General features: G+C 32.1%; 5 protein-coding genes and 1 long non-coding RNA gene across 23 annotated transcripts in view; 2 read left to right on the top strand and 4 right to left on the bottom strand.

The window, feature by feature from the left end:
- Positions 1 to 13,697: 13,697 nt before the first annotated feature.
- On the bottom strand, positions 13,698 to 98,049 carry Wdr62 (WD repeat domain 62). Of its 11 annotated transcripts, XM_071890460.1 has the most exons (18): positions 97,863 to 98,028; positions 95,822 to 96,239; positions 36,319 to 36,410; positions 35,402 to 35,615; positions 34,921 to 35,316; positions 34,733 to 34,863; positions 33,988 to 34,153; positions 33,727 to 33,926; positions 32,393 to 33,005; positions 31,562 to 32,320; positions 30,769 to 30,834; positions 30,614 to 30,680; positions 29,946 to 30,559; positions 29,700 to 29,820; positions 23,581 to 23,721; positions 21,557 to 22,040; positions 20,523 to 21,051; positions 13,698 to 14,845 (listed from the first exon to the last, which is right to left on the bottom strand). In XM_071890460.1, exons 2-18 carry the CDS (start codon positions 95,903 to 95,905, stop codon positions 14,498 to 14,500), a joined length of 5,025 nt encoding a protein of 1,674 aa, XP_071746561.1. In that variant the 5' UTR covers positions 95,906 to 96,239; positions 97,863 to 98,028; the 3' UTR covers positions 13,698 to 14,497. The 11 variants fall into 11 exon arrangements, 8 of the variants coding, with proteins under 8 accessions (XP_071746561.1, XP_040574256.1, XP_071746563.1 ...); XR_011781424.1 differs by lacking the exons at positions 95,822 to 96,239; positions 97,863 to 98,028 and adding an exon at positions 73,793 to 74,458 and having other exon boundaries at positions 20,245 to 21,051; XM_040718322.2 differs by having other exon boundaries at positions 29,946 to 30,680; positions 97,863 to 98,049.
- Positions 77,869 to 80,492, bottom strand: LOC139906128 (uncharacterized). Its single transcript, XR_011781426.1, has 2 exons — positions 80,357 to 80,492; positions 77,869 to 80,281 (listed from the first exon to the last, which is right to left on the bottom strand). It is a non-coding gene; the product is annotated as an uncharacterized lncRNA (long non-coding RNA).
- A 111-nt stretch (positions 98,050 to 98,160) lies between the features above and the next one.
- Positions 98,161 to 215,326, top strand: Trax (Translin associated factor X). Of its 8 annotated transcripts, XM_071890464.1 has the most exons (13): positions 138,425 to 138,653; positions 150,121 to 150,362; positions 162,550 to 162,666; positions 166,090 to 166,151; positions 176,212 to 176,270; positions 195,358 to 195,511; positions 197,061 to 197,165; positions 198,260 to 198,393; positions 198,456 to 198,529; positions 206,087 to 206,140; positions 206,203 to 206,299; positions 211,028 to 211,203; positions 213,630 to 215,326. In XM_071890464.1, the coding sequence occupies exons 5-13, from the start codon at positions 176,249 to 176,251 to the stop codon at positions 213,777 to 213,779; spliced, it is 966 nt and encodes a 321-aa protein (XP_071746565.1). In that variant the 5' UTR covers positions 138,425 to 138,653; positions 150,121 to 150,362; positions 162,550 to 162,666; positions 166,090 to 166,151; positions 176,212 to 176,248; the 3' UTR covers positions 213,780 to 215,326. The 8 variants fall into 8 exon arrangements, with proteins under 8 accessions (XP_040573468.1, XP_071746566.1, XP_071746564.1 ...); XM_071890465.1 differs by lacking the exons at positions 138,425 to 138,653; positions 166,090 to 166,151 and adding an exon at positions 98,286 to 98,362; XM_071890463.1 differs by lacking the exon at positions 166,090 to 166,151 and having other exon boundaries at positions 138,324 to 138,653.
- Positions 215,327 to 258,394: 43,068 nt separating this feature from the next.
- Positions 258,395 to 260,863, top strand: LOC121122738 (WD repeat-containing protein 20-like). Its single transcript, XM_040717775.2, is given in 3 exon segments — positions 258,395 to 259,685; positions 259,688 to 260,445; positions 260,526 to 260,863. Coding segments are annotated over 3 exon segments (1,914 nt in total). The 5' UTR covers positions 258,395 to 258,661; the 3' UTR covers positions 260,658 to 260,863.
- A 3,014-nt stretch (positions 260,864 to 263,877) lies between these two features.
- Positions 263,878 to 283,053, bottom strand: LOC121123589 (uncharacterized). The gene is made up of 3 exons (XM_040718713.2): positions 282,765 to 283,053; positions 280,427 to 280,548; positions 263,878 to 264,185 (listed from the first exon to the last, which is right to left on the bottom strand). Exons 1-3 carry the CDS (start codon positions 282,899 to 282,901, stop codon positions 263,878 to 263,880), a joined length of 567 nt encoding a protein of 188 aa, XP_040574647.1. The 5' UTR covers positions 282,902 to 283,053.
- A 2,548-nt stretch (positions 283,054 to 285,601) lies between these two features.
- The window catches only part of LOC121123326 (pre-mRNA-splicing factor SYF2), a 9,972-nt gene continuing 7,215 nt past the window's right edge, over positions 285,602 to 288,358 (bottom strand). The window contains exon 3 of the mRNA XM_040718445.2: positions 285,602 to 286,203. Coding sequence (XP_040574379.1) covers positions 285,710 to 286,203 — 494 coding nt within the window. The 3' untranslated portion in view covers positions 285,602 to 285,709. The remainder of the gene's footprint in view (positions 286,204 to 288,358) is intronic.

Genomic DNA, 288,358 nt, shown 5'->3' on the forward strand with positions numbered 1-288,358 from the left:
GGCCAGGCAAGATACTTGTTGGACACATGGCTTTGTGCAGAGTCCTGCTGCCACACTCAAGAGCAGCCACTGGCCACCTGGGTGATGCCACGGTTGCTGATTTGTCATTGATTAGTAATTAGGCACAGAATTACGGGGCATCTTCCTGGAGGTATGGGATGAGAAACAGCTTTGCTTCATTCGAATAATTTTATTTGATCCAGGGTAAAACAACTTTTTGGAGGAATTTCACTGTTCGCTTTTGAACAGAGTGTGTATCTCTTCCAAATAATCCTTTTTGAGTGATCTCGACTTTTCTTTTGATCATTCCTTAAGTGGATCATCGATTTTTGTATTGTTTTCCGGCACAAAAAACGGATTTGCTTTTGCAAAACAGACAAAAGGGCGAATTGTAAATCAATAATTGTTTTACAAGTGGAGTTCTTAATTTTTTATCTCGAGGCCGAATAAAGCAAACTCCACTTGTCACGTTGTTACCTTGATTGTATTAACCAAAATAGAAAAAAAAGCCCAAAATATCTGTTAGTTAGCTATATAGGTCATCCGCAACACTTGCTATTTATCTATAAAGTACTCCCAGACTATCATTTCTATATTATTTATCCATAATTTTAAAATGAATTACATATTTCATAATATTAAAATCTTACATAGTATTCTATTCAATACTGTATATAAATTAATTAGTAATGTTTTATTAAAAGCGTAGTTATACATTTGCATTTCTGTATTATAACCAAAATTTATAGGTATAAATAAAAATATGTCCAATATATATGTATACGACGAGGGATCAACAAAAAATTATATTCCTGTTCTTTTGGAAACTGAGCATAAGTATAGTTAAAGAAGGGATCCGTGTAAAGAAAAAAAACCCTATTTATAGCGATTAGAAAAGGGACAATTGCGTGTGCTCTTTCTTTTTTTGTTGATTATTAAATCAGTCGTGGAGTTGAGTAACATCCTCCTCTAAAAGAAGAATTCTCCCATATCTTTGGTGTAAATTGATTTAAAAATGCATAATAAAATAAATATATATGAATTTAAATATTTGACTTACAATATTTTCCCTGCACTAATGGTAATTTAAATGTAGAAGGTCCTCCTCTGAATTGCAGTAATTCATTTTCTCCTTGCAAAATCATGTCACAGGGAGCTGATATTAATAAAAGTATGAATTAAGTAGTGTCATTTGTACTGCTTCCACCATTTCCTCGTGCTCTTACACAAATCCCAACTTATTAATTCGTTTATTTATCAAAAATACTACATTATGAAATAGTTATTACGTATCAAGTGAGACGGAGAAATCGACGGCTAACAAAAAAAAAATATATATATATATAGGGTATCGTCGTTTTGTATCAACAGCCTTAATTATAATCTATCAAATAACATCATTATTAATTACGTGTGATCATTTATCAATGTCTTCAAAATATCGAAATACTCTAGGGGACCATTTCAAAGCCTCACCCTGTATAATTATCACATTTATTTCAAAAGTGATTGACATAATATTATACATACATTGTAATAATATCAGGCAATAATGACATAGTGTTCAGAAACAAATTACGCCTTACTGCTTGTACATATTTCATCATAAATGATTTATATAATTTGATAGTGAATTAATAAAATTATGATGAGCAATTCACTATTTGTATACAAGGGAAGACAACGCTTTTAAAACATCCCTAGTAACTTGATAATGATATTTATATATGACTTATATTCTTTATGCCTCATCCCTTCCAAGAGTTTTTTTTTTTTTATTCCCAGGATTTATAGCTTATCAAATATTATATATGTATAAGTGAAAAAGTTGACATAACATGTCCAAACATTCAAGTTGAATGATGATGATGATGGCAAATATCCTCCAATGATTTTTAAAGTTCACTTCCGTCTATTTCAATGTTCCCTTCTAATTTAGTTGTGATACCGAGTGGTCCATTAAAATCTAAACACTTTGAATTTTAAACTTCAACAAGAATTAATTTATTAATTAACAATATAATTTCAACAAAATCAATACTATAAATAGATGGGTGTATGAGCTCTCTTAATAATTAATGTAGGCTCCCTTAGCGGCAATCATAGCTTCCAGGAGCCATGTAGTCCTATGCCATGGTGTCTCTGTACTCGCTGACAGTGGCATTGAGGGCCTCGGTGTTTGGATAACAGACACTGCAGGCCTTCCCCTCTACATGCACCCGAAAGGTGTACTCAAAGTGTTGGCATCATGGGTGTAGAGAGCCAAAAGTGTCAAAAAGAGTTTAAAAGAGTATTGCAAGGAAGAATATTGTTTTTTTTATTCCTGGTGTCAAAAGTGGGCTCTCCACCTTCACAAGGCTATTTCCACCAACTTTTTTTGTCGCTCTCTGGACAGTCTAGTGAGAAACCGCAGATCTCTTGGATAGGCCCTCGTGGACTTGAGGGGATTAGCCTGAGCTGTTTTCTTTAACTCATACAGGTCCAGTTTGACCTTTTTGAAATATTCCTTCTTCCTTTCCAAGTTTCGGAGTTGCCGATGGGATAGAAGGTGGCCCTGGAGACGTCCAACTGCTTCAAGGGCGCGAACGGAAATTTGTGGATTACGTTCAAGTTTCATTTTCTCGACTTGTACGTAATCCGGAGAGCTCAGGTTTGTTTTGTAAATAATTATTTATTCTTTTGAAATCAATATCCAAATATGAATTAATTTCAATTACTCAACCTTCATCAATTATTGAATTAGTAAGTATTCATATTTCAATGGATCACCCGGTATTTAACCTATTCCTTCTATCTTCTCAGTAGGTATATATTATGAAGATTTGTGGTAAAACTAAATATATAAACTCCGAAATAACACATGCGTAAGTTTAAGACGAATTCGTATATTCCCAGATCCGGATCGGTTCGGATCTTTAGACCTTAATAATTTTGGGTTTTCGAATTTTGGGATCCAGATCTCATATCAAATTTAGGAGGAATTTTACAAGTATTTTAACCCAAAATTATACATAAATAAAATCAAATCAGGATTAAGATACATTTTTACTGAATATTGATGCCGAAACAATAATTATTGTTATAATAACATTCGACACGTCATAACCTTTATTGTATCTCGTAACCTCTCCTCCAAAATGAAACAGAGAAAGGACCAAAATCAGTTGGTAGTTGATCAATTCTTCCTACAATGGAATTATTATTGAATAATATTTGATAATTATTCACAGCTGAATAACAACTAATTTGTATCCAATCAATCAATGTTAAGAACACTGTTTAGAGGAGTAGAAAAAGAAACTTTGATAGCTCGTATTTTACAACACAGTGTTATCTCGCTAAAAAAATATACAGTGTAAACGTGAGCTACTATCAGCTGATTTTTAAACCTTTTTCTGTTTCTTTTCGGGGGGGAAAGTTCCATGATACAATAAAAGTAACGACGTAGGAGATAATTCTGTGTAGAATAACCACGCGATTCAACTGTTTATGTAGATATTGCTCCAATCACTAATCTAGATATATAGAGTGTATATTCGATATATATAAAATCTTTTCTTTTTTATAACTAGGATTAAGTGTTAAGCAATACTACAAGCTTTTTTAGGAACTGGAAAATCCCTCCGATCTTTTATATGACTTGTAAAAGTTCGGGTATCCAAAGCCAGTTTATATCTGGGATCTCAGATCTTTTTGGATAATACCAGTTTATTTATAACGTATCCGGGTAGGATACATTGGATCAGTGTCCAATACCCATCTTATCACTACAAATAGGCGGAAAGGTACCGAGCTTAACAAAGAAAACACGGTTTTTTTTTGTTCAAAATTCTTTTTGTTTTAAATTATTAATTTTCTTTGGCCTTATGGTGTGGAGTCCCCATGACGCCTTTCAAGCCATTGCTTAGCTTCAACGGTATTTTTTCCCATGAAGAAGCAGTAGTTTAAAAAATATAACAGGAAATTATTTTTCATCAATTCCTTCGGAAATAGCAAAAGTTGCCTATCTCTTAGCATAATTACTCATAAACTAAGGAACAGATTGCAATAAAATTTTGACAGTTGTCTTTTAAAGGTTGCTCTTAACTGAAGATTAGTTGAATTAAAAACAAATAGCGTCACGAGCTAAGTGAAGTGCTCGTGACAGCCCATGTGTTTGCTTTAAAATAAAACAACTTACTTTTTTGAATATCACCTAGATGTAGTATATTTTATTTTCATCTGTTTTCATTAATTTGAATAAGTTGACTCCTGTATGATCTGAAGGAGCTCACGTATTATGAAGGTGAAAAAGTTATTACAAAGAATTTGTATTTTTAAATTCATATATATCTATCAAAGGCCTTTGTTGAGAATTCGTGTCATTTCATACTCTGCCATTGATAAGATTATCAATTAAATGTATATAATAGTTAATAACTATTCTCTAAAGAATATTTTATAGTTGGCAACAAGAAAAATACAGAAGACTATCTTCCTTATGTTTGTTTTTTTAAATTGTTCCTTTCCCTATTGAGACTAAAGGTTGAGAGTCATTAAAAAAGCTAGTCGTTTAGATAGAGAATATTCAAGGTTGGACAAATATTATTTTTTTTTCACGCAAGATGTCGCCTTTTATGATACCATAGATTACGTCACTAACAATTGATTTTGGGCATTTTTCTTCTTCTTTTCGGAGGAGAGAAGGTTGCGTGAGACAATGAAGGTAATGACGTGTTTCCCTTAAGCTCTATGCAACGGTTTATGCTTTTGAAAAATTAACCTTGTTCATAATAGTCCGTGTGGATACAAAAAAAAGTGTTGCTACGGCAACTATCATGTACAAATATTGATCACGTGGTCTTTCACCATTTGGTTCATAGCTTTTGGGATCCCCGAAATATTAAAAACTGATACGTATTTTTTTAAAAGTTATAATTTCTCGGCTTTTCTTGTCCTTGAGCTGTGAACACTGATTGGTTGCACCGAAATTAGGTCTTGATATGTTGCGAAAAAATCCCTTTTATTATGAAGAATAGTCCCACAGTACGGAGGAATTTTTCATTACCAGCTATTTATGGCCTTTTTATCTTTTATGAGGAAAAGCTGAGGGGTGACAACGCCGTTACTTGTATTGTATTTCGCAAACTTTCCACCACAAAAGGAACAGGAAAAAAAATTGTTAGGAATTGTTCACATCAGCTTAAAAAAGCTAATTCAAGTGTATGTATCTTTATTGCCAGCCTTCCATCTTCTGCTTCGCTTGTCCCTGATTTGCTTCTGCTAAACGTTTATTACGGCGTTATATCTCCCTAACACAAAAATGTATATTGAGTTGTGTAGTCTATAGTTGGCCAAAATGTCGTGTCGCTCCTTATTTTGGCCTGAAGACTGCAGTTCTGTCCAGTTCAGTCTCAATCTGGTCTTGTTCTGTCCTGTGTATCATTCTTAAACATTCTTGATGACCTTACTCAATTGTATTTCCTTTTTTTAATCAGTTTTTGTACTGACAGTCCTTAGGAGAACTGGGCTTACGACTGGGATGGAAAAAATATATAAGACCAACACAACACTAACTGCCAGATACAATAAAGGTAACGAACTGATCCCCAAAACATAAAAAAACTGTTATATATATTTTTTGTCAGATATCAATTTTCTACTTCTCTTGCCTCTTATTAGTAATGTGAGCGTTCATTGATTAGGTTGCACCTGGTTCAGGTTTAGCAGTTCTTTCATTTCAACAATTTCGATCAAGGTTCAGCTTTATCGGTATCAGTTCTTTTTTATACATGCCCAGTTTGGTAACAGGCACTTAAAACAAGGGTATCCCTAGAAAATTATTAGATACAAACAGGGCCGCAGCTACCTTATACGCAGAGAGCGTAGTGCCCTAGTTCCAGCTGGGGACCCTAAAACTAAGGTTGCATAAGACAATGGGTTTCAAAGTGGGACCGTGAGCGGAGGCTAGGGGGAGGGGTGATTTTAATATTATGAATATATATATGTATAATTCTGAATTCATTTTAAAAATTGTGAAGAAATAATTTTTCTCATAATAGTCTCGTAGTTCAGAAAAATAGCGGTTGGTATAGTTGACTTATTTGGCTAACTGACAGATTATATCTGGCTTTTTTTCTTTTTGTAGGAAATTTACGTGATAAAATAAAGGTAACCATATGTTTCATTTTCATAAAATAAGATACAGGGAATATTAAAAAGTTATAAAATATCAAAAAATACAACAAATGAAAATAAGCCCCCCCCATACCCCCAACAAGAACCAAGACCGACAAACAATATATTGCGGTCTCGGTTCGACATTCTCGGTTCTGGTTCTAACGGATCAAGAACCAAAACCACTTGAACCACTAGACTGATAATGGTACAACCTTTCTCATTCATTGCAGACAAATTACCAGTTGGTGAATTAACTTTCTAAAGGTTATCGGAATGAATGTCGTGTCTAAATAAAAGACTGTAACTCGATTCAAGATAAATTAGTTGCCTGATAATACTATATTTATGTATTACAGACCTATTTATTAATGATTTTAATGGTGTGTATAGCATTGATCAAAAGCTATAGTATAAGAATCTCAATGAATGACTAACATGTGTTACCTCCCTAACACAACAAAGTACAGGGTATTTTATTGTCAGCTGTTCATGTTTCTGCATCTTTTCTCCTAATTACTGTATTTCACGTTGATTTATTGAATTAGAATCCGCTCCTTATAAGCTGTGAACATTTTACAACAACTATTGAATAAGAATTCCATAGTCATGAATAATTGGGTAACTACAAACTGATTTTGGCCACTTTTCTAATGTTTCTTATCGGAGAAAAGGTTGGGTGATACATTAAAGGTAGCGACGTGCTAAATGTAGTATGCAACATACAGAAAACCCCGTTTTTTTTTTCTTTGTTCGTTTATAATCTTATATCATTTCTTATTCCTGTATATATATATTAGAGTGAGTCGTGTTGAGGGCATTTCTTAAACTTTTACGTATTTTGGGAAAAGTAATGTATTCCAAATAAATAAAAATATGACCTCAATTAAGAGGGATTCAGACGTTCCCGAATAAATAATATAGTTTTTTTTCTGATAACTACGAAATCCAGGCTTCAGATTTCAAGATTTTCCCGGGATATATGATGATTTTATTTTGGTGAAGTATAGATAAAAAGGTTTCGCTTATAGGCAAAATACCGGTTTGAGATCAAAAACAGAAGATTTCAAGCCTACGACATAATTCAAAGGAAGAACGTAAGCATTGTTGTTCTGATGGTTTTTGTTAGGATTGTGTCGGTTATTATTTAGTCAGTCCTGTTGAGTCCAGTCTTAGGACCGATCTATCGGTCTTTAAAACCGGTTTTTAGGACTGTCAATACTATAACATATTGAACAAAGAAACTTGAGTGACTCTAAAAAGGACTGACCATTCTAAGTTTTTAGAACTGATATGCAGGACTGAACTGGACCGAGACTAAACTGGAAGGGACTTAATTTTTCTGTTCTAAATAAGGACGACTACAGCACTGGTTTTGGTGCACAAAGATCTAGATATTAGCAATTCTGTGGTCTTAAAGATGACAAGAGAAGGGTAACAGGACTCTGACCTCTGTCAAGCCTCTAAAAAGACTCAGGATTGGCTGTAGGAGCGCTGCTACGACTGTGTGTCCGAAATACTTAGGTTCCTTATTTGAATTTGATGGATTATTTGTACTAAAGCAAGCTTCAGTGAAAAGTCAATAGAGGTTATCACAGCACCAAGAAGTTTCTGATCGACTCCTGGAGCAAGACTTTAAATCAGGCTCTAGTTTCTAGGGCATGCACGCGGTTCAGGACCCAAATCGATTCTGTTATTGAAAATAGCGAAGGCTACAATCATTGAGATATATTCTCAATGATTGGGCCTGCTGATCAATTTTTGTTTTTTGAATGAATCTTTAAAAGATGACCAAATGTGTTGATTTAAAGTAGATGGATCAAAAGCACCCGGATTTTGGTGTTATACCCTGTAATTGTTTTGTTTTGAGAGTATGACAAACCACATGTACTTATCATAAAAACAAGATAACCACCTACTCTTTTTTTGAGGATAGGCTATTTATCAAGTAGTTACTACGTAAATTGAAATAGTATTGTTTCACTCTTGATGCATAAATATTTACAAAAAAAAAAAAAAGATTTGTGGGACCTATGTATAACTTTTTTCATTAAGTTCAAAACTTGAAACATTTGATTATTAATATTATAGGTTAGAAATACAGATCAAGTTTCACAAGGGTTCAAATTTATGACCATAATTGGTAATAATAAAATAAATATTATATGAAATCAACAAATTATAAATAATGTCTCAACCGTGTCAAAGAATCTTTAACAGTGGCGTCTACAGGGGTGGATTGGAGGGGCTGTAGCCTCCTCCCCAAATGAAGGAATTTTTCTTTGACTAGATAATTAAATATTTTGTTTTTTGAAAAAATTTAATATTTGAATTTTTTTTTCAAAAAATTTAATTTTTTTGCATTCCAATTTTCGACCCACTCTAATATATATGTACTTGTCAAATTATGAATCCTTAATTTTATCTTCAAAGATGTGTTATAATTTATTCTTGCAAACAGATTAATCACATTAAACTTTTTTAAATGCATTTAAATAGAGACGTCATACATTTTTTAAACCTCGAAATCATTAATAATATTTATGGAATATTAGACAGTCTGTTTCTTATACCAAAAAATAGCCCAACTTACATTTTCTGAAGGCTTGAAGTGTTTTCTTTTCAATAATTTATAACCCAGGAGGAGACGAAGTATGACTACGTCTGCTTGTTACTAGACGATATTATACATAGCTTCTCGAGTGGCACATCTGACAGAAAATCTTCCGAAAGACCCATATTCCACCATTAAAAGTCATCATCTTCTTGACATACATAAAGCTTCAGATAGCGATAAATTCGAGGCTTTTTCTGAATATTGGAGAATGGGGAGGGGTACAGGGTGGACCAGATAAATTGGCAAATTCTTTAAAGGCTCATAACGAACGAACTAGATGCGGTAGAACAATACACTTTTTATCGTTTGAAAGCTACATTTAATTATTAATAATGAGATGCACCTTTATTGTAAACCTAAACTATATGGTACCAGATGCTTTAGCGAGCCCATGCGACTTTATACTGATCCAACTTTGTAATTGTTCTGGTTTTCCACTTTTAATTTACATTCCCTGGATGGATGGAATAACCTAAGGAAGAAATTATACCCTCCAACAAAAGAGTGAAGCGGCCAACAAGGCCAAAAGTGCAGGATGTATTGGCCACAAAATATCTACACTTTTGGAGCCTGGATTTTTGGTCTACATACAGCCCAGACCTGAACCCATGCGATTTCTATCTCTGGGGGAGGGGGCTGACCATGAGGTCTATACCAAGTATTATTCGTCTATGGAAGCCCTGAAGAAGTCAATTACCCGGACAATGGCAAAGCTGGATTTGCCCGAGGTCGCCTGAGCCGACCAAATATTCCGGCACCGTGTGTCTGAGGATATCGAGAGAGGCAAATCTCAAATTGTACTGATTCCACAAGTGTACACGCCAATCTCATTACTTGTAAAGTTGCTGTATTGAGAGCTTCGTCCTTTTTGACTGAATACCTGAGGGTTTTGTACCACTGCTTTTTTTTTCATCTCATCAGCTACATTCTTAACATTAGAAGGTAGATGCTGAAGTCATCTTTCTATTATTCCCATCGCTGCCCTCTCCTCAAGCTAGCCAAGAGGAACTGTGATGGCTGGGAGACACCTATCAGGCTGCTAAGGTTGAGCGTATCCTTTGGATCAGCAAGACTCGAAGTCTAAAGTATATGGATTAATTCTGCAAGAAAATATATACTCCTTCATAATTGAAGCGATCTCAAGTTTCTTCTTCTTCGACCAATTCTGTTTCCTTTCACTTAGCTCTCAACTCTGCTTCAGGTAGCTGTATTAGTTTTCTCATAGCTAATTAAGAACAATGAGTTATATTTAGTGATGAAAACCCTGTGTATTTTGGCATGTTAAAAAAAAGAAACCAAAAATCAACATGGTAATCCTCACAATTTTAAGAATGTTTAGAGGAGAACAACATAGATACCATAATGTTGCATTAGATCAGCTACAATCAGCTGTGATGGGGGGGGGGGAGGAGAAGGTAATAAACAAGAACATTGACAAGAATGACTCCGACATCGATCAATTCTACTCTGAGTCCAACAAGGACTTACAATTTTAACTTTGCAGCAAATTTTAAAGGTTACTTTCTATTTTTATGAGCATGCACAAATGTTTAATCAGGTTTTGAATATAATTGAATGGTGTAGGAAAAGAAGTTCACTACTCAAGAGTTAAATAATAATGTCAACTGCTAAGGAAAAGAAAATTCTTTCTTCAGATTACCAATGAAAAAAAAAAAAAAATAATAATAAGGCAGTTAAAAAATACAGACAATTTACATCACTAGTTATATTAAATCCTTTCGAGTGGGATTACACTAAGGGGTAATGGATATGGGAAAGGGGTGGAATATGGTCAACAAATTTACTCATTACAGATTCTATTCACCCTGGCTCTAAGAGTCCTTTTTATATATAACTATTATACGTTCCTATTTACATGTTCATACGAATATACAACACTTAATGACGGTACTGTCCCAAAGTAAATCCTTCGTTCGCTCCTAATGCCGTCACCATGATAAAATTTGCCCTCACCTTACTTACAAATATATTCCAGCCAGGCTAAGGTTATCCTTATTATGATTTCTGAAGAGAGAAAACTTGTCATAGTATTTTGAAATTTTGGTTATTGATTATTTTTTTAGGAAAAATATAATTTGAAATTATGTCCTTATTTTAATTTGAATTTTATTTTCTATTTATGTCGATTTTCAATATGCGCCATTTTCCCTCAATAAAATCGAACATTTCATTATTAATTTATAAGAAAGTCCCTATACCAAATGTAAAAATAGAACAATTGTTCGCCCTAATGATTTTTTTAATTATTATAAGCATTTTTTAACTGCATTACTTCTTTAACAGAAAAATATATAGTGTATCGTGCCGTTGACTGTCGATTTTTCTTCTTCTGTTCTCCAAATCAGTGTTCTGACGTTGATTTAGAATTAGTTCTTCTTAAGCAATAATAATTCCATGTATGGAAAGTATTAGCTAACCGCCAACTGATTTTGGCTCCTTCTTTCGTAAAGGTTGCGTTATACAATAAAGATATTGACGTGCATTCTATGGATAAAAACCATACAGATAAAATACATAAAGTTATCATACTGAGCAACAGTTGGGGAAATTCTTTGACGTTGCGACAGAAAACGTGAGGAAAGAGATAGTTGACCAAAACAATCAAAAACATTGTATTTCTCCTTTAGAAGCCCCAACAATTTTATAGTATTAGTATGGTTGTTGTAAAAAATATCACATTTAAGAAAAATAATAAGGTATTTCAATGTATTAATGGTCATGTCTTTGATTCATCACCTGAATCAAATAATATATTCGCAGAAAATAAAATTAGGATTGTAAGCGTTCCACTATTTTGCCGTTCCGTTCATTTTTTCCCCTCGTTCAGCCATTATTTCCGTTCCGTTTCGTGTTCCAATGATATACACTATACGATAGCAAATCGCGACTTCCAATTTGATAGTGTCAGGGAGGCCTTTGAGAGCTAGGTTTCAATAGTTTTTAACACTATAATTCCGTGAATATTAGGGTTCAAATGAGCTATAACTGATTAAAATCGGTTAATTCATTATCAAAATGGAGGTCAAAAGGCAAAGTATAGTCGATTTGTTTCGCACCCAGTACATCAACAATACAAGAAAAACTGGAACATGGATTCGTCCAGTAACTCCAAGAACAACCCCTACCTCACATACGCGGTCAATGAGGTTCTGATGATCAATCAGACTAAGTTCCCAGCCTCTGCAATGCCGCTGGGAATCGTGGTATCACACATGAAGAGGATACCCCTGTATTGGATCCTGAAAATCGGACCAAGGAGTACCAGTACATCCTCCAGGAGGTGGTCCTGCTCTGGGCGAAGTCAAACTACCCGGAAAGAAAATATGTATTCGAGTAGGACTATACTGTAGCCCTTGCAAAACACAAGAGCAGAATTTTTAAAATATTTAGTGGCCCATTTGCTTACATTCCGGCCAAATGATGAGTCCCAGCCCAATGATTTAGAATTATTGAACTGGGCAAGTTCAATGTTCGAGTTGTTAAAGTAGAGTACTAGGAACCATCCCCCCCTTTCCACTGTGCCTCAAAATATTTATCCAAAGCGTTCGTCTTTGCTTTATCGGCCCTTTAAATCATATTTAAAAGACTAAAAAAATATGTAAACTTTGATTTCTTGAACTTTTTGTAAGTACTATTGGAACGGAACGTTAAAATCTTATTTTTAGCGTTAAAAAAAAATTACGTTCCGTTCATTGAACGCAGGTTCTGTGGATTTTTTTAATTTTATTTGTGAAAACGTGAAGGTGAGAAGATTCCTGGGAGCAAAGTTCGGAGAATACTCACGAATCCTATTCAATTTAAGAATAAATAATATTTTACTCATAATTTGAGTTATAGTCAGAATAATCTCCCAAATCCGTCATGAATATTTTGAAAGACTAAATAAAATCATATTTAAACTTAAAAATTGGAATAAATATTAATCTACTTCATAAAATGATTCGTTTAAAAATACTTTATTAACCTATTGCCATCTCTAAATTGATATAACTATGGTAATACATTATTATATTACAATCAACATTAAAACAATAATAATATTTGAAACACATTCTATGTTTTTAACATCTGCCTAACTATTACAATTCGAATGTTTTGGTCAACTATTCTTCTTTTTTGAGGGGTTCAACTACTTTTTCACATAATTCCTCTATGTATTTTATCTCTATGATAAAAAAATGTCTCCGGAAAAGTAAACAAGTATCAATGATGTATTATTTGGAAATGTGAGATTAGGTGTATGTAAAAATTATATTTGTTCTTTCGTAAGTCATATCAAATAAACAATCGGCTTAAAGATGAAAACAATCCAATTATATATAATAGTCGAATTAGCTCACGAGGGTTATTGTCCTATTTACCTCTAAGCTCAAAATATATTATAAGGCAAGTGCATCTAAAAGAAGGACAGTGCATTTCTTCCTTATTTCTTTTCATTTCTACGAACTAAGGCCTTACTTACGTACACTATTGTCCATTGCTGTTTTTCTTTATTTTAATGTTTGGTTGAGTGCGTAGTTATCATTATTAATTATTATATGTTACAAAATTGGGAGATAAACTCACAAGGGAATATCAAGGAAGAATTCCAATCTATATATTTTACCGATTTCTAAGGGTCAACACTGGTATTCTACGTTAGAAGACCAGTAAGCAAAAATTTGCAAAACTTTATACAGACTTCAAATACGTGCATGTATTGGAGATGCAATCATCCAATCCTGAGAAAATAAAATAGTAGCAGTCCGCAAAGGGAGTTACCGTCGTTTTAGTTTAAGAGATAACCTGTAATAAGCGGTCGCTTTTTCACTTTCCTCTGACTGAGCTCTTAATACGGGTTTGCCTGTACACTGCGAATGAAATGAGTAATTACAAAGATACTAAGACAATAACAAATTCGATATTATTATTAAATTACTATAACCTTTATTTTCTGCAAAGTGAATTAAATAATGTTTTACAACTAGTTTTTTTCTTCTTAGGAGGGAGTGATAATCATTATTGATTAATTCATTAAGGATGATCTATTATTTATTTTTATATAGATTAACACAATAACTAATAAGGAAGGTAGAACTTATAACTTCCGAGCCATAATGACATCGTCATTGCAACTAAATATTAAGATAAAATATGTGATAATAATAATTAATTAAACTCATCCTTAATAATCTAATCAAATAATAATACAGGGTCAATAAATATATATTTTCAATGGCACTAGAAGGCTATGACTATTTATTTATTTATAAAAAAATGTCAAATGGTGTGTGTATTATATTATATAAATATAAAACTATTATATTTATAATTTTAAGGGTACATTAATAATAGTGGATGTGTGACATTAATTTTAATTTTTTTTTGTTCTTTCAAATAATAAGTTTTGATTAGCAGAAGAACATAATAATATAAGTTTAACATCATAATAATTATAATAATTTTTCTAAGGCTTTGTTTTTAATCTTTTTTTAGCTTGTAGCTTCTGTATCCTCCTATTTGATAGTGTCGTGCAAAATAGTAGTAGAAAAGGCATAAAATGGCACAAATAAATAAGGTATTATTACTATTGATAACCATCTAAAAAAGAAAAGAAAATAATAACAACTAAATATGTTATCACATTTTGGTTCAAGAAAATTGGACTGGTTATTTTTCTCCTACTTTTTGGATATGAATAAATAATTATATTATAATGATTAACTAGCACCAACTGGGTCCTTGGTTAGAATGATCTGAAAATTTGTAAACTGACTGTTGCTGTCGTTGTTGCTGACCTCTACTATTTGGATTATGTTGTTGTTGTTGTTCCAACTCGCCGTCCCCATCCCTAATTTGTCGTTGATGCGCCAGATTCTGCAACATCATACTAGAATAATTTTCAATCATGTGCATAAAGTAAGGATTGCTCGCTAAATCTGTGGAAGAACAGTTGGCACCACTACCACCTCGTGAATAACTGTTGCTACTCCCACTGTTGCTGTCATGAGGTCCTTGCTTGCTGCTTAAAATCTGTTTGATACTTGACATGGCCGCGCTTGCAAGTTCTCCCTAAATAAGAGAAATAGATAATTAATGTATATTATTCATAACAAAAATCCAGTGTAGTGTAGAACCCGCTTAAGACGGATCTCAAAGAGGAACTAATAAAGTCTGTCTGCATCAAAATATATCCATTTAATTAGGGTGACCATATTTAGATTTCCAAAAAAAAAAAAAAGAATACACACGTAGCCGAATCAGTGTAAGAAAAATGACCCTTTTAAATATATACTTTGAAATTAATAGAGTATCAATAAATTTTGAATCTTGTATTGTTTTTGGAAAATATATTTTGACTTTTTTTCAAGTTATAAATTTACTTTATGTCAATCTTATATTATTTGTCACACTAAACACCGAATATTTCATAAATTTATAAAAATCCTCAGTTAGAATGTAAAACGAGGATATTTTCAGGCAATAGAAAACGTTTGGTCACCCTATATTTAATTAAATACTCTGTTATAAGAAGTGTTGGATTCAAATAATACTCAAAGCGTAAAAAACTCGACTTTACTAAAGTTGAAAGATTTTGCGGGAAAATCCGACTTTTGAGTACTCCAAAAGTAATTATCAAGTTTGATTCAATTTAATCGAAGAAAGAGCTAATTTTTGTATTTAATTTATTTCTATTCCTCTCATATCTAAATTTTAATCCCCTAAGTCTTACATTAGTGAGTATAGAGGAAATACCTCTTATTAAATCTCATTTAAGGAAGACATTTTTTGATCCATGATATACATTTTATACTGTCAGTTCCTACGTAGTTCATCATATTCTATTTCTATTGGAGAAGAATGTCTCTTGATGAACTTATTTTTAATCTAAAGGTTACTTTACATAAAGTAATTCATGTTTCACCTTAACGATAAAATAAAATAATTCATCGAAGAAAAACAGTTATGGTTATATTAGAGGGGTTGTGTGATTTTAGAAGTCAATAATTTATCCGGATGTTATGTAATCCATGCAAAAAAAAAAAGTTCATGTACTATTGAAAAGGTAAGAGCACATAAACATATTAAGTGAAAATTATGCAGAAAAAAAAACTTTGTCTGGAATCCAACACTAATTATAACTAATTCGAGACTTTAATAATTGTCCACTATAAAGGAATATCCGTGTGAAAAGCAGCCTTGACGCCTTAATCGGGTTCCACTGTATTATATTATTTTTTTCTTCCCCTACATCACATTAATAATAAGTGCAAATTTTAGTAGCTTATTGCATTAAAGGATAATAGTTTTAATTATGTTTGTAGAGCTAGCAAGAGTGTTATCATGTATTTATGGAGATATTGCAACTGCGAAGAATAAAAGAAGGAAGCAAGCAAGCTCATTTTTCTCCGGAAGAGTTGAAAGATGGAGCAATATGTTTAGGTATTATAGCGGTTGGCAACTGGATGTCTGTAGAAAATTGTGGCAATTATTTCAAATTTGATATTCGTAAATAATAACCTATTACAAAGCATATTATACATAATTATCTTTTAGATACAAGTAAAGAGACTCTTAGGAAAGAAGTGACATGACGGTTGAAATGATAATGAAACAAAATAACATATGTCAATTATATTCACTTATCTTCGATCAAAAAATGACCACGGATGGGACATTTGTTGAGTGTGAGGGTACTAAAACTGTCATTTTTCTTTACCAAAGTTCCACCCCTAACAATGAACGAATACAAAAATGAGGATAACACAGTAGATACTTTTAAACCTATCAGAATTCAAGTTTATAATTTTCATTCCATTGACATATTTGTCACCTCTTTCCTTAGTGTCTGTTTTGATACAGGGTCACTTGATTTATTTGGTCAAATTCATCCGTCAAATAGCGTATTAATTATGATCTACCTGGAACTAAATTTTTACCCGAACTGTAGATTAATGTCTTATTCAGTGATAAAAAAAGGTCGTACATACGACTATTTTCTTTCTTTTATAACACAATCTAGACCGAAACCCAACACTATTTGAATCTTTAAAAGTGGAAATAAAATTTTTTTAAAAAAACATAAAAATATTTTCAGGTTACCAACTGATATATATTTTTTGATGAATTAACGATCACTCAGACTCCAGTAATTATCGCATGCCCTCTAGGTCCATCCTATCAATCAAAAAGCTTTTCTCGATGGTGACAGGTTTGCTTAAAGCTTTTGAAGGTTTAAAAAAAGAAGTTATAACTCAAGTGCCTCCTATATCTACATTGCTGAGAAAATTGAGAGATGGATCTTCCATAATGACGTCGTCAAAATAACAAAAAATAGAAATATAAAAACCAAATATGTTTAAATAATCATAAAACATTCAATTTTTATGGTTTTCAGTAAAAGTAACTTAGAAAGTATTACACTACCAATATAGCTTAAAGTTTGAATAATATTTAACTTATTCATACACTACTAACAAGGGAATTTTACAGCCTTTCAGTAATGTAGTTTACCCCAAATGTACTCACATATAAGCTATCCGCATACATTTTCGCCTTTGGTAATGTCTGTAGAGCCTAGAACTCTCATGAGTTAATACTAATTAATAATAATTGTAAAAAAAAAAAAAAATCATAGTTACATTACCATTTATAAAAACTTTAGGAGGGAATTTTCTCAGAATCCTTTAGATAGTGCGGCTTAAGAGCTTTATGAGAGAGTAGCCTTAGGGTAAATTACTATCCTGAAAAATTTCATCAAATATATGGTTGTCAAGGGTGAAAGTTATAAGTTAAGATGATTGGTGAGGGGTCCACTAAATTTATTAGATAATACTATGGATTTAGAGGTCCATAAAGATCTCAAGGTTGCCAACCGCTAGTTTACAATTAATATAAATAGATATAATATGTATCTACAGACAATCAATCAATCACATTGAAAGAAACATGCTGAAATTCTTTCGAATTAGAATGAATTAATAAAGAATGTGTTATCAGTAAGAAACTCCAGCGAGGAGCACATAACAAGACTGCAAAAAGAGTAAGGCACACCCCTGTTTTGTCTTCCCTTTTCTTTTCTCTCAGGATAGAAGTTGAAAAGACAAAGGAATACATAACAGGAGTGTACCTTACTCTTTTTGTAGTCTTGTTTTGTGTTCCTTCAGGTGTTCTTGGTTATCAGACAAACAAACAAGGATAATTATTAGTGATTTGTTGCAAGCAATACCCAAGTGTTTTTTAATTATCAAAAACTCGATACTCGTCTAAAAAAGAGCTTATTTGCGGATTAGGCGATAATGAGCCATTTCTGACTTATGAACGTCCTTGGTTATTTATATAGTTTTGCAAGGTGATGTACTCAATCACTGTTAACTATCATAATATCATCAACTAAAAATAGAATATTTATACATTTAGGTTTCGTCCACACAATTTTAAAAAAAAGATATATTTTATTCAGATTTAAAAAGTTACTCGTACAAGCGAGGATATGCTTAATTCGAACTGGTTAAGAATATTTATGTGAATCTTATAATTGGAGAAGGAAAAGTGAGTGCATTCGACGTGAAAAAATTAACTCATCCTCTGAAGTAGTACGATTTGCTTAGAGAAGTTGCAACTTGTCCAAGAAGATTGTACCAGTTAATTAACGACATCTTCAAATTCTTCCACTCAAGAAGTCGTTTACAAAAATATCGTTTTAGCTGCAACAGAACTCTAGCTACGTGTGGATGCAAGCCCAAAACGGAAAAATATAGTTTTTTCCCGAGAAAACGTTTTGTGTTGAAGGCCATAGTTTAAGCATAAATTATATCTATTAGAGATAATAATCTCTGATCATTGCCATACCTGTTACTACAGAGGAGGTATGGAGAATTTGAAGCAAATACATAAACATGAATTATTATATTTTTAGTTGATGATATTATGATGGTTAACGATGATTGAGTATTAACCCTATGTATTTTTATAAATACAAAGATTTCTGTTTGCAAGTTTTTTAAAAAACAATACACAAGAAAATCTCAAGGAGGCTCGAGTTTTGATTTTCATAGAAACTATGTTGAAAAAACCACATGTTATATGAAAACCTCAGTGATTTTTTGATCTATACTATGTATGTCAAATAGTTAATTATATGGAAAGAACAACGTCTTGGGAGTCTTTCTTATTAGAATGGATTAATAAAGAGTTGTGTTACTTATAAGTAAAGGTAGGTTCATCATTTGACGCGTTGCACTTGTTTAATAAATATTTCCTTACTTTTATTAACAAAAAGTAAAGAAATTTCTCACAAAAAAAAAAAAAAAAAATATGACGTGCCAAGAAACCACCTTTATCAGTTATGAGACAAACAAACAAACAAGAAGCATTAATGAATGGGATCTAGGAAAACTCGCTGCTATGAAATCTACCATGGGAAAATTTGCCGCCATGATGTTTGCATATATAATAAGATATTTAAAACAAATATTATTTAACTTTTCTAGATCATTTGATTTGAATATCTATATCCAAATATGTTAATATTTGGGATCTGAGGGGATTATTTAATGTATGTTAGGATAACACTTATAAACAAATTTGTGAAATGTTTTACAACAACCATGAAAGATAATCATGAATTGGCCTCAGAGACAGTCCTGAAAATATCTTACAAAACCAATGAATTGATTTTGTACGATATTAACTATTTGGCATACTTAGGGATAAAAATATGCTCTAAATTGCATTGAGAATAATTTTAAGAAAAAGTATACGTTGGTAAAAGCAAGATATGAATGTTTTAACTAATTACTAGCAATATTACCAAGTATTGCTAGAAGTTATTAGGCGTCAAAGAAAAGACCCCATGCCAATTTTGTAAGTTTGTCCACTGATAAATATTTTCTAAGGGAGTGAGGTCCGGAAACTGGCTAGGCCCATGATCTTAATGTGATTCTTCTTGACCTACTCCTTTGTAACTATGGTCGTACCTGGGGGAAAGAGATTGTTGCCTTCGATACAGTCAAGTCGTCCTTTTCCCTAACCAGTTAAAGACACTTAAAACATATTATTTTCACCCCATACTTGAGGGGAGGTTTCTTGGAAACTATATTTCTACCTTCAAGCACTTTTTTTTTGTTCATATAATGTATCTCACAGTTAAAATAAACCTACCATTAAAATTATAAACCGTTCTTTTCTTTGTCAGTGGGCAAACTTACAAAATCGGGGAGGGATCAAATACTTATTTCTCTAATATACCCTCAAATAATCCCATAGAAAAAGGTTTTGAGAATAATATTATTTATATGACGAGTAATTTTCTTCCCCACGGTAAATTTTCACTCTTCAAATTTTACAGCAGAAAGTTTACCTGACACCAGCATTACTATTATTTGTAGGCAAAAAAATGAATCATCATCTTGTGTTAGTAGTTAGGAGGAGAGAAAGATTGATTTTCACTCTCTCTCTCAATAACTTACTACGACAGAGTATAATAATGAGCAGGATTGAACAACACTCTTGTTCTCCTCCCTTCAGGGCTACCAACTACATATTTACGTACTACACACTTTTTTTTTCAAATAAGGAAAAGTAGTGGAAGTGATGGAAGGAGTTGTAGTAGTAGAAGTATGGCGACAAGGATATATGGTAGGGATCTATCCAGCAGTAACAACAAACAGTCTAAAACTTGCTCTTATAGTAAATGAGAATAGGAGACAACAACAACTACTAATATTAGGTATTATGATAATTGTACATGAGCCATTCCGGGATGGACTGGATTGAGAGTCTGTTGAGCAGTTACAGCAGAGTTGGCAAGTTTTGCTAACAATTCCGACTTCATGTTGTCGTTCAAATCATAGTCTATGGCTATTCGTTTATATAATTGCACTAAATTATCAGCAGCGTGCACTAAGGCAGCTGCAGTCTTATCCACAAGACCACGACTTAGTGGAGAAGACTGTTGATTATAATGAAGCATATCCTCTCTAACTCGAGTCGAAGGAATAAGACGAAGCTCGTTATTGTTGTTGTGGTTAATATTCAACCCATTGTCCTCATCGTTGTTGTTCACAATGAGAGTAGTCGTTTTCATCTTGTTTTTTTGTTGTTTGTAGTAAGAGGAGGGCGTTGGTCCCCCGACGCCCAGAGAGGAAGAGTCTTCTTTTGAATTTGTTCGGACTTTTACTTTTGTCACCTTGCTTAAATCACGTTCAGATCGGGCTCGATGCTCATGGTTCAATCCTACTCCTTCAGAGCCATTGTTTCTATAGGAAGAACTCCGACTGTAAAAAAATAAACATAAATGATAAAAATTGTTTCTGTTGTTAGACTAGAGTGTTGTCACCAAATAGGTATCAGTATTTCCGTACTTTTTGACTCAAAATATTAAGCAATAATTTCGTTAAGGGCAATTTTCATACACTTACAGGGGAATCCGCAGGATTTTTGTTTGATAAGGTGCTAATTAAGAAATTTGGGAACCTATTTCTTTACTAGTAAAAGGCAATTTTCATTCTGGCTATTTTTCTTCCCATTGTTAGTTAGATTGAGTTACATACTCACTCGAGGATAAAAAAAATTCCCCTGCACATTGTCCACTACGCTTTTCAGAGAGGGAAGTTTTTTTAGTAAAATTTGGAGAATTCTTCAAGTAACGGTTCTTATACCACGTGTGTATGGTACCATCACGTTTTAAACGTTTCAGTACCTTGTTACCACAATAGTACCAGTATACCGAACAACACTAATATGTACGAGAACATATATACTGATTTAATTGAGACTTACCGATCCTGACTACTAGATCGACGTCTTCCAGATTTACGATCAGAGTTTTCTTCAGAGCTGGAATCCTCTATGCGATTAGATGATGAACCACCACCGCCTTCCTTTGTGGATCTCAAATCTGACGTAGACTGGGATGACATTTGCCCAATGGATGATTTCCTGCGAGGAATAGTGTTGGACTGATGGAGAGGATACTGTTTTTCTTTCTTGACGGATGCAGAGGTAGAGCGCATATAAGAGGGAACGACACTCCCGTCCTCTCCATATATGAACTCGGGGCCACTTTTATATGCAGCGTTACCACCAAGATTCTTATAATTATTACTACGGTTTGCAATAGGACGATCATGAATAATAGGAGGGCCATGGAGGGTCTTCGTTGTCTGTGGCTGCATCTGCTGGTACTGCTGGTACTGATGCTGTGTTTGAGAGGAGGGATAAAATTTCCAGTGCTTTGAGGATGATTGCACCTTTTTACCCGAAACTAAATTAAAGATAATAAATAACAATTAAACACATGAACATTTAGCCTTAATAGTACAAGTCAAAAATGAAAAACAACTTTCAAGTTCCATATCTAATTCTATTTAATGAGTATTTGAACCCCGATCACAATTATCGATTTGCATTTTTCTACGTTCTTTCTTACTCTTCTATAAAAAGAGCAAATTCTACAATAAAAAATAAATAAGGAATCCATTGAAAAATTATTTACTTTTTGGGAAATTGAATTATTTTTCCAAATATGGGTTTTTACCTATTTCATATTAAATCATCTGATCCTTCTTTCTTTAACCCTTCGTAACTCTCTGGGGTGTTTATTACCCCAAAAATGAGAAATTATAGTAATATTTTTGTTGCACCTTCAATGTAAATTATAAAGTTATCATATACTTCCAGAATATATCTTATTCGATAATAGCTTAGAATCCTCTTACAGTCAACAAAAACATTTTCTTCAACTACTGTTAGGGTAATAAATTCAGAGGAATGAAATATGATAATAAAATATTCAATTTGTTTTTAAATTGTTTATATGTATATTTGTAAAAAATATGACAATGTACGAGAGGGAGACTTTTTGTAGTTGCTACCTAAATAAATACTTTTATCTTCAAAGCTGTCATCATTATTCTTACAGAGAGAAAATGTAACTACAAAGTAATCACTATTACACGAAGAGTAAAACTCAATATTTCTAGAAAAGTTATGAGTATTATTCAAATCAGAGTAGAATAGAGGACCTAGTAAATTCTGCCTAAATCCTCTCTAAATACGGAGTAGGATTTGTGCGTAATTCCTTTAACTGTCAGGGTGACCAGGTTAATTTTCAGGGTTTTTTTAAAACATACCGACAGGTCATATTTTTTACAACTAACTTATATTTAGTATTATATACATCAGCTACTAATGACAAATACATAATACAATATAAAATATTGCAAAAACGTATATTTTATTGTTGGGGTGGCTAACATCCCAGAGAAGTAATTGCATAAGTATTTGAAGGGTCAGTAACTGAGAGTTAAGGAGTTTGTTTGAAGTTTTTTTTCTTTCAAAAAATCCATTTGAAGCAGGAATAATTAATTAACTACACAGATCAAATTATTGGTTTTTCATTTAAAAAGAAAAACCCACAGTATTTGCCTTTAAAAGGTCTGTTTCAGCAGTGATATTGAATTGTGTTTAAACTATTACAATGTAAGTAAAAAAAACCTTACTCAAAAGTTGACTCAAACATACAAAAAGGCTGTACAAAAACTCTTTAAATTCAAGTGGAAAAATATATAATGTTCCAGATTTGATACGAAATAAGTCTAGTTACATAATTTATGGGGAAAAGTATAATTTTGTTGACTTGTACCTTTACAATAAATAAATTGTAGAAAAAATGAAGATGAAATGAGAGATAAATAGAGACGGATGCATACATACATATATATTGAATTAGTAAGGGCAGAAGAGAAGTAGGAAATTAAAATAAGGAGAGGGAAACAAATAATATAAAAACATGATTGTCGTACCAGTTGCTGGAGGTGCTGGAAGAATTCTCCTTGGAGCAATGGGTTTATTGAGGTCGGATAACGAACACGTTCGCCTCAAACCAGAGTCAAGATCTTCTCTTTCAGAATTTGAAAAATTGCCAATGGTTCGACAATCATCAACTATTAAAAAAAAAAAAAAATCTACAAATAAAAACTAAACAAAGCAAAGCAAAAGCAAAGATAGCTGAGAAGGAACATATCAGTCTAGAGAAGTGAATATGGGATCATTTTTAAGTGTGTGAGGATACAATTGTACAAGTTTTCATTCTTGTACAATTATATTATTGCATGCTTAAAAATACGTGCATTTTCACTTCTCTACACATCATATACTTTAGACTGCCCCGTATTCGGGTGAATACTTGTTTCCCTTGCACAAAAATATTTTCTGCTGGAGACACTCAAAATGAGATTTTGGCAAAGTTTGGCCCTTTTTAATGTATTATATTACTGGGATTTTAGGTAAAAATTGGCAATTTTGAAACCTCTTGTACTGTCCAAAATATGATGCAGAGTTAAAAATGGTACTTATTATATTTTTTTAATATTTGGTTTACGACTAAAAAATATTTTGCACCTTGTTTATAATCATTTAAAGGGTCAACACATTTGAAGTTTGTAAGTTTCATCAAATATGTACTAGCAGTAGTACACGACATAGCTCGGGGTTATTAGGTGTCGATGAATAGACACATTTTCCTTTGATGTTTTAGAAGATAACTCACCAAGAAATCCTCAAGTGATAACAGCTTTTGAAAATAAAAAAACACTGTTCAGATTACCAATAACAAAACTCACACACGCTCGTTGCTATATTCTTATTAGTTGTATCAACTAATAACACTCAAAAATGAGGCACGGGGAAAAATCCAAACAAACCAACTTTGCTTTAATAATAAAGATAACAAATTAAAATGAAGTGATATTTATTGAACAAAATGGAGGATCATTATATTTTTGATACAATACAGAAATTGCAAATCATTAAACACGCTCTTAGGGGGTTGAATTACAAAGAACAAAGTGCAAAATATTTTTTACCCATTTAACCAAATGCTAAAAAGTATTATTTTTAATTGATAGCATCATCGTAACAGGATAGAAGAGGGTTAAAAATGCCCCATTTTGATCTGAAAATTCTTTTTTTTTTAAACATTAAAATGACCTGTACCATAGCAAAAATTACCAAAAAGACTTTGACAAAATCAGTTTTTTTATTGCAAACCAGCTGAAAAGTCCTTTCTGTATGCTAATAAAAGAAGAAATCATTCACGCAAAAAGGGAGAGTCTAATATTGATAGAAGGTAGTTCTCAGGTTCATTATAAAACATAAAATAAATATATGAGCAATTAATGGCATAACATAAAACACAAGTAGTTATATTTATGTGTGTACAACGTTGTACACACATAACTGAATAAGAAGGCAACATGCTAGGTAGGTAGATAGTAAGTAGACTGTAGAACTAAAGGATAAAATCATTCACAAATTTCGAACGCATTCATCTTATGATTTGTAGATTGAAAGAGAAGAATGGAAGAAGAGAACAAAAACTAAGTGGATGGAGCTGTCTCCTCAGTCATCATTCAACCAAATAATATTTAATTAAAATATGTATAATAGACTGGTTCTTAAATTTAGTGGTTTTTTCACTCTCAAAATGTTGGGGGAACATATTCTTAAAATGTTCCCTTAGATGAGTTAAAAATAAAAAAAATAGAAAGTTTGAGCCACATTGATCAACTAGTGGGAATACACAGGATTGCTCAGAGTTACAAACTCTCGATTAAATGGGTTCTAATAAATTAAATATCTACTCTCCTTTTCTTTTCTTATTAAATATGACACGCTGAGCTTTACTAAACAGCTTTTATTTTTAAATGTAACACGCTAAGCATTATTAGATATGTTTTTTTTTTTTTGTAAAAACACGAGGAGAAGGCGGGAGCAAGACTTGTGGTACTAATGAATTAAGACCCTTGTAAATATCAGCTTCCTTTTATACAATTTTGCAGAGAAAAAAGGGATTACTACTATAAAGAGATTAAACTTTTATAATTAAAATACCATTAGTGCAGGGAAAATATTATAATTATATTTAGATTACAACCGTTTTTCTTTACACATATCCCTTGAGCATTAACTTCACACAGTAGTTGCTACATTTGTATTTCTTCGATAAAAAATGACATTACGGCATCCAAACATCCATCCAGACCATCTTTACTTTATTAATATAAGATATCTATTAGAGGTTGCCGTAATGTCAAAATAGTATTTTTACCAGAAAATAGTCAATATAAATCAAAATAAAGCCGTTTATAGTATAAACTTTTCTATAAAGTGTTTTCCACAGTGAAAAAAACGCATATTTTAGTAAAATGGATATTAGTAATTATTCTTGTCCAGAGAACATAATCACAATTTAGACATTGGGGAGGTGTGATTTTGGATGACTCGCCATGAATAGGCTGATAAATACTACTAATTTTTGGCCCCCAGTAATAACAATCCTGTTGTCATTAAATTAGAACCACATTTGTGGCGTGTCAACATAAAAGCAATCTCGAACAAAAATCAAGAAAAGGAGACAATCCCGATTTACTTATTTTACTTCATATAATCCAATATTCCACAAACTTATTTGAGTAAATTATGCGCTTATAATTCAAATTTATCGAATGATTTAAGATGCTCAAGAATTTTATGTATAAATTAAAACTTTTATTTGATTTAAGAGATATGGCCCCTTTCAAAAAAAAAAATACAATTTTTTTACTATTTTATTATTATTATCAATTTTGTTCACTTTAAGTGGAACTTATGGGTCCTCCCAAGGTTTGATAATAATAATTTCTTCATAGAAGCTGACGATAATTTGCCAAAGAATGTAATCCGCACTCAATTTTGAGAAAAATCATTCTACCTGTCTGTTTTGTTGACAGGCCACATATTATACCTAATTATTGATAACATACAACGTTGGAGATATGAGGTGATTCTAGGGTTTTCTTGGACGATACTTTACAATGAGGAATACAACATAGCCATGCCAGAGTAAAGCACAAATTAAATGTTATCAGGTTCACTAAAAATATTCATTTTTTTAGTATTTGAAAAACTTATAAAAAAGTATGGATCTTATGTTAAACATAAGAACAGAAATAGTGCTCGGTACGATCATACTTTATTTGTCATTCCTAATAAGAAATATTCATTTTAGGAGAAAGTTGAATAAAAAAACTTTTGAAAGATAATTTTTCCTCTAAAATAGTAATTTATTAAAATTAGGCTTTTTTATGTTGTTTTATGGAATCTTTTTTTCTACAAATTATGAAATATTATAAACTTCAAAAGCGATGCACAACCTCTTAACCAATGATTCCCAAATGGAATTCCTCGGAGCCTTTGATCTCTACTGAGCATAGTCATGATTACATGAATAATAAATAATTCATTTGCATGGGCATATTTTATATGCCCCAAGATATAATTATAGCGGTTCTGCAGTGATGAAAAGGTTGGGAGTCACTACTTTAAACTTTGATTAATGAGGCATTTATTATTTAATAATGAAAAGGAACATTTTTGAACTACATCCCTCCAACATTTTGAAAAAACAAACAAACGAACACTAAATGTAAGACCAGTCTAGTATAAAATAATAATACCAAAAAAAAAAAAAAAAAAAAAGGAACAAATGAATGAATAACAAAATCAAAAATATATAAGAAGACTCCCTTTTTCTAACCTATTTCACATTTGTTAATACAAGACAAATTCTGAAGAGAAATTCTCCTGGTCAAATTAGAGGGAGCAGAAGAGACAACAACTGCTCTATTCCGTCCTAATGTGGCAGAAGTCATGGGAATCCACATTGATTTAGCCCCTATAGGAGGAGAAGACGTTAAAAAGGGAGGAGCATAGACCCTATAATTATGTGTCAGAGATCTGCATCTTCGATGACTCCGTAGGTTCTTTTTAGAGATGGAGGGAGGGAACTCTGAGAGAGAGGGTGTATTAGGAGAGGAATGAATTGTAATTGAGGAGGCCGCAGATATATTTTTAAGATTAAAAAAAGAGGATGGACGGCGTTTAGACCTTCTGCACATTTCTTCATGGGTTTTTGAATCAGGATGAAACTCTTGGACATTGCTGTAGATGGGTTTAGGGATCTCACTATTCTCTAAGACTCTAATGTTCTCATTAAATTTTCCAAATATTTCTTTGGACAATCTCCTAGTCAAGGAATTCCATATATTCCTTTTCTTTCGGCGACGACACAACTCCTTTTCAAGAAATTCCAATTCTTTTTCCATGCTCACCATTTCATCTCTTTCAAATTTGGCAGCCATTTCTCGAAGTCTTTCTGTAATTATTCTTTCTTTGCGAGGACTGATTTTCTCTTCTTTAATATGTAAGGACAATGAATCACCATCAGAGAAGGAATCACTTATGACAGTTTCAGACTCGGACAAGAATGCAGCATCTCCAGTATCTTTTCCAATAGATGGGAGATCAGAGAAAGGCATACTTATGTGCCTACATAGACTGGAATGCCCGTAACATTTATCAAGGGTGGAAGAGCTGGTGGGCAGATTCCCAACCAGAGGAGGACATGCAGACAAACTTGAAAGATAATCACCAAAACCACCGCCCACGGTATGAGAGGAAGAATCAGAGTCGGAAGAATAACTGGATCGAACAGATGATTTCTTCAAATTACGAACTCTGCTGGAACGAGCAGAGAGTGTCCGTCTCAATTTAGTATGTGAGTGGGTCACTTTTGGGGTTGAAGAAGAAACAAGATGATGATGATCACGTGGTGTGGCTAGAAGTAGGGCATGATGATGGTATTGCGAGAAATTATTTCTACGACGAAAGACTGATGCATCAGTTTCACTCAGAGTTCCGGACGTTCGAAAATTTAAATATGATGAAGGTGAATAGAAAAAACCTGGACAACAACATGTTAGATATATGTAAAGCATACAATTTGAAAAATAAATAAATAATATAACTCAATATGCAATTAGATTATTTTGACTATAATATATACTCAAGGTTTACGCTATAAGTGAAGGTATACAATAGAACAGTTTCATGAGACGTAAGCATTGAAGATGTCCGCTATTTTGAGGGCCTAAATACATTTTTCTTATAAAAAAACAAACTTTTTTTTTCATTCATATTCAGGAAAAGTGTGAAGATTTATAAATTGCTGTCGATCAAAAATTCATCCCTCTTATGCTTATTTTTATCTTACTTTAAAATGTATTAAAAGTATACTTCTACATCTTTATATAATCTTCATTCCATTAGTATAAATTTAACTATTACAACGGAAATAATTGTACTTTTTCCTACCTAATCGATAAAAAAAAAAGATCTATCCAGGGTTTTTATTAGTATGTATTACATTGATTATACTAAAATATCAGTGTTTATCATTGCCATTAAGTAGTATTCAATGCAGGTGTTAAATTTTTTAATTATTATTCTTTAAACCATTTCATGGAGTTTAATCAAGATTTATCTTAAGGGTTCAAATTTCAATCATATGGCTTTAAAAATAAAGAAAAACACTCTACTTCCATTGAAAACAACTTAATGCCAATTATAAACACTGATATTTATGTAAGTTAAATCAAAGTAATATGTACTGAAAATCCCAATAAAATTGCTAGATATTTAAGCTTTTGTTTTTTGTTGATCGATTAGGGACGATAAAAGTACGATAAATAGATAGAAATATCTCATGTTTTCCATTGCAATAGTTAATTTGTATGTTCCATACGGATATAAAATTGTATAACGATACAAATAATGCCTCATATATAATAAAACTAGGCAATAGAGGAATAAAATTATTACAGAAAGTACGATCTAAGTCTTTTTATACGTTTCTAACATTTTGATATATAATAGTCAATTAGTTTCTTTAATATTTATGGAAAAAGGCTTTTCATTGTTTTAAAACATGGTAGTTTAGGCTCCCAACACGGGCAACATCAACTATAATGACGTTACGCAAAATGTTCCGTACATAAATATACCTACATAAACCAAAATAAAAATAGCCCCATAAATACATTACCTCTTGCAGAATTTCTACTTGTAGGTCGACTAGCTGATCCTTCTGAGAAATCTTTTTCAGGAATGTGCATGCTGAGATCTGATATGCTCTGACTACCTTTAATCATTGAGCGATATCCAATCTATAATTAATAAAAATAGTATTATTTGTTCATTAAAAAAAAAAGTAAAAAAAAGGGGAAAAAAGGGTAATATATATTTGAAAGCGATTTCTTAAACTCTATATTTTCAAGAGATTATTTCTTACGTTCTGCAACTTCTTTTTAGTTTCTTCAATCCTTCGTTGAAGTTCCTCCCTTTTCCTATTTTGTTCTTTGTCTCTAAAAGATTGAGCTCGAGCAATAGTGCTGGCATTTCGATGAAGTGCCGATCCTTCTCGATACTGATTTGAAAATGAATTTGATTCAGTAACGAGTCCACTATTGCTGCCCAAAGACTCAAAATTCGATTTGAGAAATCTTTCCCTTCGTCCAACTAAATCCACATTTTCCGAGCTGACAGAAAGGATGGAAAGGATATTTTTATCAGCACTTGGTGTCGAAACTTCTTCATCTTCCTCATCTTCCTCCTCAGAGTCATCTGAATCCGAATCTTGTGATGGAGTAGTGAGAACTTCAGCTGTATTGCTATTACTGCTACTCCCTTGTTGTAACCGCTCAATGCCCTTTCCAGGTTTCTTACTTCGGCGCTGTGATCTACGAAGCTCATCAACATCCATGGCATTGACAGTGTAAACGCCTGGAGTTTCTTCGGATTGCCCAAAGTACATTGTTCGCTCCGTGACTTCTGGCTCTGTGCTTTCACCCCCATCATCCTGGGTTGTTAAACCATCACTATATTCGTCTATATCAGCATCATGCTCTGTATTGTCAAGATTAAAAGAACCTAAAGAAGATTCATCAGTGTTTCTATTACCAGGACGAAGATGAGAAGGTAATGCATCCAGCCGTAATTTCGATCTTTGACTATCTTGACTATCTTTCTATAATTAAATACATCCACAATTAGTGTGTATTATTCATAACCATAGATATCAAAATTATAGTCATTTTAAATATCAAGTAACTTACTTGTTGCTGAGGTGAAGTACCACGGTTATTTTCAATTTCAGAGAGACTGTAGTCATCCTCAAGGTCCTCAAAAAACAACAAAAAAGCAAGTAAATATATAAAAAATAGAACAAAATATACGTTTTATATGATAAAAAGTTGTGCCGCATCAACACAAAAGCAATCTCGAGTAAAGATGCAGAAAATACTAATTCAATATGAAATATTAAATTATTTTTCCCTTCATACATACAAAGGACCCAAATATTTCATACACATATTTCGGTAGTCAAATATGGCATTGAATTCAATTTTCTGGAATGGGTTGAGATACAAAGTAAAGTAAGCTATAAACTAGAGCCTTCAATTAACTATGATATGGCCTTTCAAATAGAATTTATCATATGTTTTCTTAAATAATTATAACTGATCATTTCCCAGACATTTAATTGTCATTTCTGGAATAATTTATCGGTATGGATTTTGATAGCTATATGACTGCGTTGTTTAGCTAATAATTTGTACTTTTATTTTTTATGTTCTGCATTTAATTTCTAGTATTTTTGCTCCGTCTTTGAACGCTAACATATAGCTTTTTGCTCAGTGTTTAACTTTAGCAAGTTATAAATACCTTTCAAAAGCTCTGCATATATTAACTAGCTATATGCTAGGGTTGAGCATTGAAATATTTGATGGGTAATTAATTAATTAGTTGAATAGTGCAGATGTACATTCTAATATTAAAAAGAAATCATTATGCTAGCTTGCTTTTATTTTGATGAACAGACCTCATATATAAATGTGAATGACCTACTTTTTGTTGCTTATACTCTCCAGTCTCCAGTGAACTATCCTTGCTGTTGTTATAGTTAGAATCAAATTTCTTAGGAAAAGGTATAACTGAGTCACTGTCATAATGAGATTTGACGGTCATTCCACGAGAGCCGACTCTTTGGGCCCATCGCCCTTTTGGATAATCAACTGAATTTTTAGTTCCTGTTTGAGGTGAATGGGGAGGTGATAGAGTAGTCTTCCGCTCTGTCATTTGTTTTTTTGCCCAAATAGGCAGTTTTCCAACACTAAAGCGATATGAATCGTCTTCTTCATCTCGGTTTACTGTAGGATGCATCATGTCAGGAGGTGGAGAACCAAAATATTCTTCATTATTATTTCCAATGTAGATACGAGAACTACTGTCCTTTCTTGAGACAGTTGCTAATTTTGCTATCATATTTGAAGTCATTTCATGAGGTAATCGCCAAACAAAGATGCAACCATCCCCAGAAACAGAGATCAAATGTTTACAATCTTCTGTAAATTTGAGTCCTGTTACTAGCTCAGAATGACCAAACATGGTAGCCATACACTCCCCGGAATAGTAGTCATAAATGGCGAGGGTTTTATCCGTACAACTTGTGGCAGCATAGAGACCACTATGGTCTAACACCACTTTAATTAGGGTTCCATCATCACTGACAGAGCCCTTAAAAGTCCTTAAATGTTTTCCATTGCCCACTGTGTATATTCGTATATTTCGATCTTGACAAGCTGTTAAAATGTGTTTTGCATTGTGCTGAAATGCACAAGTACAGAGATGCAGATGTATAATATTTTAAGACTTTAAAGGTAAAAGCAAAAAACTTACGTCAACTTCCATGTCATAGAGTGTCGTTTTGCCCACAACGTGAGTACCTCTTGAAAATTCAGGAAGACCCTTTTGCTTGTCCACGTTAATATCTCGAAAAATAATAGATTTATCCGCTCCGCAAGATACCATTTGAATATATGGAGAAGGTAGGAACTTAACAGCAGTTATACTTGAACTATGATCGTCCAAGGTGGTTAAAAAGTTATAATCTCTAGTGGCGTTAAAGATGTGAATTAATCTGTCCCTTGAGGCTGAAGCCAACAAATACTTTCCTTTTGAATTCTCAATGGGACCACAGTATTCAAGGCATAAAACTTCAGCGTCATGTGCTTCAATTTTGCATATTTCATCCATGAATTGTAAGTCATGAACTCGTATGTTACCAGATCGATCACCCGATGCTAAATGTTTTCCATCCAGAGATATCCGGATGCATCTCACACCGTTACGTTGGTCAACAACTGTTTCACCGCCGTTGGATCCACCTCCACCGCTAACACTTCCTCCACCGACTCCTTTATCTACATTTGAATTATCTAGTTCTTTGATGTGATTTAATTCGCTGTCCACGTATAAAGTTTTCAATAGTTCATCACTATATATATTTCGTCTATAAAGAGAACAAAAGACGGTTAGAGTTATTTCAGAAGATAATAATATTAGGGTTTCTCTCACAGGATCTCAAGATCACGTTTTCCCAGGGTTTACACCTATGAGATTACCGAGAAATCTCCCATTTAAGTATTTTGTAATGTAACTTTCATTTATGTTGTAATTAATTAAATATACTACAGTGCAAATATTTTAATACCGTAACCGCTTTACAGATATTTATTTCTTAATTTTAAGAGTAAATTACTTTAAGTTCACATTATTAATTACTAGCGGTAGTTCCTATCATTTTCCGGAGTAACTAGGCATCGACACACTTTCCATTAAAATATATAACTTTGTCAATAGCAAAAAACTTGCAACGCTATAAAATTCTTATTATTTACAATTCTAAATATATGAACTTTCCTTTTTTAATATGACCCAAGGAATACTTTAGCCGCTAGAGCGCTCCCTGGCTAAGCCTATGCAGCACACACTTGCTGCATAACCTCATCTAAAGTCACATTAATTATTTTCTATAAATGTACTATCCTTTTCTTTTTTAATGTGAGGCGCACGTTTGATGCAACATTGTCATTTCTTATAAAAAATGACTTTTTGGGAACATTCCTTCATAAAGTTCCAACTTGGCTATATTAATAATAAAGCTTAAAAATTGGTTACCCGGTAAATGAGACACTCTAGTGAGTACGTAAATAAATGCAGCCACAACAAACCTATATAAAGTACTGTGAGACATGTTGGAACTTAAGTTCCAAATCCTAATTGTATCATCCGAACTACACGTAATAAAGGAACCAGGAGGCAAAACGGGTTTTTGCTGTGGATTCTTCTTTTCACCATCTATAAAGGAGGGATAAATCTCTAGACCCCAAATACAAGCAGAATGGAAAATAAAAGAGTGTGACTTTCCAACCTAGAAAATTAAATAAGAATAGAAAATTTAAAAAAAATAAAACAAATATGAAATAAAACACCTTTTTAATATCTCTGACATCCCAAACGTATATACTATGATCGTTATAGACAACTGTAACTTTAAAGTTTTGCTCATCATAGGTGATAGCTTTAGCATCGGGATATTTAGCAGTCGGAGGGTGAGATGCCATGTGACTAATACTCAAACCTTTTGAAACATCAACACTAAAAAAAAATATATACAATTAAATACTAAAGTTATATTAAAAAACGGCGCTAGGTACTTCTGCCTTAAACTATTTTGGCTCAGGACATTTTGCTTATATATTTATATAAATAAATGAGATTTATACGTCGTTATTGTTGATTCTTGATTAAAATTGATTTGCCATTAGAATTTTTTTATCAAAATATGTAATGTGTATTACTATAAAATTGATGAAAAAGTTGTTCTTTATTGAAAAAATGATGGAAGTATGCCCAAAATTTCAATGCATACACCAACTAAATCTAAATATGTAATGAATTCGAACCAGAGACAAAATAGGTAATAAAATTAGTATAATAAGAAAAAAAAAAAAGAAAAACACCACACGACATTACATATTTTGATTAAAAAATTCTAAAGGAAGATCAATTTCAACCAAAAAAAGAAACCAACAAAAAAAACCCACATAAAAACACGACGTATAAACCTTATTCACTTATCAGACATATAAGGCGAAATATCCTTGAGGAAATATGTCCTAAGGTGAAATAGTTTAAGGCAAAAGTACCGGACACCATAAAAACAAAGATAATTACCCCAAATAATGCGTTCTTGGAAGTGTGGTGATAAATTGAAGTGTATGTGGAGAGAAGCACCGTATTATTCCATCCCCACATCCGATGAAAACATAATCCTCTCCAACACTGAGGCAATTAGCATTTTGGGTCTAAAAGATATGTGTCATTAAGAGTAGTATTAGAGGGAAATAAGGCCAATAACTTACCCGTAACTCAACCCATTTGTCTAACAACCTTCGATTATTAAATTCACATAAAAGCCCAGACTTAGTAATGGCGTATGTTGAGTCCCCCATTTCTCCTCTACCACAGGATACATCACAGAAATAATTATTTCTTTGCTCCCCCAAAATAGCAGATCGACCCATGAGAGGCATAGGATCCTTGTATTTGGAGCGAGAATATTCTAAATACCAAAATTTGACATGCCGGTTACCGGCTGTGACAAAATAATTGCCGTTTTCCGAGAAGGAAATGGCTTTCACTTTGGTGGAGATTTTATTGGAAGCAACTTTGACATTATTTTTCCAGTCCCATACGTTGACTATCATATCATGCTGAGACCCAACAGAGACCACATACTTGTTATTTGGAGCAAATGCCTAATCAAGAAAAGGAAGAGAAAGAGAGATAAGAATGTAGTTCATTTCTAACAAGATGAAAGTAAAAGGGATAAGGATGACTTACGACACAGTTTATACCAAATTTGTGACCAGAGAACTCTGCAATCATATTTTTTTCATGCACATCCCATATTCGTACACTCGGAAGATGACCACACTCTCCTGTCACGAGAAACCTACCGTCTTCTGAAAATCCAACGGATGTAATGGTCTTGCGAGAGAGGTTAGTAACATGGCTCTGACGGTTTTTGCGAGGATTATAGAGTACCACAGTACAACTAAATGGTGTGTAATTAGATGAGGGATCAAAATGTGAGAAGAAGGAGAAAAAAAAAAGAACATCAAAAACAATTCATGCAGTTCGTTAATTAATCATTAATTATTTAACTCACACAAAAATAGGAGAAAGGTATGTTTAAAATGTGGTCCAGGATTAGAGTCCCATCAATAAAATTAAATTACTCACTGAATATTTATTCATTCATTTTTTAGAGGTTTAATATTGTCCTAAAATTGACAAATACTTCATTCAGTGACCTTGCTCTTGTTCTGACAAACGATATTCCAAAATATTTTGTATCTGCAGTTGCCGTCAGGGGGAGTCCTTTCTGAGCCAAGAGATGGTAATTACCTCCATTCGACCATATCCTACATTGTACAGTCAAGAAGGTTAAAATCAGATAATTTCACTGACTGAACTTTACATTGAGACTAAATTAGTTCGTCGCACTAGAAACCATAACGGTATGAGACAATACCGAGACACAACTCTAGTTTTGTCCCAAAAATGCTCCAAATTGTATTTGTACCATTTTTGCATTGTGGACTGAGACTCCATCATCCGATTGCAATATTTTTGACTAGTGTAATGAAATCTCTACGCAGAATACTCTTCATTGAATAACGTTAAAGTTAATGGGACTCTAATTCACTATGTACTTTTAACACTATCGGTACAGATGTATATAAAAAATGACTTACCCTGCAGGATATGCGACGATACCAGTGGCAGGAGAAGAAGCAAGACCAGCATTACTAGGAACTGTTAGACCCAAAACTCGTTCCAATTTAACCTTCAAAATAAACAAATAAATATATGTTAAGAGGATATAACATTGTTGCATCTTGTATAAGTAAATAAATAAAATTGAAAATAATAAGTTATTTATAAAAAAAGCGACAATAATTATTGGCAGTGGTGTCAGTCATATATATTTGCTAGTCTGTTTTTGGTGATATCACACATGGAATCCAAAATGGTCAGACAGATCAGTCTTAAATGTAGCAAAATAAGCAGGGATATTTCTATGATATTTTTTGGGGACTCCGAGGTAATTATGAGCTTGTTTTTGACCGAGATAACACCTAATTTTTCTTCACTCTTTCTCTCCTCTTCTCTTCTCCTCAGTATCTTTCTACACTCCTCTCTTTGTCTCTTTTCTTCTACATTCATTTTTTGTTTTCATTCCCCTCTATTGAGCACTGCAACGAAGGCATCCTCTGCTAGTATATATATAATAAACCTAATTATATAACGACATATATAATTTATGGGATAAGCCCCCCCCCCCTTACCCCCAAATGATTAAAACCAGCAGCACCTCTGATTACTAGCTTATTGAATGGTGAAAACTAATTAATTAATTGTCAGGAATATATAAAAACATAATATAATTATTACATAATACACTAACTTTGTACCCATTGAAATTGAAAAGGAATGAATATGAGCGTGGGAAATGGGGGGAAAGGTAGTAGATAGATAGGTAAAAAATGGGCACAACCGCAAGGAAGCACGTCCTTTCCACCTACGATGTTAACTTTAAATACATGTATTATAGATAAGTATGACATACCATCTTTATTTTACGATTACAGGCAGTAAAATGTTTCCTTCTCAAAAGGACTTCCGATGAAATATTTTGTACATTGTATGTATAGTAGATTGTCCCGTTTTCGGCTAAATATTTTTGCCCCCCTGCACAAAGTTTTTTTCTACTAGGGACAATAAAAACCTAACTTTGGCAAAGTTTGAGTCCTTTTAGGCTACTTTTGGCGTGGTACAGGTCGTTTTAATTTGAAAATGAAACGACGTAACTCAATTGACAAAATGTTCAGGATAAATTATTCTATTGAACTCAATCTGCGTAGGTTCACGCCCCGGCCATTCCTAGAGAACGAAATACACTTAATGTATATGGACTTCAAAGACTATTCCTAGGTCAGATCGAGTAAATGCAATACTATAATATGCACTTATACTGAATCAGTGCAACTCCGTCTGACCAATTAAACAAACACTAAAAAAAAATATCTTAGCACTGACATTGACCATTTGCAAACTAAATTTTGCAATATTAGTCATATTTAGGGCTTAAAAACAGTTTAATTCGTCAGCTACGAGTAGATGAAATGTATTCGTTTACATATGTTTGTTGCATGACGATTACTAGACGAAGCAGGTCGTTAGCTTTATTCTATCACGCAACCTTTCAACCTTTCTTTCAAAAATAAACAGGGGAAGGTCCAAGATCATTTGGTAGTTCGGCAATTTGTCCTAACTATGGAACTATTGTTCAATCATTGTTCACAACACCTTAAAGACAGCTAATTCGAAATATTCCAATCAACGTTCAGAACACTAATTAGAAGAAAAGAAGCAAAATATTTCGACAGCTAATGATAAAATACACTGAAGATTTTTGTGGTAGGGAAGTACTGCCCTGGAAGATGAAGCAAAATTATTTTTTTGAAAGGCTTCGTCTGAATAAAACAAATATTTTATTTTCTTTACAAGATTGCAAACGAGATGAAAACGAAATATGACAGAATTAACATTTTTTTTCAAATTAAAATGGCCTGAGTTATTTTTTTTTATTTTCCCCCCGCAGAAAAGGCCATAAAATATCATCCCAAAAATGAAACAGTCTATTATTGTACATACTTAGGGTCTAAGTAGATACAGGCACTGCTGCAACTCTTCCAAGTCATTGAATGTTCTTAAGTGTGGAAAAATTATCAACAATAATATCTCTGGTTGTATATACATATATAGAGATGCCAAAATTAGATACGTATAATATCTTGATTGATCCTTTATTTTAGAGTGACATTGCGCAGTTGCGTGTTTTTACAAGGAAAGGAGCCGTAGGTTCTACTCATGTCGCCCACATGTTTTTTTTTCTTCATATTTTCTACTTACGAGTACATAGTACAATATATTTAGATAGTCTGCAAACTGCATTGAACAGAATAGCAGCAAGTCCACACCATCTGGTTATAATGCAAATACCTATCATAAGTTGATGACTTACTTTATCACATATGCTTAAAAATGAATATTTACCAGATTAAAATATTTTTTTTGTATCTAGATGTAGATGTACAAGCCCATTAACATTGTATCATTAATTCGCTCATATGTATAGAACTGGGCTGCTCAACTATTATTACATATGTCCTACGTTAACATGAAAACAATTTTGAACCAAATTCTAATTTTCAATTTAATATATAAATAAATAATATATACTGCCCAATAGATCCAGAATTCTAGCTGTAGTTTAGAACCTTTATTTGATTTAAAAGGCTTATATTGGCTCCAATATTATGATGATCTATTTTGACTACTTTAAGTAGTGTAATTTACGACGTCTCCAAATAATTTGTAGATAAATATTTCGTATAATGCGTTGAGAAACACAATTGTAATCCACTCTCAATTTCGAGGAAAATCATTTTAGTTTGCATATGAGCAATGATCAAGTCAAATATTTAAACAAAAACCATGTTATCAATATTTATAAGAAGGTAAGTGGTCTTAGAGACACTTTTTTGCTCGGGTATGAGCTTTTAATAGATACTGTTTAACAACTGTAACAACTTATTTGCTGATGCAATGCGCTAGTATCGCGGCAAAACTCAATAGGATTTTAAACATTATGAAATGTGAAGAATTCAAGCTCAAAGTTTAAAAATTTAGAAGAAAAATTAATCCATGGAGTAATTTAAATTTTCAACAGAAATTCGAGTTCTTTTTTGTGTTTAAAAAATTTGAGATCTTGTCAGGTTTTGGCTGGATAGAAGGCGCCCTAGTGGCTACTCTTATATGTAAATAAAACCAGCCTCTTTATTACTAATAACTAATTACACAGTCTCCGTTAATTCACGCTTTTAAACGAATGTACAAAGTAAATTCTGCCAAGGGAATAAAAAAATGCATACGAATAATGCAAAATGACAAAAAATCATAGTGTGACGTCATTTGTGGTATAATAAAAATGGAAAAAAAGGAATCAGCAAGACTATGAATCTACTCAAGCTAATAGGGGCGTTCCTACACTTTGCTTTAAAGCTTTAGATCCATTCAAACAGTTCATCAAATACTAAAAAACCTGTACCGATGATTGTCCTTCAAAATCTATATATTTTTACCATGTTATATCATGAATAAAAAGCATTCTTTAAATAAAAATAGTAATAAATTCTTGTAATTCTTCTGGGAATAAATAAGTCATAATTCAATTAGGAGATAAATACAGTTCAGAATAAGTTAAGAAATCGATCCATTTAAGATTGCGATATATTTTAGAAAGTCTGATAAATCGATGTTTAAACATAAAAAAATTATTTCTAATAGTCATTTCTTGTTTTAGTAGAAAAGAACCGTTGGAATAAAATTTATAAAAATTGAGTGGGGATTAATTTTGTATTCTTCGAGGAATTATTATCCGTTTGAGAAAACACAACAAATTGCACTTAAAGTAGCAAGGATTTATCGTCATTATGAAATTGATTAAAAACAGATCCGGAAGTCTCACAAATCAAATAAATATTTATGACTACTTTCTTGAGTATTTCAAGTCATCCAAGAAATATGAATATAAAATTCATTATTGACAAATCTTTAACTAAAGTACTATTGTCCAATTTGTTGAAAACAAAACGTTTTTTGGTCAAAAAGTGAAAGTATGTTGTCGAAATTTGAACTAAATTTGCTAAAAAACAATATTCATTATAGGCATTTTTTTTTTAAATTTTGTCTTTTCTAAAAAATGTAATTTTGAAAAGTTTTTCCTATAAGTGTAGTTCAAAAAACCTGTTCTGAAAAAACTTTGACAAAATGTATTTATATCACTTCTTCTTGTGTAAATGTATGGGAATAGTCCTAAGAAATTAATCAAAATAACACTTAAAAACAGCCCCATAAACAACATAACCATATTTTTTGAAACGTTTGACTGTCAATGTATATAGATAAATTGGAGAATATTTATTCTTTTCTTGCTATTTATTCAAGATTGTTGCTATGTAGACGACGCAATAGAGCTATTTTAAATGATCACTTCGACAACATAAAGTTGCCAATAAAAAAAAAAAAAAATCCTTCGTTCCAAGATTTGATTATATTATTTTGAATAGAAAATAAAAGGCATATATATTCGTTATACTCGACGACTGTCTCGTTATTCAGATCGGATCATAATATGCAGACAAAGCAGTCTGACACCTACTTGTACATTTAATATATGTTTCGTATACCTAATTTAAGTGACTGACTTTAGAGAGGAGAGAAACGTGGGATCTTTAAAGGTGGATCTACCACCTACGAATTTCCTTCCTTCTTCCCTTCCTTGAAAAAATGAAATATATTTCAATGAAGACGAGGAGGTGTTAAAGAAAAAAGAAATATTCCTTACACAGGAACGTGAAGTTAATACCACGGCTAATAAGAAATTCTTTTGTCAAGGGTATTAAAGACGTTCTATAGTAGTATATGTGTATAAATACGAATTAGGTCTGAAAAATTTCCGACCTAACAAAGACCCAAGATATTTTTTCTGAATTTATATTTTTTTAACATAGCCTCCTTGTAACTCTAAACACTTCTTCCAACGATCCTCCAACCTCTTTAACCCTTCCTAATAGTACTCGGCGCTTGTCTCTACAAAATAAATGTTCACAAGATACTTTTTTTTGACTCAAGTTGGATTAACTTAGACGTGTCAAATTTTAACACAACAAGCCTTTATATATCTGCTATTGTTTAAATTTATTTAAAGGTTACAATAACATACTTAATTTTGTCCATTTTCACAAAACCACTCTCACCAACTCGCTTAAACGCCTGTTAGATAACAACTGCACCTTCCAAAATGGCTGAAACTTTGGTGAGTAACTGTCAACCGAAGCTAGATAGATGTGACTAGCTTTTATTTACACAAGTGCTGCCGTCTACACATTGAGGTCGGAAACTTTTCAGACCCCCCTTCCATACAAATATTTATGTTGAGACTCTGTCCAAAAGTAAATTTCCCCCGGTTCGGTATTAAGTAGTTTTACATCGGTCTGTATTCTTAATCAGTCTTTTTCTAGCTATCTTTTTATTTTCTTCACTCCTAACAAGGAATGAAGAAAATAATCAATGATCGCTAGAACTAAGCTCTAGCCTCACACATCTCCCTTACTTTAAACTTCCGTTATTTTTTCACCATTCATGAGTCCCAAGGACCAATAAGTGGGTTCCCTTCAGTCCTAGCTATATTATATTTTCTTCCCTTCTAGTTAAGAATGAAGAAAATAAGCTAGAACTAAACTCCAGCTTCACAGACTTCCTACTTTAAACTTAAGGTATTTCGTCTCTTGGAAAGTTTTTAGGATAAAAACAGCTCTTATGACGAGGTTAGTAACTATGCCATTCCAGTTATTGTAGATACCATACAAGACCGATAAGAGCCGCTCCTAGGACTAACAAAATTAATCAGCACCGGACTGATAGAACCACAGTCTTTTTATACAGATCCAACACCAGTCTTACTTGATTTTTTCTGTACCAATGCTTACAATTTTAAAACACACATGACGTCATTAACAATTCATCTATACAATTAGTCTAGACCAAATTTTAAATGAGACTGATGTTTTTTGTAAGAGCAACCCAGACCAAATATATTTCTTAAGAACCAATCTTGACCAAACTTCTTTTAAGGGCCGAATTAGTTCTATGATTTTCAGACAGACAACCAACTATAATATATATGTATATTTGCATGTGTAAGTACATTTTATATTAAGTGGACCGGTAAACAGGAGATAGAGAGTCAATGCGTAGGCTTGAAAACCTGCCTTGAGTACTAGGTATGTATATATATACATAATATTTCATCATGGACTAGAGATAATCGACAATGTTATGCAGTATATATAAAATGTATGTTTTGTACATGTTGAGATTTTGTACTACTATACATGTGGTGCGTCAACATAAAAAGTAATTTTATCTGATCATACTCTAATGATAGCGTCAGTTAATGGTTGGTAATTAAAATGACGATGTTACAATTAAATAAGGCGTTATTGGTAAGACGTATAAATAAAAACTCGTACATTATCCTTGTATAGCTTAGAAATTGAAACTTGTAAACAATTTATATATGTTGTGTACAAATTAGGATTTAGTAAGATATAGTTGTAATTTGTACTTAATACAAGAAGATTCTTTACGCTGCAGCAGTATAAAAATAAGTTGAAGCATTTTAAATGCGTACATAGTTTACATTAGAAATCAATTATTATTAGCAGTCGAATAGACCATTGGTTCCCAACCTTTTCATCACTATATTAATATTTGACAGTGTCATTAATTATGTATCATATGACAAAGTTCAATTGCTCGCAGTTGTATCTTACGTAATTAACTGATAAAGCATTTTCATTGACGTCAAAAATTGCATCATAGATACATATTTGAAGGAAACGTCCTCTTCATCACAAGAAAATGAATCAATGGAGTAATTGGAATTTATAAAAAAAAAATTATTTCCTTTTAGTTTTTACAATTTGAGATCCTGTCTGGTTTTAATTGGATAGAGGGCGCCCTAGTGACTATTATTGTACATCAAACAGTCCATATAAACCAAGTGTGAAACGAAGACCACGCGATCAATATTTGTACAAGGTGGTGTGCACTAATTTGTTGAATATTACTACATAACTAACATTGCAATCTCCATAAATTCACTCTTTTAACTGAACGTAAATACAAGGGGAAGAAAAAGTTAGATACGGCATAAGGAAAAATGATAGTGTGACGTCATTAGTGCCATCATAAGAAGATAGAAACAATATAATCTTTAAGCTTACAGGCTTGTTTCACTACTTTGTTTTAAAGCTTTAATCCACTCTACACTGTGTAATTAAGAATGTATAACGATGTAATAACATATATTTAATACATATTAGGCTCTGATATAATGTAAAATAATGAAACTAGAGGAGAAGGAGATATATTTTTGACATAAAGTAAATGTTAAGTCATTTTATTTGTCAGCCCTTTTTGACATCCAATTACACGGTAATCATTTACACCCCTTCTGAATCAAAAAAGTTTTTATGTTTATTCCTATCAAGATGGGCGACGTCAACAACATGAGAACCTTCTATAAAATAAGTTTTTTTATAAGTCAAAATGTTAAATTGGTAATAAAACTAATCATTAAAACAACTGGTATTACATATACAGCGTGCATCAGCGAATCGCATGAAAAACTTATCCAAGTTTAATGCCTCGTGGAGGCTACCGGGTTAATAAAAATCTTTATTAATTCAACTAATTTTTTAAAATCTTCAACATTAATTTCTCAAAATGTCCCCTTACTGCCTCAACCATGGCCTCAAGGCTACCCTTGAAGCCACCGCAGAGCCTCAGAACATAGCCATCCGGCATGGTAGCCCATTGTTCCTCAACAACAGCTTTAAAGAAGATGACCTACGAGTGGTGGTTGGCACAGTCTCTACTTTCGACACAGCCCAGATTCCAATATCTAGGGGGAGCTAAGTCATGGGATAATGGGACCAAAAGTTGGATGGTCAGAAATCAGCCAGATTAGATCTGCACTACTCCTAATTTTTGGCCGTTTCCTTCTGACATATGAGGTCATGCCGAGATTCCCCACCACTCTTTGGCCACCTCTGAGACACTCAACTCCCCTGTAAGTTTTTTGACCTTGTTGGATTGTCCTCAAGAGCATCCTCCAAATTGCTCCAAAAACTCATCAGTCGTCATTTTGTTCTGTACTTGACTCTTCGGCTTCCTCTCCAGACTTTTCCCATTCTTGATCTTCTTCGCCTAATAAGCAAGTTTTTTTCTACAAGGGGTAACCTCACAAATGGAGGACACTGGTATTCTGGTGCAGAGTAAGTCAAACCCCCGTTGTCTTTTTGCTTTTGCTATTTCAAACTCTGTTTTTTTTTTCTGATTTGATCAAAATAAAAATATCATTTGAAACCTGAAATTCCACATGATAAAATATCTGTTCTACTGACACTCTAAAATTTTCTTTTTTTAAATTGGCTTTAAAGATCTTTCCACAATTTGCTAACGCACAATGTACATATGTAATTAAATGAAACTTAAGTACAAATGGTAACCAGTACAAGTACAATTTACAGATATGTACAACATAAAAACAATCTTGGATCTATAAAATAGGATATCACAATACTACATATTTATATATGTATGTATACTTTATTTAGAGGTCATAGCCTAGAATTTTATCGATCACATTATCACGATCTATGTATACAAATACATACAAATATAATATGTTGGAATTCGTGGTTGGTTGTACATAAATAAGTGTATGTAGATTATGTGGGATACACAAGAAGAAGAATAACCCATCATCAACATCTTATCACCACATTACATATAATATAAATACGTGTAGGTACCTAATTACGTCTTTCTCCTATATTGTATTATTTTATAAAGAATTTAATCCGAAATGAAGTAAAAGTCATCATCATTTTTAACTAGGGTTGTAAATCGTAAGATTTTTGGACAAATAAAAAACTAAGATAATCAACCATTTGAAGAATGCCTGGGAGAAGAGCTGTCATGAAGTTTTATTAGTTCAGCTACAAGCAGTTGAGAGAGGAAGGAAATAAAACACAAACTGTATCAAGCAAGGACATAGGCAGAAAATGCTCTAATGTCTATCCTTAATTCTACTCCGAGTCCAACAGGGACTTGCACTTATACACATTGATTCTATCGGTAGTATTTTGGACATGTTAAAAAAATAAGAAATCAAAAATTAAAATTGTAACTCAAACAATTTGAATAATACTTTAAAGGAGAACAGCATAGCACAAGACTCGCACGTCCCAAAATGCATATGATGTACAACCCCATACAAAACCTATTTAATTACAGTTACCACTGGTCCTCACATTGAGATTTTCAATCCACTCCCAAACTCAAGTGTCAAAAAGAAAAGGAAAAATTGGAAAATCAAAGGGTAGCTTAGCTTGCCTTCTGAATTTTTTTTTCGTTGTCAATTGTTAATTATTATTTAGATAGTATCAAGGAACATGCATTGAATAATAATTTTATCAATATAAAAATCAATGACTGAGTCATAAATTATTGAGTCTATATAAAAGTGTTTTATATAAATGAATACTAGATAAATAAAAATCATATAATATGTATGCATAAGAATCGGCTGGAACCTGCTCAATATTGCCGATTCTACCGATATAATGTAGAAAACAATAGTAAGCAAATGAAAATTCTATTTTTTTTCTTTTTGCAATAGGTCAACCAATAAAAGGAAGTGAGGATCATATTGTAGACTATCATCGGATTAAGACAAGGGACTCCTACCTATAGGGACCCCCAGATAATTAAAAATTAATAAATCAATTTTTTAAAAAACATAATAAATGCAATAATAGTAGACCTGGATAACAAAATTCAGATCCATTCATTAAGTCTATCCAGTAGTATGGGCAATGGATATGAGCCATATAGCCAACCAGGAATAAATTGACTCATGAGCATGGAGAGGTACTAAATTTTTAAATAATTTTAATTCCAAATTATTTACAACTAATTATAATCATAATTATGACTGATATATTTATGTCTTTTGTTATCTAGCCTTAATTAATCAAAAGTTAAACATTAAAATAAGTAAATCATTTTGTTATTTGTTTATGTAATTCATTTGTTCATAATATTAATAAGGAATTGGTATCAAAATCATAAATAAAGATGGTATAGAAACCGGCTAAAATTTTAGTATTGGTATATCTCTAATAATAATCTTTTGAGTTCATAATGCTTAAAGTCAGCTGCTATAAGTCATAGGTGTCACACAATATATTTTTCAAGTACTATTTATAGCTATGAAGTATTATACAAAATACATAAATAAATATTAATAATATGTACAAACTTGTTTCTCTCGTATGAAACATAGGTATACATACATAAATATTATATCTATTTTATTAAAATGATAAAATGCCAAAATAAATAATAATAATAACAACTCACTCACTCTGTCAGTCACATGCAATCAAGGATATCCTCGTATTTTACAATGGATATTTACTAGTGTTAAGAATCGGTTCAAGACGGAATTTACTTTTCGATTTTCTTTTACTCAAAATATGATTTTTATATTTTAATTCAGACCGTGGAATTAAATTTTCAAAGACAAAATTGTGGTCCAGCAACACAAAAACAAGCTAGAATGATTTTTATCAAAATTATGTGTGGATTACATTTGTATTCATCATCAACGATTTATAGTCTGTTTCTATCAACAAAATATCCTTATTAACTAGTGTTGGATAGGTCCTATGACTGATTTCCTAATCAATCTATTTTCTTAAGATATAAAACGAAGAAATAAAGAATAATAGCAAAAACGTATAATACTATCTTCTAGTCACCCCTACCCCCTACTTTAAACTTAAGATATTTTGTCTCTTTGAAAGAGGTTAAGTTGAGCAGCTGAAAATACATAGTTAGTGACTAAGTTATATCAGCTCTTGTAGTTAGCATAAAAGACCGATAAGGACAGCTCGTAGGGGTAAAAAAATTTATTAGGACCGGACTGAAGTCTTTTCAGTTTCTTAGACCAATTTAACATTTATTAACCCATTGGAGGTACCGCAAATTTTAGTTAACGTAGTTTAAATTCATCGTCACAATAAAAACATTTGAAATGAATGGTTTTTATGGTTGAAAGGTGCCATATCAGGGGCACTTTAAGTCTACATAATCAAATAAAGGTTCACAAATGTAGATAAAATTCATAGCTATTTATACTCATCCCAGTAATTTGAAAAAAAGGATATAATATTTCTATGAAATATTGGGATGTACTTATATATGAAGTAAAATAAAAAAAATGGGATGTTCTCTTTTTCTTGATTTTTGTTCAAGATTGTTTTTATATTGACACACCAAAATAAAATAAAAAGTTTTAGTTTTCCTCAAATTTAAAAATGAGGCAAAACCTGATCATGACCAAATTTTACAGTAAGACCATTAGTTAAAATAATAACCAACTCGGACCGGTCTCGGATTTCCAGACAGAAACCCAATCCTAAGTGTTATCTACAATGTACATATTATAGTCATATACAGTCCACAATAAATTATATTAAATACATTTTAATAGACCGTTTCGTTGGGGGCTTAAATAATCAAATTTAAATAAAAAACCTTTTTTTATTATTTTTAATGTTTAAAAAAATGGTGAATTATACCTATCTACTGCTCTATGCTCTATATTTGGATGTCAAAACCGGACTGATAAATAAGAATACTTCAACCTTCACTGTCTATCAAAACAAAAAATCTTTTAACGTCTTGTTTCATTATATGTAAGTACAGGGGTGTCCAAAAGACTTAAACATCTTAGATTTGCCGGTAAAGTATAGAACCTGCAATCTGATTCGTTGTTTTGCAATCTGAGTTCAATCTCTCTCTTCTGATATAAAAAGAAGACCATCAAAAATATTTTTATTAGTCAAGATTCATCATCTAAGAAAAACATTAGAGAGTCTTCATCGGGCTTCAAATTTATCAGATTTTGAGACCTTCAATCAATCTCAGTTCTGTTAAATATAACGTTAAAAAGATTCGAGAGACTGGAAACGTTGATGATAAGCCAAGATATGGACGTCCAAGGTCCGCTCAGAACCCTAATAACGTCCAGAAAGTTAAATAAAAAATATACAAAAAATCCAACAGACCAATGGCAAAAATGGCTAAGGAGATCAACGTGCCTTCGATGAATCGATCCATCCATAAGGGCCTAGAGATGGTGTCTCTGAAGTTTCGTTACGGTCTGAATCTCATGGAATATGCACGGATAAAACGGATTCAAATAAGTAAAACGTTATTAGAACTTCGCACGTGGAGAGGAAATATTGTCTTTTCGGATGAGAAGAAATGGTACCTGTATAAAAAATTGACAAGTCAAAAGACAGAATCTTGGCCTCATCGTCAAAAGATGTATCCTTAGACCAAAGAATAATTCCGAATCGGGTTAATAGTTGATCCCTTTTGGTTTGGGTAGGGATTTCAAGTAAAGGAGATAAGCTACCTTTGGTTTTTATCCCGTGGGCTTCCGTATGAAGACGAGTGACTGCATTTCATATGCTTTGAAGCCTATGGCCCTTCTGTGGTTTAAAACCCATAGATCTAAAACGATTTGGGCGATCTTTCAATAAGATGGAGCTCCAATACATACCACCGTTCAATGCCAAGAGTGGCTTAAAGCAAATAATCCTTTTTGGGACAAACCTATGTAGCCCCCTTCGAGTCCAGATCTTAACCCCCTCAACTACTTTGTGTAGGGTTATCTCACGTCCCGGAACTTTTGATAAAATAATTATATGTCCTATTTTTTGTGAGTTAAGTCGATTTATAATTTAAGTCCAATTAAAAATAAGGAAAGACCAAACTCAAAAGTTTGATAATAAATAAACAATAATCAAAACGAATTAAATTTTAGATATTCATAAATTGCATTTTTGTTAAAAGATTAACCTTAACTCCATAAAATAATGTATCCTATTTTCTTGGAAATCAAGATATGGGCACCTCTTTATAATATATATATACTTATTCCTATTGTGTTGACAATAAATTAAGTAATAAATGTGCAAGGTTCAGTATATTGGGGAGAAAATAAGGATTTGATCCCTTGACGATTTTGTAAGTTTGCCCACTGACAAAGAAAAGAACGGCTTGTAATTTTAATGGTAGGTTTATTTTAACAGGGATGGATTTTATTTATATATATACATATATAAATTGAATGGTAAGTATAATCCCAAAAAACACAATCATATCGTCAAGCATGGTGGTGGAAACATAATGTGTTGGAAATTATTCTCTGCTAAGGAGAAAGGACGACTTCACTGCATCGAAGGCTGGATACATGGGCCATGTACCTGAAAATCATGGACGACAACCTCCTTTTTACAAGGAAAGACACTTAAAAGGTATCTTCCAGTACGACAATGATCCTAAATATACGACCAAATTAACTAAAGAGCGGCTCAAGCACATTAGGGCATGGAGTGTTTTGGTAGGTCTCCCGTGGGCAAACTTACAAAAATCAGCATGGTATCAAATATTTATTTCCTCCACTGTATATTTATATAATTATCTTACTTTTCGTCTCCTAATCGATTTAAAAAATAACTAAATGTAGCAATCTAGCTATTTGATAGTGATTTTTATTAGTGTTATATCAGTCCTTATATAGGACTGAAAACTGCAGTCCCTTCCATTTCAGTCTCGGTCCAGTCCAGTCCTGCATATCAGTCCCAAAAACTTATAAAGCTCAGTCCTTGATGACGTCATTCAACTTAAATCTTCTTCATTTAATCACTGACAGTCTTAAGGACCGGTCCTCAGACTGGACTGTACCGAATAAATTAGGACCGACACAACACTAATTTTCAATACTTATTCATTTGATGAAGTATCTTCAAGATGTTTCTTTTTTTGGAAATTTGTCCATTTTATCTAATAAATTTATCAACTACCCTAGGCCTTGAAGATGGCGTCATTTCGTTTTATGATACAATCTGACATGACATCAGTGAAAACGCTCTATTGATAAAAATTTATGGTCTATCAAATATATGTATGAACATAAAACGAAATCCAAGGGAGAATATGAAGGCTAATTTATGAGTGGTTCAATAAGTACCATGCATAAAGGGTGTACGATTCTAGCAAATCATTTTTTTTATGCAGATTTATAGCTGTTACGAAGAGAAGAGGTGGAAGATATTTCGTACAAAATTCCGTATACAACATCGATGTTATAATAAGGGCTGGCCTTAGATATTTGCAGGGCCCTATTCGAAGTAGATTGTGCAGTGCCCAAATCCCAATTTGGGAATGGATAATGATTAATCATTTAGGGCAAGATTTATCGGGGCTGGATTAAAGATAAATGTGTGAGGCTCTTTTCTTTCTTTCCTTCCGAAAATTTTATTTTAATTTCTTTTAGAAAATAAATTCAATTTTTTTTTCAATCAAGCACGGAAATAAAGCGAGGCCCTGGTAAATGTGATTCTACTTATTTGTGAAATATGAGTTATCTCCAGGAATTTATTTTCCCTTGATTTCTCATGTTTTACGCCTACGAGAAATCCCGCATTTAATTATTTCATAATGAAAGCTTAATTTAATTATCATAATTATAAATTCATACCGAGTTTACTTTTAGCCGTGGGTCGTGTTGTGTATTTCAAAATTACCGGGTGCTTAATTGAAAACTAGACCTTTTGAATCTAAAATTTTAACAATTTTCATTTCTTAAACTAGTAAACCTACATGAACTAAACTTTGTATGGGACATATATCGCCATTTCTAATCGTCAATGTGGCCTCAGCCATTTTGATAATGACTTTGATGCGCAGCTGGAAGCTCTGACAGGTGGTACTCATGTAATTGGGTTCTAATACTCATCAACATGATCTTTGAAAGCTTTGAGATTCGGCGCTCTCGTTCAACAAGCCCTGGTCTCGAAATACGGCCAGAACATAATGTTGGTATCTAAAAGGACTGTGTAACCTTTAGTACACCATCTTGTTTAAGTACCATATTCCCGTCCGGATCCACTCTTCGATCCAGGGAATCAACTTAGTCCACAAGAAGTAGTCAGTAGAGTTGAGCCTGTACACTTTTTTTAACCAGATCAATGGCATCGCTAGTCCATTGAATGCAAAAATATCTAGCTCATCACCGATGCTGGGTGCTGGCTTCCTCTCAACGACAATACCGTCATTAATGGCCTACTAGACGTTATAAATAGTATGCTTCAAGTTTCGGATCTCTGTTTTTCAGCACAGAGTAGACTAGTTATCTCAATTCTTTTGTCTCCTTGTGAGGGCATTTTTAGATTGATTGTGTAATTTTTTTTTCGAGGGGGGTTGTTAATATTCATAGCTTGTGAGCTGATGGGAGGAATTAAGTGATTAAAAAAGTGATAAATTGGGGTTTTATCATTTTCTTGATTTTTGTTGAAGATTATTTTAATATTGACGTACCACATATTTAACCTATATGGTTGTAGTTATCTACTAATCCAACAATTAATAGGACCATTAAACATAATTAAGCTTTTATCATGACTTTTTGCAGACCTCCTGTTGTATATGTAGTATTATGAATTGAAAACCTTTATAGCTGGCTTATCAGATTGGATTCCATCAATATAAGTTTAAAACAATAACCTTCACGTATTATAATATACATCTTTAAGTCTTTATGCAAAATAAAGTGCAATTTAATGACGTTTTCGTCTCTTTATCATCACATACACATCCATCCACTTCTGATTTAAAAAGAAAAATAAGAATCCAAGTTGAACTTTCTCTGGCGTGACAATGCAGATTGTTTTCATGCAATACTCACTCTACTAACATGGAATCAACAGCTCCTGGATGAGATTATAGATCTTATTTTTGATCAGTAGTACATTGTATACATATATTCCCTACTTATAACTTTAATATCTGGCAACCTTTCATCGTTATAAAAACAACAACCTCAAAGTTAACTACTACTACCAGACTTGGACCCCTTCACACGCTCATTTCTTTTAAACGAAACAACAATGGCAGGATCCATTTTTGTATAAATTAATTTGATTATAGAATCTTTTACGATATCCTTAACCGCCCCTAGTGGACAAAAAAGTATTATCGTAGGCAATTAGGTAAACTTGAGAGAAAATTGATCATATTTTCCTCGTTTCTCTACTTGGTTTTAGATTCGGTCCTGGGGTAAACAATATAATTCTAAAAATATTTAATTCTACCGACGTCATTTTTCCCCCTTTTTTCTCCATTTAAGTCATAGATCCTGTTTCTTATATATTATACTTTATACACTTAAATTCTTAGTGCTTAATTTGTATTTACATTAATTTTTCATTGAACATAAACATTTTAAAAGATATTCGTAGTAAGTAACGAGCTTATTGTTCAAATTCCTTGTCATAAATAATTGTTGACTCTATATGGACGAATGTTTTTTTTAATTTTTGCTGGAGTTGAATTTAGAAATGTGATAAGTCTTTTGATTTTTTGTTCTAAGTTGTATTTCAAGCTATATGATTATACCAATTATTTTGTTTTTCTCTCAAACTCTTATTATTATTCTTACATTCTTCAGGAGACAACATATCATATGAATTGATATAAGTATTCAGTAATTACGTGTGAGTGTGCACATCAAAAGCAGAGAGTAACACTGATGATTTCTTGGGGAGCTAACTCCTATATTATGGAAGCAAAATTTGTCTTTTAGCCGACGCCTAATTACTCTGCACAATGACACATTTAGGGAATGTGCAATATGTCATCTTTATTTCAAACATTATTATTTTAAAACAATAAAACTGAGGGAATAAATGCACTACTAAATGAATAGATTCTATCCGCTAATTGTGCATTTTTTTCAGCTCAAAGTTCAATTGCTCTTATTTTCCCCTCAATACCCCAGCTGACTTATAGTAAGCCTAATTCTTCTTAAATGTTATAATACACTTATCATTTAATACTAAAACATAAAAATGCCTTCCCTCACGTCCTTCTTATAGGTCCTCCTTGAAAAAGTACGAAATTTGAAAGTGCTCTCCGCCTACAAGGCATAGTTTGCACCTAGTAAATAATAGTAAAAAGAATTGCTAATTGAATTAGTTCAACAGAAACGATAATTATATCTGTCATTGTTATACATATTTGGATACTCTAATGCATAAAATAGTTTGCCATAACTATTAATGTATGTAGACTTAATTAAAGCCTATTTATTATTCTTATAAACATCGAATGCCTCCTTTAAAGTACATAGACTGATGATGACACCCATGAATATAGTCTGTTTAATAAGTGAATGGCTTTTAAGTCCGATTTTTCAGTATTTCTTTATCATTTGAAGTCAATGTTCTCCTGATTTATTATAAATATTCTGAGAGTTGTTTAATTATACAGGAATGATCTGTTTTTATGATTTGAACGATTTCTAACAAATATTAAATGAAAAATAGTCCCACATATACAAGGTTGTGCACGGTTCAGGTTCAGCGGTTTTATCAGTCCCGGTCTAGGTTCTTTCATTTCAACGGTCTCGGTGTCAGTTCAGCTTTATCGGTCTCACTCCTTTTTTATACAGCCTCAGTTTGGTAACAGGTACCTAAAACAAGAGGCGTCGCTAGAAAATTCGGACACAAGAAATGATATTAGATTCAAACAGGGCCGCAGCTACCTTACACGCAGAGTGCCTTGTGCCCCAAGTTCCAGTAGGGGGTCCAAAAACTCTTCAATTCGTCAATTCTTCGTTTAAAGAAATGTCAACCACGACTTAAAATAATGAAAAAAAAGAAAAGAAAAAAGAGCTCACGCATCAACCATTTTTACTTCTCTAATCGTTATACTTAGTTTTTTCTTTACACACATCCCCTCTTTAAAGGTAAGTACTAAATTTATGCTCCGTATTCATCAGGACAGGAATTTAATTAACTGTTGATCTCTTGCCTCTGAAGGAATTTTGATTATAAATTATAATTTTGAAATATGCTCGCGTACAACCCAATTTTCAGTTTCAATATACTTCTGACTTGATCCTTGCATACACAGTGGATACTGTATTTCCATTAAGGAATACCTTAAGATATTCCTTACTTTATTAGTATGATACTTGAGAGATAAAAATTCAAGAAACATTTAATTCTTAACGCTAGCATATATCTAGCTCAAATATGTCCAAATAAATCAGGCTTGAGCGCGATCAGAAAAAACATTGCGATCTCAAATTCGCTGCGATATAACGATCAGGGCCATTTGCAATCAGCGATCTGATACATTTAATTGCAATCATATTTAAATATACACCTTCTTTAAACCTATAACTAAACATATATATGTTACATACATTTATGTAGTTATATACCTTTTTAACTAAAATATAATAAAATATCTACATAATTAATTTCTCTTCTAGCACTTTATTTGACATTTACAGAAGCTGCTTCTCAAAGTTGTCGTCTCTCAGTCTCTGTTTAGTCCTCCTCAGAACCTGTTTGTCTAAATGGTCGCTGCTGGCACTACTGGGTTCTTAGCATATCCCATTGCACCCAGAAAATCGGAGCAAAAGATTTAGATTTACCCCCCCCAAATAAACACCACCTTTTTGCGAATTTTTGTTGCGATATAGTGATATAAAGATCAGAACCGATTACTATACTGCAATCAGCGATAAAATATTGCCATATCGCAATTGATCACCGAATCAGAAAAAACTCCGATCAACAAGCATGAATAATATGTTTTTGAAAGCTAATTTATTGTTTATTTTTCCCCTACATGGTCCTTATTCATCTACATTACATGTATAAATACATTCACAAATAAGTAAATATACAAATAATTAAAATAAAAAAGAAATTTGCATTGCTATACAACATAAGCAAGCATTATAACTTACAGTTAATTTATTGTTATCTAATGACTAGTGTTAATAAGCAGAGCAAAAAAACTACCAATTATATGACAATACTAATAATAATTATATCATAGCTATATAAAGATGTCATAGGGATCTTAAAACACTTTGAAAATATGCTCCGGTATAGACTAGAGGTGGATCATTAGATAAAATATCGGAATTCCGTTTAAGTTGGGTTTGTCAGGTTTTGGGCCAGCCCACGGGCATTCGTGTCGAATGATGATAATATATACAATCACAGTTAAATATATTAAAAACATCAGCATGTAAATAACTAATTCATTAAGTCAAATACCACACAATCAGTTTAATAAAAAGTTATTAGTTTTTTTAAAGCTTTATATAAACTTATTTCAATGTGTTTATGACTTTTCGATCTTACCAACTCAACTATTTTTTCAACTTCTGACATTAGAGGTTGGTTGAGCAGACATTTTAAGTGTTTAATGCATGTCGATACAAAATAAATCATACAAATATGATAAAAAAAGACGTTATTTTCAGCTACTTTTCCATAAGGTGTGAAATCGAGGATGATGTCATCAATTAGTTGTAAAGGAATTATTGTACATTACAAATGAATGTAAGGCTCAGGCCTAGACCAAATCGACCTCTAGTATAGGCGTAATTGCTTTGCTATCAACTTGCATATGCATAGTTTGCTAAAGTCATGTGATAGTCCTTATTTATTCAGTGCAGTTCTTTGGACTGTCAGTACTAGAACTGATTAACAACAAAAAACAAAGTGAAGTGACGTCATCAAAGGATAGGACTGAATTGGACCGGACCGAGACAGAACTGCAGTCTTAAGTCCTAGATAAGGACCGACACAACACTAGTTTGCAATGTACCAACAAAATGTTTGCTAGAGATCAGTTAGTGGGAAGGATTTATCTGGCTTAAAGGTTTTGAGACGTTTTCTTTTTCGTATTGAAGGAAGAAATATTGCCATATACAAAAAAAAGAAAAGAAAAAAAAGTAAGGAATATCAACAGCTGTCACATAAATAGAGAGTAGGTAGATTTTCATGTTCATGGGATAACAGCGTGATAACAATAATAATATAAGTTCATACAATATGTGTTACTCATAATAGAGAACTAAGTAATGTAAGAACATAAAAGATATTATTATTTGAAAAGAATTAACCTCTCTCAAATACATAATTATGTACATATTTATAATAAACTCCTCTCATTTCAAGTCATTTCCTACTTCCTCTCCCCTCTCCATCCCCATTACCTCCTACTCCTCCTACCTCCCTACACAAACCACACCTTTCACAACAAAATGGGCCTCACAACTACATTCATATATATTTTTATTAGTGTTGAGCCTCAGTCCAAGACATAACTTTACTTTCGGCCCGGTTTTAAGTGGTTGCTTTTAAACATCGTGGGCCTGGAGTAAAAGTGTTACTAGATACATTTTGTAATTCTTTGTTTTAATATAGTAAAAAGTGTTTTTATTAGTGATGGGACGAATCCAAAAAAAAAAATCCCTCTGAGATTCTTGTCAAAATTTCCGAAGAATTACAATTGATAAAATAAATCGCCTTCCTTTATTTAAAGTAAATAATATTTACATTTATTATATTATGGTCGATTGCATATTTTGAAGGTTTTATGCTACCATGAGCTTTGACAGTGACCTCTCAAAATTTAATGGCCTCTTACTGTGACCATATATAATATTTGTACCAGGTCAGATCAAAATCGATTCGTAACTCTTGCCATTATCTAGGTGACCAGCTAGCTAACAAATAAGCAGAGGCAAAGCTTCGTTGGTGAGAGTAATAATGATGTGACACCGGAACCAGATCAATTTTTAAAGAGCGATTTTTACTACAAAACCGGATTAAACTAAATTTGAATCAAATTAAAACAATTTATACCGGTCCAGGATTTCTAGACCAAAAACCAAAAATAATACAAATGGAAATTCTAATGTTGGGACTCTGTTCATAACTGAGTCTTTGACCTGTTTGATCTTAATTAATTTATTCTCAACCGATTTGGAGCGATATTTTGGTCCCATAATCAAACAAAATCGTGGACACATTTTTTTATAGTCAATCTATGTACTGATCTTCTTTCTATTCATGGGGTTTAAAAATATTGACATATAGACGGGTTTTTTTATTCAGCTCATTTTCAGGTAAATTTCATGACATTTTGCTCTTTAGTTTTTGAGTTATTGTGCTAAGTGATACACTACTTGTAATTTCCAAAGCAAAATGATTCAAAAACAATTTCGTTTTTTAATTTTACAATGCTTCTTGATGGGAAAAAATAACGTTTAATCTAAGTATTGGTTCTAAAATGTTATGGGGACTCTGCATTCATAAAGCGAATAAAAAAACAATTTTGAACGGAAACAATAAATTGTTGTCTTTGTTAAGCTTGGGACTTTTCAGCCCATATATTATATAACACATTTAATATCATATGACGTCGTTGTAGATATAATTTTTAATGAGGTAACTTCTTTTAAGGACCGAATGAGTTCAGACCGGTCTATGATTTTCAAACCGAGCCCCAACACTAGTATGTACTTAGTGATAGAAGAAATCCCAGCCAACAATTACTAAACTGCAACCAATACATGTATGTAGGTATGTATGTATGTATGTATGCATATTAACAATCTTAAAAGGAGGAGAAAAGGTTTTTTATTATTTTTAGCATGGTTACATGAGTCATCATCACCATCATCCTATTCAAAGAGTGTATTTTTATTTATTTTTCAATTTACAAAGTTCTTTTATAAAGAAGATGAAAGAGTGAAAATACTTGCAAAAAGGCATACATCATACTTTGTACAATGAAGAAATGTAAATGTGGATGGATGTTCACTGAAATTACATACATATATCTCACTCTTCATTAGGGGGAAGTACACATGAAACCTAGTTTGGAAGTGGCAAATTGAAGACAACATGATAAATACTTGGGCAAATATAGTTGGCTACGTGAATATTACTTTGTCCTATAGGGGCACTGCTGAGGTGGATATGACTAAGGTTCTTACAGTCTTCTCCGTCTAAAATGAAATGCTTTTAGAAAATAACAAAAATTGTTATATTTAAAAAAAATATCATCAAATTTGGAAAAAAGTTCATTTATAAATACAATCAGCAAGAGACAACTTATTTAGATTTTAAATCAATATAGCCACATTTTGCCTAAATTACCAGTTCCAGAATGGTGATAAACTTTGCACAGTATTTCTTTACAAAGCTAAGCTCTAGGTTGGCTCAAATAGTGATGATGGATGCCTTCAGTTGATTTTTTGTTGAGTATCAGACTCCCAAAAACTTAGCCTTGAGGTCCCCAAAATACAAAAAAAAAAAAAAAAAACCCCAAGGGGGGAGGAACCGTGGGGTCTGTGGGGAGGCTAAGAGTCTCGCTTTTCAAGCTTGTTGAGAAAGATTTTGCATCGGCTCACACGCTTTTCTCAATCTCAGAATCAACCCCCCCCCCAAAAAAATAATGCTATTTTTTAATCAAAGTTAAATTAGAACACTTCTTCTTATGAGTATTTTAAAGTAAACATTGTAAAAATCGATTAATTCTTCCAAAAGTGCCAAACTTTGTGTTACTCCCCTAAGAGACCCTCGCGCTCCTACAAGTCTAAAATTTCAGAGATAGATTTTTTTTGTTGGGATGAAAACCATTGCGAAAAATGATCAAAATCAGTGATAATTACGTCGTACATTTCCAAAAAGTGTAATGTACACTGACATGGAATGCCCCAGGTAGAAAATCATAATATATAATGTGTACAAGTTATAGATTGTAGTATACATAAAAAAACTTGTACAACACGTCATATTCAATTAGAACACCAACTATTAATTGATGATATCATTTCATTCGGTATTAATATGGATAAATATATTTTATGTATTTACGAGTAATAGAGCCGTGAATCCTTGGATTTTTATCATCTATTGTGCTCCAGTACACGACATATCAATTAGTATTTGTCATAAAAAATAAAAAAAAACTCAATAATGACACCCTTAATATATATCAACCATTTAATGGAAATTTTAATCAAAACTTATCATTTATATAGCCTATTATAAAATTCTTCATTTTATTTTATAGTTGCTAGACACCTTGTACCAAAAGTATGAATAAATAGTCGTCAATGTGACATTAATGTGTAATTAATTATGTTATGGTATACCAAGTATACCATAAATTATACCATGCAACAGGCTGAACCCCTAGTTTCATTATTGTTATTAAAACCGTAGAACACGAAAATTACCATTAAAACTTTCAACCTCTATAGGTTTGGCTTTAAAGCCTTTTTTTAATAAAGTTTTTAAGGTATACCTACAATTCAGTGCCATATTTCGACATGAAAGAACTATATATATGAAAATCAAATTAAATAACAAATTGATATAAACATTCAGCATTTGAAAAATAAACTATTTATTACTTTATCTTGACTACAATTAATAAACAATGTATATTAGCACAAAAAAAATCAAGTAATCATGATTTTTTAAGTAATACTATATACTAACATTAAAAATACTTTATAAGTAAGGGGATTAAAACAAGTTTATAGATGCTTCATATTCAAAATTATTTATTATTTGGTAGATTTAAACGATTTAATTATTTTTATTTGGAATATTAATGAAATATATATTCACATAACCTTACTAGCTTATTTTATTAATTTTTTGTTTTGTTTTCCCTCCCCCTCCCCACTTAAGTCATTCATCCATCTACATATATATACTTTATACACTTGCAGTTTTTAGTGCTTAATTTGTATTTAAATACATTTTTCTTTTGCGATTCTTTGAAAATACAAAATTTAAATTTTAAACAATATTCATGTTAAGTTTTTTATTTAAAATAATTGTTAAATTTGTGACGATGATTTTTTGCCATTACAACATCGAGATTCTAAAAAAATAAAAACTGCTGCCTTGTATCCAACAAATCATTGTAGATCGAATTGTCTGCCAACAAGACTCAGCACTTTGTCATGTTTCAGACAGGTCGCTATAGTAGCTGAGGGAGTACTGCTATGAATTCATTTGGAGGGAAATATGGCCCCAACAGACCGGATCTTAATCCGATGGATTATTTTGTCTGGAACTACGTCAAATCTATAACAAATTGACCATATTATGCCATCAAGGCTATCTGATTTCTTTTATCAAGGAGTCAATGACCAACATGTCAAGGAACTATCTCTTCAACACCTGCTCTTCTTTCCAGACCTGGATCTAGACTATGATCAATATTGGAAGTGAATAGATCAAATGAGCTCTTTTTCAATATTCATATGTACAATTCAAGCTAAGTTTCAAGTAAATCCACTGAAAAATGTGGCCTCAGTGAAAATATATTTTTTTTTGAAGAATTCACCAATTTGATCTTAACACCCTGTATTGTATTACAATGAAATATGTATACTTTTTTGCAAGATATGTGCAATGCTATTAATACATATCTGATATCATCTTCTTTGGCTTAATAAGCCATCGAAATTTTTATTACGAGTTGTAAATACAAAAGCTGGACCGAATAAATATGAATTGACACAACACGATTTCAAATCCCTTGTACGGAGATATCAGGAAATATGACATTTAAAGGGGTTGATAATCCGACCTGCAGGTTAAACCTCAATCCGCTCATCACTAGCATTAAAAAACAGTTTAACTCACGGTGAAGGATATTAGGTGATCGATTAACTAATTAATTAAAGAAGATAAAGACAAGCTTTTAATAATGATGTTTCATAATAAAAATACACTTACTTAATATTTAGATTCATATGTATATTAAGGTATATGTAGGCCCCTACTACAAAAATACGTATGTAACTAATAATAACCTCCCACCTATATCAATTTCAATTAAGGTTGGCCTAAATAAATGATGATACATAGGTGGCTACAAAACACTGAATGATTCTAGATACAAAATATGTTGTATACAAGTACATCTGTGTGATATATGGAAAATAAATAAATTGGATCCACTCAACATCACATGTGGCTAATATATATAAGAACTATTATTAATTACATATTACTACTGGAATGGTCAGTCGGTAGAGTGCAAAAAAACACATTAAAATTAAATTAGGTTATGTATCTGAATTTTTTCCAAAGTTATGGTCCACAATGCATTTTTTAAAGTTTTGTTACTTTGAACTTGACCTCTCAAAATTAAATGGCTTTTTACTGTGAGCATTTATAATCTTCGCATCAAGTTTGATGAAAATATATCTGTAACTTTGCCGTAATCCTAGTGACAAACAAACAACTTCGTTTGCGGAGGTAATAGTGAACACTGTACAAAATGAAGTAAAAAAAAGTAGGGATGGGTTTCGGGTGGTTGTACCTTGGCCAGGATATTTTAATATCCTCGAGTAATTTGAAGCTATATAATAGTTCTAGTTACAAAGTACCTTCGAAAGCATGTACTAATGCAACTCAGTAAGATAGATAAATCACCGATGGAGAATGAACATAGGCGTCAGACCACTTTTTGAGAGACAATAACAATGAAAAGTTGCCATATTGCCCCCAATACATTTATGATGTAATTTTTATTAAACTGCCCCCATTGGATTTTTTTTTTTTGGTTATTATATTTTCTAAAACATTTGACATTCTTTTTCACTTTTTTAATCGTTCTTTAATAGATTAGTTAACATCTTCATTTGAAAGAAGAATTCTCGCCGATCTTTGGTGTAAATTGTTTAAAAAATGTATAAATACAATTTTAATATCTTGTTTGCAATAATTCAATTTTAAATGCAGAAGGTTCTCCTCTTTAGAGTAGCAATCCATTGTCTCCCCCAAAAATCATAGAACAGCCAGGCGATAGTTCCAAGAGTCATCATACAGTAATACCATATGTCTTGCTCCCGCCTTCTCCTCACGCTCCCTAGTAATCCCATGTATAAGCATAAGTAATCAAAATTATCCATCAATAGTGTCTTCAAATAAATGACAAATAGTATGCCAATAAATAATGACTCGAATACTTTTTTTAAATTTTAAACACAGAGTACCCATTTTGTGAGTAATATGTGGGATCTTTGTATATGGATATTATGTGTACGAGTCCACAGATACGAGTATTACCCCCACATATTCTTACATGTCTATATCATAATGATAATTACATTTTTGATCACTGCAGAAAATTGACTCAAGAGATCATTTGATCTGTTCTTCCTTCCTCCTTTTGTATGTATACATACATAAATCTTAGAACCTTCTTAATAACATGAGGAAGTTCTTATTAATTCAATACTTAAGCATGTTATATGTACATTGTACATAGGTATTTATAAAAATTAAATAATATAATGTAGACTTGAAATAATGTAATTTGACCATTTTGCAATTCGACTCAAAAATAAAAAAACAACAAAAATAATATTTTATTCGTTTTTTTTATGTGTGTGTATTTTATTTTATTTTTAAATACGTAGTTGAGTAATATGTATGGAACTACTGCCTAAAAAGAAATATGCCTACAGTAGTGATGGAATTCGGTCTGAGACCGTTATCATTTTTTTGGTGGACCAAGCAACATATTTTGGTTATTTAAAAAGTTCGATCTGGATCGGTTCCTAAGAAAGTAGGTCTGGATATGCCCCTTTTAAAATTAGGTTTAGACCGATTTTACAGATAAATTGTTGATGACGTAATGTGTGCTTCAAAATTTTAAATATTGTTACAATGATTACGCCACATGAAATTTAATGGGTTTCAAAAATCCTATGTAATCTACATCTCGGTAATCAGCAGTGTTGTATAAATTATTAACTATAAAGCGTGAAAGACTTTTTTTCTTTGCAACTTGAACCTGATTTTTTATTTTCTAATACTGTTATTATTATTATTTAATTGTTGAGAAGGGAACATTTAAGTATAAAGTAACAACTAGTACATGTGCTCATAAAAGATGGAGACTAAAAAATAAGTTTTGCTCAGGAGTATAAGAATAAGTCAACATCGGTGTAATTTGATCATTTATATGATAGCCAAAGATGTGAAAATGAGTATCAATAAAAAATAACAGTATAGGTTGGCAAGTTTAATAGACGACATGTCTGCTGAAAAATATCTCTAAATAAAGTATAGTGCTCCTTACTACTCGCTAATACGTATGAATTTTCAAAATAGGGAGAAATAATTAATAGGAGTATCTTTCAGATTACCAGGATTTGGACAATTTTACCATCCCTTGGCATTGCTATAGAAGGTGTTAGATTTTTGTATATTCCCCTCACGACTGCTTGCAGCTGATCTAATGACACGTTATGATACCTAATCTGCTCTCCTTTCAAACATTCTTCAAATTATCAGGCTTACTCCGTTAATTTCAGTTAAACGTTAAAATCAGTTCATAGATTGAGAATGAACAAAATCGGTCTACATATTAGGACGATTTAGTAATGAATAAATTTTCGTCTAAGGTGCAAGACTTAAAGGTAATTTCGATGCTAATTGAAGTAAATGAATTAATTTTTTTTTCATGTGACACATTTGGAAAAAAACAACAACTAAAAAACATTAGACCAACCGAAAAAAACTCGGTTTCGGACCGCGTCTCAATACTAATGCATACATTGAGTAACTTGACTGATTTGATGAGAAGATTACATAGCATTTATGTTTATGTGCCTACATACATACACAATGGGCATTGGGATTTTTTAATTAATTATTATTAAGAAATATTTGCTACTATATATGTGTTGCGTCAACTTAAAAACAATCTTGAATAAAAATAATGAAAAGGAAGAAATCTCAATTTATTTTTTGACTGCATATATAGGTACATACAGCCCAATATTTCATAGACATTCTTAAGTCAATGATTGGCTTAGTATTCAAATCTGTGGTTATGAGTTTTAGCTATAGTTTAAAACGATTATATGGTTTATGAGTCTTAAATGTGTCCCAATATGGCATTTTAGATAAAAATCTATCAAATGTTCATTCTCTTATTGTGACGATCAATTTTGACAACTTCAAGAGCAATTTGCCACACCTCCAAAGAGTTAAGAAGAATAACTAGTTAATTTGTTGGTATTAGTGTAGTACTAAAGAATCGCATCTATAGCATATAACCTGTATTTGATTTGAGAGACTTATATATATTGATCCTGATATAGTTAGTCTCTTTTAAATGAAATCCATTAATTTCCATTCTTCTATTGCGACAACCAATTTTTGCAAATTAAAGTGCAATTTGCGACACACCCAAAGGGTTAATAAGAATCATTTGTTCATAGAAATTTACGATAATTAGACGTGGAAGAATATAAATGTAATCATCACTCAATTTTGAGAAAAATCATTCTAGCTTGCTATTGTGTTGACGCCCCACATATGTAAAGGGTCCCGTTCTTTTGTATTTTTTTGCACCTAAGCTACTCAAGGTTAAGTCAAAGAATATTTTAACATTCTGTCATCAATATAGAAAGGCAAACGATGGAATTTACAAAATATTTATTATAGGAACATATTATCAACCTTGAGTGAGTGATGATTATTGCCTCAATAAAATTGAGAAAATAAATTATTATTGCGCTTGAACTCAACCTTTTGGAAGCAAATATTAATTTTTTGTAAATAAAAAAAACCTAACATGGTTTTATTAATCAAACAAATTCATTTGATTTGATAAGCAATTGAAGAACTGAGACATTACTCTCATGTCTATATAAAAATCTATGTAGACAAGAGGTTGCCTTTTTATCTTTATATTACATTTTCTCAGGTTTACTAGGATGAAGAAAAGCAATTTCGTATTTCTCGCACTTTTTTTAAAACTAAGTATATCTTGTTCATTATTGTTCACATTGGATCATAGGATAAGGTGTTGTGATATTGTGCATGTATAGTAGTAAGCCTTTTTGGACTGTATTACGCTTGGCCGATTCAGTCGTGAATATGGTGCGTCGAGTATGAATATCTCAAAGGAAGAAATTCGCCCTATTTTACATTTTTAAGAGCTTCATAAAATATGACATAGAACAAGTGGGATACTATTTGTAGTTGCTACCTGGGTTTATTTTTATTTTTAAAGCTGTTATCATTATTCCTTAATTTTGTAGTGTCTGTGTGCATGAATGACGGAGAGTAAAACTGATGATTTGCTCGAGGATCAACATCAGAATTATTCCTGCCTATGCCCTTGCTAGATACAAAGTGTGCTTGTTGTTAATTTCCTACCTCTCACAGCTGCTAGTAGCTGATGTAGGAAAACGTCATGAGAGCTAAGCTGCTCTTTTCCCAAACTCTCTATATAAACTTCATGTAGACAAAAAGTTTGTTGACTTTTATATTACATTTTCTCAGGATTGGATGATCCCAATTTAACTATACGCATATATGTATTGTGTACAACTTGGAGAGAGCCTTTCACTGATGTTATACAATGCATCATAATTGAAAGAGAAGCCATTTTGGAGGCTCAAAGTTGATACGTTTATAATAGTCAAATTTTCAATAAATCTTGATTAAACTCCATCAAATGGTTTTAATAATTAAAAAAACAAAAAAAACTTGACATCCACATTGAGTACTACTTGATGCCAATGATAACCAGTGGTTTTCGAATTAAATCATAGTAATATGTACTGAAAGTCGCTATTTTTGTTTTTTATATATTAGGGACGAAAAGCTTAGGATAACTAGAATGGGTACTCGGTAGAGCGCAAACCTCCACCTATGGTAAAAATTGGATTTTTGGCTATATGAAGTATCTTTCATAAACCTACGTAAGAACACCAATTTAAGCACTTTACCTCAATATGTTCCAAAGTTATGGTCGATGATGTATTTTTAAGGTTATATGCTATCCTGACCTCTCAAAATAATATGGCCTCTGACATTGACCATATATAATCTGCATATAAAGTTAGATCAAAATCGATCGACAACTTTTGCCAAATCCTAGTGACTAACAGAAAAATAAACAAACAGGTGGAGAACAATATCTTATTCTTTCCATTTCAATAGTTAATTTTTATCTAAAATATGGAAATAAGATGGTATAACAATGTAATAGCATATTTTTAAAACATATTAAGGTAATATATAAAATAAAACTAGGCAATAGAGGGATAAAAGTTTTATAGACAGTAAGACGTTCCATTTGGACATCCAATAGTTCACCGTTTTACTTTTAACATATCAATAAAAAAGGGTTTTCATTGTTATAAAACTTGTTAGTAAGACCCCCAAAATAGTCAACATCAATGATGCTGATGTCACACGAAAACCCTATATACTTGGGAAAGGGGTGAGACTGAAAAAACAAGAAAAAACAATTGAAAACAATTAAATCTTTGTCCAACCAAATAATCTGTTCTAATCGGTCTTTAAAAACTCGTCTCATACCGATTCTCAACACTACTTATATTGTTATATCAACTTTGACCAAATAAGGGGTGAAAGGAAGATTAGTCCCCAAAATTTTCCACCCTGGGAAGTGTTGCCCTGCGGATGTTTCGTCCTCATATATATATATACATATGCATCTTTGCACTTCTTTTTTGGGCTTAAAATGGCCCTTGTGCCACTTAAAATTCCTTAACTACATAAACGAGATCTGCAAGGATGTTCCTGTGGTGCAACACAAGCCCCCCCCCTCTTACGTCATGGCCCTCAGCGTCATCTCTGCTGTATTCCTCCTCTCAGAGTATCAAGTAGAATGTGGAAATCTACAAGGAGTTCCACATGAATCCTTGGATGAACGGGGTGGCTAGGAGTAGGCCTTATGTATTCATAAGACCAAGATAAACCATGCCTATTTATAAATAAATTATATGTAAGAAAATATATTTTTGCCATAATATATATCCGGGTGGCGAAACATCTTAGAACCGAAATAAGGATTTCCCTAGTAGTATTAGTGCAACCTACTCCAGTTAGCTTATTATTGAATTAACAAAATATTTAACGAGTGCATATACCACAGTATAATTATACCTAATCAAGATCCAAGACGACCCTAGGTATGTAGCTACAAACCTTCACTCACTATATTTGTCACTTCCTCTTACCGCAAGCTACTGATTTTCTTTGGAAAGGAATCAAACTTCATTTTCTGAGAAAGAAGACAACTTGTACATATTTACATACATACTGAATGTACAAAAATCATCTTTACCGAGCAAAAATACATTCTTTGAATTCAAAAGAGGAAATAGTCATTTGTTTTATTAGAGATAGGACGGGTCTTGGACACGAATACAAAGTACTAGGGTACAATATAAGTCAACTTGTATTATCGGAAAAGATCATAGACACATACTGGCTTTGAGTACTTGAACTTTTACGGATCTTAAAAAGTATTTTTTATTTAAAATAGGACGGGTCTTGGACCCGCATCCGAAGTATTCGGCTACAGTATAGGTAAATTTGTATTTTATGAGATTTGGGATCCCATTATATATTAAAAAATATCATATGGTAAAAAGGTTGCAGACACAATCGTTGGGGTAATATCGTTGTGTACATTATCAATGTGAGAGAAAAACTTTGTGGGTAATATAATCGTCAAATAACATCATTCTAAGCAATATGATTGTGAGTAATTTCATTGCAAGACATTATTATCCTGTGCAATATCGTTGCAATTTATATTATATTTGGACGATTAAACTATTGAATGATGAAGAAATATGCAGGGATGGAACCCTTCTAATATGCTATAATACACCCTGGTCCACAGGTTGTGTAGGTGAACTGCTAAACCCGGAGACAAGCTAAGTTTATCCGCCGCCGCTTCCCTGAGCATCAAGGACCCCTTCTAATATCCCCAAATACATCCCAACCCTCAGGTTGTACAGGTGAAGTGCTGGGCCCCAAGACAGTTTAAACTCTACCACACATTCAATTTTTTCTACGCCTATGATAATTATGTATTACAAAAAGTTAAAAAGAAGAAGGAGGAAGGAGGGAAGAAAGAATCCAAGTGAATCGACTTACTTCTTCCACTCCAAGAGTACTATTACTAAACTAATGATGATTATGAGATAATAATAATTATTATAAATATTTGTGTAATTAATACGGATCAGAGAGTTCAATGTCTAGTAGTAGCTCCTTCCAAAACCTTCAAATTAGGAGTGAGAAAAAAGGAAGTAGGTAGTAGGAACATCTCATACATAATATCTTCAAAGAGAGTTAAGAAAGATAAACAATTATTATAATAATCAGTAATTCCTATCAAACAGTTTTCATACTTAATATTTATTATGTATGTACGAGTAGATTGATGATACAGATTACACAGCATACACCACTTTTCCAGCTGACTCACTAAATAAGGGAGACGGAAGACAGTTGCGACACTTTTCTTTTACTTTTACTATGGCTTAGACCAGAGGCGACGGAAATATAGACCTAGTGTGAGTGGATCCTTATTTAATACTGAAAACTGCAGTCCTGTCCAATTCAGTTCTACATATCAGTCCTCAAACTAATTAAGTTCCATCGTTGATGATAATGTCACTCAACCTTATTTCTTCTTCTAAAAATCAGCTACTGAGAATACCGGTCCTAAGAATAGATTGGACCAAATAAATAAGGACTGACACAACACTTTTGTGGAATTGTTATATTTTGAGGAACTTTTTCTTATTTTCCTCTTCTGTAGAAAGTTTTAACTGTCAAAATTATCGAAATATATTTGAATTTCAATTGGTCTACTACAGTGGTTTCCAACTTTTGTAAAAATAGGGACCCATTTTAGAACAATCAATCAAATATTTCTCATCAATATAACAAGGTCTAGTGATTATTTTTTGACATACTGGTTCAGGAATCCATGGTGCATAAACAAAAAAGTATAATAAACGTTTCGTAATCTCATCATCATGAGTGAGCAAAAAGGCGAAAGGTAGCGCATCTCAGATCTCCTAGATGCTGAAGTCGAGGTGGTGAGGATTATGGACATTGTGAAGTGCTCCAGGAGCCTGGTTTTCAAGGAAGCCAACATGAAGAATGATGGAGAAGACCTCTCGATGAAAGCAGGAAGTGGAGAGCACAATTTAAAGAGAAATACGGTGGTCCTGTCCAGCTTGGAGAAGAACTCAAAGATGGCACTAGCAAATCGATGAATCACATCACCAACTACTTCTCCATGGCTGTTAAGACTATCAGGATGGGAGTGAAAGGTGATTTGAGATTGTCCTCATACACGAGTATTATTGGTAATTGAAAAATTATTGAAGTATATCTAAAGCAAACTCTCGATTCCACTTTTACTGCTCAATCCTGTACACTCATTTTCTTTTGTTTATTAAACAAGAAAATGTCAAATAATGTAATTATATTCCATCCAGCGGCATTGATCACATTGATACCGTTTTGTTACTATTCTTACAAAATCTAAAAACCAAGGGAAAAAATAATCGCCCAAATGCTGCCAAACTTTGCTAAATCTACCCGAAAATCAGCTAATTAGGCAATACTAGTGGAAGGAGAAAACATCTTCACTATTGACTTAGACGTTGTGTTGAATGACTTAGGAAACTGTTTCATTTAGTGTCATGATGAAAAACATATTAAGACAGTTATACAAATTTGTACTATGACTATGTTTAATATAATATTCGCATTTGTCCAAAATCAATGTGAACGATTCCATGGAATTAATGTTGCCACCCCATTTGTGGTCGAGACCTACAGGTTATGAACTACTGTTCTATTATATAAAAAAAGAGTTTTCGTTCAAACTTCAACCAAAAAGTCTAAAATTTAAATTATTTTTCAAAAAAGATTTAGTCTCTTTTAAAAATAAATCATTTTTCGAATTTGGCATTTATGTAAAAAACAAAAACATTCTCAAGAAGCATGAAAAGCGAGGCCATTGGCCTCCCCACAGTCCCGACTGTTCCCCATTGCTATTTTCAGGCACCTCAAGGGAAAGCTTTCGGGAGTCCGATGCAAAACAAAGAACTATCTGAAGGTCTCCATAAGCATTGCTCGAGGCAACTTAGAGCCGAGCATTGTAAAAAACTGCTGTGCAAAGTTCCGCACCAGGCTGGAACGGGATGTTATGGCAAAAGGCGGCTATTCAGAATGTAAATGAGGTATCCCTTTATTATGAATTACATTTTCAAATGTGATGATATTTTTTGAAATTTAATAATTTTTGAGTTAGATATTTTCCCTGCATCAAAAACAACTTTTACTTCTTAAAAACAGCTTTTATCCAATATCTCATAGAAAATTCACAATAATTATGTTACATTTTCGTCCACAATAACTTGACTTTGCAAAAGAGTATGTTTTAACTGTTCCCAGTCTTCCTTATTACATACATAAACCCTAGCAATTAAAAATCTGCATAATTTTAACATAGTAGAGATATATACAAAAACAAACATATGGATGCTGCAAATCCAATCTATTTTTTCTCTTTTTCTTCCTATGAATAACAATGCTAACCAAGAAATCTATTATTTACATACATACTTTCTACGTAAAAAAATGTTAAATGACACACACATATGTTTTAAGTCTTTATTTATACTGTGTCAAGAGCCAGGGAGAGAGAGACAAATAACGATAGACAAGGAGCGGAAACAACATGATTCACTCCTTAATTGAGTGAGAAACGAAGGAAAGAACGAACAGCGGAAGGAAGGAAATGTATTTACTGATGAATAATAATAAATAAGTAGATCAAAGGAATAATACCTCAAAGGTATGTATATACATTAATATGTTTGTAGTAGACTGTATGTCCTTACAAATACGATGCAGGGACTGAGACTCGACTCGGATGCACATTTTGGAACGGACTGTATTAGAAAAATATTGAGGACCTCCCCAAAATAACTTTTTTTTAAATAATTTTTATTAGGGATATAACGATACAAAAATTTACGCCAATTTCGATTCAGATTCGAAATTATCACCATAGATAATCAATTAAAAAAAAGAGGAATTACGGCCAAGGATTTTCAACAAACAAATTGGTTGTGTTCAACCATAATTAAGGATCAAGTTATGATCGAATATACAGAAACGTAGGGTCCATTATAGTGGCTCGGTCCGATATCGTTTTTTTTTGTACAGATTCAGTTTAAAGTGATTTTTGCCGGACCAATTTGAATTGATATTTCGATCCAGACCTAGGTTTCAAATTGTGAACCGATTTTTTTCTACCAAGTGATAAAAACCTATCTGTGGACTCAATTCTAAATGAAACGGATTTTATTGTGGGATTTGAGTGTGATTCGAATATTTCAAGTCGTGAGTATTAACAGTATTCAGTTCTGCTGATTAGTCAATCATCATCAATATGTACTGTATACTGATATGTATTCAAATAAAAATATATAGGGCGATTTAATACATAATACTAATTATGATAGTAATTTAAAATAAAGGATATTTTGTCAATCTAAAGAATATTAGTATAAGGTACAATTAAAGTCAGCGTTTGAAGTTCCAGCTTTATGAGACTTAAGTACAACTCCCACGCTAGACACATATGTGGTTGGGTAACACGAACACCAGCTGCGTAAAAGGGTTTAGTTCAAAATGGGTCTGGATTACATAAGTATACTTCGACAAATTCATTTGATAACTAATTAAATCTTACTAACTAATGAGAGGCGTCAACGCAAATTGCACTTAAAATAGAAAAAGTTCATCTTCACAAATAAATATTATATTGTCTATCCAGATGTTAAGTTATCTATTTCCCCCTATAAAAAAGGAAAAATCCTCATAAGAATTCTTATGAAGTTGATAGCAGTAAAAGCGAAGAAAAAGTTCACTTTATGCGGATTTTTTGCTTCGTATTTTTTTCTATGTGAAGTATTTTATGTTCTAAAAAATTGAAAGCTGAGAGAGAACGTTGACTACTATAAGCGTATTTTTAATATATTCGGAGTTGACTATAATTTATAATAATTTACATTAGACAATTACTTCTTGATTTTTTGTTCAAGATTGTTTTTGTGCCAACTCACCCCATATACATATAGTATATATAATATGTCATTCTCGTCACCAAAGGAACCCACAAGTCAAACTACTCAAGTAGTAGTACAAAAGTAGATTAAATTATTACAGGAACATCCTCATCATTCCTTCCTTAGTTATTTTCCTCCTGAAGAAATAAGAGGGATTCTCATCCTCGGTTTTTTAAAATAAAACTATGTTTTTTTTTCTCTTAAAGAAGGCTCACTTACATCATTTAATTAATTAAAATAAAAAATATAATAATAATAATGAAATATTCAAGGACACATAAGTATATTGTACACATTGTGGTACGAAGACCAAATATGTATATTATATGTAGTGTGTTAACATAAAAACAATCTTGAACAAATATCAAGATATGAGAAAAACTCAATTATTTAATTCATATATGTGACATGTCAACATAAAAGCTGGCTCAGATAAAAAATAGATTTTTCTTTTTCTAGCTGTTTTACTTCATAAGAACACGAACAAAATATTATTTGTCACTAAGGAGTTATTACAAGTCTGGCTTTGAGCCTTACTATGGTGCTCCTCATATAAAATTTGAGACCTTACAAGTCACAGCTTTTTTGAAATCAAAGACTCTATTCCTATGTTTAACACGTACGGACCAGGTGGGCTGGCGGTTGCTTCAACAACTTCCAAATCGAAGATTGTTTGTTCTTAGCATCCAAAAATTATCACTTTGTTCAGAATGCCAATTTTCTTGTTAAAGTTCAAGCTCTACCCAAAAAGTCATCTTGAACGCCCTTGAACATTGCATATTGAATTTTGGTCACACTTAATAAAGTAGTTAAAAACTGGGGCTTCTATTTGGTAGTCAAAAATCAAAAAAAAATCTTAAAATAACTTCAAGAACTTAATCCATTATTTTAGCTTAATAGTTGTTTTGACGGGGGGGGGAAATTCCTGTCTGCTTTTATGCTAACAAGTCATATATATATACATCAAGTTCAATATGTCATAGACACATTTAAGTAAAAATCATAGCCTTTGGATTTAAAAAAATGTGGTATGAGTGTAGATACTCAAAAACTGTATCTATAGTTGTGAACCTTTATTTGATTTAAGAGATTTATATTGGCCCCAATATGGCCCCTTTCAAATACATCCAATCTATTAATTTCCCAATTCTTTTATTGTAATGATAAATTTTGTCTACTGTAAGTAAAATTTGCGGCACACCCAAAGGACATTTCATAATCTTTTATCATTACAAATTGACGATAATTTGTTGAAGAATACTAATCTAAATCCACACTTTATTTTTAGAAAGATAATTCTTGTTTGATTCTCTGTTGACAGGTCACATATGTACATAGTTTTATATCATTTCATCTGTTTAACACTCGAAGTGTAAGACAAAATTGCATACATTCTTTACCTCATAGTTGCTTACAAGTTGTTATACCTACGTTTAAACATTGATGTAGATACATATCATCACTACATAGTATTATATACATAATTTCTTAGCTCTTGAGAAAGTGTCGTCTCATTATGGTTAAAAAAAATAAAGATGAGAAAAATAATAGTTAAGTTACTTAACATACGAAAGATTGATGTTGTTAATAGGGGTTCTAACCTTGTGCAATGAAGGATGCATTACTTTCGCATCCCTTTCGGCCTCAATTTCTTCATTCGACTTGATACGACTCGTTTTTAAATCAATTTTAACTTTCCCTGGCGAAGACGTCCGCTCTCTCCCGGACCCCTCCCCCATCATCCATCTCCTATCACGATGATCATGGGATGGATGCTCCACAACCACATTTTCTTCTTCCGCTATCGTTACTTTCTTTTTAATAGCGGAACTTCCTCCTGAGGAGGTAGATGTGTCCGTCAACTCTGAAGGATTCATACTCCCAATAGCCTCTTGCTCTTGGATTGATTAATGAATCAGGTCACCTACTTCTATGATTGGTTGTACTGCAAGCCTATTGTTTTGAAGTGGAAGGGAGTGAGGACAATAAGGAGGACATGGTTGAAGTATAGATTGTCATGCTCACTCTCTTATATCATTTACAAACTCAGAAACTCAAGGGTTGAGTTGTCTGTCACATCCTTCTGAACTCACACTAACTAAATGCAATGAATGACGCCACATGTGTTCATAAAAACAAAAAGAGTTGTTGAACTTTTTCAATGTGTTATGTACTTGTTTTTTCTTTTTTAAATAGTAGTAGTATTGTAATTGTTATTACTTAGTTCTCGCACACCTCTTCCCTATGATAACTATTATTCAACTACCTTCCTTAGTAAAGCTCCATGGTTTTTTTCGGGCCGTGAATTCACATCTCAGGCAAGCAAGCAGCGACCTGCCGTCATACTTATGCACTCTCTCTCCCCCCTCACTCACTACTTAGTTAGTTATGTGCCTATTCCTCGTATCCCCCCTTACTTACCCAATAATAATAACAGGCACATGCAGCAAAATAATAAATACTACTACAACTCAAGGCAGAATCTTTATTCAAGGTTCGGGCCGAGGGATTTCTTTTGGTCTTATATTATATAAGAAAAAGTAAAGGAGAAGGGAACAGAAGGATGATACAAGTAAGTGATGTTCCATCGTCGTCATTTGTACTCTTATATTTTTCTTCTTTTTCTTAAAAAAGGCCCAAAATGAATGGTCTCCCCCCCTCCCTTCCTCTTACTTCATTTAATAAACACCTGTGTGCAGAAATACCATTTTCTCCTCTTAAGTATACCTTTCAAGTATCAAGAAAGCACGGTAAGACTTAAAGTTGTTTGAAATTTGACTTTAGCTTATAAAAAAACCCACAAAAAACCGTCAATGTAAGGGAATCTTAAGGAATAATAGCCAACCTTATTAGCCCACGGCACTAAAACTAATAAGTAAAATTATGTACAAGGATTGGGCAGCAAAACGAGGAATCTCAAGCTTTCTGTCCTTCATGACATCCGTCAGAATGTGGCGTGGGGGACATTTGGGCAATTTTATTTCACTTAGTGCTTAGATTTTTTGTAAGAATAATAACAAACCGTGACAACGGTGGTCAAGAGTGCTGAGCAAAAGTACAAGGAGAGGCCATTCTTGACTCAAAAACATCCCCAATTCCTTAAGGAGCGTTATAGGAGTCTTCTTAATGACCTCAAACATCAGGCAAAAGGGAGATTTTCTTCTCCGATGAATAATTTACGGAATCTATTGTTACTTCACGAATAAATAATCTATAATTCATAATCCTAATGTATAGCAGTTTCTTGTACCAAAAATGAATGTACAGGATTGAGCAGCAAAAGTGAAATGGAGAGTTTGCTTTAGAAATACTTCAATAATTGTTCAATTATCAATAATATTCTTGTATGAAGACAATCCCAAGTCGCCTTTCACTTCCCTTCTAAAAATTATTGATGCTTTTGAGTCAAGAAAGGTCTCTCTTCAAATCTCTTTGAATTCCCCAAAGTAGCCTAGACCATCAATGGCAAGGTATTCTTACTTTTCGACAAAAAAATCTAACCAATAAATTAAAAATAATGATAAATTTAAATATTATTTATAAGTCTCTTCTGGATCATTTTAAAAAGTATTTCCCAATGGTAAGTGCATCAACAAAATATATTAAACACGAGGAATCAAGGAATTTTTGGCTTGACTATATTTTTTTATTTTGCAGGCTAAGTTTTTTTACAGCAAAATATAAATAAAAGACTCAAATTAAATAAAATAATAATTTTTGAAACTTTTTCGAAAAAATTACAAAAACCAAGTAATCTATTTGCATAAAATTCCCTCCAAATGTATAATTATATTTCAATGAGAAGTCTAGGGGCTGTATATTGTCTACCCACATATTTTAAGGGTCGAACTAAAAAAAGTTTGGGAACCAATGACTTAGGGAACTGTTAAATTTATTTTCATAATATGGAACATTCCTCCCAAAACATATTAACGACCCCATGGCATTGGTGTCGCAACCCACAGGCTTGGAACTACTGATCTATGAAATATGAGATATGCTGCCTTTTGGCTTTCTGCACACTCATGATGAAGAAATGTCTATTAAAGTCTGTTTATGCAGAAAGGATGGCTGAACCAGAATGTCAAAACATAATTACTAAACCTTCCTATATTAATGATAAAATTAACGTTAACTAACAATCCACGTTTTGCTGACCAACCCTTCACATAGTAGAAGTAATAAAGTCATTTCCAACAGAGAGGGGCTCTCTCCCCTTCTGTGTGGGCGAGTGAGTTAAATGTACCTACATATAAAGTACATTCCTTGGCCTAGATTGATAAACATTAATAATTGTTATTTCCTTTTAAAAGTCATTGTGGGGTTTTATTGACTATTTGTACAAATATTGTTAAAACATCTGCACCTACTCAATACTCATATATGGCTAGACTCCTCAGCACTCATAGGAATTCTCCTTTACACATCTCTCTACCTTTTTCCTTCGAAAAAAGAAGGAGGAAAAAAGGGCCTCTCATTAATTGGTAGCTAGTTAATTGCTCCATAGACCAGAGATTCTCAACTAAAAATAAGACGGATCCAGGTCTGTTCGTTTTTTTAGACGTAAACATTCCGAGTAAATTTTGAGTACCCAAACTTTCGGATCCAGATCCGAAACTAAAATTAGATGGATATTTGTATCGAATAAAATGCGGATTTACCCAAAGTTCGGACCATAATAAAATAGGATCCGGTCTAAGGTAACATCTTTACCGATAACGTTTACCAAAACAATAATCAACCCAATTTTATTACTATTAATATAATAACATTGGACTCGTCCTTACTTTGGTTGTATCTCACAACCTTTCCTCCAAAAATAAACAGAAAAAGAACCAAAAATCAGTCGGTATTAAGGCAATTATTCCAGCTATGGAATTATAATTCAATAATAGTTGATAAAAAGATATTCTACGTTCGATATAGATAACAAAAAATATCGAGGATACTATAAGCTTTTTAAGATGTAGAAAATCGCTCGGGTCCTTTTTATGATCTGTAAATGTTCAAGAACCCAAAGCCGGGTTGAGTATCGGATCTTTTTGTATAATACAAATTCACTTATACTGTACCCAAGTGCAAGAACCGTACTATCTCTAATTCTCAACGAGCGGCATGTCATTGCATTTCATACGGCCCCGAAAATGATTTAATAACAATAATTAATTAAAAATAAATACATTTAATGATGGTATTATTAGGCTAAACTATGTTTTTATGTCAAGTCCAACATGAACTACCCCCCTAATCTTGGAAGGGAATGAATCAATTGCAGCCAATTGTTTCGGCCATTTCTTCATACACCTTCACATCAACCAATATTACGTCCACACAAATTATTCAGTAGTCAAATTCACCCAACGGCCGATTTTAGCGTTTCCTGGTTTGATCCTGAATTAAAGATGCGAGTATGTTTTCTCTCAGATGACCGTGTTAAATAATAAATATCATACTAAGCTCACTCATGAGTACTTCGATCAGATAACGAGGATTGCCACAACCTGTCTGGATGGGAACTTTAAAAAAATAACTCTGAACTCACTAGAAAATTTCAGTCATTAGAGTTATAATATGTATAAATAAAAAATAATCAAACGTCAATTACTTTTATCATATTTACATTATTTACTGTCCAATTTAAATTAATGTTAATGTTTTCTTAGTGTTCCTTTAGTTGTTTTGATGGAGTTGGGACTGATTTATTAATATATGTCAACATTATAGTATTACAGTTATTCAATCTGATCTAAGAATCTTCTTTGAAGTCCATATAAATAATGTATATTGTCTTCTCTAGGTACGATCGGGCGCGAACCTACACACATTGAGTTCAAGAGAATAATTTTTCCCGAGCGGTTTCATTAAAATGGGATGATCTTTTCATCTAATTTTAGCTAATACCCAAAAACTGTTGAGAAGCCCTGCTTTAGAGGGATATATTTTAGAAAGACAGTAGAGGTTAAGTTCTTAAATTAGTTGGTCCCATTTTGACATCCAATAGTTTAGTATTTCCCTTAATATTATTGAAAAAAGGGGTTTCACTGTTATAAAACTTGATTATTTAGGCCCCTAATATGGCCGAATTCAATTATACAAATTTCACATGAAAAAGCTCAATTATTAGTCAGGGGAGAAAAGTAGTATATAGAGTGAGACTGAAAAAAAAAAATCCAGGGTTTGGAAATGATTAAATTTCGTTCCTCGGTCTGAGACTGCAGCTTCCATCAAATGATCCCCTCTCAAAACAGTTTTCACTTCTTATATTAGTGTGGTCAGTGAGATGAATTATTCAGATGAAGACAATCAAAAAACTTACTTTCGCAAAACATGAGTCCTCTCATAAACATAACAAGATCCCATTTGTCATATTTTTATGAAAAAACACACCAATGTATTAAATTGAAATAGCAAAATGTATACCTATACTTAAATAAGAAGGCTTTGATGGTCCTAATATTGGAATTAAATCATTTAATAAAAAATATGATTTATGAACTTCACAGGGCTGATTTTTTTATAGGTATATGAATCTAATAAATACTTTTTCCTGCAAAAATATGACACATGGCCTTTTGAACGTAATGCCATTCTAGTAATTTCTTAGTCCTTCTACCCTATTTGTAGTGGGAGCACTTGAGCCTTCGCTAACAGGTTTCTAGTATTATATGCATGAACATACAAACTCCCGGTGACTTTATACTCAGATGTTCCCCTCAATAATTAAATAATAATGATAAGAAGTGGAGCGACGTAGCTCAATGGATAACGCTCTTGCGAGAAATTATTCACTGAAATTTGATGTTATTGTTGGTTGGACACTCAATAGCTCATAGAGAAGAAAATATGAATGAAGTTAAACACGATCCCACATGTAAATAAACTTCAAAGACAATTCCTCGGTTCAGATGGAGTAATCAATTTACTTATACTTCATTGGTGCAACTCCATCTAACCAATTAAAGAAACATAAAATAAAAAAATGATAAGTACTTTCGAGAAGAAATATAAATAAATAAAAATCATTTCAAGATTGTAACAAAACTTGACAAAAAGATAGACGAAATGTAACTCCATCTATGTGTACTCACTGGTTTCTTCTACGTTCTTCACCTCTAATGATCTAATTTTTAATAATCATAAAAACACAGCATAAAATGTAGATGATTTGCCAATAATAATAATAATAATATGTATATCGTATGGTACAAATCAGAGTGAGTGTGTGGGATGAAAGTATTCACAGAATATTGTTATTTGATGTAACTTGCCCCTTAAAATGATGACATCATGAGACAAGGGGACTACATTTTGTCTTGTTCTGGGCATAACATCTGACTTATATATATAATATCATCAAATACCTACACACATCCTACTTCCTAATTAATTACATAAGTCTAAATGTATCGAAGCAATATCAGTGTCGCATCCTCCTTATTTTTCATATATTTTTTTGGCAACTTAAGTATGTACTACGTGCATAGATTCATATCATCATCACCAAAGGTTCATGGTAGATATTTTAGTAATCAAATTTGGTAGGCGGTGAATTATAATACATAGAGAGGTGTAGTCAAAACATATTTCGAGCGCGGTAGAGAAAAAGCGTCAATAATAATCATCATGAGTTATAATAATATGTAATATTCCTACATAAATAAATAATTACCATAATCATTGTTAATTATTTCCTCTTTGTACCATTCATTTCTACGACGTATGTACACAGATGGGTGTACCTAAGAGCTTTCAATCAAAGTAGTGAAATGAAGCACCACGTTGTCAATATCTGTACAAGGCAGTAGCGTAATGACACTTTTTTCTCCAACGAAGAGTTTTGAATACTACTCCATAACTAACTTCACAGCATCAAGGAATTGTCCCGTTTAACTGAATTAAAAAGGTAAATTCTCTGAAGACAAGAACAGTTGAATTCGGTATAAGGAAAAATGAGACAAATGATATAGTGACGTCATCTTTGAGATGATGACAAGCGACATCTTACAACCAAGAATCTCCTCAAACTAACAAGCTTGTTTTGCTACTTTGTTTTGAAGCTTTAGGTGTACCAAACCAAAGTATGTAGTTTTCTAAAAAAAAAAAAAAATAGCATATCTACACCTCTATATATATATACATTCTAGAGACAACCCTAGATATCATACCTATTTATCGATTAAATCACCAATAAATGAGAAACACAAAAAATAAAGTACTTCAAAGCTGGGTATAAATACACACTGATGTGACTACAATCATTGTGATAAAGTTCATCATCATGACTAGTTTCCTCTTGCTACTATTCTTACTACTATTGCAGATACTCAATCACTCACAAGTCTTTGACAATGACTTAAACATGCTTCGGCTGTTTGCTTCATCATCATTTCTTCTTGTTCCTTACTTAAATTCAATTTATCATATTATACACATGTATTTTACAGTAGTACATATTATATTCACTAATACAATATGTAGTAGGCCTGTCAAATGAATTGATTGCTATATATCAATGTAGTAATACATCAAAGGGAGGGGGAGGTGGTACAAAATATGAATATGAGTAGGGATGTGAATTTGGTAGAAATCCTCTTGGGCACACATTATTTATAAAAATATACTAGCAAGATATTACTAATTATTTCTCCTTATTTTGAAAATTCATACGTATTAACAAACAGGAGCACTGTACTTAGTGATGAAAATCGTGGGTAATTTGGGTTTATTACAAACAAAAAAACCGAATATCAACATGGTAACCCTGACGATTTGAAAATGTTTTGGAGGAGAGCAGCTTAGCTGTCATGACGTTTCATAAGATCAGCTGTGACAAGGGAGGAGGAGGAGAAGGGAATAAACAAAGTCATAGCCAAGAATTAATCCGATGTCGATACTCAATTCTACTCTGACTCCAAAAAGGGCTTTCAATTATAACTCCACAGCAGATCCTCAGGGTTACGCTCTGTCTTTTATGAACACACACGAATGTTCAATCAGGTTTTGAATATGATTAAATGTATTTAGGAAATGATGTTCACTACTACTACTAGATATAGTGCCCATGTCTGTCAAAACAACTTATTTGCAAAATATTCCATTTTTGGCATAAATTAGATATTCTTGAGGAGTTCTATCATTTTGAAAAATATTTTGCAAAAAGAAATTCCTTAGATAAATGAGCTTTTTGACTGGTGAAACAATGTATTTAATTTAATGGCTAAATGATTGTCTGGCATAAGAATGTGTATCTAAGGATCGGATCAAGACTGAACTGGATGATACTGCAGTTTTCAGTCCTAGATAAGGACTGACACAATACTACATACTTAGATCTTCTCACTTCAAAAATAAAATAATAATTGTAACAGCTTTGGAAAATAAAAAAAATCAGATTGAGGTTGCAACTAAAAAAAGTATCTCACACTTCCTAGGTATATCATATACATACAACACTATTCTTGATTGTTATTAAGGAAATTTTATGAAATCAATCCAGGGAAATATACAAGATACATATATGGACAAAAAATACAAAAAGTCTGCATTTTCCATAAATAATAATCATAGTTAAATACGTCAAATTATGTGTATGATAACATATTACAAATATACAGTCAAACCTAATCAAACGGCCACCTATCTTAAATATATCCCCGCACATAATTGCCCTATGTAGTTTTCAAATATAAAATTGTCAAAAAATAAGAAACTTGGCTTAAGAGATGACCTGTAAAAGCGGCCCCTTTTTCATTTCCCCTTGTCTGACCGCTTTATTCAGGTTTGACTGTATTTGAGAAAAAAATGACAATTTATAGGTGATGGAGGGGAATTGTGTTGTCACAATATTTCCGTACCGATTCCATTAGAAATGTAGGTATTGGGTATCCCAATACTTTTTTGACTAAAAATATGAAACAAAAATGTCGTTAAGGGCAATTGACATGCACTTACAGGGGCGTCCACAGATTTATTATTTTTTTTCAGTGGGAACAAGCTCAGAAACTCGATGATTTTTGAAAGAAAACTTTTATCCTTTTTTTAAAGGACAATTGGATTTGGATAGGAATTTGAGGAGGGATGGGAAAACTTTTCTGATAAAAGAGTCATATTAACATTATGGCGCCATATGTATCATATTTGATACATGATATTTGGAATCCTCCATTTTATCAGTTTGACAGTTTTTTGGCTCAAAAACATAAAGGATGCAATTGTAAATATATGTATAATCAATGGATCATTAGGCAGATTAAAATACAAATTTCTTACGTATGACCTTCCAGTGTTGTTACGTTGGTATTGCTTCATCGAAAAAGTATAAAATTTAATTTTGGAGGTGTTAAATCGAGAAAATAATTCATATAATTATATAATCATCAGCAAAAACTGTCAGTCATCTACTTTGAATATAAATAAATCCTCAATTTTTGATCAAAAACTCAAAAATATTTTTACTTAATCCAGTGCGAGTTATAGGCTTTACATATAACTGTTATTAGTAAAAGGCTGTACTCATAAAATCACATTTTTAAACCTTAAATGCTTATATTTTGTTAGTTTGATTGTTTCATAGAAGTAATATAGTGAAGAAAAATCACACTAATATCTGCTCACCAACAGTGTTTTATTATGATGTAAAAAAAAGTTGCAATTTGACACATTTTTGTTGAATAATATATATAAAAAGGCGGTTTTTTTTGCTATGTTGCATATGTACAACAAAAAGCTTAAAGTGTAGGCTTAAAGTTATAGATTTCATACTATACCCCCATGTTGGAGACTAAGGTATTTAACAAAATATTACATAATTTCCATCTTAGTACTGAAGAAAAACCACGATACTGAGGTCAAACTAATAGATTTTAAAATCCCTATGAAATATAATCCGCATTGCTTTCCAAGGGCACCAATTACTTATTTGTTCATTTGTCTGTTGAGTTTTATGGGATTTTTGTGTCCTTTGACATTAAAAATACTTTAATATTGTACAATACACACATATACACGTAGTAGTATTATCTCTTAAAAAGGTTAGACTTTTACAATCAATTTTATTCCAAATGATTTTTAACTAGATAAGTGGAGCGCTCACCATCTGTGCTTTACCTACACATGCTCGTTGCTAAACTTCATCTAAAATCACATTTATTTATTTTTTTAATGCAATTACTTAGCTCTTCTTTCCTTTTTCTTTTTTGATGAGCAAGATTACTGTACAAATTACATATAATATACATACATCTTATTTTTTACTCGCTAGATGGCTTTTAAGTCGAATCAATGTTACTTTTGAAAGACTTTTTTTACACGATAAATAGGAAGGTTATTTCACTCAATTCAGTCAAATTGTTTCAACTACCTGAATACTAAAATTGTTTCAACTACCTGAATACTAAAATTGTATCTCTGGTCACATAATGAAATGCATTATACTCTTTAATAGAACTTCCATTTAGATTGAAGAAACCAAAAGATAATGTCATAATAAATACACAAGAGTGTACTTTCATACGCCCAATGTACAAACAGACAAAACTTGCTTTATTAATATACATTTCTTGTTATTTTGAAAATTCAAACGTATTAACGACCAATGACGTCTATTAAAGTTACCAACATATACCTTTCTTTTTAATTTACATTCACGAGGATTTTACCATCACGATTATAATTCACACTAGTTGTAATGTTTAACAATATCTCGAGCGGCGAAAAATCTTGACACTTAATTTTTGCTACATAGATCAAGGTTCTTGTGAATGCAGTAAAATTGTTCCGGTCAAATACTAAAAAGGAACAAAAAATACCATAAAAAACTAGATCTTCCAAAGTGTCTTCGAAACCGAGAAAATGCAATCTGAACGTGACCAACTAATTTCGGTCCGCCCACTTTTGGACAGTGGCAAGAAACCAAGGGAGATTGCAAAGCAGTTGGTGATCTCCAATAAGAACCCAGACATGAACGTGGTGTTCCAGCAGGATGGTGCGCCTGCACATAGGCCCAAAAGCCCCAGAAGTGGTTGAAGGGCAACTTGGCTTTCTAGCTGAATAAAATGTGGCCCCCTTACCCACCAGATGACAACCTATTTGACTTCACTTTTTATATACAAGTTGAGTCCAAGGCCTGCACCGTCAGTCATCCCAATATCAACAACCTCAAGGAAACAGTCAACCAGCACTGGAATGCCATATTTGAGGACTACATTCACAATAGGTGGAAGACCTTTCATCATGGATGCCAAGGAGGGCTACATCGATGATTAGGTAGCTCAGGTATAATATTAGTTATTTTTTATTTTATTGACATACCCTATGCTTACGACTGGTTCATGAAATAGATCTTGATTAATTTCCTATATCGAAAGTGTAAAGATTTTTTCGCCATACACGGTATTAATAAAAAGTAAGTTATTTTTTATACATATTAGTCCTTGGGATATAATTAAGAGAGATATATTTTTGATAGATGGGAAGTGAATGTTTAAGGCCATATGTTGGGCTATCCCATAAGTATGACATCTAAATACACGACAATAATAATTATCCACCATTTTCCAAAGTAGAAAAGGAGCAAGAGATACTATTCATACCTCATACAAGATGACAGGTATCTATAATGATAAAGTCACACAAAAACGCTCCCAAAAAAAGTTCATAAAACGCAATTTAAAAAAACAAATTATTTTAATTTAGAGGGGGGGGGGGGATGATGATACTTTTTGGGGGTTCTGACTTAATTTCCCCCCGACAGAAATTGGTGATCAGTCTTGATTTTATATAAGCCCCTGAGATAGTACTATACCTTGATGCAAGTTTTGTCTATGTACTTAATGGGGGGAAATAAACCGTAAATTCAACGTTTTTGAGACGAATTGGGGAGTCTGACCACAAGTTCCCGACCTAATTTTTTTGTCAGTCATGGTTTTATATGATGCCCTCACATAATACAATACATTGGTGCAAGTTTTGTCCATATACCTTATGGTATGACCGGGTTAATTGCACTTCTGTATTCTCCAGAAGTTAGAACCAAAGGAAGATAAAGGGAATCAAAGAAATAAATATACTTTTAACTTGAACATTCATCATAAGAAATGCTCGAATTCGGAGTTCCAAATTCCAGGAGAGACGACCGATCTCTATTTAAACTTCGCATGACGTCATTGTACCGTGTTTACAATTTGAAAACATGTATGACAACGAATTTCCAGACGGAACCCCAACACTAATGATAAGTGTTATGTCAGTCCTGTTATTCGTACCAGTACAGTCTTAGAACAGGTTCTATCAGTCCTTGGAACTAATCCTTAAGACCGTCGGTCCTTCAGACTGTCAGTATTATAACTGATTTAAAAAAAGAGGAAATAAAGTTGAATACAGCACAGTACTAATGACTACAATAGATTAAGAAATATTGATAACATTAAAAAAAAAAAAAAAGTTATAATATGTCCCTACTAGGGGCATAATGTTGGCAAAATAAGGTCACATCACAATAAGAGTTATAGAAAGAAATGACTAAATTTCATGTATGAATAAAAAATCACGATTAGTTGAGAAATAGGAACAAAAGCAGTGAGTCAAATTTAATATTATATATCATGCGTATTAAAACTATATTTCCCCCGGCCTCCCCCCTATACTCCTCCAAACTTATTTGTCACGTTTTGAATTATAACTCCGCTACACTTACACCAAATAAAAGTAGGTACAGCATAGGGTTACCTACAATAAAAATATAATTGGGTGTGTGATTCATTAGCACTTATATGTATATGTATAGTAGGTATATGTTTTATAAAAGAATAAAATATGTACTAATGATGTGTAGGAGAAATTATTCACTTCAAGCCTTTTCCTTTCTATTTAAATAAAAATATTTGAATATGTAACAATATTCATTCCGTCTCCTCTTTACTAATCATCTACATATCTACCAAGCGATGCTCCTTTATAAAAATAAATATTTATTAGCAAATCCGCCTTAGTATGGGCAACTCAAATTACACATTTTCAGAATATTCCAAATAAGCAGTAGTATGTACAGGGTGGCTGTAAAAAAACATAAAAATATAAACAACCATCACTTTATTATTTACTAGCGGTAGTAAGGGGATTGCACAGAGTAATTAGGCGTCGGCTAAAAGACAAATTTTGCTTTGATAGCCATAGAAGTTAACTCCCAAGAAATCATCAGTGTTAATGTCCATTTTTTATGGGCACACTCATACGTAACTACTCAATACAATAATACTTATATCAACTCATATGTCGTGTTCTCTCCTCAAGAATGAAAGAATAAGAGTATGAGGGAAAAATTGAATTAAGCAAACCAATCACAAAAACAAACAGAAATAGTGCTATTGTAAAACATGCACATGCCTACAATATTTCATTAAAACGACTAGTTTGTTATATCTTAGATCAAAATATGTTTATGATAAACTGTATGCGTCATAAGTCCTTGTACACTTTTTATGCAGATTATTATCTGTATTCAATTTCGTGCGTTTCATAAAAAGGGAGAAATAAAAAAACACAGTATTTATTGTAGAAATAAAATCAGGCGAAAGGTTTTTCAGGAATTCCAAAATACAGAAATGGAAAAACTTTGTCAAGAAATAGCCGGTGACAACCCCTTCGTGATTACATGTAATTTCGGGATCAGTAGGACCACTGTAAACAACGCCAAGAAGCTCTACAATGAAACCGAATCCTTTTTCGATCGTTACAAGTCGGGAAGACCAAAATCGGTCTGCACAGAGAGCCTCATAAGGAGTGTCAAGGCAAAGATAAACGCGAACCCTCGTAATAACATCTGCTAAATGGGCAGGGACCTCGGTGTTCAAGAAACGGCTGTCCGGCACATCGTTAAGGAAGATTTGGGTCTCAAATATAGGGCTGTAACAAAAGTTCAGAGTTTGACGACTTCACACAGACAAAAGAGGGTAACACGATCGAAGATCCTCCTTAATAAATTGAAGAAACCCAATAGGAAAGTCCTCACTTTTTCGGATGAAAAATGTTCACAGTTGACCCAGTCAGCAACTCCTGCAGCTATAGTTACATCGCCTAGACGCCCCTTCCGAGATCAAATTCACTGGCCGTTCGAAACACCCAGCCAATACCATGATGCTCGGCGTCATTGGTTTAGACCGTAAGGTGTTTCCACCGGTGTGGATAAAATGGTCCTTAAACGTCAATGAATATAAAATTATCTTGGCCAAGAAGGTGTTTCTCACCCTCAACGCAACCTATGGGATTGCAAATTGGGTATGAACATAGGATGACCACCGTGCCACACTTACAAGATCACCCAAAAGAATTTGAACAACAGTATACAGTACATCATGGAGCACTATATATAGTGTATCCGGTGCCTGGTTTTCATAAATTCATACAGATAGACAAACTTTGCTTTATTAACATACCGGCAGTACAAAATTATTTACCGATGATGTAAATATACTTTTTAAGAGGTTTTGTGGCAACCAATCTGATTGTTTTGTATTTTTACTGTTAAAATAAACAAAAATCCTTCCTGTGAGAGCGTAACAACTTCCACACGTGAGACCATGTCCAATCAGGAAACAAGGAGGATCGAAATTGTAGCCCTCCTCCGAGCGGGAGTGCCTCATAACAACATTAAGGAACAGTTTGGGGTGTCGTTCAAGACCATTTACAACGTTTCCAAGCGCTTGGAAGCTGGGGGTGATCTCAAGCATTCCCCTGGGGCTGGCAGGAAGCCCACTGTCTCAACCAGGCAAGTAAAGGCAGTGTTCAAGAGGACTCCCAACAGGTCCATTGCCGACATGGCCAGAAAGATGGGAACGTCGAGATCAACTGTTTCAAGGGCATTGAAAAGGGCTGGAAGAAAGTCCCTGAGGCGTACTGAACGCCCTCTGCTAACTGAACGTCAGAGAGAAGTCAGACTTGAGCGTGCCAAGAAAATCTTGAGTGATATCAAGAGCTCATCTGGACGCAGTATCATTTTTTCAGATGAGAAAACTTTTACGGTCGATCCTGTTTTCAACAGGCAAAATGACCGTGTTGTGAGCTTTGGAGATGTGCAAGATAAGCACCGCTATGTGGCAACAACAAAGCACCCTACTTCGGTGATGATGTTGGGTCTCGTGGCCTCCAACGGGAAGGCCATGAAGCTGGTATAGTTCCCCACTGGCTACAGATTAACAGTGGATAATTATGTGAAGATTCTGGCGTCCAAGGTCCTTTCGTGGATCAAATCCATAGATGGCAACTCTCCTTGGGGTTTTCAACAAGATGGAGCACCCGCCCACGCTTCCAAGAAAGCTCAGGAGTGGCTCAAGGACAACATGAACTTTTGGCCCAAGGACTACTGGCCCCCTCAGAGCCCAGATCAGAACCCACTAGACTTCACTATATAGGCGCACGTGGAGACCAAGGCCTGCAAAAAACGACACAAGAACATAAATGCCTTAAAGGCTGCTGTCAACAAGGCCTGGGCCTCCATGGACGCCGATTACATCCAGCAAGTCTGTGGCAGCTTCAGACGTCGCCTGACCAGTGTCATTGAGTCAAATGGTGGCTACATTGATTAAATTTGATCACAAACTATTTTATTATTCTAAAAATGTATGAATAAATTGTTTCTCAAGTCATTCGAAATTTCATTATTGTCCGCGGTATGTTCTGAACAAAAATCGTTAAATAATTCTGCACGCCCCTGTGGAAGATTAGATTTTTGAATTGAAAATTGGTAAATAGAGAGTTCAATATCACCTATAGGAGTATTCGGAGTATTTACCCTCAGTAGCGACCACAGCTTAGACACGTCACCGAAATGAGGATCAAGCTAAGGCAAGCTCCTCCATCGACGGGACCTCCTATGTATCCCTGATGCCTGACTTGAGGTAGTTAATGTAATTATAGTGGGGGCTGTTAAACTTATTTTCCATGGTATACCCGCAATAATAGTCCAGAGGGTTAAGTTTGGGAGATGATAGGCTCAGAAATGTGAAAAATTAGACTTGAGAAAGACCTGGTTCATCTTCGCTGTGAAGGATATTTTGTTGTAGAAATGATAATGGTTTTAAGTTGGATTTATGAATATTATTCTTTGTAAGTAAACGTTATTCTAGTGAAAATGTTTTAAGCTATAATGTTTAATTATATTTCTTCAAATGCATCTTCATCAGAAATTTTATATCATTCTTATATATTATTTGCTATCTAAATAAAGGTATTTAAAAAAAAACAACCAACAAAAAAACGTGATTAATTGCCTTTTTAGAAAAAGGAAGTTATGTTGCCGCGCACTGTATATTCTAGGTATATCATACATAAGTTGTCACGCAATGACGACTCTGCTATTTATGCCTAGCTTTAAGCATAATTAACATAAATAAATAAAACAGTACCTATATATATACAATACATTTTACGCTGATTTTCTCAACACAATGACTCTTTATGACTTTTCACGTTTTGATACATTCTTATTATTTACATTTATATATAATGTAGGGGAGACCAGGGACATTTGCAACAAGGCCTTTTATTTACTGAATATCGAAAAAACTACAACCACAAAATTTATATCATAATTGTATAATATGATACAAAATCAATTGGATAAAAAAAAAAGGAGAGTTCAGTTCTTTTTTCTTTTTATTTCTACGAACTCAGGCCTAGAGTACATTATTGCCAATTGCTGTTTTTGTTTGTTTATTTTAATGTTTGATTGAGTGCGTTCAAAATTGAATAGCTATCATTATTAATTATTATGTGTTAAAAAATATGGAGGTAACCCCACATCTAGATTTAAGTGTACTCCTAGTACTCCTTGGGATAGGACAATAAAAACATTTTATTAATAAATTTAAAAAAATATATACGTCGGACAACCTACTTGTAAAATTTAATCTTTATGGGGTATTAACATGATTTTTAATCCGGTCATTTCAATCCGATGATCAAGTTTAAATCATCAGTACTATATTTATTCAGCAACATTTAAATTGTAATTTTGTATAATAAGTAATAAGCACCAGTTTTTAGTCTAGGTATCAAATCTAATAGTTACTGGCACTCCCCCCATCCCCCATACAAAAATTATTTTTAACTCATTATATAGTTTTAGAATTTATTATCATAATATAAAAAAAAAAAAAAAAAAGAAAAAAGTACATAAGAAATATGAGGTGTCAGAATAATTCTAAACACCGTGTTATAAGTGGGTGAAAAATCCCGGGCTTAACAAAGAAAACCCCTTTTTTCGTTCAAAATTGGCTTCCTAAAATTATTATTATTATTTGCTTTATAGAACAGAGTCCCTATAACATTTTTCAAGCCATTGCTTAGCTTTAATGGTATTTTTGGACATCAAACACAAAATTGTTTTTGATCATTTGTTTTGGAAATAGCGTCACAGATAACACAATAACTCACCCACTATAGAACAGATAGTCATGACTTTTTACAGATATCTTTTGAAGCTTCATACTAACTGAAAATGAGGCGAATAAAAAATAAAAAAAAAATAGCGCCATATTCGTGAGAAGCCTCAGACTTTTCAGCATATGCGTTATAAAATAAAAGAAAGTCATAGAAGTCATAGTTTTTATTGAAAAATTCAAATTACGTCGTCGCTGTCAAATAAATTTAGGAAATATTGGCACCACAAAAATTAGGAAAAAGGGAATCATCAAATAACGTTAACTATTGCCTTAAAATCTTTTTTTATTTTTTATTAATCGTTTAACATACCTACATTAATACAATAAGCTTCTTTTTTTTTTTTGCTATAAATTATATAATTAGGAATAGGCAGTACTAGGTCATATCTTCAAAACCAGCTGGTCTGTATTTTTTTGACCAGTAATACTTGCAATTTGTGCTTATATAAAATTAAAAAAACATATTTAGAGGTGCAACTAGCTTATATCAGTCATACAAGTAATGAATTTTTAAGCTGGGAGTTGATTACTTTCGCAAAAAGATCAAAAACTAACCGTTAATTAGTGAAAGTTTCAGTTTTTTAGGGTGCAAGCTGGCAAAAATGATAAAATTACAACTTTTTTTTCTTCTTCACATTTGGTTTAATTGGACTAAAATACATCTAAAATAAGACAGGCAAGCTGGTTTTGAAAATATGACAAAAAATTGACACATTAGTGCCTATCCCTAATATCATTTGAATTATTGACCCTTTTGTTATCATTTAATATAGAAATTCAGAACTCACTACTTATGAGAAATTTAAGTACACTCAGTACAAAGGGAACAGTTGCAACAAATGTAGCATTTTTTTACCGCTTAGTTTATTTTACTTTAGTATTTTATTATAATTACACGTCACATCAAGCATATCTTTTAGCCAAAACAGAGCCCTGAAGAGTTTTTTTTTTAAAGTGTTAATTTATCCGATCTTTTATATAAATCATGATTTGCTATAATATATTGAAAGTTAATGATTCATCCTCATCAAAAGTCTGGTATTATATTATTCAGAATAACTTTATTATTTTTTAACTTAAACTTAATTTAGGGGTACAGTTGCAACATTTGACAGGTCGGATTCAAAGACATTAAGTGGAAACATCTCCCTCTAAGTCTTATATAAATATTCAGTATATTTAAACCGAACCAGTTCCAATTAATGAGCTTTTTCCCTGTCGTCATAAATTGCATCAAAATTGAAGGAGACGCCATTTTATGGCCTCAATGTTGATATTTTTACTACATAAAATTAAAAATTCCCAACAAATCTTCATACAACTTCATCAAATGGCTTTAAGAATAAAAGAAGACTGAATGCTGGTATTATATACAACTTGAATCCAATGATAAATACTGATATTTGAATATAATCAAAGTAAAATGTATTAAAATCCCTATGATACGTCTAAATTTCTACAATTATATATTTTTGATTGATTAAGTATGATTAAAGTGGGATAATTAGGGACAAATATATTAATATTTCCATTGTAATAGTTAATTGATTGTCTACAATATAGAAATAAGATTGTTAAACGATATAATTTTAATACATATTATGATCTGATGCATGATCAAATTAAGCATTAGAGAAAAAAATTCTACTAGAGACTAAGGTTTAAATTCTTTTATTTGTTGGAAACATATAAACATCCAAAGGTTAACTATCTTTCTTAATATTAATGAAAAAATGGACTTATTGTTATAAAACTTCAATTTTTTATGCCACTAAAATGACCAACATCTACAATGTTGAAATTGTCTCAAAAAAAAAAAAAAAACCCCACTCTATCGAGCAAAAACACAGTCTTTCAACATTCCCCGGTCTCCCCTACTTTGTTCATTGAAAAGAGTTATGATAATAAATACAATAAAAACCCCACACAAAATTCCCTTCCTTTTTTAATCAATCATTATCAACATCCACGATATAATATATATTACATTATATAAATAAACAAATAAAAGAATGAATCCAACATTCAAAGACGACGACTTCACAGGTAAGTAGTACGTCCACCACTTCATTATTATTAAACAATCTATCTGCCTTTTTCATTCAATTGACATACATAACATCTACTACTACTTATTCTTCATTGATTAATCTATCTACTATTCGATTGAAATACACAGTCGTGTGTCTCAAATGAGTGTACTCTACATACATTCATTTGTGACACTTACTTAATAATCTATCTTAATAATGGCAATTTTGTCTGCGGATGAGTCATTTTTGAGTGTCTCCTGTATATCTTAGTACTGCATGACTGCTTTACGAATTTAAGAAATAACAATTTAGCAAAAGAGCGTGTGTAGCTACAGCTCAGCGCCTCATAAAAAAAGAACAAAAAATGAGAGTACATCTCTGTATTTAGGGTTGTAAAACTTAAACATTTTAGTATATACAACCCTCACGAAAATTAACATGGTAATCCCTACAATTTTAAGAATATTTTGAGAGAGAGGAGTTAAGTTGTCACGATGTTTCATAAAAATTTCTTGAATTAAGCACTAATAGGCACAATTAATTATGTATCCGTCCTTATTTAGGACTGAAGACTGCAGTCCCGTCCAGTTTAATCTCGATCAGGTCCAGTTCAGTCCTAAAACTTATAAAGTTAGGTCCTTGAAGACGTCACTCAACTTTATTTATTTTTTAATCATTTATAGTACTGGTAGTCCGAAGGAATTGTCCTAAGACTACACTGGACCGAATAAATAAGGACTCACACAACACTAGGAGTACATATCTCTATTTTCGGTATATAAAATGAACCAAAATAAACATTGTAAACCTGAGAATTTGAAGAATATTTTGAATGAGAGCAATTTAGCTAACATCACGTTAAATTAGATTAGCTATATCAGCTTTGAGAGGAAGGAAATAAACACATATCCCAGTCAGTATTTTACAAGGATATAAGTAGAAGTTACCCCTGATGTCGATCCTCAATTTTACTCAGATTCCAACCAGAACTTACGCTTCTCTGCGTTACTCCCTGTCATTTTTATGAGCACACACACTTTCTATTTAGATACATTCTCTCTTCAAGAATGAAACAAAAATGATGACAGCTTTAGAAAATAAAAAAAATACTGTTCAGGTTGCCAACAACAACATCAAATAAGTCGCTACAAAATGGTTAGGATTTACAGCTCTATCTATATTATTACAGCAAAGTTTGCATGTCTTTTTGTCGACCCCTAATAAATCTGAGCAATTCCGGGTACTCCCACTAGTATATGACAAATGTACATATTATAATATCAGCTATAAAACTATTAATGGATGGATTGAGTTGATTTTTACTCATGTGGCGGAGTTACAATATTTTCACAGGGAGGCTATGAGTAAATTTTTGCACCTCTACGTTTCAGATTTACATAAGTCTAATTTTAAAGAAATTTACTCTTTGTTAGGGGAATTTAGGATATTGAAATTTCACATCTTCTTTCGATTTGGTGCCCTTGAGTTTCTATTTATTTTTTAAAAATAAACTTCGAATTTGTTTTTTAAATATTTGTTTCAAAAATATAAACTTAAATTAAATGATGTTCTTTTTAAGAAGAAAACGTAAATCCTTTATTATATTTTTATGGCCCTTTTTTAAAAAAGACATTTCAGGGGAAGTGCTATAAAAAAAGGAATTTCCATTTTTAATTTCTTGAATTCCTTCATTCTCCCTCCCCCAAATTGGCGCCATATTAAATATTCCTGCTACTTCCTGACTAGATAATTGTATGAGATGAGAAAGGAGGAGGGGTAGTTCTCCTCTTCTATACATTTTAAGCAAAACAAAAAATATTTAAAAAAGCTAGAAATAAAATTCATATACCCAAAAAAAAAAAAATAAGAAGTTTCATAATTTCATAAAAATCCTAGTTCTATATTTGTATTGAATTAGTTATTAATACCAGGGCAAAATGAAGTTGTCACCATTAAAAAAATTATCATCTCCTACGCCTATGAGTAAACCCACAGAAAAAATGCACTGAATATACATTTCCTACTTTTTATAACCTCAAAGTGTATATTGAGCGTCAGTTAATTCATTTTTGGTTCCACTTTATACTATTCATTTAAGGGTTTGTATGTAAACACGCCATTTCCTACAAAATCTTGGCCATATTATTTTAACTTTGTGGTGTCTATGTAGGGCTGAATAATAAATAAAATCATGTACAGTTTTTACTCAGCGATTCACGCCAGCGAAACAGAGTTAGATCTATCAAACTCCATTGCAAAATAAATATTGTTTAGTCTATAGTGAAGGGCCTTAATCACCAGAGAGCTAGAGCTTCCAATAATTTTTTTCAGCAGTAGTAATTATGGGTCTATTCATGCTGAGTCATCCACAGTCCCTACAGGATGCCCCCTTCGAATAAGATAAAAAAACAGGGACCAATGACAGAACTATACTATAATTCAACATGGGCCACTGATTTTTCCGCTTTAAGCACCAGGGCATCTATACGGTTAAGATTTTTGCCAAAAGTATAACATAAAACATAACAAAAACTTAAGTTACCGACACCTAACGCCATAACGTCTATGAGGCTTCTTAAAATATTACATAATAATATAATATTGTAGTATAATAAATAAATAAAGTTTAATTAATATTTCATCTAGGGGAGTTAGTGGTGGTTTCAGTCAGTTTTTTAAGTATACATATCAATTTCAAAATTGGAATAGTTACTATACCTCTACATTAATGAAAACCTTGAATGTATGTATCCCATATTCTTTTTTTCGGTGTAAACTAACAAACGGGTAAACCGATCCGTCTAAAATTTAGCAAATGAATACATGGGTGCACTCTTCGTAACTTGATTAAATGAAATTTGCGATTTTTTTCAGCGATAATACCTTAAAATAGCAATAGCAATTTGTTTTTTGATATCATCTTTAAATTAATAAATCGTTTTTTCCATAAAACTTTAAATGAAAGAGTGGATAATTATATATCTAATAAACCTCCTTAGTAGATTTGAATAAGTCTAGGGAGGCTATTAGAGGAAAATATCATATCATAAAAAAGTCATCACACTTTTCTACATGAAAAATAAAACTAATTGAAAGAGTAGTTAAGTGAATAAAAAAAAAAAAATATACAAAGCTAAAATAAAAAAGGCTTACTGCCTACCTTTTTTTCAGCTTTTTTCTCTTCTTTTCTTCGTTTAAGAGTTCTCAAACGACGAGCATTTCCAGGGCCCGTTATCACTTCCATACTTAATAAAGTAAGACAAGTACGCTGACTTCTCACTCACAATTCTCACTATGTATATATTTTGTAATTCACTTAATAATATCAACAGCAGCACATCTTATATTGTTGTATAGTATGTACGTTTGTATCAGTAATCACTAAATACTTTTCTTTTTTATGTATAACTAAGTACACTTAATATTTCGTTTGTTTTTGAATGATCCCAATTTTTCCAACAAGAAGAACAACAACTGGTGTCTTCCTCTTCTGTTTGAATGGCAAAATAAGGATACTTTGAGATAGATTACTATTTTCTAGGCAGCGTGACTTTTTCTCTACGTAAACACATACACACCTGAATCATAAAAGAAAGGGAATTACTAACATATTATAAAGTTACATATCAAACTATAAGTAATAACGCCTTCTTATCAAAAGAAGCCATTCTTCTTCTTATCGTATTTCATTAAGATGTTACTGCAAACACTTGTACGACTTGTAAGTTCTTATTTTTCTACTTCAAAAATTGAACTTTTCACGTGATAAGATTTGTATGCATAAATAATATTTCTAAACACAAAGCTTTATATATATATATATATATTAATAATAAAAAAAAGCCCTTGAGGGGGAAATCTAAAACTTAATTATGTATTAAACTAGTTCAAGTCCTTAATGGTATGGTCATTATTTTTTGTTGTTGTTCGTTTTACATAAAAAGTAATTATTCTTGGAAAATAATAAGGAAGAAGTCTTCTTCCATTGAGCCCTCAAACAATGGCATTTTCAATATCCTTGTACATACAATCACTCTAATATTTCTATTTTCCTCCCCATTATTTTATTTTTTTAAATAGTAAGACATTTATAAATATTTTATCCACCCATTCATAGTTCTTTATGAGTAACTCTATTAAATGAAATTTCTTTTTTATATTTCCAAGTTCCAAAGCCAAAAAAGTATTCTTACGATCATAACAATACATATACGGCGCGTTAACATAAGAACAATCATGAACAAAAATCAAGAAAATCCCAATTTATCCAATTGTTCAAAGACATATGAGTAAATTATAGGCTTTGTATTCCAATTTGTGGAATGAGGTAGGATAACCAAGAGTTTTAACTATAGTTTAGATTTTTTATTTGATTAAAGAGACTTATATTGGCCCCGATATTGTCTCTTTTAACCATAATATCTATCAACTTCTCATTCTTTTATTGTGATGATCATTTTGGATACTTTAAAGTACAATTTGCCCAAAGGATTAATAAGAACAATTTTTTGATAGAAATTGACGATAATTTGGAGAAGAATACAAATGTAATCCACTCATAATCATTCAAGATTGCTTTTGTGCTAACGGGACACATATTATGTATTTATAGGACTCTTAAGCTATATTTAATCATTAAAGAATAATCACTTCCGCCTCTTTCGAACAATAGTCAATATTTAAACCTTGAAGTAAATAACATTTTATTCTTTTTGAACTGGGTATAACATAAGTTAGGGATTTTTTGGGTACAAATATTATTATTTCTGTCTAAGATACGGTCATTACAAAAATTTGATTTGTATAAAGCAAACAAACAAAGGACCTTCCCTCAAAAATAATAGTACTTCATCATCAAGTGTTGTTTTTATCCTCCTCTACACCTACATACATATAAATACATTTCTCTATTGTGCATTGAATTTGCTTCCAAGACACCCCATTCTACTTTTTGATACCCTTAAGTGTTCTCCCGTTCCTTTATTTCAAAATGTATTTACCACTCTCCAAAACGTTTTTATCCATAATATTCATGAGTCCCACAACTTAAATCTCTCTATACGTTTCGAATAATTAAAGAATCATGGATTAGTTATTAACTACAGGCCCCAAAACACGAAAAATCAGAGGATTCGTTGTATGATTAATCCAACAATTTAAAAAAATATATGAAATAGATGGAGGGAAAATGAATGATATACCTTACAACAACCTCCTAACAACTTCTTAGGTAGGTGGCTTGAAGAGCGAGAAAAAAAATGAGCCGTCAGTTATTCTATTATCACCACCGATTGCTAAAGTCTTGATCAAATTTCAAATTCATTTGTCACAATTCTTTCTTCTTCTTTTAGTTTCTTTTTCTAGCTCTTTTCTCTTTTCCAATTTTTTTATTCTTCTTTTTTCAAATGACGTCATTTTTTACTCACCATGACATTTATTTTCTTCTCAACTACGATTGGTCCATTGGAAAAGTCTTTACAGAAAACTTATCTGACTGACAGTCACACCCTCACCTCTATAAAAGTTGTACAAAGCCGCTTCTTTTTATAAACTGTTTTTGTACAAACTCACATAATCAATTACCCCTTTTCTATCAAGTCCACCAATCATTGCGAACATATATCACGTCACATATATATAAAAAAACCTTAGTGTCTAGTGAGTGAACCCTGCCGCCTATTCTTTCGCGTATAATTAAAATGTGAGTGAAAAAGTATTTTATTAACTTAATATTTTAATGAAGTATATGTCATGCAATACTTGAATAAGTGGTTTCTATATTGTTCTTTGTAGTCGATTGCAGAGCTGCCTTTGTTTTCTCTAACTTTAATGCTCCATTTGAGAATAACAAAAATGAAAAAAATAATAAATAAATTATTTCGGGTTTTGTTTGGGAAAGTACTCTCGCAACCTCTCACATGATTTCCCTCAAATTATGATGTACTTATATAATTATCCTGTACTTATGCACTATGTCGATTTAATCCTCAACTTGTAGTTTATAGGTGGTGTAATAATAGTCCAACTTGTCTAAGTACATATATGGATATAATATTCTGAAATTTGTATTGTATCCCTTCTTGTGGGGGAATCGATCCGATATTCATGATTTTAATATTAATATAATTCATATCACTATTAAGATTTTATGTCAATTGGCGCTTGATGATTTTTTTTTATTTTAAGTATTGTTTAAATTCAATAAATATCAATACTTTTATGTACATAGCTTCAAAGCTATTGTTAATGTAGATGTTTTTAGAGTTCACAGAAAAACTCTGAAAATATAAAATCAAATTTTTTAAATAAAAGGTATGTGTCTAATAAAGTAAAAATTAAAAGGGTAAATTATTTTAAACGATTGTTATAGTTTCTAGGAAATAATGTATCAGGACGAAAAAAAAAAAAAAAAAAAAAAAAACACCCTCCACGATGACAAGTAGCCAAGATGCAAGGGATTATCCTCATTTACTCTAATTTTATTCCTGAATTAATTAATCAAACGTCTCCCACCAAGTCCAGTTTTTTGTTCCATTGTTCGAGCAATTCTTAAAGCAATTTGTGCTGAAAATCTTTATATATTAATTATGATTCTTAATTCATGTTTAGATATATAAATCTAGGACAACCATGCAAATTTAACACAATTTTTATCATCAGAAACACTAAAGAGAAATACAAAAATACTAGTTAAGTAATGAATTTCTTCAGTGACAACGAAATAAAAGGCTTATAAACAAAATATTAAATGATGACTAAAATATGAAGTATTTTTTTTTTTAAATATGATTTCAGCCTTCAAAGAATATTTTGCTTCTAGAACTTTTTTAATAATATATTCTTAGACGTTAAGTAGCTTGATGAATAATTTAGAACAATAAATTCTTAAAAAATACATTGAAAATTTAAGACTAAACTGTTACTTACAACTAAGAAATTATACAATGGGATATCTAGGACTGAGACGATGAAGAATTAACTCCAAATTTTGTGACAATTTTCAACACAAGACTTACAAATCGATTCCATGACAATATAAAAAATATTTTTCATACTATTATGACAATAGTGCAAATGGGAAGTACATCTCTCCAGCAACTTTATGGTCTACAATACATGATAGATTTTCTATACATTACGTATTTAGAAATGAAATGTATCTTTGGGATATTTTTCGGAAATTGTTTCAATCCTAGCTATTGCAACGAGATTATAATCTAATAAAGTTATTTTTCGTTAATTCAATGTATTCCAGGGGCTTTGTTTCTTTCCTATAATAATGAAATACAGGTTTAGATAGAAATTACGTGTAATTATACTGGGATTACTATACTATTCCGTAATTGATGTCTTGATTCCTTTATTGTTAACAATATTGAGGCATTCAAATAATTATATAACTGACAAAACCATATTTTATATTTTTATTCTACTTTAAATGCAATATATAGAACATATTTTTTAATATACATATTTAGGATGGTTAAGTTTTTAGGCTGAATTTAGCAGCGCAAAGTGATATAACTGCTAAAGTCTCATAAATATAGAGTGCAAAATTGACCTAAGTGACCGTTACGTCAGTTTTGTAACAGCTGCATGGCACTACCTAGATAATAGAAAAGTTGCTGCATAATCGAAGTAACTGTATGTAAGGGCTAAAGACCAGGATACAATTTACGGTACAAAAATGAGTGACTTTTATCCATAAAAAATTAGTATTTTGACCTTTTATGCCAGGCACATTATTTATTTACTGTTGTTGAGTATCATGTCTTATGGAGGGAAAATAAATCCGTTAAAACCGATTCAAGCTATCTCTCAATATGATCAGTAACCTGACTTTTACTCTGACCAAGATATTTTGTGTACCAGTTCTAACTTATATAAACAGATTGTTCAAGTTCCAATTTCTCCGTCTTAAAAAGCATTATTTAATTATATAATCAATTATTTTATTTACCAACTATAGATTGATGATTGCATTTCATTTTAATATATTAAAATTAGGCATGTATTATGTACTTAGGAATAATATAAGTGTGGGGCATTTAAACCTTATAATGTGTCACAGAACACTTATCAATGAGTAGTTTTAATCAAAATTGCACCGTTAATATATTGGTAATGTAGGGAATTGAGGGTTTAAACTAACGTCATAAATTGCATCATAATTGAAGAAAAAACAATCCTGGAGGCTCAAAGTTGATATTTTTATTACATAAAATTGACATATTTCCAATAAATCCTTATGAAACTACATCAAATGGCTTTTAACGATTAAGTAAAGTCTTTGGAACTGCATTAAACACTACTTGATGTCAATAATAAATAGATATATTTGAATATAATTAATGTAATATGTCTTGAAAATTCTTTTGAAATGGGAAGGTGTTTGCAATTAATTTTTTTGGATCGATTAGAGACGAAAAATGTAGGATATTAGAGAAAAATATCTTATTTTTATCATTGTAATAGTTATTTTTGATCTACAATATGGAAATAAGATTGTATAACGATAATAACCTATTTTTATACATATTAGGGCCAGATATATGATAAAACTAAGTAATGAGAGGGATATTGTTTTAATAGACAGTCAGTTGTAAATCATTTTATTTGTTGATCCCATGTAGACATTCAATAGTTCACTATTTTCCTTAATATTGAGGCAAATTAGGCTGTTTAGGCATCAACAATCCTGACGTCTCGTGAAAACGCTCTATATTGAATTATTTCCTTCACACTCAAAATTCTTTATCTTTTTTATGGGATGGAGCTTTAAATAAAAAAATTGATTCCTTAATTACTTTTTACCCTTATTATTTCTATTATATGAAGACATATTCCAAAGTATGTAGGTATATAGTTTAGTCTATTCTTTTGTTTTGTTCTAAACAATACATAACTAATGAAGTTACTTTAGTGGTTTTTTAAAGATCTATATTGATAAGAATAATATTTGGTGCGTCCATGACCTTGGTCTTCGTGCAATGTTCATCAGAGAGCTACATCCTTAAGAATTAAAAAATTATTAACGGCATAATATGACAAAAAAAAAGAATTTTTGCGTCAATTAACCCCATTCTCCCCTAACCAAAAACAGAAGGAGGAAAATGAGCATTTTCATTCTTAAGGTTCATATTGTCTAAAATGTATGATCGTCATCGGAGTCAGGCCTGCCTAAGTCATAGTTTATTTCCTTCTCCCCACTCATCCCAGCTGCTTGTAACTGATCTAATGAGAAGACAGCTAAGCTTCTCTCCTCCAAATTGTCAAGGTTAACATATTACTTTTGGGGATTTCTTAATTGCCCAAAATTAGCATCCCTCATCATATGATCAGTGAGTAGATCTTCCTGTAAATAAAATGTAGAGGATGATTAAAATAATTAGAGATGTGTTCATTTAGATAAAGTCAAATCGAGTTCATTTTTCCATACGCATTGTAATATATCTACAATTACACAGCTGTATTAAACTTTTAAATATCAGAATATTTATTATCTTTCTCCCTAACTAAGCCAAGTAATAATCCTTGTCACATTTATATATTTCTTTTTCTATGACCACAAAAATCATGCGATTTCCTCTGTAAGTGCCTCTAAATTGGCCTATAACGACATAATTGTTATATATTTTAGTCGAAAAAGTATCAAAATACCAATGCCATATTATGTATTGAAACCTGTAAGAATCACAAGCACACTTTCTTACCATCTTCTACGAGTGTCTCTCTATTACTCCATTTTTTTTTTTTTTTTTTTTTTTTTTTGTAAATATTATTTGATAATTGTTATAATGAGCCTTTGAGAGTCCTTGAAGTATATAGGTATGTGAATCATATTTAATCATATTTTCCAAGTATTTTTATAAAGCATTGAAGATGTTAGCATGTTTTAAAACAATAAATAAATCATTATGGTTTGAAAGTAAGTAGTATGTATATTTTGCAAGCCATAGCAATTTGATGATTTTGGAATCATGGTCATATATTTAATTATTATTAATTAATTTAAGAGAAAAAAAATGTGTTATAAACATCAAATACAATATCAGCATATATGCATAAAAAAATCTCTAGATGAGAACTCCATTTTTTATTTCTGTCAAAAAAATTGCCAAATCGAAATGTGCAAATAAAAATAAAAAAAACCTTTTTGCACTAATTTCGCACACACAAGTATAGAAAATAATATTTACTGACATAATAAAGAGAAACACAAAACTAAAAATATTGTTTTCTTACTTACAAAAACAAAAAATGTATGGAGAATAATGTCGACGAAAAAGATTTCTTATAACTCGATATTTTTTGCAAATATTGCAACAGTTATATAATATTATATTTTGGAAATTGAAACTACTCTTTAGAAGAGTTGGAAACTTTCAATGATGTAAAAAAAATGCATTGTTATTTTGGCATTCCTTCTTAAAAATTGGAAATTGACGTTTGATGAAAAAAAATTGAAAAATTATTCAGAAAATGACAGATATTTAAGTTAAACATCAATTTTTATGTGTCAAATTTATATACAAACGAATCTCCAGACAAATTTCTACAAAATTTATAGTTCTTTTTGATACTTAAGTCACTTTTTGAATTAAACTTCAACCTCATGTCTTGTCTCCATAATCTCCAAAAAAAAAACACCGGTTTTTGTGTTTTGGGTATATAATGAGCCCCCTTATATGACCCCAAAAAAAAAAAAAAGGACACCCCCGTTTTAGCCTGATCAGTTTCAAAAGAGTCATCCATGCAAAATTTCCGCCTCCTAGATTCAACAGTGTGGGCACCCATAAAGGACACACAGACACAAAACTCTATTTTGTATATATACCAGATTCTCATTTGAATTATGCATTTTGTTTATTTCTCCCAAATGATATTATATTTTTTTTAGAAAATAAATTTGAGTGTCATTTTTTTACATGGAACCCTTTTTTAAATAGGAACTTTTGGTCTACGATAAAATTGTGGTTCTGGACCAATATTTTGTTCCAGATTGATCACTTTTGACCAAACCGAAAAAAAAAAACCAAGCAAATACTAATGCTAACATTATCCTTTGTTATTATAATCAAAATCTAGCATTGGATTCGAGTATTGCTCGAACTGGAAAATAAGCACGACTTTACTTAAGTCAACAATTTTCTGAAAAATACTCTAACCCGTTCGAAATATATATTTTTTAAATGGAAAATTCGACTTTACTTTAACACGAAATAAAATGAAAACTCAAAACATTAGAATAACGATTAGTCAAATCTCTAATATCACTACTCAAAAGGGTTGTAAAAAGCTCCAAACACTACTCTTTTCTTGTTTAAACATTGGCATTAGTACCAGATTAATTGGGCGTTGTAGAACAGACAAACTTTGCTCTAATATTATAGAAAATAACTCTCCAAGAAATCTTCAGTCTTACTCTACATTATTTATGAATGCACTCACACCTAGTTATTCAATACTTAGATGTTCTCTCCTCAAGAATGGAAAAATAGTAATAACAGCTTAGATGGGAAAAAAATGAGTACGATTTGATGTGCTATTGAGTGTTTTAGCTCGCTCCTAAACCTCATCTAAGGTCACATTATTTTTTTAAACCTCCCTTTTTCTTTTCTTTTTAAATTTAAGCTGACTTAAACCCCTGTGAGATTTCATTTATTTTTACATTCCATTTTCATACAACACTATACAAGTACTCTCTTTTTTCATACAATTTTTGTATGACGGGCATACTCGATTGTATTGTTATTTCTTATATCATGTATCTACACACAAAAATGACTTTCTTTCAACGTAGATACTAGTGTTGAGACTAAATAAAATAAAATATGTTAATTATTTACTACTATAATATGAAATGATAGCCATACAACTAAAATGTATAACTATTTAAAATTTAGATGTGCTCTTAATTTAAAAATTGCTAAGGCCTAAGATCATTCTTAATCCATTAAAACCGGAAGAAGTGGACTTCTATGTTCTCTAAGAGTTAGGATCAAAGGAAGATAGAGGCAATCGAAGGAAGATACTTTTAACTTGATCATCCATCTGAAGAGATGCTTGAATTTATAATTCTGTATTCCACGAGAGACGATAGGGTTAAAATTCATCAGAGCCTATTTAAACTTTGTAGGACGTCATTGTACTTGAAAGTACATTATGTCATGTTATCAACAATTTATTTGTAAAATCGGTTTAGATCTATATTATTTGGGACCTAACTAAACCGAATTTTTCATTTGAACCGATCTGGACCGAATTAGTTCGATCCAACAAAATCTAGAATTTCCAGACCGAAAATTAAAACAAGTAGATACTCACATACAGACAGAAAGCCTTAGTTTTTTTAATTTAGAAGAGTTGATGTATTAAAAAGGAGAAACCACGTATCCAAAAATTAGAGATCCACCATTTTGACACGAATCCAACACTAATATGTATCTAATAGTCCCATAAATTGATAAGAGTACACGAGTGATGCATCAAATATCTATAAAAACCGGAGAAACCACATTGCATATTAACTATGTAGAAAATCTCTAAAATTTCCAACTCGATATTTTTGAGTCGAATCCAACACTATCAAAATTCAAACTTCTTATTGTCCATTACTCCTCCCTACAATATGTACATGTGATTAAAGTATGAAATATATTGTTTTCACGACTTGTATGTAGGTATTTGTGAGCATTGATGTAAACATTTTGTAATTAAAATTAATTATTTATGTAAAACACTTGTTTTCTCCCGTATATTATCTTCATTATTCCTTTCTCCTTGAGAATGTTATATTATGTTATGAAGCACAATATATCTACTATATACAACCGCTTAAGTTTCTGGCGTCATTGTAACTCATATAATTAGAGTTGACATTTTTGTAAGGAAACACGAAGTTTAAAAATTTAAAAAAGAAAAAGGGGTGATGTGTGTGCTCTTTCTTCTTTTTTGTTCATTATTTAATAAGTCGTGGTGTGTTAACATTTCCCTCTAAAAGAAGAATTTTCGGCTGTTTTTGGTGTTAATTGATTTTCAAATACATCATAATTTAAATATAATTTTAATATTTTCCCTACATTAATACTACTTTACATGTAGAAGGTTCTCCTCCTTATGGCAGTAATTTATTTTCTCTAACCAAAATCTGATTTTAACAAGGGTCTTAATTCAGTAGTTCCATATATCTCGCTAACTAATGCACTTTTTTCTTTGGGGGAAGGGGGAATGGAAAAGGAAGAAATCCCTTAATTCTCCGTCATCTATTATAATATCATGATGGATTATTCGTATTGGACAAGACTCCAACTCTACTGAGCTTTACAACTTTTCTCGCGCTCTCCAACTACCCAACCTTCGACTACCTCCCTGAATCTTCTGGGGTTGTCTCGCCACAGCCAATCGCATTTTCTTCTTACACATCCTGGATCATAACAAAATAGAAATTACTACTCTTCCCTAATATTAAACTAATGCTTGTTCGTCAATCCATGAGTCTTGTCCAATAGGAATACTTCATAATGTCTTATAATGTTATAATTGATAATGGAGACTTAAATGATTAGCACTACTTCCATTCGAACCGCTGTCGTGTTAGTTTATGTTTCATTTATCTTAATACGTGTTATATTGGTGGTATGTATTAATTTAGCTTAATAGATGTTGCCCATTTTTTCCACTTTGTCACTTCTCCTTTATTTTATTTTTTTCTTGCCAATTTCTCCTTAAATAGTGTAAAATTTGTCGTAGAATGCGGGAGGGACATTTTCTAGTTGGCATTCTGAAGATGTTTTATTTCCCAAAGCTGTTATGTGGAACAAATAATCCCCCGTGGAGTAATTGATCTTCAACCAGGGCAAGGTATTGTACCCTAGTACTTTGTAGTAGGCTTTCATGTCGACAGACTTTCTTTGCTTGAAAAAGTAGGGAGATATTATATTCCCGTCATTCCAGATGACCCCAAAGACCACAAGGGAGGTAGGGTATTTTGTGGAGTTATACCTCATAGTCTATTTACGGTATATACATTCACCAGAGACAACCCAAAACAATGCCTGCTATCTTCTTTGGATCCTTTTGAGCTTGAATGAAAAAGTGAATGATTTTCAAGTTATCTAAACGAAACATAGTGGGAAGAAAGAAAAATAAGAGATTTATATTTGTTTACTTTATACAAACTGAAAAAAAGAGTTGCTAGACGTCGTAAATTAAAATCAAAGGAATTTAAGTTTATTTCCAGGGACCCTGTACATGTTTTACTATAGAGACTCAGTCCGAGACTGAAGGTTTTTTGAACCGTCCTAAGTGATTTGTTCTTGACCCATATTTCGGCTGTTTAGATCTGTTAAAATGAATCACAACTAGTAATTTGTATTAAATAGTCAAAATGACTCCATTAATATATTGATCATCCATGGAATATTCAAAATTATTACATTATCCTCATCCGAAGTACTGTAAATCCTTCATTTAATACTATTCATGTTTTAATTTAATCAAACTTAAAAAGGGTTTCCAGATGGCTTAAATGGCATTCAAGCCATTTAAGTTTATTTTCCGCCCATCTTCTATTTTTTTTTTTTTTTTTTGCCCTTAATATTTATTTTAAAAGTAAACCAAAACTTTTATTAATTTAAGAATAAAGAGTTGATTATTATAAATATTATAATTGAAAATCCTAATATCCCAAAGATGACTAGTAAAGACCAAAATATCTTACAGATTGTTATTTACATTGTTCATCTACTGTTCACAGTTATCCATTTTCGGGTCGTTCAAGCTCTGCAACTAATAATATTCCAATAATACAATTTTAAATGAATATTTAACTATGTAGGCAATACTTTATCAACGTTTTTGAAATTATAGCATAACATCCTTTGGCAGTTTTATATCTTGGAATGGCTTTGAGGATTTTGTTTCATCCTTTGAGGCATGAAAATTCTTCTTAATGAACAAAAAATACAGAAGGTTATTATCAAAGAAAAAAATTAAGTACGAAACTTGGTAAACTTGTATATGTATTTGTTTGAGGGACCTTTTGTTTCCTTCTATTAGATAATTTAGTTCTTATTTAATGAATACATGGTGATCAACAAAAAAGGGCGGATCAAGATATGAAATATTGAACTGCTTATATTTTATAACTAATTGATGAATCAATTTATGAAACGACGTAGTTCAATGGTCAATGAGCAGAAGAGAAATTATTCTCTTGTTCCTAGAGAAGGAAATATACTAAATGTTCAGTGTGGTTATTTAAAATACGGAACATGTTTAGACCTCAATATCTTGCCAATGCGTTTTGATGATATTGTCACAATTTTGCTAAAATATATTACATGAAGTGAGAATGAGTAGTGGGCCGTTCATTAAGAGTGACGCAATGCTGCCCATGGGCCATACACTAGACATCCCTGCCTTAGATAGACGGAGTTTTGTTAACTATATAATTTAAACTGATCTGATCTATTAAGATAAATATATATTTATTCATTTTCTTGTTATATTTATAAAAAATTAAACATCATAAAAAGGTTCCTTTTTCTATAAGTGATTGACTAAATTTGACTTCAATTATATGGATCATTGATAAATATCATAGGAATATGCTTGGTTATTTTATACATACGTCTACTTGCTAAATTTCAGTTTCATCTTTTTGAATATTTTGAATTCCATGTATGATATCACCCAAATCAGACATAAAATATATATAGATATGATAAAAAAGGAGACTTTAGATATAAAGAGCAGTTGGTACGATTGACTTATTTGGCTAACCATCAACTGATTCTCCCCCCCTTTAAAATGAAAGGTTGCGTGATACTATAAAAGTGACGACGTGCTAGATTTCAATGCCCTAGTGTACATGCTCGATCGATGTAGAAACTCACCTTCATGTATGTAGGTGTGAGTGTTATTGACCTTTTGTTTCCATTGATTACATACTTGAAAAATGGCTGTGCATATTATATGCAAGTGTATCTTCTTTATATTGATGGAAAGTGCAGAGTGCATTAGTATGCAAATATTATGTTTTGTGTGTATAGAGGCCCCTTTTTTTATGCAACATAAATAAATAAATAAGTAATTTTGTTTTATGTAATTACTTGAAAGGATTAATACATAAATATTAGTGTTTGTGTTCAGTATGAAAATCTTAGATCAGTCCGAGATCGTTATAATTTTTATGTTGTCTACAATCTGCAATTTTTTGTCTTAAAATGCATGATTTAATTACAACATTGGTCATTCTAATTTTCCAACTATTAATTGATACTATCATTTTACATATTTTGATCCATTTAAATCTATTTAGTCCTTTAATGAAGTTTGGTGAGGACCTGTCTCAAAAGAAAATTCGGTTTAGATCACGGCGTTACTTCGCTAACAGAAAAAAATATATTGTATTTTTCTATGTTTCTGGTTCTTTACTCCTAATTAGTGTTGAGAACGTTGATTGGTTGAATTATAATCCTATCCTTCGATGTTGCTGTAAGCAGTTTCCTATTCCAATTATTGAATATTTTCTAATGGATAGACTTGCTTAGTTCTTTTTCCTTCTCCTCCCTTGTCACAGCCGATTCTAGCTGATATCCGTCAAAACATTTTTCTAATTTGTCAGGGTTACAATGTTGATTTTCAATTTCTTTTTTGAGCATGCCCATTATACACACGATTTTCATCCCTAATTATATGCTAAATGTATATTTCCTTCTCTAGGAATAACGGAGGCGCGAACTTACTCACATTGAGTTCAAGAGAATAATTTCTCCCGAGCGTGTTGTCCAGTGAGCTATCTAATTTTAGATATGCCCGAACAATATTTCACAATGTTGATGTGAGAAGGCCACTTTGTCATTTAAAAAAATATCAATTATATTTGAAAGTTTTGGTCACTCACTAATCTTGTTTCAACATAATTCAAGAAACATGCAGGTGAACTGCTTCTTCTTATTTTTTAGACATTTCCAAGGTTATTGATTGAGTTTTTGATAATAATATGTGATTTATCGATTTGTTTTGTTGACTGTTGGTTAGTGGAATTTGTTTTAAAAGTCTATATATTAAAGCAAACTCAAACTAAAATTTTCATTTCAAAAATAGTAATCACCCTAGCATACATGTAATTTATTTATATGAATACTTTTGGTAGTTCCTGGTTATGCCTCGAGTAATTAGACGTTGGCTAAAGGACTCATTCAGTTTACAAGAAATCTTCTCTATTACTCCCGTTCTTCATGAGTACACTCACACGTAACTACTCAGTACTTATATCAATCCGTATGAGGTGCTCCCTTCTCATGAATGAAAGAATAAGAGTTGTGATAAAAAGTTATTAATATGATGGGATGGCATATGTGCACTTTAGTCTCTTGAGAGCTCACTAACAAAAATAAACAAACCCCCTGTTCCCTCTATGCCACAAATACATAACGCCTGCGAGAGTTAATTCATTTTTACATAGCCGCGTTTATAATTTATTCAAATCTTATCATATACTGGAAATACATATGAATGATATACATGAGAGAGTAATAAGAAGAATAAACAGAAAGCGTGCTGCATATTTTTATGCTACATGCACACGCTGCAATATTTCATTATTAGGACTACATTTTTATGTCTTAGATCAAAGTATATTTATGATATACATTAGGAGTATTATTTACAGTGCACCCTGTGACTGTTCTTCCTACAGATAGATACATACACTTTGCTTAATGAGTATAGATAATTGAGCTCAACGTTGAACAATTACTTATTATGATAATCATAAGCACTGTACGTATTGGCAAAAAGAGGGTGAACTGTTTTATCTAATATTTGTAATAGTAGGTCTTAAATCTAAAAAGTTATGAGTTATATTACAATGGTTAAAAGTAGACATTTTACTTTAATATATTCTTTTATGTCCTTGTTAGAGGACTTTATAAAATTCAATAGGGCTTTCTACATATATATTGTGCTGAAAAGTATTCAAAGTTCATCTATTTTTGTTCTCTACTGAAAAGAGAACACACCGTTACCTTATTTATCTACATTGCAACCTTTCTCCAAAAAGAAGTGGGGAGAGAAGACCTTAAATCAGTTGGAGGGAGTGAACTAATTATCATCAACTACCAATATTTGTTAAATTTCATATTTGAGTTGGAACAAATGAATGAAGATGGACTATAGAAAAAATAAAAAAAGCTTTTTTTTTAAATAAGAAAAAGGACCATTTTTAAAAGAGAATGAAGTATTATTTTCTTTAAAAGAAGTCATAAAATGGACACAATTTATTTAAAAAAACACTTTCAAAAATACTGGTCATTCTTAAAATAGGATAAAACATTCAAAAGAGCATCATTAAATAAATATTAGATTTGAAATAAATGCGATGTCAATCCAAAAACTTAAAAAGTTAACTCCTCTCCCTAAGGGAAAAAAATTCATATACATCTATAGCATTGTAAATTCTAAGCATATTTTAGAGTGCTATTTTTTAAAATGCTCCTTAAATGTGTCAGATGGAGTTGTACTGATTAAGTATGAGTAAATATTATAGTTTTACAATTACTCCATCTGACCTAGGAATTTTCTTTGAAGTCCACTTCTCTAGGAACAACAGAATATCGAACATACACACGTTGAGTTTAAGGTACTAATTTCTCCCAAGTGAGTGTGTTTTCCATTGAGCTACACCGCTCCATGAATTTTATCGACCTTTAATTAAATATTTGTTACTAAAATGTTTGAAACTTTGGTGAGTATCTGTCAACAGATACTAAATAGATGTGACTAGCTGTTTTAGCCATTTTGGACAACATTTATTTAATGACAGCTCGATACTCGATTTTGTCCATTTTCAGAAGAATACTCTAATCAACCCACTCAAACGACTGTTACATAACAATTGTGCGTTCAAAATGGGTAAAATTTTAGTTAATAACTGTCAACAGATGCTAGATAGATGTGACTAGCTTTTATTTTTGAGTGCTACCATCTTCACACTGAGGTTGGAAACATTTCAGACCACACTTCTACATAGAGCTCTTGTCATTCAACTGGATGCCCTTCTTGGACTCAAAAAAATGTTGAAACTTGTTAATTCCCTGTCATTCATGTTCAATTTCCTTATTCCCAACGGAATATTGGTATTATTCATAGTAATAGTAATATATTAAGAACGTCTATTCAAGTCTTCAGGGATTGATATTGATTTTGACTGGGGATGTGAAAGTGATCTTACATTTTTACATTTTATATTGAAGGTACATAATATTAAATATGTATTATATATTTAGGGAATAATGTAACAAAAAGAGTTTTGAGCCACTTTTTCCCCCCTCTTTGAAGTTAAATCCTTCTTACATCCTTTTATTTATATGGTGTTAATATTTTAGGAATACTTACACATCATACATCTTTCCATATTATTAAAAAAAATGGTAACTATGAATAGAATTCTCAAAGTTGTGTAGATCCTCGTATTTAGCAACGATATGAAGCCCTCTACCCCTCAGCAAGAATTACGACGATTTCGATCCTTAATTCTACTCCAAGTCCAACAAGGACTTACAAATTCGTGTTTTCTCTCCCTGATTCATGACGAAACATATTCCTGGTTGCACTTTAATAATAAATGGGTATAGTTCTACTCTAGTATAAGTTCTCTCCTCAATAATGAAAACAGCTTTAGAAAATAAAAACATATATTCATGTAGCTACTACAAAAAGTAAATATTACACATGGGCTAAACACGTTTTGTTTTTTATTTTCGCTCAAAATTGCTTTTATTTAAATTACTATTATTATTCGTTTTATGAAGCAGAGTCACCATTACACTTTTCAAGCCATTGGCTTAGCTTGAGCGGTATTTTTTCCCCTCAAGAAGCATTTTAAATTTAAAACACGATATTTTTTTTGATCCTTTGTTTTTGGGGAAAAAAAGGAGTGTCACCCTTAGCTTGGTTCTTACTGAAAATGAGGGGATTAAAAAAATAGTGCCATCTATGTGTAAATCCCGAGACTTTTCAGCCAATGTGTTAGTGTTATTTTCATCGATAGAGATCAATCGAAGAACTGAAGTGCTCCTTTCTTGCTGATACGTTATAGCTTACAAGATAGGGAGGAATCTATGTTAATTAAGCAAAGTTTGTTTGATTGTCTTGGAAATAACTTATTTTTAAGAACGAGCAGGTCATATAATAAAGAAATGAAAAAGGTAATACATATATTCAGAGTTGTATACGCTAACCATTTTGAGGGTACTACACTGGGCACGATCCAGGTCGATTTTAGACGAATAAATATATTAATTAACTTCGACTCTATATTTTTTTATAAGATATATATTAAAAAAGTTTTTTCAGAACCTGATAAGAAAACTTATAAACCCGCAGGGCTCTCATCTTATGAAATTAATTAGGCGTGAGGTTTTTAAGTGACGTCATCATTATTATGGCTTTGTTGTTTCAACTGGGATCTCAAGTTTTTAAATATTAACTATGCCCAATGAAGAATACATGTTGTTACCTTTAACTGTACAAAAGGTTTTTTTTTAATTAATTTATATTAGAATTTAATCATTTTCACAAAAGTTTATGCTAATTTATAAATTAAAATGTATCTTCACGAACGTAATCCTCACCCTGTCATTCCCGAGGAGCAAACTTTTTTACTCTCCTTCTTTCATCAGCCCACGCAGGAGCTATTATTTTATAAGTTTGGCAGAAAAGTCCAGGTCTTCACACATAGATACTATTTTTTAATTTTAATTTCCCTCATTTTCAGTTAGTACTTACCTTCAAAAGACAGCTGTCCAAATGACAATTTGTTCATTAGTTTGTGAGTTATTTTGCTAAATGTGGCGCCCTTTTATATTTCCAAAGCAATAACGTATTCTCATGCCTATGACTTTTCAGCTCATGTGTTACTTAGATGTTCTCTATTCAAAAATTACATAATAAGGACAACAGCTTTAAAAAATTAAATAATAAAAAAACCCTTCAGATTGCCACCTAGAAAAAGCCTTACTCCTACATATTTCATACACCTTTGAGTGTGTTTATCTTTGATTAATAATTCTATACTTTTATTTATCTCAAGTGGTTTCTTTAAAACTCTTCTCCCATCATTTATTATATTTTACGTATGTTGTACAATATATAACTTACCGAGTATCATATGCTTCAGTTAGTTCTTTTATTCTAATAGAAAATTATTTTTATGTAGGGAACTAAACCTCAGTGGGTATCGAGTCCAGATGGGGTCGTGACACCAATGCCAAGGGGTTTTTGATTGATTTTGAGTTGAATGTGTATTTTATATAAAACACAGTGAAAAACATATTAAGACAGTTATATAAATTCATACTATGAAACTAAATGTAACCTTTCCCTAAGTCACTCAACACAACGTCTGAGCCAGTATTGCCCTCTTTGGTTTCGTTTTGGTTGTACCAAACAATTTCATCAGTATTGCCTAATTAGCCCATATTGTACTAGATTAGTCAAATTTGAGAGTATCTGGCAGATTTTTTTTTTTTTCATAGTGGATAGATTTTTTGTAAAAAAAAAAGTAAGAATTTCGTGTCAATGGTGCCCAAGGGTGCTGGTAGAAAGTCAAAGAGATTGTCTATTGAGGTCATTCTTGACTCAATAGCATCAACAATTCCGTTTGAAGCGTTGTCAAATTCTTATTAATGGCCTCAAACATCATGGCGACCGGCTGATTTTCTTCTCCGATGCAGAATTTACGAATAAAATATCTATACCTAATCCATAATCGCAATTTAGGCAAACTGTATATATAAGATATTTTAAGAATTGGGGTCGTTTCCTGATTACTTGTTCTAAAATGGTTCTCTATAATTGAAAGGTTGGGAATAACTGCTCTACCTAGTCTATTTATATATTATGTAGATATTTACTGAATTATAATGAGGAGGAAACTTAATTATTATTTCTCTTCCCCTCTCCTGCCTCTACTCTACTTCTCCTTTTAGTATTCAAGCACTCAATCCCTTTCATATAATTCCTTAATTATTTCATTTCTATTATAAATTAATTGTAGAAATAGAAGGAGGTTCCATTATTTATTAAGAATAAAATTCAAAAATTTGGATTTATTTATCTATTGAATTGAAACGTTCGCAAGCTGAGAAAAAAAAAAGTAAAACACTGCTCTGACTTTATTTTTTAACTGATTTATTTAAAATTTTCACAGAAATCAACATTATAACATAAATTTGTCATTTAATTAATAAAATCCAATCCTTCTCCACAATTGATATTTCAGTTTCATCATATATCTGATTTGCTTCATCTCTTCGAATCCGTTTATTTTCCTCAATATTTTTGTGAGCCACTAAGTAGATTCACGTTCTCATTCAAATTCCTCATCTCACTATTGTTTTGCACAACTTTCCTCCTCCCAGAGGAATAAATTTGTCAAGGTTTTTTTTCTTCATCGAAATCAGAGTCAAACTCAAATTAACAAAACAGTGGATGAGCTCTGGGGGCCATTAAATCCCGAAAAGTCAATATGGAATCACTTACTCATTTTGTGGAAACAATGAGTTTACCGGTGATAAAGCAAATAAATATTTAATAGTTCGATTACATTGGAGGTCTTCTTCATTCACATTGCTGAGAATGAGGATTGAGATTCATCCAAATGCCCACTTAGAAAAGTGCCTTGAATTTCATAATTATCACTAAACTTCTTATAACAAGATGAGCTATTGCCTCCAATGGATGCCATATCGAATAAGATGTAGCCTCTGTGATTTGCCAGCAATTTTGTTATATATATTTTTTAAATCAGTTGATGTAATTTTGAGTTTTCGAACCAAAAAGTTTTATTTTTACTGACTGGAATTTTTTTTCTACATCCTGTATGTGACTTCATCAATAGTTCATCTATAACATTTGTATAGATTGAATTTTGTATTGAGTCCGGTCCAAACTGAACTTTTTTAAAGGGCATAATTATTAAGTGTGGCACTTTAGATTTAGCATTAAATAAATGTGGACCGTTTGATTTTATTACTTTATTGTTATACAGATTGTGGTATTCTAGTTGGCATTTTGTTCTTATCAAATCAAATAATTTTAACCCCTTTCTCCCTAAAACCGACGCTATTTATGTCCTTTTTAAACAAAAATATGGAGAGTAAGGTTAGATGTTAATTGTACATTGTTGAGGGGTCCCGTGTATTGAATATATATTTGACAAACACAAAATATTAAGTGAGGATCTGTTTTGTTATATCAAGAGGTTTTGTTAAACATTTTTTATAAAATGTTACGTGTCTCTACATTGAGACTATTAATGTAAAATGGGATTTCAATGAGATCTCTTTCATTTAGGGCTCTAATTGGAAAGTTTCATATTTTGAAATATTATTGTCATTAAAATGTTACATGACATTTGTGCAAAAAAAAACAAAAACTATTGTAATGTAACATTTGAATAAAAGCATTTGCTTCTGTGAGCATGTAAAGTAAACAAAATGAAATCATGCTCTCTGGATGGAGTTATGTCTAAAGATGGGATTTGTGTATGAGCGCGAGGACATGGCAGGATTGAGACATATAGTACTATTGAACTAACACCTTTTTAATATCAGCTGTCTGTTATATGATTTTGAGAGGAGAAAAATGAATTGCTGCTATAAATAGGAGAACCTTCTACATTTAAAATAGCATTGGTGTAGAGAAAATATTATCATTACATTTACTTTTATTCATATATTTATTTTAATATGGATTTTTAAATCAATTAACAACAAAGCTAGGCAAAAATTTCTTACTTCAAACGAAGAAGTAAACACCACGACTACCTATTAAATAGTGAGCGGACTTTTATTTAATAATATCAAAGGCCCAGTCCCAAGCACCTTCAATCGTCATAGGAACCTTCAATTCGAATGCTCTTGCAACCGCCGAAATTAAATTGCAGGAATATCCTCTGCAAATATGGGTTCCCCTCTAGTTATATTCTTCGCTATGTAACTCTTAAGGTTTAATAAAGTATTCTCTATCGATTTAATTTTAGGAGTATGAACTTTATTTTTCGATGACACGACGAACAAAATTATGGGCGTAATTATATCAACATTATTGTCATCCAGGCCCCTTAGGTTTAAACTAATAAATGTTCTCAGACTATGTAACTGAGGACATTCTGAAAAAGTGTGTCTAATGTTGTGGACTAATTTAACGCAATATTTATATGAAAAAGGTAACCTTGAAAATATATTGCCTACCACAATACAAAAAATCCTGCTTAATGCGCATAAATACATGCTTTTTATTTCATTCTAAGTCGATAAGATTTTGGTACATCAAATAAATGAATTAATTGTCCAAATAAATAATTTTGGATGTTGTTGATTAGAACTAATGTATACTTAGGAAAATATACAAAATATGATATATTTAATGCAATTGACGTGATAATTTTATAACAGAGATATCAAGAATTTTTGATCCGATTCCATAGTGAGTCATCTCTCTCTACGAGAGACCCAAACTTCTTCCTTAAATAAATTTACCTAATACATTGAGCTATGTATCTTCATTTGTTCCAAAGTGGTTGATTATGCGTTGTGCACGTTTGATGTGACTTATTTAATGACCTCTTACTGTAAGCATATACAGGGATATTTATAAGTTTTAAAGATATTATTTTACGTGATAATGTATAAGACGAAGTTATATTGAGGAAACAGTAAATATTAGGTTAAGTAAAAAGTTCTGAGCGTTTGTCGCTAGATTTCTTTAGTGAGCCATGCCTCGCAATCAATACATTGCATTAAAAAAAGCTTCAAGTATGCTTGAAGGTTATGCACTTAAAAAAGTTCATTTACAGTCTTGTGTTTTCTGAAGCCAGGTGTGTGTTGCAGTGTTCCCAAATAGAATTAAAAAAAGAGAAAATTCGATACATTTTTCAGTATCAATACGACCTAGAGGAAAAGGCAGAGCAAGTGGCTATAAAAAATGTGCTGTTTATGGACCCAATACAGTATCAAATGCAACAACAAAGCAGTGGTTCTTACGATTCCGTTCTGGTAATATGGACGTCGCAAATGTCGATACAATAATGGGAATTGTCTAGTTGGACCGGTATGTGAGCACTTATACAATTGTCCAGGAACTGAAGATTAGTCAGAAAACCGTTTTGAACCATCTAAATGGGATACTCCTAACTATCTTAATTTTATTGTCAAAGTTAAGTGAAAAAATTCTCTGAACATTTTACTTTGCCTATTACATCTGATAGACGAGATTGGAAAGAGTTGCATACTGTAAGGAAGTTCCACCCACGTTTCTTTGATGACATTGTGTATAGTTATGAAATTCTGATAGGAATTAACCTTTAGCTTTTACTCTACGAGGGGGTTGAGATCTGGACTCGAAGGAGGCCATATCGATTTTTGACAAAATGGAATTCTTTCTTTCAACCACTCCGGTTATTTTCGATCAGTATGAATTAGAGCTCCATCAAGCTGGAAAAGAGTTTCTTATTATCCTGGGGATGCTCTTTAAACCAAGGAAAGACTACAGGCTCCAAAAAGTGTAGTTTTTTTTTAATGTTTCTTTAATTGGTGGGATGGAGTTACACTGATTAAGTATAAGTAAGAATTATAGAATTACTTTTACTCCATCTGACCTAGGAATTGTTCATGAAGTCCATATACATTAAGTATATTTTTTTCTTTAGGAACGACCGTGACGTGTACTTAAGCACATTGAGGCAGAGAGAACCATTTCTCCAAACAGCTTTGTCCAAAATGTTCCAGATGTAGTCTTCCTGTTTTCATACGACGACCTTGGGGTAGAAATACTAAACGAAGCTAGAAATTCTTACTCAGACCAACAAACACTGGCTGTTGACTCGACATTGTATCATTTTTTTGTCTAAGGGAATGTATTGGGAAGTTTGAGCCGAAAATCCATCATTTTGGTTGCTAAATTGTTGATCCATATCCCATTTTATCTCGTCATTGAAGATAATACAGAGCTTCCACTTACAAACATCCAACAATTTCTCACATTTACATAATGATACCTTCAATCTACCTTCGTTAAAATGAATAATATTTGTATATTAATTATATGAATATTTTCTGCAAGACATAGGCTCTTTATAACATATGGGATAAAAAGTCCGGGACGTATCAAAGTAAATTCAGTTTATGAACACTTTAGTTTTTTATCGAACAGTGTCATGAAATTTTAACGGCTCTCTTTTGAAGGTTGGTAATAAATGAAAGATGAAGTGAATTAAAAAAATATATACCGCCATCTATGTCTCAAGCCTGTGATTTCTCAGCCATGTGTTACACGTTTAATATATCTTATTTGACTAATAAACTATCGACATTTTTAGGAAAAATTCGATGAACCAACATTTGTAAGGACCGTTTCCGGGGACAAAGATTCCTAAGACCGAACTGGACAGAATTAATTGTGCCCAACACAACACAACTTTAAAAAGTTTCTTATATTCATTAGTCCAAGAACGAGTCTACATAAACGCAGGATATCGTATTAGAAAGCAACAAACCGGTGCAATCAATCTTTTATTCTAAATATCTCTCAATATCGTGACAATTTTGATATACATACAAAGGATTTGCAAGACTACCTTAATTGCATTATAAAAAAGTCTTTCTTCGAAAATAGAATAATAGAAAAGACAAATAAAATTCAATCAGCATTTTGCAAAATTGATTTACTTTCATAGAATTTGCTGCTCTTGTCACTTTATCAAAATCATCAAGGTTCCTAAAGAAGACAATGAATTGATTTTTTTATTATTATAGACCAGGGGTAGGCAACCTTTGAGACATGGAATGACAACTTCAACATTTCTCATCAATGAGTCTGCCACTATCAACACTAATGGTGAAAAACACACTCAAACTACGGTAATATGTTCTAATTTGCACGTGCAAGTGAATATTCCAGTAGTGGCACGCGTGCCATAGGTTGCAAACTTTTTTTATAGACTGTACCAAGCTAAAATGCAATTTTAAAGAATTTGCAAAATACAGTGGGTAAAATGAGTATTTAACTCCTTCCCAATTTTGTAAGTTTCTCCTCTGACAAACAAAAGAAGGATCTATTATTTTAATGTTAGGTGTATTTAACAGTCAGAAATTCATTCCACCGTCAAGCATTGGCTGTAAAAATTTAGGTTTGGCGGTGTTTCTCTGCTAAAGGGATAAACCGTGCACTGAAATTTAATTTAAAAAAAAAGTATTTACCGTATTAAGATCGATTTTTCTTTGTAGTCTATATTTTACAAAAAAACAACCTTTCCAGACCAAAGATGGACCAAATTAGTTAAAATTATAAATGTCTCAGATCGCTTTAGGATTTCTAGACCGAAATCCAACACTAATACTTTTTTTTTTGTGCATTATAAATACTTTGAAGTTGATTTACGTAAAATAAAGATCATAAATTAAAAGCATAATCATAATGTTATAGATAATTATAATAACCAATAATTAACATTTCAACTAATAAAATTGTTTATAGGATCTCTATTTAAAAATTATAACGAAATAAATGAAAAGGTTTAATACACAAGTTCGAACACTTTACAACATCATTTGGGGTGTGGTGATCGTCTTGTCAAAAATTTCATTCTCAACTTCAAGGTGAGACGGAACAAATGGAAGTATAGCATAGGATTCATCTACCACCGACACCATTCTTTTTTTTTTTTTACTTTGGACCATGACCTCAAAAACAATAAGCAATCTATTATAAGGGATCGCAGTTGTAGAGAAGAGATACCTTACACTTTAACGTGAATTCGAAAGCAGTATTAGGGAACCCTATTACTACTTATGAATAATAGTAGTTCTGATATCGAATGGTTACATCCTCACTCTACACTAACTATCAGCAGTGTTGAATAATTAATTCACTTTCTATGCATTTACGCTTTGAAATTCAGAACACCTCTTCTTCTTATATCCATCCGTGCGGCAATTAATTAACAAAGTGTAGGAGATGGTACAGTATCAAGGGTACTGTAGAATTACGAAAGGTGATTGCCTAGTGTCAACAGTATCAAGTCTTCCACAAAAATTCAAAATAGAGGCATTGATTGCAAAAAAAAATACACTCAGTCATGTACGCGGCAAGGACTAATAAAAAAGGAATACCTCCAGGGATGGAAAAGATAGTGAATGATCAATATAAATTATGGAGAGTTTTGATGAGAATGGAACACTGGTTAAATATTTATTAAGAAGTAGTGTGCTAAAATTTGTGTATTGTACTTTTTTTATTTCGTTATAATTTTTTTAAATAGTCATCTTATAAACAATTTTTATTAGTTAAAGTATTGTTGGATGATTTATGAGTTGCTTTTAATTTGAAATGTGTATTTACGTATATATATTTAGGCTTTAAAAAACAAAAACACTTTACCATTGCATTATTTTCTATTGCTCCCTCCTTTCATTCGCCAGATTCGTTTCAATAATAGTTATTTATAATATATGTATGTATGTATATTTAATTCGTATTCCATTATTGTCTAAATTATCCATCGTTGATATTGATATCTTGACCATCTTTTCCATTCCTCGAGGTAATGCCTTTGTATTAGTTGTTCCTGCTTACATGAATAACTGTATTTTTACTATCAATGCCTCTATTTTGAACTTTTCTGGGTAATTTGATGCTGTTGACACTAGCCAATCACCCTTCGTGATTCAGAGTACCTCTTCTTCCCATGTCCGTCCGTGCGTCTCCCCACTAAGTTTCGTAGCTTTAGTTTCAATTAATAACAAAAATCATGAAAATCGATCTAGGGACGGAAGGCCAACAACGTCTTCCACACTAAGTCCTTGCTCATGTCTTCCCCATCAAGCTTCAGGGACTCCACATTGGGGTGAGAGTCGCACAAGACTTCCTCTCAATGTCATTCTGCACCCCGGAGTCCAGGAGGTTCAGGCCAGGCGAGCTCGGGGACCACATCTCCCAAGGCCAGAAATTGGCAAGGTTCTTCTTGCACCAATCTTGTGTCTTTTTGGACATGTGGGAGGGGGCACTATCCTGCTGGAACACGAAGCCCCCCTCCGGATAGTTATCATCCAGCCATAGCTTCACCACGTTGTTCATGAGGTTGAGTTACTCCTGCTTGTCCACATTGAGTACCTTTTCGAACCAGTGAGTTGTTATCCTCTTCCTGTCGGAGTACACCAATCCGAACATCATCAAACAAAGCAGAGTGTTTTTTCCTGTCAATTTCAGGGACCTCATTAATGTGGTAACCTGTCATTCCTAGTGTTCCTCACCTATCCTTCTTTAGCCTGCTGAGTAGCTTCGTCCCTTTCTCGATGCTCCTCTCCTTTGCCACCTCCGTCAATAGCTGACGTCGCCTTCTAATGTAAGAGACGGCTCATAGGTCCTTCGCCGTCTCCTAAGCGTCTTTTCGGAGACCTTGAGGTCTTTGGTCATCTTGCTCATGCTTTTCATTGGGCTCCTGTCTATCTTTTCTTTCACTGAGTCCATAAAAACTGGAGACCAAATTTTTTTGAGACCACCGCTGCCAGGACTCTGTGTGAGGCTTAGGTCATCCCTTTTCACCTTCTTTGCCTTGAAGACGAGTCTCTCCGAGCAGCCAACGATCCTGACAATTTCTGCCACCTTGACATGGGCGTCGAGCAAGTCGGATATCCTTTTTCTTTGAACCTCCATCGTCGCTCTCGATTGTAATAAGAATGATTTAAAAAAAAAATATTCTAATTGTATTATAGAATAAGTTCATGTAACTGAAAATAGTTTAAAATAAGGGGTAATAGCTCTAAACCAGTTAAAATCCTACTTCGTGGTTTGTTTCCGCGCACTGTATATGTATTTCTTTATAGTATGGCGAATTAGTCACATACGGGAGTAAAGGCTTAAAGTGTCATTTGCGACACACCCCAAGGGATAATTATAATAATTTGGTCATAGAAATGGACGTTGAAGAATTCAAATGCAGTCTACATTCAATTTTGGAAAAAATCATCCAAATTAATTTTTCTGTGTCAGATCCAGTGGTTATTGAGAATTTTCAATTTGATTTTTTGTGTATTTTTACGCTATAAAAAAAGGCATATTCGTAACATTTTATTATGTTTGTTAGGTGCGTTGAAAATAATAGGAGTAAACCAGGTAGCTTTAATGAGTTAGGTTTAGTAAAATTTCAATTGCAATTATAATTAGCTAATTTTGGCTAGCCTGACTTTTAGCCTGTAGTCACGTTATTATTTCAAAATGAAAATAGCTTTAAGCTTCACCGTGTATATTTTGGTGAATTTCTTTTCTAAAGAGTTAAGAGATTATGTAAAATATGTTATGCGACCTTGATTCAATAAGTATTTTAATGGTATCTTTACTCTTAATGGTAAAAAAAATTTACCATAAGAAAATACAATCACTCAACATATCTGACATGGGTAAAAAAAAAAAATTAAACACGAGACATGACACAAAAAACATTTTAGTGTTCTTTTTGTTCTTTCTCCTGATCCCACCCTTTATAATTTTATCATACTTAATTGAAATCATGATGGCTGCATTTATCGGTCCAGTAACATCTATTTGATCACTCAAGAACATCTAGTAAATATTTTAAAAGTCTAAGTTTACAACTATGGTCGGAGAAATTTATCAAAGCGTTCTGTTCTTTAGCCATTATACATTCCAAATTAATTAGGATGGGTTTTCTGATGCATCTGCTTCAATAAGTTATTCCCTATATTTGGCAGATAATGGCTTTTAGCTTAAGAGTTCTGGGAAGGTTGGTATCCGTGGTCACTGCTCAATTTCTCTCCCACCTCCCCTTCTAAAAGTTGTTGGGTATGAAAAAAGCAAGCTAGCTTGTGTTTGTTTTGACGGGCACATATATATATGTGTACTGTTTACCTACAGACCACAGTTGTAACATCTGAATGGTGAATATAGGTATATATATATATATATACATTCAGCTCTTTACAACAATTATATAAATTAATGTATTTGTTTAGTTCTTGAGTGAATTACATAATCAAGTTAATTATAGTATAAATTAATTTAATTCTTTTTTTATTACTTATATATATTTCTCATCAAAGATAAAACCAGACCTCATTTATTTTCTATGTGTATAAATTAGGGTGGGTCGAAAATCCAATTATTTTAAATGGATGATGGTGAGACTGGGAAGAATAGCAAAAAAAAAATATTAAACTAAATTTTGAAGGTCATGGTAAACACAAAATCTAAAAAAAGGCATGGACGCCCATAGCTTTGAAACAAATTGAGATACATAACTCAGTATGCTTTTAGGTGGAGGTTTTGCAACTTTTTTAACTAGAACCCATTCTAGTTTAATTTTGCATTTTAAGACCAATAAATTGAAACTTGTACAGTTTGGTTTTACAAGTTGCAACTTGTACACAACATATATAAAAAGCAAAAGTGTTTTTATACATATAACAACGTCGTTATCTTTATTGTATCACTCAACCTTTCCTCCAAAAAGAAACAGAAAAAAGGCCCGAAACCATTGGCTAGTTAGCCAAATAAATAAATCAAGCCATCTGCTATTTATATCTTATATAATTGCAGACTATCTCTGTCATATTATTTCTTAACCATTTTTTAAAAGAACTACATATTATTAAAATCTACCCAGTATTTTATTCGATACTGTATTATAATACTGCTGAGTATTATTTTATTAAAAGAGTAGTTATTATATTGTTTCTATAAAAAAAATAGCCAATATAGATATTATATAAACGACGAGGGATCAACAAGAAATTGTATTCTTATTCTTTTGGAAACAGAACATAAGTATTGAATAACTTATTCCTTTGTTTATTTATCATAAAAAATACATTATGAAATAGCCATGCCCATGACGTATCAAGTCAGAAGAGGACATTTACAGCTGACAACAAAATACATTAAGCATTTTTAGTATGTAAAAATATAAACCAAAAAAAAGATGGTAACTCTGGCAATTCAAAAAATGTTTTAGATAAGACCAGCTTAGCACTCATAACGTTGTATTAAATTAGCTGTGAGATGAAGGATATGGGTTTTTTAACTTTTTTTGTAAATAACTGTAGATTTTTTATTATATTTTTTTCCAGCAAATTTTATTTCTCAATTTTTTTAATAAATCCTAAAACAAAGCCCCCCTAATCCTGTGGTGCCTCTGAAGGGAGTAAATAACTTAATTTTTTATCCTCAATTCTACTCAGAGTTCAACAAGGACTTACCTTTACAACTTAAGATTGGATAAATCTATATGCTCTCTGATCTGGGTCAGTTCAGATCTTTAAATATCAATATTCCAGTAAATTTATGGTGTAAGATTTTTAGGGATGCTGAAATAATAAATAAACCAATAGTATACCCCCAAAAAAGTGGATATCGATTCCAGTGTGTATAATTATTATGTTTAAGAAAATCTACTATATACGGAAAAGAAATCCATAGAGAAGTAGTCTACGAGTTAAACAAGTTTGGGAACTTTTTGTTCAAAGCCGTTTTATTTGAGATAATAATGTGTTCTTTATTAAATAATAATAATTTAATTTAATCAAACTCATATTTTTATAGAAAAATAAACTTAGTATCATCATGCGGGCTATTGATAAGCAAAATATTTACTACAGGATATTCATTGAACAAAATATTTAATTTGCTACCCATCTATATATAAATGTTAACCTTTTAAAATTGAAAGAAATGTATTTATATATTGATTACTTTCTAACGGCGCGTATCTACATTATATATTTGTAATCCTATCTATGAGTGCTATATTCGAGTTGTACTCGAACTCGGAAAAAACTTGACTTTAATAAAGTTTACTAATTTTCTGAGGGTGGTTACCGAGATACAACCATTTCAAAATCTTAAACACTAGGTGGCGCTCATACACAGTGATGGGCAAGTTACCTTATCTTCTTATCTAGTTAAGTTAAAGTTAATTATTATTTTATTTTTTAATAAAAAGTTGAGTTAAAGTTAATTTCGATTTTAATTTTTGTAACTAGTTAAGTTTAAGTTAACTAACTTTAGAGTACTTTAAGTTAAATTAACTCACCCAACCTTGGTTACGTTAAAATTAATATCGATATTAGAAAATAACTATTTAAGTTAGTCCATTGAGAGATTCATTAAGGCTTTATAATAACGATTATTTTGTCGGTATCTATGTCTGGGATTTTTTCTACATCCAAATGAATGATCAAGAAAAAAACAGATTCAAACTCCAGGCAACTTCCGTTTTCAAAGAGAAAAAGCAATGCAAAATAAATTAACGAATTAAATGAAGGTTAAAGAAAGCTAAAATTTTAGATTTTTGAGTTTTTATGTAATTTTAAAATATATGTAAAATTATATCGGAGAAAATATAAAGACGAGTTGGTGTGGAATGACCCAGTTCCAAAGTTTGATAAAACAAGTAGTGTCGACACAGTGTTCAACTAAATTATCGGAGAACTAACTGTTATTTCAAAAAAGTTTTTTATTTTTTCATCTGAAAATTAAAAAAATAACTTAATTTTAACTAATTAACTTAATCAAGTTAAGATAATGCAGTTTAAAAAATTAACTAATGAAGTTAAAAGTTAATTTTGATTTAAAAAAATAACTACATAGTCATTTTAAAGTTAAAATAACTCTGTTTAAATAATTAAATATTTAAGTTCAAAGTTAATTAACTTAGCATATCTAACTTAAGTTAAGTTGCATTAACTTGCCCAACTCTGTTCACACATATTGAAAAACTTTAATTACCGATTTTAAAGGTCATACTTATGATAGCAGTATCATTTTGGTATCAATTTATTTGTTGTTCTGGGTGAGAAGCTTGAATTTAATGGTAGTAAAACTAAGGCAAAGCAATGATTTTCAATGTTTTTATGTTTTGAGAGGCAAATTTTTGAGGCTTCATTTGAGGATGAAGGATTGCACGAAATATGAAAAAAAAAAATCTTCAAGAGTTACATATTCAGTCTCAGGAGATGACAGTCTCCTTTGTTACATTTCTAACCGGATCTTGGACATCAACTCGGACATTGTATTGCAGGAAGATATGTTGGTTTGTCGCTCAAATGAGCCTCACACAAAGAATTCTATGGGGTAGAGGTCCGATGAGCTTGGAGGCCAAACACTGTCAATAAATATTTTGTCAACAAGGTCAACGTTTGTCTTTCCTCTCAGAGGTTGAGCTCTTCGCATCTGGTATGATTTGTATCACAAATAATCTGCCACACACTTCTTGATCAGCCTTTCAGAACAGTTGATATCCATGGCAATGGATTTGAATGATTTTTTGCACATTTGCTATGAAATCCTGATCCCTCTAGCAGTCTGACCTCATCTTGTGATCAGCACAATTTGCTGTTGATTCATAATCACATTTAGACTCTTCTAGTTTTTTCCTGACTCTTCAGACAAAAATACTTGTCCAGGTTTAAAAGTAAGCAATCTAAGCATTGTTTTGTCCGATGCAGAATGCAACAAGGACGCCCTCTGCCCTTTCTACGATTGTGGAACAAACCCCCCCCTGACGACGAACCCTTCTGGCTAGCCGCCAAAACATCAAACAACGTCCTAAATCTAATAAATTGTTGTTTTTTTCATACAAATTGGACAAATGGTTGACAAATGACCTTATAAATTATTGTCATGTAATTGCTGAAATTTCCTAGTTCTTCTATCCCATTTGTAGTGGGTGCGCTTGAGCCTTTGCTTACAGATTTGTGGTATTAAATGGATGAAGTATATATCTACACAGTCCTAAGATACCTTCAAAAAGTACTTTATAGAAAAAATACACATATATACAAACTTACAAACGTTATTATATTAATATAAATCAGTGCCTTTGATTGATATCATATTCCTTACATATATTGAGTTGTTGTTTTTTTGTCATTCTAAACCGACATATGTAATTTCCTTAATTATTTTTTAAATTGTTCCTTTTTATGTAAGAAATATATCAAGTATCATTTTTAGTTTATTAGGCAATTTATGAAGCCAATGAAAACGCTCCAATATTTTGTGGGTTTTTTTTTCTTTGTAAAAAAAACCCTCATCATTCATTCCTAATTCTTGTAGAGGACACATCTATTAAATAAATATATTTTGACATTACAAATGTGTCAAAGCAAAATGCCTAAATCATATCATTTGTGGTGAAGAAAGCCACAAAATACATAATTATATAAATAAATAACTTATTAATTCTTTTTTGTGTGATGTGCAAAAGTGGCATAATAGAAATATTTCTCTGGGAGAATGCTGCTAAATAATATGAGCTTCTTAATTTCCTTTCTTATTTATTGTACAACCGGGAATATCTGGTATTTCTCAAAGTTATTAAGTGCTGATGAACAGACTCTAGTGATGGTACGATTAAAAAAAAGAAATTCCGATTCTTTATTATTTTAAATAATACTTAAAAAATACCTTTTTGCTATCAAGGGCGGTCAGATAATTATATATATATATATTATTTTGAAAAATAATCTAAAAATTAAGAAATACAATTTGATATTCAAAATTTTTTTAAACAAACGAATACTTTAATAAACGAAAAATTTCAAAAACCCATGGCTATTTTCAAAAAATTGAATTCCTTGGGAAAAAAGATTCAAAAATCCATAGCTGTTGACAAAAAATGAAAATTTTGGGAAAAAAATATCGAAAAATCTACAGCAATTTACAAATAATTAAAATTTTTGTAGAAAAATTTCCAAAATCCACAGTTGTTGACAAAAAATGAAAATTTTTGGGAAAAAATTTGAAATATTACATTTTTGGAAAAAAATTCAAAAAATTCCTAGATGTTCTCAAAAAAAAAAATTAATTTAAAAAAAATAAATGACAAAAAAAAATTAATTAAATTTTCTAGTAACAAGGAAAAATTCTTTAATTTGGTGGAGGGGGCTATTTTTTTCCCTAACTTAAAAAAGTAATAAATTTAATAACACTAATAAATAAGCATCGGAATCGCATAATAAACATTATTTTTCCGATACCAATTCCAGAAAAAATACCCGATTCCGATTAATGGTCCCGTCATTAGAACAGACAGAAAGACAGATTCACTTTGCTTTAATAATATATTTTATAATATCTGTTCACACTTACCAACACTGTTGTATTTAGATGTAAACAAAGTTGCATTTTGACACATGTTTTCGTTGAATATATTTATGAATGGCGTTTTTTGGGTATGTTGCATATGTGCAACATAAACATTTAATGGTTCATTCTTGAGGAGCAAACGTCTAAGTATAAGGTGCGTGAGTTTATGGAAGAATTGGCAGGAGATTTATAAGTTTAAGAATATTATTTATATTTTAAATTGTGACCAGGTTAAGATTTATGGGGTTTTTTTTTCCAACAAATCGGCAGGTCATATTTTTTACAACTATAAACATAGAAATGTACTTTCCATCTGTTTCATTTAATATATGACGCGTTGAGCATTGTTCGTTGCTACATTGTTGCTTCTTGGCTCATTAAGTCATACAGTTCTAAGATATTAAGCGAACACCCAAAAATGAGTACTCCACAGACATACTTTTTTTTTTTTTTGTACCTTGGTACAACTATATTTTAACTTATTATTTTATAACATATTAAATACAATATTCTACAATATTACAGTAAAATCCTTAGGCAATGGTTTTCTTGTGCATCTAAATTTATATAACAGAACTTGTACTTTTGAAGTTATGTAATTAATTTCCTCTTGATATGGGCCGGTATAAAATAAGAGAAATCTTTATTCCCAAGATGCAATTTAAAATTGAAAAAAGAAACAGTCATTCATTTAGTCAATTATATTAATGATGTGCATACACTCGAATAAAAACTTTTCTTTATTAATATATATGTTACGAGGAATGTGAGAAATCGGGATTTTGCAATATGCCCAGGCAATTAACAAAATTTCCAATAAATTGGTAATTTTACGTTAATTTATATGGACAGACAAAATGATCGTGGGTAATTTGATTGTTCAAAAATTCATTACAATCAATTTGATCATTGAGGATTTGATTATGATAGAATTTCATTGCAAGCTATTTGATAATTGTGTGCCTTTTCATTGAAGTTTATAATGTTTTCGGACAATTTAACCATTGTATGATAAAGAATTGTCACGTGAGATCCCATTTGGAAAATATACCTTGACGAACAGGTTGTGTGTTTGTAACCAGTCAATGTTGCTGCTTCTCTTCTTTATATCTGTGTTCGGAATTACTGGATAATAAACTCGCAGGTTGAAAGAATTGGCTATCGTTACCAAATTATTTTGAATCTATCTTATGTTTTTTTTGAAGAAATTAATATAACGACGTGTCATACGTTGATATGATTAGAGTTACCATAACAGCTATCTGCAAGGAGATGGCTGGAGGAGCTATAGCCCTCCCCCCCCCAAATGAAGGGATTTTTGATTCTTACTAGAAAATTCGATATTGGAATTCGTTTTTTCAAAAAAAATTAATATTTGATATTTAATTGAATTTTTTTTTTTTTTTAAATTCTACTCTATGAAAATTTTTCTCATAAAAAATTTAATATTTGTTATTTAATTTTAGAAGTGTTTTTCTAAAAAAAAATCATTTTTTGTGATCAGATTTAGATTTTGGAAATATTTTTCCAAAAAAATAATTTTTTGAGAATAGCTATGGATTATTGAATTATTTTTCCAAAAATTTAATTTTCTGTGAATAGCAATATAATTTCTTTTACAAAATATTCCAAAACCTAAGCCCCTCTCCCTTAAAATATGATGAAATAGGATGAAAAATATTGCTTATTATTTATTGTCAATAAAAAGTAGCTAATAGAATAAAACAGAGGAAACAGAAAACTTTTTCGTGTGTGCTCACTCAGTTACCACAACAAAACTAGCAATTCTAGGTAAGTTATCTCTGGGTACACTGTATAAAGTTTACCCGTACGTCATACTTTATTTTTTTATCTGAGTTTATGAGTTATTGTGCTAAATGTCATATGATTTTTGTTATTTCCAAAATAATTCATCAAAAACAATTGTGTGTTTTAATTTGACATTGCTTCTTGATGGGAATAAATACCGTTGTAGCTAAGAAATCTATAGAAAAGTGTTATGGGAACTTCGCTCCATAAAACCAATAAAAAAAATAATTTCTTGTTAAAAAAAAAAATGTGGATTCTTTTGTAAGCATGGTACTTTTCAGCACATGTGTTAATATTCCTTAGTATCTCTCAACCCATCCCGTAAATACTACCGAAGTATGTCGTATGAAATTTAGCTATTGAGTTTTTATTGGCGTGATTTATGAAAATCAGTTAATTGCTTCATTTTCTAATATTAAAAAAATGATTTTTTGAATTCATTTTCATAATTTGAAATTTGCATAATTATTTGTACGCGAATAACTCCACGGATAATGGTGCAAGAGAGCTGAAATTAGTGTTTTTTGATTAATTGTTATGTATTATGGATTTTAAATTAGTGCAGTTTGTTCAACTTGGCTAATTGGAAACGGATTTATTCCAGAAAACCCAATAATTGTATACCATTGCAGAATTGCCAATAACTATACAATTATAAGACACATTACCAATTAAATTCTGCATCTTTTTGTACAATATCCCTCAAAACCTCGGAATGAACATTTATTTAGAGAAAAACAAATAAAAACCTAACTGATATGATTTTCAAAACAATGTAAAACAAAACTTTAAATGTGTACTATCATTATGAAATAAAAATATAACTTTTCTAATTTATAAGAGTTGTTTTATTGCCTTTTGGAAAAGGAAATTATGCTTATTTACACCCTGTGAATTTTTTAATCCAAAAATGCTCTCCTCCGAAACATTCTTCGTATGGTTAAGGTGACCAAGTCGATTTTCGGTTGTTTTTTACATACCGGTGTTTCATATTATTTGTATCTCTTGTCAAAAAATATCCCTGTTCAAAAGGGGAATAAATTTATCTAGCACACATGACAACTGCTCATCTTTGTTCCTCTTAATCAGATTTCCCTTGTAATTAAATACATATATTAACATATTTAATATTAATTTAACCTAATAGGTAATTCTTTTTTGCCCAATTTTGTTTGTATATACACTCAATTAATTACATATATGTATTGTATACGAGTTGTGACTTCTTGAACAGTTTAGTAGTATTAGCAAACAAGAGATGGGAATTCCTTCCTTGTTCCTTGCTTTTTATCTCTCTTAAAGAAAAATAAGAGTAACTATGTATGGATATTCTACAAAGTATGTTGGAAAGTACATATAAAATTAGTTTCTTCATTATTGTACATTAGGGTGAGTCCTATATTTACAAAGGGGTTCTATCAACTGTTTCGAATTTTGATAACGGTATAGAATGTTCCGTAATCATATGTTGGTTATTGGAATAACTATGGAAGACTCACTATTACTACTACTTAATAAATTTTTAGGAGCCCTCCCGTACGGTGATGATTACAGCCCTGGGTATACTGAGTCGGGACTCTAAACTTTAGAACATTTAAAAGGAGGACAGTGTAGTTATTCTTTTTTTTCAGTTCTACGAACTCAGGCCTTAATTACCAGGTTGTCTATCGAAATCTGAACACTTACTAATTCAATAATTTATGAAGGTTGAGTGATTGAAATTAATACATATGCCGATATATTAAAGCAAAAATAACTGGTTACAAAGAAAAAAACACCAAAAAAATGAGTTCTCCAGATTACGTAAAAGTCGAGAAAATGATTCATGAACATGATCGATGAATTTCCATTCGCGTACTCTAAGCAGTTAGGCATTTCTAGGGCCACCCTCTACACCGTCAGCAAGTCCAAAATGTTGGAAAAGAAGATGGGCTCTATCAAAAATGTCAAACTGGGCCATTGAAATCTAAACACTTTCTAAATTCTTAAGAAATTAAGGTTGAGCTATTTTAATGTACATGTATACTTCGATGAATTAAAGGATAAACAATTAGTTACAAAACAAAACAAATCTGAGGTCTCTAGCTTATATAGAAATCGAGAAAATGACACTTGAACTTGATTGAAGAATTTGCAAGCAATTAAGCGTCTCTAAGATCACTTGTCTACGTCATTTGCAAGTCTCAAACGTTGGAAAGGAAGAAGGGCTCTGTCAAAAGGGCCAAACTGGACCAAGAGGACTTAAAGAAAACAGCCCTGGCCAATCTCCTTAAGTTCATGAAGGCCCATCCAAGAGATCTCGGGGTTTACACTAGACTGTCCATAATCCTATCAAAAAAGTAGATGGAAAGAGCCTTGTGATGGTGAAGAGGCAACTTTTGACAACCACAGTGTGAGAGAAACACATCTCTTCCTTGGCAAGGCTCTTTTGAATGAGTCTTTTTAGTTCTTTTGAAGCCCTGTTTCTCACTTTTAGCCCCATACAGCACTGATGCCAATCCCCTCAACTACAAATTTTGGATTCATATTCAGGGGGAGGCCTGCAGTATCCTTCATCCGAACACCGAGGCCCACAAAGCCACTGTCAGCCAGCACTGGGACGCTATGACAGATGAATACATCCTCAGCGGTTGCAAGACCTTCTCCCGCCGCCTGGAAGCCATAATTTCATAACGGCCGGCTACATTAATGATTAAGAGAGCTCACATACACAGTTATTTATAGTATTAATTGTATTGAAATTATATTGTTAATTCAAAAATTATATCTTCTTGAAGTTTAAAATTCAAAGTGTCCAGGTTTTAATGGCCCACTCTGTACATTATTATCTATTGATGTTTTTGTTTCTTTGTTCATTAAAATGTTTGATTGAATGAGGTGAGAAGTGCATGGTTATCATTACTATGTTGCAAAATTGGGAGATAACCCCACTCTCGAAAATCTAGAAATAATTTGAATCAATTATTTTTCACTGATTTTTAAGGATCAACATTGTGATTAAATGTAAAAATACCAGGAAGCCTTTCTTCATGAGTCAACATATTTCATTCTTCCACCGAATGGTCAATGGAAATCTATTCACAGTCGTGACTCGAAAGATGGATTGAACATATTACATTTTACTCTTTGCCCTATGCTCAGCTCTGCGTCAGACATTTCGTAATGGAGGGGCATGGCATAACACTTCCAATTATATATTAGTTATCAAAGTAAAATTAGTTAACTTTTCTGTGAAAACGTGATTCAAAAATTTAATATTACTATATGTTTATATATTTAAAGTCAGTGCAAACAGCCTCTTGATTAATTGCTGGCTCCCAAATTGTATCACAAACATTTTTTTTTTCAAATGAAATTTGTCTTAGTAGCTACTTAATGTTTGCATATGAAATTACGTGGACCAGTCGGACAATATAGTACATGAACTGTTTTAATTTATACAAAGTGATATATTAATATGGTTTATCGTCGTCAGATTTGACATCATCAACTTTGTAGTTATTTTTATCTTCTAGGTACTCGGGAGATCCATCCCTGTGAGCAGGAGTCATATAATTAAAATGAATGTTAGTTTCTTCTACACTCTTCCCTATGGTCATGTTAAGTGATGAAAATCGTGAGTATTTTGGGTATATTAAAAAAAGCCACTAAAAAATTTCACACGATATACATCACAATTTGTGCAAAGCTGTGGCTTCGTGATCTCTTTTCTTCGTTTCTTGAGAATGTCTCTTTTGTATGAAGTGAAGTCCCATGTGTTGCTTTTGATTTATCATCTAAGCTTTCTCCCAAACGTTTCTTTGCACCCTTAATTAGTTTTTTCTCTTGTAGTTGCCGAATTTGAATTTCTTTTAGTTGAATTTTCTTCATTTCTTGCTCGACAATCTCATTCCTTTCATCATTTCTGTTACTTTTAGAATTATTTCTTGCTTCCGTAAAACGTAGCTGAAGAGCTGCTTTTCTATAATTTTCTTATTCTCCATCAGTTTTTTCATTCTAGCTTCTTGTTGCATTATGTTTCTTTCGTTCTTCAGTTTACCCCATTCTTCCTTTCTGCAAATGTATAATAGGAGGTGTTTCTTCAAATGCAATGAAAAATAACAAGAGTAATTTAATCTCTGAGTTAAGTGAAAGTAAATACTAAAAACTCAATTTCTACTGAAACTCAAATCCAAAGACTGGCAACTCAACTTGACTCGGGAAGATAGTTTATACTGAACTCAATAAAAGCCTAAATTCATGTCAAAAATATTAGCATATATTAAATACTAGTAGTCATTCTGGTATTGCGTGGAGTTATTAGGTGTCGACAAACAGACACACTTTTACTTAAATAATATAGAAGATAACTCAACTCCCCAACAAATCGTAGGTTTTATTTTCCGTTTTTCATGGGCACACTCCTACGTAGCGACTCACTCAATACTTGACGTTCTCTACTCACGAATAATAAAAAATATACCATTAACAGTATCCCAATTTTTTTTTATATGATTGGATAAGCTAGGGAGTACTTCAGCGCATTGCTATACCTAATCTAAAATCACATTTATTTTTTGATATTTATATAGAGTACTTCCCTTTTTTTCTTTTTTTAAATGATTCGAACCAAATACCTTAAAATACAATGTAAATTTATATAAATTATTATATACATCAGAGAGCAATATTATACTGTTCTCCATGCATATTATACAGCTTTATATTGTATAAGTGTATGATATACATCATGGATCACTATATCCAGTGTACTTTGTATACACGCTTCATGTTACATACAAAATACCAGAGAGACTTCATTAATATGACTATGTTGTTATTTCTTCGATAAAAAATATGCTAAATATATACGATGATGTTTTGAAATTTTTTCAATCTAACACAATAAAAAATTTCGGAGTTTTTTATTGTATCTTGCAACATAGTCTGCACACTTCTCCCAGCCATGTTCTTATCTCGGTCTGTGTGTTCGTTAGGATAAGTGTTTTAGAGTTACAAGGAGATTCTCTTGAAAAATAAAATAAAAAGTCCAGTTTTTTTTTTCTGAAACACTCACATCAACTCACTCAAACGACTGTTAAATAACAACTGCGAATCTGACATGGCTGAAAGGCTGAGGTCCGAAAATTTTTAGGCCACCATTGTACATCTGGGAGCACTATATACACGCTGGATACTACATGCAAAAAACCTGTGACATTTGATTAATATGACTACGTTGTTATTTCATAGATCAAATATTTTTTTTTTTTTTTCAATCATACATTCATAATTAGACATGAACTTTGTTTTATTGATAAGATTATTTTTATAATATGACAAGTTTCCCAATGCTGCCCCTCATCGATTTCTAAAATTCTGCTTTTCGACTCACTTTAATGTTCATACATTTATTTTGCTATCTGATAGAATAAGATGTATTATTATGAATTGGTTACAATTTATTTTTAGTTTGTGAGGATAAATAAGACAAGGAAAACCCAGGGATTTGTCTATTTTGTATTTAGTTACACAATATTCTTAGTACCTTTTTCTAATATCTAGCTTTAAAGGGATGATTATTATTGATGAATATATTTTACTTGTTATCATGGTCTTTACATAAAAATAATCCGAGTGGTTTTTGGTCTAATAGCACATACTAGGATCATTTTTCTTTATTTTGCTAATGGATTACATTTGTATTCTTTTACGGCAAGTTATCCTCAATTTATATGAACAAATCATTCTTATTAACCCTTTCAGTGTACTGCAAATTGCACTTGAAGTAGCAATAATTGATCATCAAAATAAATTAATAATAAATTTATATATAATATTTGAAAGGGACTATATTGTAAGTTTATGAAATCATATTAGAATGTTAAACTGACGCTTAAATGATTAAATATCTCCACTCATCCCAGTAATTTGAATAATAAGCCTAAAATTGACTCAAATCAATGGATGAAATATTGGGTTATCTGCATATATCAAGTATAAAATAAATTAAAATTTTCTCATTTTCTAAAGTTTTTCTTCAAGATTGTTTTTTATACAACCCGCATTTCGATTATAATTTAATATTTTCCGGACAAATTGTCATTCAATTACATTCAAAGAAACCAAATTTTAAATTTCGGCATCCCGTGGAATTCCAGAATGTGCAAGATACAAGCCAAAAAAACATAGGTACATAGGATAGTTGGCATTAAGTAGAATTATACTAGGTTCGTAAGTACAAGGAAGTTTGAGTTTGTTTGAATGTCTGTGAAAGACTCATGTTTAACAACGAGCGTGTGTAGCTATAGCTTAGAGTGACATTTAAATAAGAAAAGGGAGAACATATATAATAATGAATGTGGCTTAAGATGAGGTTTAGTAAAGAGCGTGTGTAGCTAAAGCTCAGCTTCTTATATTAAAGAGGAAAATGAAAGGGGGATACAAAAATTTGGGGCTGTAAATCCTAAGCGGTTTTTATTTTATTTTCTCCAGCTGTTTCTCTTTTATTCTCATGGAGAAAACATTTAAGTATTGATTAACTACGTGTTAGTGTGCTATGAAAAAAGGAGGGTGATACTGACGATTGTCGACGCCGAATAAATCAGAGCAGTGGCGAGTATTATAGGTAGTAATTTTATTCGACATTGCACATATTTGACTTTCATGACACTTTTAGTAAAAAGAAAGTCACACTATGGATTTGTGGGGGAATTGTCTACCATATTACTGTAACAAAAAAATGTACATACAAGGATGAAGTCATGAAAAATGAAAAAAAAAAATCCCATTTCATTTTTTCCACTTCATATATACATAAGTCTAATACTTTACATGGACATGTATCAGGCAATTATAGGCTTATTATTCAAATTACTGGTGTGAGTGGAGATACTCAAGGATTATAAATGTTGAGGTCCCTAAATTCTTGAAAGGTGTCTCAGGAAGGCCTGCGTCTTGATTGAAAACCAATTTAAACTTTTAACTGATCCAAGGTAACACTTTGGCTTACATAAGTTTAATGTAATCATCTGCATTGAACCGCTCCTTTCTCTCCACATAATGGGAGAGCAGACTTGGACTGTGTAAATTCTATTCCGTTCTACGAAAACTGATACGATCTTCGAAGCAATTGAGCTTGCATCTCCCCTATTTATCTTGGACAATGAAATAATCTTCTCTACACCGGAAACTAAAACTGCTTAACATTCGATCTTTTCTCGCCCAACAAAGTCAGGCATTAGTTTAGCATCCCAATATAATGGTAAAGGAACGTTTGAAGAAAAGTTTTCCTTCAATTCAGCTGCTCTAAGAGTAAGGTTAGTAATTCGTTTCCTTTTTATGGAACTTGGGCTAATGCTAAGAGCCTCGATATTATGACCAAAAAGGAGTAAAACATGCGCTGCCTTTCGGTTCGTAATTTGTGGGTATTGCACAACCCCTAAATATTAATGTATTGACTTGATTTTTACGCTGAAATGGCTTTTCATTGAATGAAACCAAATCACAAGGGAACGACCATGTATCACAGCTTTATATATAACAAGAATCAAATCCCTTATACCTCCTAATAAATTATTTGAATAGTAAAAGGGAGGAGATGGGGATCGCCGTCGTCGTGCTCAAAACTCCTTACTTATACCAGAAAGAAAGAGTGGGGCGCCCCCACTACTTATTATGTTGTACATTGTATAAATTCTTTTGATTCCTTACTATTTGAAAAACTGAGAGAAAAGTAAGAGTAAAGGAAAAGACCAACTTAATTCTTCTTTTCGTTTAAACAAATATATAATAGTTAGTTTTTTTGGGCAACAGTTGATTCTATGAACCAGAGGGAGGAAGATCATCGCATCATTATTATACAATAAGAAAATAGAGAGAACTGCTTCAACTTGAACCAAAAGGAGACAGAGACGTGAAGAGAAATATATATTGCCCCTTTTACGTATTACACAGTGTGTTATTCTTAATTGTTCTTAACCCTGTTTGTCGTGGACCGCTTCTTACTTCTTATACAGTATTGGATTCCAAAGGTATTTGTGTAATATAATTTAGGAGTGAAGTACTTTTATTTTCAATATGTTGCAATGTAACTGATGATAAATGTACGACAGTCCCCAATGCTTAGCGCATTGTTAAGGTTAATTGCATCATTCAATTGAGGAGAAGGACGAGGCTAGAGGGAGGGACCAAGAAGGTGCAAGAGGAGAAAAAGAAGAGAGAGAATCCCCTTCCTTGATCCCCTCTTTTAGCTACTTGTGAAAGGTGCATTCGTCTCTCACACCTGGATTATCATATATAGTATGTGTTTATAGAGATGAGAAAACTCTCGTAATCCTTGTTAGAAAATTTATATATAAAAAGTATAGATATACTGTTAACTTTGAGAGACGATATAATATCAAGAACTGGCAAGATAGTGTTCCTTTCCATCTGATAACGTTTGAATTTTCAATCTAGGGAAGAATAATTAATACATAAGGCATTTATATCTTACAGGCTATCAATATAAATATATATATATACTAACGAGGTGTTACTATTAGGCGGCGTTGAACAGACAAATTTTGATAATATAGAATATGAACATACCCTTCTGCCATTACCAACGCGGATTTTGATAAATTTAGGTCAGGATCACACCAAAGAAACAATATCTGTAAAATTTTATACTTGTGGAGGCACGAGGGTCCGTTTTGGAGTCCCTCAAAGTTTGGCCCCTCAAAAGACCTTCGTACTTGAGTATGCCATAACTCCATTTAGAATAAGCTAATTTTTTTTTTTTTTGGATTAAAATATTTTTAAGAGTACGAGCTTCAATTTATACTTTATAAAAAAATAGTATGTATATGTGTAAAAAAATATTAATTATACATTGATGAAAAATATACAAAATGGCGCCCAAGCCATGCTTCAAAATCGATTTCCACAATTTTTTGTAAGAAGATTAACCTACTTATGTTCTATATGTTTGCAAAAAATTAGAGTAGAATCTCAATGGAATTACCTTTATTCAGGCCTATAGATGGAAAAGGTCATAATCGACATAATAGTAAATTCTGTCTTATTTTCAAAAGTATGTACAATATACGTGGAATTCCCCAGATAACTCCCCAAGAAATCCCCAGTCTTATTCTTCGTTTTTAAAGAGCACACTCACACTTTGTGTTGTCAGTCCCTATTTAATATGGAAGACTGTAATTCCGGTTTCGTTCAGTCCTGCATATCAGTTCTAAAATCTAAAAACGTTCAGTCCTTGATGACATCACTCAACTTTAGTACTTCTTTGTTTAAAATCAATAAACAAATCTGGGAAGTGTTTAGTGCAACTCTCATATTTAAAATGAAATAAAAAAGGAAGTACTTTATATAAACATTTAAAAAAAATGAATGTTACTTTAGATTAGGTTTAGTAACGAGCTAAAGTACTCGCTAGTTCTCTTCCCAATAATTAAACAAAAATAACAGCTTTAGAAATCATAAAACCCTGTTCCAATTGCAGGAACAAAAAGTCGTTCCCACATTCGGGGCATATTTGATGTACCTTTATGCCGTCTTTCAAACTTGCTGTGCTTTACACTCACAAGCATTTATACCTTTTTCACATACCTACCCATCAGATGTAGTTTTGGGGATTCTCTATCCTAATATAAGTATAAAAAGTATCAACAAAACATCTTCTCTAATATGTACTCATATTTATAAATCATTTTTTGTTGTTAGGAGCAGTTTCTTTTCGTTCTTTCTTCCGAGCACTTTTACTTCTTCAAAAGGGATATTAATATGATTAATGAAAGCCTTCATTAGTATACATACATTTATATATTGATGGATTATTACATTTAGTTATATTGTGGATTTACATATTTTGAGTCGTTTGACTGTATTTTAAATTTGTAAATAATCATATTAGGTTGTCTCGAGGCATATAGAGTAGAATGATTCGTTTTTCAATTTTTGGACATTGGTAGTGTCTAAAGTTGTGATATCTTATGAAAATTACCTATGTATTTTTTTAGCCTACGAAGTCATCTTTAGGGGTCACATCTCGATAAAATTAAGGAAAAAGACAAAAACTATTGACTTAGTGAATATAATTACTAAGAAAACATTTTTAGATAATTAATTAAGTCTTTTGCATCAAATAAATTTGATAGACATTTTTCTAACCTATAAAAAGTATTAATAATTTTTTTTCTAAAGTTATCTTATGGGATAAAAAAAAGAGAAAAAAGTTAGCTATTAAATTTTTATAGGTTAGAATAATGTCTATCATAATTAATAAATGTAAAATAATGATTAAAGCAAATCTATATCATTAAATCCAAGTGTTTATGTTCGTCGACGCCTAATAGATCTAGACAATGCCGGCTACTACCACTAGTAAAAAAATATGGTAACTTTGAAAAACGATAATTATGCTTTCCGAGATCACTATAAACGATAGTACTCCTTCTTCGTTGATACTATAGAATTTTCAAAAAAACAGAGGATTCTATAATTAATGAAGCAAAGTTTGTTTGTCTGTCTGGGTGTTTTTTCATGACTAATTTTTGATTGTTACTACTTGATCTAAGAAATAACAATGTTCATTAGAGCAGGCCTTTTTGAGGAGCTAAAACCACTGTTTTGGTAATTGAAAAAAAGTTGATACGTACCATCGAAGAACAGTATGCAAAATTTATGGTCTGAAAAATATTTTTTTCGACTAAAATTTGCTATTATTTTATTTTGCTAAAATAATTTATTTTATCTTATCAAAATTATTTAATACAAATACATTATTAATATTTTTATGGGTTATTGATAATTTTATTCGTAAGTAAATTCTTATAAAATAACAGCCAACGGTCGTTTCAACGGTTGTAGACCTGGTCCACGGTGAAAATCTTCTCGTCAGAGAATTTTTTTATTGTGGATCCATTTGCTTTGATCCACGCACGAACTTTCTTGCACCTCTGCAGTCTCCTTTCCTTCAGAGTGTCTTCCGATGGTGGCGTGGGATCCTTGTGTAAGAGGACCCCAAGTGCTCCTTCACATCCCTCCTGATTGTCCCCTCGTCCATGTTAAACTCATTAGAGGGGGGATTCATGGATTTTGTGGGGTCCTCCTTGATCTTCTTCTTCAGGTCCCCCAGAAACTCAGAATCCCTTTTCAAGTTGTGCCAAGTTGTTGCCACCTTGAAAATGAGGCTCCTGGAGTACTTCACAATGTCCATAATCTCTGCCACCTCAATTTTGGCATACAGAAGGTCTGAGACCCTCTGCGTTTTTGCTTCTTGATGAATGATGAAAGATTTGAGAAATGTTTACTTATGCAGAAAGGACAGTAGATTTGGAGTATGCAGGGAAAAATCACAAAACCTCTCTATTTTAATTACATAATTAGCATTTATTAACAGTCCACGTTTTACTTCCGAACCCGGTAGGAGCCTAGCATTTCATCTTTATTTAAAGTCTCCCTCAAACATGTCCTGGCTACAGCCATTATTCATTTTTTGCCAATATGAAGAATAACAATAGCTCTCAGAGTTTGAATTATTAGCTATTTGAGCTAATAATTCCATTACACAACTGACAACGAGCTTTTCTAGAATTTGGAATAATAAATTTGTCATTACGTATAATAAAATTATATTAGATATTGTTATTTCAATCTAGCTTTGGCAGCTGAAAAACGTTTTTCCACCCATCTGAAATTTGGAATGTTTGCTTATTTTTATGCATAGCATAGCTTATTCAATTTCTAACTTTTTGGTTTTCGGCCCGCCCTAATGGACATAGCAACACGCGTTGTGTCAAATTGAAATAGGAAAGAAAAGGAGTTGCAGTTTTTTTTAGCGAGAAAGCTTTTTAGTTATTTTAACCTGAGCAATTTTTTTTATTCTCTCAACTAGTTATTATCATTATTCTTTCATATTTAAGGAGAAAATATTTTCCCGAAAAAATTTAATATTTGAAATTTTTTGGGAAGAGTTGTTGATTTTTAATATTTTTTTCAAAATATTAAACTTTTGAGAATAACTATAGATTTTTTAATTGCTGTCCATGTGTTGTTTATTTTTTTAGATTTTTTCCCCACAAACTTTAACAAAAACCAAGTTCCCCCCCAAAAAAAAAAAAAAAAATATATATTTATATAATCCTGCGGACGCCCCCGAAATGGTACATGACGTTTGTAAATGTCCAATTCATCCACAAAGATGCGGATCATTCGAGCAAAGCTTTTCTGTTCGTCTACGTCCAATAGCTCTAAGCAATTCCGCAAACTACTGCTAGTATTAAATAAGAAAAGAAAAGGAGTATATATGGTTGTAAATACTAAGCATGTTTTAGAGTGCACTTTTTTTTGTAGTTTGTAATCTAAACAAGGCTTTTCTTTTCTTAAGGTGTTATTATTATTCAGTCGTTCCTGAGGAGAGAACATCTACATATTTAGTAACTATGTGTTAACTAGTACACTTTACTTAATGTACATGTTACAACTTTGTACTCTCGATGTATCTATATACATCGTTTGTGTGTTTTTGTTGAGGCAGTTAACAAGAAATAAAACTTTATCAAAGTAAAAAACAAAAACAAAAAAACTATTGGCTTTTTTCTCTCTGAGTAAAGAATTTTCTATGTGTGTACATTCTCCATGACACAAAGAAAGTTTCTTCACGAAAGTATAAATTTTGTTCTATGCTATGATTTTACCATCTTGACACCATCAAACTTTTTACATAGTACGTGATCAAAATATACGACTGACTTATTATTAGTTTTGGGATTTCATCCGAAAGTTCAAGACCGGCTCAAGGTTATTATAATTGTTTTTGATCTATTGAAGTCCTATGAAAAAAATACTTTGAAGGTGTAAAACAATTGTTGTAAAAAGGTACCCTGCACACCCCGAATAAGGAATTTTTGCTTTTTACAAAAAAAATTAATAATGATTTTTTTTTAAATGTAATATTTTAAATTAAATTTAATTTTTCAAAAAAAAAATCAAAAATATAACTTTCTGTGTATAGCTATAAATTTATCAAAAAAAATTCAAAAAATTTAATTTTTGAAACTTTTTTTAAAAAATTATTTTTTGTTGACGGCTGTGGATTTTTGAATTTTTTTTTCAAAAAATTTAATATTTGAAATTTATTTTTTTAAATTTTTGTAAAGAATTTTTGATTTTTGATATTTTTTTAAAAAATTTAATATTTGAAATTTTTTTTTAATTTTTGTAAAGAATTTTTGATTTTTGATATTTTTTTTCAAAAACTTTAATTTTTTGAGAATGGTAATGGATTTTGAAAATAAAATTTCTCAAAAAATTTCCAAAAACCAAACCATCCCCTAAAAAATAAAAATAAACATTTTTCTATATATATATATAATCCTGCAGACGCCTCTGGAATGGTACATGACGTCTGAAAATGTTCAATTTATAAAAAACATGGTTATTATTAAAGGCCCAGTACCATTGTAAAACTAAAATGAGGAACATGATTTTTTTTTTTTTTTGCAAATAACGTTTTTTAATGCTATACCAGGTAGTGAATAAGTCTTGCACCACCTCTTAATCTGTATTTTTAAGAGTTGTAGAAATTTTTAATCATAAAGTTTAGCACACAAAGGAAAGGGAAAGCTGTGGTCCATATTTTTCAAACGAGATATTGCAAAATAATATATCTCACTTATAGACAACGATGGAAACAAAAAAAAATGGAGATTGCAACTTTGATCCACGAGACCCAATACACATTGGGCATCCTCAAGCAGATTGGGTTGACCGCCACACCATCTACTGCGTTAGCAAACACCTGCAAGATATGTTCGACCTCAAGGGTCGTCCTCGAAGCGGTAGGCTAGTAAAGCTTACCCCCAAAACTACCAAAAACTATTTTGTGGCCAACCCGACCATGCCCATCTTTGAATTCAGAAGAAAGAAGTCATTAGATTGGTCTATCATTTCAAAGGTGGTCAAGTCTTTGAGGAAAGGCCATTTTTGACTCAAAAGCAATCAACAATTCTGATTTCAATTTTGTTTGCAACTTCTTGCCAATCCAGATCCCAGACCTCAACCATCTGGACTTTAGCATCTTATGGCTAATGGAGTCCAAAGGCTGGCGATTTCGCCAAAAGGAACATTACCGATCTCAATTCCTTCGTAAATAAGGAGTGGAGGAAGATGAGCTGCAGCTATATGTCACATGTGTGTGTGACCTTATGCCCCTCACTTGGAAGGAGTAATTGCCAACAATGGCGGCCAAGCTCACAAATAATGTTCCTGTATCCTAAGTAGTGTTCAAATAATTTATATAGCTGTCTGATATTCGTTCGTCCCGCTTGGAAAAACAATCATAAAAACTTCAAAAGAGTAGACAAATACAGACTTTAGATATACAAGTACTTAGGGCTATGTTTCTATTTTTTCTCTAATAAACTCATTTTTGTTCTTATTAAAACAAAATCGATTACCCGTATCTCAAAGTTGTTTTTTAAGGTATGGGTTGTCGATTCAAAAATGCACCTTAAAAAATACAAAAAAAACGACTTATTGTACAAACGGAAAAAGGTAGAACGTATATTGAATGTGAATTAAGAAAAATGAATTTGCTAATGAAGGAAGAAGAGGATTTGTGAGTTTGACGAGGTATGTATCTTCATTATAGTTGAAAAAGGAATATGGCAAGTTAGCAATGACAATGACAATAAATAAATCACATGGTCAAACATTTGGAAAAATTGTTCAGTATTTAGAAAAATCAAAGTTTAAAAAAATATGTTTCGTTGTAGATTTGATTATATTTACATCAAATGGACAGAAAACAACGAAAAATTGTTGTATAAAAGGAGGTTTTAGAATATAAATTTACCTATTATATATTTATGGTAGATCGTTTTACTTTAGAATTTAAGCATAAACAAACAAAATATAGATAATTTCTTTTTTCATTGGCTATCTTTAAGTTACCATATTTGCGCTAGTATATATTTTATAAACTTATCTTTGATGTCCACCATGTCCGAATTCAGTTAGCATTATTCAAATTAAAATGGAAAAGGCAGGGAGGCCTCCTTGGAACCCGACCCTGTAGCGACAACATAACAATTGCTCGAACTCTGGGACTCTATGAGACGTTCGTTTAGAAGTGAATAGGATGATCCCGTCATCATGCAGACGAAGTTTCCACCCCACGTCATTGTGTTTGGTGTAATTAGTTCTGAAAGCCACGTCATACTTCCTTATGTGCTCCCTCAAGGCCTCAGGGTCAACACTGATTCCTACTTGGACGTGTTATTGATCAAGATGAAGCCCTAGATCGTCATGGTAGCGGATGGGAGGCCTTACATGTAATAGTAGGACTCTGCTCCCTGCGGCACATTGAAAAAAGTATCAAAATGGCTCCAAGACTATTTTGACTACTTCATCTCGCCGGATTTTTGGCCTCCAACCTTGCCGGATCTGAATCCTTTGGATATTTTTGTGTGTTACACGAATGAATAACAAACCAACCAACCCCTTCCAACATTAAAGACGAACTGATCAGTTGGATCAAAAAATAATTCCAGGATTTGCGAAGGGACCAAATGGTGAAGGACTACTTGCAGTTTCGGCCTCGAATAGAGGCTGGAGGTGATTCTATTGTATGAAATAAATCAGAATCCATGAAGGTTTCATAATCTGGTATTATTTTTTAATTCTGATAACTGATTTTTAGAGACAATTGTATTTGAAAAAAAAACTTTTCCCTGGACTTATAGCTTGCACACACTGTAGTATAGCTAAAATTATTGGGTTCTTAACTCATCCCACAAGTTTGATTACAAAACCTATAATTGAGTAAAATATCTCCATGAAATAGTGGGATGTATATATATATATATATATGAAGTAAAAATATAACTTGATTTCTTGATATTTATTTAAAATTGTTTTTATGTTGACGCATCAAATATCTTCAAGAAATTATCCGCATTACATGAAGTCAATTTTTTTTTGATCAATATAAGTCCCTTAAATAAAATCAAGTTTCTGAACTATAGCCTAAATTATTTGGCATTTGAAAGTAACCCGCAAATTGGAATAATAAGCCTATTATTGACTCAAATGTGTCTATGAAATATTTAACTAAATGTAAATATGAAGTAAAAAGAATAAATTTGGATTTTTATCTTGTTTTGATTGTTTTTATGTTGACTCACTTCATATAATTATAATTAACATTAATGGGGATGAGAAAGGCCTTTGCTTTCAAGTCAATCAAGAAAATGAGTACTTCAAAAGGATTTTTTATTTATTTATTCATTCGAGTGTGAGATATCTAATGAAAAAGGTCGTTTTTACTGTTTACATACATACTTAAATATTCTCAGATCTGAGGGATTACTATAATAAATGTGTAAATAACACATTTATTGAATTCATGTTCAATCATATATTATTATCTATGTAAATACGACGTGTGCATTCATTTCGAGAAGCTTCTTTTTTGAGTATGGATATAAATTTTTGCTGTGAGCAAAACCCTTTTTTTCGGGTTTTCCATTCATTATAACTTATAGTAGTAGAGATGCGACTTTTGATTGGCTGAGCTGAATGACGTCGTATCCACAATATTATTAATAGAACAACGTGAGTTGTTATATTAATATTGGATGCTGGTGGATGATATAACTCTCTTCAATGTCATGGTCTAGTCAAGGGATCTTGACTTGTAAGTAGAGATCCAATGAACCCGTGTTTCACTCGGTGGATCTCATCTACTTTAATGGAAAGATTGTGCAGGTGCGTCTTCATATCAAGGTGTCTTCTGACTTCTGATCTCTTTAATAATTGTTCCTATACATAAATTCCTTCAGATCTTCCACAGAATCATTGTATACTTCTACATACATATATGAACTAAGGAGTTCCATAAAACGACAGAATAATCGACTGAGATACCTAGTGAGTAGCAGAGAGAGTTCTGATCCTCCATCCACAGCTCCTTCTTTGAAATTATTGAAAGTCAACTCTGTTTCGTCTCCTACTCTAAAAAAACAACAAAAAAAACAAAACGATTACTTTAGTAAGAGTCCTTCAGTTTCCTGGATGTATATAACGCAGAAATCACTCCTCTCTATCACATTTATATCCATTCCATTTATAAGTTGGACTACGTAATATACGGTCTATACTGATAATTATGTAAGCTGGACACTTCAAGCTCACGTCTGATTGCTTCATTACTACTGAGTCACTTGGCATTGGTCTACAAAGCATATTCTATTCTGCTATTACATATAAATAGTTATTCGGAGCTTTTAATTGATTATGTGTTTTACAAAATATATAACAAACCTCTTAACTTCTGTAGACTTATTTTGAAATATCTGAATGTCATTGAAATTCCCAAACTGATGGAGTCGGGAATTCTTCTCCAAACAGCTGAATTGCTTTTCGCCATATTGGAATATTATTCTAGCAAAGATCTAGGGTCTCAACTGAAATAAATAAATTATTAAATGTTTTCCATACTATATAATTATAGGTTGTTTTACTGAAAACAATAATTAAAATGTAACAAAATAATAATGCGATTGTTTTAGTTTTGATGGAAAAAATAATTAAGTATCAATGATATTCTTCGAAATTTACATTCACTATTAATGAGTTCTCCGTTATTTATTTTTTTATCTTATTGATGAATTCGGTTTCATTTTGGACATGCAAATGCTATTTTGTTATTGTGATTGTTGTCAGGTGAGTAGAAATTTCAAAATCTTTCCTATTATTCGTATGTATTCCAAACTGTTCCAAGTAATATGAAAGTGGGGAATATTTTGAAAATTTGATTTCACGAGTATTATTCAAATATTTACTAAAATATGTATCTCTTTCTGGAGAGAAAAGTAAAAATCACAAGGCTACAGAGGCTTATTCAATGCATCATCTTCAGTTCATTAGCAAGTTAAACTGTATATCAACATAAATAGAGGTGTAGTTATAAGTTGTTTTTTTTTACATGAGCGTTGATGTTAAGAACAAATAATATCCACTTATTTTTAATATATTATTGATTTCTTCGATATAATGACTGTTGTTTTATTATAAAACTATACCTTATATTAAGATAATGGTGAATATCCTCCATCCAAAGAAAATTGTAAAATATTCAGAAATGATTAGATGCAGTTTTTCAAACTTACAACTACAAGGCCACTAATAGTTATAGTTGTCTACCGTATTATATTCATAAACAGAGATCGATGTTCAACTATTTTTTTTATTTTTCATACCTACAAGAGTATAGTATGAAAATAAAATGTAATTCCCCCTATATATAGTGCCATCCCCAGTTTGCAAGTAGAAAATCTTACATTTCGAGTTAGATTCCTTGTAATCTTAGTGCAAAATATAATTACAGTTCAGCGTTTTCCACACTTTTTCTGTTTTTTTATATATAAAAGTCGTGAGCGACACGCCATTATTATCCACCACCTTCCCCCCAAAAAAAAAAAAATATATATATATGTATATAGAGATATAATCCTTCAGAAGCTTCTAACAGTACATGTTTAATGATGTCATTTACACAGTGCGAAAAAGCTCAAAATTTTACCAACGTATTTGAAAATTGTTATATTTAACAAAATTTTTGGCAAATCCCAGAGGAGGCTGCTTGTTATTTAATACAGCCTCCATTACAAACAAAGACAGCCTCAATACGGGCCTTAAAGCTGGTAGAGAGTTTGACGATTTTGTCCTTGAGGTAATTTGACCTGATTTTGGAGATGGTGGACTTCAGGTAGTACACATTTCGGTGCTGGGTTACATTTGTGATACCATCAATGACGACCTAATTAAAATAATCAAGGGTGTTCAAGTCGGGGGATGACGGAGGCCACATGTCCTTGGGCCATAAATCTTAAAAGGTTTGCCCGTTGAGATTCCTGTAGCTCTTGATGTCCCTTTGCCAACGTTCTTCCCATGCTATATATTGCATGTTTTTGGGCTATATGTGCGTCAAGCAAAGTGCAAAATGAAAATTCATAAAGTCTGCCTCGTTTCCTAATGAATTTATACGAAATGGTTTTAAACAAAATTGTTTTTATACGAAGTTACCTATTACCATTATTCTACATGAATTATTCAAGATATACATACATTATTCTAACCTATAAAAAACATATATTTATAGTATTTTTCTAAAGCTACCCTATAGAGAAAAAAGAGAGAATAAAATAAGAAAAGTTTGATTTTTTTTTCTGAAAATCTAATGAAATTATGTGTTCTTTGCATTTATATTTTGCTCTGAATCAAATTGTCCAAATTGGTCAGGATAAAATATACATAGACCGAACCGAAAAAAACGAGTTTTAACACTTATATATATATACAATTATTTTTTATACAAGATCATGGAATTCTTTCAGATCTATCTCCTAAAGCAGTCGTCATGTAAACGAACATGCAAACAAAAAATAATCACTTCCTTATTTTAATTTTTTTATGTATTCTCTTCTTTTTTTTCAGACATGCTAACAAAGTTGTTCCTTTTCTATCCCAAGACTTTTATAAAACAACCCGCCGTATTCTTTTACTAAATCTCATTGCTAATTGGTGAAGCAAAAATATGACGAGTCTTGCTTCTTCTACAAAGTCATCTGAGACCAAGGAAAGCTGTTCTGAAAGGAAGAAAGAAGATACCTCCTCTAATACAGTTGCAAATATCCAAGGGATTGAGTCTTCCACCGCCTCTGGGGATCTGACTGAGAGTAAGTACAACCTAAACTTTCATGATATACAGGGGGGTGAACTTGCTTATGGTAATTCTTGAGAATAAGAATAAAAAATAGTACTAAAACCCGTAAAATGGAAGAAATTATTTTTCATAGTCCACTTTTTGCTATTTTTCCATTGTTTTTTTTTTGTATGGCTAGGACAATAAGAACGTTTTATTCCCCATAAATTATTTTACGTAATCTATGCCTGACAATATACTTGTAAAATTTAATCTTATTTGGGTATTTATTTGATATTTAATCAGGTAATTTCAATAGTGAAAAAATATTCACAGTATAACTATCGTTCCCTCCTTTTTCATACTATTGTCAAAAATCCTTTGTCTTATTCTTTCTCTTTTTTTCTTCTTCTCTAAATCTTATATTCTCCTTCTTTTTTTTTTAAAGTGTACAAAGATGCAGCGAGAATCATTCTTAAAATTTTACGTTCTTTATTTTTTGTTTATATGAAATAGTCGATTGTTAGTCGATTTTATTTTTTTAATAGAAAAATGCTATTTAAAGGCCTCCATGACCTTCAGGGCCAAAATAATAGTTACCAGAATTATCTCTTGTGCCATAAAAACCTAGCTGAAAAATTTCAGTAAAATCTATTCATTGGTTTTGGGCGTAGTTCCTAGAGAAACATACACACTCACAAACATTCGCATTTAATTTGTGTATATATTGATAAATCAGTTTTTGTTTTTATGGCACATGGAATCCAAAATGGTCGAACAGATAAGTCTGAAATTAAGCAAGTTTATTAATAAAATACCCAAGCAAGTTCCTATTATATTCTTATTGTAAAAACATATCCTCTGTTTAACTTCGTTGGCGGAGATAATCATCATATATAACGCCATTTGAAGTCTTTATGAGGACCACATTTGACTCAATGACAACAAATTCATAACTTACCTAAGTTAGTTATTTCTAAGTTATATATATTTTCATCTACTTCAATAAACTTTGATGAAGAATATAAATATGGAAAACTTTTTTGAGTATGTACTCTTTCGTTTTTTGTTTGTTAACATATTTGTTATTAAAAACTTTGTTTACTTTATATTTAACTTTTAAAAAGTCTTACTTCAATTATATACCATTGTGTCTAAGGTTATATATATATATATGTACGTTTAATGTAGTTCTTAAATTTATATTTTGGCTCTTAATGAAAAAACTTGGGTAACCTTGCCCCAGAAAATACTTCTTAATCTGTGACAATGCCATTGATGTCAAACATTGAGTTGGGTAACTTCCTTTGTTGAAACTCGGTCCAAGACTGAATTTTTCCCCACTTCTGTATTTTAGTGATTTTCTACAGACTAATTAGTACGGATATTTCGGTCTGGGCCGCGATTTCAGACCGTAGAACGACATTTAATAATTTTCAAATCGTGGACCAATTTTTGGCTGTCCCAATCTATCCACTAATTTTCTCCTCTAAATAGGATTAATTATGCAACAGATTTAATTTAATATGACGTGATGCACCAATATTCACAATTTTCAAAAATAAACAGGGTGTGGGAGCATGTGATTGCCCTTGTTTTGAATCCTCCACCAAATGAGTAAACTTGAGGGGACAAGGCGTCGTGTATCTGACTTGCTTGACGTACATATAAAGACCTAATGGAATCAACGTAGCTCATGGACAACGCGCTCGGGTTATTCTCCTGAGCTCAATGTACGCAGGTTCGGGCCCAGGTCATTCCTAGAGAAAGAAATATACTTTATGTATATGAATCTTACAAAAGGATTCCTAGGTTAGATGGAGTAAATGCACTACTATAATGTTTACTTAAATTGAATCAGTGCAACTCCATCGAACTAAAGGACTCTGGGGAAAAAGTGGTCAAGTATTCAATAAACAATTCAATCTAAATACAAGGAAGACTATGTTCCTAATGTTGTCGCTTTATTCTTCGTTTTTCACTCCCCCTCCCACTGGCTGCGTGGCTAGCTGGAGGATCATGTAAAGCTTCTAATTTTAAGCCAATCAGAATTAAGAACTACTAACCCTACCTTCCTTCCCTTGAGTGTCCACTCTATGCCTAGTGTCCTTTACATCGAACCAATTAAAGGAACATTAAAAAAAAGACCATTCTGCTATGGTCGGAGTCAATGTGAGGACTATCCGCAATATCCAACATACTAAGAACGTTGGCAAAGGGATGTACATAGCTCGAGGAAGTAGATTTCTGCGCCCAAAACTTTGCTGATTTTTTGCCAAAGGACATTGTCATCGCCCCAATTGAACCCCTTTGACTACTTTTGGTTTGGGCGCCATTAAGAAAATTACAAATGCAACCCCACACCGAGATATGGATTACTTGAAGCCAACAATCTTCAAAGTCTGGGCCAACTACCCTGAGGACATTTTTTTTAACCTAAGATAATTAACAATAATTATAACAAACATACCCTCTAGACAAAAAAAAAAAAGTATACAAGGGTTTATACTCATCAATATTGTCCATTAACAGACAGGAATAGTCATTTTTGCGCGAATAACGAGACTCAACAGTATTTAAGAGGTAATCAATGTGTGAATATTTTCCCAAACATTCGAGTATCCAATCTTTCTCCATAATTGCTATTCCAGTTTGATTATATAGTCTGCTTTGCTTCACATGACCGTATCCGTTAATTTTCTTCGATTTTTTTGTCAGCTACAAGTAAATTCCATTTTCATCCAAATTTGTCATCTCACTCATGTTTCGTACAATATGTTCTCATCCCAATTGAATCAATTTGGTAAGTTTTTCTTCATCAAAATCAGAGTCTAACTCACCAATCAATCCAAACTCTAATTAACAAAACAGTGGATGAGCGCTGTGGCCATTAAATCCTGAAAGTTCTTTGACTATATAGGATATGGTAATCTGTAGAGATACAGAAATGTTGGAATCGCTTACTCATTATTGGATACAATGAGTTTACTGGGGCAAAAACAAATAAATATTTAATAGTTCGATTACATCGGAGATGCTCTTCATTCACATTGTTGAAAATGAGGATATGAATGGGTGAAACAAAATCCCCACTCAAAAAAGTAGCTTGACCTTAGTAAATCTCACAAAACTTCCTTCCACAGCATGAGTCATTGGTTCAAGTAGTGGCCATATCGTTTAAGATGGAATCTCTGCGATTTGCCAACAATTTGAAAAAATATTTTTTTTACAAATTAGTCCATAAATAATGTATTGTTATTGCTGACCGCAAAAATTGCTTCCCTCACCCTCTAAATGACGTCATCGGCAGTTCATCTATTGAACTAAATTGATTTTTTATTGAGTCCGATTTTTGTTTTGAGGGATCGATCTAGACCTAATTTTCTTCTTTGTGGCCGGTCAAGACATAACTTTTTTTAAGGACTGAATTGCTACATGGCCCCTGTAGAGGTAACATCAAATAAATATTGACTGTTCCGTTCTATGATTGTATTGTTTTACTGATTGTTGCATATTTTAGGTGACATTTGTTTTCTTTTCTAACGAAATAATTTTTATCTTAATCATCAATAGTCGCATCGTTACTAACTATATAAAGGATGGTTCATCTAAACGTTTGCAAGCCGAGAAAAAAAAGAAGTAAAACGATGGCTTTACTTTATTTAAAGTTTCACAAAAATGAACATTACAACATAAATTTGACATTCTATCAATAAAATAACTGTTAACTCGGACAACATGTTCACAAGGTCCCTAGAAACGGTTCACTGCCAACCATCTACTGTTCTTTGAGTTATGTTTCTGGTTTTATAGAATTTTAGATCGTCTGAGAAGAACCAGACAAGATCTTTGACGGGAGCCTTCTGTTTTAGCTGATTAAAACCTTGGTTTGGGTCACACTTTTCACCTTATTGGACGGGATTAGAAGCTTTCCCTTGCAATGTGCATAGGTGTGGTACATACGTCTTTATTGATGGTAAGATGGATAGTTGAACGGGATGCTACGTCGATGTTGTCAGTGATCGCATTCATGATTGGGCGAGATTCTCCCATTTAAAAAAAAATATTATTTTCCTCGGCAAAGCAGGACTTTGGGCGATTTTGACCGTTTCTGAGTGACAAGTCTTCTGGGAAATCATCGTGAGTTGGTCCTCAACGTCCTACTAAACACGTTTTTTAATTCTTTTTATTATTATTATTTTTTTTTTTTGACAAATTGAGTAGTGCGCACGACCACTTTTAGCCAAAAACGCGTTATCTATTTTACTATTCAAATTGCACAAAATACACAAAAGTGCAAATCGTTTTTCTTCCTAATTCAATGAAGTTATAGGGGGTATGTTGTCGTAAGGAATCACATTGAACGTACTCTCCATTAGTGTGTTTTTGTATTAAAACCGGTTTGTAGAGGGATGGGATGAGGACAGAGAAAATTGCTAACGTTTAAAAGAACCAACTTTAAGTTAAAATGAATGCGATGGGGAATCAAAGGCCCTATTTCTTTCCTTCTGAAGGCGAACGAATGGATTTTAGATTTGTTATTTGTTGGTTCATATGTGATGTACATTAAAATAGGGTTGAAGAGTGAAAATATTTTTATCTCTTCTCCACTGATTTACGATTTTCTTCCATCTGATTTATAGTTTAAGAGCTTTTGTTCTGTCTTTAATACATATATATATTTTAAAGAAAAAAAAAATACCCATAGAGGAAGGAATGAGAAGACTTTTTACAAACCATTATCTCTTTCTCTGAAAAAAAACAACAACATTTATTTTGAGTCTAATCGTTCTTGCCAATACTACGCAATAGGAGAGTAAAGAAAAGAAACAAGATTTGAGTTGCTTTATTTACAAAATACACTTTTTATATCTAGATTAATATACTTATCATTTGTATTAATGAGTATCTACATTTCTTAGTTGTTTTTTTACGTTTCCCAAAGCTGTTGTTCATTATTCTTTCATTCTGTAGGAGAGGATATCCAAGTATAAAGTTGTCCCACGAGTCTGTGTATTCATAAATATATATTTTTTTTAATTGGTAATTTGATGAACAATTTTTTTCCCCTGAGCCGTTGTTATTATTATTTACCTCCTGAGTAGTGAACTTCATTTTCTACTACATTCAATTATATTCAAAACCTGAGTGAACATTTGCGTGTGATCATAAAAGGCAGAAATTAACCTTGGGGCTTTGTTGCAGAGTTATAATAGTATGTCCTTGTTGGACTCAGAGTACAATTGGGGATCCAAATTGCAGATATTATTGTCATTGTCCTGGTTTATTTCCTTCCCCCCTTCTCACTTGTCACAGATATAGCTGATCTAAAGAAACTTCATAACAACTATGATCCTCCCCTCCAAACATTCTTCAAATATTTAGGGTTACCATATCGATTTTTTTTTGTTTTATGCCCAAACTACACACGATTTTCATCTCTACTCATTATGATAACACTCAGGAATTGAGCTTTTGAATTGAACGGGACATATATGTAAATCTATGTTCATAGCTACAAATGGGTAATTTTCAAGATTCAAATATAAATGATCCATATGGACTAATGAACTAGTAAAAAAGGGTATTAAATCAGTTGATTCAGACAAATGTAGTTATCCTGAAAGGATTTTCAGTGGCCATCTTCATATAAAAGCATTTGGAGGCGATTGTAAAAATTGTCCAATAAAGTTAAATACAAATTCTGAGAACTAAGTTAGCGTTTTATAGAGTGTGGCATGGACTAGAGTCATAATCCTGTTCCTTCCAGTATCTTCAGACAAAATCCCTTACCAGTTTTAAGAAGTTCGCAATCTCAGCATGGTCCCGCCTGGCTGGATCGCAATACGGACACTCTGCATTTTACACGATTGTGGAACAAATACTTCGTTGATTAATTTTTTTTTTAACTGCCGCCAAATACTTCTGGCTAGCCGTGAAAACAGCAAACAATGTCTTACCTGCGCATACGCAGCTCTTAAAGTTCATAAAGTCCAATGTTTCATAGACTTGGTTGAGTTAGTTATAGGCATTGTATTTAAGTTACTAGAATGAGTTTAGAACTTTCAATTGATTCAAGAAACATAGTTTGACTCAGATATGAACCCTTTTATAACATCACATCTATCCATTTCTCATTCTTCTATTGAGACGATCAATTTTAACTACTTTAAGGGCTATTTGCGACACAACCAAAGGCTTTATAAGAATAATTATTTTTTAGAATGTGACGGCAATTCGTCAAAACATACAAACACTGTATTTTGAAAAAAGAAAAACAATCTAGCGTGCTTTTGTGTTGCCAAAAAATAATAATTTAATGAAATTAGGGGGGTAGTTGTTGTTTTATTATTATCATTTATTTATTTTAATATTTTCGTTTTCTTTTTAAAGTAATTGGTTGTTATCTTCAGATCAAAGTCATTATGCGCATATATACATATTTGTAAATAACTATAATAATATATTATGTATAAAGCATATACTTTTTGTTCTAGAGTCCTTAAAAGATACTCTTGTATCCGAAAAATAGCGCTAAAATTGAATTTGATTTTAACTCCCCCCTCCACATACTTTTTTACGTACAAGTTATTAGTTATGAATGGATGAGTAGTTTGTCTACCCAAATCCACCCCCCTTCCAGCTTCTAAACACACGTATTATACGTCTGCAGAAAATGCTGTTAAACGTTTATTAAAGTACTAATGATATAAATTTGCATATAATTACAGACATAGGTCGACGCAAGTTTCAAAAACATGTGACATAACTTTAATTCGAAATGGTCATCCTTAGCCTTGATCACAGCCCGAAGTATCTTTTTGTTCACGGGCATGGAGTCCCAGGTAGCCACTAGTTTGGCCTTAAGGTCGTCCAAATTCTTGCTGGGGGTCACAGAGTATCTGCTTTAAAGAATGGGCCACATGGAGTAATCCATGATGTTTATGTCGGGATTGGAGGAGGCCAGACCTTCTAGTCTTTGAAGCCACTCAATTGCCTTCACCCACCACTGCGTCTCTCTGGATGTGTGAGAGGGGGCACCATCCTGTTTGAAGGTCTATGGCTCATTCTGGACGATCTGTTGGACCTACGAAACAAGACCTTCCTCTGGAATGGTGCTGATGTACTCTTCCTTGTTGATCTTCGCCCCAGCCATGTTGGCGAGGTTCTATCTCGGATTTCTTGCAATCTTTACTTTGACGACTCTGGGCGGTCTTATTGACCTTGGTCTGCCTGATCCGGGTCTGTCCTTGATATAGTGAGTCTTCTCAAACCTCTCAATGGTTCTCTTGATGAAGGCTCTTCAGGTTCCTCAAGATAGCTGGTTGATATTTGCCCTTCAAGTACTCCTTGATTATAGCCTCTCTCTTGGCCTTCTTTATGGTTAAAAAACGGTTAATTTATTCGAAAAGGTTTGTTTTGATTTAGTTCTGACCCAACTAGAGTTTAAACATAATATCTCGCAACCTTAAATATAATTATATTATATCAAGTAAATTTAACATGACTTTCCGTGGACCTGTAGACATGGAAAACTCTCCTTTGATCTTATATTACGTCTTATACTTTTGAAATGTGATATATTTATCTACTACTTGGTGATATTACATTTTCCTTTCCCTTACTTACTTGGTGCCTAATGTTGACATATTCGTGGATATAGTTTCCTTATTGAAGGATATCTAATTAACCTTCTCTACATATATTTGTACAATTACATACCTATCTCTTTTAATTACGTAATATTATAAGGTATCATTATTTTTTTAATTAACTTTCTTACTCTTCAAAAATATTTGTATATTCTGTTTTTAAATTAATTGAGGCACGGAGAAGTCATCCACCCATATGATAGTTATTTGTCATTATACAGGGTCGATTAGGTAAATCTGAACAATCAACTTTAACCGCATATCAAGTTCATTCTTCTAATTAAATTACTTCTTTAACGAGTATCGAATAATATTAGCCTGTTCAAAAATGATTGAGACAGGTTTGTGTGAAGGAAAAGGAGAAGAGTTAGCTACAAAATTCCACCAGTATCGATTTTCTCATGAATTTTATGGTGGAAAATTATTCCATAGTTATTTAGAGACTAAATAGCGAGCTAATCCTTACATACTACATTTTCACATGTTTCTCCATTCGTCGCTGAGCATGGAGATTCACAATTTTCGCTTGTACTTATTGTTACGCTACAAACTTGGCAAAGCAGTATCTGAGATCCACACCGTCTTCACTACTGTTTACCCTAATGCCTGCCCTAGACGTGCAATTATTTTTCAGTGGTCTGGTGAGATCTGCGATAGGACTTTTAAGGTGGAGAAAGGTGTCTCATAAGAACGTTCCTGGAGGACAGAGACACACAAAAACATCTCCCGAATCAAGGACCAGGTAAAGAAAAAACAGGAAAGATGTTTTCCAGACTAAACAAGAAGAAAACTCACCTAAAGGAAATTCTGCTCAAATGGGACACTGCACGTCCCCATATAGACAATCACACCTGGAAGTTCTTAAGGCGGAGGTAGGTGGAAACGATCGAACAGAGTCCCTACAGCTCAGATCTCAATCTTTGTGGCTGATTTCTCCTCCGTAAGCTAAAGCACCTGCTCCGGGATTACGATTTTGATAGCCATGAAGACCTCACACGCGGTGTTCAGCGGGTGATGAAGTTAATGAACGTACAGGAGCTCTCCAGGGAGTTGTGGAAAGGGCATAACAATTGTCAATAACGTTATTCGAGCCGAAGGAGATTATGTGACATGATTAGAGTACTTTTTTTTAACCTTTGAATGTAATTTCTTATCCTACTGTGGCAGTATCAATCATCTTGGAACAACCTAATATATTCAAGAGGCAAAAGAAGAGAAAAAGTTTTCTATATGATTTATTTATAATATATTATTATAGATAGTTACAAATATGTAAATATGTAGATACGCATGAGGCCTTTGATCTACAGAAAACAACTTATTCTTTTAAAAAGAAAACGAAAAGATCAAAAAAAAAAAAATAATAATAATAATACCTCCTCATTTAATTTAATTATTATTTTATGTTAATACAAAAGCACGCTAGATTGATTTTTATTCTTCAAAATAGAATGTTTTTACTGGGTGGTCCATTGAAATCTGAACACTTACTAATTCAATAATTATTGAAGGTTGAGTGATTGAAATTAATTCATATTTCGATATTTTGAAGCATAAGCAATTAGTTACGAAATAAAACAAATAAGAGCTCTCTAGTTTACGTAGAAGTTGAGAAAATGACACTTGAATGTAATCGACAATTTCCATTGGCGCACTTCAAGCAGCTGGACGTTTCCAGGACAGTTGTCTACGTCGTTAGCAAGTCCGAAACGTTGGAAAGGAAGAAGGGCTCTCTCAAAAAGGCCAAACTGAAGCCGGATTAGTTAAAGAAGAAAGCGCAGGCCAATCCCATCAAGTATATGAGGGCCTATGCAATAGGTCTTGGATTTCACAGCAAAGTTTCAAGAGAGCTATAAGAAAGGGGTAGAAAGAGCTGAGGATGGTGAGACGACTTTTGACACCAACAATGAAAGAACTCATCTCTCTGTTACAAGCTAATTTTGAATGAGTCTATTGAGTTCTTTTAAACTCTTTTTGACACTTTTGGCCCCCTACAGCCCTGATGCAATTCTGCTGGACTCCACATCTTGGATGAATGTCGAGGGGAAGGCCTTCAGTGTTCGTCATCCAAACACCGAGGCCCTCAAAGCCACTCTCAGCCAGCACTGGGACATCATGACAGAGAGTACCTGGCCTTTCGCACATTCGTTTATTGTATCATTTTTTGTTGAAATTCTATTGTTAATTAATAAATTTTGAAGTTGAAGATTCAAAGTGTTCTGATTTTAATGGACCACCCTGTGTTCTTCCACAAATTATTGCCATTATATATCAACAAATTATTCTGATTATTCTTTTGTGTGTATCGAAAATTGATATTTGAAAGTGTGAGATTGAAGGTTCGAACACACATATTTATAGAAAATAAGGCTTCAGTTTAAAGATGACATAAAAGTAAAGAGAGATACAAGTGTTGAATTAGCTTACGCACGTTACTCTCCTAGTGTAATCAAAAACCTCCTTGGTTATCCCCAAACCACAGTTGAAGGATGACAAGGGTGTTATGAAAGTTTATAAGTCAATGTGTGACTAGATGAGGCACCTTCGTTATTGATCTAAACTTATCCATCAGATCAAATCCTGGAATCCTATCAGTATCCTAGCGAAAAAACACAAATAGAGTCATTTAAGCCTCTCCAAAGCCATTTATCACTAATATTGCTTCATTCTTTGTTGATATTCAGAACATATAAAGAAAACTGTAAACGGAAACCATACTTTTCTTCGTTGAACAGTTCACGAACCGATTCACCCATACCATCAGTGACATCGATAATATTTAGTATATTTACACGGTATGGGGTGTCTCAAACAAAATTCAAGAAAAGGAGAAAATCACAAATAAGTTTTTACTTCATATACCCATCCAGCCTAATATTTCATTGATATATTTATGTTATTGATAGGCAATGTTTGTTGGATGAACGTAGATACCCAAGAATTTATGCTATAGTTTAGACCTTTCTTTCGATTTAAGATACTTAAATTGGCCCTGATATGATCCCTTTCAAATAAAATCAATTCATTTCTTCTTCTTATATTGTAACGATCATTTTTTGGCTACTTAAATGCAATTTGCCAAAAGGATTATTAAGAGTAATTTGCTGATATAAATTGAGGATAAAAAAGGGAAGAATCTCAGCGAATCGATGTATGCGATCGCTGATAACATCGACGTAGCGTCTCGTTCATCTATTTAGCTTGCCATCAATGAAGACGTACGTACCACAGCTATCCACATTGTAAGGAACAGCGTCTAACCCCGTCAAACAGTGATTTAATCAGCTAAAACAGAAGTATTCCGTGAAAGATCTTGTCTGGTTCTTCTCAGATGAAAAAGAACACTCAATTGTGATGTACCTTCCACCGAGTTCTTAGACTCATATCCCGCCAGAATTGGACCCTTTAGACTATTTTGCCTGTGACAATGTAGAACAAGTTTTCAATTAAGGTACCCAGAGCACCTCAAGATTCATGAGATCTTGTATAAGTAGGGCATTCTGGACTTTAGCTAGTGGGACTGTCAAGAAGGGAGTGAAACGTTTACGGGGACATTGTGAACGTTTGGTATGAGCTAATGGGAATTATATTGATAATGATCAAATTTATGTTATAATGTTCATTTTTGTGAAAGTTTTAATATAATCGGTTAAGAAATAAAGTCACAGCAGTGTTTTATTTCATTTTTCTCGGCTTGCAAACGTTTAGATGAACCACCGGCATGCACCTATGCCGGTATGTATTTATAAATTTGAATTATGACAATAAAGATAATAATCAATGATGGAATTTTTTTTTATTATAACTTTGTGTAGGTAGGCCTTACTTTTTAGAAATGATCTCTTCTGTCATCTCTAATGCATATTTTAGTATCTCATTTAAATATTTATTTATACATACATTCATATGTTCCCAGCCAAATAAAGACTTTTTTTCATTTGAGTACTACTTATAAATATATTAATATATAATCAATACGAGTCACTCACATAAGAAATTTGGTTTATTTTTATATTAATAAAGCAAAGCTTGTCTTTCTGTTTCTATGGCTACATGAAAACGAGTCACCAGGAATCATGCTCCATAATGTATGTATGTCATAAATATATTTAATTCTAAGGAATAAAAATGTTTTCTTATTGATATTAGTGTGCATATAGCCTAATTGCAAATAGCAAAATGGCTTAAGGTTAAAGTACCGGCCACCAGCGTGAACATTCCTTCCTGAATGATGATATCCTGTCTACTTTTTCTGTAATAAAAATGTCCACATTTTGTTTCTTTCTTGGGATAGACATTAGATACCCTTACTAAAAATGATCAAAATTGGTAATTAAATGGTCAAAAATTTCTATAAAATTTGTACACTTGAGATGGAATGCCGCTATACCCAGGTTTTTCTTTACACACATCCCCCCTCTAATAGTAACATTACTATAGACTAAGCAGTGTGTCAACTGATATTATTATTATTTTACACGCACCAGGAGACAGTTTTTATTTCCATCTCTAATCTTCCTGTTCATTTATTACCATTCACTATATGATTGTCATTTTTTTCATCCTCAGATACTAGAGATACATGGAAATGCCCGGATCCCGGATGTAAGAAAGTCAACATTAAATCTGCAAAATGCTGTATTCAATGTCAATTACCCAGGAACTCTGCTCATCAGTTTAAAAAAGGTAATCAATGCTCCTTCATTCTCTTTATTTTTTCAAATCCATTTATTCTCTATACCTTCTATGTTCAATTAATATCCGTCTTTTTTGTGTTAGATTCTTATCTGTTATTATAAATTAGTTTGAATAGTCTCTTTTTTTTCCTCATAAATTGCATAAGTTTTTGAAACCCCTTCTTTTTTCTAATTAGTCAAAGAGAACGGGTTTAAAGTTTTTTCTTGATTATACATATATTCTTGATTGATTTCATGCTCAAAATGAGATTGAAAGCTTTTTAATTATTGCTATTGATTGCTTGTGCCTGTGTATGCTTAAATTAGATTTTATTTATTTATGTATGTATGTAGTTTTGACTCTTGCTATTGATGCAAAAAAAGTATATTAACATAAGTGATTCCTTTTGAAACTAATTATATAGAGATTTGTCGAAAAAGAGGGAGTCCCGGCATGTAACGACATTGCCCTCTTTTTAATGTACAAATGAATATCGAAACCATGTGAAGCTAACATCTAGTGCTAGGTAATTTTCCCATTAACCATTTCGTGTTAGTACATTTGGTCTTAAAACCATTTTGCCTCAAGTATATTTCATCTTAATATATGAATAAATGAGATTTATACGTCGTTTTCTTAATTCTGGTCATAATTGATGTTGCCTTGGAATTTTTTAATCAAATATACGTATTGTTTTTGATTTAATAAACATTAAATGGTTATTTTCTGTTAAAAAAATGATGGAATTATGCCCCAAAGTTTCAATACATACACCAAGAAAACTTCACTATGTAATGAATTTGAACCAGAGACAAAATAATTATTAAAATTAGTATAATGAATAAAAAGGTAAATAAATAAACACCGCAATAGAATTCGAATAGAAGACTTGCTAATCCCTTTTCTGTTAGTAATTATCATTAAACATAACGGATAATTCATACTAGAAATATATATTACATTATGGATTAACGAAAAAGCCATAATATGATGCAAAAACATATTTCCAACATTATTCCAAAAGAAAACAAACATTTAATGCATTTTATAGTATTACATATTATATATTTTGATTAAAAATTCAAAAGGAGCATCAATTTCAACCAAAAAGAAATAATAACGTCGTATTAACCTCATTTATTTATATATTAAGACGAAGTATCCTAGAAGCAAAATAGCTGTAAAGGTAATAATCAAAATACGTGGTGTATCAACATGAAAACAATCTTGAACAAAAATCAAGAACCGGAGAAAATCCCAATTTACCTATTTTTCTTCATATATAGCCCCATTTTCAAATAGACTTATTTCACTCAATTATAGTCATTGTATTCAAATTTGTGGGATGAGTGGAGATACCCAATCATTTTAGATATAGTTTAGTAGCTTTATTTAAATTAACAGACTTATATTGGTCCTGATATGGCCCATTTCAAATAAAATCCACCCATTTCTCATTTTTTTATTGTGACGATCAATTTTGGCGCCTTTATGTTGTGCACTTTGCAAACACACCCAAAGTGTTAAAAAGAACAATTGGTTGATAGAAATTGACGATCATTCGTCGTTGATGATTACAAATGTTATCAACAATCTATTTTGAGAAAAATAATTATAGCTTGTTTTTGTGTTGACGGGCAACATATATATAACATAATAAATCTCAGAAGTGAGATGTTTAAGCCTTAAAAACGACCATTCAATTTAAATTACATAATGAAAAATCGAATCAACTTGTCTTCCATATTTCCTTGAATTTCCATTGATTAATTGGATAAATTTGGTTATTTTTTTCAAATTTCGAATGAAATGTTCTTCCATTTCAACACGTTATTACAATAAACAATGTGCTATGACTTGTAATTGGCTTAAATATGATAATACAGTGGAACGTTCACACATCTCCGACCCAATATCTATATTTAATATAATATCAGACCGTTAATTATACTATTTCATTTAAATTACGAACCGAAGACGAGTTGCAAATGTATGGTCACCAATCAAGGCTGCCCGGGTACGCTGACACGATCTAATTGATTTACGAGCCTAGTCACGAAGCAGATTAATGTATAATTAAGGTCAACACATGGAAATCTATTTAAATCATTAAAACTATTCTAAATGAGTAAAAATGCGTCAAATTCGGGAGGATATTCAAAAAATTTTAAAATGTGAATTATTAAAAAAAAAAAAATTGTAAATCGTTCATAAAAAAGGTCATTTCAAATAACTTAAGGAATCAATATTATTATTTTCTTTTTCAAAAACTGTCAATTAATAAAATCTGTTAATTAAATACGAATGTCTTTGTGTGTGCGTGCGTGTTGTAGCTTTTTAAGGCTCCATAAACAGTTCGTGTTGCCTTTTTTTTCGTCTTCAAGGGCCATGGCGACCTTTAAATAGTATTTTCTGAGAATCATTTTTTTGAAAAACAAAAAACTATTTCATATAATACAAAAAATAAAGAATGTTGAATTTTTAGAATGATTTTCGTGCATGTTGGTATGTATCTGTGCATAATTTAAAAAAAAAGATTATAAGTTTTCAGAAGAAAAAAAACGAAGAGAGAATTAGACAAAGGATTTTTGACAATAATATGAAGGATAAGCGAACAATAGTTCAACTTGAATATTTTTTCTTCTTTAGACCTTATAATCTCCTATAAAGGAAAGCAGACGAGTTCCGAATTAATTTTAATTTTTTAATGTCCCTGGCAAACCTCCTCTATCTCCTTATAAAAAATGGGTGCAAAGATATAACACCAATATGGAGCGAGAAAAAATCTTAACATTTTATCGTGTATATTTTATTTTATATTAAGCAGGTGAATTCTAAAATAATTTTAATTTCTTAATATCCTGTAAAAACGGTGAAGCAGACCTACTGTAGTATTTATTAAAAATTGCCCCTTGAAGATAAAATTAATACCTTCTCAAATTAATAATTATATATTATTTTTTTCCCCTAAAAAATCTCCCATTTTTTTTAAACTAAGAAAGAAAGAAAAAAATCTGAAGAAGCTCTGAAATACAAATAAACTTTTGGTAATCTATTGCGTAGAGAAACTAAAATTTACACGTGACTTTCCCTGTCATGACACTGGTTGTTACTTTTTGGTGATATGGAAGTGGGGCAGTAGATTCGAGGTTCGAGTAGCCTGTCTTTTAATTTAGTTTCAATTCAAAAGTTGAAATTAAAGTCTATTGCTTTGATCATGGAGAGTAAAGTCTCAGTCTGTGTTTCCTTTTTTGGAAACCCCAAAAGACAACATTACTTTTGCATGTAAAGTTTGCGGTCATTTTGAATGTTTGTGTACCCCTAATGTGATAATGAGATTTAAAAAACTAATTTCCTTCACTAATATTTATGTATATAATATATATAATCATATATTGTAATGGATAATTAATTGATTAATTACACCTATAGGCTCTAAATTAGTCAAACAGCTTTGACTAACAAACCATTTTGAAGAATAATTTCGCCACTCAGTGAGTTTTTATTTTGATGTTTGTGTAATATCTATGTGTACCTAACTAGTTTTCTTTTGTAAGTGTGTTTGTATGTACAGCGTACAGGGTCTGGACAATGAACAAAAGTTAACCTTATTACCATTTATTTACCTGATGATGATATTTTATCCATGTATGAAAAAAATAAGACTGTCTCATAAGGCTTAGCAAAAATTGAATGGAACGTCAAGTTTTGTTGATACCCAGGTACATAAGAGACAAAATTTATCAGTCATCATTTTGTTCTTCCACGCAAGGCACACTTGACGTCAGGAAGATAGATATTGATGTAAATCGTGTTTATTTGGGTTTTTTTTAGTTGACAAACTTAAGAGTGAATTTTCTTTCCCAAGCTGTTATCATTATTATTTAATTCCTGAGTAGTGAACTTCCTTTTCTACCTCATTTAATTATATTTAAAATCTGATTTAACATTCGTTCGTGCCCATAAAAGACATAGAGTAACCTTGAGGATTTGTTGCTTGGTTATAATTGTATGTCTTTGCTGGACTCTGAGTAGAATTGAGAGTCAACATTGGAGATATTATTAGTAATGTCTATGTTTATTTCCTTGTGAGAACTGATTGTAGCTGATCTAATGAAACGTTAAGACAGCTAAGCTCCTCTCCTTCAAAATATTCTTCAAATTGTCAGGGTTACCATGTTGATTTTCCGGGTCTTTTTTTTAAACATACCCACAATAGACACGATTTTCATCACTAAAGATAAACTATATTTATTTTCATCCTTGCGTTGAGTGTCCGATGACGGGCAATTTACAAATGTAGTCATCCTCTTATATTTGTAAGATTTATATTTAATAACTCACAAAAATTGGTAGTGTTTTCCAATCTTTGTTTTAATGAAAACTGTGTCTTGGATATAATTTGTTTTATATTTCATACTGTTTTTATTTTGAGTTTGACTGTCCCATTTTGAATTGGACTGTTTTTTTTTCATTGCACGGAGTAAGTAAAAGATAATATAGGTTCTTTTTTGCTTTTCTATTCGTCATGTCCCTGTAAATTCTAAGTGTTTTATTTAAAAAAAAATGATATATTATAGATTGAGTTGTAGAAAATATGACTAACCGGTATGCTAAAAAAACAATTTTTTCCCCTAAGCATTATTATTGAATTCTTGATTGAGAGAATATCAAAATATAAAGTAATAACTAGTGGGTATGCTCATGAAAGACGGAGAATAACACTGAGTTGTTGTTTGGAAGTTATACGCATTAGCTCTTGTTGGGCTGAGAGTAGAATTGAGCATCGTGTAGTAATTCCTGATACAGGGTTGATCTTATTTAAGTTCGTGCACAACTTTGTCTTACCTCAAGACGTAGCTCCGTGTCATCTCACCGCCAAGACCTATGCCTTCCTGAGATACAACTTTTTTTTTTGCTCTTTTAGGACCTCAAAATGTGTATCTCTCCTCTCCAAATGCAAACCCCTTGGCCTACTCTATCTAAGCGCGAGTGGAGAAGAGGTTATGTGCTACTTCTCATAAGAGTGTCCAGTCTCTAGAGGCTTACATCAAGAAGGAGTCGACCAAACTCGAGTCTGAATGTATAGTCTAGGTCTGCAAGGGATTTAAGCCTATTATTGTGTCAATTAGTAGATCCGAGGACATACATATTGAATAAAAGCTTTGCCGAGTACTATTTTTAGATTATTTTGTTAAATGCAAGTCCTCATAAAATCTATGGTTTAAATTTTACTCTTGAAAAATTGAAAATAAGGAAATGTGTACCACTAGATAAGATCAATCCTGTATATAGGAAGTGGGATCTGGGGTAATTTTTCGATGTCTTAAAGCTACTTGCGTATTATTTAATAAAACGTCATAACGACTAAGCTGCTTTTCCCTCAAGAATTCTTCAAATTGTCAGAGTTATCACAAAACCTTTCTTTTTTTTAAATATAACGAGATAGTTGAATTCATAATTAATGACGTCGGGTGAAAATGCTCTTTTATGGTCGGTTTTTTTTCCTTGCACAAAGTAAGTAGAAGATAGTAAAGGTTATTTTTTGTTTTTCTACTCTCCAGTCCCAGATAATTCTAGGTGTTTTGTTCAAAATGATCTAATTTAGATAGAATTGTTGAAAATTTGACATACCGGTATGCTTAAAAAGAAACCGAAATGTAACATGGTAACAATTTATTTACTAAAGATCTAATACTTATTCTTTAATTGTTGAAGAGAGAACATCTAAGGATAAAGCAATCACTACTGCGTGTACTCATAATAGACGTTGGAGTTATAAGTGTAAGTTATGGTTGGACTGAGAGTAGAATTGAGGATTGTAGTATTCCCTGCCAATTTGTTAATTTCCTTCATTAACATAGCTGTTTCCATATAATCTAATAAAACGTTATAGCAACCTAACCTGCCCTTCTCTCAAGCATTCTGTAAATGGTCTGGTTAATTTTCGGTTTCTTTTTTTAGTATACTGGAAGCTCATATTTTCTACAACTCTATCACTTTTACTTAGGGATGTGAATATTGCGGTGAGCGTAAATTTAATAAGAAAAAAAGACATATGTTGATAAGAGCAAAAATTTGAATGCCTTTATCAATTATTTACCATATTTTGAAAATTAAAAAGTTATCAGCAATCAAGGAGCTTTATAGTTTATAATGATCTCTCTTGCCGGATATGTCGTCTCTCAAATTGTCATATGTTATATGATATTCTCTCAGGCGTGGCTTGTACGCTTACGCAATTTAACAAATTATGCCCATCTCTAATTATATTTTATGCAAGGATGTTATTTTTGTACTGAAACAACTATGTTTAAAAATTAGAAAATGAAAAATTGATGTTGTGTGTCCCTCTTTCTTCTTTTTGTTCATTCTGTAATATATTGCTGTGGCGTTAATTTCTACTTCCGAAGTAAGCATTCTCGCCTATCTTTGGTCTTAATTGTTTTATAAATATATATGAATTTAAATATAATTATAATGTTTTCCCTACACCTATACTATTTCAAATATTAAAGATTCTCCTCTTGACAGCAGTAATTCACTTTATACCTCCCCCCTCACCTCCCAAAAAAATTAATTAACAGTCAGTTGATCATAAAAAGAGTCTTATTTTAGTAATAATATAAGTCTCGCTCCCGCTTTGGAAAATAAGCAGAAACATCGATAGCTGACAATAAAATATATTTTATATTTATTTGTTTTTGACCTTATGCCGTGAGAAAGAAAAGAAAAAATGACGTGGGGGCAAAATTGTCAAACTTATCCTTACAATAATAAAAAAATTATAGTTCTACCACATCTAATTTGTTCGTTATAAGCCTTTAAAGATTTTCCCAATTTATCTGGAACACTCTGTAGTAATGAACACTTAATGATGTCAAGAAATGTGTAACCTTAAGGGATGCAGTTCATTATCAACATTTCAAGTTTATTTATTGTCAAGGGACTTACTTGAGGGATAAACATTGAATGAAAATGGGACTAAAAAGGATGTCATATATACATACATTTACTCATAAAGTTCCCAAGAGAAGGTCATGCATAATATCCAATTAAGCCTTTCATAAAAATAAGCTAGTGTTGTTTCTATTTCTAAGATTGGTCTTTGGGATCCATCCTTAACTGTAGGAAGTCTTCCTAAAAATGTCGATCGTTTAGTACCCAAATAAGATATATATGACAAGAGTATTTTAGAGTAGGCGGTTTGTTTTTCAACTTTTTTCGAAATTTGATTTCGTAGGCGGTTTGTTTTTCAACTTTTTTCGAAATTTGATTTCGGTTTGTTCGGAAAAGTTGTCAATTGGCAAGGCAATAACCTATGCAAAATTTAATTGCCTGACAATGTCGTCTTTGTGTAGCACATCTAGTTCAAAGTTTGAAAGGAGACAAAAGTTCTTTATTTCATCAATAAATATTAAAATACAGCATTAATCCTTATTTTGCATTAAATAATTATGGTAGACATTATCCTAACCTATAAAAAGTGATAATAAGGTGTGTCAGCAAAAAGGGAAACTAACATAAGTTAAATGTGATCATTATTTTCTGAAAATGAAAAAAAATGATGCGCGCTATACGAGGATCATCAAATTTTCCCAACTGTTTTCTCTTTTTTTTTTGCTCAATAGAACAATTTAAAAAAAAAACAGAAACAAACATATGGAATACTTTTTCTAGGTTAGAAAAAATATTTTATGCAAAATAACTAAAAATGACTTTTAAGTATCTACATTGACTAAATTTGATGGAGATATGGGACCTAAAGATGACATCGAAGGACAATGCAATTTTACACATATCTTGCAAAAAATATTCATGTACCAGTTTGTCTGGATAGAAAATTGGATTGATGCTAATTAGAACTATTATTACTTACTCATCTCTATTATGCAAATTTTGAGAGGCTAAGAGTCACTTTTTTACAATGTTCCGTTGAGCACTGTTTTAGAACACTTAATTAGCTGTACATTGATAAGAAAGACATTGTCCTAGATAGCACCATGAGCACAGCCCTCCTTCTCGCGGTATTATCCCAGAAGGCCATCTTGGAGCATCCTGTTAACCATCTGAACTGTACCTTCAAGAAAAAGCCAAATTTCTCAATTAATGACATGACCAGGAAGATGGATAAGTATTTAGCAGTGGTGTTCAGGACTCTAAAAAAGGAGGAAAGCATATTCCTTGGGCTCTGTTGACTGAGCAGGAGAGAAAAGTCCGTGTAGAGCGTGCAAAAAAAGATCCTAACCCCCTTAAGGGAACCTGCAGATTCATTGTGATATTTTCTGATGAAAATACCTTTACTGTTGAACCTGTCTTCAACAGACAGAATTTTAGAGTGTTGAAATTTGGGGATGTAGCAGAGGAGCACTGATATTTTTCCACAACCAAATACCCTCCTTCAGTGATGATCTTAGACCTGGTTGCATCCAACGGGAAGACCATTAATTCCGTGGAATTCTGGAGACCAAAACCATCGTTTCCAATTCTCCCTGGTTGTTCCAACAAGATGGAATACCTGTCCACACTGCAAAGGAAACGCAAGAGTAGCTCCAAGTGAACATCTACTTCAGGGCAAAGGACTTCTGGCCACCACAGAGTCCAGACCTTAACCCCCTAGACTATTCCATCTTGGTGCACGGGGAGTCTAAGGCCTGCAGGAGCCGCCACAACAGCACCAGCGCACTGAAGACGCCTTTCAACAAGGTTGGGGCTTCTATGAGTGCTATGTATCTACAGAGGGTCTGTAGCAGCTTTCGCCATCGCCTAGAGCTCACTATCAATTCTGAGGGCGGATACATTAATTAAACATGTTCTTTGGGTTTCAATTAATAGTTAAAAAACTTGTTTCCTAATTAAAACAGGATCTTACCATGGATTTCAATACTTTGCGTGTTGAAATGGGTAAATAATAATGGTTAGCCCGGTAAAGGCTTGATTTGTTAAAATTTGACGCGTCTAAGTCAATCCAACTCGGAGTAATTGAGCCAAAAAAAATGTGCTTCTTGAACAATTATTTTGTTGAGAAAAACGCTGAGTACTATGTGGACGGGTTAGAGAGATGGGAGCATTGCTGGGAGAAGTGTTTAGAATTACAAGGAGACTTGTAGCTTTGTTAGGTCGGGTACTTTTCAGGCCATCTTTCTAAGTCAACATTCTTAACCGGCTCCGATTAAACAGATTTCTTCCTTGTGAGGAAACAAAAGAAAACTTTTTGAATCCGAACAAAAGAAATACAGTATTGCTTTATTCACATTGTTGTCTGGACAACTAGGAGTAATTGACCCAAAAGCAAAAACTGTTTCAACTATACCCAGTCTCCCCCTACTTTCAAACTGATTAATTAATCTCTGATGTTCATTTTTATGTACAAATATGGCGGTACCCAATTTTTCATTTTGTTTATATATATAATGTAATATTATGTATTTTTAGTTCACTGAACCATTCAGAATCAAGGCTATTGTATATTCTCATCCTCTGTAAACAATTTAGTTAATTGAATTGAATTGTATGTAGAAAGGGGCCTTTTTGGGTAGGGAGAAGAGCTTTTTATGTATGTGGCCCGTCAACACAAAAGCAAGATAGAATATTTTTTCTCAAAATTGAGTTATGATTACATTTGTATTCTACGAGGAATCATCTTCAATTTCTCACAACAAATTATTATTCTTTTTTATCCTTTGTGAAGAAATTGTACTTAAAATAACAAAAACTAATCATCATTATATGTATAAGAATGAGAAATGATTTATTTTATAGATTTGAAAGGCCATATCAGGGCCAATATAAGTCTTTTAAATCAAATAAGGGATCTAAATGATTGTTAAAATTCTTGGGTATGTATCTTAACTTATTCCACAAATTCGAATTGAAAGCCTGTAATTTAAAAAAAAAAATTTTTTTTGTAAAGCAGTGCAACTATAACTATATTTCAACTTAATTATAATCCAATCAATACTAACCTCAATCATAGGCAGGGGAGTTTTCGTACTTCTTAATTTATATAAAATAGGTTGAATTTTTGTAACGATAAAATTTTTACTTTCTGCCTTTAAGAAAATATAAATAAAACAAAATTCCCTTGCTCCAGTGATATCATTGCCTATAATTATTGACTCAAATGTCAAATATAATTGTCAAATTTACAGTAACAGCTTCTATGATTTGATACTCCTCCTACCTGTAAACTTATTCTAACAATTATGATCCATAAAATTATCACAAAATCAAATGATAATTAATGTAATATAATATTAATACAAATTATTAGGTAACTAATAATTAAGTTTGAATAAGGACCCTGATTATAGACTGTAAACTAAGTGTGCAACTATCCTCTGTCGTTGTCTCCAATTTCAAGATAGAAAGAGAAAGTATGACGTGCGGGCAAAATTTTACACTAGGATTCACATTTTCTTTTTAATTTACACTCTGGAGGATTTAAAAGATTTTCACTTCCCTACAATTTACCAACATATTTTATTTTTTAAATGTATACTCGAGAGAATTTCCACAGTTTTCACATCCCTAGTAATGACTTGCTTTCTTTCCAATGTCTTATGTAATATGTATTTTTATAACCTGTGGCTTTAGTCATTTTAGTATTTATGTAGTAGCCTGCACGATCTCTGTGTTTATAGTTGTAGTTCATTTTATATATATTTATACTATGGGCCTGAAGCAATAAGTGCGCTTTGTTGTGTACTGCTTGAAGTTATCCTCTGTGGCATGTAATGCTTTTAAAATGTTCATTTGGGAGTGTACAATTTAAGGTAGGCAGGATTGAATATTTTTATTTCTTTTTGATATACATATAATATTGATGTAGGGTCATACCATAGAGAAAGGAATACTTAAGAGACAACAAAGGGGTTTTAATTGATAGTTTGGGGGAATATGGATGTCGTAGATTAAAATTTTCAGTCGGCAGAAGTGTTGTGTCGGTCCTTATTTATTTGGGTTTGTCCGGTCTTTAGGACTGTCTGTCATTGGGACCGGTCTTGGATTTTTTCCTAAAAACACGATGGTTTATTTTGCCAAATAAGATGTATGAGGTGTAGATTGAGATTGATGCACATATCTTGCAAAAAAATATTTTTTTCCCCCCCAATATAATACGAATATATTATATTGTTATTTAGTTTTATAATTTAACAGAATAATAAATAAATAAAAAAAACACAACACTAGTCGGCATCAATGAATTTCAACTATGGTAAAGCGTAGAAACAAAGATGCGAGGTGGTCTAGAGTTGGTGACGGAATGAGAGTTCCATTTAAAGTTTCTATTTTTTAAAGCCATATCTCTTGGTATATATTGCTTTGGCTGGCTCAATAAATGCGGCTTATTAACACTTGCCCAGACAATATTTCACTCGCCCGAATTTTTAAGGGTAAAAGAATTTACTTTCTCCTTATTGGACCAAGAATACATCGTGTGTAGACTCTGTGCAAAAAATTGCGTATTGGTTCCAAGAAAGATGGCTTGCTTCCGATTGAACATTTTGCTTAAGTTGATTAAGCACCCCAAATTTTAATGAATTGATAAAGGTTAGCAATTTTTGTCATTTTCAATCCAATTTGTGACCAATGATAGTCATGGAAAGCACTCGGGCGAGTGGTTTTTGATAGTTATTTGACGGAGAAAGAGACAACTCGCCATTAGGAGTAAGCGATTGTCAATTTATTTCACTCGACGTACAAACTTCGGCCCAGGAACGAATTAAACTCGTATGTCAAGGTAAATTACTGTATATTATTTTATATCTGGGTATAAACATAATTTTAATGTCAACTAAAGTAGAAAAGTTGATGGGCTAATGTTGCGTCTTGACGAGGGAGAGACACAAGCTTATTTATAGTAGGAGAGATCCAGGATGACCGAGAGACATGAGGAGAAGAATTCACGTGGAGGAATAATGTAACACTGTTTATAAGATCATGTGTATTCTAACTATACTCTAATTTATTTACACAATACGAGACTATTTGTAATACGTAAAACATAGTACTTAAATACATAGACGAATATACAAGAAGGTAAGAACATGTAAGGAAATATTAAATACATAACAGTTAACTCTTTATTACAATCAGATTTGAATATCCTTTCTCTAGTTGAAATTGCTGATGAATTATTAAGATAAGAAAAACAAGCAAATATGAGACATCCCCTTTTGTCAGCTGATATTTCTTTCTCTATAGATTATACCTACCTTTAAATATAGCAAGGCGAAGAATATTCTACATAAGCAGTGTGCATTATTCTCTTTTTTCTTTCCTATATTTTGGACCACCTTAAGGCTATTTTTTATACTTATGAATTGTATTCCATAAAATACTAATTATCCAAAAGTAATTTTTATCACATATACATTTAAAATGCATGATTTGATTAATGTTATTTTTTTATCTTACTTTAAGTAGAATAGTTTTTAGAATTAAAGAGATCATTAAATTAAAACGCTCGTATAATAAATGTCTGAAGGAATTAGAGTTATTTTTAATTATTTACAGCATTCATTACATTAATTGTACTTCTTTTTTTATTTAATAACTATTAAATAAATAGTAAGATAGAAAAAATCGTTTTAGGTAATTTGCCGTCTATCTTTTTGCTGTTTAATATAATAGGTGAAGTAAAAAAATTTGAGCGCTCTTTGCTTTATTTTGACAATAAAATTAACATTGATAGGATTATCCAATTTAGATCAAATATATTTCGTTTTGTTGGATAAATTTTGTCCATTTTGAAGGTATTTCCATTATACTCTAGACATTTTCGATTATTGGCCTACAAGACCGTGTATATTACCAGAAAGGGAATCGTTGGAATCACCGCTTTGCTGTTGCATTCATTAATGTATTGAGTCCATAAACAGTACTATATTTTTCGGCCCCCTTCTCCGCCTTTTCACCTTGGTTGTAGTGATACTGAGGAATGTATCCAATTTTATCTTTTTTTTACTTCCATTTTGGAACGTTGTAACACTGAACTGTCTTCACCAAACACACAACTGTAAATGAACTTTTTTTAAAGTGTACGCTTAACTTTTAAGCATACCTTAAGCTTATTTTGATGCAATGTAGTAATCTTGAGATATATTGCACTAAAGACATCTAGCTTTTTACTTAACCTAATATTTGCCGCCTTTTTGAAAATTTCCTTTATTATATTTATCAATGGAGTTCTTAGGTTTCTTCAATCCTCAACTGAGATCGTAGCTATGAATAAGGTGTCAGGTGTCTATGACTCCTTTCGAAATAGATTTCATAGGCAAAAATTTCCTAGAGACCAAAATGACCGTTGACGAACAAAATTGCCTTAAGTTGGTCAAAAAAAAAATGAAGGGAATAAGAGTGAGCGTTCTATTTATATAGTGTTCCTAAACTAATGTGAGTTTATAGTAATTTAAAGTCACTATATCTACTTTTGCTCAAGGCCCAGGAAATCTGCAAAATATTATGACTTATGTATAATTATTACAGTGTATGAATTTCATTCTTTCTCTCTCTCTCTCTTTCTATTCTACTTCTATCCTTCCTTTCAAGTCTCATCTGAGGGTTCGAAATCTTCAAAAGTACTCAAATGGTTGTAAAAATCAATTATCGTAAGTTGTTTCACTTCTTCAATCGATATAATACATAATATTATTTAAATATGTGGTACGTCAACATCTAAATAATCTTGAATAAAGTTCAACAAATTGAGAAAATTTTAATTAATTATTTTACAAAATAAATGTATTCATACAGCCCAATATTTCATAGACATATTTAAATCAATTATAGGACTTGTATTCAAATTTGTGTGGTGAGTCATGATACCCAGGAATTATATTGATAATTAAGAGCATTTATTTTATTTAAGAGACTTTTGTGGTCTTTTCAAATAAAGTCTATCAATTTATGAGTCATTTTCTGTTTGAATTCCAAGGGATGAATAAGAAAAATTTATTGATAGAAATTGTCGATAATTTGCTAAAGAGTATAAATTCAATCCAGACTAGAGGTGGGTTCTGTATTAGCCCGAAAGCCTGTCGTTGCAATTTCATTTTGCCAAGCCCGTGGCCACAACCTTCCAACCCGACATTTATTTCTAATGTGAAATAATTACTTAACTACTAACGATGACGTCATCTTCAATTTAACTCCAAATGAAGAAATTGTTGTTTAGTACTACAATATTTTTTCGTTCGGAAGACAAAATTAAAATACGAAATGTTTTTGAAAAAAACAACCAGATGTAGTGTCACACTTACTACAATAACTCACACACTAAGGAAAAAATTGTCATTCGAAGGTTGGTACTAATTGAAGTTTAGGTGAATAAAAAAAACGCCATCTATGTGTGAAGCCCGAGATTTTCTGGCCATGTTCAAATTGAAAGCCATTGTTCCACTCCGAGTATAATTGAGGATAGATATCGGAGTAAGTCTAGGAAAAGTCCTTCTCTCCCTCCTAATTTTAGCTGTTCTAATGAAACATCATGACAGCTAAGCTGCTCTTCTCCAAAACATTCAAATTTCAGGGTTACCATATTGATTTTCGGATTTTTTTTTCCATGCTCTAAACACACACAATTTTCATCACTAATTATAGTTCTAGGTAATAAGGTAATTATAGGCATCTAGGTAGTTCTAGCCATTCCATAAACTGGAGTTTCAATAAAGGACCACTGAAATAGATCTATATGTCTATGAAATATGGGAACGTAATATTTATGAATAAAAAAAAGAAAAAAAATCGTTCGATTTTGGTGGAGCAGTGGGCAAAGTAGAACAATGCCTTATTGCCTTATGTACCTTTTCCTATTATACAAATCGTTTATGGATTTTGTAAATTATTATTTCATAGCTCTACTTGCCTCTTTGCCCAATACTCTTGCAAAAATTGACCTAAAGACTCAACGACAAACGATAGGGGGAATGGGGAAGTGTCCATAGGGCAATGAAGCATAGTTTTACTTTGTCAATTGCTACACCAAAAATTGTCCTATTATTTATAATTGGAAATTTATCCTTTTTTGTTGATTTTATTTCAAGATTGCGTTTGTGTTGACAGACTACCCGCATTAATATAATACATATTTTATTCGTTTCTTTATTCGACGCTTGATTGGGTATTATATTACCATATATGTATAAACACGTAATTTTAATATTCTCTCCTCTAAGCCTTGTTTCTTTGTGTTTGCATACCCTAGAACCGTACGCGTAAAACTTCCCTGGAGAAATTTGCCAGTTAGGAAAATTGCGCATATTTTGATCAAACTTCATGATGAATAATAACATATTAGAATTTCGCTGAATATTATGTATGCCAAATATCTAAATATATTGGTTTGTTGCATACCCCCAAGGGAGTACCTTCAAGTGTAAGTAATATTATTGCAATATAGGAAGCTTAGGGCCTCTTAAATATGGTTGAATACTCTCCACTCTTGGATTGGCCTGTGTCCCCGGGGGATAGTGTTGGATATTTAAAAACCACTTCCATAGCATCTATAAGAAAAAAAGAGTTAAATTGCGTAAAATCAAAGAAAAATTGCAGTTTTGAATTTGCAAACCGAGGACTTAAACCATTTTTTGATATTAGAGGGGTTCCTTAGATGTATTGGATGAATTGGCGGTGGTTTATAACAATCCCTAATAGACCCGGGGGACAATTTCAGGTTGGAGGATACTCAATCATATTTTTAATAGGCAAAAAGCTATTTAACCCCCCCCCCCCTTCTTACCAAGCCTCTCGATCCATTTAATAGAAGATTGGATTGAATTTAAAAAATTGCAAGTAAATTGTATTGTAATAATATTACTTACACTTGAAGGTACTCCCATGAGGGATGGAACAAGCAAATATGTTGAAATAATTGTCATAAATAATACTAAGCGAATTATTAATGTGTTATTATTCATCATAAATTTTGAAGAAAATATGGGCAATTTTCTCTCGGCAATTTATCTAACTGGCAATTTTTCTAGTACCCCCAAACATCATTTATTGCTTATAAACATATATTTGGAAGAAAACTTATTATATATAGATTTCAATAGATTTGATTACATTAGGGTGTGACTGATACTCCTATTTTTCTGTACAATTTCATTTAAATCTATATTAATAAACAATTTTTTTTTGTCTGGATGTCAACGCATCATTTTTAATGTTTGCTAAATATCTTAAAAACTGCATGAATATTTGATCTAAGAATAACAATGTAGGGACAAGGGCGTGTTGTTAAAGGTCAGCGCCTTAAAAAATAAAGGAAGAGGGAAGTATATATCTTTAGAGATGGGAAAAACGCAGAGAAAAATAACAATGTTGGGAGTCAGAATGGAAAAAGGCTTTGTGCCATCATTTTTCTTGTTCATTTTTCCATATAATGTAGTGTCGTGAATGGCGCTAGGTGATTTCTCCTTAAACTATTTTACCTTAAAGCCATTTTGCCACAGGGATATTTCCTCATAATAGATATATAACTAAACGTCCTTTTTATTTTTGAATGAAATTGAATTTTAAATCAAAATGCGTAATATTTATCACTTTAAAAAACATTTAATGGTTTCTGAGGAAAGAGTAGTTATTTCCACTTCGTTGTGATCCAGAATTTCACAGTTGAATAGGCGGTTGTCTGTATGTATCACACCACCGGTTGGATTCTGAAAAGTGCATAGCCCCCCGCCTCTTATTTTAATACATCTTGGATCATAACTAAGTGTAATTCACTGCTTTTGCCTCATATTATGCTTGTTTGTAATAATAATCCATCATATTGAATTATAATTGATAACGGAGACGGGGGGAAGTAATAAGCACTTCTTCCAATCGAATTGCTGTCGTGTTTGTTGATTTTTCTATCATTATTAATTATTATTATGTCAACGATGCAAACACATTACATAGTGAGATTCCGAAAGTAGGGTTTGAAATTTTGAGCATAACTCCATCATTATTCCAAGAGAAAACAACCCTTTAATGTTTTTTTATGGTATTAAAGATCCCATATTTTGATTTAAAAATTCAAATGAAACATCAATTTCAACCAAAAATAAATAATAACGACGTAAATATCATATTTACATATGTATTAAAGCGTAGTAGTTATGTACCAGTTGTTTGAGTTAGCTGATGTGAGTGTTCTTGTGGAAAAAAATCTAATTTTTATAACTCCAAACATTTATACCAGAGGGATGGGTTACAGAGATAGAAGCATAACGGGGAGTAGTTCCTTGTAGAGTTACAAGATTCAAAATGCCTGAAACTTTGGTGAGTTACTGTCAACAGATGCTAAATATATGTGAATAGCTTTTATCTACTAGATCTGGCATCTTCACGGTGAGATTGGAAACTTTTCCGACCGGCCTCATATTTATATTGTAATAACATATATGTTTAAATGTAATTTCCAAATATTTTCCTTCCAGTAATACATTTTATCCCCTCCCCATTTTATTTTATAAAAAACTAAACTTTGAAGAATAAATAATCACCGGAAAGGTTCAATGTATTTTACCTTAAATGGATTTACATTTTTATCAATTGTAGAAAATCGTGGAGTAAACATAAAGAGGCCTCACTTTTGTATCTGTTTAAAAAAACTAACAATGTAAACGTTGTGGATACGTGTACCACTGAGCACAAGGGTAATACAATATACAGTCTTTCAAAAGTTTTTAATAATTTTTCCCTTAAATTGATTATTTCTTTACATTATTTTCAATAGTATTATTTTGAACATAACAAATTTAAAATAACAAATGGCTGATATTGTGAGCCTTTGTTAATAATAAAAAAATAAATTTGAGATCCAATTGACAATTGAATTTGGAATGATAAGATAACGGTTTCTTTTTTTTTTATAGACCTTATTTATAGGTTACAAACATGAATCAAATATAAAGATTACATCTTTTAAACGTTCATAATTTTCTCTGCCCTTCTCCCAACCCCCACAAACTGGTTGTATACACACATACAGTAATGGAGAGTCGGTCCGGTACGAATATCACTTTACCGCGTCAGTTCCTTATTATGTCTTCGTATGGCAATATACAGGAATTAGGAGCAAAAATTTTTTTCCACTTTTGTGTTATTTGATTTGTAAAATAAACAACACATTTTTGGCTAAAGTGGTCGCGTTGCACTACTCGATTCGTCCAAAAAATCAGAAAGTGTATCAATCACGATGGTAACAACACACTCAAAATTATTTCCTGAAGGCTCGTCACCTGAAATTGGCCAAAACCATCCGAATTCCTTCTTTTTGAAGAATATCAACAACAAAAACAACAACTGAGAATAATCCCGACCAATTAGGGAAATGGGATCGCTGACAGCATCGACATAGTGTTCCGCTGAACTATCCATCGTGCCATCAATGAATACCTTCGGTACCAGCTATGCAAGATACAGCTTCTAACCCCAAGATGATGCACATTCCGCCGAGTTCTTGGCCTCCTAACTTGCAGGATTTGAACCTTTTAGACTATTTTGCTTGGAGTAATCATGAACACAGGTTTCCTATGAAGGTACCCACAGCACCACAAGATCCCTGATATTTGAGATAAGGAAGGCATTCCGGAATTTACCTAACGGACAGTCAAGAAAGCAGTGGGATGTACTGAACGTGTAGTCCGAGCTAACTGTGATTTTATTGCTTGAATATCAAATCTAGGCTATAATGTTAATTTTTGTTCAAATTTGAACAAACTTAGCTAAGAAATAAAGTCAAGGGAGCATTTTACTTTTTTTTATCGACTTGCGAACGTTTAGATGAACTACCCTTTACTTTTATTTTTTTTAGCATGTAAGGTATTTTAATTAACGTACACAATTCAGCAGGTGAGGCAGTAAAGGTCTATCCGTCCTTGTTGAAGAATGTGTTACGACATGAGCTTCACCCAAACTTACATACTCATATACCTCAGTATTGGGATGTATAATTATAGGCATATACTTTCTGAAGAAGTAAAGAGTTTTATCCCCTTCGCCTTTTCCCCTCTATTAACTTTCTAGTGAATTCGTACTCACTTAAAATTATTGATTGTTTTTTACAATGACAACGTACTTTTTGGTGGGTCAATAATTGAAGTACTTATATGAATACTAGATATTCAATGAGAGTGCGCCTCATCAATAATTAATTAGACAAACACGCTTTTATAATAGTGTACAGAGTGGATATGGAAAAAAAATTGGGGTTTGATAACCTCGCCTTCTATTTAATAGTCCTGTATGGGAACGAAATTTGAAAGACAATCAAATTGATTTATTTACAGGAATCGCAAAATCACTCACCCAACGCGTGTGGGCTAAAATGATTTTTATAGGCCTAATAAATTTTTACATTACCTGCCGAATGGGCAATGTAAAATTATACATATATCAGGGGCGTCTGCAGGGTGGGTTGGAGGTGATGTAGACCCCCCTAAATTAAGGAATGCAATATTTGAAATTTCTTTCCAAAAAATTTAATTCTTTGCGAATAGCTTATATGTTGTATGGAGCAACGTAGCTCAGTGCACAACACTGAGGGGAAAACTATCATTTTGAACTCAATGTGCGTAGGTTCAATACAAAAGCCTTATATAGCGATGAAAATCGTGTTTATGAAAAAGTGCTCATAAAATGTAAATGAAAAATATTTGAAACACCTTACAAGTATTGCTTCAACGGAAGTGATGATTAAAGATTCGATATAGGCTTGCCTCAAACAAAACAATTCAGATGCACTGGATAGACGTGTCGGACACTAGACATATTGGTCAAAAAACAGGAAGAACAGTGAACAGAGAAGGGATGAAGAAATGTCTGAAGATCATGGTCTTGTCTCCGTCCTTATTTATGACTGAAGACGTCATCAGTTTCCTTCCAGTTTAGTGCTGCATATCCGTCCTCAAAAATGATAAAGTTCGGTCCTTGATGACGTCTACCTTGATTTGTAGTACTAATTGTCCTAAAGACCTACAGTCTTAAGGACCAGTCTCAACGACCAAAAGGAGCATTTCAAAGACTGTGCTGAACTGGACTGAATAAATAAGGAGAGACACAACATTAGATGATATTTTTACTCATTTAACAAGAACAGCAGGTATTTTCTAATTTGCAAGAATAACCAATTTTCTAGTTCCAAAAATGTTAATTAGTTGTTAAATTTGTCATCACTTGTATTTAAACATTAAGAATAAGAGTTGTGCAAGTTCATTTCGTTTTGGGATACCTAAAAAAATCAGAAGAGCCGATGGAGCTTCTAGGAATTTTGAAATTTTGTCTAGATCACATATTCATATCTGAGCTTAAGGCTTGTATCACAAGGCTTAAGCACAGTATTCTCAAGATATTTGATCAACTCTTTGATAGTAGTAGCCTATCTATTGATCCGCATGTTGTAATCGCCAACCAGAGCGGACATTCCCTCCAAAAAAAATTTTAGCAATGGCGTTTTGACTCATATGCGCGGTGTCTAGATGATCATGGATGAATTTATATAGGATATTTCCTATATAATTAAGATAGTTAATGCGTGTGTGATGTACGTCCCGTTTAGAAAACTTATAAAATAATGCTAAAAACGGATATATTTCAAAAATGAAGACAGATACAGACTTTAGACATTAATAAAAGTTGTTCAGAATTCTGAGTTACATAAGTAGGGTTATGTTTTATTCTGATAAGATCGGATTCCTGGGCTCTGGGGTCAAGTTTTTTTTTTGCTAATAAGTTGATTAAGATAGTGTGTTCGTGCTAGTATAATAAAAAATAAATTTGCTAAATATGAAACAATTTAATAATACGTTTTTCCGTGTGCACTCTGCACAACACACTATACCTATCCTCGTCCTTCCTCCCCCCTTCACCAAAATAAATAAATAAATCATTCAAATCAATCCATAACAGTGTGTTTTCCTCTCAACTTAGAGAAACAAAAAATGCCTTTGAATCATTATGGGGAGTGTTTGTTGTAGCAGTCCCTCACGACTTCATGGTCAAGAGATCTATGAAGAATCCCTTTTCCTTACCCATAACAAAAGTAAAGAAGAATCTATCATTAAGCCCGTTGACGAACGAAAGCGTTCCCGTCCTTTGACTCCTTATTCTCGTCGTCCACTCACCTCTCCATTTGTTCTAACACGACCCTCAACCACGACTATTGATGAGAATAACGCGGAAACACTGGACCATTCATCTATTTCCAATGGATCTCAATGATATGGTCTGGTTAGTGAAGTCAAAGACCGTATTTTTTGACATCATAAATCGATCAGACTTTGTTCATATACTTTTTTTCATTGGATTAATATTAAAAATTGATAATTTTTGCATAAATAAATATGACATTGGAATAATTTATTTAAATTAGAATATTTTTTTATCTTTAGGACTGTGTTTCTTATTCAAAGGTGTATAAAATATTCCCTTGGTAGCGGGAGGGGCTTTATCTATTTGACAATATGAACATTTTTTATTTTTCAAAAGCTTATTATTTAATTTCTGGAGAGCCAACATCTAAGTATATAGTAACCACTAGTGTTTGTGCTCATAAACGACTGGGATTTATAAGTGTAAGACCTAGTTATACTCTGATTAAAATTTTATCTCTAGCCTAAAGAGACCAACATATTATGAATTAACTTTTTCCCTTTGGTTTTAACAGATGAATATATAAACCTATTAATATTTTAGTCTCTAAGTGTAAAAATGTCGAAGCAACAACAAACTAGGCAACGCGTGTCGGATCTCTTCCGTGCCGGTGTCAGTGCCGAGAAGGATGTACAGACTGTTGGTATCTTCATCTGAACTGCTTACAACCTCAATACGTCCATTACCGCTTTTACACCCAAGAAGAACCAAAAATTATGCAGCAATAATATGTTTGACTTCTAGCCTGCCTGTATGTGGCCCTCCTCCAGTCCTGACCTCAACCCCCTAGACTTTGCACTTTGAAATGTTTTGGAGAAGAATGTCTACTGCACCTCTCATCTAAATTTGGATTCACTCTGAGCTGCCAATATGACAGTGGAACGCCAAGGACATAGGGGTTTCACTGTCAAAAGCTGTCAATATGTTCGCTGGCGTGTTGAGACTGTTATTGCTTGTGAAAGAGGGCATATTGAATAAAAAATAGAGCTAAATATAGGGTTTTAACTTGTCTCAAATTGGTTTCGATTTGTGATTTCTTGATTTCATAAAAGTCACGTTTTCCATGTAATTCCTGCTAACCTTTGTTCTATCTTTCTTCCTCCTTTTCGAAAAAAACACTCAAAAATAAATGTTGGGAATTTTTCAGAGCAGGTTAAAAGTTCCACGTTCTTGAATATTTATATTGAGTCCAGTTGTAGTATACAATCACACCTTTGGAACTCCTTATCGTACGATCCGATGTGACCAATAACGAACAATATATACTTAGTTTTAAAATAAGGGTAGGAATTACTATATTACTTTTTCCCCGCACCTAATATATATAATATGTAACAATATTGCTCGCACACTTTTTGAACTAACACTCACTTATTTATTATTGCTCTTTATTTACAATAAAACATTTAAGGATGTTTTATTGACTCAGGAGCTTTATTAATTTGCTTTTTTGTTATTCTATGTCAATAAATGCCAAAGTTATATTAAATTGTCCAAGCTACGGAAGAAAGTGTTTGCGCAAATTATTTACTGTTTATTTTATAAGTAAAATATTTACTGTCGACTGTGTGAGTAATTTTATTAGCACCATGTACATCTCTAGGATTTTAGAGTATGTGACTACATGTATTAGATGTATGGGAAGGTCTAAGTATTCACAATCAACCATGAAGTTTTGAGTAGTTGCCAATTATAATTGATGAAAAAAGTCCAATGGGAATGGAAAATGGATAGTATCCAACACAAAAGTATTTGGGCCTGCAATGCGTTTTGTCAACAGTTCCTATGGGTTTGGAAATTGGGCAAGGAGTCAATACGCTCCATGCCACACATCAAAGGCTACTTAATCCTTCTTTAAAGAAAATTATGCTAAGGGTTACTATGATCAAAGGAACTTTGGTATCTGTCATCACCAAAACTGAATCCCTTTGACAACTAAGGGTGAATCACCATTGTAAAAAAAGGCATGTGCTGCCTACCACCAAAGTATCCCCAGGCTGAAGATCTTTGTGGAGGATTACTCGCCCCAATAACCCCTTCCACCGTAAGGTTATTGAGCCAAAGGTTTACGAAAAAGGTGGAGAGCTGTATTGCTGCAAAAGGCGGGATATTTAGGGTCCATGGCAGCCCACTCCTTGTTGACAGAGGGATTGATGGCTTCAACGTTCGGATGACGGATGCAAAAGACCCTCATCTCGATGTTTGGCCAGAAAGAAAGTTCAAAGGAATTTACATCCGGACTATATGGTGGCCACATTCTCTTGTCCCAGAAAGCGATGTTGTTAGCTAAGAAGGTCTGAGTAATTTTCGCAGTGTGAGGGGAGGGCCCATCTTGCTGAAAGACGACTTTGCCTGGAACCAGAGAAGCAGGTTGACCATCAGTCGATGTACATGATTTTTGTAAGCCTGTAACCCTATGAGGAGCAGATCAGGGAAACACTATGCCGTTGGAGGCAACAATACCTAGCACCATATGGATGATGCTGGGTGTTTGATTCGATGGTGGTCATTGACTTCCCTGAAGCTGACATAACGGTGATTGTAGACCTATGTTGACCCACACGAAGAAGAGTTGATGCTTTAAGCCTTGAATTTCGCTGCGACGAGGTTTCTCGTCCGATGAAAAAAAATTAAAAGCAGCAAGTGCTTGAGATACAATGCAATTACAAACAGTTCTAATAGTCATTACACTGAACCTCTCTTATCAATATAATAAGAGTGTGTCAGTTTCAAGTCTCCTGCCCGTACTCATAGATTCAAATTACATGATCTGCCAGTATGTTAAAGAAAATAAGCCAAAAATTAATGTGTTTACCCTGAATATTTGAAAAATGTTTTAAGAGAAGAGGTCATGACGTTTCATTAAATTAGCTACCATCAGCTATGGGATAAAGGAAATAAACACAAGTCCTACTCCTGATATGGGCAGGAATTACAACGATGTGTGGATACTCAATTATAGTCTGAGTAAACGAGGACTTACAGTTATAACTCCCCAACAAATCCTGAGTGTTACTCCTTGTTTTTCACGTACTAATGACTACTTTATACTAATAGAGCATTTTTATTGACGTTATAAATTAAATCATAATTGAAGGAAATACCATTTTGGGACTAAAATTAATATTTTTAATACATAAAATGGACAAATTTCCGATAAATCTTGATGATACTTTATCAAATAGCTTTATGAATTTAAGGAAACTTAACTAACATCTGCATTGAATACTACTTAATCACAATGAAAACATATTTGAATTACAAATATAAGTAATATGTAATGAAATGTCCATATTTGTACTATTTTTTTTTTTTTTTGATCAATTAGGGATGAGAAAAGTAGTATAATTAGCGAAAAATATCCGTTTCTTTCCATTGTGATAGTTTATTTTTATCTAGAACACGGAATTCAGATTGTTTAACGATGTAATAGCATACCTATTTTAAATACATTTCAGAGGTCAGATATATAATTGAACTAGACTTTAGAGCAATAGATTTATGATAGACAGTCTAAGTCCTTTTATTTGTGTGTCCCATTTCGACATCCAATGAACAGTCCACTGATGGGAGTTCTTTATCAGGGTTCAAGATGTACTGGAATGATTTGTGGCCTGTTTTTGATAGTAAATTATCTTCCCAAGAGATATTGCTCAAATTGGTTAACTCCAAACATGATACCATTAGCTTCTTTGTCGATTTGAGAGTAGTTCTTTTCAGCCTTCTGAGTTTTGGGACTCAATTGTACTCACTGTCCTCATCCATTTGAGAGAACACTGCTCCTAAAACTAAAGGAGAGGGATCCTTAGAGAGGATAAAAGGCAGTGTGGGATCATAAGACAAGTAAAATTTGTAATATGTTTTTTAAAATGTCTAAAACTTACCTTTGCCTCATTGGACCTAACCTTGTAAGCTCATAAAAAGGCATTGCAATTACAGATAAGTCCTTGAGGAAGTGACGATTAATTTGAACAAGACCGAGTAATGACTTCACTTTAGTTGCAGAGGTAGGATTTTGGAAGTCTAGGATGGGGCAAGTCAATTCCAGAAACAATGATCTACCATTTTCAGATATTTGGCCCATATCAACTATGCTGACGTCACGTGAAAAGGGTCTATATATTCTCTCTTCAAAATAATGGGCACTAGATAATTTGGCTATAAACTATTTTGCCTCGTGGATATTTCGCCTTAACATATAAATAAAGGAGATTTATACGTTGTTTTTGTTATTTTTGGTTATAAGTAATGCTCCCTTGGAATTTTTGAATCAAAATATGTTATGCGTATTAAGCAAAATTACTTATATTGGAAAATATATAAACACTCTTCAGATTGCAATTACAAAAAGAGCGGGAACTTCCATTGTCATATTTTTTTAACCAATATACCTACTCTAGGTAAGTATAGCGGGGTTTTTGTGAAAGTGAAATGACAAAGGCTTTGTTAATAAAAATGTATATTACTCCCAATATTAATAATAAGCCTTTGATGATGACGTTTAAGAGAAAGTCATTGGAGCAACAAAAGGAAAGAAGAAATATGCAGAAGATTTATGTGGACATATTTGAGGAAGGATATATATAACCAAGAAATATAGTTGTAATATCAATAATAATCTTCATATATTGAATTTCTATAGAAAATGGGGAACTTTCTTTGTTTTGTTTTATCTTTTGTACTTGGGTACATGTCTATGTTTAATTAATAATTACTAACATGTTGATATCAAAGTTTTAGTAGCTTTAAAAATGATAACCACCATCTCATTGATTAAAAAAAATATTGCCCTTTCCATATGGTACAATCCCGGATCGTTTCATCTTCTATTTGAACAAATTGTAATAGATTCGAAGCCTCCACAATATTTAAAAAAAGATGTTATAGAGTAAGGCTGTTTGTTTTTCAACTTTTTTCGAATTTCGATTACGCCTAGTAGTTATTTTGCGGTTAAGAAAATAACCTATGCAAAAAGTTATTTATCTCGCCAATAACAATTAAAACACTGCATAAATCATTATTAAATATAATATACATTATTTTAACCTATAAAATCATTAATAACATTTTTTTCTGACACTACCCTATGGAGCAAAAAGAAGGAATAATAATTTTGATCTTTTTTTACTGGAATGAAAAAAAAGGATGCGCGCTATACCCCGATCATCAAATTGTCCCAATTTTTTTTGTTCCATAGGCTAATTTTAAAAATAAACTTGTGAAACACTTTTAATAGTTTTAAAAGATGTCTATCAAAATAATATGATGATAAATAACTCAAAAAAATGTCTTAGTATCTATATTGACTAAGTAAAGAGTTTTTGCCATTTTTCATAATTGAATTGAGATGTGCGACCTTAAGATGACCAGGCAGAATATTGCAATTTTGAATAAGTCATTTTCATTCCATATGACAACTTTTATCGCAGTAATCGTAATCGAAATTCGAAAAAAGTTGATAAAGAAACTATTCTTCTGGCTTCTTAGGCTTCTCCATCTAAAATGGAACACTTTAAATTACAAAACTTTTAACCGAATCCTAGATAATTTTTGAGGGCTTCGTCTTGACGGAATTTTGCCCTCCAAACTCGCCGTATCTTACTCCGATGAATTTATTTTGTGTGGTGAACAATTGAATGACAAATCAACTGAATCCCCTTGCAACACCAAAAACGAATTTATCGGTCGGATCTAGAAGGCATTTTAGGATTTCCCAAGGGACCAAGTGGTAAGGCCTGCTTGCGCTTTTCGCCTTATATTGATGTGATTTTATTAAATTAAATAAATCACAATCTATCAAGCTTTCAGAATCTGTGTTTTTTTTATTAAATTTGATTACTGGTTGGAGAGAAAACCGTGTTTGTTAAAAAATATTTTCGTGGCAGAGATAGCTTGTCCACCCTTTATATATCAAACTTCTTAAAAGAAGTCGAACCTTTTTAATCTACTTAGTTTTACCCATATTACCCATAATATCCCATCAATCATGATTTTGAAAAATAATAATATATATTCTTTCGTCCTTGTCAAATGGTTGTCAATATAATTCAAAAAAGAGTTTTATTTGAAGGTGACTTTTTCCGTATATGGGATTACTTATGGAAGAAATACTCTATACAAGAAATATACAGCATTTTATTTATCTTTCTTTTTTGACGAAACTTAAGACTATTTCTTATATCCTTACTATTATTACTTTTACCTTTTTCATTTTGTCACAAAACATTTTCTCTTTTAATATTAGGTTGGAGAAAAAGTAATTTTGCATTTTTTGCTTTATTTCAATGCCTTATAAGAAGTGATACAATCATCCTATTTAAGCCAAGTATCTTTTTTTTCTGCCCGTTCTGTTCGATAACTTGTTGCCAGCAAGAATCCAAATTCATAATACCCTTCTGGCAGAAGTTATTTTCTCTATTAGAAAAACATTGGATAACCAATTTTTACAGGCCTCTATGAGGACAAATTTGTACCCCCAAGCGTGTTGCCAATAGATACGAACAGATGATCAATAATGTTTGTCAGATCCTTACTGTAGGGTAGATGCATCCGAGCTTCTGGCCCATCATCAATGATGTGTGCGGCCTACCGTTGTCTTGTTGAAACAAAATTCATCTCCTATTGAAGTTTCTTTTTGTATTCAGACTTCTGAAAATAGTTCAAAACTGTTTTATAATCCATGTTTAGCATGTCTAACATAACGGTCTATTTCGATATTTTCCACGATTGTATCGACCTTGTCTGCCAGTGCGTGGTGTATCATTCACCTCTACTATATCAGAACGAAATTGCTCGAACCACTGTTGTACAACATGAACCGACAGAGTATCGGCCCTATTTGCGCACCACCAAGTGCTTTAAAATATATATAAATTGCCAATATTGTCGTCATAAGAAAGTTCAAACCAACCATCATAAAACAGCGTGAGTAACTATTAGTATACATATACGTGGTGAAAAGGATTTTTTTTTTTTCAAAGACGATTTTTTTCTTTAACCAGTAATCAGACTTACAGAATTAAATATGATCATCCATGCTTGTTGGATTTTAATTGGCTTTATTCTATAAAATAGCCTCCAGCTTCAATTAAAATGTATATTAGAGGCCGAAAGCGCGAGTAGGTCTTCGTCACGTGGTCCCTGGGTAAATCCTAGAATTATTTCTTGATCCAACTAATATGTTTGTCTTTGGTGTTTACCCTCCTTTTGGTTCGATCGCACCCCGCACAAAAAAGAAAGCCACCTGATTAAGCTAGCGAGTTTGGAGGCCAAAAGTGTGGCGAGATGAAGTCGTCAAAATTGTCTGTGAGCCATTTGAGACTTTTTATCGAGGTATGACATGGAACCGCAACTTGCCTCACTTTGTCGACCCAGGGCTTCACCTTGGTCTTACCACGTCTAAATAGGCATCAGTGTTGAACCTTAGGCAGTGGGGAACACACCAGGAGGCAAGACGTAGCTAACCACCCCAAACCTCAGCTTGCATTGCTGTTGGCTCAAAATCACCTTTATAGAGCTCAAATTTCCTCCTAACCTTGCGAAAGAACGTCTCACGTATCCTAGTGTTTGAACAATTGTTATGTTTTCGCTCCCGATGTGGATTCCGTAGAGGTCTTCGTGCCTTTTCTAATTATTTGAAATAACCAATTCGTCAATGAATTCATTTTTTTCCAACTGGTGCAGGTTGTTTGTACAAGATACTTAACAAACAAAAACAAAAAAAAAATCTTCTGGCTATGTACTGGTGTTTGCCCAACAGAGTGCGCCAAAGTGGTGGCATAGATAGCTTGCGCACCCTGTATATACAAAATAAAAGCGAAAGAAAAAATTATAAGAATTCCCAATTTATCGAATAATAGAGTATCGTGCCTCAATGCATTTGCTTTCTCTTTGATTCGTTTCCCTTTTTACTTATGTATTTACATATTTTTGTTATTACTAAATATATGCCTTAAAAGATGGATTGGGAGGAAGGGATTATATACTTAACATAATATGTATGTTCCTTGGTTTTTACTCTACATTAGGATGGGGCTGTTTTCGAAAAAAATCTAACATTTTGACTGATAACTCTCAAACCGTTTATGGCACTCCTGTGTATGGATTAGAGTTGTATAAAATATATCCTGCCGGTATATAGAAATAAAAAACCTTTAATAAACATGGTAATCTTGACAATTTGAAGAATTGAAGAGGAGAGAAGCTTAGTTGTCATGACGTTTTATTACTTTAGATGCAAGCAGCCGTGAGATGAAGGGACTACACACAAATTAGACCAATGTCGATCCTCAATTCTACTCCGATCCCAACAAAGACGGACACTAGTGATGTAAATCGTTTGTGTTGTTTAGCTGGTCCATTATTTGGAATTGGTAGTCTGAGGAATGAATTTTCTTTTCCTTAGGAGTTGACATTATTTTTTTTTTTCAAATTCTTGCGTAATGAACTTCCTTTTCTAAATAGATTCAATTATATTTAAAACAGGATTGAACATTTGTGTGTGCTTATAAAAGACGGAGCGTAATCCTGATAATTTATTACGGAGTTATAATTGCAAGTCCTTTTGGACTCAAATCTATTTTTAATGATAAACATCAAGTGTGTGAATGACTTTTTTTAGAAAGCATTTTTTTTTTATTTACTTCATTAAATTGATCTTTAAAGAAATATAAATAACATTTTTGTAAGAAATATCTTACTGTGTTTGCATGTAACCTTTCCTTCCTCATTATAATATGTAGTCCTTGAATAAAAAAAGTAAGATAGCAAAATTTAGTGTGGATAATTCATATTTTGCAAAGAATTATCATATATTTCTATAAATAAATTTTTAATTCTAAAACTTTGGAAGCCCCTCAAATATCACTTAAAGAAGCCAAAATTGTTTTTAAACATAAACAGTTTGACGTCACTAAATATCCACCTTATAAATGGGAATGAAAAGGCAGGTATTGTTGGTTTATTTTTGGTTTTTTTATAATTTAGACACAATTTTTATTTGATATGGAAAAATTATAATATAATTACAATTAAGTTAAAAGAGGAAAACACGATAATAATTCAATACATCATTACATTTTAAATTTCAAAGACTCCTATGTGAATTATTAAAAGAAAATGAATAAGAGAGAAACAACAAGTTAAAGCACCACAAAGCTAGTGCGTGACGTGTAACATAAATAATATAAGATTAGTGAGATAATTTATTTTTTTCCCCAATCATGGTCATTAACCGAGTGTAGGTAAAACATATTTATACTTCGTTTTTGCTACATACATCAAGGTTTTGTGAATATGGTAAAAATACTAAAAAAATACAAAAACAAAGAAGATCTTCTCAAGTGTCTTAGAAGCCGAGAAAATGCTATCTGAACGTGACCAACGAATTTCGGTCTGTACACTTTTGGACGCTGGTAAGAAACTAACGAATAGGAAGTTGTTACCATGGGTCTAGACCAACTACCGGGACATGAACGTGGTGTTCCAGAAGGATGGTGCGCCTGTACAACCGTCCAAAAAGTCCCAGAAGCTGTTGGAGGACAACTTGTCTTTCTGGCCAAAGAAAATGTGGTCCCCTGCTCACCATATGCCAACCCATTAGACTTCACTTTTTGGGTTTATGTTGAGTCCAAGGCCTGTGCCGTCCGCCATCTAATTATCAACAACCTCAAGGACATCGTCAACCAGCACTGGGATGCCATGTCTGGTGACTATATACGGAATGGGTACAAGGTAGCCGCCTGGAAGCCATCATTGCTGCCAAGGGGAGCTACATCGATGATTAGGGTAGCAAGACATCATATTAGTTATTCTTAGTTTATTGGCATACCCTATTACAACTGGTTGCTGAAATACATCTTGGTAGAGTTCTAGATTGAAAGTGTCAAGATTTTTTCTTTGCACCCAGTATCCTTTTTAAAAGTACACATTCACAAATTATTAGGAAATATTTATAAAAGGAAAGACAAAAAAGAGCAGAAGGTCTATTTATTATTATTTTCCTCTCTTCCCATCAATCTTCTCTCCAATTACTTTGAGCGTGGAGTTAAGTCCATGTCACTTGGTTCAATGCACTATGTCTGTTGGCTTTCAAAAGTGATATATAATCGAAATTTTTTGATATTTAGATTGGATTTCAAATTAAAGAACGAGGATTACGTGATGTTTTTCGTTTTCATAGTAATAATATAAATCAAAAACTTGGGTCAATGGATGTCAGTCCTCCAATGCTCCTTTGAACGACCTCAGTCTAGTGAATTTGTTAATCGAATATTCTTCAAATAATAGGAATATTTCCAAATCTGCCTCTTGCAAATTTTCCAATCAATTATGGTATTTGTCGGAGGAACTCTTTGGACTTTGGTTTCTTTGATGATAGAGTAAGTTTAACTACATATAGAAAAATGCTTAGCCAATGATTTTATACAAAAAATATTAAAGACTGACTTTGTCACGAAGAAGTCAAAAAAAAAAAAAAAATTTTGAAGTTGCCTGAGAAAAAAAAAAAAAAAGTTGAACCAGCACTTTGGAATGGTAGGGAAGACAACATGGAGGCATCAGAAAAAGTTATTTCTTTCTACGTATACAATGATCTTGCTGAAAGAGGCGCTCATCACAGAATATAGTGGATTAATAACAACTGACAAGTCACAACTTCAATGTCTTCTACAAGTCAGGGAAAACCATCGAAGGATCGACCCCAACGAGAAAGTACTTACAAAAAGTCATTAGCATTTGTCTAAAACTTACACAATAAGAAATTATTTACATCTATCATATTATAACAAAATATAAATATACTGATTACAAAATAAATTTACTTAAAAAGGAAATAATTTGAAGAAATAAATCTTGTGTCTAAATATGCAAATATAAATAACGTACTTACTTGTTCATTTATTTGCTATATCATCAAAAAAAAAAAAAAAATGTGTTCAAATGATATATTTTTTTGTAGGTACAATCTTTGAATAGGATGACCTAGATTTTTATTGCTGGTTTTATGTGTTAAAAGTGAATTAAAAAGGTCACTTTCCTTAAAAAACTAAGGTCATGGTAACTAAATTTTTTAATTTTTTCTTTGAATTTAATGTGAATTGAACGTAATTGCAATTTTCATATTTATTTGCTACAGAATTAAAAAAAGGGGCTTGAGTTAAATTACAATCAACTTCAATCGACGTTATTTTGAATATATATGTATAATTATTATTTTTTTTTTTAAATGAATATAATATATATTTTATTGTAAATTTAGTAAACTCAATTTATTGTTTTTACAAAAAGCTTTAATTTGAGGCATATGGATAGTAATCAAGCAAATACTCAGTTTTTTCTTTAAAAATGTAAATTTTCAAAACTTTTGGGCCTATGAGCTACCTCCAATTTTTTTTTCAAAACTACTCAAACTTTTCTCAAATGTTTTTGTACGATTAGATACCATCTTTAAGAGTAGTCATTAACTTTTCCAAAAAAAAAAAAAAAAATGACTTAATTGTCACCTTAATGTACATGTGTATTGATTTGTCTAATCATATTTTCTTTACATCCCCACAGGAGGCAAAAAAGAAGGGAGATCCCATCATCATCATCACCATCATCACTCCAAAACCTCCGGCGGAGGAGATGGACAAAATAACTCATCATCATCTGTCCTCCCCGAGGACTTAGCTAATCGACCCATTGTGCAAATGTTTTATGGCCTCTCCAAGTATAGTTTTATATAACTTATTTCACATCAAATCGCTCCAATGAGATGTTCATCTCAACAACTCAGAATTTTGATAAAAATTTAGTATGGTAAAAGTCAGAGGGACTCTGGCTTTCATCATTTAGAGGGGCTTAGCCCCAAAAAATTTAAGAACGTCGATATATAATTACTTATACAAATAGGTTTATTTTATATATAAATAAAGAAATTGGGTGCCTCTCTTGCAGCGCTGAATAGAGGTAAATAGAAACAAAGAATGAAGGTAGAATTAAAGAGAGGGATGTAGAAAGATACAAAAGTAGAAGAGAAGAAGGAAGACAAAGGGAGATATATAAAGAGATAAGTAAAAAAAAAGGCTACATATAAAAACAGTTCTTAATAACCTTTGAGACTCAAAAAAGTATCATTGGAACATGCTTAGTTATTTTATACGTCTATTTGCTAAATTTTGGACTGTTTTTTGTCACATTTTTTTATAGTAGCTCTTTTGTAGCAATTCCCTTATATGATGACCTTAAATTTGACCATCAAATTTCGTCATTATCGAATTGGATTCCTTTTTTGCTCTGATGTCACTTAGAAGAGAACAAAATATAGGATAGGTTAATAGATTTTTTTCCTTTGCTATAATTCGATTTGAATCAGAAGGGAAATGAAGTCTATTAAATCAATATTATGTTATAAATAATTGACATTTAAAAAAAAATATAATGAAGTAAATGTATTTAATTAACTAATTCAATATTATATTTATAGGATAGCTACTTTCAATTATATAGAATAAAAAATTATGCATATAACTTTGAATGAGGTTTAGGAAAGAGCGTGAGCAGTTAAGGCTTAGTCAGGTAGCCCTCTAGAGACTAAAGTATTACCTGGCTTATCTTGCCATATTATTATTCATTCATTCTTGAAGAGAGAGCATCCAAGTATAGAGTAGTTACATGTGAGTGTGCTCACGAAAAACGGAGAGTCTCACTGATGATTTCATCTACTTGATTGGAACAACGTTTGTCTGTTATTCGACGCTTAATTAATTCGGCTACTAGACCTACTATACTAAATTTTTTTCAAATTCTGAGGTGTCCGGATGAAAAATTCGCCTTTTCATTGGGCGATTTTATGGGGAATACCCCTATATTATAAATATAATATATGGACTGAAAAATCCCTGGCTTGATACATATTTGGCGCTATTTTTTTTTTTTTTTTTTTTTTAATTCACCTACTTTTCAGACAGCTATCAAAATTTCATCAGAATCTGTTCTTTAGTTTGCGAGTTATTTTGCTAAGTGTACCGTTACTTTTATTATTTCTAAAACAATAGATCAAGAACAAATTTGTGTTTGAATTTTAAGCTGATTCTTGATGCGAAAAAATAGCTTTCAAGCTAAGCAATTGCTTGAAACTTATTATGGGGGCTCTGCTCTAAAAAGGGAATTTAAAAAAAAAAAATGAAAAAAAAAATAGTTTTTTCTTTATGAAGCCGGAACTTTTCAGGCCATATGTTATGTGGGCTGGCTTATATATTTTATTTTATTCAAAATAGCGAATTGGATCAACGCCATGACAAATATGAGAGAATTGTAAAACTCTGTCGGGATATTACTATTGAGAGCAAGCGAATCATTTTTCATCTTCACCGTATTCAAAAGTAAGATATCCTTTCTTGGTAGAAAAATAATTAGAAAATATTGATAATTTTTAAAGCAGCAAATTTTTGCTCCTTATAGTTTTTACTCTGAGATACATAACCTTTATAAACTGAAATATGTATCTTCATTTGTGGCCTACAGAGCGTACAACTTTTTACAGCGTTGATCTTATCTAATTGTTTACTTAATCTAAATTTTAATAAATCGATAATTTATTTGTAAATTGTCTTCAAACTCGATAAAAGATAGTTGTTGTAACTCAAGATTCCTTATATAAAGTTTCGACTCAATTAAAAACAAAACAAAACGAGAACGAGTAAAATGGAGCAATGAAGGAGTGAAATTTTGAAGTTTCTTTAACGTGGTATGACCCATGGTCAAATCCAAGGCGCTCGGGTGCAGATTCAGTGAGACATGTCTTCAGAACAAAGAATCCATCGGAACTCTGGTCTTGGATGTTGTTGCCAGCATTGCGGAGAGGAAGAAGCGGCTCAATGCCGACACTTACATCAAACTTCTCGATAAGAAAGTGCTACCTTGGGCGAGAGAAAAATTCGGGGACAACTTTTTTTCACTCAAGACAGAGCTCCGTGCCGCGTAGGCCTAGGCCTTCTATGGGTCAAATTTCCGCACTTTTGTAACCTTTATATGTGACCGGCCTCCTCTCCTGACGTGAGCCCCTTGGACTACTCTATCTAGGCGAGTCTGTGTGTGTGCTACTCCTCACAGGAGGGTCCAGTCTCTAGGGGCTTGTATAAAGAAGGAGTGGACCAAGCTCGAGTCTGACTACATGGTCAAGGCTTCCAAGGGATTTATGCCTCGTATTGAGGCAAATATTAGGACTGAGAGCTCACAAATTTTTAGATGATTTTATTAAATAAATGTCCTCACAAAACCTCTTGTTTAAATTTTACTTTTGAAAAAATAAAAAAATATATAGCATTAGATGAGATGAATCCTGTATATACGTTCAACAAATCATTTTATCAATATGCAATATAAAAAAAAATCAATCATAAATAACTTTTTATATATTCATTTTTCGAAACTTTTGTTATTTTTAAAATGAACTTACATTTTATAAAAATTACAGTGTAGAAGAGGAAATGTCTACCCTTCTAGAGGTAGAGGAGCGTTTGAAAAAGATTCGCTCAACTCATTGGATCCAAGTTGCAAAGGAGTTGGAAGGAGAAAGTCCTTTTCAATTTCTACGGGCTTATACTGGGGGTGAGTCTTTTTTCAATTGCATTTTTATTTTTAGATAATTTAATTATACTTTTACTTTCAAGGACTTCAAGAGTACATTGAGGCTGTTTCCTTTTATCACTTTCTCCGCTACAATGAACTCGTCTTCAGGGAACAGGTAATGAAAGCTTCAGGAAATAAACATTTATATATTTTTATCTATGTACAACCATCAAATGGAAATCATATTTTATCTTTTTGTGTGTGTGTTTGACATGGTACGATATATTATTATGTAAAAATCAAATGAATCATTTGATTATATCTGTGTATGTCTCGGATGAATCATAAGACATTGTACACAACTTTTGTATATCTAAATTTACTTACCCTAGTGGTCCATTAAAATCTGAACACTTGGAATTTTAAACTTGAAAGGGGTATAATTTATTAACTAACTATAGAATTTCAATAAAATTAATACTATACAATATAGATGTATGTTTGAGCTCTCGTAATCATTAATGTAGCCGTTCTTAGCAGCAGTGAGGTCTTCCAGGTGATGGCGGTAGGTCTGTCAATCACTGCAGATGTAGTCCTCTGTCATTGCGTCCAAGTGCTGGCTGAAAGTGGCTTTGAGGCCCTAGGTGTTTGAATGACGGACACTGCAGGCCTTTCTTCGACATGCACCCAAAAAAGTGTAGTCAAAGAGATTGGCATCAGGGCTGCAGGGGGCCAAAAGTGTCTGAAAGAGTTTTGTAACTAGAAATGATCTGTGTCTTTCATTGCTAGTGTCAAAAGTGGACTCTCCACCCTCATAAGTCTCTGTCATTTAATCAACTTGTACATAAGGTAGAGAGTTCATGTTTGTTCTGTTTTGTAACTAATTGTTTATGCTTTAATTTATCGAAATATGAATAAAATTCAATCACACAACCTTATTAATTATTGAATTAGTAAATGTTCGGATTTAAATGTACCACTCGTTATATCTATGTACCCCGTGAGAATCAATTAAACTATTTTAGGCTATTTAAATTTCTTCATATACACAAAAAATATTTTTTTTTGTTAAAGGAAAGCCTTAATTGTATTCTTCTTTGGCCTTAATAACGACTTATTATTGGTGTATGAAGGCACTGTATTCCCGACTGAGGCTTTAAAGTCAATGCTACTTTCTTCCGCTATATCTGATCTGAAAATTAATTTCTTTTTGATTTACGAACTAAAAGCATTTTCAGCCTATGATTTCAATACAATTAAAAAAGCTATCTTTAGGGCCAATTTCTCTTCTCTTAAAAACTTCTTTTTCTAAAATTTCATTTGCCGTAAACTCATCTGCATTAAAAAACAAGGTTAATATGAATACAAGGTTAGACAATCATGTAATTGGGATTGTTAGAATTTTCAAACAGATGTATTATACCGACTGCTGGGCAAGACAGGCAGATTTTTGACAAAGCACGCAACCACTGATAGTCTGTGACGTCGCTATTGATAGAATTTTCAATTTAATGTATCGTTTCGAATGTTCAATAAGAAAAACAGATTTTGACAAAACACGCAACCATTAATTTAATATGAGGTCAATATTAAAAGCGTAGTGGAAGTCAAACGTCAGTCGCACACACGTCATGTATAACCTTGTATTTCTATTAACCTTGTTAAAAACCTCTCCCAAGAACGATACCTGTCTTTTACTCCTTATCGTGATGTTAGCCTGTCAGCTTTTTCAACTCTTTTCTTTTCTCCGTATCTTCTCTACACCATCCATGTTTTGTTAACAGTTGAAATTTAGATCAATAAATTACCCAACTTATCGCCTCTATATATTACTTTGTCTATGACCTGATTTATGGAGTTGATATTCTTGTGACATCGTTTATAGGCTTTGGAGCCAAAAAAGCATAATTCAGTCGGTTCAGGTATGGACTATAGGGAGACCATATATATATATATAGGTTTTTTTTGGTAAAAAAATAAATTCTTATCAAGCCACTCTTTAACCAATCTCAAGACTGTGGGCCACTTTATTGAGTTTGTCTGGATTTAGACAGACGAGTGAATCTGAATGGCCCTTGTCAGCCTTGTGATTTCGATTTTTGACTTCTTGCAAGATCTGGGCTATTGGCGGATGTCTTTATCGTCTTTAATAAGCCTTTTGACTCGATAATAAGTGCTACAAGATTCATTTAAATGCATTGAGTAAGAATATTACAATGCAAATGTAGTACAATATTTTTAAATGGAACAGCCACGGTAAAACCGGGTCAGCCTACAATAAACCATATACAAATTTACATATTTACATTATACGTGGCCCCGAATTTATTTAGGTGTATTTGGAGGAGGCCTACATACTTTTTGAAGTATTGGTGATAGTTTTTATGTTGCTTGATGTCTTTATCGTAGCTTTAATCAACCCATAGGCTTGGAGTTCATTTTGAAATATTTGGAGGGTGCTTAAATCATTTGAGAAGTGGCAGCGGTGGTTTTATCTCTACATGGTATCCATGCTGTTCTCTTAAATGACACATGGACTCTAGGGTTCTTTTGAGGTACTCGGAGGGGGCCTAAATGCTTTGTGAATTTTATGCAGTGGTTTTTAACCCGCTTTGTGGCTCTGTCATTCAAAAAACAAGTTTTGGGTCGAGGTATTCTGATTTTGTTATTAAATAACGGGGAATTTTCCCAATTGCAATTTTCTTAGAACCATCTTAACACCCTGTAGTGTATATGGTTAGTGTACCCAGGCTCCATTTAACCTTATCTCTCTTGTATTTACATACTTACATGTATATATGTACAATGTAGATGTGAAGTGTCAATTATCAATGTAAAATGTACTTGAACTAAAGAGATTCTCTCTATCCCTTTACACTTTTATCTGTATTTATATAAGTGAGTACATATTTACATATATACCCATGTATGTATAGAGGAGAAAGGACTGACAGGCTGTCAATCTCTTTATATATACAGTAAATATATGTTCCCTCACGAGTATTGTACCGTATGTAAGGAAAAAATTACAAACTTTTACTTCATCAAGAACAGCAAGCGCAAATAAATACATTTAAAATTATAAATAGTTTTTGTATAATTATATTTTAATGTCAGGACCAACAGGAATACCATTGGATGTACCGACAGTCTCCAATATCTTACTGAAGTTATTGCAGATAGCCTTAATATAGGCTTTGGACATAATGGCACATTGCTCATTTTCCTCTCAATTTGCGGTCAAAATAAGTAATCAATAGGGTTGAGATCCAGGATGTAGGGAGCCGCATTAGCTTGCTCCAAAATGGCATATTGTCCTTTAAGAACTTCTAAGTCACTTTTTAGGTATGAACTGAGCCACCATCCTGATGTATCACATAATTCTCATCAGAGATAGCCTGGTGTACCCACGGGATAAATTAATGTGTCAGGATCTTCTTGTAATCTGTTCCATTCAGGTGAAATTTAGTTTTAGGGAAAATCAATGGGATGTTCATCCTTTTGGAGGCCACAACAATGAGACTCATGGCAGAAGCTGGATGTTTGGTGTTGATTAGGAGCGTGAATACACTTTTACTTGCTCATCAAAGGCCATGTACCGGTCATTCGGATTGGATCGACTGTCCAAGTCTTATCATCTATGACGGTTATAACCCGATCTATGGAATTCTAGATACCGGGAAAACAAGGGATTTTTTCATCTGTTTTTTTCCATCATTCTTGAAATTGTCATCTTTGAAACGTTGAATTCATCTGCATGAAGCTGCATACTTTTCAGTAGACAGTTTTCACTACCTCCATCACCAGATCGGGGTCCAAGAATATCAGATGTCAGAATCAGGATGTCTATCGCCTTCCATCCTCCTTTTGACATTGTAAACTGTTTGTGCATACACCCCTCGCAATATATTAAATAGTATTTCCCGCGTGGAGAAATGTTTATATGTAGAATCTTTTGTTAAAAACAAAATATCTGCTTATATGTCTATTATTCAATTAATATTATATTAAAAAAAATCCCTTATATTTCGCTGCAATCCTTTTCATAAGTGTGTAATTTTTTTCGTTACACCCTATTTGTATTGTAGATACTATATTGACTTTTATTAACAAATCAATAATATAATTACAAGTGTTGTCAAGACACAAATATTTGTGTACCGGTTTTGAGAAGGCTGCAAAGAGGATTGGCATATGTATTCCGACTACCTACAACATGAAGAAGTCCATTACAGCCAAGAAGAACCAAAACTTTTGCAGGAATAATATGGTTGACTTCTGGCCTTCCTCCAGGCCTGGCCTCAACCCCCTCAGCTTTGCAGTTTGGGTGTATTGGAGAAGAATGTCTGTTTTGGGTTGTCTTTTCTTGATTCTATAAAAATAACGGATATCTGAACTTAGTCATGCTACTGCAAGTTTTGGGAGAGTTTTCCTTGAATCATCTCTCTCTTTCTATATATGTATATTTAAAGAAACTCTATATTAGTCACTTTCTTCTCTTAAATGAAGCAATCACGCTAGGAATTGTTTCTTCGAATAATCTAATTCTCCTTGTCAATTATGTTTTTTTATAAGGTTAATTTGGGGAAAAGAAAGCTTTTTGTATCCCCTTTGTCAGTTATTCCATGCTGAGTTGGTAGACTTGATAGATACATTTATCTTCCTAAAGCAAAGAATTGTTTTGTTTGTCATGTTATCGTGTTAATAACAATTCGTTAATGAGTATTTATTTATCTACTTTTGACATGTTTATGCTGGTACATAAATGTTTATCTATCCATCAAAGTATTTATATAATATGTGTACCGTGTGATTGATTGAAATCTGTAGACTTACTAGTTCAATAATTAATGAAGGTTCATGATTGAAATTAATACATATTCACATATAAGCATATAAAAAATTAGTCACAAAAAAACCAAAAAAAAAAACCTGAGCTCTGTAACTTACGTATAAGTCGAGCAAATGACACTTGAACGTGATTGACTAATTTCCATTCGTGCACTCCAAGCAGTTGGGCGTCTCCAGGACCACCTTCTACCCTGTCAGCAAGTCCAAAACGTTGGAGAGGAAGAAGAACTCTGTCAAAAAGGCCAAACTGGACCTTTACAAGTTGTAGAAAACAACCCAGGCTAGTCCCTCAAGCCCTTGAGATCCCATGCAAGAGATCTCGGGATTACACAGGAAAGCTATCAAATAAAGTGGGTGGAAAGAGCCTTGGGGGGTGGAGAGGCCCTTTTTTTACACCAGCAATGAAATAAATTCATTTTCTGCCTTGAAAGACTCTTTTAAATGACTTCAAGAAGGCCAAAGCTAAAGGGGTCATCATTTTCAGCTGAGGAACAAGCAAATGACAGGTACTTAAGCTTTGAAAACATTGATGAATCAATGATGAACCTTAGTACCACAAGACACACTGCCTCCGCCATGTCCTTGAGCTTTATGGGCTCTGACGGCAAGGTAGCCCCTCTACTGTGGTTCCCAGTCGGTTACAGGCTCAAAGGGTTTCACTATGTGACTACTTTGGAGGAGAACCTTTTGCTGTGGATAAAAGGAAACTATCCTGATGTAAATATAGTTCTCCAGCTGGATAGTGTGCCGGTACACACCTTAAAAAAGGAAAAAGAATGGTTGGCCAACAACATTCTCTTCTGGCCGAACACTTTTGGCCCCCTACATCCCTGATAACAACCCCTTCGACATGCACACAAAAGGTGTAGTCGAGGAGTTTGGTATCAGGGCTGCAGTGTCTTTCATCCAAACACCGAGGCCCTCATAACCACTGTCAGCCTACACTGGGACGCCATTATAGAGGACTACACCTGCAGCAGTTGCCAGGCTTCCACTAAGGACGCCTATATTAATTACTAGGAGTGCTCAGACACACAGCTATTTAAAGTATTAATTTTGTGGAAATTATATTGTTGATTAATAAATTATATTTTGTTGAAGTTTAAAATTCAAAGTGTTCAGATTTTAACGGTCCACTCGGTACAATAATGTAATATGGACTTAAATAAGTTGCATAAGTCATATTTGTACAACTCATGAATAAGTATAGGGCTGAACATGGGTCCAAATATTGAGACTGAAAATTTGAGCAATAAATTTAAAAATAACTATAATAGATGAATAAGCAACCTTTCACAAGTTCTATTATAGTTTTACACTAAAATGATTATTTCTTATAAAAAATGAATGACAAAATAATGTTGTACTGTGTATAGTACTCAAAGTTTGTTTTTTATTTTTCAAAGTAAAAAAGTGAATATCTTTTAAAAATCCAAAATTTTGATTGAACCTTTTTGGATCTGAGACTTTGTTCATTGATTACTTATACTATTATCAATTTGGTTTGTTGATGGGACATTAACATTAGGGATTAATAAATTGTCCAAATTGCAATGAGCGTAAAAATCACTCTTGAAAGAATGTCACAAAAATTAGGTAACTCTGAGACACGACCCTTTTGTTGGCATTATATTAATTATAGTGCTACTAAGGAGGAATAATTGATAATAACATTTACATCTTACTTAAGCACACACATTTTTTAAACAACATAGCTTAATGGACAACAAAGAAGCATAAAAAAATAAATACATTGTTATAAATTTTATGTTTACTCTAATTTTGACAATTTTCTCATTCATAATTATCATAGATGAAAGTTGTACTAACTGCCTGCTGGTATGTATAAAAAACTTAACTGAAAATTAACTTAGTCACACTGATAATTAGAAGACTGTTAAGGAAGGGAGCAGCTTAGGTCTCATAACGTGTCATTAGATCAGGTGCAAGCAGTCGTGAGGTGCAGGAAATAAGCATAATCCCAACTCTGTATCTAGCAATGATATAGGTAGAAGTTACTCTGATGTTGATCCTCAATTCTATTGTTTGTGTATGAACATTCTCAGGACCGCTTATTTTAGGGCTGAAACTCCAGAGAATACTCGTTCTGAAATTCCTACCACTTAATTATTTATTCATAAAATACTAAACCTCATACAATAATAAATACAAATTAATATTTCGTAATTAGGAACAAGCTCAATAAAATGAAATCAAAATAGTATATGTATATTTTTTGGGTGGGGTATTTAATTATTGGCACCAGTATTAACATCTTTAAATTCAATATATATGGTTTAAAAGTGTTCATTTAATTAGGCCAATTCCAACACACTTTTATTATAATATATGTACAATCCCAAACCCTTCACCCTTGCACTCCTGGCGAGGAGAAGAGAGAACTATGTTCACCCATATTGAAGAATATATTATATAGGTTAGTGGTTCTCCAATGGGGGTATGCATAATCTTTGGGGCATTTGAAGGCACTCCAGTGGGTACTTGATATTTTGAAAAGATATTTTACAAGTTTTGTTTTTTACTAGAAAATGAAATATTTGACTTTTTTTTCAAAAATTTAATTTAACTTTCTGTGAATAGACATGGATATATAAACTTTTTGTGCACAGCTGTGGATTTGGATTTTTTCCATTAATTGGTTTGGGGTTAATCCCCTACATACATATACACACAGAGACTCGCATTTAATTTATAAATATTATTTTCACCTATGCGAAACATCATTAAATGCTTATTAAAACTTAATAAAACATATTTGTCAACACTCAGAACTGATTTTCGAGTCTCACTCAAGTCTGAGTCTTATAAACTTATATTTAAAAAAAAATGTTTTTACAATATATTTATAATCTGTTATTAGGTTCAAAGTGATTTGATTTTTGAAAGGGAGGAAGTCTTCAATGACAATGCATTAGTAAGTTTTTTCATCATTTATCTAATAAGTTTGATATAAATAGATTATTTTGTTGTGGATAGGATGTGTCTTCGAAAGAAGAGTTGGGCACTAAGAGAAAGCCTCTACTGGTAACCGTTCCACGGACTGACTTTATTCTTGGAATTGCGGATCTGACGGGTAAGTAATTGTTTCTTTCTTAACTATAGTATTTTTAACTTGCGAAAGTCAGCAAAAAGTAATCTGGAAGAATAATCAAGACCTACAGAAATTTCTAAATTATTTTATTAAATTAATCACTATTTCGATGGTGTATTATGCACTTTATATTCAAATTTATATTTTGAATTGAGATTAGGACCAGTAATAGGGAGGAACAGGGTCCAACGCCCCCTAACCATGAATATTTGAGGGCTCCAAAAGGCGTTAAGTAAAGAAAATTTAAGAAATTTTATTAAAAAATGTGATTTGAAGATAAATCGGAAATTATCCTTATTTTAGAAAATGTTATAAAAAAGGATTTGCCTTCTTTAAAAGGTCATTTTTAACCTTTAACTTAAATATTGATAAATAATGAAGATTTTTTTTTCCTTATAAATATTACTTGCATATTGCTTATAGTTTCATTACTCCAAAGTTCTATCTAATTGTTAATATCCTGTGGAGCACGAATCCCCTATAATTACTATAAGTAAGAAAATAATTATGTAATACATCACATGACCTGAAAAGTCCAGGCTTAACAAATCAAACACGCTTGATTACTTTAAGTGGTATTTTTTCAATCAAGAAGAAACGTAAAATCAAAACACTAAACAACAAAAGTAGGGTCACACTTAGCCACTTTGACATAACTCACAAACTAAAGAACAGACTATCATGAAATTTTGACAGCTGTCTTTTGAATCTTGGGAATAAATAAAAATAAGATGAATTTAAAAAAATAGCGCCATCTATTTATCAAGTCCTTGACTTTTGAGCCCATGTGTTATATAATAAAAGAAACGGAGAAAAGGCAGTCAGAGTTTCTGTCGAAATTCGTCGCTGTTGAATCAATTTATGAAACATTAAAATGGATAACATTCATGACCCATCAAATTCACGAATTTGGTCCATACTCCATGTGAAAAAAGTGACAAAATCAAATTTATTATTATTATTTATTTATTATTCGTTTATGGAGCGAAGTTCCCATAACACTTTACATGCCAACGTTACCTTGAACGGTAATTTTTCCCATAAAGAAGCAACATTTAATTAAAAAACAATTTTTTTTTTTGATCAATTTTGGTTTGAAAATAACATAAGTAGCTTATCACTTAGCACAATAATTCACAGACTGAAGAAAAGCTGTATTTTGAATGTTTGTGCTAACTAAAAATGAAGAGAATTTTGAAAGAATCGCGCCATCTATGCGTGAAGTCCGTAGCTTTCCAGCCATCTGTTATCTATCGCAGAAGATTTAAAGATGCACTACAGAGCACAAGGGCTCAAAAGAGCCCCTGTTATTGGGCCATTAATACAGATTTAAATTACGCTATAAATTTCATTTCTAACACACTCACATTAAGTGATCTGATTAAGTATTTAATCATAATTTATGATATCTTCATAACCCTCCACAAACTCCTTGTAAAATTCTATAAAAAATAGGGGGTCACTTAAGATCGAACTGAAAAACCGAGTCTCAACACTAGGTTTTAATAATATAGGGATTACACTATTTCTTTGATTGTAAGTTATGGGGAATTTTTTGCAAACTTTCAGAGTGCATTTTTTTACAACATTGAAGGATTAATTGGAATATTAATGTATTAATATGTGGAAATAAATTATAACCATAATTAATTGAATAATAAATAAAAAAGGTAACCCAGACTTATTACTAGGATTGATGAAAAATACAATAACAATCCAAGTCTGTTTTTTTGGTTGACATTTATTAATTAATTACACTTTTGCATGGAACAAAAAAATATATTTTCCCTTAATTGAAAACATAAATAAAAACAATTGTTTTATAGCATGCATTTTTAATAGAGTGAAAAAAGTTGTTGACGCAAAGGGATATAATAACTCAATAAGTCACTCTTTTTATCGGTAAAGTTCTTTTTTGAGATGGATATTTGGATTGATCTATGTATAAATTAATTACTCTTAACTCTCCATCGTTGGATACGAGAGTTACTCAAATTAAGGAAAATAATCGATTTTATTAAAGTCTACAAATTTCTGAAAATAAATATGATTCTTCACTCGAAATATTCGAGTATATGGAGATTCATTTCATCTCTAGTGATTTCTACTTTTTCTTGAGTATTTCCTTAATATAAATAAATTTCTTTGTCATATTTTTGGCGAGAGATTTTTTTTTATTTAAGGGTCATTCATAAGCCACGTGCTTCTGTTTTCAAATAATTTCTAGTTCTCGCCTCTCCCATGTGAACTTACATGGTTCAAAATGCAGGGCCCCTTTTTTTACCTTTGACGATTTTTAAGGATAAATATTTGTTACTTTATTTTTAAACTGAAATTTTTTTAAGTGCCTTCTTATCAACTTTTTTGAAATAATTTCAAAGAAAATGAATATTTCTGTCTATTTCTAACATTACCTTTTTTAAAAGAAAATATCTTTGTTTTTACAACAAAAAGAAAGTCAATCCTTTTATCTTTTTTTCATAATTTTTGGCCCCATTGTCCTATGACGTCATTTATAACATCTTGTCATATTATTCAGGTCTACGTGGTTTTAATGTGGATAGACGTGTTTTTAGGCCTTACCTCTCCCCTTGAGTGACCACTGAGGTTGGTGAATGTCCCACATCTCTCATGGTTGTACACTTTGAGTGTTATAAGCATTGATGTAAAACTCGTGAATTTTGTAGCTGGCCTGTTTTTTGTTTTTTTTGGAATTGGTAATCTGAAGAATGAATTTTCTTTTTCTTAACAGTTGGTCATTTAACTCCTGAGTAGTGGACTTTCCTTCCTACTACATTCATTTATATTCAAAACCTAATTTAACACTTGTATTGGTTATAAAAGACAGAGAGTAATCGTAAGGATTTGTTGGGGTGTTATAATTGTAAGTACTTGTTGGACTCAGAGTAGAATTGAAGATCTACATCGTCGATATTCTTGCTAATGTCCTTGTTTCTCCCCCTCCTCCCTTGTCACAGCTGATTGTAATGATATCCTCAAAACCTAGCATATCGCAGCCAAACTCTTGGACTGATAAATATCAAAATTTAAAAATACGTTTAATTCACATTTAATTCAGCAAAAAAATGTAAATTTTTAATAACCATGCCTTTAGTGCCCTATGACCTTTAACGGAAAGTGGTCATTTTAATTTAATTTATCATAGCATATCTAAATCACAAAACCTCTTCATTTTGAAAGGGAGAGTTGTTGAGGTTTGGAAACTATAGTATGCAAAGTTTTTAGAAATAAATTCCCTATGCAGCTATGGGTGTACAATATACATGCATGATAGATGTGGTAACCTGCCTAAAGTCTATTTGGTGCCTAGTTTTTCTGCTTAGTTAATATATCCCTTCTTATTAGCTTTCATAACATGCTGTTAGGAACCCTTACTTAAAACGGCATGTAATGGAAGCTTAAAATAAGGGGCATATTTTTTTAAGTAGGGGTTCCAAACTACGGCATGTGGGGCAAATATGGTTCCCAATCTGTTTAATCTTAAATTAATTCAGTTTCTCTTTGTTTGTGATAGTATAGATACAACTTTGTGAAATAATTTTCTAAAATTACTTACATTATTTGATGTAAAACACAGGGGAACAGTTAGGGGGGTGTACAAATGAATTGAAAATAATAATCAAATTTATCTATAAGTGCAGAATCCAAAACTGATGTCAGTTTTTTCTCTCAGTCATCTGAAATCTAAAATATCTTGGATTATATTAATATTATCGTTCAGTCATTTTTTACTTTTAAAATTATTGCCAAATTAATAGTAGGATTTATCAAACTTATGTAAAAGTGTTTTTATGATGATATAGAGTTTATATTGATTCTGTATCTTGTTCTGAACTCTATATATTTCCATTTTTAATGCCAATTTCATGACGTCAAGCCTTGTAAAAGGAAGATCCAGGAAACTAAAAAGTAGATACTTCTAACTCATCAAGAGATGTTCGAATTTGGATTCCTAATCCCACGAGAGACGACAGGAGGAGAATTCATCCGAGGAAAACTAACAGATCTCATAAGGGAGTAGAGTTGACTCCTTCCTTATGAGATCTGTTAGTTTTCCTCGTATCAATTCTCCTCCTGTAGATGCTGTTGGAGATGCATATTTTAAATAAATATATTCTAAACTAGGAATACCATAACTTATATTTTTCTATTATATAAGTTATGGTATTCCTCAGATCTTATATATATTATGAACAACTAATACGGTTCTAAAGAAGTGTCTCGTTTTTCACCATTTTCTAGCCTTCAAATAGAAATACCTCGAGTTCAGAACAAGATACATAATCAATAAAAACACTTTTACAAAAGTTTGATTAATCCTACTTTTAATGTGGTGATTGTTTGAAGAGTAAAAAATGACTCTGAATAGTCCCAAATTACTATAATACCAGATATTCAGAATTCAGATGAATGAGAGAAAAACTGAAATGACTTGGATTCTGCCCACAAAGATAAATTCCTTTTTTGGCTTGAATTCATTTGTACAAAATGAGTGTCCGAAGGATCGGCAGTATTAAAGACCGTACCCAGAGACTGATTGGATCGGTCCTAATTTATTGGCCGGAACCGAAAAAATTAGGACTAACACAACTTTGGTGTTGACTAATATAATAATATCCTGTTTTTTTAAACCATTATTTTTCCATGGATTAATTAATAATTCAATTCAATTTGATATAATTAATTTAGGCGAAGTTATGAGAAGAGTAATTAACTCAATTGGATTTGGTGACACTGAAACCTGCTTCAAACTCACGAATTTCCTTCATGATGTTTACTATGGATTCAAGCTCTTTGATGGACTCACTCTGGAGAATCGGGAACTTCGATCCAAGTCGTATACGATGTTGAATAGTTTGAAAAAGGTAACGTTCGTTTTAGATATGGAATAATTCTGCATTTGTCTTTTCTTTATTTCGCCTCTTGAAGGAATGAAGTAAAAAATGAGGTTGAAATATTTTCCCCCCCTTTCTTTCGAACAATCAATCCTTTTATATTCTCCTCATATGGGAATAAAAATCATGCATGATTATTCCAGGTTTATAGAATTTTAGATAATGTGGAGCAGAAATAGAAACGTTATTAATTTTGAAAAAGATGAAAAATCTAAGAAATATTTAATTGTATATTTCTGGGTTTTTTAACGGCATCAACAAAAGGAGAAATATTAAAATTAAAAAAAAAAATATGCATTGTTCGAAAGCAAGGTTTGTTGGCTCAATTTTTCTTTTAGGCAAAATACTCAGCTTATAGAAGTGATATTGATATCTAAGGTGTTTTATTTTTAACAAAGTTCAAGTAATATCCAACACTTGATACTAATTTCACATCATAGTTAGTGATAAGCGTTATTTTTTTGTTTTTGGCCAACTTGACTGATCGATGGGGGAAGTTGTCGTAGTAGCGATTATCGATCAATACTAGTATTTATTGCTATAGTTTAAACATAGCACTAATTAGAGGTGAAGAAGGTGACGCATCAACAGCTGATATAAAAATACAAAATAAATTTTAGTGTATGTGAGGTAACTAAGTTTTTTCAAGTATTGAAATGAGTATTGGATCGAACTAAGAAAAAACAGAAACATTGTAGTCCCATCAGTTTGGCCTTATATAATGTTTCAGTCCTAGGACCAGACCTCATCAGTCTTTTATTTTGACTACAATAGCTGAAATCAATCTCCGCTGTTTAAGTTTTATCATAACTGTTTTAAAAGAGACAAGATACCTGAAGTTGAAATTAGGATGTGTATGGCTAGAGCTTATAATACTTGAGTATTATAAAGAAAACGTGTTATCTCATTTTTTTTCTCTCTAAAGACTAAGGTATTTGTCAAGTTTTGTCTTTTCAAAAAACGTATATTCTCACATTTTGTCTTTTTTTTTTTAAATAAAAATAAATATTGTCAAATTTGTTGTTTCTATAAAATAAAAAAAATACTATTTGTCACTTTTCTCAAAAATATGCATTCTCAATAAAAGCTTGAATAGGGAGATTTAACCTTCAATATTTGAATGAATAAGTCTGCGCCAATATTGAAGATAGAAGATTCAAATTTTGCAATCATTATTAGCATTATCTAGTCATTAAATTTCAAGTTTTTTAATTATTAATGCCTGTAAAAAAAAACAAATTTATAAAATGCATACATTAAAAAATGCATTTTTGCAAGTAAAATATATTCAACTTAGTGCTAAACTATGTTTTCTAGTAGTTTGGATTAAATAATGGAGTTTGTATTTCAAGGATATACGAGTATAACTACTTCATTAATCTAAAAGTTGATACAATTTACAATTTATCAACTGAAAGGAAAAGAATCAATAATTCAAATGGTATTTGTTACAACAAAAACAAATAAAAACTGATTGTGTTATTACAAAAAAATTAACATTGATTTCAATATGTCAAAGAAAGTGACAAAAATTGTTGTTATTTTTTCACTATCACCTGTACTTTATTCTACAATTGTAATGTAAATTGGTGTGGAATGTGGATATAGCTTTGAAGTGAGCGATGCAAATTACAGGGATGTAAAAAATGTAGACAAACATTTTACATTTTAGAAAAGAAGATTTAATTTATTATTTATTCTGTAAATTCCGGTTTTTGTAGCTCCGTTTGATAATCTAACTTAATTGCTCTACCTAGGAGCGTCCGCAGTATTATATAGAACAATGAAATAGCATGATGAAAATTAATTAATTAGTAGAAATACCTAATTAAAATCAATTCCTTTTGGAGTTTAAAAATGCTTTAATAAGTCGTCCAAAATCGATATTATTTATTATTGCTTTTATTTTTGGTTTCCTTTAATTGGTCAGATGGAGTTGCATTGATGAAGTATAAGAAAACAAATTGGTATCAAATTTACTTATTCTGACCAGGAAGTCAATATACATAAAGTATATTTCCTTTTCTTGGAACGACCATGGTGCGAATCTACGTACATTGAGTTAAAGAAAATATTGTTTCAGAGCGCGTTGTGCTTTGAGTTATATCTTTCCATTGTTGCTGTTTTTTCTGAATTTTCTGAAAATTTCAAACATTAAAATTGCTTCCCCGAAGGATTTGATCAAATTATCTTCTTCTTTTTTCTTTTTTTTTTGAGATTGAAAAAAAAATTATACCCCTGTTTTCCGATTAAACTTTTTCTTCCAAGTCATTTATTTTTTCTTGCTCTACAGAAAGATTATTTCAATTCATGTAACTACTCTGTGCACTTTAACAAACTACTTTTAAATATCTATGTACCCATTTAATATATCTTCCTATTTTTTTCTTTGTTAGTGTGAGGCTGCTTGCTATACAATCAATCTCCGTGGATCCGAAATCCCCAAACACATGTTTGCAGAGATCCTCTACAAGAATGAGCGTGACGAAGTGGAGTCTGTCAAGAATACAATGGACATCTCTGGTGCCTACTATGATGATGACTAGATTATTATTAATAATTAATAACACTATTCCCTCTCAATTATGTACATATATAAGTATTCGGTATTTGAGTTAGATACTGTTTGAAGTAGACTCATCAAATTACATTAGTAGTATAAAAAAATATACATATGTGTAAGGGATGGGAGTAAGGTCATCACATTATCTATTGTTGATTCGTCTCCGTCTTTTATATGTAATTACTTATAAAAAAATTTAATAATTACTCAAATTTATTGCGTTGTTATTACGATATATGAATGTAGATAATTATAAGAATATTTACTCACTTTAGTGACGTCCTTTATTAGAGTTCCCACAATCAAATTTCAAGTATGTAATATATAGTCTTCACCCAGTAATGTAACTCGCAAGTCCTTTGAACCAATTTGTTCAGAAGGGACATTAGAACACCCTGTTTTTGAGTTAATATTTTGTCCACCCTCCACAAATACATTTTTGTACTGAGGACAATATGAAAATTGGCTTTGGGCAAGTGTGAGGCTTCATAAACCATTTTTGACGTGTAACAAATTATTTGAATTTTTAAATAAGTGGGAGTTTTGTGTCAAAATAAACCATTTAAGGGCTTTTGTACCGGTCCTATGGGTCGAAATTGTATTTTTATATTTGGTTTATGGATGGTAAATATAGTGCACCTTGAACTTTTTTCATAATTATAGGAATATGCTTCATGATTTGCAATGTCCCTTGTTTTATAGAAAATAATGTTCCCTACGTTTAACGCTCATTTTATTTTTTAATACTAATCCAAATACTAAAATATATTAAGTACTTTTCTGACTGACAACTCATTAAAAAAAAAAGGCTTCTACCACGCTAAAAATGACCTGATAAACCTCTTACTTTGCTAGAGGCCGGGATTTGATTGCCCCATGCAGAAAGAGTATTTGTGCCATATAATATTAGAAACCTGTAAGCAAGGCTATAGCGTGCCCACTACAAATGGGGTAGAAGAACTAAGAAATTAATGCGCTGACATAAAAAAAGTCCGTTTGTAATATTTTTATAAAAAATATGCATTTATTAAATTTTAAATAGTCTATATAAAAATTATGCATGTAAAATTCATAAATCAGATTTTATATGAAATGATATAATTCCAGTAGCAAGGCGATAGCAGGTCGTTTGTTTATAATCTAATAAATAAAAGTATTTCCAATGGCCTTATAAACCTATGTTAAGTCATTGCAGTAATTTATCAGTTCTTCTTCCACATTTGTAACGGGTGTGCTTGCGCCTTTGCTGCCAAATTTTTAGTATTATATGGTTTTAGAAACATACAATGAGATGAAATGAAAAATACTGGGTGACTGTAGTGGAAGGGTTTTTTGTTGTATATATACAATATTTTGAATGAATAATAGTATTTCAATTTCAAATGCTTTGAGTTGAAAATATATCTAAAAAAATGTATACATATATATTATAGTTGAACAGTGTATACCTAAATATAAAAATAAATATATTTATGTACAATGTAGATGTCAATATTTGTAATAAATCATATATTATTATTCAATAATAAACTGCTTACTTTGTTCATTTCACATCTATTTGTGTATCAACTTTCCATGCCGAAGTGTCAAGTATATGTAGAGTTGATAATTCTATAGAGAAAAACGCGTGCAAGGAGAAGGGAGAGAGAAATACTTATGGTATCATTGTATCATTAAAATACTGATGTGATTATCAGCTGCCTGCTTTATTATGATTTTTGAGGGTATAACAAAAGTATTTATTAGCAAAATGTTTAGTGAAGATATACTACGTATAATTGACTTAGACGTTTTTTATCCGTTATTGTAGATTTGAAAACGTCCCACTCCATGAAATTGTAATTCATTAATAACCATATTCTCAGAATAATAACTAATGAAACGACGAAGTAGAGTATTTCGAAATATATTTGAAGTTCCAAGTTTAAAAAGAAGGCTTAAATTAAATATAATCTACATACTAAAAAATAAATCGTCATACATTTATGTTAAATATACAAAATTAAACAATTAAAATCATATAACTAATAATAATAATAAATTATAAATACAGAATATTGAAATAATAGATTGATCCAAATAATATTTTCTTGTTCTGACATCGGAATTCAGTTAAATATTTAATAACTTTAAGTTACTAAACACAGAACAGACGTGGAGTTTAATCAAAAAGATCATCCCCCCTTTTTCATTAATGTTTCTATATACAACGGAGCACAGGATAGATGTATCTCTATCGATGAGATCTAAATAATTAATTAAATCATAAAATTAGACAATAAATATACTAATAAAAAAAATGTTAGAATTAAATCCATCGTAAAGATTTAGTGCAAAAGCTAATTATGTAGTAATGTCCGGCGATATTACTCGTTCTTAAGGGCATTGAAAAAGATCCCCCGTTATTTATGCTTGTATAACAGCATACTATTATCATGAAGGATACGCACAATTGCTAATTATAATGCTACACCTAATGCAACTACCCTCGTTGTTGTAACCATTTAAGTAGTTCTTTTTGCCTTTTATGAGTTTTCTGAACACCATTTCTTGTAGCCTATCAACCATAGCTAAGCCTTTAGTGATAAAAAAGTAATATTTATTGACTACGTAATATTGAAAAACCTAATGATCATACCCAAGTCTTTAAGTGAAGAAACTAGTATCAGGCAAACTAGTTGCGAACCATCCAAAGCTACTACCCCCGTTGTTGTGTCCTTTTAAGCACTTGTTTTTGTCATTTAATGAGTTGTGTATCATAATTCTTGATAATTTTAACTAAAATAGAAACATATTTTATGATTAGATTTAAAAAAAAATTGAATACTTACTGTTAGGTGGTACAAAATTCAGAGTTCCATTTTGCAATTTGGTGTGGATGACCCTAAACATGCTGAAAATTATCTTAACTTCATAATTAACAATGGGGGCATTTCTATTTCTAAATGACATCATTACCAACATCCTCCATTAATTAATTATGGTACCTCGGGAAGGGAAGAATAAACCCGTGTATTTCTCAATATTTTTTTTAATGTAGGATGATTAACAATGGATAAGGTTATATTACATGCAATAAGCATCTTTGTGAGATCAAAGTTAAAGTCTGACTTGATGTATTTATTGTTAACTTGATTTTATAGATGAATACCCATACTCTTGATATGAGATGAAGATAATGAGTGGCGTGTAATTCTAGACAGGGGACTAAAGGGACTATATCGACAAATCCAACAAGCCATCTGTTTCTCATCCGGTAAATATTTTCCAAATTCCTGGGCCTTCATTTTCAGAAATCCAGACAGAAGGCGGCGTTATTTTAGGCATTTTATTCAGTTCTCTATCGTCTATCAGCATCTAATATTATATTGAATAATGATGGCGGGAATGATAACGTTCTTGATAGAAGAAGATCTATATTATTTAATCAATGATGCCATAAAAGAAAATGGGATAGTCATCTTAAAGATTTGTTGGAGAGTTATAATTGTAAGCCCTTGTTGGACTCCGAGTAGAATTGCAGATCGTCGTAGAGTAATTATTTGCCAATTTCCTTTTTTTTCTCTCCTTCTTCCCTCCCCTCTTGTGATATTTATGTATAATATATCTACCTTATTTTAAACTCAAGAAAATGGGTTAAAAACATGTTTTTAAAAATTCCTAAAAAAGGACCTTTAAATGCTTATAACTTTTTTATTTTTGTAAGAAGCAATCCATATAATGACTTATTTAAAGAAAGAAAAAACACATAAATCTATCCCTAACGATAATTTATATATAACAAATAAATCATTTTTATTTTCTATATGATTGGTTCGAACATAACCCTAAAGATCAGAAGAAGAAAAAAGGAAACAGAAAGCTTCTAAAGTAGGAGTAAGGAGTCACAGAGCCGGGATGATGAGTCTATTTCTAAAATGCTGATCATGTGCAAATATTCGATACAGCACTAATATGTTCATTAATATTGTGTGAATCCTTTTTTAAGACTGAAGACTGCAATCACGTCCATTTCAGTCCTGCATATTAGTACTAAAAACTGATAAAGTTGGGTCCTTGATGACGTCACTTTATTTTATTTCTTCTTTATGCATCCATTTTAGCACTGACAGTCCGACATACCGATAGTCATAAGGCCCAATCCCAAGGACTGGACTGCATATGATTAATAAGGACTGACAGAACACTAATATTCATTGTACATGGTTGTTTTAAATTAGTTAAATATTCAGTTCAATGTACTCTAAATCACTTACTAGTGATTCTTTCGGACAAAGATTATAAAAAAAATTGTCAGCACACAATTTTATTTCATACATAAATTTTAAATTCAATCAAAACAATAACATGGAAACGATGGAGTTTGAAAATAAGCGTACGATCGTGTTGAAAATGTTGGATAATGGCTCCTCCAACAAGACCATCATCAAAACCCTCGATATAAGCCAAAACTTAATCTTACGGGCTATTTTTTTTTTTTTTTTATTTTTTTTTTGAGGAGACTGGAAAAACCTCAAGGCCGGATAAAACTGATCAAGGCTATAGGAGCCAAGATCAGGAGAAATCCAGCTCGACCAAACTGTCTAGGAGTACTATGTATCCAGAAGTACGGTCATAAGGGTAGTCAAAGAGAACCTTGCCTTCCAAGCAACAAAAAAAAAGTTTTTTCTGAGGCCACCAAGTTAAAGAACTAGGTCAAATCGAAAAAATTTCCTCGATTGGTATGCAACCCATAGTAATACTATATTGATATTCTCTGATGATAAATTGTTTTATACAAAAAAAAATCAATTGCCAAAATGGCATAATCTTAGACAGGGATCCTCCTGCGTCTCTCCAGAGACTAAGAACCTGTGATACACCCTAAAACCAGCCTCAATCATGGTGTTGGGCACAGTTGCATCAAATGAAAAGATGTTGTCCCCTTTTCCGTTCTCCAGATGCTGTAATGTGTCATGTGTCCAAGATGAGTTTAAGGATATCTCTATCCCTGCCAACAAGTTTGGGCATCGGTCCATACTTCCAAATCGTCCAAGAATGGTGCCCCTCCCATTTTGAGCATATTAATGCGTTGTAAGAAATAAGACATTTATCTTAAAAAATAAAATAACACAGATATCTGTATGGTTAAGCCATATTTTTCTCGTATTGGCTGTTTGCTTTATTTTAAATTTATAACATGATGAGACCCACAATTGATTATATAATTAACTTACTTCTTAATCGACTCTCCTTGTATATAGAGGAGCTTTGCATCTGTGTTCAGACTGCATCGGATAACTTGGTACTTGAGGAAAACTTCATAGGACTATACTCCCTAGACCAATGCAATACGGAATCGATTTTCAAGACGATAAAGGATGGCTTGACGAAGTACAATATTCCACTGAGCCTTTGTCGTGCAGCATGTTTTGACACAGCTGCTTCGTTTCTAGGTAAGTACACTGGCGTTGCAACTAGGCTGCAGGAAGAAGATCCAACAATCACAACAACACACTGCTCTATGGATTCAGTCAATCTTGCTGTGCAAGACATGGTCAAACATGTTCCCAAACTTACAAACTTCATCACAGCAGTGATGGATCTAATAAACTTCTTGAGAGATTCGCCAAAGAGCGTCGCATTTGTTAAGACTGTGCAGAAGCTCTTGGCTGTCCGCAGACTCATATCAGGCCTCTATGCTCCACACGTTTAACTGTGAAACAGAAGGCTCTGAACAACATCAAAGAGTAGGTGCCGGCTGTGAAGGAAGCCTGGGTCATAACAAAAGACATCCCAATCAAGAGCAAGTGGATTCTTAGAAGTTTCTACCAGCTTTGAATTCACAATTGGTCTTTTCATGAGTATCACCGTTTTCGAAGTATGCGACAGGCTCAGCAAATCACTTCAGTCACCAGATGTATCAGTAGGACAAGGAGTTAGACTTACCTAAGTAGCTCTTGGCCAACTGCAGAGCATGCGTAGGGATACATTTTTTGATGAAGTTTGGCAACAATCATTGCCTTACGTACAAAAACATGGCTAAGAAGAACCAAAACAACCAAGACATGCAAGGATGTGTACAAGTCAGTTTGGTAGGATTCATTAGACAGCGTGTTTTCGGATCTTTTTGATTGAGTCTCTTGAAAGGCAGTTGTTATATTGAGTGCAGTAGAAGATCTTTTACTATCCGCATGGTCAAATAGTGAGGTCCCATCCAAGTCACTTGAGCGTGTAGTCAACCAATTTAGAGGTGATCTGAATTAATCTCGGCTTGAAGCTCAGCTACGGGTTCTTCAGAATATTAGAGATATCTCCTGTAGACATACTCCGGGCCAAAAAATAACAGTGAAGCACATCATTCACTTGATATCAGAGACCAACATGAAGAGCATGATCCCTGAGGTTGTTAACCTCTACACAATCTAGGTTAAACTCACTATTAATTCTTAAAATGTACAAGGATAGGGTACAACTGATTGACAATGAAGATCTGATCAATGAGTTCATTTCATGCGGTGACACAAAACGGAGAAACGCATTTGCTGTCATGAAGAAAGTTTAAATGTTTTCAGTGTTCTAGTGTGGTCTGAAAGTTTAAAAGTTCTCCCGTTTTTTCAATCGTTTCAGAAAGTGATGTTTAGAAATAAATACTAATTATGATAAATATATTATAAAACTGATTTGTAAGAAATACAGATAGTTACTTTAAAATTTCAATTCAGTGCTAAAATAGCCATATTGTTGGTATTTTGTTAGAGTAGAGATAATATACCATACAATTGCCAACAACACTTCTATTGGGTACATATTCAATTTAACAAATATTAATAACTTTTTCAAGATTCAGTTATTTATTTCATATAAGCTTTGCACGCACACGTGTGTATGTGCCCTTGTATGTGAATGCATGTCCTGTAATTTGAGTTTGTTCCGAGGTGACTGCGTTTGGGTTTGAGCCTATACCAAAACATATCGTTAGCCCCCATAGGTATTTGCCCCCACCCCCAATCCAAAACTGCTTCCGGCGCGCTTGATGGTATCAAAGTCGTGATGTTGGAGTAGGAGCTTCTTTGTTTGTTTGTTGGAGTCGAAAAATTTGTAACGACTCCAACTCCCGCTAAAAAATTATTATTATTATTGATGTAAATAAAACTTATTTATAATCTAAGACTTATATTGAGTGTTTGTAAAGTTTTTTTTTTCTAAATAGTGATAAATTATAGGTATTATTTATTAATTACAATAAGTTTATTAAACATGAAAGTTGGAACTAATTTATAAGCTTACTTCACAAATTGCAAATGTGCACTGTAATCTATATAATTACAATTCCCGAACAGCTCTAAAGTATAAATTATGGTATTGTGTAGAGCTTAGCCTAACTAGTTCATTACTTATTCTTAAGAATAGTCAATATAATCAGTGTAACGTTGCAGTGAGGGATAGAGTGTATTTTCATTTCTTAATGTATTTAAGTTAGACATTAGGCATTTATCAGTACTCGCAACTTCATTTCCTAGTGAGAGGATCTTATCTTCTCCTAGGGAAATGTTTTTAAGAAGAGAAGCAGTATTAATTACAATGCAGCAGATTTATGTTCATTACCTTTCATGGTAACTTTGATTAAAAGTGTAGATAATTCAATAATTATCAGAACTGATGCATCAACTTTTGAAATAACTTCCTTTGTGTGTTACTAAACGAAAGCCAGTGGTATTAAATGAAATATATAGGTATACTTAATATCCCATTAATCAGCAACCTAATTTCTCTTATGTAGGTTTTTATAGCAAACTTGAACCCGATTTTAGAAACTTAAAGTAAAATATGAGTATCGTCACCTTACTCAAACTCGACTCGACTTCAATCATTGAAATTTCGAACTTGAGAATTTTAACCCAAACCCAACTCTACAAGAACCGGATTAGGAATTTTGTTTATTTATTTCTTCTCATAGCTGCACGCAGCTAATTTAATGAAAGGTCATGGCATCTATACTATTCAAATTACCGTAAGGGGCTGGTAGGGGTATCGGATAAATTTATTTCTTTACAAGTTCTTATTTTGCATTTCTAAAATTACGGGATAATCCGTTGTTTATTTTTCATTACACTGATATTTCCTCATTTATATCAATGCCGGACTCAATTATTCCGGATTCAATCATTTTCTGGTTTAGATATGTGTACCAGAATTTTTCAGTGTAAGACCCAAGAAATATTTTCTGAATTTTTATTCAGATATATTTATATTGTCTTTTTATAACCAATTATGATTGATATATTTATGTTTTTTTCTTTTCAAGCCCTAATTTATATAAAAAGTTAAACATTAAAGAAAGTCGATCATTTTGTAGTTTTTTATCTAATACCTTTATGCATAATATTATCGGAATTGTTCATAAAGATATATCTCTAGTTTCTGCCCCGTTTTTTGTTTGTTAGTTAAGAGGAAAAAAGCAAATGTTACTTATCACTTTTGATTTAAATTGGTATAAAGATTATATATGGTGATAGTAAGAGGTAATTAAATTTTTGAGAGGTAAAAATGCATAATGGATCATAACTTTAGTTCCATGATTGGTAAATTCATTCCCTGTCTTTACATTCCTCGTAATTTCATTCCCAGAAAATTCCTCCCCTATAAAATTCATCACCGGACATTTCATTCCCAGTTTAATATTTAATGACGTCATACGATAAAAACTAGGTAGTATTTCTTATATTTGTAGGGAGGCCTGGGCAGTCGGCACTAGAGATGAGTTGTTATGAATAGGATACAGATATGAAGGATTTATGGTGCTTATCGATTAATTTACTGGAAATGAAATTAGCAGGAATGAAAAGACAAGGAATACATTTATTGGGAATTAAGAAACATAAATCAACTTGATTTTAGCGGGACGTTTTACGCTCTAACGAGTCCCCATTCAAGTCTTACAAGACATTTTGTCCATTTTAGAACAGGATACAGAATTAATTAAAATATTTGTTATAAACATGAACCTACGTACCAGAGATGAGGCCAAGTACATTTAAAATACTTAAGTGAAATATAAGTACTTCTTTGAAATTAAACTTATTATTTTAGGTAATTTACAAGTACTTTCAATGTAGGAGTGTAAGGACCAGGGGCGTTGCTAGCTTTCATCAAATGAGGAATTAGCCCCAAAATTAATATAAACCGTTATTTAATTACTTATACTTATTTATTTTACAAACATTCGTACAGACAAACTTTTTCTTTATAAAAATAGACTACAGCTTTTGTCTAGGACGAAGAGACTTTATCATTCGGAAGATTGTCTAACAAAATATTTATTCTAGAATCACTGACCTTTGGTCGGATGACATCTATGGCTCAGTTTTCATTCCCAAAACAAGTCTTACATATGAATGTCCAATACTGGTTTCGAAAGTAGGGAAATAGTTTTCTTATTTACTGATTGACTTTCGAACAAAAAAATATACGTATCCTTTAATGAATAAATTGAAGGTACCCATTAAAAAATTGTTAAAAATATTTTTGAAAGGGAAATTATGTTAAATATTGACATGATGCAATTGTATTCTATGTTTCTATGTATGAATAAATACAATATAAGAAGATATACTATTTTGGGACATTTGCATCGACAATTGATTGCCTCTGTATATATACATATATATATATATATACAGAGGCGTCAGTAGAATTATAATTTATTTTTTTCTGGAATTTTTTTCCAAAATCCACAGTTGTTCACAGAAAATTATTTTTTTTGGAAAAAAAATGTCAAAGATGATAATAAAATATTTTACTTTGTTAAAATGATTTCAAAAATAAAACTAATTGGGGAAAAATAAAATTTTAATTTTATATGCTTAAAACAAGAAATCTATTCCATCTAACAGCCAAGTTTTAGCACAATATTCTTAAGCTTTAGGTATGCCTAGTTTAAAACTTATTATATTATTTTGCGATGTTTGCATCGACAATTGCAAATACTAAGGCGTCCGCAAGATTATTATTATTCTTTTTCAACTTTCTTTATTTGGTTTATATATTATATAGAACATAAATATATAAATAAATTGGAGTAATTGCGTTAAAAGTACATACATAAACAAACATTATAGTTTATACTTAATACTCCAGGGTGGAATTTCAACTAATATTCTAAAAATCAATCCTTAAAACAACAACAGTAAAAATGCAAATTAACAATCATAATAAATATTTGTTAAAATTTCTTAACAACTTTTTTTAAATACTTTTACGATTCCGTGAAGTCGATGGAAGGTACAGGATTTTTTCTTGCAAAAAATCACACCCTGATTTAGGAATGCTTTACAATTAAGAAGTCCGGGCTGTAGTTAAAGTCGGAATTTTTCTTATTCGTCAACCCTTTGAGAAAAATTCCATGACTCACACCCTGAAGAATTTTCTGAGAGAGACATAGCAGGCTTGATGATCTCTCAATTCTCCGGAACAGGCTGATAGTTAGTTAGTCGGCTGGCGATTAGGGCTTTACAATTAAGAATTATAAAGTCCAGGGCTCTTGTAGCTCAGACGTTCCACCGTTCTTCTTTGAAATTTCAAACAGAACAAGACCTTTAGCATATTTTTCTTCCCCATTCGTCAACCCTTTTAGATTTATGGATACAAAATATTTACGGATATAGATGGGAAGGCACTCCAAAAACGCATGAAGTGTGTTATTACTTATTTTTCCACAGTCTCTGCAGGGCCTAGTATATTTAATACAACCTGTGGAGATTGTTAACTATATATTAAACTTTTTATCATCATTTTTATTCCCCTCAGAGCAGACACTATTTTTCTTTTCATCCCATGGGGGAAGCCCAAACGCTTACTATGCAGCTCCCAGAGTCCATTTACAGCTTCATCAAGGTTTACGGGGACCATCTTAACGTGTTTTGGAAGAAACTTTATTACACATCTAAGAATTTACATATGTTAAATAGAGTCGAAAGTTTTGCAGAATCTATGACTTTTATTGCTCCAAACTTCTTCCTACTTTCCATTGTGTCAATTGCAACTTGAATATTGCGTGAAACGTCGGAAATTTTCATATTCTTTAAAAATCATTTTTGTTCAATCCCTACTTTTTTGCAGAAAATCGTTTGGATTTGTTTAGCCAATACTCAAGAGAGAATCCTATATGATTAATTGAGAACAGTCATTGGTTTACAATGGCTATAATTTGCCCCATCTCCGTTTTTCGGAATCAATGCCATTCTTCTTTTTGTCTGTGATTTGGGTAGTCGTCCAAACTTTTCCATATAACGACCAATTTTTAAAGGATACGGAATGACTTCATCGCTAAAATTTGAATAGAGATTTCCCAGGACTCCATCTGGAACACAGGCTTTATCATCCTTATAATACTTTCTTACAAAGTTAGAAATAGTATCTTAGGAGAAGATATAATTCCCTTGAACAGTGGAAATTACTTCTGTTTTCGGAAAGTGGCCTCTTTTTGTGCCAACAATTATTTTGGAAATGGGAATGAAAGTAGTCCAACACATCCACCGACTTAGTTATAATTTTTCCTTCATGAATAATTTTTTTAACACTGGGAGCAGAAAGTCTGTTTTTCTTAAAAAAATTATTGAGCCTTCTGACCGCAGATTCTTTGAACTCAACTTTTCTTTCATTTCGGCCTCTTCAATTTCTACAGTTTTAAAAAAAAGTTCAGAGAATCTACAATATACGTGCATCCAAAAATTGATTCGTTATTGAGAACATTGACGTGTGCATGACATTGTTTCCTTCCTATATTCCAAAAGAAACCGTTGAATGAATTATTTTTATGTGCCTTTGTGTCGCTTGGCTGGATGAAAAAGAGTCATTATAACCTCCTAAAAATTCTTTTTTTTGATTTCGTTTTGTATTTATCGTCTTCTATCAATCATTTTGGTATCTTTAATTGAGAAGTTTTATAAGGTCTTTGTCATTCCAAGCAAATCAATTTATGATCCGAGGAAGGTTCAGGTTGATAAAATGTTTGTTTTTTTACCATATGAGTCAAGGTAGGAGAAATCAAAGCCAATTCAATTCTGGAAGACTGATTCCCTCCCTTCCAATAAATACTTTCTTCCGGACTGATTTTTTTTGTCAAGTCAACGAGATTAAACTTAAGAATTATATTTTGTAGAGGAGTAAGGTTTGAATAAAATTTATGGAGATCAACATTTAAATCCCCAATCAGCAGGAACGAAGTCGAGTCCTTTATTTGATTGTTAAAAATTGTTTGAAAAAAGGAAGTAGACCCTTCATTCGAGCCATAGGGTTAGATTGAAAATAATCTCATTTAAAGAAATTCGAATTATATGCCAATTTCTTTTGTAGGAGAACTCTTTAACAGTGTAAATATTTTTGATTTTCTTTTAGATAAGAGTCAAGACTCCTCTATGAGATCAATTTCTGCTTTAAAAAAAACCCAATGAACTCTTTTAGGTAAGCAAATGGTACAGTTATTATAGCAAGAAGAAGATATCTCTAATTTAATATCCTGAAGACAAACGATGTCTGGAACCATAGACATCAAGTGATTCGTTACTGCATGTATAGATCTTCTATCTTTACCCCCTCTCGTATTTAAAGAAATTATTCTATTGATGCCCATATTCAATTTTTGTTCCTTGGAAATTTTATTAGGAAAGAAGTCCTCAATTTGGTCTGTATTTTTTTTTGAAAGCTTCATTTTAAAATAAAAATAATGTAAGAAAATAAAAGGATAACAGGAGATCTTTGACTGTTTCTTCCCTCCTCCCCCACATCATTATTTTCTGGATCATTGTTTACTATGGAAGACTAATCTTCATCTTTTTCTTCTACAGTTTGGGCATCACTAACCTCTTCAATTTGTTTTTTTTTTAGATAGAAGATCTTTATCAATTTTGGAAGACTGATCTTCCTTTTTGTCTTCTACCAATTGGGCCTCCTTATTATCTTCAATTTGTAATTCTGATGGAAGACGTTCTTGCATGGTCTTTTTGAGAGCCCTTTCATATTCAAAATTTTTAAGTCGTTTTTCTAAGCAATAATGCTTCATGTGTCCAAAATTAAAGCATCTTTGTTTCACTCCAGAAAACTTTAGCTTAATTAAATTTCCTTACACTGGGAAAAATTGAGGTAAAGACTTTTATATTTCCCCTCCGCTTTATCATCAATTTTTGTTGTTTTTTTATAGTGATTTATAATTTCACCAAATTGCTTCAACTATGTTTGCCTCATATACTCTTTTAAAAGTATTGATAAGCTTCACAACCAATTTCTTCTTTTTATTAATATAAATCTTGTTAATTGCTTTATTTTTTTAAATTCTATGGGGTATCTAGTATTAAAACAAACTTGACCCAAATTAAATCTAGGATTAGCACCCGTAATTTCATCCTCATTAAAACCATATTTATTACTATATCGTAAATATCAATTTGTTGAACATTTTCTCCTCTAAAGAATAAACCTTCTGCATTTTCCATTGTGAGCAGAAAAGTCTCCCATTTGAAGTTATTATCCAGGTTCAGTCGAACCGCTGCATCTCTTTATGCATGTTGTTATTTCCCTTCAGGACATTTGAGTACCCTTGTTGTGTCTTGACGATGTTAAAGAGATACAACTATTTAATAAAGGAATCCAGGACGACTGAGAGAAATGAGGAGAGAGGAGACGTGTAGAAATAAAGCGACAATGTAATTTAATAGGAACACGTAATATTCTTATTAATACATAATCATGACTACTTTGACAAACATACACAATGCATGGCTATTTATTAGAAGAATAATGAATATAGTAATTTATACATATATTAAATAATAACAATAACTAAAAGATGAGAAGGTAGGAAAGGAGTTACGAATACATAACAACCTCTTCCATCAATTATAGATGATTTCTGAATATTATAATCAGGAAGTTTATCGGGAGGTTTAGTGGACATATTTTTTTTAAAGTTCCGACTATTCCTTTCTAATTAAATAAAGAAAGTATTATAATAAATACATATTTGTGAAAATAAAATATAAACACCCTCCCAATGAGAAGAAGAACAATAAAAAACAATGACCTTCTTTATCCTAGGGATCTCAGGAGACAATCTTCGACTCTCAGAAACTGACCTCCAATATACTGTAGTTCAAAAATAACGACAGCGAAAGGGACTTCCAGCACTTAAAACACTTTTTACACATATAAAAAGGCCAAAATAGGTCTTGAACTCCCTAAATCCGAATTTATTTTACACAACACAAAAAAATATTTAAAATATATAACACAATCTTTTTTTTTTTTTTTTTTTGGTTTCTGGAATTTAAGGAAATAAACAAAAAATCTAATTTTTATGAAATAAATTTCCAAAATACAGAGCTGTTCACAAAAAATTAAATTTTTTAATTCTAAATTCTAAAATTTAATATCAAATATTTTGAAAAAGATATCACTAATCCACAGTTAATCACAAAACCATAATTTTTTGAAAAAAAATTTCAACAATTTATAGCTATTCACAAAAAATTATGTTTAAAAAAAAAAAAAATCAACCTTTTTGGAAAATATTAAATTTTAAATAAAAATTTTTGTGAGAAAAATTTCAAAAATCCATAGGTATTCACAGCAAATTAATACTTTTTTGAAAAGAATTTCAATAAATTTGAAAATTAAATTTTTTTTTTAAATTTCAAAAAACTCATAGCCATTCTCAAAAAATTAATTTTTTTGGAAAAAAACTTCAAAAACCCACTGCTGTTCATAACAGACTATAATTAAAAAAATATATAAAAAATTCAATTTAAAGTATTACATTTTTTGGAGAAAAATTCCAAAAATACATAGATATTCACAGAATATTAAATTTTTTAGAACAAAATTTGAAATATTAAATTAAGTTTGAAATATTAAATTAAAAAAATATATATATATTTATTAAATTTTCTGGTAAAAAGCAAAAATTTTATGCCAATATATATATATACTATTTGCTGTAATTTATGCCTGTAATGTTGGTATAATTATCCTTAATTGTGTTTATATTACAAAACTGGCATGCACTGCCCAATAATCTCGGGAAGGGATTAATTATTTACGTAGAGCAACAACTCTACCCGTGTTAGGTAGTATCCTCCCTCTTTCATCACAAGCCTTTTTCACCAACCAAAATTACCTCCACACACAATTATCCATTTGTAAAATTGATCCAGCGACCAAATTTCGTGTTCTCTGGTTTAACATATGTTTAAAGATGGCTTTTTTGTAAGAGCCCGAGGAGAAGACAGGAGAAAGACAAATATTATTACTGAATTAAGACCATCAACTTCTATAAAGAAGATAACTTTCCACATTTAAAATAGAATTAGTGAAGGGATATAAATATTATTAATATACTAGCACGAACACCCTATCTTAAAGATAACCAATAAAAAATTAAGAGATTTTATTAATATTTAGTTTTTTATAATAAAATTCTAAACTAAAGCGATCTACTATAAATATTTAATAGATAAATTTAAATAGGTTTTTGTTGCTTTCGTTCTATTTGATGTAATTATAATCAAATCTGCACCCCTTTTGACAACTTTGAAAATACAAAATATAATTTACCATGTGAAAAGACTGATTTTTTATAAATATAAAGCAATTTTTTTCAATTGTTTGACCTTGTGATTTGTTTATTGTCATTACTAACTTAATTGGGAACTATTTTCTTATAAGTGAAACTGAAAACTCATCGCCACCAGAGATGATCTCTTCATCTCATTTTGGCTTACACCTAAAAACTGTTGAGAACCCTGCCCCATTTCCTACTATAAATAGAAAATAGGCTTGCGTTATATTGTAAGCACATTGATTTATTTCTAAGAAGATAGCTACTTGGTTATTACTCTCTATTCATTATAATTCGAAGAATTAATAGTTGATACAAAATAATTAAATGATATCAATTTATTTATCAACTACCGAAGATTGAAAGAAGGGAGAGAAAGAACGGAGGAGAAAGCAATTCTATTGAAACTGATTTATAGAAATGCATCATATCGTGTACGACTTTCCAAAGAGTGTATCTTTATTTTTTAGTAGGTCTCATATTTCTGCAAATCTTTTATATAGTAAAGATTGTAAAATAGGATCAATAACATCGTTATTAGATACAACTAGGTCATCAATCCTGTGTATCTTTTTAGATTGACGATAATTAATTCAAGGACTCATTTATATATATTTTTTTACTTTGAATGATCGTAGGGATGCAACAGTGACAAAGTTTTGATTTCTCTTGCCGTCCTGTTAACAATAGAATAGCCCAGGTATAATATTTGATACCATCGTATTTTGAAAGCCCATTTGCCTTTGTATCTGCCGACGTCACCTAATATGGCCCCTCTTTACAAATTCCTAAATAATTGTCTCAGAAGGTAACTATTTCGAAATAGTTGACATTCTTCACAAGTTTGAATTTCTTTACTTTTGTCATTCTAAAAATTGAGCCAATAGTATTCTTCCTCTTTCCTTCACTCTTGACATCCCCAAATGGGCTCCATGCAGTCCTTCGAGTACTTTGGGATGGATATTTTTAGCACTATAATTCTACAATTATCCATTAAGATTAATCTACCACTAGATTCTTTCTCAATAGATAAACAGTTCCACAATTTCTTATGAACATGCGATGTGTGGTTTGTTGGGAACTTACTGACGTCCTTAAGTTCTAGCAATGCCTTACATACAATTATGTTCCTCTGCGTAAAACATTTCATCGAACACAAAAATAAATACTAGAGTTCTAATCATAGTTTTAAATTCTGGAGAATTAAGATAATTTAATCTCATATAAAAGGTTAAGTGCTTCATATAACGATCGATTATTTTTGGAATAGAGTTCCAAATTACAAAACGAAATCAAATATACATTTTTTAATTAATTATTATCAGGTAGAGCGTGTGTTTAATGCTCAAAAATAATACTTCTAATTAAATATTCAGAGGAAGAAATATTCCGTTGGCCGTGTGTTATCTTCCGAAAGACTTTGACTGGCTTTATAAAATCTTTGCAACATCGGAAGAATAACATCCATATGATTATTAAAGCCCATGATGATTTTTTTTGTTTGTTTTAGAACGACTTTAAAATTTTAAATTTTAAATTTATTTATTTCGACGAAAGGCAATAATCAAAGCCTATAACGATTGACTTATAGTTTGTATTTTTTAAATATAAAAATTATGATTTTTAGTCAAGATTAAAGTTTAAGATAATAATATTAAAATTTTGAAAATAACTTAAAAGTGCAAAGAAAAAATCCTCTTGAATTTCTATAACGTGTTCTTTTTTTTTTTTTTTCCCCTACAATTTTCCTTACAGGTTCAACTCTGCCACATTCATAGAACAAACGGCAGGAATTCTATGTGCTTCTTACAGAATGAACATAACTTACCAAGCTTATTTTTTTTAGATTTGTTCAAGTAAATCTCATCCATTTCTCCATAGGTGAAGAGGGGAATACCTAGCATTACTTTTATGATTATGATTGGCGTTTTTTTAAATTAATATCTTAAAGAGTATATCATATCTCATTAAAAATCGCTTGGTGACATTTATGATATGAAAAAATTACAAGCATAATAGTATTTAAGACACGCTCACAAAACCGTCCAATAGAACAATATTTGCTTAATGACGTCATCACCAATCAATCTTATCTTCCCCTTTTTATATATTAACATAATAAATACTTAAATTAGCTCTAAATTAAGACAAATGGAGAACTGTTCTTTTGTCTAATTCAATTGGTAAACTTAGATACTTTACACTATTATATTAATAAAAAGTATGCCTTTTTTAGGGCGCTTTAAATTGTGAGACGTTTTTCAGGGATAAAGATGGTACTATACGGGACAGAACTAATATTTAAGTACTATATTAAGGACTGATACCACCCTATTTAATATAGTTTCTAGCCTTCTTATCATACCAGGAGTTGAGCTTCTGGATTTGATCCTGTCAAGATCCTTCAATTTAGTTTCAGACATCATCAATAAATTAATACATAAATAATAATTATTAATTTAATTGATAATAATTTAATATTCCCAAGCTGTTATTCAAATAAAAAACAACAATTCCTAATTCTTTGTGTTCAACCTATCAACATTAATCAAACTAATAAGGGACTAGAGTTGTAGAACAATCGAAAGCTGAATATAGTGTGATTTTGCATTTCAGCGGGATAATGCCGTGATGCGTCTTGGGATTTACTGACAAACAATTAAATAGATGGCTGGTATATTTTTAGACTAAAATCGATGCTTATTTAAATAGAGTTGCATAAAATATCAGCGGTTGGTATATTTATGTTAATAAATCAAAGTTTGTCTGCCTGTATTTTTGCTTTTTTTTTCATGTGAATGACTCATTTTTGACAACGAGCGTGTGTAACTAAAGCTCAGCGCGTCATATTAAAAAAAGAATAAAAAAATGGAGTACTATATTGAAGGAAAGTGTGTCTTTCTTTCTGTTTGTTCATCGACGCCTAATAATTCTAAGCAATGTCGGATACTTTTGCTACTGTAAAAATAAAAGGAACCAAAAAATAACATTGTGCCCCATAGGATTTGAAGAATGTTTCGGAGGAGACCAGCTCAGCTGGCATGCCGTTTTATTAGTCGGGCTGCAAGCAGCTATTAGACAAAGTAAATACACACTTGTCCACTCTGTATCAAGCATGAACATAGGCAGGAAATATTGAGATGTCGATCCTCAAGAATAAACCCAGTCCAATAAGGAATTACACTTATAACTTCTCAAGAAATCCTCATCAGTGTAACTCTCCATCATTCTTGAGCAAATATGGTTACACGTGCGCAGGAAACTACTACTTGGAGAAAATTGCCATGAAAGAAAATTTCTCGGTAGAAAATTGCCCGTATTCTGTTCAAACTTCATTATGAATAATAACACATTATACCAAAAACTCCGATTATACCAATTTGCTTAATATTATTTATGAGAAACATCTAAATATATTTATTTCTTCCATTCCCCAAGGGAGTACCTTCAAGTGCAAGAAAAATAATTGCAATATTGGAAGAGGGGAGGGGGGGAGAATAGCTTAGGGCCTCTTAAAATATGGTTGAATACTCTCAGCTCTCAGATTGGCTAGTGTCCAGGGGTTAGTATGGAACTGTTAAAAGCACCGCCAATACATCCAAGAAACCACTTTAACACCACAAACTAGTTAAAAACTCTCGTGTTAGCCGAGATTGCAAGGGTAGTGTGAAATAGTTAAACCCATCGCCTAAGAAATTTGTTATATTATTGTATATAGGAATTTGTAAATTATAGATATTTGTTAAAAGAAAATCATAATAATTTGAATTTTTTTTTTCCATTTACTCACAGGATTAGATAAACTATTTCCAACAGAAATGAGTTAGATACTCTAACCTTTTCAAAAAGAAAAAGAAAAAAGTAATTTGAAATTGAATGTTACCATTACAAAATTAAAGAAAAAAATATTTTCATGACAATGCAAATAAAATAATATTATTTGCATTTAACTAGTGCCCTCAAGAAAAAAGAGTTGATGGTGAGTAAACACAGAGAAAATGCAGTTTTCAATTTGCAAACCGAGGGTTTAAACTATTTTTGGTATTACAGGGGACTCCTTGGATGGATTGGCGGTTGTTTTTAAGGATCCAGGGGTCCAATCCGAGGGCTTGGAACTATTTTTTGGTATTAGAGGGATTCCTTGGATGTTTTGGATTAATTGGCCGTGGTTTTTAGAAATTCTACACTACCTCCGGGTCAATATGAGGGTAAAGGGTATTCAACCATATTTTAAGAGCTATTTATCCCCCTCTCCTAACCAATCCTTTCGATCCATTTCCTAAAAGATTGGATTGAATTTCAAAAATTGCAAGGAAAATGTATTTCAATAATATTACTCACACTTGAATCTCCTCCCTCGGGGGGATGGAACAAACAAATATGTTTATACATTTGTCATAAATAGTATTAAGCGAATTTATAATTTTTTATTATTCATCATGAAGTTTGAACAAAATACGGGCAATTTTCCTCGTACCCTGGTTACACTTTATACTTAGATTTTCCCTCCTTAAAAATTAAAGTATAATAATAACAGCTTTGGAAATTATAAATTATAACAACACTCTTCAATTTACCAACTAGAATGTTTTGTACACGCTAAGGTCATTTTTTTTACAACTCTATCAATATATAAGTAGTAAATATGAAAAAGTAAAAATAGTCAGTCGTAAGACTTTATAATTCTTAATCACAGGGTAAGGCATATTTAAACCTCATTAAATTATTAATACGGATTTTTAGCTCCTAGCTTTATGGTAATTGTGCGTAGTAAGGATTTGATGATTCAACGTAGAACCGTCAAACATGACTTGAAAGAAATATATTGCCCATGTTTTTTCAAGAAATTTTACTGATGAAAATTTCTTGAAAAAACATGGGTAAACGTTCGTTTGATTGATCTATGAAAATGTATTTATTTTATTGCTTGAATGTTAAATTTTATTTTAATTATTAACTTTGTGATTTATGTATAATGTATATGCTTCATAGTAATTTTTAGTTGAAGTTTTATTTCACATATTTCTGTAAAGATACACAATAAAACTAATTGCATGTAGGAAAAACTGATTTAATACTCTATTTTAAAATAATTTACACCAAAGATAGGCTAGAATGCTTACTTCAAAGGTAAAAGTTAATACCACGACGACCAATTAAAAAATGAACAAAGAAGAAACAGAATACGCAACAACCGTTTTTCCTTTTCATTTTTCCCAAAAATTCTAAAACAGACCGCTGATATTAACAAGGGTCTTAATTCACTAATAACACAAGTATTGCTCCCGCCTTCTTGTGTTAATCTCTCCAAAAATCCCATCCTTACATATTCGTAGGGAATCTAATTTTAGATATGTTTCATGTAGAAGAGCATTCTTTTTTTATATATATTTCAGCTAGAGTTATAACTCAATTTGTAACTTTGATTATAGGAAAATTCTCAATTTCTAATCAAAAACTCAAAAATATCGATTGAAAAAAAATAAATTATATTTTTAGAAATCACAAGGAATCTAATTATAGTATAATTTTCTCTCTTATTTGACCTTTTCATAGAATTAATTATGTCACGAAAAAGGAATTAATTGATATATGCTACTCGTCATACAACGAAACGTTGTCTCCAAGGCAAAAATCTTTCAATAATATTAGATTTATTGATTTAGAACAAAATAGTATAAACAGTTTATATTAATCATCAAAAATGAAAGATATTATTTTCCTTACAAATATTTACTTTATATTAGAAACGTTTTAAGAAAACGTATATTTTTCTCCTAGATCAATTTATCTACTTAATCGTTTAATTTATCATTTACGTAAAGATTTTTTGTTCGTTTGGATTGGATACTTTTATTGCACAATGCAGCCTTTCTTCCTTCATTCTAACTCGAATTTAATCAATCAACGTTCAAAATGCTGATAATAGGCGGGGGTGTTTATTTATGAAAATAACATAAAGAAATTGAATTTTAGCCTAACCTTTCTAATAAATTAATAGTATTTTGGCGAATAAAAAATTAAAATCATCCACCAATTTAATATTGGTAATTTAAGAAAATATAGTTGAAAGGTAATATTAAAAAATCATCAGTCACAAAAAAGGCCAAATTTTTCAAAAACAACATAATTTTAGCGTGAGTACTAGGGGGTCCCACTTTTAGGGTGATCTGTTAATTCAATCTTATGTTCGATTTTAATTAAAATATATATGATTAAAAAGTTTCAGTATTCAAAAGTTTTTTTTTCTATAGCCATTAGAAATTGACTTCTTTTTTTTTTACACGAAATTTTCTATTTGTAAAGGAATTTAGAGATTTTAATTTTAAATTAATGTTTCCAAATTTCGAAAGTGTAATTAAAGTTCCTTATCTCAAGTGATACAGATGGATATAATCCTGATTTTTCATATAGAAGTAAAACAAATTGTAGCCTAACATACTATATTAGGTACTCAAACGAACTGTACATATTATATTATATTTGAATTTCTTAGGCTCTCAGCTTTTAAATGATATAGCACATGTTCCGATAGGAGTAAATATGTTGATGCCATGATAGTTGATTTAATGGTAGTACAAAGGCCAAATAGGGAGTATCCCCTTTCTGCCCGAATTAAAAACCTTTACTTGGGCTCCTTGTTAAACAACAATATACCCCAACAAGATCAATAATTGGATAATGCCAAAATATGTCATTATACCTGTTGTAGACTTGTTCAATGAGGCGAGAGCGAACTAAAAAAAGTATGTATGTATTATCCTCAAAGTGGTGTGACAGTTTGTAGTTTATTGTTCAAAAATTTGGCACTTGCATTCAAAAGAATTTTGAAAGCGACCTCTTTTGAGAAACATACGTACTTTTTTTCCAATTTTGATTATAGTAAGTAAATAATCAATGCAAAATGTCATCTTTAGGTAGCACATCTTGTTCAAAGTTTGAAAGGAGAAAAAAGTTATTTATATCGTCAATAAAGATTAAATACAGCAGTAATCATTATTTTGTATTAACTAATTAATTATGATGGAGATTATTCTTACTTATAAAAAATATTAATCAAGTTTTTTTTTCTAAAGATAACCTATTTACCAAAAACAGAGAATAAAATAAGAAAATTTTCATCTTTCCGCTCAAAATGTAAAAAAATTATGCGTGCTATATGCAGATCATTAAATTTTCCCAGCTATTTTCTCTTTTTTTGTCCCATAGGACAAATTCTAAAATAAAACTTTTATAATATTTTTAATAGGTTTAAAATTAAGTCTATCAAAATTATTTTCTGCAAAATAACTAAAAAAGTCTTTTTTAGTATATATATTCACTAAGTAAAGAGTTTTTGCCATTTTTCATCATTTAATCAAGATGTGCGACCTAAAGATGATCTCGTAGTACGATAAAATTTTGCATAGGTAATTTTATAACATATACCAACTTTCCCGAACTATCCATAATCAAAATTAAAAAAATTAAAATCAAACAGCTCTTTACTCCAATCGGAACATGTCATTTAGAAGCTGAGAATGTAAGAAATTCAAACAGATTAATTTATCCTTACTTTATTGCGATGATCAGTTTTGGCTATTTCAAGTTTAATTTGTTCACAAAGGGTTAGTAAGCATATTTGTTAATAGAAATTGAACATATCTGTATTTGCATTCTTGGTTGAAAGCCCTGTTCTCTTTTTTTAGAGCACTCCATGTGAAATCTTATTGTTCCTTAACTCCTTCGACTGCTTTTATTCCTTCAACTATTGTCAGCTCTTCCGTAACTTTTTACCTCACGCACTGCCTCGAGTTATAATGTTTACCCGAATGTACAGATTTGATTGACTGACATTATGAACAACGAATACAATTGGTCTATGTGTTTTCTGGGCTGCTGATAAATCTGAGTTCTGATCTAACGTCATTTTTTCTGCATGCTTGTTTTACATTATGATTCAGCAACATGCCTAACAGCTGACGGGAGCTTCCTCCGCCAGCTACTGCTAGCATTAGCATGCTAACGCCGACGACACTCTGTCGTCACCAAAGATGTTCAAAATGCTATCAACCAGTATGCTTTTAAAAAAAACGAAAATTAACGTGGCAACCCTTACAATTTGAAAAATGTTTTGGAGAAGATCATCACAACTGTCATGACGATTTATTACTGTGAGCAGACCTGAAAGGGTTGGAATGGAAGTTAACACAAATCCTTCCCTGCCCGTGTATAGTAAAAATAATGCCTAGAATTACTTTGAAGTCGATCCTAAGCTCTAATCTTAGTCCAACAAAGACTTTTTATCAAAACCATATTCATAACTTCCCAACCAATTTTGTATAGCAAAGAATGGTTACAATATTAATCAACTATCTTACTCAGTTTTTATCAAGGTTACTAAATTTACCATATGGTCAAATTTGAAGAAAATTATCCAGTCTTAGATCATTAATGTCCTAAAATAACATTGTTCTCAATAAAACCATGGGAAGAGTAGAGGATATGGATCTTTGATATTGCAATATTAAATCACCATGTCCTCTAAATATTGAAATCATATTAGCTTCTTAATTACAAAATTGTCATTGCCAAGAATCCCATTCAATATTATATAGGACGTCAATGAATAATTCCTTCGTTATCATCAAGACCAAAAAAAAAAAAAAAAAAAGGAAAGCCAAAATGTATTATTGGCTTTAGGAAATTTCCGAATATTGATTAAAAATGATGGGAAATTTGAAGATATAAAATTAGGTTAATTTTAAAGTTCGTAGACTTCCTTAATATAAGATAAAATAAAATATTTCCATTTGTACAAAATATAATGCGTATATTATAGGTAGTTTAATTTTTTTTTTTAATTTTGTTCATTCTAAGACTTATTGCACCTACAATTCCTATATTACTTACTTTTCTTAAGATTGAGTTGAACATGTTTTAAACAAAATATTATGAATGTAACAAGGACAAATAAATATAACAATTAAATTAAATTTTATAACATTAGATGACATTCAATTTTATTATATAATTGTTATATATAAATATTAATTTATAATTATTATTTTTTTTTTTTTTTTTTTTTTTTTTTTTTTTTTTTTTTTTTTTTTTTTTTTTGCTGATAAGGAATGAGAAGAAGTCATCCTTATGACAAGGCTTCCAGGATTTTGTGAGGTGGCCTTCTTGATTTTCGGAGTAAAGTCTTGCGACAATAATTAGAAGCTTTATTCAAAGAATATAATTGAATCAAGTCCTGATGCTTTTAATTTTATGTTGGATATGAAGAAGATGCATGTATCCTGCAATGTAACACCTCATATTGATAGTAAAATTAATGTACTTTATACTGGTAAAGCCATTCCTTCTCGCTACCACATCACAAACTCAGTGGAGTCCCAAAGTAAAGTATTATTTGTCAAAGATTGAGAAAGAACTTGTAGGAAATGATAATCTTCTTGTCTTAGATGGAAATACGGTCCATGGCGGCAGTATTAATAGGTTGCGCTTATTTAATAAATTTGTAAGACGTTAAGAAAGCTGACAATAGAACAATTACAAGTATTCAAGTAAAAATTCTTAATAACGTTTTGGGCTCCGATTTCTGTGCCAAGAGACTAAAAACAGTCAAAAATTATAAGCAGCATTTTCCAATTATGTTGTATGTCACTTGTTTTACTCATCGTCTGGACAGAATAGCAACGCTCTGTCCTAATTACTTTGCATATACCGACACTCATATCTCTGAAGTACAAATTTTGTTTCTTAATTCTGATGATCAAAAATGATTGATTACTACGGTGAGCGCTTCAATTCAGTCTCGATGCTATGAATGAAAACAGTGATGCAATCAATAAATCAACAACGATAATCTTATCCATTCAAGGCATATAAAACCTCTATTGGAAGGAAATGTGTACTCACAATTTAAATGTGTACAAATGAAAGAGGTCGCTACACATTTTCGTGTCCATCATCTTCAATAAAACCTACATAGTATGTATATTCAATATAAGAAAAGAAATATTAAGATATAATACTATACTTACATCTACCTATATTCATAATTATCAATAGTTATTTTGCATCTTCATTATAGATCCTCTTCATACTCCATGAATAATTATGAATTACGCATTCTTAATAGTAAATACTAAATATAATTAAAGCAAAGATCCATTAAATCAAATATTCAGAGCTGTATTTGGGTCCACCTTTTCAGTGTTCATGTAAAGTCCAATTCCTCATCCTCCGTGTCTTTCTGGTACCGAGCCCAAGTTATCATACTCCGGGTTCATAGGAAAATAAGTAATGTCAAGATCTACCTGGAGTCTTGTCTATGTCAAGAATAATACTAAACTTAAATGTGTACTGATGAATGAGGCCGCTACAATTTTCGTCGAAGTTATCATTCATAAAACCTACATAGTAGAACCAATATAAGAAACTAAGGCAAATATTAAGATTTTTTAAAATATTACATTGGTATTTACTTATATTCATAATTCCTTTTAATTATCTTGTATCTTCATTTAGATCTTCTTCATATTCCATAAATAATTATTAATTACTCATTTAAATACTAAATATAATTTGATAAAAGAGTAAAGATCTAATACTCGCAGCTGTATTTGAGTCCACTTTTTCAGTGTTAAAGTCAAGTACGATCCTTATTAATCGGATCTTTCTGGTCCGGAATCCTTATACTCCTGGTCTTTCTGTTATCGAGTACAAGTCATGATGTTCCGAATCCATGGAAAAATAATTAATGTCTGTATCCACCTGTAGTCTCGTCTAAAGCCTTTCCCACAAGTTATTGCAAAAATAATTTACTTTTGGACTCCATTGACTTTGAAATGGCGTAGTGAGAATAAAAAGGAATAAAAGAATAACGATAACAGTTTTGGTAAATAAAAAAACTTAAGGCAGAAAGCTCTCCCTGAATAAGGTAACAACTGAAAAAATTGAACATCTCTGGTCATCACACACACTCAGCTCTCTTTATATTTTCTTCCACCTTATTTTGAGCGGTTACACTATATGATACAAATCACGTCTGTGTCTAGGATCATTACAGTTATAGGTCCAGGTCCGGATAAAATGGTATACAGGTGTGGATACAGACGACAGTTTGCCAAATACTGACCTCTGATATAAAAGATAACTCCCCAAGAAATCATCAGTGTTACTCTCCGTTATTTATGAGCACACTTACACGTAACTACTCAATACTTATATCAATTCATATGTGTTCTGCCTTCAAGAATGAAAGAATAAAATGAGTGTTTGAGAAGAAAAAAAACAATATCATGTGATGGCTGATGATTACTTAGGTGTCACTAACAAAAAAAAACTGTGCTTTCCGTAAGCTAAATACAAGACACATGCGAGAATTAATTCATTTTTACATACGAGTTTTTATATTTTAATCAAATCTTATCATATACTGTATTGACGCATTTTTCTTAAAAATATTTTTGTGATATAAATCAGGGGACACTTTATATATAGTGACACCCCTGAATGTTATTCATATAAACGAACATTGCTTTATTAATTTATTATTGTAGACAAAAAAGAAAAATTGACTTATATGGGAAAAGGAAAAATGTCGTCTTTATTCCAGATATCTAGAATTTCTTGGTCTATGATAGTTCATGTCTGCTTTTACTTTGATACTTTATACTATGAAATATGCGGTAATTGGTCCACAGATCGTTTTTCTTGTTAAGGATTTTTTTCACATCAAAATAAAAAGTTATTTTCATCTTGAAGGAATTCACTAAAAGGCTAAAGCAAATATATTTAATGTTTGTTATAGGTTTTTAGACTTTGAAAAACTTATAATTATTTATGTATCTCCTTCAAAATTTGAGGAAATGTTTGTGCTTCAAGTGCGTGAAAAAAAAATGATGAAAAATAAAGTTATCTTTTTATTTCAAGACTTATAAATTTTTGATCAAAATAATAAACTTTAAGTTTCATGTAAAGTAAAGAAATAAAAACTCAACTTTCCTATATTAGATATAGTGTTTGCAAAAAATATTATTATTTTATTATATTCTATTTATGTACAGGTACCTATAAAGAGAGTGAACATCTTAGATGGGAAGAAACTGACAAGAGTGTATCTTTAGAGTTTAAGTGGTATTCCAATTTCGTTAAAAAAATTATCATCTGCAATAGATACCTCACTACCAGAATCCGGAATTGCATAACTATAATAACATCAGTATGCTCCATCTAGAGATTTTAATCGAACTTGTTCTGCAGGTGAAGGACTAAATGTGTTCACGTTTCTTACAGTGACTCTTTTGTTTCTTGCAATTCCATTTTTACAGACCTTTGACTCTTTGAAATGACCAATTTCTTTACATTTTCTACATTCCCGTTTCCAAGCAAGACATTTATTTATAATATGGTTTCTTGAATAGATTATGCAATCCATTATCTTTCTTTCAACAGGATTTTTCCTAAAACTATTTTTCCCTCGGCTAAGGCTTTGATCCCTGAATTTTCTGCTTCTGATCTTGTAGACTTTTACAGAATTTAACTTTTCATCATCCCTCTTCGACATTTCCTCAGCTCGACATCTTCAAGAACTTTTTGAAGTGTACATTCTTTTTCTTCTATGGCCATAAGCTCATTCCTCGTTTCTTCATCCCCAAGTCCCACAATTAATTTAACTTTCATATTTTCTTCTAAACAGTCTTTATTACCGCATCTTTCATTTAATTCGGAACGATTTGCAGTTCGAGTTACCTCTACATAAAAGTCCTCCAATGATTGACCTTCTTTTTGATATAAGAAATGGAATTTAACTTTGTCATGAATGATGTTATATTGAGAGTGAAAATATTTCCGCAATTCTTCTAAAATTTCAGGAATGGGCAACTCTGTGTTTTCTTTCATCCCAATTGAGACTCTTAATTTCTCCCTCATTTCTATATCCATGAAGGATCTTAAATTCGCTATCTGTTTTGCGTGAGAGTAGCTATCAACTCCTGCTAGTTGCCTGTAGTGTTCAAAACTGAGTTTCCATTCAATAAAATCATTTATATGCATACTTCCTCTCAATAGTTCCGATTCTGTATATGCAATTTTTCCGTATACTTTACACGCTGCATCCTTTAAAGGGAGATTCTGATCCTCCTTGCCAGCTAGTTCCTTTATAATTTCTTCATATATCCGATCACTCTCTTCCATGAACATCAAGACATCATCTTGTTGCTCCTTTGTTTCAGACTTGAACTCCATTAATTCTAAAATATCCTCTAACACATGTAATCTTTCACGGGCCCTTGATGAGAAATTTCTACTAATTCAATTCTATTTGAACGCTTCAGTTCATTAATGCTCCGTGTGACATGACCTTAGTATGCCTTAACTTTGGATTTTATAAATTCAAACTTCTTACTTTTAAGTTCTTCCATTATGTTTCTTAAGATTGGTTCTGGTTTATCGACTGCGCCATATCATATACGTGGATATGAGATATATGAGGTTATAAAATTTATATATATACTTTATTCTACAGAAGGAGAATCCAGAATGACTCTCATATTAATATATTATTATACATAAATATACACGGAACATTTATATATAGGTCACTAAACCTATAAGTGTGAAAATATTTAACAATAATGACCTTAATTATCCGATTGACAGGGACCTCATTTTTGTCTGTAGTCTAGAAATATTCTTTTTTTGGGAACCTTCTGTAAAAATCATATTTGTGGTATGTCAACATAAGAACAATCTTGAATTAAAATCAAGAAACGGAGAAAGTCCGAAATACATTTCTAACTTCATATACACTTACAGAGTGAGGACCCAAAACTTGCTATATCATTTAATTCCTGTCATTTTTAATTAATAAGTTTCATTACTCAACCAAACGATTCCTGAAATCAAAAATAAACAAATTTTGTTTTATCCCATGTCTTTAACTATAAAAAATGCAACGACCTGGCTCAATGGACAACACGCTCGAGAGAAATTGTTCTTTTGAAATCAATGTGCATAGGTTAGCGCCCCGGTCGTTACTAGAGAAGGAAATATACTCTATATATATGGACTTCAAAGAAGATTCCCAGGTCAGATGGAGCAAATGTAATACTATAATGTTTACGTATAATTAATTAGTGCAAATCCAACCGACAAATTAAAAGAACATTTTAAAAAAATGTCGTACCAACAACAAAAAAGCAAAGCTTGTGCAATCTCCTCAGTGCCGGTGTCAGTGCAGAGAAGTCTACAGAGACTGTAAGCATCTCCATTCGTACTTCCTACAATATCAAAAAGTCAATTACATCCCCATACAGATAAGAAGAACAAAACTTATACAGCAACAATATAGCTGACTTCTGGTCTGTCTCCATGTGGTCCTCCTCTTATCCTGACATCAACTCACTGGACTTTCTAGTTTGGATTGTTTTGAAGAAAAATGTCTGCCGCACCTCTCATCTAAATTTGAATTCGCTCATCATAACAGTGTGATACGTCTTGGACACGACCTTCATCGTTAAGACCTGCCAATATGTTCTTCGGCGTGTCGAGGCTCTTATTGCATGTGATGGAGGAGTTATCGAGTAAAATATATAGCTCAAAATAGGATTTAAACATATCACAAATTAGTTTTAAGTTCTTTTTCTTAATTCCATCAAAATCATAAAAAAAAATACATGGTTCCTTTATTCAGCTGTTTTTATAACTTTTCATGCATTGACTCATGAAATGTTATTCTAACAAGGTTAGACACAACGGTTTTCAGTTCTCACTGAACCTTACCTAGGATAACCGATGACGTCATTGGGACCAAAATGCAGGATTATAACTAGTGTTGTGAAAGTCCTTATTGAGGACTAAAGACTGCAGCCCCGTCCAGTTCAGTCCTGCATATCAGTCCTAAAACTAAAATAGTTTGGTCTTTCATGACGTCACACAACTTTTTTTGTAAGAAGTTCCAGTACTGACAGTCTTAAGGACGGTCCCAATGTCTGATAGGAAGACTGGAATGTACTATACCAAATAAATAAGGACTCAAACAACACTAATGTTTATTATAGAGGGTTGTTCTAAATCAGTGAAACATTCAGCTTCCTAAATAATTTACTTGTGGTTTTTTTTTTTTGGCTGCAAGAATATATAAAAAATTGCTTTCATACATACAGTTTCAGTTCAATTAATACAACAATATGTTTTTTACCTATGGTTAGAAGTTTCCGTCATATTGATGAACATATTAATTAATAAAATAGAGTAGTAGGCTATTGAATTTAAAATATTTAATTTCCAAACTGATATAATAAAATTTAATTTTGCATCAAAGATAACGAGGATACATTATACTAATTTTAAAAATGCCAAAAAGTAAATTTATCTTTAAACAGAATGCATATTTAATTTTTATAATTAATAAAGCATTGTTTATTCTATTTGGTATTAACATTTTACATTAATAGTTTTGTTCATTGTACAAGTCTAACCTTTTAATAAATATATTGTATTAAGTTGTAGGAGACGGCGGCCATTGTCTCGCCCACATATTAATAAAGCAAATTATGTATGCATATATGAAAACGAGTGACCTAGTGCACTGTATACGAGGATCGTTTGAAATGTCCGTGCAAATGTTTAGTAGTAGCATCTCTTGGAAGAACACACACCAACTTTCAGACAGATCGGTCTATTTCTTTCTGTTTGGTATTCGTTTGAATAGACGAAGTGGAATGATTTTCAAAAAATGGATGATTTTTTTTCTTTCGTTTCTTAATTAAACATTACTTTATGTAAGATAACCCGCCTCAGGAGACTAAAAAGAAGCTTAATTAACATTATGAGGACTCTACACGTTCGATTATAACAGTTTATAAGTGGTTTTAAAATTTTCTGAGGGGCCATATGGACACAAGTGACGCTGAACATTCTGGACACCCTGATGAGGGAGGTTACTACTCCAGAAATCATTGATAAAACCCAAAAAATATGGTCATGGATGACAGAAGAATGAAGATGCGTGAGATTGTTAATGCCATGATACATCTCAAATGAAAGGGTACGCAGTATTTTGCATCAATATTTCGACATGACAAAGCTATCTGCAAGATGGGTACTCACACTTGACCAAAAACACAATCGTGTGAAGCGTTGCAAGGACGGTTTGCAGCTACTCAAGAAGAATCTGCAGAAATTTAAGCGTCGTTACGTCACTCTGGATGAAACTTGGGTACATCACTTCACTCCTGAAACTAAACAAGAATATAAACAATAATTTATCGAGGGGGAATATGCGCCAAAAAAGGCGAAGAACGTTCCTCGATTCGAATGAATACCAAACAGAAATAAATAAACCAATCTAGCTGAAATGGGTTTGTGTTCTTCCAAATGATGCTACTAACTGAACAAAACGTCTATACGCGCCAGTAGTGTCATCTCTCGAACTTTGCACGGACTTTCTAAACGACTCTCGTATAGTGCTCGTAAATATGCTGAAATGAACTTTGTTTTTGTTTTATTAATGAGCGTTCGAAAGACTGAAATACTCATCCGTAATTTTTTGAAGAGGGAACACGTTATATAAATTGATATAAGTATTGAGTAGTTACGTGTGAGTATGCTCATGAAAAATGGAAAGTAAGACTTATAGTTTATTGGGGGAGTTATCTTCTATATTATTAAAGCAAAACTTGTGTTTTAGGTAATGCCTAATTACTCTGGTAAGACTGGGTAGTACTTCTACACCTTAATATATAATCAAAAAATTAATTATAATTTAAGAGATAATGCAAAATACTATTTAATACAGGAACATCTTGCTGAGGCTTAAAAAATCTTACAAATTACTACTATAATCCAGAAGTAATCAAGCAACTTCATGTCGTTGGTTTAATTAATAAACTGTTTTCTGGTCTATATTAAAATAACTTTAAGCCCTGACACGAAACTGAAATAAATCATTTCAAAGAGATAATCCAAGTGCAAATCATTATTCAGCGACTATAAAAATATAAACTACTTAATTGTAGGGAATGGGTGAAAAACAAAGGATACATCTTTGGTAAAGTAGTCTATATTGACTCAACACATAAAACTCTTATGAGAACAAAGTCATTTAGATATTTAACTTTTGACTGTATAACACATAAACTAAAAAATCTTAGTCTTAACAAAGAAAACGCGTTTTTTCTTTTCCCAAAATTGGCTTTATTCATCGATATAATCTCCATCAAGAGCAACGCATCATTCTAGGGCTAATTTCAATGCCACTTTTATAGAAACCCTTTTTCTTTTGCCTAAAAATAGTCCTCATTTTCAGCGATAAATAAGTCAATGGAGCGAAATTTATTAAGTCAATCATTTTTTTTTTTAGGTATGCAAACAGCTAGTAGTTCCTGGGAGCCAAATCTTGAGAGTAAAGGGGATGCAGAATAAATTTGAAGTTCAATTCATGTAGTTTTACTATTGTTTTGATTGACTTGTGACCCGGTACTTTATCCTGGTGAAACAGCACTTTGTTCTTCTTCAAATGGGCCGTTTCCCCGTGTTTTCGTCCTTTAAACATGGCCCAACACTGTTCAGAATAATCAACACGTTTTTGTTTTTGGTCAACAGTGAGCAAACACGGCACCAACTTTGAGCAGAGCTTTGTCATAGACAAAGACAAGACGTTCTTTTGGTATCTTTAAAATGTAAGCTAATTTATGCAAATTCATTTACGATCATTCAAAACAATTTTGTGGTTGTTTATATGTATTTTTCGGTTGTTACCGCCTCATTTGGACATCCATTGCGTTCTGCATCATTGGTGTATCTACGCCCATGTTTGAAGTAACCAAACCAACCCTTAATTGTTGTTTCAAATGGAACTGTATTCCTTTCCATCAAGAAGCAGTTTAAAATTAAAACTCTAAATTGTTTTTAATCCATTATTTTGGAAGTAACAAAAATGACGTCACACTTAGAACAATAACTCATAAACTAAATAAATGATTTTCATGAAATTCTATCTTTTGAAGTTTGTTACTAAATAAAAATGAAGTAAATTTAAAAAAATAGCCACATCTTTGTGTGAAGCCCAGGACTTTTCAGCCAACGTGCTATGTAGGTATCATTAGTTTTTAAAGATATAGAAATATGCAAGTTATCAGAAATAAATGAAACAGCTCCTATACAGATCCAACACATTCTTTTCTCCGAACAAAATTATGAAATATTTTTTTTAACTAAATTGTTTAATACAATATATTTTAACTTCCTTACTTCATTTAAATTAAGGAAAAATCACACAAAAATTTTTGATCAGAGAAAAGTACTCACTAACTGTAGGTAGATGTAATGTTTGGAGAATAGTTTTTTTTTTTTTTTGAATAAATTAATCTCCAAGCGATGCTCCCATCTCCGTTACCCGTCCAAATAATACTAGGCATTTTTCTCAGCAAATAATTGTTCACGAATGTGATTGCCTCTTCATTTGACAAAAATATTTGTCCTCCAATCGCATTTTTAGATGAAAAAGCAAAAAAGTCGCTTGAGGCTATATTTGGGGAGTAAGGTGGATGGTCAAGCAGTTCAAAGCGAAATTTGTGAACAAATATTTAATGCACTATTTTTTGACCATTTGTCACAAAAACACACATCAACTCACTCAAACGACTGTTACATAACAACTGGTGGTCCAAAATGGCTGAAACTTTGTTGAGTAACTGTCAACAGATGCTAGAGGGATGTCACGAGGTATTATTTACGAGTGTTGCTATCTTCACGTTGAGGTCGGAAACTTTTCAGACGCCCCTCTTAAATTTACTGGGAAGGAAATTACTAGGTATTAAATGACCCGAAATAATTATTTTATTAGGTATGTATATACAGGTCATTGTGTAGATCAACAAGTCTTATTAAAAAAAAGACAAGGGGGATACATAACTACCTATTTTACCCTGGCTAACAAAAAAATATATAAACACTTATATTTATGATTGTATCGAAGTTTAAGTGGTTTTTTTTTAAATTTCTGTAATCTAAATTGAAGAAAAGATAAGTAGGTATTTAAAAGAAAAAATTAGTCATATCAATAAAAATAATTCGCTAGAAACATTTATCCAACTGGGAACTACTCCTTTATAGATTGCAAGGCGTGTAGGAACAACTTGGATGAAGGTTTACTATATCAAAAGGAGGATGGAATCCCATGGAGGCATGGATAGACATCCTGGCTCTGGCCTCAATTAGGTCCTAATTTGTTGGAGGAGGTTGTGAAGGTGCTATTGTTGATCCATGTATCCCAGATTTCAACTCTCTAGAATATTTCTTTTGCCCACAAATTCAAAGAAAAGTCGGTAGATCAAATATTCATGTCCTGAAGGACACCATCAATGTGCAATGGGCCATTACGTTCAAAGCATATATAAAGGTTGTCAGGAAGGACTTTATGAAGAGATTGGAGGTTATCAGTGTATGCAATAGGAGCTATACTGAGTAAATCATGTTTGCCCTGATTTTAAAATATATTAATATAAAAATTATTAAATCCAATGTTTTATTTGCTACGGTTTGTTGTTCTCGATAAAGTAAAAGTGTGTACATTTTGTTGCTAAATTCGGTATTATAGCAAATTATGTATCTCTGTTTGTCGATGCCAAATATTCCAGGAAATGCTGGTTACTCCCACTAGTAAAAAAAATAAGTAAACTTAAGCTACTTATGAAAAAACTTATGCTGTATTATTTTGATTTAATATCTTAGCTGCATGGCGGCTCTACTATTCCTGGGCATGAAAACAAGTCTCTATTAAGTAAACAATGAGTATGCCTCATTATATAAATATTTGAAGATTATAATATCATTGTACAATTGTACACAGGATAGATATATCTCCATCGATGACATCTAACTAATAATTAATAATAAAGTAAATGTCAAAATCATAAAATTATACAATAAATATACTAATAAAAAAATGTTACAAATAAATCCATCTTAAAGATTTAGAGCAAAAGCTAATTATGTAGTAATGTCCGGCGATATTATTCCTTATTTAGAGCATCAAAAAAGATATTTTCCTCGTTATTTATGCTTATATAACAACATACTATTATTATGAAGGATATACACAATTTCTAATTATAATGCTACATCCAATGTAACTACCCCCGTTGTTGTGAACATTTAAGCAGTTGTTTTTGCCTTTTATGAGTTTTCTGAACACCATTTCTTGGAGCCTATCAACCATAGCTAAGCCATAAGTGATAAAAAAAGTAATATTTATTGACTATGTAATATTGGAAAACCTAATTATCATACCCAAGTCTTGAAGGGAAGAAACTAGTCTCAGACAAACTAGTTGCGAACCATCCAAAGCTACTACCCCCGTTGTTGTGACCATTTAAACAGTTGTTTTTGCCATTTAATGAGTTGTATATCAGAATTCTTGATATGTTTAGCTAATATAGAATCATATTTTAGGGTTAGATTTAAAAAAAATTGAATACTTACTGTAAGATAGTACAAAATTCAGAGTTCCATTTCGAAATTAGTAAATATTTTATATTTTTTACTGATAACTTGATCGTCATTTGGTGTGGATGACTCAAAACATTTTTATATGTATTTCTATAAATGACATCAGTACAAACATCCTCCATTAATTTAATAATGGTTCTTTGGGAAGGGATAGGTTTACCCGTGTATTTCTCCATACATTTTTTGAACGTAGATTAGTAGCAATGTTTAAGGTTATATTACATGCAATAAGCATCTTTGTGAGATCAGAGTTAAAGTTTGACTTGATGTATTCATCATGAACTTGATTTTATAGATGAATATCCATACTCTTGTTATGAGATGAGGATAATGAGTGGCGTGTAATTCTAGACAGGGGACTAAAGACATATTTATATCAATGAATCGGACAAACCATCTGTTTCTCATCCGGTAAGTATTTTCCAAATTCCTGGGCCTCCATTTTCATAAATCCAGACAGAAGGCGACGTTATTTTAGGCATTTTATTCATTTCTCTATCGACTATCACCATCTAATATTATATTAATATTGAATAATAAAGGCGGGAATGATAACGTTCTTGATTGATAGTAGAAGATGTAAATTATTTAATCATTGATGCCATAAGTATTTATTCTCTTCTCCTCGCACTCTTTTCTATTCTTACCAAAATTATCACCCTTAAAGATAAGTAACATATGTTACAAAGTCTGAAAAAAGTCAAAATATGAATTTCAAAAGGGGTTCTTACGTTGTGTATTGAGTGTTTCTTTCCATAAATACCTCAATTATTAAAATCCATTAGCTATTCACTGAGAAATCCGGAGGTTCGTGGTCAAAAATTTAATCCATCTTCTCCTTGAATTGCACGTACTAAGCACTGGTTTCTTAAGACGGGTGTATTAAATATGACCCACAGAGTTTGTTATTATTATCTCATTCAAATTATTCTTCCTACATTTAGGACTATCGTTGTTTGAATCACGAAATCTACACTTTCCTAAATGGGAATTGTACGAGGTTCAGTGACTGTAAAAGAATGATCATAACACTCTCCTAATTTATAAGCCCTTACAAATTTCAAATTCTCATAAAAACAGATGCTTTCAATTAATTTTTATATTTTTTTCACTAATTAATAGAAAAATTTTCAAGCTTCCTTATGCTGAAAAAAAAATCTCTATTAATTAGAAAGGTCATTTTTGACCCAAAACGTCGAAGCGAATTTAAAGATTAAGAAATGGTCCTATAATTATTTATTAACGGCCGCAAACTTCTTAATCTCATACAAACGTATTCCATCAATCAATTTATATATTTTTTTCACTAATGAATAGATAAAAATTCATACTTTGTTAAGTATTTTTTTTAAATTTCTCTGTCAACTGGAAAGGGTGATTTTTGGCCCCAAACTACCATGCAAATCTTCAGTTCAGTACATCCTCTGTTCATTAGTGACTACAAACAATTTCATCCCATAAAAACTGATGCTCTCAATCAATTCTTATATTTTTTCACTAATGAATAGAAAAATCTTCAAGCTTCTTTCCGTTAAAAAAAATTATCTATTAATTAGAAGGGTCATTATTGGTCCAAAACGTCAAAGCCAATTCGGAGGTCATTTTAAGTTATTAAATGAAGCTTCATATTCCGACTTTTTCTTGAACTTTTGCAATGACAATATAGTTTAAACACTCTAGAACATTATTAGGCTAAATTTTTTGTAATGTCTTTATGAAAAAGTCATCAAATTTATAATTTAAAAGATGTACATATGTATGGCGTTTTATGCGTTACGAAACTTCGTATCAATCAGTTGTTTGAGCAACTTAATACATGGGGGAGAAAAAAGATTAGAGCACTGCCTCTTTTGTAACATACCTAGATAGGATGAACCTTGTATTCGGAAAAGATATGCTAGATATAATAAAGATATGTTTCTTGTTACTAATGACCATACTCAAATAAGTGTTATTATCCTTGAATATTTTATACCTTCTTGTACGAAAATAACAAGAGGCATCATTTATCTTCTAAGTCGGTAAGCAAGCAATTATACTTTCTTTCAAGGATTGTTATCAATTAATCATTTAAGTACCTATTTACATAACTGTCAGAGGGTATGTATGTTATATAAGAAGCATAAAGGATAGATGGATGGACGTTGTTCATATCTGGAAACAAATAGCTTTCTCCGTTCGTATAATTTAAACATAATACTCCATGAATAATAAGTAAAATTACATATCTATATGGATATTATATGAGGAGAATCCAGGCAAATACTTCTCTCTTCATGAGTGAACAACTAAATGGGACTAAATGTTTACACGGCAACGTTTTTAAAATGATGCTGTAATTATTTTATTTGGATTCAAAAAACTTCACGTTCTCACACACCTCACTACATCCACTCCAAAAATAAACAGAAAAGGCCCGAAATCATTTGGTAGCTAGCCAAATAAATCAATCATACAAACTACTATTTCCCCATAATTTTTTAAATGAATGTCATTATATCTTTAACAATATTAAAATCCTACATAATATTTTCTTCGATACGATGTTATAATATTCTCTAGTAATATTTTATTAAAAGCGTAGCTCTACATTAGTATATGATAGCCAAAATTTATTCATTGATATAATAAAATGAATAATACATACAATATACAGAAGGTCCCTGCAAAACTCGGTTTGAAACACCGCTGATGTCGCATAACGCGGAGTTTGGAATTATTTTAACTACCCGATTTGTAGGTATATCGCCTCATATCGTGTTTCTTTATACTATGCTAATAAATATAATTGAAGTATATATTTTTGTAGTTTTTATTGAGTATAAAAATGTATCATGTTATAGGGTATTAAAACAATGGGGTTCAGTGGGTAAATACTAATCAATTAATTTGAATATGAAGCATCTATTAACTTATGTTACTCCCCTTACAAATAAGTTATGTGATTATATAGACTCATAAGTATTAAATTTTTTCGTCGGAATATTATTGTAATATATATTCACGCAACCTAACCAACTTATTATATTTCATTTTTTAATAAATATTATAAACTTAATTGACCATAAATCAATCAAAATAGACCTTTTTAAAGGTTTTTTTTTAAATTAAATATAAGGTCTATTCTATAAGTTAAGCTATCATATAAAGCATTTGAAGATAAAATAAAAAAAGATATTAGCATCTAAGTAAGGTACTTCATTTTACTCGACTTTTTGGTGGTTATATACATTTTTTATTAAATGTAATCAAGATGACGTAATAAATAATGCATTAATTTTGAAATGCTGAAATGTTTTTATTAATTTATAATTTACTTTGATTTCCTTCATATCGTTTTTTCATGTCGAAATACGGCACTAAATCTTAGTTATACCCTTAAAAAAATAGATTTTTTAAAAAAGGCTTTACAGGCCATACCTTCATGGATTGAAGGTTTTTATTAGTCATATTTGTGTTCTACGGCTTAAATAACATTAATAAATGTAGGTTTCACTCTGCGGCCGTTCCAAAACTTTCAGTTTATGCATAGTGTTATGCATAAAACTTCCAATTTAAAGGTTGCTGAATAAATATTCGCTAAGTTCTAATTATTTAAACCAAAGTTCGGTTTATTTAGAGTATGGACAATGGGGAACGTCAGCTATCTTATATGCTATTGAAAACTTTAACTCATTATGTGTACTATCGTTATAAAATATAAAAAAATCTTATTTATAAAACTTGTATTGCTTTTTGGAAAAAGGAAGTTATGTTGTCGACCCCTGTACAAGTTATTTTAGGCGTAAGCGGGGCTGTCATTCTTTGAGTGGAGTTCAAGTTCCCAGTAAAATAATAATAATTTAAAGCAGGAATGCCAATCGTTCGGCTGAAAAGCTGGATACAGTCTACCTGGAGGCTTTATACGGCCACGCATTATTAAAATAAATGAATTAATTCACTGTGATTTTATTTAACATCTCATATTCCTATATTGTTCGCCAGAGACGGAGTGTTTTAGTACTCATGGACAACATGGAAGCAACCCTGTGGCGGAACTAACATCAGTAGGTGGTAAAATTTGAGTCTGTTTAGCATCTACTGGTGGCAATTGCATCATATTTCTCGCTATAGACTCGCACCCTCATCAGCAAAATGTCTTTGTCAAACAGGAGAAAAGTTAACACACAATTTAAAAGAAAAATAGACATTTTCTAATATGTTCACAGAAGTGAATAAATAATCCATCTGTTTGGTATGCCAACAGCAAGGTTTGGTTCTGAAATAAATAGAATATTCGGGTCTATTATGAAACTCAACATAGTGAAAAATATATCCGCTTGCAAGTAAAACAATAATCGGGTTTCTTCTGGAGCTGAGAAGGCAGTGATACTGCGGTGAAAGCCAGTTACCTAATTGTGAGTCAAATAGCTTTAGCATCAAAGCCTCATAGTCATGGGATTTCGTTAACAACGACGTCTACTGAAATTGTGTATCCTGAGTGACGATGCTTTTGATAACATGAGCTTGACAACAGAAACCGTGGCAGGCAGGATTTCTGAAATGTCGACAGATTTGGACGATCAACTGAGGCTCAGGGTGAAGTTTAAGGGTAGTTACTCAGCAAGATGAGTAACTGCTATGAAAGTCATTCATTTGTTCAAAGATATTTTCAAATTTTAAAAATACACTATTTTAAAGTTACACAAAGCTGTGATCAGATCTTTTGCAACATTGTTACTACGACTGGTATTAGTTATGCATAATGTACTTGAATAAGTTTTTAACAAAGTGAGAGTGTTGTTAAAATTTCACATACTTTTTTTTTATTTCTTAAGTTGTTTATTATGACCATAATGTTCAATTTCTTTGCACTAAATATTATTAGTATTAGTAACTAATACAAAGAAAAAAGAAGTTAGTTATTGTTAGTTTTATATAATTTTGCAATTTTTTTACTAGCTAGCCGCTTGAGATCAGATTAACCTGCATTCGGCCTGCAACCCAAAAAGGAGTGTGTCGCCCCTGCCTTAAAGAGCACCATTAAAAAAATTGAAAATATTTTCGAGTTCAAGTCAAGTACATACTTAAATAGGGAATCAAAGTTGTATTCAGTGCTACGGGAACGCCAGGGTGCCGTGCCCCCCTAATAAGCTGATGATTAGATATACTCACAAGATTTAGATTTTATTCCTCTAAAACTGCAAAATTTGGACCAAAGTCAGCATTTTTTGTGAGTAAAATCGTGTTATTTAACAACATTTAATAAACTGTTTTCTCTAAAAATAATCTCATAATTCCCATATTGGTTTTTTTGTTTATTATATAATAAGTCGTGGTGTTTTAACATCTTCCTCTAAAAGAAGAATTCTCGCCAATTTTGGTGTAAATTGATTAAAAAATGCATAATAAAATATATAAACATGAATTTAACTATACATACATAATTATAATAATTTTCCTGTACTAATCCTATTTTAAATATTATAAAATGGTTCTTCTCTCTATAGCAGTAATTCATTTTATCCCCCAAAATCCTAATAAAGGCAGCTAATATTAACAATATTTAATTCAGGAGCACCATATGTTTCGCCTTCTCCTCGCCCTCTTTTTTTCTCATAACAAACTACTAAACTCTAGTCATGATGTTTCATTAGATTAGCTGTGAGCAGCCTTGAGAGGAATGTAATACACACTAATCCCACTCCGAACAGGCAGGAATTACCCCGATATGAGTCATCAATTCTACTCTGAGTCTAACAAGGACTGGAACCTATTAACTCCCCAGCAAATTGTCAGTGTTATTTTCCGTCTTTCATGAACATATGCACGAGTGATAACTTTATACTTAAATGTTCTCTCTTCAAGAAAACAAGAATAATGATAACAGGTTTAGAAAATAAAGAAACTCCTATTCAGTTTTCAACTACGAAAAGTTTGGGACTCGTCTAACGTCATATTTTATACATTTTTATATATTTTATTATAGTATAGTATGTATGTTTTTTTGTCTGTTTGTTGACCCTTAATAACTCCGAGCAAAGCCATTTACTCCTGCTAGTAAATAATTAAAATGTAATCTCGAGTTAATCAACTCAATAAGAAACATTCTAATTATGGTACTGACCTCTCTTAGTATTTAATATGTCCCTCCTGTAAGACCTGTACCTACAGGTCTGGTATTGAAAATTTGATGAAATTTAGTATACGTGAAGATTTTTACCTACAAACCCCCAATCTAATTATTATTATCATTTTTTTTATGGCAATAAAATGATTTATTACCGGGATGTATAGAGTTTTTGGAAAGTAATCATATGTTTTAGTTTTATAGTAGCTCATTTTGGGACCATAGCCATTAAATGCAGTCTCTGCTATAAATATACTATTAAATAAATTAACTATATACATATATATATTTCATCATATTATGAAAATGGCCCATTATTTAAAACTTTATATTTATATAATAGACTTACTCAGTGTTGGATCATTCCAAGGACTGATTGCCTAATCAGTCTTTTTTCCACCTTTGGGTTTTTTTTCTTTTTATCAGTCAGATCTTTCTAACGTTCAACAGTCATTAGACCTATGGTCCTAGCTATCTTAATAGTTATTCTTCACTCATACCTAGAATTGAATAACATAAAAACGAAGAAAATAATGAATGATAGCTAGAAGGAATGCTAAAAAGGTTCTAGCCTTACAATTCCTACTTTAAAATTCAGCTATATTGTATCTCGAATAGGGTTGCTAACCGTCCCTTAAAAAACAGAATCACCCATATTGAGCTGAAACAGGACGCTTTTTGTCCCGAAATTATGCGAGTTTTAAAATTATTAAGTAAAATGCCATTGGAAAAAGAATTTGAGGCACAAATATGTTTACAACTTTTCTATAGATGCAAAATTTTAGGATGGATGTTCTACTTTCTATCTATTGTTTTATTTTAATGTATACAATTTTATGTAAGTAAGACAGGTTTCTATTTAAGAAAGATTATTATTTTAAGAATTATTAAATTTTAATAATTTGTTTTCCATGTGTTCATATCACTCAAAAATATACATCTAATTCAATGCAGGGTCAAATAGTAAATAAATCGGGAAAAAACAGTTGCCAACTGTCCCTTGGAGAAGGGAATTGTCCCGTATTTAGAAGAAAAAAAAGCACCCACCCGACCCTGCAAATAAGATGTCCCTTATTTATTTTTAAGAGAGTTGGCAACCCTAGTCTTGAATGAGGTTAGTTGAATAGCTGAAATGACATAGTTAGTGATTACGTCATTTCAGCTGTTGTACCTAGCATAAAAAATTATCGGTCTTTTATGCTAACTACAATAGATGAACTGACGTAGTTACTAACTATGTTCATTTAGCTGTTCAACTTCAGCTCTCTCAAGCTAACACAAAACTACCGTATATATTTTGTTGTCAGCTGTCGATTCTTCTTTGTGTGATACAATAAAGGTATCAACGTGGTAGAATGTATTATTATTTATTATACATTCTAGCTATCATGCATTATTTTCTTCGTTTTTATATAACTCAATCCTAGCTATGAGTGAAAAATAACTATAAAAAAGTTAGAACTCAGGTATTGACCCTTAAGACCGATGAATCGTAAGAAACCGGACTGGTAAAAAAAAATGAATCAACTATTTTTTTATTTTTTTGTAAAAATGTTTGCTCCTACCCATAATTAATTACCTTTTTTAAGAAAAGAAATAAAAGAAATTCTGATTTTGGAAGGAATGTATATCAGAACATGGATTTCTCAACTGTTTAGAAATTCATGATCAGAGTGACATACGGGGAAAATTATTTTAATCCTTCGTTGACTGATCAATCTTATCTCACTTTCATTATTACTAATAATGAATGTTATTTACATTATTACTGATAATCGATCAAACATATAACTAATGATATTAGTTCTATATTTGATCGATAGAAAGAAGAGGGATAGAGAGAGAGAGAAGAAATGTGGTGCGTCAACACAAAAACAAGTTACAATGATTTTTCTCAAAATGGTGTATGGATTAATTATAATTGTATTCTTCTTGGAATTATCGTCAATTTATATAAAAAAGGATTATTCTTAATCAAATGCCCCCACAAATTGCACTTTAAAGTAACCAAACTTCATTGTCACAATAAAAGAGTAAGAAATTAATAGATTTTATGTTATGAAAGGGGCCATCTTAGGGACAATATACGTCTCTTTGATCAATTAAAGAGTTTAAACTCTAGCTAAAAAATTTCGGTATCTATACTCCTCCCACAAATTTTAATAATAAGCCTATAATTCACTCAAAGATGTATATAAAGCATTTAAAATAACATTCAGGTTTTTTACTTTTTGGTGATATTTGTGTCAGATTGATTTAATGTTGACGCATCACAATTAGAAGAAAGAAATAGAGTGCGTGCGCTGAGAGAATGCTCATATATAGAGGAAAAAGAGAGAGAGAAAAGAGGGAGCTGCACAAGGTAGGTTCGAGTGGGTGAGCGAGCTATAGAAGACAAAAGAGAGAGAGAGAGAAAGAAAGATAGAAAGAGAAAAGTTGAAAGAAGTGTTCGAATCCGGAATCCCTGGAAGAATCGAGGATTTCGACAAGGAGAAGACAATATTATATTAGTACTAGGAATTATTACTGCCCTGATCCCTGGAGTGTCTAATCCGCGTTTCCTGAATGTGTGTGCCGATGCTTGGAGTAGTTTTAGTGAGTTGTATGTCAATGTGGGAATCGGAGAACTACGGAGTGGAAGTTCGGTTCTTCTTCCAAGAGGATGAACGGTGCGCATAGTCTGGAAGATGAGTCCGAGATCATCAAGAGCTCCTTTATAACGAGTGAAGGAATTTATCGCTTAGTCATGACCCCCGAGTTTAGTGGCTCTGGACGTTCCTCCCTGAATGCCGTGAGCGGTGGGAGTTTGTCCTCAAGCCACGCCTCCCGCTATGGCAGCGCTGCCACCTCCAACAACACCTCCTCCTCCTCTTCAGTCCCGTCCTCTGCTCCTCCTGTTCGAGTCTCCTTCTTGGGGAACATGATGACGTTCAACTTTGGACGAGAGCTTTTCGTGTATCCCTACAACAATGGCTCCATTCTGGAGAAACCTCTGGACAAACGCGTCTACAAAGGCACTTGTCCCACATGTCACGACTTTGCCTCCGAAGAAGAAGAAGAAGAGGAGGAGTCCCTCTCCCTTCTTGTAGGTTTCTCCGGGGGACAAATACAGCTTCTTGACCCTCTAATCAAAGAACTTTCACAACTCTACAACGAAGATCGATTCGTGGATAAAACTAAAGTAACCAGGGTCAAGTGGTTACCTGGAACAAGAGATCTCTTTTTATCGAGCCATGCCTCGGGCCATATCTATGTTTATAATCGTGATCTCCCCTGTAATCTCTCTGCCCCAACTTATTCTCTTCTCAAAAAAGGCGACGGCTTCTCTGTCTATACTCAGACGAAAACAGGGAAAGGGTCACCTTCGAAAAATCCTATTTGTAAATGGAGCATTGGTAAAGGAAGTGTGAATGAATTTGCGTTTAGTCCATGTGCTCGTTATTTAGCCGTTGTCGGTCAAGATGGGTATTTGCGTATTTTTAATTATGATGCCATGGAATGTGTTGGTCTTGCAAGATCCTACTTTGGAGGATTACTCTGTGTATCCTGGTCTCCTGATGGAAAATATATTGTGTGCGGGGGAGAGGACGATCTTGTCACAGTGTATTCCTTTTTGGAGAAAAGGGTTGTCGTTAGAGGTCAAGGACACAAGTCATGGGTGTCTGTTGTTGCCTTTGATCCCTATATGTCTTTGGTGAAGTTCCCGATGGTTTTGATTTGTCAGCTTCGGAAGAAGATCGCGATGAAGAGGATAGTGATCGAAGGAGGAGACGAAAGAAATTATCTTCCTCAAGTCCTAATAGTAGTGGGAGTAATAATAATAATGTAACTTGCTATCGTTTCGGATCCGTTGGACAGGATACCTATATTTGTTTATGGGATATCACAGAAGATATTCTAAAGGGATCACCGACAGGGATTACAGTGTCATCTGGTGTACTATCTGGAGTTTCTTCTGCAAGTTGCCATAGTGGAAAAAGCAACGCAAGTTCTCCCAACTCTAGTCTTGGAGCCTTAACAAATGCCTCCCACACTTCAACCTCCTTTTCAGTTAGTTCTAAAGACTCGGGTGTGATTACAGACGCAGCTTCAAGTTCTTCTAACCACACATCTTTGACACATAGACTTGCTTCACTTAATTTTGGCGGAGGGGATAAAAAGGATAAAAAGAGTGGTGGTATCTCTTCGAAAAGTTCTAGTCGTTCTTCATCTGCAAGCGTATCTATGAACACTTGTGGAAGCTCTTGTCATGATCGATATCCAGAAGAGACTATCAAGTTAGGTTCCCAGCAATGTCCTCGCATCTATGAAATACCTGTGATTGAGCCCCTAGTAAGTAAGAAAGTGGCTCATGAAAGACTAACAGCTTTAGTTTTTAGAGAAGAATATTTGGTCACAGCTTGTCAGGATGGCTTTGTTCGAACTTGGGCGCGTCCTGGAAAAATGGTATGAAATTTTAAGCATGATTGGTTGTTGATTGCATGCTATGGTGTTAGCTTTAATTTATAATTTCTTATCTATCTTAGAACGTAGGCAATGCTAATTCCCTTTGTCCTGAGAGCCCTCCAAGATCCTCAACTTCATTGTCGTCATCAACATGCTGCAACAACAATAATCCTGGAAGTGTTTCAACGACAGTCGACGGGACTATTGTTTAACAAATATAAAAAAATAAGTGATATTATATAGAATCATATATAATCGTTTCAGAGCTTTTTTATTATTATTACTCAATTTTATTTTATGGTATGTTTTTGTTATATGAATTTAAGAAAAAAATGTATCTGAATTCCCTTAATGATGCTTTTAATAAGGGTTTTCTATATTCAAATATAAACAAGGTTCTGCATGAATATTAATAAAATACAAGTCATTTTATTTTTGCATTACATCATAAATCCCATTGACTAATTAAAAATTATCTTTACTACTCTCCGTTAAGACACATAATGGGGTGAGTTAACACTAATACAATCTTAAACAAAAATTAAGAAAACTAGTCTAATTAATTTTTTTACCTCATAAATACATAATACATAGTACATTCTGTGGAAAGATTCATAGACACATTTCAGTCAATCATAGGCTTTGTATTCCAACTTCTGGTATGAGTTAAAATAACCAAAAATGTTGACTATGATTTAAAACCTTCATTCGATTTATGTGACATGGTATGGTCCCGATATGGCCTTTCAAATAAAATCCACCATTTTTTCCATTCTTTCATTGACGTTAATTCGCGAAGAAATACAAATGTTTGGGAAAAATCATTCTAGCTTTTTTTTCTGGTGGCAGGCCACACATACAAAAAAAAATGTATTTCATCTAATGCCCACTAATTTTAATGTTTCAGATATATATATTATATATAATCATATATATATATATGTTCTCTTATATCAAGTAAATAATTACTTAATACTGAAAGATATGCAATAGATGAACTAGCCCAGTTTAATTACTGTCTTAGTGCAATCAAAAACATCCTTGGTGATCCCCAAAATCACATTAATTATTTCTAAAATCACTGGAAAAATAATGGCGAGAAATTTAAGAAAGTCAACAAGCCAAGGTGTGACTAGAAGAGGTCTTCCACATTTGTTGATTACTTTAAACGATTTATCAGATCAAACCCTAAAATTCTATCATTATCCTCACCAGAAAACGCTATTTGAACAATTGATCTGTCTCCAAAGTTATCAATTTGGTTTGTAAGATTAAGTCTTACAAACGCAACATCCCTACAAAAAAAATATGTCACCCAGGATCGGTTCAAAAATAGTTTAACAAGTGAAGTTAATGGAAGAATAATCATATTGTTTAGGGGATGAGACAAACTGATATGGGTCTACCAAAGAAACCCTTAAGGAAAGACGTAATTATAAATATAGTCATGCTGAGATTAACTTCATATACAATAAGAATTCACTTAATTAATTCTAAGTGTCAATCCACAATTTATGTTATTAAGATACATATAATTAAATAATTTATTAGTCGATTTTGCTGGGAGAGATATCAAAAATACTTTGAATTTATAATCAGACAAGAGAGTACAGACATATTATAGGTATCATATTATTATTGATTTGTTATGTTGTTATACACCTACTCTCAAGCTTCCAAAAAGATAAATTCTCGCTTCTTGCTCTAGATTAAGTTTTTAATAAGGTTTAATATAGTCCAGACTTATTTTATCGACCATGAAATACACAATTAATAATAATACAGTTAAACCTGGTCTATTGGTTACCTTTTATAAGCGTGTCACCGCACTAAACGGTCATATCCACTTTTCAAATTTAAAATTGTTTCAAAATAGGAAACTTGAATTCAGAGATCACTTGCACTAAGCGGTCGCTTTTTTCAGTTTCCTTTAATCGACCGCTTGGTACTGGTTTCACTGTATATTATACTGTTTAAAGTTTATATGATATCTTCTTAACTCTAACCATGGAACCAGAGATATTTCTTGGTATCGATGCTTTTACTAGCAAAAACAATTAACTTAATCTTTTACAAATTTGGGAATATATCTTTTACTAAATCCGATCCAATAGAATGATTTAATTCTTTCTAATCATGATGTTTTAGCTTTTTTATATAATTTTTTTTGACATATGCTAAATATCCTTAATAAAAATATGATCTCCATTGGCCTCAATAATCACCTCCAGGCGAGGTTGGAAAGTCTTACAAACTTTAGAAATATAGTTCTTTTCAATTTTCTCAATCGTTTGTTGACAAATAACTTTTACTATTAGGTATTCCGAAGCCTCTGGGCTATATTATAGGGAGTAGTTCAATTTGTTGAGGCCGGGGCTCTATGGAGGCCAAATTTCTTTCACTCATTTATTTTTATTTTTTTGCATTCCCTCTTGAACAATATTACGAGTATAAGAACTATGATAAAGGCCAACTATAATCTTTAGACTACTATGTAATTTTGTAGATGTAACGGATAACATTTTTCTCTGAGATCCCCAAGTAGTCGACTGTTGTTAATTGGCATTAACATGACATTTTGCACTACCATGTCTAAAATTATAACTAATGGCAGATATTTCGTCCAAATATGTAACGATTTTCATTAGGGCTGCCCTTGACCTATTCATTTTGGTGATTTACGAATTGATCAATATCGAATGTTTTCTCATACGTTAATACGTAAACAAAGTTTATATGATGTTTAATAAAATTCAATATTCACCGGCCACGTTCGAAACGTAGTTTCCTCTGCGTTCGAGGAATGAAGGGGTTCTCTAAATATCTCAAAGACTTAAACACAGCAGCTGAAACATAATTGTAGACAGTGGCAAAGTACACGGACTTATCCCGGGCAAGTTCAACCATTGGCATTCCTCCTAGATTTTCTTTATATGTTTTTTATGTGGTCTAAGGATCGGTCGTTTTGAGCAAGGACGCGCTTTAATTCTTTACCCATTGTTAAGCGTTTCTGGTCATGGTAAATCTTAAAACGGACGATCCCTAGCTGTTCAATGATGTCGGCGTATATCAAAGTAGCAACTTGTAATGTTTTATCTTTTTTGTAAGTGAGCTACAAATATGCTTAATGTCTTCTTTTAAAGCTATATAGACTGCTTCAATTTTTTATTCAAACAACAATCACATAGAAGATATTTAATCCCTTTAAAGTGCAATGAAATAAGTATTAAAATACTTTTGTAACACCCAATGTAATCTTCATTTATTTAACAAAAATATATAATAAGTGGCTCTTGATTTTAAGAAATCATTTTATTGATTCATAAATAACATAAACATGTCTCTAATTAATTGAGTAGACCTATATAAAAAAGGTGTGTACTTAATTTATATATAATATAAATTATTATATTCTGGATATTTGAGTATTTGTTAGTGAGAACAGGAAATACGATCTCTTTCTTGCTTCATTGCCTCCACTTGCCTGGTCCTTGTTTTATCTACTCTATCAAAAAGAATCCAGAAATTAGGCACCTTTTCGAAGGAAATTTTCAGTCCACCGTCGTATCCTACAAGGATTGCCCAAAACTTCCCTTCCCTAAGATCGTATAAGTACTCCAAGTGATTTCGAATGTCTTGTCTTAGTTTATGTGTTAGTTCACGAGTGCTTATATAATTGCCATGTGTGTCCTCATTGTGGAAAAAGAAGATTTCTTGCGATAATTTTTCACCAAGGAGAACTAAATGATAAAAAAGAGATAGTTATTCAATCAAAGAAAAGTATAGTTAAGCTCTAAAAATGGCGGGGGACATAATGTTCAGAGTCAGTCAAAAACTAGACTCAGGGCCTTTGCTGAAAATATGATTGGGTTTTTTCAATTTCTCCCAAATCAATAAAAGGCCTTTTTCATAAATAATTTGTTTCATTTTTAAGAGAGTGACGTTTTTAATATAAATTAATTTTTATTTTATTTTTTACCTTTTTGTGTACTTTTTCCTAATTTGATATTTAGTTTAATGACTTTAAAAAAAAAAGAGTAATCTATATTCGTAAAGCAAAGTTTATCTGTATATATGAATGATAGTGCTCCCAGATGTATATCATATACCAATACAGTATAAAGAAAAAACATGAGAATATAATATCCAACACTGTATAAAATGAATTAAATTTCGTAGGTGACTGGTTCAACTCGTATCAAAAAAGGAAGTAGGTTCTAAATATAAAATTTAAAAAATGAATATGACTTTAAATGAGGCTTAGCAAAGAGCTAAAGCTCCCTGGCTCATCAAATTATATTAAACTTTTTTTCTCAAGCTGTTATTATTATTTTTTTTTCTTGAGGAGAGAACGCCTAAGTATTGAGTGAGTAGCTATGTGTGAGTGTGCTCATGAAAAAGGAGAGTAACAAGTATTTGTTGGGATATTGTCTTATATATTATTTAAGCAAAATTTGTATCCGATCAATGTCAGGTACTACTCGATTTCGACAAACTGCACCAATTCAAAAATTCTAGCATTACACCAGATCTTTTACATAAATTTAAGTCCTTTAGTATCTTTATTTATAAATTTATTTGCGCTCTTGGGCGTGGGCCAGGCACGGAGGCACACAATAATAGCCGTACGGTGTTCTTATTTGGGGTATATATAAAATATTTGTATTTTTCCTTATACAATTTTGTCAGTTAAATTTAATGAGCAAACTTTCAAAAACATAGATCTCAGTGTTGCCAAAAATGTTGAGATCTAAACTTGTTCCGGAAAAAAAACTCCCTACCCTCTATGTTTTTGTGTAATCATTTTTGAGTGTATCTTAGGACTGCATAGGAAACTTAATCTAAAAAATATCAGCTCAATGGAAATTTCTAGGGGTAACTCCTTTTAGTGGCATAGTCAGCCTTATTAATCAGTTGTTAAAGTGAATGAAGACGTCGTGTATTAAACCACTCTTATTTACGGCTACAAAGTAGGAACCCAAAACTTGTATTAGCATCACTAAAAGTACAAAGTAAAAAAAAAACAAAAACTCAAAACCAATTTGTAATATGCCTAACTATTATATTTAGCTATATTTTTTATTTAATATATCCTCCTCCAGAATCAATAACAGCCTCAACAAGCCGGCAAACCGATTGGCAACTCTTGATCATCAATGCCGTATCGATGATGTACTACGCTGTCATGATGGCGGATCATCCAGCTTCTCTGCCGTACCCCTGAGAAAGACTAATCGAATCCAGGTTCAGCACCACTGTTTTATAGCTTTGGTTTTTATATATTTAAGATAAAATTAATTGGGTGGTCTGAAAAGTATCTGACCTCAACATGAAGATGGTATCACTCGTAAATAAAAGCTAGTCACATCTATCTAGCATCTGTTGACAGTTACTCAACCAAGTTTCAGCCATTTTGGACACGCAGTTGTATGTAACAGTGGTTTGAGTGAGTTGATGTGCGTGTTTTTGTGTAAATGGACAAAATCAAGTATGTAGGAGTAATTAAATATTTTTCGCCAAAGATGTAACGTTTTACAGTATTCTCGAGTACAAAAAGTTTCCCTTTCTACAATCAAACGATAGCAATTATGTATTATTATTGGTTTTTGGTTAAAGTTTTTGTAGCTTGGACTTGTATAAGTTTAAAAAAAGGGTGAGCTATGTAAAACCAGACTTTTTTACATCACTATTTATAATTTTTCAAATGGATTTAGAACAAAATAAATGTATATTATACATAGTAATATATAAATCATGCAACGGTGAAATTTTGATATTTTATTTATTTCTCATCTTAATGTTGTATAACTTTTATATTTTTTGAAAGATAGATTGTTGATTTTTTTGTATCATCATCCAAAATGATTGATCATATCCATATCAAAAATATAATTTATTATTATTTATTAATATCTTTAACTTTATTACCATGATGAGGACTAATTCCATAAAATATTTATTACAATATAATTCCATGAATAATATCTAGAGTTGTATAATATATGACGGTATAGAAGAATAGAAGAAACCGAAAAATGGGATGGTAACTCTCGCGATTGAAAGAGTGTTTTGAAGAAAAGCAAAAGAGTTGGCATGACGTTTTATTAGGTTAGCGGCGGGTAGCTATGATAGGAAGGCAATAGACACAAATCCCATCCGTATCTAGTAATGACATAGACTACAATTACTCCAATGTCCAATCTCAATTCTAATCTGAGTCCAACAAGGATTTACATTTGTACGGGGTGGTTCATTGAAATATGAACACTAACTAATTCAATAATAAATTAAGGTTGAGTGATTGGAATTAATTCATATTTCGATATATTAAAGCATAAGCAATTAGTTAGAAAACAAAACAACCCTGAGCTTTCTAGCTTACGTACAAGTGGAGAAAATGATAATTGAACGTGATAAGCGAATTTCCATTCAAGAATTCCTAGCAGTTAGGTGTCTCCAGGACCCCTGTCTACGACGACAGCAACTCCGTAACGTTGGAGAGGAAGAAGGGGTATGTTAAAAAGGCCAAACTCTACCCGGGGAGTTAAGGAAAACAGCCCTGGCCAATCCCTTCAAGTCCATGAGGACCAATGCAAGAGATCTCGTGGTTTCACACCAGAACGTCCAGAGAAATATCAAAAAGTGAGTGAAAAGCTTTTGTGAGGTTAGAGAGGCCACTTTTGACACCAGCAATGAAAGAAATCTATCTCCTCCGTTGCAAGACTCATTTGACTTCTTTTGAACTATTTTTTGACACTTTTGCCCCCCCCCCTAAAACCATGATGCCAACCATTCGACTACACATTTTGTATCCTTGTGGAGGGGAAGTTCTGTAGTGTATCTCATCAAAGCCACTGTCAGCCAGCACTGAGACGCCATGACAGAGAACTACATCTGCAGTGGATGCCAGGCCTTTCTCCGAATGGAAGCCATGATTGCCACTACGGGCGGCTCCATCAATGATTAAAAGAGCTAAGACAGACACTTATTTAAAGTATTAATTTTGATGAAATTGAGTGAGTAACTACATGTGAGTGTGCTCATGAAAAACGGAGGGTAATACCAAGGATTTGTTGGCAGTGTCTATATTGTAAAAACAAAATGTGCATATTCGTCAGTTTAAATACCTCTGGGTAATGCCGGGTACTACTGCAAGTATATGATACAATTGTAAGGATTGTCCACTATAGCTCACCACCTCATATTAAACAAGAAAAGAAAAGAGAAGTATATACAGAAATATCTATGGACACAATTGAAAATAAAGTACTCTGCGGGTATGCCAAAAGAAAAGAAACCAAAAAATAACGTGATCCCCCTGACAATTTAAAGAATATTTTGGAGAAGAGCAGCTTCGCCAAGGTGTTGTTTATATCCGGATTTTATTATATTCCCTAGGGATATATTAGTCCCACGATTTAGAAGTCACGTCCTTAATCTTAAGAACGCGTACGAATCGGACTCTAATGTCGTCCCATAGAAGAATCTTTAATAATTGACGTTATCTTATATATCAGACCCTGACGTCATTCTCAATTCATCCTTACCAATATAATAAAGACTTTAGCTGTTCAGTCCCACTTATTGGTCCTTTTAGAGGGTAAAATCGAGCCCTCGTGACGTTATTGAAGGTGTTTTTCCTTTTTTTAAATTATTATATTATATAATAGAGTAAATTATTTAACTAAGTAAAGATAAATGTTCATATTGTATTATATTATAATGAAAGCAGGGATATTATTTGCATGATATGTGCAATTTTCTTAGTAAACATATCAAATCTTATTTGGCTTGATAAGCAATAGAAATTTTTAGATTAAACTCCAAGGACTAACACTTTAGGACCGGTCCGAAGGACCAATAGTCGTAAGAACCGATGGGACTAGTCTTGAGTGTAGTGTATTTAGAAACTGCAAACTTCCCCTCCTATTCTTTTTATTATTTGGTATGTGTTATTTTTATAAAGTACTACGTCATATAGTAATAATATAAATAGTCGGACATATTTTATGTGATCAGAGTAGAGTGTTATGTACCAGAATATAATATTCATGTGTTCCTTATAAATCGACCTTTGTCTTATTCCTCTACGTTACTCATCTTTCTCTCGGTCGTCCTGGATTCCTGTTGATTAATTTTGATTGTATCTTTGTAATGTATTCGTGTTTCCTTCCCCCTTGTTCTCTTACTTCTCTTATTTTCTTTTATGTATATATATGTGTAAAGTACAGTCTTTTACCTCGTTTTAAGTATAAATAGTCGTGTATTTTATGTATATATCAGAGTAGGTTATTGTATTAATAAGAATATAATTGTTCCTATTAGACAACCTTTGTTTTATTCCTCCATATCTTTCCTCTCCTCATTTCTCTCGGTCATCCTGGATTCCTTGGTTTAAATAGTTTGTGTCTCCTCAACTTCGTCAAGACACAACAGTCTTACATACCTTGCCAAGACACAACACTAAGACTGGACTGGACTTACTAAAGAAGGACCGACACAACACAATGCGACATATTCGATGCTACATTCACACGTCTCCAATATTTCATTAATACGACTACATTGTTATTTTTTAGATCAAAAACACCTTCGATGCTATATGCACAAGTCTGCAGTAGTTCATTAGTAAAAATTACATTTTTTATTTCTTAGATCAAAAAATGGTTTATGATATACATCAGGGTGCACTAAATACAGTGCACCCCGTGACTTATTTTCCTGCAGACGACAAACAAATTTTGCTTTATTAATATAGATAATTGAAAATGATTCCATTTAGAAGTCGTTCTAAATTTGGGAGGTTTTTTAAGGAACGATAACAAAGAGATGGCATGTGGGATAAGAGCGATTTTAAGTCCCATATTCTGGACCGATAAATCCCTAGTATTTCGTATCTATGTGTTGATGCAAAAATGAAAATTAGATTATCCATATAATTCATATATTTTATTATTTAAAAAAAAAAATGAAACAATTATATTTGTTTAATAAATTAAACAATGAAACCACGACTGTGGTACTTGGATTTGGCCTTCAATACAAAGATAAAATTTATAAATACTACATCATTAAAATTTAACCATGTAATAAACTCATTTTTTGTCAAACATGATTTAAATGAAATTAATTGATGATTTGTGCGTATTTCTCCGTATATAATTCAGTCCTAATTGATCTAAAAAAAATATGTATGTACTTATTTAAAACGATTTTGAAATTATATTTGCTTATGTGGAGTTCATACATCTATATGTTTTTTAAAAGATGTGGTTTTGTACAAATTGTAAATTGTATAAGTAAATTGCACAAGCTGCGAACAAAGTACCAGATAAATAATTTTAAATGAAGAAGCTACAAAATTTCTGATGAGGATAATGCAAAAATTAAATATTCCTTTAGTAAAAATGACTTAGATATAAGTATTCTGTGGCACATTATAAAGTCCAAATGCCCGTATTTATATTACATGTAAACACATAATAACCAAAGCTATAAAACAGTGGTTCTTGATCTGGGTTAAATTAGTATGTCATAGAGGTTCGACTGAGGTCGAAACACATATTCAACTCATATAATTTGTAATGACATGCTCTACTAAGCCAATTTAGAATGGTTTTGTGAATGTTTTATGAAACTGGAGGGGATCAATACCTCCAATAAAGTTAAGAACCACTGCTATAAAACAACGAACATAAACATAGCCGTTAACTTGAGGATAATTCCTTGACAACGAGGAAAAATTTCTCTCGCAACCTTAATTCTTTCTTCAGTGAAGTGAAGCTGACCTCAAGCGATTTCTACGTAATTCATTCTTTATCTGACATATTTATAAATATATGTGTGCACGAGGTAAAAGCATGGAATTTTTAATAACAAGAAATAGGGTAAACTTTTACAAGAATGAAAAGGCATAGTACAAGCTCTCTTTTCTACTACAGCCCAAATGGCATATTCAAGATAGGAACATTCCTCGGAGAAAGGTGGCCAAACCCACCCTTTTTTAACTATTACCAAGTCAACAATTTCTGGCCTTTCTTGAAATGGTTGGCATTACTTTCTGTTGAAAACAGTTGCAGATGTCGTGGTACGTAAGAGGTCTTTCCCAAATCCTTCAACATACCTCCTTACAGTCCAATCACTAACGTAGATCCTTGACATGCTGCCTTATCGTCTAGTCCAGACTTGTAGTGATGGCAGTGTTCACGTCCTCCATGATCTTGGTTTTCTGGCGTCTACCACTGCCAGGGGATTAAGGGCTTGACCAGAAGCTTCCATTCTTTTAATCTTGACAACTACTAGACTCCGGGAGCACGCTAAGATCTTAATAATCAATTCAGACACCCTGTGCCTTTTCGCTTCCATACTGACAACAGTTGATTTTTAAAAGTTTTATTATTATTGTTTATTGACCAAAAAAGTCCTTACTTTTAATAACGAAACATAGTATTTTGAAATATTCACCCTAAAGTAATCCAGATTGATTTAAAGTCAAGTCCACGATTTTATCTTCGTACATTGTACGAGGTAAAAATTGTTTATTAGACTTTATATTCGTTTTATATTATTTTTAGTGTTCTTACCTAATATGTATTGCTTCTACTAATTATAATATTTTAAAAGTCGACTTATACCGGGTGGTTCATTGAAATCTAGACACTTACTAATTCAATAACAAATTAAGGTTGAGAGCTTGTAATTAATTCATATTCCGATATATAAAGCATAAATAATTGGTTACTAGACAAAGCAAACTTGAGCTCTCTGACGCTGGAATCCCCCCCCCGATGTAAGTCTCCAAGCAGTGGGGTGTTTCCAGGACCACCGTCAACGCCGTCAGCTAGTCCAAAATGTTGGAGAGGAAGAAGCCATCTATCAAAGAGGCCAAACTAGATCTAGAGAAGTTAAAGAATACATCCTGGGACAATTCCTTCAAGTCAATGAGGGTCCATGCACGAAATCTCGGAATTTCACACTAGACTGGCCACGGAGCTATCAAAAAAGTGTTCGGAAAGACCCTTGTGAGAGTGAAGAGGCCATTTTTGACACCAGCATTGAAAGAAACTTATCTCCTTTGTTGCATTATTCTTTTGAATTATCTCAAGAAGTCCAAAACCAAACGAGTCATCATCTTCAGAAACGAGAAGACTTTGACCCTCGAGACCGTGAAAAAACAGCTAAAATGACAGGTACTTAAGCTTGGGAGATATTAATCAATCAATGAGAACACTTAGTACCACAAAATACCCTGCATTGGGCTTTGTGTCCTCTGACGGCAAGGCACAGTCAGGTGCAAGCTTCTGGGATCCGATTATGTGACTACATTGGTGGAAAACATTTTGCCGTGGGTGCAGGCAAACTATCCTGATAGAAATATACTTTTCCAGCAGGATGGTGCACCTGAGCAAACCACAAAAAAGGGGAAGGAATGGTTTGCCAACAATATACCTTTCTGGCTCAAACACTTTTGGCACCACTACAGCTCTGGTGCCAATCCCCTCAACTACACTTTTTGGTTTCATATCAAGGGAAGGCCGGCAGAGTTTGTCATCCAAACACCGATGCCCTCAAAGGCCCTGTCAGCCAGCACTGAGAAACCATGACAGATGACTAAATCCGCATAGGGACAGGCCTTTTGTAGCTGCCCTTAGTGGCAATTATGGTTTTTAGGCGGCGGGGAAAGGCCTGGTACCTCTGCAGATGAAGTCCACTGTCATGGCGTCTCGGTGCTGGCTGACAGTAGCTTTGAGGGCATTGGGGTTTGGATGAGTTCAGACGCACATCTATTTATAGTATTCATTTTGTTTAAATTCGGAAGAAATTCCTATTTTTCATATTTCAATGGACTACCCGGTGAGATTTAACTATCATCGCTGGTAAAAATTAAATTATGAATTCATAAATATTATGTATTTAGTTATAGAGTAATATTCATAATACCTTTAACAACCCCTAGCGAACAAAATGTAGTTGCGAAGGCAACTGTAATTTTGCTAAATATTGAGGTTGTTGTCTTGGCTTCGCCAATTGGTTTATGCTAACGTAATTAAACAAATCAAATGAAATATTAGCATAAATTAGTATTTGGTAATTGAAATGACTGATGTGTTAATTAAATTAGACATTTTAATATGAAAAAATTGGAACTTGTAGAATTTGGTTATATAAGTTTTGCAAAAAAAAAGATCTTCCTTATGTAAGATATATTTTTTGATGATCTTTATTCATATTAGACGTGTTTGTTAACCTTATTAGAATAAAGGACAAAATATGTATACAGTGAGTTAACAAAAAACAATTTTGACCAAAATGAGACCATATAAATATCCTATTCAATTTTTTTGGTCAATTATGAGCTGAGATATCCAAGAATTAACTAAATCCTCATTTTATTTATGTTATGATACTTAATTTAAGTTATAGGCCACTTTTTTTGAAAAACTTTATTAACGAACGATTTTTTTTAATCGGACGAGAAATGTTATCGCAAGAAGATTCAAGGCATAGGGCATCAACTCTTCTCCGTGGAGATCACATTCCAAAGAGATGGCTAGGCTGACGGGAAGGGAATTGGTCGTAAGACATGGTTTTCTGGAACAAGACAATGTGGGCACAATACAATCTGGATGTTAATCCCCTCAACTTTTCTTTCTGCCCACACATCGAGAGGAGGGCCTGTAGCATACCTCACCCAAATATTGAAGACATGAAAGCCTTTGTGGGTGAGGAGTGGACTACCATGGTCCCGAACTACATTCCTAATACTTGCAGTTCTTTTTACGAGAGGCTTATCACTATCTTTTAGGCAAATGGATGCCGAATAGAATAAATCAATTTGACATTGATTATGTATCAGAAATAAATTAATACAGATTTTAGTTAAATTTATAATTAAAGGAGCGTAGGCTATTTTCTTTTTTTTTCTTTCTAAATGTGTAAGTTTCAAGTTTCCATCCGGTATATACATTTCATGTTGCTGTAATACTATGTAATTATCTACTAGACAATGACAAACACATCTTAATACATTCGCATTCTACATTGGATCAAATTCCCTTCTTTTAACATTTTTTTTTTTATCTTTCCAATTTATTTATTTATTGGGTGGTTGTCATTATTTCAACATTTAATCATTGTAATTCGTCGCAAATAGTTAGGTATTATATTTTTAACGTTGGTGTGGTATGAATCATAATCAAATGAAATTTTTTTTCCGAGAAAGTGTCCGTTCAGCCAAATTGCATTTAGGTGAGTAGATTTCGGTAACGTGCCCGCGACAACTTAATTCAGTCAAAAGCCTCTTTCAAATATATAATATATTAATCATTAGTGAGAGATCCCACAGTTACACAAATCTTCCCATATCCGCCAATGGTTTGCATTTAAACAACCAAGAATTCTCAAACCTATGATCTGTAAGGTCAGAGTTCTGGAACTTTTAAGTGACAGACCTACCAAGTTAAATGTGGGGCTCAAAAAATGTCAAAAGGACAAGTGCAATTCCCGCCCATTTCTGGATATTAACAAAGAAGTTAAATCAAATGGTGTTGTACATATTAGTCATTTTGTTGACTGTGAGACAACTGGAGTAGTCTATTGTATTACTTGCTCAAAGCCCAACCGTGGAGCCCAATATGAAGGCCAAACAAGAAGAAGATTGAAAGACAGAGTGAGAGAACATGTGGATTACATCAAGAGAGGAGAAGAAGCTGAAAGACTACATTTCACCAATGCTCACAAGATGCATTATATGAAAGTGAAAATCATTGAAAAGGTAACCCCTACCCCTAATACAGAAGGGATGATATTTGCCAGAGAGCAGGGCTAAATAGGAAATCGTCAGGAAACTACTACTACAGATTACTTTTTTTTTTTTAAAAAGACGTTTACCTTTTTTGAACTGTTAAAAAAAAAAAGAGTCATATATTTGCTGGTTCTGTGTACTCTACATAATTGCCAGATTGCCAATTTGTGTTTTTATGTGTGATCAGGTACGATTGACAAGGTTCTCAAGAAGGAGTGAAATATATTTTTGTATACTGAAAAAATTGTGGTTTTTTTTGATAGATTAAAGATTATTTTTGTAGTAAGACAACCAACAATTCTCCTAGTTGGATTGTCTTACTACAAAAATCGTTTTTAATCTATTAATTTCTAACTATGTAGTATTTCAACGTATCGATGTTTTATTGCAACTGAAAATGTATATTACTTCACCAACAAAGGCTTATCTATAATAATTTGTTGATAGAAATAGGCAATAATTCATCGAAGAATACAAAAAAAAATTCTTTTATTTCTTTGATAACTTTATTTTTAATTTAACAAAATTTTAATCATGCCACGAATTTCAAAACCATTGATGTAGAAAATTTGAAACATTGTTTGAAGTGAATTTATGACTATTGAGCTTTACCTTGGAAGGGATTAATACGTAAATATTTTTTTCAACGAAGGAAAGGGGGAAAATGTTGTATGATTACTTGGATAAACCTTCATTAGGATTGATTATAAGGCATATATTTAAAATTATTACTATTCAAATAATAAGGGTCTTTCATTATTATTTATTCAAATCCTTTCACAAGCACATTTTTATTCATGAATAGTAGTATAATAGATAATTATTTGAAGATTTATTTCAAATTTTTTTTTTTTTTTTTTTTTTGCAGAGTAATTCATGTATAATTAAGGATGAAAGGAAAATAATCAAAAAAGGAACGGATCCTTGTTGTTTCCAAGGAGCAGGATCTTTTAATAATATTATTTAACTTTCGCCAAACATTCAAAATGAGGAAAATAAACATAGTTGTATCTACATATATTAATAAAGTAAAGTTCGACTGTATATCTGTCTGAACGAACTATATGATGACAAGTAATCAGCGTTGTAAATCATGTATATTTTGTAGCTGGCTTTTTTTTTTTTTTTTTTTGAGTTGGTAATCTTATTTTCATTTATTAATTTGGGATTTTTTGACTATTTCAATACAAACTCTGGAAGTTTAATCCTCAGTATAAAGATCAATTGCCCACAGTTATATTACTCATAGATACAGAATGATCATGTAATTTTAATAGATCAAATTAAAATCCATACCATATCAATCAATCCATAGTTGATAATTAGAATGCAACTAGTACACAACATATATCAGGGGCGTCAACAAAGGGTGGGTGGAGGGGCTGTAGCTGCCCCCCAAAAAAAAGAATTTTGTTTTTTACAATAAAATTTAATTTTTAAATTTTTTCCCAAAAATTCCATTTTCTATGAGCAGATGTGCATTTTTGAATTTTATTTTCAAAAATTTTATCTTTCAAATTTAATTTTTAAATTTTTTTTCCCAAAAATTTAATGTTTTATGATCTTTGAAATTTAATTTTTAACTGTGCATTTTTAATTAATTTTTTAAAAAATTTATCTTTCAACTTTTAATTTTTAAATTTTTTTTCCCAAAAATTTAAATATTTTTGAATTTTATTTTCAAAAATTTTATCTTTGAAATTTTATTTCGAAATTGTTTCCCAAAAATTTTTATTTTCTCTTGATAACTATGGATTTTTAAAAAATTTCTCCTAAATTTTAATATCTGAAATATAATTTATCATTTTTTTTTTTTTTCAAAATTCTTAATTTTTAGATTATTTTTCCAAGAAATTTTTATTTTTGGAAATAATAAATTGGAAAGGTAATATGATAATAGCAGTCTGGGAGTACATACAAGAGATAAATAGCAGTCTGGGAGTACATACAAGAGATAAATAGCAGTTGGTATGATTGACTTATTTGGATAACTACCAAGTGATTGAGGCCTTTTTCTGTTATTTTTGAAGGAAAGTTTGCGGGCTAAAATAAAGGTAACGACGTGCTGAATTATTGTTGTGTTCTTTCAAAAAGCTTATTGTGCTTTGCTGGTATAAGATAAATTCCTCATCTATTCATGAATTCTTCATTAATATTGACCAAATCTTTTCATCATTTCATTTGAACGAATGAATTGACTCACTAACTATGTATTATGTAGGATCGTGAGGACAATAGATATCTAGATATTTTATATAACAATACGACTTTTCATGTGAAGAAATCCTTATAATCAATGGAATTAGAAAATAAATAATTTGAGCCATCATGAAGGACAACTAACCTTGAATCCTTCTCATTACATCATGATCATTTGATTCATAACATATATAAAAATACACGAATCAATGCAGAAAGAATCAAGGATTTCCAAAGCAGAGAATGACTACGATATTGTACACATTATCTCTTAATGTCTATGTCAATATCTTCTTCTTGCGTCATAAGAGTAATGATTTGATCGGATTTTTAGTACTAACGAACAATAAGTTACATCTATTAATAGGATTCGTTATAGCTACATAAACATTTATGATATTTTCAATCGCATCATTCTTGTAATAGATGTGTTATGATTCTTTAAAAACTCTTTTCTGATATGACATATTTCCATTCAAACTAATAAATGTAACGGTTATAAAGCATGATAATTTACAAATCATGGGCCAAAAACGAAAGCGCTACAAGATAATGTTTGTTAAAAAATAAGAACTGATGCTAGGTAATTTTCCCTTAAACTATATGGCCTAAGAATATTTTGTCTAAGAGCCATTTAGCCTCAAGGATATTTCGCCTTGGCATATAAATAAATTTAATTAAATTAATCAAAATAGTTGTTATCTATTGGAAAAAGGATGGAATCAGTCTACAAAATTTCAATTCATACACCAACAGATAAAATAGGTAATAAAATTAGTATAATAAGGAGAAAAAATATAAGCAAAAAAGGCAACGATTCAAATAAAGGAAGTGCTAATCGTTAGTAATTATTATTAGATATGATGGATTATTCATAATAGAAAAGATTCAAGGATTAACGAACAAGTATAATTTCAATACTATTCCGACAGTAAATAAACATTTAATGCATTTTCTAAATCAAAATATGTAATATTCAAAAGGAACATCAATTTCCACCAAAATAGACAATAACGATGTATATCTCTCATTTATTTATATATTAAGGGGGAATATTCTTGAGGAAGAATGGCTTGGAAGGGTAGAGGGACTATATCCCCCCCACCACCACCACCCAATCAAAGAATTTTTGTACTTTACCAGAATTTATAAAACAAGGTCATTCGGGCAATTTTTTTTTTTCCTATATTCTATATTCGATAAATACTACTCAAATTGTACACCAGGGAAAAAATACATTTTGTGCAAACTTAAAATACGACTGTTTCATGCAGTTGCCCACTTGAACCAAGTTTCTTATTTTGTAAAAATTATAAATTTAAAAATGGAGTTATATATATCAGGTTTGAATTTAATTACAAAAATATAACATATCTATGTTATATAGCAATATCTTCTAGATCAGTGGTTCTCAAACTTTTTTGAACATTACGTATAACCTACAAAATTATATCTTTAATATGGCCTTTTTTTTATTAAAAACATGTTTTTTTGTTTCGACAAATTTTAAAAGGTATTAGGAATTTTTACGACAAAATTTTAGTATGCAAGGGGGCCTGTTTTTGTCGTTGTTTTTTTGGTCTTAATTTATTCGGTCTGTCCAACCATAACACCGGTCCTTAAGTATGGTAAATCCTTCATTTTAAATTATTCATCTCATTTTTTGGTTGCAACTTGTACAAGTTACTGCTTGGACAATATTGCAATTTGTACAAAACATATATATAACTGAATCATTAAAAAAGGAAAAACACCCTCAATAACGTCATGAGGGATATATATAACCTTCTTTAAGGACCAACAAATGGTACTGGACTTATATAAAGGCTGACAAAACATTAATTGAATTCTCATTAACTCAATCCGCCAGTGATACGTAGGGGACCGGCATTAATAGTTTAGGCCTTCGCTATTGTAAAATCATTTTTGTAATAATGGTGAAAATTTTGATATTTTCTCAGATATTACGATAATAAGTTATAAAAATTTTACACCGGTTTTGGATTTTTAGGATATAACACTCATTTATACCTAAGAATGGCATATTATTACTTTCAATCCCTGTATATTGAATAAGTCTAGCAAAGTTCAATTTTTGTAAGTAATGCTGAGCTTTTATCAATAGTAATAATACATCAATAAAAGTTGACAAGATGAATATTGTCTTTGTGATCATTGTAATAAATGAAAAGAAATTTGAGAAAAAGTTTCACATGCACCAACTGGAAAGTGAATATTGATAATATGAAGGTATCGATGTTAAATTATGTAATATGTAAAAGTTCATATTCACTTTTAATTTTTTTTATGAAAAATAAAAGTTTTTCCCAGTGGTGTATCCGATAAACAAAGATGGGATACGTGTAAAGAAAAACTAAGTATAGTTATTAGAAAAGGAAAATTGTTGATGCGTGTGCTCTTTCTTCTCTTTTGTTCATTATTTAATACCTCGTGTGTGTGTGTTGACAGTGGTAGGTAATTTTCCCTTAAAGCCATTTTGTATCAAGGATATTTCGTCTTAATGATTAAATAAATTATATATGAGGTATTGTAAGTCATGTTTGGATAAAAGTGACAATACTGTTGGGTTAGAAATGTTTACATCCACACCCAGCAAACTCATTCCTATCGCGTCTCTCCTTGGTGTAACAGGGGGTCAATAGAGCTAATCACTATTAAGTAATTACTCATACGTGTATAAATTCTTCTAGTTATTTTATTTAGTGTATGTGTGGTGATGATATTGTATGTTAAGGGTTCAGATTTATGAATGCACGTGGAAAAGCGAGGCATGGTAGAGACTAGTCGCAGCGTAACGGCATTTCCAACGTTGGCGCGAATCAACGAGGCTGTTGGGGGCGGTAAGACTTTATATGAATAACTAACATGATAATCAATATCGGAATAAATCCTACCTATATTCTTGCTAGACACGGAGTGGGATTTATAGTTATTTCCTTTCTCTCACAGCTAATTGCAGCTGATCTAATGAAACGTCATGACAGCCTAGCTACTCTCCACCAAAAAATTCATCAAATTGTATTTGTTTAACATATTGGGAAGTCATATTTTATACAACTAAAGCAATACATCACATCAGTTATGCATTTTTACTGTTTACTGCAAATCTATATTCTGTAAAGAGATTACCTATACATTAAGTTTATTTAGACAAAATCTCTAAATGAACAAAATTTAGCAAACTAAAAAATATATATAGTCCAAAAGGTGGTGTGACAGTCTGTAGCTTATTGTTTAAAAAATATCAAATGCTCAGAAGAATTTAGACAGCCCCTCTATGTGAGAAACATGCATAAATTCCACTTTTTTATATAAATTATTATTCGGGGAGTTGTATTATTTTGCCACAAGACGTCGCCACTCTCTGTTGCTTTGTTTACAAACGAACATAATTAAACAACGATCATGTCCCATTTTGTTTCGGGCACAAGATGTTGTTCATGTCAATTTAAAAGTTATATTTCGACATGGCCGACCCTCAGATTCTATGTAAGGGCCAATATCCCCGCCCCCTCCCCCAGATTTCAAAACTTTTTTTGCAGTTAAAGAATGGATGGTCCCATAGCTTAAGAACCCTATCTGCACGACTGTGCTTATAATTCATGCTCACGGGTACGGAGGAACTTTGTGGCATTGTTCTTCCTCCTCCGCCCCTTTTATCCACTTAAAAACATTCTGCTGCACAGGCATGCACCCAAAAGGTTTGATTTGTACTTTAAGTAAGCTACAATAAGTTACAATCAATAATCTTAAATTCTATACAATTAAAGAAACCCTTAGATTTTGTATTTTTTCAGAAAGGATTTTATTCGATTTAAAAAGTAAATATGGACCATGTTGGTGAAGAAGTCAACCCCTTAGTTCCTACTCTTCCACTATACATAGTTACAAATTATGGGGATGAATGTTCCCAGAACAAATATATCATTGTACTTTATATTATAGGATTATATTTACCTAAATTCATATTTCGGACCGCCATTTCACATCGATATCCATAGCTGGAAGACTTACGGACCTCATGCAGTTCACTGTCCTTTCCAGATACAATAAGAAGTCTTCGTTTATTCGACCAACCTCTTAAAAATGTATAAAATTAGATCATTAAGTATAACACTAAGTATGATACATAATTCAGCAGCCCTCAAACCAATTTGAGATATTCTCATCCCCTTTTTTTAACCAGAAGTTACCATTTTGAGAAATACTAATGTCTTAAATCATGAATTATTTACTTCATATAATAATTAACCGACTATTTTATAAGATTTTTGATTTGTTTTTTTTGACTAGAGGAATCTCGTGGGAGGACTATTTTATTGTGTGCTATATATGTATGTGATAGTTCAGACTTGGTCCGAGACAAATTTCTTTTTTGGTTCGGTCTTAAGTGATCTTTCTCGACTAACCGAGCTTAACCAATATTGCAGTCTAGATTGCGGTGTCAACTGTGAACCGAAATTTAATTGTTTTTAAATAATGGACGATTTTTTTCCCTCCCAATGATACGAAAAAAAATAAAAAAAATATGTATATAATAGTTAATTTGAAATTATTAAAAAAAATGCCTCCTCTCACTTTTTTTTTAGACAAAATGTAATTTTGACACCAACATTATTAATTTACTATCCTTGCCTTGCCCCCCTCCACCACTTGGAAATACATTCTGGTACTCTTGTATGGATCAGTTTCGTCTTTCGGGGCAAATTAACAAACAGGGAAACTGATCAACCTGAATTTTGACAAGTAAATACTTGAACGCGTCCTTCATAACATAGCAACAAGCTTTTTGAAATAATAATAAAGTTTTATTTATTCACCTTTTTATTATTTCTGTACTACAGAATCCAAAGTTTTATTAAACTAAGAATGAAACAGTGTGCGGATTATAAATCTAGTAAACCCTCTTTTGTACATTCGAATAACCTCAGGGAGGGCTTTATTGAAATAGACATCAATTTTGGCCACGAAAAAAGAGCTGTGAACATTACAAGCAATCTTTGTTTCTATCAATTATTGATTTGAGGGTCTTATGTTCTGAAAATGAGCCAATAAAAAAAATGGCTCAAAGCAAGGTCGTGTTAACTCTGCCAGTTTGCTATAAATTTCAAAAGCATATTTATACATGTTTTTTTTGCTCAGGAAGATTGATAAATACTTTTTCAATTTTTTCAACGGTTGGACTGTCATGCAAATGTACGTGAAAGCGACACTGTGGTATAGCTAATACCATTAAGTAGTAGCATTGGAGTCTATTTAGCATTTGTTGGAGGCAATTGTATTATTAATTTTTCCTTTTGCCTGACACCCTGATCAGCGTAATATCTTTGACAAAAGAAGAAAAGTGAACCCGGAGCGTAGAACTTTTGAAGAAAAATAAAAAAATTTCTTATATCGCATCAGATTAAACTGCATTCGGCCCCCAAACCAAAATGAGTTTGACAACCCTGGTTTCGAACCTTTATATGATTTAAGAGACATATATTGCAGTTTGGAGTATATCCAAAGGATTAATAATAGGGATGTACCGATATCAAAATTTCAGCCAATTCTGACACCGACTCCTTATTAATATTATATATAAAAGGATTACATCCACAAATAAAAAAAATGATTTACTTTTTTTTAATGCCTTACTTTTTATTAATCAGGGGTTGACAAAAAAAAAAAGAAATAAATATAATAATCATAATTATGATTATAATTAGATGTAAAAGTTTGAAATTAAAATTATTCAGAGTGACTTCCTTTCCATGCTCAGGGGTCAATTTATTCCTGATTAGCTCAGATATATTGCTCACACTACAAAACAGACTTTCATTGTCAATGGATGGATCTGAATTTTGTTATAGAGTTATTTATTAAAATAAAAATTAAAGAAAAATAATTTGATCCGGGTCCCTACATATAAGAGCCCCTAGTCATAAACTTAGGTTTGCTTATACTAATATCCTCACTTCCATGTATTGGCTAACCATTTCAAATAATACGATTATAATTTTGGTTTTGTTAATAATATATATAAATAAATAAGCTCAGACATCGGTGGAATTTGCATTATTGAGGGGGGGGGTCAATTCCGATAGTTCAAAAAGGTCGATTCTTACCCCTCTTCCGATGCATCGGTACACCCCTAGTTAATAAAAATAATTTTTCGATAGAAAATGAGGGTATTTCGTCATTGGATAATAATGTCATCCACACCCAATTGCTAGAAAAATCATTTTAGCCTGCTTTTGTGTTGACTGACTACAACATGTCATAAATGATGGCTTACTAATATGTACATACATACCGATAGAATTGATATCGTCCCAAATATTCCTGGGCTGAGGGAGCACTCACAATTCCTTCAACACCAGAGGAAACAATCAAAGTAATCATGAATAGAAAACAGGCTATCATCATCACTGATGATGACGATCTTTCCATGCCAAGAAAAAAAAATGTAACTTTTGATTCTTAAATATTTTTGAATTATTATTTTTTTAAAAAGTCACAAGGATGACATCCAACTTACTGACTTTAAAAAAAAAATAATAATAATATTTTACTTCAATCGTTGAGTGTACCATCACCACCTGCGTGTAACTTTTTTTTTTTTTCAATACATATAGTACATCAAACATAAAAAACAAATCATTTCGCTAAAAAAAGCGTGCCTTCAATTCAATTATTTTTTGAGTATTTTCATGAAAAGGGATGAAAATAATATAATAAATTTTGTATGCTTCATTTTTTTTTACTTTTTAGCCTTGCGCAACTAACGCGTTCTATGGAAGTTTTCACGGCCGTTGATGGGACGTAATGAGATCAAAGTGTAATTAGGTACGTTTAAATATTTTTTGTTAATAAAAAAATTGGAACTGCGAGAGAAAATGTATCCAGACCAAGGATAAAGGGGAAAGAGGGTACAAAATTATTGTACTTTTGGAAAAAAATAAGTAATTTATTAGGCGTCAAATTTACATATACTTCAAAATCGACCTCGAAACACCAAGCGGCCGAGGCATCAAAAACCACATTTTGGAGTAATAATTATAATGTTTTGTACAACATTCAATGTAGGTAATTATATATACGAATGAAGTAAACAGAAATCCATTATTTTTCAGTGAATTTAGTTTTATTTATAAATTTTTTCGCACAAAACAGTGCTTAATTGGAGTGTTTTTATTTATTTGACTCAGTCCGATCTAATCTTAGGACCGGTCCTATCATTTTTGCCTAACAGTCCTTGAAACTGTCGGTCCTCTGGGTCCAGTACTAGAACTGATTAAAAGAAGAAGATGAAAAAAGATCAAATACGTCAACAAGTACCAAACAATAAAAGTTTTAGGACTGATCTGTACCGAAGTGAGACTGATCTGTACCGAAGTGAGACTGGACTGGATGGGATTGCAGACCAAAATAACGACTGAAACAACACGAGCCATAAAGATAGGGATGTTGAGTAAGAGTTTGCACTTTATTTGGTGAATTCGGAGTCAGGAGTCGGAAAATTTCTACCAAGTCCGACTACATAAATTATGAAACTTGAATGATAGCTCATTTATAAGTTTACTTCACAAATTTCAAACATGATTTATAGTCTTTTTAATCACAATTGTCGAACCGCTTCTAAGGCTAAATTGTTGTCTTGGGTAGAGCATAGCCACTAGTCATGCTAGTTCTTGACTTAGTCTTGTGAATAGTCAAGGTCATCAGAGTAAAGAGTAATGTTGTAATGAGAGCAATAATTTTTTTATCCTTTTAATTTGTTGTCCATCTTGTTAAATACATGATATTCAAAATATTTTCGATATAGCTTGTACAATTATTTACGATATTAACTGCCTAAAACTATATATATGTATTTATAGTCTCTAGACTTAAATGACTCAATAGTACTTATATAGTTTTGTTAGATTACTTGCAATCACCCTTTGAGAGGAAGGAAATAAATGCAAATCCCACTCCGTATATATCAAGTACATAAGCAGGATTGACTCCGATACCGATCATCAGTTCTTATCTTAGTTATTCATTTAAAGAATTAACCTTATAACTCCCTAACAATCTCCATTATCCAGGAGCTAACGCTCTTTATACTTAGATGTCCCCTCCTCAAGAATTATAATTATAAAAGATTTGGAAAAGAAAAACAATTCTTTGCGACCACTCCTTAAGACTCTCGGTACTAGGACTGATTTATAAAAAAGAAGAAAAAGTTGCTTGCCGTGATCAAGAACCAAACTATATTAGTTTTAAGGCCCCAAGACTGAATTGGACATAACAGCAGCCTTCAATCCGAAATAAGGACGGACACAACGCTACTTACATTTTCAAAAATTGACCTTATAGAGAGCTTGGTGCATCTTTGACATGAAAATTACACGGAACTGAAATCACGAAACCAAAATATAGTGTGATCAGCTGTTACATAATTGGGTTCATCAAGACTATTCACAATTTCAGCCACCTGGCTTGCGTTTTACCCTTGTTCGAAGAAAATCTGAAAAAAATGGGGCCTTTTAGCTTTGCTACTGCCCATCTTTGACGTGCGTTCAAACGTTACTGGGTCAAACAATCAAAAACTGCCGGGAAAGTTTATTTTAGTAAGATATCTTATCTTTTTAAAGCCATTTAGCGTAAACTATTGCACTTATAGAAAACACAGAATAAACATTATTAAAGTAATCTATTTGAAAAATAATTGATTTCGTTTTATTCATCTATTATGTACATTAAAAAAAAAGAAAATAATTATGTGTACAAAAATATACGAGTATAGTCTTTAAAAGCCGTTTCTCTCTCTACTTTTTTGACAAAATTAGTCGCACAGAGGTTCGTGCATTTTTGACATGAAAATTACCGGAACAGAATTGACGATACCAAAATTCCTGGTGATTGTATGTTACAGTATCATGACGGTAAACACCCTTAATATTAGTAGCCACTTCGTTTGTATTTCCTCCTTCTCCGTAGAAAAACTGTAAAATACAGCGTATTTTACAGTTTTTGTATTTTTCATCTTTGATGCACGTTCAAACAATACTGATTCAAACAATCATAAAACTGTCTTGTAAAGCTTTTTAGTAAGAAATATCATCTTTTTAATGCCATATATAATACAATTTATACAACGTGAGATACACATTACTAAAGCCATATATTGGAAAAATAATGCATATTTCTATTACACCTATTATATACAAAAATAAAAATAATAAAATAAGTCCGTGTACAAAAATATATAGTCTACACTGCCGTTCCTCTCTCCAAATTGTCCTTAATATCCTTGGTATATTTTCCATAGAACCTCTCCAACTTTTGGTTAAACTTCATGTTGCGTTCGTTGATGAAATCAATGTCTGCGTCATCATTAAAATTCCTTCTTCTGGAATACTTTTCTCGCTTCTTGATTTGATTTTCAACATCCGATGCCATACGCTCAATGGCATCAGGCGTATCCTTATGTACTCCGTGTACCAAGGCCCCAGCACGAGCATAAAAAGCATCCTCTCCATGTCTCTTTTTATCATGATTATATATTTCCATATCCGGCTTAATTTGGGATTTTACAAGACTTTCGTATTTGCGGAAGCTTGCGTTTTCATATGAGCTGAAGCCAGGGTCTGGGTTCTTGTTGGACTTTCGGGCCTCTCTAGCAGCATCGTCTGCAGCAACATGACGGAGTTTTTCTCTAATTGGATCCTTGCCTTCATTTAAGCATTTTGAAATCCGTTCTTCCTCTGAAATAAGGGGGAAAATGTATTAACATTTCAATCATCTGATAAATGAAGGAATTAAATAATAAAATAAATTGATGAGTTCACCGAATGTTTGGAAGCTATATACAAAGTGCTATATAATTATAGTGCCATGAAAAAATTAATTAATTAATCACAGATTGTGGTTAGTTTTACGAAGACGGTCCTCAAAGTAACCAACATAAAAAAAAAAAGTTTTTTTCTACATAATCTCCTTTCAGCTATACATACTTTTTTTTTTAAATGGAATTTTATTTTTACAAAATTTTCAAAAAAAATTCTTTGTTACTGTGTAACTTCGCTCAATACTCCATTGAAACTTCTTCACAGCACCGTTTTTGCTTCAGTGTGAGTAAACACACACCTAAACATATTTTGAAAATCCTACAATGTCTATTAGCTTACAAACTTTCAGACAACGATACACCAGTACTGCATTGTGGATTTTCTTCACAATTTCTGTGGTCGTCACCCCATTTGTTGAACCCCTGTGATACTCGTCTTGGCAGCACGTACGGCCCGTTTATTCTCAGCTAGCCAAAATTTTACTTTTGTAAACGAAGGAACAGACTCACTCAGAGTAGAGCCCAGTTAAGGTTTTTTTATTGGTTAGACTAAGGCCTTTCAATAAAAGTATAGTATTTGCCGACAGCGTTTACTATTGATGGCTCCCAAACCAATACTATACGACGTGGGGCATTCAAACTTCAATACATACTTTGTATTTTGTGTTCCTAATAATACAGGGATTTTAAGAGAAATGACCGCCATATCTTAGTCAGGCCGGTTATTTCTGGAGATTTCTATCACAGAGTAGTATGTGTTAATATTGTTTTAAAGGTTTATTATTGTCTTACAATTGATCTTTAGCTCATTCAATGTATTTGGTGCTGTCTTGAACGACTGAATGTATACACCTTTTAAATAACTTGAAGCAAGGTTGCATCTACAGCGGCCATCAAATTACCTTTACTGAGCCTAAAAACTGCATTGGCCTCTCCATTGATCAAATACTATATCGTTAAGGTAAAAGGTCAAAAGTGAACAGGGAGGCCAAAAGTGCACAAAATAGTATTGCACTTCATTTACAATATGGGATTGATCCCAATCAAGCTGTAAGTTAATAGATACGCCAAGAAAAGGCTTCACAATCCAAAGCATCACACCAAACTTAAGACCTCTAAATAAACAGACCTTATAACCTTGAAGGCATCCGGCAGGCTAAAATGCGGATGGCGGCACGTACACATTATTGTTAATTTTGGCGTTTTTATTGTTCGTAGTTATGTTTACAGGAGCGTTATCACCTAGGAAGTCTAAGCCTCCAAATATTTTTTTCCAAAAACAAATTTTTGGTTACAGTTACCCAGACATTATTCTTCGATAAGTTAATAATATAATTTTTGACTACTTTGATGATAAAAAATTCTAATTGACAAGTATATACTGGTGACTGGAAGATTAGCACCATGAATTTTTGTCCTGGAAACTTTTTCTGTGTTATATATATATATAATAGTATAAATGTATTTTCACACTTCGTCGGGCATAACATGGGTCTTCCTTCACTTGAAGTCCACTGTAATTCATTTTTTTAGATAGAATAAATTAAAATGAGGACATTTAAATTCAATTTGGATGCATAGTATATGAAAGAATTGAAACACGACTCGGTTGGGTTGGTTCCTTTTTTCTCTGGCGATATTTACAAGGATGTTCCCGTGATGCAGTACAAGTTCCCCTCTTCCGTCATGACCCTCAGCAACCTCTCTGCTGTATTGCTTCCCTCAGAGTCTCAAGTTGAATGTGGAGATCTACCAGAAGTTCTTCAGGAACGTGGTAAAACCCTAGATGAACGAGGTGTCTAGGGGTAGGCCCTATTTCTTCATTAGATCAAGGCACCCTATATCTGGCTACTCGAGAATGTTCATTACAACTGGTCACTTGACTTATGACCCTCTCATCTTCGGAGTGTAATCCCCTTAATTATTTCTTTAGGGGTATTGCCAAAGACACAATTCTTCAACTGCCTGAAGACTGGTATTCTGGAATGCAAAAATGCAATACAAATGACTTCAAGTGGAGGGAAACCCATTAATAATTTAAATTATATGTAAGAAATTATATATTTTTTTGA

The sequence above is a fragment of the Lepeophtheirus salmonis genome, chromosome 8 (genome assembly GCF_016086655.4).
Source record: "Lepeophtheirus salmonis chromosome 8, UVic_Lsal_1.4, whole genome shotgun sequence".
NCBI lineage: Eukaryota > Metazoa > Arthropoda > Copepoda > Siphonostomatoida > Caligidae > Lepeophtheirus > Lepeophtheirus salmonis.

Excerpts from the sequence above, each read along its gene's own strand:
- Wdr62 (XM_040718319.2), bottom strand. The coding sequence starts at position 74,068 with ATGAATCCTTCAGAGTTGACGGACACATCTACCTCCTCAGGAGGAAGT. Across the intron at positions 35,616-36,318 it reads ATCGTCGCATATCCTGCAGG|TTGTACTGTGGTACTCTATA; the intron begins GTAAGTCATTTT and ends CACACCATTTAG. Across the intron at positions 35,317-35,401 it reads AATTTGGTATAAACTGTGTC|GCATTTGCTCCAAATAACAA; the intron begins GTAAGTCATCCT and ends TTTCTTGATTAG.
- Trax (XM_040717534.2), top strand. The coding sequence starts at position 150,221 with ATGACGAGTCTTGCTTCTTCTACAAAGTCATCTGAGACCAAGGAAAGC. Across the intron at positions 206,300-211,027 it reads TGGAATTGCGGATCTGACGG|GCGAAGTTATGAGAAGAGTA; the intron begins GTAAGTAATTGT and ends TAATTAATTTAG. Across the intron at positions 211,204-213,629 it reads TGTTGAATAGTTTGAAAAAG|TGTGAGGCTGCTTGCTATAC; the intron begins GTAACGTTCGTT and ends TTTCTTTGTTAG.
- LOC121123589 (XM_040718713.2), bottom strand. The coding sequence starts at position 282,901 with ATGGAAAGATCGTCATCATCAGTGATGATGATAGCCTGTTTTCTATTC. Across the intron at positions 280,549-282,764 it reads GGACGATATCAATTCTATCG|AGGTTGGTCGAATAAACGAA; the intron begins GTATGTATGTAC and ends TACATTTTTAAG. Across the intron at positions 264,186-280,426 it reads GGTCCGAAATATGAATTTAG|TTCTCCTTGGTGAAAAATTA; the intron begins GTAAATATAATC and ends TTTATCATTTAG.